A 288,358-nucleotide genomic window follows, 5' to 3' on the forward strand; every position below is an offset into this window, starting at 1 on the left:
GGCCGAACGAACCCTCATCCGACCCGAACTGGTGTCCGCTGAAGCGCTTATTCCGGCAAAGACCCTGACTGTCACCGGGATTGTGGGCGTCCGATGCCCCTTGCCCATGGCCTGGGTTTTTATTGATTGGGGTGCGGGGAGTGGGGTGAAGGAAGTGGGAGTATCTGAAAATCTACCTTCAAATGTTTTGTTGGGAACTGATTTGGGGAGGATGTTTGCTTATTATGTCCCTGACCCCCCTCCTCGATCTGATACGGTTGGTAAGGTTAATGCTGATACTGTGAATGTCAATGCTTTACCTGCTGATGATGATGATGATGATGTATTTGAAGGTACAGGAGAACTCAGCCATGTCATGCTGCGGGGTGATATTGCTGAGGATCCCCTAGCAGGAACAAGTGTCAGTGCTAAGGGTAATGGGCAGAGGCACAGGGACCATGAAGCAGGTGGTGCTGTGCCAGCGACCAGTGTCACAACAGATGATGACCTGGCTGATGGTGGTTGCCCCATACGTAGCACTGTGCCTGAGGTCATGGGGGAGGATGGGGAAGTAGTACTCATAGCCGCACAGGCTGATGGGACAGTGTTATTCCCCGGGGAGACGACCTATATAGCCACTGTTACCCGCAGTCAGAGAAACCAGAACGCAAGTAATGCCCTGCCTTCTGGACCCTCCTCGGACAGAGGAATAACAGAATCAGGTATGGACCCAGAGCCGGTCCCAGAGGGTCCCAGTGAGGACATGGCCTTAACCTCACTTCTGGCTTCCTCCAGCCAGGAGTTTCAGGCAGCTCTGCACTCAGATGCTAGCCTAGGGATGTTAAGGAGCCTCGCTGAGAAACCCACCTCCGAGTCGGATAAGGAGAGGGTATTCTGGGACCAAGGGAGGTTGTACCGGGAGACAGTCCCTGTACACCCCAACAGGAGTGGCTGAGGGAAAGACAGCTGGTCGTCCCCTACCAATTCAGGGATGAGTTGTTGCGGATCGCCCATGAAATTCCACTCGCTGGACACTTGGGGGTCAGCAAAACCAAGGCCCGGCTGTCTCACCACTTTTATTGGCCCAAAATGAGGACGGATGTGGTGACCTACTGTCGCTCATGTACCACATGTCAAAGAGTGGGAAAGTCAGGGCCGGCTCCCAAAGCCCCCCTGATCTCTTTGCCAGTGATAGAGGAGCCTTTCCAGAGGATTGCTGTGGACATTGTGGGACCACTGGCCATACCCAGCAGCTCTGGAAAACGTTTCATCCTTACCGTGGTAGACTATGCTACCCGGTATCCGGAGGCAGTAGCCCTGTCCTCAATTAGGGCGGATAAGGTGGCGGACGCCCTCTTGGCCATCTTTTTGCGAGTAGGCTTTCCCAGGGAGATGCTTACCGACCAGGGGACCCAGTTCATGTCACGCTTAATGGAGGCCCTATGTAAGAAAATGCAGGTGCAGCATCTGGTATCGAGCGCGTATCATCCCCAAACCAATGGTTTGTGTGAGCGATTCAATGGTACCCTCAAACAGATGTTAAAAATGCTGGTTGAGACCCAGGGACGCGACTGGGAGCGTTACCTCCCACACCTGTTATTTGCTTACAGAGAGGTTCCACAGGCCTCGACGGGGTTCTCCCCCTTTGAGCTCCTGTATGGCAGGAGTGTCCGAGGACCCCTTGGGTTGATAAGGGAATTCTGGGAAGAAGAGCCGAGCTCCCCAGGAGTGTCCATCGTGGAGTATGTCATGCGCTTCCGTGACAAGATGCAGACCTTGACGCAGTTGGTGCATGACAACATGGCGCAAGCCCAGGCTGACCAGAAGCATTGGTATGACCAGAACGCCCGAGAGCGGACCTACCAGGTGGGTCAGAAGGTGTATGTGCTGGTCCCCGTACCAAAGGACAAGCTTCAGGCGGCCTGTGAAGGCCCGTACGTCATTCATCAACAGCTCAACCCGGTCACCTACGTGATCACTCTTGACCACGCGCGGGGTAGGCGGAAGGCTTTTCACGTTAATATGATGAAGAACGTGGAGCCTGCGTCCTACCGGTCTGCAGCCTGCCCGAGGATGGGGAGGACGACCCCCTCTTGGACATGCTGGCCCATTAAGGAGCTGCTGGAGCGGTTAGCCAGCGCGAGCTATCTCTCCATTATGGATCTGAGTCGGGGATATTGGCAGATTCCCTTGAGCCCCAAGGCCCAGCAGAAGTCCGCCTTTATCACCCCCTTCGGATTGTATGAATCCACGGTCATGCCTTTTGGCATGAAAAATGCCCCTGCCACGTTCCAGCGAATGGTCAACCACCTGCTCCAGGGACTGGAGAGGTACGCAGTTGCGTACCTGGATGATATTGCCGTCTTCAGTCCCACCTGGGAGGATCACCTCAAGCATCTGCAGCAGGTGCTCGGGTGCATTCACCAGGCGGGCTTGACCATTAAGCCAGGAAAGTGCCAGATGGGCATGAACGAGGTCCACTACCTGGGTCACCGGGTAGGTGGGGGTACTCTGAAGCCAGAGCCTGGGAAGGTGGATGCTATCGTGTCCTGGCCCACCACGAGGACCAAGAAGCAGGTGCAGTCCTTCTTGGGCACCGCAGGATACTATAGACGCTTTGTACAAGACTATAGTAGCCTTGCGAAGCCCTTGACAGACCTCACCAGGAGGAGCCTACCCCATTCAGTCAAATGGACAGATGAATGCGAAGTGGCCTTTCGGGCTTTGAAGACTGCCCTGAGCAGCTCTCCTGTGCTAAAGGCGGTCGACAGCACACGGCCACTCTTCGTACAGACCGACGCCAGTGAGTTTGGCCTCGGTGCTGTACTCAGCCAGGTCGACTCGGGGAAGCAAGAACACCCCGTGTTTACGTAAGTCGGAAACTGCTGCCGAGGGAAGTGGCCTATTCCACCATAGAGAAGGAGTGCCTGGCCATTGTATGGGCCCTCAACCGTTTACAGCCTTACTTGTACGGGCGCCTCTTCACTGTCTTGACTGACCACAACCCCCTGAGTTGGCTGCACACCATGTCCGGTGCCAACGGAAGGTTGTTACGCTGAAGCCTCACCCTCCAGCAGTACGACTTTACCATTCAACACCGCAAAGGCAGCGAGCATGGCAATGCCGATGGGTTGTCCTGGTGAGGGGAGCCTCCAGAGATACGCCTGGAGGAGTACCAGAAGGTCCTACCTCCATAGCGCAGTCTAAAAAGGGGGAGGTGTCAGGCAAAATGTATTTTTGTCCTAGTTTTAAAAATGAGAGATGTCTTAAATCTCCACCCCCTGCTCATTTGGAAGAGGCTACATAGAACTTCTCTGCTTTGCCCAAACCAGTAATTTTTATGACCGCCATAAAGCCTCAGCCCAGAGCAAGCATTCTGGTCTAAACTGGAAATTCCCCCCAAGATCCTAAAGTCTAACTGTACAAACTTTTAATGTCGATTTTAATAATGCACATGACTGTCACAAACACAGGGACCACATTTTTGAGATGTTCACCTTTTTCCAATTGTGATGGTGTGGTTTTCGTGGCTGGGAGACCACCAGGAACCTGGGAAATGGATCCTGTGCTTCTGAGTGTCATAAAGATATCATATTTGATATCCATCTTCATGAATAGTGGTGACGGCAAACATGATGTCTCCATCTTGGATGTGGGACCCCCCCATACCAAGATATGAAATCTGAAGGATTTTTATGTCTTATGCAGCTGGGTGGGTTCACAAAACCGAGCCCCTGTGTGAGGTAAACAACATGGGTGTCTCCTAATGTTTTGGCCCCTTACTAAAAACCAGAACGGCCATTTTAATTGATTCTTACCCGGGACGTCAGACGCATGCACTCCTCGCTGCGTGGAAGAATCACATTTAATTTCCGGGGAGCCGTCCCCCCACAGAATCTGAGACCATCACCTCATGGCGCAGGTTTTGCTATCACTTATCCTTTTATTTTAATAACTGTTTTATGCATATATGTAAATTGTCTCTTTTATAATATCTTGTATATCTTTTGTAAACACTGCCCACTTTCGGGAGTAAATCATTATTATGTACCAGCTTCGTTCTTCTTGTCCTATGTCGAGCAAACACGTTCCTCACCCGCTAATTCACGTTACCTAACGGGTACCCGATCCACCTGTTAAGCGATCGGTGGTGGCAGTATACCAGTATTTATGTGATATTGTGGGGTGAGGGTGGCTGGACGGAGGTATGTATACGTTCCTGGAAGGAACTGGTGGTATATATACGTCCTGTCACATCACGTGCCACAATAGTCGACATAAATTAGAGCAGCTGCGCCCGTGATTATCCTCGGTCAATACCGTGTTTGACCAGCAGGATAAGGGGGGGCCAGAGGGCTGCAAGGTCTGACCAAGTGTTTTTCGTGACATAAACATTACATCTGTTGTCGTCTCAGGTATTGCTCCTGGAATAAATGTACCACTGCAGCCAATCTGTAGCCGCTGACCAATTGCAGCTCACCAAAATCCTGTGAGAGTGGACGTCCACTCTGATGAAATAGTAAAAACTGCAGCCAATCAGCATTCTAAGGGCAAAATCAGATGGGCGTATAAATCGGAGCGAGATCACAATGCAGAGCATGGACTGTCCGGCGGCATGTATTTCTATGCAGCTGACACACTCGGGTGAGCAGAGCCGCTGGCCGGTCTGTGATCTGCATTCTGATCTCGCTCTGATTTATACACCCATCTAACTTTGCCCTAGGAGTGATACCTTTATTGTGTAACCAGAAAAATGATCACTAGTAGAATGCATGGACATCCGCTCTGATGAGCTCGTAATATTGATGAGCCGCTGACTGGCTGCAGCAGTCACGTGGCAGAAAAAAGTTCCATCACCCGCAGTATACAATATATTGTTTTTATTTTCTATGGGGCTTTGTAATGATTAACCATGGCTTATCCAGTAGTAGAAAACCCCTTTAAAAATACAAAATAAAATCCTGTGTCCTACAATACAGGTGCACGGAGCGTCCCCACTGCCCCGACAACTGCAGGGAAATCAGTGCAAACGCAGAACATCTTTTGTTTTGGAAATCTTTACATGAAGCATACTGCGTCCCTGCCAGGAGCGATGAAAGGATGTGAGCCGTGCTGACCATAATTTGCCTGGAATGAAAGTGCAGACAGATTTGAAGCCATATGCAAAGAGACAAGAAGAATGTTAAATGAAAATGATTACACGGCAAGAGAATTGTACACGCCAACAAGCCGGCGATCTGCTGCAAATCAAGTCCTAGGAGCGGCACAGAATCACAATGATGGAAATGCAAGTTACTTCTACAAAGTCTAATGTGTCTGGGAGCTAAACAGCTGCAGGCAAATGATGGGAAAGCATTGAAGTGCTTGTCTAAGATTGGAAACACGTGGCTGCTTCCCTCAAGAAACACACGAGTGTATACCTGTACAGCATAGCAGTTGTGTCTGGCATCGGAGGATAGCCTGGTGCAGGGCCGGCTCCAGGTTTTTCTGGGCCCTGGGCAAAAGATTCTCAGTAGGCCCCTTTAACACATACTACGATTCATGATGCACAGATACCGCAGAGAAATATATATATAGTGCAATGAAAAGATTTCACTTCTTACATTACATGACAGATATCTATTGTAAATTCCACAATAGCTCAGAAACCGGCGAATCTCTCCGCACAGAATACTGGCCCCCATATAACGCTCCATACAGGATACTGGCCCCCATATAACGCTCCATACAGGATACTGGCCCCCATATAACACTCCATACAGGATACTGGCCCCCATATAACACTCCATACAGTATACTGGCCCCCATATAATGCTCCAAACAGGATAGTGGTCCCCATATAACGCTCCATACAGGATACTGGTCCCCATATAACGCTCCATACAGTATACTGGCCCCCTTATAACGCTCCAGACAGGATACTGGCCCCCATATAATGCTCCATGCAGGATACTGGCCCCCATATAACGCTACATGTAGGCTGTGCCCCCACATAATGCTCCATGCAGGCTGTTCCCCCCACATAATGCCTCATGCAGGCTGTTCCACTCTTATAATGCCCCATGCAGGCTGTTCCCCTCATATAATGCCCCATGCAGGATGTCACCCCCCCTTATAATGCCCCATGCACGATGTCACCCCCCCTTATAATGCCCCATGTAGGATGTCACTTCTCCCCCCCATATAATGCCCCATGCAGGATGTCACTCCCCCCATATAATTCCCCATGCAGGATGTCACTCCCCCCCCTTTTAATGCCCCATGCAGGATGTCACCTCTCCACCCCTTCCTTATAATGCCCCATGCAGGATGTCACTCCCCCTTATAATGGCACATGCAGGATGTCACCGCCCCCTTTTAATGCCCCATGCAGGATGTCACCCCCCCTTTTAATGTCCCATGCAGGATGTCACCCCCCCTTATAATGGCACATGCAGGATGTCACCGCCCCCTTTTAATGCCCCATTCAGGATGTCACCCCCCCTTTTAATGCCCCATGCAGGATGTTACCCCCCCTCCCTTATGATGCCCCATGCAGGATGTTACCCCCCCTCCCTTATGATGCCCCATGCAGGATGTCACTCCCCCCGTTATAATGTCCCATGCAGGATGTCACCCCCCCTTATAATGCCACATGCAGGATGTCACCGCCCCCTTTTAATGCCCCATGCAGGATGTCACCCCCCCCTTTTAATGCCCCATGCAGGATGTCACACCCCTCTCCCTTATAATGCCCCATGCAGGATTTCACCCCCCCTCCCTTATAATGCACCATGCAGTATTCACTCCCCCCTCCCTTATAATGCCCCATGCAGGATGTCACTCCCTCCCTTATAATGCCCCATGCAGGATGTCACCCCACCTCCCTTATAATGCCACATGCAGGATGTCACTCCCCCCCTTTTAATGCCCCATGCAGGATGTCACCCCCCCCCCTTTTAATGCCCCATGCAGGATGTCACACACCCCTCCCTTATGATGCCCCATGCAGGATGTCACTCCCCCTCTTATAATGCCCCATGCAGGATGTCACCCCCTCCCTTATAATGCCCCATGCAGGATGTCACCCGCCCCTCCCTTATAATGCCCCATGCAGGATTTCACCCCCCCCTCCCTTATAATGCACCATGCAGTATTCACTCCCCCTCTCTTATAATGCCCCATGAAGGATGTCACTTCCTCCCTTATAATGCCCCATGCAGGATGTCACCCCACCTCCCTTATAATGCCACATGCAGGATGTAACTCCCCCCCCTTTTAATGCCCCATGCAGGATGTCACCCCCCCTTTTAATGCCCCTTGCAGGATGTCACCCCCCCTTATGATGCCCCATGCAGGATGTCACTCCCCCCCTTATAATGCCCCATGCAGGATGTCACCCCCCTCCCTTATAATGCCCCATGAAGGATGTCACCCCCCCTCCCTTATAATACCCCATGCAGGATTTCACCCCCCTCCCTTATAATGCACCATGCAGTATGTCACTCCCCCCCTCCCTTATAATGCCCCATGCCTCCGTACATTAAAAAAAAAAATCAAATGTGACAGCTCAGCAGAGAGCGCGGTGTAAAGACATCACCGCGCTCTCTGACCTGAGACGTCACAGTCAGAGGACGCGGAACAGACCGGAGCTGCTGCAGAGGCACGGGGAGAGGTAAAGTATTGTGCCGGATGCCGGGGCCCTGAGCAAGCGGGGGGGGGGGGAGTGGGCGCTGGCACCGCTCTCCTCCGCTCACGGGTTCCTCTGATAGGAGGAATCATGACAATATCATAGTGCAGAGCAACATCCCTCCCCCAGGAACCAAATATCACAGTGCAGAACAAGATCCCTCCCCAGAAAAACCAAATATCACAGTGCAGAACATGATCCCTCCCCAGAAAAACCAAATATCACAGTGCAGAACAAGATCCCTCCCCACAAGAACCAAACATCACAGTGCAGAACATGATCCCTCCCCAGAAAAAACAAATATCACAGCGCAGCAAAAGATACCTACCCAGAGGAACTAAATATCACAGTGCAGCACAATATACCTCAACAGAAACGCCAAATACCACAACGTAGCACAACATCTCTTCCCAGAAGAACCAAATTCCACATTGCAGCACAACATCCCTCCCCAGAAGCACCAATTCCCACAGTGCTGGACAACATACCTCCCCAAAATGGCCAAATATTACACAGCAGCACAACATCCCTCCATAGAAGCACCAAATATCACAGTGTAGCACAACAACCCTCCCCAGAAGCGCCAAATACCACAGAGCAGCACAACATCCCTCACCAGAAGGGCTAAATACCACAGTGCAGCCCCACATATCTCTACAGAAGCACCAAATAACACAAAGCAGCCCTACATACCTCCCCAGAAGGACCAAAGGTCAGGAAACAGTCCAAGGTCAGAATTCCAAGAAGGTAGCAGATCACGACAAAAGGGCTAGGCAAATGGATGGTCAAGATGTGGCTCCCCTGTGGGTTCAGTCGCCACAGAGGTACTGCATCTCACCCAGAGGTGTGGTATCTCACTCTCAGGTAAGGATAGAGTGCTGCCCGGGACCGTAACACCTGCATCCAACATTACACTACTCCAGACCAGCTGGAGGGGCAAGATGTGTCGTGCTTCCTGTTGAGCCCTGACCCTGGCTGGAGTGGGGGGAACCAAAGTAGGGGGAACCATGTAGTGGGTGCGGGTGGAGGACGTAGTTCAGGGGAGAACTTATTAGAAGTGATATAAAAGAGGGAACCATCTTGGAAAGACAAGGCAGTCTGAGAGGAGGAAGGAGAGAGGAGCAGGAGAAAGGCTCAAGGAACATGAAAGGGATCCCAGGGGTACGGGCAGTGCTGGAGGCCACCCGTATGCCCGAATCTGCCAGGCGGTGGAGGGATCAAGCTGCAGAGGGGACCGGCCCCTGACCAGTGAGAATTGCAAAGTTCAACTAGAAACCGGAGGCTTCTGTACTTTCAGGGTGCAGTTGCCACATCCGCACTCAAGTCGCCAAAAAGGTAACCACATAGGATTCAGGGAACTCCAGGTTGCTCAGAAAGATCCGAGGATACCGGCTTGGGACATTGTTTGGTGAGGCACAGGGCAAGAAGGGTGAGGGCCAGCGCAGAAAGACGGCTGAGAAGGTCATATAGAACAGGGTCCTGTCAGGCACTCTTGAAACACCTGGGAGTTTGCTGAACCCCTGACTGGTGAACGCAGCACAATGTGGGAGGCTGTAATCCGGACATTGCAACTTGAGGAACTTAACAACTGTGAGTGACGCGCCCCCTGGGCCTGTGCTGTGCAGGGGATACCCGGAGCCGGGCCTTCTGTGAGATGCTGGGGGTTGTAGTCTCCGTGTGGCGGCGACCCGGTCCGTGCCCAGGGTGGTCAATTCAGTGGCAGTCTTAATATTGTAACAAGTGTCCGACTACGCCACCCATGGATTGCGGTCAGTGGGGACCGCCGCTGCGCTGCCGACCGCTGAGGCTGATGTTGTTTGCGCAGCTGAGTATGGGATAACTCCCCACGGGAGAAGTATTGCCTCAGGGCAGCTAGTGTGGATGATGAGAGTGATGGTGTGAGCGTCCCAGTAGTAATGGTGCTGGTGCGGCGATGAAACACAGAGACGTGTGGTGCAGTTCAGGGTCTTTACTGATGGTATAAAGCAGACCCTCCCAGGAGTACTGGATAGCAGTAGGGGCCTGGTCAGTCTGTGAGCAAGCAGGATCTCCCCTGGCCAGGTGGAGTTGTAGGCCTCCCCGACTATCTGCACTCTTTCCTGGCTACCTTGCTCTATGCGGGTAGAAGTAGCCCACGTCCCTGAGTATACCGTGTGGTGCTCACCCGTATGGCCGGTGACTTGGGGCCTTCCGTTAGCCTCCGCTTCAGGATGGCGGTGCTGGTCCCTTGCTTGTGACCGTGCCTTCGGGTTTCTAAGGCCAGAGGATATGGAATCCCCTGCCGGTTGGATTCTGCTGCTGGACCTGGATGTCCCCACAGCCTCGGACTCCATGTCCGGGTTTAGTGTCTTCAGCCAAGGCGAGCTTTCTAGCTTCCAGCCTCTGGCACTCGCTCCTGCTCCTACAGAGCTCCTAGTTCTTGCTTTCCCTGTGTCTGCTGTTCTCCAGACCTGACTGCGTCTCTGTCTGGGACTTCACTCCCTAATCCCGCCCCAGACCCAGTTTATAAGGGCAGATTCCTCCCCTCCCAGGTCTGGGTGGGCCGTGTTGCATGCTTAGGGCTCCTGACCAGAGAAACCTCCCACTTGCTCTCAGACATAATATTTCTATTACTGTGGCAACCAGACCCCTGGGTGCCACATTCCCCCCTAGTAAATTTTAGTACTCCGGGACTAAACACATTTTTTGTTTTTTAAAAGAAACATAAATGTAGGGTATAACAATAACACAATAACATATTTACAAGAAGCTTTATTTCTTTAAAGGTCACGGCGTGTCCGCAACCGGGTGTCCATATCACCCAAGGTGAAGCTTTAAGCGAAGTAGGGGACCTGTCCAAAGCAAACCCCTTGCATTGGCCCTGGGCGTGGCAGCAAGGCTGAAGCTAGCTACTTTGGACCGCAAGGAGGCCACGCCAGACAGGTTTTCTCTTCCGCGGCCGTCTTCGCAAGAGGCACCAAGGTGCAACTATCTACAAGATTGTTCCGGTTATCCAGTGTCCATAACCTGTTAGTCCAAAGAAATCTGCCGGGTAACTGAGAAACATAATTAATAACAGGCAACAAACATAAACCACAAACATTTCTCAATAAACAGGTAAATTTACAGTGTATTATTTTATATTTTCCAGCGAGCGGGCATCTGACCTCTAGTAACTCTAGTGGACCTACGGAGCTCACTAACTGGTCCTGCACTACAGGGTGTAGGAGGTGTTATGGGTAAGCTGGGCAGCTGTATGCGCACCCTTTGGCTCACTAGGGGCACGGCAGGCTCACTACTAGCAGAGGGTTGGTTCTCCTGTGCTGCTGGTGTGGATTCTTCTGCCTCCTGGGCCGGCTGCTCTTCCAGCTCTACCTGGTCTTCTGTAGGCACTTGAGGGGCTGGCTGGAGAAAGGTGAGGACGGGCACCACAATAGCGTTGTTTACTTGTGTCCAGGACCGGGGAAAGTCTCCGAGTACGGTGCTGATCATTTCCTCCTTTTCCTCTACGGGTTGAGAGTCTTCCTGATCTTCATCCGTGCTTTGCAACTTCTCGGGGCACTTTTTCAGGTGGTCTCTGGAGACAGTGGCTGTGGTCTCTCCTCCATCCTTGCTGATGACGTACACCTTTGGATTATTGTGGCTTGAGGGCAGTACGGTGTACGGGTCCTTTTCCCACTGATCGTCCAATTTATGGAGCCGCCTTTTTCTTTTCAAGACCTGCTCTCCAGGTACCAGGGGAACAGCGGGAGCATGTTGGTTATAAGTCCTCTCCTGCCTTTCTCTTGTTTGACAGAGACTTCGCTCGACGCTCTCCTGTACTTTCCGGTACTGTTGCTGCCGTTCTGTATCCCAGTCTGCTTCTGGCGAGGTGTCCTCGGGTGTCAGGACTCCCATATCCAGGTCAACAGGCAGCTTACCAGGTCTTGCTCGCATTAGGTAAGCCGGGGTACAGTTGGTGGAACCTACCGGGATGTGGTTATACAGGTCCACCAGATCGGGCAGTTTCTCAGGCCACAGACTGCGTTCTTCCAGGGGTAATGTTTTTAGCAGATCTATCACCACCTGGTTCATCTTCTCGCAGAGTCCATTGGTTTGGGGGTGATAGGGCGTTGTTCTTATCTTCTTGCAGCCATACAGGTTGCAGAACTCCTGGAAGACCTCCGCTTCGAAGGCTGGTCCTTGGTCCGTCAGCACTTGGTCCGGGTACCCGTGTGGGCGGCAGAAGTGCAGCTGGAAGGCTCTGGCTGCTGTCTTTGACAGGGACCACCACCAGGAACCGGGAGTAGTGATCCACGATGGTTAGGGCGTAGACATACCCGCTTCTGCTTGGAGCCAGTTTAACATGGTCCAGAGCGACCAGTTCCAGCGGCTGCCTGGTGATGATGGGCTGCAGGGGAGTCCTCTGGCTGGCACGGTCCCTTCTTCTTAGATTGCACGGGTCACAGTCTCTACACCATCTCTCAATGGCTCCTCTCATGCCTATCCAGTAGAACCGTTCACGCAGCAGGAACTCCAGCTTCTTCCATCCGAAATGCCCTGCCCCATTGTGGTAGGCCTCCAGGACCATAGCTGCGTCCCGTCTCGGTACCACCACCTGCCAGATCAGCTCATGTGTCCGGGAATTGACCATTCTGCGGCATAACTTCTCCTTGTAGAGAAACAGTCTGCTCTTCTCCGTCCACAGATGCTTGGTCTCTTCCGGAGCATCTGGGTCCAGGCGGGCGTCAGCCTGGCTCAGCATCTCCTTCACCAGACGGACTGCGGGGTCACTGTCTTGCGTCTCCGCCCAGTTGTAGTGGGGTAAGGGGTTGAACGTAGCGGATCACTGGCCCCTCACACGGTGGGAATACTGGGTAATCCCATGACGGTGAAACGCAGGGAGTTCGATCTCTTCCAATTCTTCTGGATCCTCCCCTTCGTCCGGTAGGTTTGGCATCCTGGACAGGGCGTCTGCGTTGGTATTGGAGCGTCCTGCCCGGTATTTGATCGTGAACTCAAAATTGGACAGGCGGGCCATCCATCTCTGCTCCAGGGCACCCAGTCTTGCAGTGTCCAGGTGTGTCAACGGGTTGTTGTCCGTGTACACGGTGAACCTGGAAGAGGCAAAGTAATGCTTAAAATGTTCGGTTACTGCCCACACTACTGCCAGGAACTCTAGCTTGAACGAGCTGTAATTCTCAGGGTTTCTTTCCGTGGGTCGCTGTTTTCGGCTGGCGTAAGCAATTACCCGTTCTCTCCCCTGCTGGATCTGGGACTGTACGGCTCCTAGCCCGATGTTGCTTGTGTCCGTGTGGAGGATAAAGGGCTGGCTGTAATCAGGGTACGCCAGGATTTCATCCCCCGTGAGGGCCATCTTCAGCTGGCGGAAGGACTCCTCTTCCAGCTTTTCCCAGCTTTCCAGCTTTGAAGGGTGGCTTCTGGTTTTTGGCCTTCCTGGACTGGCCTATCAGGAGGTCCTGCATAGGAGCTGCCTTCTTGGTAAAACCGGGAATGAATCTTCGGTAGTAGCCTACCAACCCGAGGAACTGCCGCACTTCCTTTATGCTGGATGGTCTTGGCCAGTCCTTAATCACGGTGATCTTGTCAGGGTCGGGGGCCACTCCGTCAGCACTCACCATGTGTCCCAGGTACTGTACCTTTGGCTTCAGTAGGTGACACTTTGAGGGTTTTACCTTTAGGCCATAGTTTGCCAGGGCTTCAAAGACTTCTGCCAGGTGTTCCAGATGGTCCTCATAAGTCTTGGAATAGACGATGACATCGTCCAGGTATAATAGGACTGTCTCGAAGTTCCAGTGTCCCAGACAGCATTCCATCAACCGTTGGAAGGTTCCTGGTGCGTTGCAGAGCCCGAACGGCATACAGTTAAATTCGCTGAGTCCCATCGGGGTGGTGAATGCGGTCTTCTCCCGGTCCGCCTCTGCTACAGGAACCTGCCAGTACCCGCTAGTGAGATCCAAAGTAGAGAAGAAGTTAGCAGATTTTAATGCAGCTAAGGACTCTTCTATCCTTGGTAACGGGTACGCATCTTTGTGTGTGATACGGTTGACCTTCCTGTAGTCTACACACATTCTCATGGTGTTGTCTTTCTTTTTCACTAAGACTAGTGGAGCTGCCCAGGGGCTACAGCTGTCCCTAATTACCCCAGCCTCCTTCATGTCTTTTAGCATCCCCTTGGCGTGTTGATAGTGTGCAGGGGGTACGGGTCGGTATCTCTCCTTTATGGGAGGATGGTCTCCCGTTGGGATGTGATGTTCTACCCCATTTATTCACCCGAAGTCCAGCGGGTGTTTACTAAACACTCTCTCGTACTCTTGAACCACCCGATAGACTCCCTGTTTTTGGTGTGAGGGAGTGGAGTCAGTACCCATATGCAGTTGCTGACACCAGTCCTCCATTGGTTTCTTAGAGCCGTTACCTTCCTCTGGTTGAGATGGAGGCAAGGGTTCCACGGCCTGTACAGAGTTCTGGTTGATGGTGAACAATTTGGCTAGCGTGGCATACCGGGGCAGGTATACTTCTCTCTCCCCGATATTGATGATGCGGACGGGCACCCTCCCATGGCGTACATCGACCACCCCCTGTGCTGTCAAAATGGTGGGCCTATTGTCTGAGTAGACGGGTTCTACCATTGCTTGGTAGTCTCTACTTCTTAGACCAATAGCTGCCCGGCACCAAATCATCATCTCACTTTTCGGGGGCATGGCAATAGGGAATGGGTCACACATTCTCACGCTACCTATCTCACCACCAGATAATTCCACCTGTTGCCGCTTCATCAGTGCCCGGATCTCTTTTTGGAGGACACGCTGCTGGCTGGAACTGGCGTTCTTGGCAACCTGTTGCAAAATAAGAATCACCTCTGCAAGACAGATTTCAATTACGTTAGTACCTAGGGTTATTTTTGGGTGACTCTCGCGACGGTCAATGTCCACAATGATCAGTCCTTGTGCCGGCAGTTCAACTTTACCGACCTTGATGGTCACTTCCTTAAATCCTATCTGTGGCACGGGCTGACCACTGCTGGCGATAATGCTCAGGTCGTCATCTGGGTAGCGGGTTATGTCCGAGTCATTCCAGTACCGCTTAAAGAGCACGTACGGGATGGTGGTGACCTGTGACCCGGTGTCTAGTAGGGCACTCATAGGAATGCCGTCCAGTACAACAGGCAAGACCGGACGTCCCCTTACGTATTTGTCACGCCAGTTCGATGGGCCTGATGATCTTAGGCCTGGGGGTTGGCCCTCTACCCCAGGTTGTGACAGTACCTTGCCATATGTCCGGGTTGATTGCAGCGGCGGCAGATGGGTCGTCCGTCCTCGTTGTACCTGTCGCTGGGTCTCCCTCTGGCCGGTGGGGTCCTCCTCAGTCGGCGCCATGGGACGTCCTCCGGTCCGGATGCCAGCTGGATCTTTCCTGGAGAAAAGACCTGTAAAGACTGCACAGTTCTGGTTAGCGCGGCAACGCTCTTAAGTCAGCTCTTGGACCTGATGGTGCAGGTCTGTAGCCGGGTCATTATTCAAAGCCTGCGCATCAGCTCCCACAGGCCCTGCAGACAGGGGCGCCGCGTCCTGGTGATAAGTGATAGCAGGGCACCTGTGGGTCACAGCGCCATCTGGTGCCGGTTCTCGGAGCACCCGGATGGCTCTGTCTTTGAACCGTGCAAAGTCCAGGTCAGGGTCCTGTAAGGCCATTGCCCGCAACTGGGTTCGGTGGGCATTGCACAGTAGACCCTCAATAAATTGTTCGGTCAACAGCTTGTCTTCATTTCCCACGCTGTCAGGGTCTGCCTGCTTAATGGCTCTCAGGGCCTCTTGTAGGTTTAGGGCATAGTCTCTTATACTTTCATGTGCCCGTTGTTTGCACCCGTAAAATCGTAGTTTTATCTCGGCTGAGGTTCGGGTGTCAAATGTGTCTTTCAGCCGGGCTAGTATTTCTCTGACAGTCCTCTTCTTCCCAGGTGACCTGGACTTTACCTCCCTTTGGGCTGCCCTGATTAACTGGGCCACCAGGATGCTCACTTTTTGCTCTTCTGTGAGGGGGTATACCTGGAAGAGGCTATCCAGTCTTTCCCTAAAGTCACTTAGAGTATGTGACTCCCCTGAGTACTGGGGTAGCCAGGTTGCCCCCGGGATATAGGGCATGGTGAATGGCATGACCGCTGCAGCGGTTGCGCTGGCGGTGGCTGTGGCAGTGGAGCTCCCCTCGGTGTCCGACATCCTTCTTCCCCCCTAGTGGACCGTGGCCTACCTTGTGATGCTCTTCTTCCATAGGCCGCGGCTCCGCAGTCGATCGTCGGGGTTGAGGACCTGGCGTCACGCTCCGATGACGTCAGCGTCGCTCTTCCTCCCTTCCAGGACCTTACGCAGCGTCGGTGCGTGGGGTGGAGCTTCGGATCTCACGCGCTTTCGGCGTCCACGCCCCTCTTCTTCCCATGCGGCGTCCCGAAGATGGCGTCCGATGGCGGGAAGCGGCTGTGGATGGCGGGAAGACGGCAGAAGATGACGGGAAGCGATCCTAGATGGCGTCCGATGGCGGGAAACGACTCCGGATGGCGGGAAACTTCGCCACAGGTAAGTATAAAAGTCTTTTTCAGGCACGCAGTACCCGGTGGTTGCGGGCACGAAATCCTGCCGACTACGCCAAAGTTGACGCGCCCCCTGGGCCTGTGCTGTGCAGGGGATACCTGGAGCCGGGTCTTCTGTAAGATGCTGGGGGTTGTAGTCTCCGTGTGGCGGCGACCCGGTCCGTGCCCAGGGTGGTCAATTCAGTGGCAGTCTTAATGTTGTAACAAGTGTCCGACTACGCCACCCGTGGATTGCGGTCAGTGGGGACCGCCGCTGCGCTGCCGACCGCTGAGGCTGATGTTGTTTGCGCAGCTGAGTATGGGATAACTCCCCACGGGAGAAGTATTGCCTCAGGGCAGCTAGTGTGGATGATGAGAGTGATGGTGTGAGCGTCCCAGTAGTAATGGTGCTGGTGCGGCGATGAAACACAGAGACGTGTGGTGCAGTTCAGGGTCTTTACTGATGGTATAAAGCAGACCCTCCCGGGAGTACTGGTTAGCAGTAGGGGCCTGGTCAGTCTGTGAGCAAGCAGGATCTCCCCTGGCCAGGTGGAGTTGTAGGCCTCCCCGACTATCTGCACTCTTTCCTGGCTACCTTGCTCTATGCGGGTAGAAGTAGCCCACGTCCCTGAGTATACCGTGTGGTGCTCACCCGTATGGCCGGTGACTTGGGGCCTTCCGTTAGCCTCCGCTTCACAATGGCGGTGCTGGTCCCTTGCTTGTGACCGTGCCTTCGGGTTTCTAAGGCCAGAGGACATGGAATCCTCTGCCGGTTGGATTCTGCTGCTGGACCTGGATGTCCCCACAGCCTCGGACTCCGTGTCCGGGTTTAGTGTCTTCAGCCAAGGCGAGCTTTCTAGCTTCCAGCCTCTGGCACTCGCTCCTGCTCCTACAGAGCTCCTAGTTCTTGCTTTCCCTGTGTCTGCTGTCCTCCAGACCTGACTGCGTCTCTGTCTGGGACTTCACTCCCTAATCCCGCCCTAGACCCAGTTTATAAGGGCAGATTCCTCCCTTCCCAGGTCTGGGTGGGCCGTGTTGCATGCTTAGGGCTCCTGACCAGAGAAACCTCCCACTTGCTCTCAGACATAATATTTCTATTACTGTGGCAACCAGACCCCTGGGGTGCCACATGAGTAAACTCTGAAGACTGTGTAACACTGGTACTTTAGATGCAGTGACACAGAAACACAGAGGAGCCAATAAGGGGTTAATAAACACGGGGGGTTTATAAGAACAAGGTCAATCTCCACGCAGGGAGCAACAAGGAAAATATGGGGGGAAAGCAAGGAAAATAGCAGGTGAAAGTCTATAACTAACAGCTCACAGTCTGACAAGATGTAGCAGAGCCGAACCGGTTGTAAACGTCAGTTTGTGCACTTAGCTGACTCTGGCTCCTCAAAAGGCAGTCGCCAGCGGATGCAGGTGATGATTTCTTCAGGCTTCCCTGCCCAAACAATGCTCCGTCTTCTGGCGGCAGCGGGCAGTCTCCGGTTTTACCCGCTGAGCCCCTAGTCCATAACACGGCACCTCACATGCCTCGGCTCCACGGACCCTGCGTCCCTTGTCTCTATAGTCGGGCTTGACTCCTCCGGTCCACTGCACCCGACTCCTGCTCCCAGTACTCAAGCCAGGAGCCTGGACCCTCTCACACTGTTCTCCTGCGCAGGACTCAGCTCCGCTTTCCCGCACAAAACGTCCTCGTCTCTTCCTCTCTCCAGTCACACCAGGAGTCCCTCGGTCACCTGACTTCCCAGCTCTGTCTCTTGACACACCCCCAACATCCCAGTCCCATGACTCCTGTGCTTGCAGTCTGTCTCCCCCCTGCAACAGGAGGTACGGCCCCGGCAGTTCAGGATCCCATAAGAACCAAATATCACAGTGCAGGACAACATCCCTCCCCAGAAGAACCAAATATCACAGTGCAGAGCAACATACCTCCCCAGAAGTGGCAAATATCACAGGGCAGCACAACATACCTCCCCAGAAGAACCAAATATCACAGTGCAGAACAACATACCTCCCCTGAAGTGGCAAATATCACAGGGCAGCACAACATCCCTCCCCAGAAGAACCAAATATCACAGTGCAGAACAACATACCTCCCCAGAAGTGGCAAATATCACAGTGCAGGACAACATCCCTCCCCAGAAGAACCAAATATCACAGTGCAGAACAACATCCCTCCCCAGAGGAACTAAATATCACAGGGCAGCACAACATACCTCCCCAGAAGGGCCAAATACAACAATGCAGCACAACATACCTCCCCAGAAGGGCCAAATACAACAATGCAGCACAACATACCTCCCCAGAAGGGCCAAATACAACAATGCAGCACAACATCCCTCCCCAGAAGGGCCAAATACAACAATGCAGCACAACATCCCTCCCCAGAAGGGCCAAATACAACAATGCAGCACAACATACCTCCCCAGAAGTGCAAATATCACAGTACAACACTACATACCCCCCAGAAGCACCAAATATCACAGTGCAGCACAATATACCTCCCCAGAAGGGCAAAATACAACAATGAAGCAAAACATCCCTCCACAGAAGGGCCAAATACAACAGTGCAGCACAACATACCTCCCCAGAAGTGCAAATATCACAGTACAACACTACATACCTCCCCAGCAGCACCAAATATCATAATGCAGCACAACATTCCTCCCTAGAAGAGCCAAATATCACAGTGCAGCACAACATACCTCCCCAGAAGAGCTACATATCACAGTGCAGCACAACATACCTCCCCAGAAGAGCCAAATACTACAGTGTACAACAACATCCCTCCCCAGAAGAGCGAAATATTACAGTGTACAACAACATCCCTCCTCAGAAGGGCCAAATGCCACAGTGCAGCACAACATCCCTCCCCAGAAGCTCCAAATATTACAGCACAGAATTACCTGTCATTTTACTCAAATACTGTAGAAATGCATGGTCTTGCTGCCCTCATATGCTTCTCCCTCCCCAACCACCATCCATCAACAATAGAAGCCCGCTTTTGGTGCACATATCAGTCTAATTCCAAGGATAGGCAGCACTTTGGCTCAGTGGTTAGAACTATAAACTTGCAGCACTGGGGTCCTGGCTTGAATTCCCACCAAGGACAACATCTGCAAGGAGTTTGTATGTTCTCCCCCTGTTTTCATGGGTTTCCTCTGGGTTCTCCGATGACCTCCCCCACTCTAAAGACATCCTGATAAGGAATGTAGATTGTCAGCCCCAATGGGAACTGTGATGATGATACCTGTCAAAGCGCTGTGGAATTAATGGTGCTATGAAATCAAGTAAAATAAATAAATAAACTTTCCCAATTCTAATGCTGTGTAACTGTCCATTCACTCTTTTTGAAAAGTCAGGTCCTCTGCTTCAATATTCTAACAGCACGACATGTGCTGGCACTTCCTTTCCCTCACTTCCCAGCATGCTTTGCTCTTGCCTTTGTTCGATGGCTTGCTTTCTGTGAACTGAAAGCTCCCCTCTCGGCCATGCCTGCATGCAGCTTTAATGACGGGAGAGCAAGATCAGAAAGACAATGTCCTATTCCCACTTCCTACATCTATCTCAGCTTTTCTGCTGATAGAGATGGATTACACTTTGCAACAGGCAGTGTACTGCAAGTTACACAGAGGGGAGGCATTTAGTAGAAGGCGCCTTGAAGAGATGTTTTTAGAGGGTAATACAACATCATTTGTGCCCCCTTCTGTGCCCAGCAGTGTGCTGTTCATTTATGCAACGTTGTTACATGACTCTTGGATACTTTCTCACAACGCTTCGAGCAATGTCCTTGAATATTTTGTAACATTGTTTTTCTCCTGTTACCTGGTTAGGGGGGCACATTGTTTTTCCCAGTTCTCTGTATTTGGTTCCTAATTACTCCTTTATTATTATACAGTTACTAAGAAACCGTAGTGTTTGCCTTTAAGCCTGCAGATTACCGAGAATGTTTTGATTGCATGACTTTGAGTGTGAAGAAAAGCTCCGTCCCTTGATGAAGAATGTATCCTTGCTAATACAGACTTGCCCAATATTAGCTGTGTAAGCTTGTCTGTGTTTCTTACCCTATAGGGCTTTCCTTTCCATCTGCTGTTTCAATATTTATGTGGACTAACTTTGAAAAGAGAATAACTTTCTCCGGGTCGTCCTGCAGTCCGCTCAGCACATCTGGAATGAGAGGAATGCAAAAAACGTCGGTATTTCAACTCTTTACTGGGGAACACACGTGAAATATCCTTTCGTTAAGCAGCAGGGGAAATCTTTGGAAGGCTTGGGTTTATACAATCCTACATTTTAATGTAAATGGTAACATAAGATAGCTACATGTATATATGTTCATTCCAAATGAATGCAATTATTGTTGTTCCGTATTTATTGTGTGGATTACATTCCAGTAAGTATAACCACCTGTTTATGCAAACTTTATATCTAGCCGCCAGTATCTGCTGGAATATGCCAGAGAATATGCTAGAAGCCATCGTACAAAGGAGAGGCATAGCAACTTGGGAAAGAGGTAAAGTCAGTTTTTCGACTGGAGTTCCTTGGTTCCACCAGAAAAAATGATTAAGGTCCACCTTCTATACATAGAGAACATTAACACGTCCATTTGTATCTATATTGTAATTAGAGATGAGCAAATCCTACAAAATTCTAATTTATCAAATTCGCTGAAAATCAATGAACCCCAATTGCCATTTAAAAAGCCATTTATTATGCACGGAGGTCTCCCAACCCCAAAGAAAATTAAGGGATGGGCCAGAAAAAGGTTAAAAAAACAATAAAAAATTCTACTCCCCTTACCCCTGACATTTCGGCTCTCCGTCGGTCCTCCATTGGCATCCTTGGTCCCCTGCTCCGGCGCCGGTTTCCTCTTCACTGGCTCTTCCGTTAGTCCTCGGAGCACATTCTGGCATAGGTCTTAGGTGACTATGATTTTTTTTTTATTGTTCTTTTAACACTTTTTCAGCTCGTATGAATCCAGTCACGCTGTTGGATTTGCAGAAATTGATTTCTTAAAAATTTGGATATGTTAGAATGCACAAAGTTTTAAGAAATTCTAAACTAATTCAATTTGTTTACAATTGATTTACTCGTCCTTAATTGCAATCATTATAGTTGTCCACGTGACGCGCCCAGGGGATGGGGATGACTCGGTACCCGGGCCTTTACTTGGTTTGGGGGTGTCGCGGTGGTCGGCTCACGGGCCTGTACCCTGGGGTCACGCTTGAAAAAAGGGATTGGAACTTGGATAAAATATATAAGTAAATAGTTTGTGATGCCACCAGTGGTTTCTGGTAATTTGTACCAGCACTGCTGCAGACCTCTGAGGCAGTTGATAAGGCAGCTGGGATGGAACGGCTTCTCACAGGTGGAGCGGGCCTCAGGGCAGGGTAGAGTTTGATGGTGGGTGATGCTGGGACTTGTAGTGCAGGCGGGATGGTGCAGCAGGAGTAACTGACAGAGACAGGGGATTCGCTTCAATACCTTTATTGGTGCGGATGTCAGGTATGGTCCAGGGTACTCAGTAGGATGGGTGCACTTCAGGACTTCTCCCCAGTGAGCGGGTATAAGGCCTCCTGGTTCGTGTCTGCCTCTCTGTATGCTCCTGGCCAGCCTGCAACTGGGCCTAGCTTATGTGTCATGCTGTTCCTTCACCTGTCGCTTGGTAGTGGGACCTTCTGCTGGCAACCACTATCTCTGGACGCCGGGGCCTTCGTGGTTCCTGGTCCTGTTAAGGGTTTAGCTTCAGGTCTGCCAGGGACTTGTAGTCCTCCTGGAATGCCGGTGGTCCCTACAGGGTATAAAGGACCCTGTAGGTGCGGACCCGGTGTCCGGTTTGTATCTTCGGGGTGAGCCTATGATGCTCCTCTGCCCCTTTCAACTCCTCTCTCCTCTCCTCTTTGCCGTCGGCCACACTCGGGGCCCTCAGAACTCAGCAGCAGACGTGCTGCGTCTTCGCTGCTCTCAGCGTCAGCACGCTCTCCAACAACTGACTCTGTCTGACTGACTGCACTGCCTAACTCCACCCTCCATATATATCCCTAACGGGCTCCCTCTGCTGGTATGAGGTGGAAGGGTGAGGGGTGTTTGTATGTAGTGAGGGCCTCTTGTGGAGAAGTCCATACATGCACCCTTGGTCCTGTGGTACTTGTGAACAGCAGGGTGCCACATATGCAGGAGAGATCATTAATTATATGTAGGTTATTTGTTCATTAAGATACTGCTGGAAAAAAACTTGGTTTCAGATACTTTTCTTGCCCATGGTTATAACTGGGAATTTCACAGTCATAGAAATTCAGATTAAATCTGCAAAAGTGATCAGTGGATTGATTCAGGTTCAGACCCCAACACCACAAGTAAGTACTCATTTTGCAGTCAGCTAGACATGATAATGTAGAAATTAGTGATGAATAGTGATGAGGGCAAGTGCTCGATACTCGAGTTTGCCGAGGGTGCTCAGGTATATCGCGGGTGCTCGAGTGAGATGTTCGACTCCCTGCGGTTGCGTGTTTCGCGGCTGTTAGACAGCCACAAAACGTGCAGGGATTGCCCGTGTTTGTCAGGCAATCCTTGCATGTTTTGTGGCTTTTGGAGACTCGAACATCTCACTTGAGCTCCTGCGATACTCTGTGCATTCCCGAGTACTCTCGGCAAAATCGAGTAACGAGCACTTGCACTCATCATTAGTAGAAATACATGGTGCCCATTCAGCATACTTGCCAATTCTCCCGGCTCCATGAAAAAAAGACTTCCTGGAGAAATTGCCAAATCTTCCAGGTGCCACCTAAACCTCCCGGAAAGCTCCAACTCTGGAAAGCATCTAACATGAAGGTTTTGTGGAAGAAAAATGGAGGAGCATGACCTTGAAAAGGAACATAAAAAAACATTTTGCAGGTTGCAAACACAATACTTCCAGACAGCAACTATGGTCCATGTATTATGGATTCCTCAAATCTGCCTGACTCCCTAAAGGTGGGTCGCCAGCAAGGGAACACCTTCTATGATGTCCGTATGCCCTAACATGTTACTAGTACTTGAAAGTAGAAAGTTAACCGCAGCACTCTATAAGCACTTCCAGGAACCAGGTCATCACACACACACGGATGCAGCGTCCCGATCTCCAAGGAGCTCACCTGGATGAATTAATCTTCAGTAGAATAGAAGGACAGCATCAAAACGTGAGTGAAGTAAAAAATCTTCTTTTTATTCTGCCAAATACAGTGCAACTTTTCGACAATACCAGTTTTTATCACGTTTACAGCCACCTTCTTGAGAAGTAGGGTGAGCAGGCAGTAGACTAGGCTATAAGGCCAGCGTCAGCTGCTGTGGCTTTCCTATAAAAGTCTTAGCTCCTACACCCGTACCATTATACAGATATTATATGTGTCCATAACCTGTCACAATGAGGCTGAGTTGACTTTAACATTTTTATGTGTCTTTCCAATCTGGTCCACTAGGGTGTAGGGAATATCACTCAATTACAATTAGATGTATTGTTTGTACCTCTTCTCTGGTGGGTCAGCTTGAAAGGATATATAAAGTTTATAAGTATGACCATTCATTGGACTTTTAAGCCCAGAATGAGCAGAAGTAAAAATACACTCTTCTAAGTTGAAAGAGCACAAAGAAGGAAAGATTCGTGGAGTTATGGAAATCACAGGTGGGCAAGGCCATAAAGAGGCTTTCACGAGGGAAGGTCACACCGACCTGATTTATACAGCAACGAGGGAACTCACTACATAGAGATTTATACAGACACCATAAGGGCGAGCTCAGTACATACAAATTTATACAACCACCACTAGAGAAAGCTCACTACATACAGATTTTTACAGCCACCACTAGAGGGAGCTCACTACATACAAATTTATACAGCCACCACTAGGGGGAGCTCACTATATACAGATTTATACAGCCACCAGTAGAGGGAGCTCACTACATACAGATTTAGATAGTCACCACCAGGGGAAGCACAGTATATACAGATTTATTCAGCCACCACTAGGGGGAGCTCACTACATACAGATTTATACAGCCACCACTAGAGAGAGCTCACTACATACAGATTTTTAAAGGCATCACTAGGGGGAGCTCACTACATACAAATTTATAAAGCCACCACTAGGGAGGGAGCTCACTGCATACAGATTTATACAGTAACCAGTAGGGGGAGCTCACTACATACAGATTTATACATCCACCACTTGGAGAAGCTCAATACATATAGATTTATACAGTCATCACTAGAGGGAGCTCACTACATACAGATTTATACAGCCACCACTAGGAGTAGCTCACTACATACAGTACAGACCAAAGGTTTGGACACACCTTCTCATTTAAAGATTTTTCTGTATTTTCATGACTATGAAAATTGTACATTCACACTGAAGGCATCAAAACTATGAATTAACACATGTGGAATTATATACTTAACAAAAAAGTGTGAAACAACTGAAAATATGTCTTATATTCTAGGTTCTTCAAAGTAGCCACCTTTTGCTTTGATGACTGCTTTGCACACTCTTGGCATTCTCTTGATGAGCTTCAAGAGGTAGTCACCGGAAATGGTCTTCCAACAATCTTGAAGGAGTTCCCAGAGATGCTTAGCACTTGTTGGCCCTTTTGCCTTCACTCTGCGGTCCAGCTCACCCCAAACCATCTCGATTGGGTTCAGGTCTGGTGACTGTGGAGGCCAGGTCATCTGGCGTAGCACCCCATCACTCTCCTTCTTGGTCAAATAGCCCTTACACAGCCTGAAGGTGTGTTTGGGGTCATTGTCCTGTTGAAAAATAAATGATGGTCCAACTAAACGCAAACCGGATGGAATAGCATGCCGCTGCAAGATGCTGTGGTAGCCATGCTGGTTCAGTATGCCTTCAATTTTGAATAAATCCCCAACAGTGTCACCAGCAAAGCACCCCCACACCATCACACCTCCTCCTCCATGCTTCACGGTGGGAACCAGTCATGTAGAGTCCATCTGTTCACCTTTTCTGCGTCGCACAAAGACACGGTAGTTGGAACCAAAGATCTCAAATTTGGACTCATCAGACCAAAGCACAGATTTCCACTGGTCTAATGTCCATTCCTTGTGTTCTTTAGCCCAAACAAGTCTCTTCTGCTTGTTGCCTGTCCTTAACAGTGGCTTCCTAGCAGCTATTTTACCATGAAGGCCTGCTGCACAAAGTCTCCTCTTAACAGTTGTTGTAGAGATGTGTCTGCTGCTAGAACTCTGTGTGGCATTGACCTGGTCTCTAATCTGAGCTGCTGTTAACCTGTGATTTCTGAGGCTGGTGACTCGGATAAACTTATCCTCAGAAGCAGAGGTGACTCTTGGTCTTCCTTTCCTGGGGCTGTCCTCATGAGAGCCAGTTTCTTTGTAGCGCTTGATGGTTTTTGCAACTGCACTTGGGGGACACTTTCAAAGTTTGCCCAATTTTTCGCACTGACTGACCTTCATTTCTTAAAGTAATGATGGCCACTCGTTTTTCTTTACTTAGCTGCTTTCTTCTTGCCATAATACAAATTCTAACAGTCTATTCAGTATGACTATCAGCTGTGTATCCACCTGACTTCTGCACAACACAACTGATGGTTCCAACCCCATTTATAAGGCAAGAAATCCCACTTATTAAACCTGACAGGGCACCTGTGAAGTGAAAACCATTTCCGGTGACTACCTCTTGAAGCTCATCAAGAGAATGCCAAGAGTGTGCAAAGCAGTCATCAAAGCAAAAGGTGGCTACTTTGAAGAACCTAGAATATAAGACATATTTTCAGTTGTTTCACACTTTCTTGTTAAGTATATAATTCCACATGTGTTAATTCATAGTTTTGATGCCTTCAGTGTGAATGTACAATTTTCAAAGTCATGAAAATACAGAAAAATCTTTAAATGAGAAGGTGTGTCCAAACTTTTGGTCTGTACTGTATAGATTTATATAGTCATCACTAGGGGGAGATCAGTACATACAGATTTATACAGCCACCACTAGGGGGACCTCACTACATACAGATTTATACAGCCATCACTAGGGGGAGATCACTACATACAGATATTTAAAGGCATCACTAGAGGGAGCTCACTACATACAAATTTATAAAGCCACCACTAAGGGGAGCTCACTACATACAGATTTATACAGCAACCAGTAGGGGGAGCTCACTACATACAGATTTATACAGCCACCACTAGGAGTAGCTCACTAAATATAGATTTATATAGTCATCACTAGGGGGAGATCAGTACATGCAGATTTATACAGCCACCACTAGGGGGAGCTCACTACATACAGATTTATACAGCCATCACTAGGGGGAGATCAGTACATACAGATTTACACTGCCACCACTAGGGGGAGCTCACTACATACAGATTTTTTTAATTACCACTAGAGGCTCCTAGAAGAGTAGGCAAACCTCTCTAGATACCCAGGTTTTGTACCTTCCAGAAACCAATGCTTTCAAAGAGGCTCTTGTGCTCCATTATAATACAGACCTGGCATCAAATTGCAAATTCAATGGGTGGGAAGTGGTTTGTGAAAGGGCCGTGTCCTTTAAAGGGAACTTATGTGGAAATTTTTGGAAAATTGGGGAGGGGAACTCATTCACCGGTTACTAATATTTCAATTTGTGAAGAATTGGTTTGGTCCATCCAAATTCTTTGCCAAATTGGACAATTTGAACTGGACACAAAATTCTATAAATTCTCTCATCTCTAAGGTTTGTACTCCTTATAGTTACATCCAAGCTCCTGGACGCTTTTTTTCCCATATTTCCTCCGTCTCCGTCTCTCCCATGGTCATGTATTCGTGTCCCTCTAACAATCACCACCAGGGAGCTACCCCAGCACCAGACAATCTTCTGCTTAGGACAAGACTAAACACAGCATCGATCCCAAGCTACTCCCTTCCTATAAACCCATAACACATAACTAAATATATCATCCCTGCGCCCATTACACAAGACATGGCGCCCGCCAAGCTACACATTTCATAATACACAAGTCCTGCACACACACAACCTACTTTCCTGCCCATGCATGCTACACGTCTGACCTCATTACAATCGAGAATAGCTGCGCTCTCTTCGTTACACATTATGTAACTCCTCTTAGGTGCACATGACACCGATGAACCGATCACACCAGAATATAAATGAGCTCCATAAATAATAAACCCTTATGTAACCGGTCTAGACCTGAACTGTCTGCATGCAGATCCTACGAGGCATTGACAGCAAATTGTTTGCACCTGTTAATAAGGATTAGATAACTGCTGGTGGATCCTGCCAATGTCAATGTCTCAAGGGGACTGTCTGTCTTCGGGAACATTATATCAGCTAAAAACTAGGGCTATGTGGTGCCATTGGTTAGACGATATCAAGACGCACATCCAAAAAATTTACTTTTTATGCAACTTGATTTTGCATATTGTTGCGATTTGACTAGAAAAAACAATTCAATTGACAACAGGCTGCAAACAATTCAAAGTTGCATGCAACATACAATTGTGTCAAAGTAATGATTGACCAAAGAGCCAACATGTTTGGATTTTTTAGTGAGTCAGTTGGAGTCTAGTGTCCAGCAAAGACAGACAGACCTAAGGTCTGGCACTTGGCCGACTGACATGTTATAGAAGAGAAACGTGAAGACATATTTGACGAAGGGATTTGACGGAGGCATTTGACAGATTGGAACCCAGTCCAGAGAGGCCACCTAAACGGTATGTAACTTACCCAGGGGAAGTAGAAGGCCTACGTAAAGGGGATTGAATGAGAAGGGCTTGTCTCAGCAGGACTTTAGAGAACAGTTGTCTACAGTGAAAGGGAACAAAATTGTGTGTATTGAAAGGAAGCAATGGTTACCATATTGGGACTTAAACTCTCGTACAGAAAACAGTGGACTTTCAAGGTTCCAGTGAGGAGTCGTACCGACACACCTCAAGTAGTGGAGACCTCATTGGTCAGTTGGGAACTGAGAGTACCTGGGAACGCCCACAGCGTTACACCTCTGCAGAGATGTACCGCCCAGGTAACAGGAAGAACATGCACACAGCTATGACCCCCATTTTCGTTTAGTGTGCCAGAGAGTGGAGTACCTCGCCCATAGCTACCGCCCCGCGTCACGTTATATCACCCCATTGACCATCAGTAGACAATGAGATCTTCAACTTGCGTGACCAAAGTCGCTGTGTAGCGCTAGCTGAAAGTCACCAGCTGGTTTCGCCAGGCTCGCTACAGGAAGAAAAATCTAACTATACAAAAAGTTCCCCTCAATAAAAGATAACTTTTACTTATCACAATTAAAACAATATATCACACTAGTTCCTGTAATATACAAATCATTTTGGCCTGAGTGAATTTGATTATCCACTATTATACCAGGCAAACTACAGGACTGAGTGGATCAGGAAACAGGGCAAAAGAGGACCTGATACTTTCCTCTAAATAAAGCACGCAAGATTTAGATCTCTCACCGTGGTCTAACCCTAAAGAACCCTAGGGAGCCCTGTACTCGCAAAAAGTCACCTCTAATCTCGATGAATTTGGGAGACCAAAAAGACATAAAAAAATAGGTCATACGTAATTAAATGTAGATGCGATACATTAACCACAGATGTGCATAAGCATACAGTACACACCAAAAGGGCCACAAGGAGATACCACATAATAAAGTGCCAGAGCAAGTAATAAATACATCACAGATAATGTGCCAATAGTGCTTAGATTGTGACGGTACCTGGTTCAGCTTAAGAAAAAAAACCTGCTCTGTCGAGCAGGCAGTAAACCCAAAATCATACGAGCAAACAGGAATATTATTTTTGTGTATTATTATTATTATTATTATTATTATTATTATTATTAACGGCCTTCAGCTTGATCTCGAGCAATAGTGACTTGATGGATTAATGCTCTGTAGGAAGATCGATCTTGTGCAAGCCTAGATAGGTCCACCAGGGTCTTCGCCGTTGTTATCTAGATTGTATCAAGTCATTGGGTTGCTGTTCTTCCTCTTCGCTTTGTTCCTTCTATTCTTCCGGCCATGATGTCCTTCTCAAAGTGATTGCTTTCTTAGTATGATGTGTTCAAAGTAGGCAAGTTGTGGCTTGGTGATCCTTGCTTCTAGTAGCATGTCTGGTTTGATTTGTTCCAAAATTGATTTGTTTGTTCTTCTTGCCATTCATGGTATTGATAACATCCTTCTCCAGCACCAAGTTTTGAAGGCATTGATTCTTCTTCTGTCTTGTTTTTTTATCGTCCAAGTTTTGTGACGCGCCCCCAGGGCCGTGGGGTACTCGGCAGCCGAGCCCCAGGTTGCCGGGGGATATCACGGTGGCTGGCCTGGTCCGTGGCCCAGGCGGTCAATCAAAAGGGGGGGACAGATTATTATATGGGATTGGAAAGTTCGTGACACCACCTGTGGTGGCTGGTGAGGATCACCAGCGCTGCAACAGTCGTCTGAGGCAGATGTTAGGGTAGCTTGTGATGGGACGGCTCCCCACAGGTGGAGCCGGCCTCAGGGCAGTGTAGGTGAATGGTGGTTGCACTGGGCGTTGTAGTGCAGGGAGGGAATGATAGCGCAGACGAAATAATTGGACAGAGGCAGTGCAGTGCAGTCATCCATGTCTTTACTCACAGTTCTTAAGGCAGTCCACAGGTGCACTGTACAGGTGAAGGCCTCCAGCATCGCGCTCCGTTCACCGGGCAGGGGTTCAATCCTTCCTCAGGCAGCTTGGGAATACCTGGCAGAACCCCACTTTCTCGTGTTCCTATTTTGACCGTCTTCACACTAGGTCCTTCTCCCTCCTGCCCTGTGCATCCCACTCTGAGTCCTGTTAGGGTACTCTGAAGTCCTTCCTGTCCATCGGAGTTACACAGACTTGTTTGACCCTCAGGGGACTAGAATGCGGCTACGATCCCTCTGTCTTCTGACAGATGCGGGGCGTACGGGTGCCGTCCTGCACGCGCCGTATCCCCTAGGATCCTTTCTTAGAACGGAGCCTACTCCCTGCTCCCCTCCTGGGCCTCCTGACTTGGCCCTACTTGTTGAGCAGATCTCCTAATGAGACTCTGCTCCCGGACTGTTCTTCTGAACTGTCCCGAGCTGTTCTTCTGAACTGCTCTCCAGAACTGGCCTGCCACCCTAAGATGGCTTCCCCTATTTATACTCCTACCAAAGTGCTCCCTCTAACTACTTCCTCCACCCACACCCACTACTGGTTCCCCCTACCTTTGGGTTCCCCCCACTCCAGCGAGGGTCAGGGCTCAACAGCTGCGCTCTGCATGTTGCCCCTCCAGCTGGCCTGTTGGATGCAGGTGTTTTGGGGTTCCGTGCAGCACTCCCTCCTTACCTGAGAGAAGGGAGACACCACACCTCTGGGTGAGGTGCAGTACCTCTGTGGCGACTGAACCCTCAGGGGCGCCACATTTGCATCCGTATGTTACTGCAGAAATGACCAGACTATGTACAAGTCGTGTCTTCGTCATCAATGAAATGTTCCTTGATTTGAAGACCTTGTCCAGTGAATTCATTGTTGATTTGCCCATAGCTATTCTCCTACTAACTTCAGGTGTTGTCGCTGCATCATGAGTGATCATTGATCCAAGTAGGTTGAAGTCCTTTACAACTTCCAGGTCAATGTTCATCTCAAATCTGTCCCGGTAATACCTGGCAGTAGTGAATATCTTTCTCTTCCTTGTATTGAGTAGGAGTCCCATGCTCAAGCTTTCCATCTTGATTCTCCTTAATAAGTCCTTCATTCCATCTATGCTTGTTGCTATCAATGCTGTCACTTTGATAGCAGGACCCCATAGCAGCACGCTTTGATAAAGGACCCCATATAGCTACCAATTCACTGCGACTTCAATGCGTTTCCCCATCCTAGATGCATCATTACTCCAAGGATCTGCTTTGGACGACCCTCTAAAACCTCCTGATGAACTTATATCAAGGATGGGAAAACTCAGTGACATTGAGTTCGATGAGGTCTGTCCATACACAGTCTCCATTCTTCTGAATAGATTGGATGTAATACTATAATTGCTCTGCACAGTAAATATATTGCCATTGCACTTATATAGCGCTATCATCACTGTCCTCATTGGGGCTCACAATCTAGATTCCCTATCAGTTTGTCTTTGGAGTGTGAGAGGAAACCAGAGAACTCAGAGGAAACCCACGCAAACACGGGGAGAACATACAAACTCCTTGCAGATGTTGTCCTTGGTGGGATTTGAATCCAGGACCCCTGTGCTGCAAAGCAACAGTGTTAACCAATGAGACACTGTACTGCCCTGTATATAGTACAGTGCTAACCACTGAGCCACCTTACTGCTACTACCTCTTTAATAAACTGTAACATGGTAGGGTGACCTGTAGTCCCATGGAAGCATAGAAGAGATTGTGATATGACAGCCCATCAAGCTAAATGGCAGACTCTTCTCTGCCCCATAAGTATAAAGAGGCTAAGACTCTAAAATGTAGCCATATCTTTGGTATAAAATAAGCATTTTCATCAGGTCTAGTCTACGTGCACGTAGTGTCTGATGAAGCTCATGTGTGGGTGACAGTAAAACGAGTTGCTAACCACAATGCTGCTTTCTAATTGAGCAGTGGGCTGAAGCTCGAGCTTATAATTTTGGAATTCAGATAATGTGTTTTCTTATAATTATTCAAGTTAGAAGAATTTTAAATATTACCCACTGTGCAAGATCAACATTCGGCAAGGACATGTGAGAAGGAATTCAACAATGGGAAAGTCGATACCTATAAAGTTCTACAATTCTGCAGGGGGGTGTTTAAAACAATAAAAAAATCACAAAGGTTTATTTTTTTGTACTAAATCAGGATTCTGTTACATGGCTCAAAGGATGAATGGCATGTTCAAGGTATGTTGTTAAATTGTCCCGAATGTGAAATTTCTGTTTAACTATTGCAAGAAAAATCTTCTTAAAATTTGCTACATGGGATACAATTATATGGATGCACTTCTGTCTGACTTAAGTGCTGGATATATAGATAATGTATTTTTTTTTTGCATTTTTTTTTCTTATGGTTTCCCTAAAGGAATTCAATGATTTTTTCTACCTTGTTTTATTTCCTATTGATAAGAAACTTCATGAAATGCTAAGGTTCTGATCACTGGGTATTTCATGGGTCCTAAGAGTTGGGTTTGATGTAGCACCTATTCTCGACTCCAATCCGTAAATATTTTAGTGACCACAACCTAGGCATATGACTGGGTAAATCCATACCACCTGGGGTTAATATTGAACAATGGGGAGACTCCTTAGATTTTCTACCAAACCAAAGGTTGAGAAGCTTCATTTTTCAGGTGAGAATGTTACAAAACCTCCTGGTGCCTGGAAAGAAATATTGGCAATTCTTATAGGTACAAATGAAAATGAACATATATCTTTGTATAATGAAGCAATTTATTTAGGACATAATCACACTTCCAAGATAAACTTTCTTCAGCCTTAGGGGTTTCAAACAGGAATAATTGCTTTCTGGTACTTTCTTTCTGTTATAGTTGTATCTGAGCGAAAAGTCATGTAGCATGCAATTGGAGGAACGCGAAAACCCAGGCAGGTTCATGTCAATATCTTGCATCATATGGTCAAATTAGTTGCACTAATAATTTGGGACTTAATAGAGGAACAGTACAGACCAAAAGTTTGGACACACCTTATCATTTAAAGATTTTTCTGTATTTTCATGACTTTGAAAATTGTACATTCACACTGAAGGCATCAAAACTATGAATTAACACATGTGGAATTATATACCTAACAAAAAAGTGTGAAACAACTGAAAATATGTCTTATATTCTAGGTTCTTCAAAGTAGCCACCTTTTGCTTTGATGACTGCTTTGCACACTCTTGGCATTCTCTTGATGAGCTTCAAGAGGTAGTCACCGGAAATGGTTTTCACTTCACAGGTGTGCCCTGTCTGGTTTAATAAGTGGGATTTCTTGCCTTATAAATGGGGTTGGGACCATCAGTTGTGTTGTGCAGAAGTCAGGTGGATACACAGCTGATAGTCCTACTCAATAGACTGTTAGAATTTGTATTATGGCAAAAAAAAAAGCAGCTAAGTAAAGAAAAACGAGTGGCCATCATTACTTTAAGAAATGAAGGTCAGTCAGTCCGAAAAATTGGGCAAACTTTGAAAGTGTCCCCACGTGCAGTTGCAAAAACCATCAAGCGCTACAAAGAAACTGGCTCACATGAGGACCGCCCCAGGAAAGGATGACCAAGAGTCACCTCTGCTTCTGAGGATAAGTTTATCCGAGTCACCAGCCTCAGAAATCGCAGGTTAACAGCAGCTCAGATTAGAGACCAGGTCAATGTCACACAGAGTTCTAGCAGCAGACATATCTCTACAACAACTATTAAGAGGAGACTTTGTGCAGCAGGCCTTCATGGTAAAATAGCTGCTAGGAAACCACTGCTAAGGACAGGCAACAAGCAGAAGAGACTTGTTTGGGCTAAAGAACACAAGGAATGGACATTAGACCAGTGGAAATTTGTGCTTTGGTCTGATGAGTCCAAATTTGAGATCTTTAGTTCCAACCACCGTGTCTTTGTGTGACGCAGAAAAGGTGAACGGATGGACTCTACATGCCTGGTTCCCACCATGAAGCATGGAGGAGGAGGTGTGATGGTATGGGGGTGCTTTGCTGGTGACACTGTTGGGGATTTATTCAAAATTGAAGGCATACTGAACCAGCATGGCTACCACAGCATCTTGCAGCGGCATGCTATTCCATCCAGTTTGCGTTTAGTTGGACCATCATTTATTTTTCAACAGGACAATGACCCCAAACACACCTCCAGGCTGTGTAAGGGCTATTTGACCAAGGTGGAGAGTGATGGGGTGCTATGCCAGATGACCTGGCCTCCACAGTCACCAGACCTGAACCCAATCGAGATGGTTTGGTGTGAGCTGGACCGCAGAGTGAAGGCAAAAGGGCCAACAAGTGCTAAGCATCTCTGGGAATGCCTTCAAGATTGTTGGAAGACCATTTCCAGTGACTACCTCTTGAAGCTCATCAAGAGAATGCCAAGAGTGTGCAAAGCAGTCATCAAAGCAAAAAGTGGCTACTTTGAAGAACCTAGAATATAACACATTTTTTCAGTTGTTTCACACTTTTTTGTTAACTATATAATTCCACATGTGTTAATTCATAGTTTTGATGCCTTCAGTGTGAATGTACAATTTTCATAGTCAAGAAAATACAGAAAAATCTTTAAATGAGAAGGTGTGTCCAAACTTTTGGTCTGTACTGTATAAACACCTGTTTTTTTACATTGTTACCTCATTTGGGGGGCATAACTAGCTTTGGGGGTGGGAGGCTTGTAGGGCATGGTCTAAGCTTCCTAAGGCATTTAGAACAAGACTATATCAGCTAACTAAATTTTTTCCCTGGAGGATGGTGAGCCTAACTACTATGCAGCTTCCTAAAGAAACAAAATAAATCATCATACACACTTTTTATAACACTTTTTTCATGCTTCGGCAGGTTATGACTTATTTCTGGCCAATGTTGGCCTTGACTAGGGCATGACCAGCTGAAACATGTAGGCCAGCAGTTCATGGGCTCCTGTATTTTTTTATACCTTATTTTAACCATGTCGGACTAAAAGTTAAATTTAATGGGGGTCATCTCTACATTGCTGGACCTGTTCTATGTTTTGGATTAAGAAGTCCATGCAATCTGAGAGTCCTCTGTTAGAACCTTGCTGTTAGGTTTTTTTTCCTTTGCTGGTCACATGACCTTGTTGGCCTATTTAATCCTGCTCCGCCCTTCTGGCTTTGCTGGACTTCATTGTATATCTACTTTCTAGCTAGCCTGTGCTCTGTATCTAGCTCTGTTAGTTTGCTTGGTCTACGGACCTCTATGTTCTATCTATTTTGTTTGTTCGTCTGTCTGCTACTATTTCTGTTAGGAGGTGTCCCATATTCCTCCCAGTCCTTAGTACTTGTAGGGATTCCCTCCCCACATCTATAGGTCTCCGTACAGACTAGATTAGGACTTTAGCAGGTCTGATCGCAGGATCAGGTTCCCTGTTACATCGTAGGGATTCAGCTGAGTCATATAGTAGGGACAGATCTCCTCTCTTTCCTTAGCTTTGGTAGCAGAACATAACATCCTCCACACACTCCTCATAGATATCCCTGCCCTCTGTTCCTGCCCTCCTATCCAGCCCCTCCTCCGTTTCCACAGTGGTAGCGCACGCCCAGATCACCTGGCTTCCATAGATAAGTTACTTCCTATAGCGTGGAACGCAAGCCTCTGGACCGCACGCATCATCCACATCGTCACATCCGGTGACGTCACTTCCGCTTCCGCGCCGGCGCGCTCTGCAGCGTCCCATTCAATTCGTTTTGCCTCATATATAAACATGCCCTCCACACCATATGGCAGCGCTCTCTACTAGCGGGGGATACCGCGTAGTCCAGGCCATACATAAGTCACCATTCAGGTATAGTACTCCCTGTCTCTCTCTCTCTGACACTTCAGTACTACCAGCCTCTCACCTTGGCATTTGTATACTTCTAGGCAGCCTTAGAGACTCATTATATCTCCATGCAATGCTCTGCAGCCTATCAATTTCTGGTATATATTTTTCACTGCTTGTGTGATCTGTCCTGAAAACTGCATTATATCTCCATGCAATGCTCTGCAGCCTATCAATTTCTGGTATATATTTTTTCACTCCTCTAGCTTTTTTATTCCATGATACTTAAAGGTCATCACACTTACTTTAAGAGTTTATGATCCATGCCGAGTTTACTAGTCTGTTTTTTTTTTCCCTGCACTTTATGGTCTCCTGTTGTCTTTTAAGCTAGTGATTGATTGTTAATGAGTTAAATCTGTGCAGATCTAAGCAGATACGTCCCTATATATTGAGACTTCGTTAAGGGGCAGCATTTATGCGGGGGCATTTATGCATATAGCATTTATGCATACTTTATCGAAGTGCCATAATTTAGCAAAGTGCCCTGGCAGTTAGAAAATGGCAGTTGGACAGGGCAGGAGACAGGTAAGACATGCAAGACAAACCAACAAACTTGCTTACAGATCATCTTTTTGGCAAACAGTATTCACCATTTGTATCTGTGCCATTTATTTTCTGGTTGCTACAATCATCCACATTCACCGTTCTCCCACAAATGCGGCACACTTCATCCATATTAATCCCTCACTCCTCTCTTCTCCTATGTACAGTTGTCATGCTCTCTTCACAATGTTATACCACGCAGATCCATTCATTCCCACCATACAACGCAGGAAACGCTCTCACAAATCACTCAATCATCTGCTCACTCTCTGTATCTTCCTTCTATTAGTCGCAGGTGATATTTCTCCCAACCCAGGACCCTCCAGTAATAATAACACTAACTCTTTCCCTGTTACATTCAGAAACCCTGCTAATCTCATTAATATTCCCTGCATATCTTCTGTCTCATTCAACTGTGCCCTTTGGAATGCACGCTCAGCTTGTAATAAACTCTCTTACATCCATGACTTTTTCCTCTCTAATTCCCTCAACCTTCTGGCTCTCACTGAAACCTGGATCCAGCAGTCGGACACCACCGCCGCTGCAGCTCTCTCCTATGGTGGCCTACATTTCTCTCATACCCCGCGACCTGACAACAGATCAGGTGGAGGTGTTGGTCTGCTTCTTTCAACAAAATGTACTTTTCAGGTTATCCCCCCTGTACCCTCCCTTATCTTCCCATCCTTTGAGGCCCACACAGTCAGACTCTACCGGCCCTTCTCCCTGCGAGTGGCGGTTGTCTATCGCCCCCCAGGTCCCCCCCGTCAATTCCTGGATCACTTTGCTGCCTGGCTTACAAATTTTCTATCCTGCGACATCCCCACGATAATCATGGGAGACTTTAACATCCCAATTGGCGATCCTCTTTCCCCATCTGCCACGCATCTTTTATCATTAACCTCCTCCTTCGGCCTTTCACAGCTTGCTAATTCTCCTACACATGAGGACGGGAACACATTGGACCTGATCTTCTCCCGGCTTTGCTCAGTACATGACTTTACTAACTCTCCCCTTCCACTCTCTGACCATAATCTTCTTTCATTCTCTGTCAAGAACTGTGACTCTGCTCAAGACACTCCCACCGTCCACACTTATAGAAATTTACGCGCCATTAACACCCAGAAATTTATAAAAAGGTTGCAATCATCATTGGCCCCAATCTCCTCCCTCTCATGTCCCGACTCTGCATTGAAGCATTATAACAAAATAATGCTATGCGCCCTGGATGAAGCCGCACCTCCTACACAAAGAACAATTCGGCATAGACGGCGACAACCCTGGCACACGCCTCAAACACGTCTTCTCCAGAGGTACTCCAGGTGCGCTGAACGGCTGTGGAGAAAATCAAATCTGCCCGAAGATTTCCTCCACTATAAATTTATGCTGAAAACATATAACTCTGCCCTTCACCTCTCCAAACAAACCTACTTTAACAACCTCATCATCTCACTTTCCAATAATCCTAAACGACTCTTTGACACGTTTCATTCTCTCCTCAATCAAACAGCACAGGCCCCGACCACCGACCTCAGCGCTGACGATCTGGCTAACTATTTTAAAGAAAAAATTGACCATATCCGACAGGAAATTTTCTCCCAATCCCCAAATGTTATGCATGCTCCCCCCCGCCACATTGTATCTTGCTCATTTTCTGACTTCGAACCAGTCACGGAAGATGAAGTGATCAGGCTCCTTGCATCTTCTCGCCCTACCACCTGCACCAGCGACCCTATTCCCTCACATCTCCTTCAGTCCCTTGCTCCAGCTGTCACCTCTCACCTAACTAAAATTTTCAACCTTTCCCTCTCATCTGGTATCTTTCCCTCTTCTTTTAAACACGCCAGCATACAACCATTACTTAAAAAACCATCCCTCGACCAGAACTGCACGGCCAACTACAGACCTGTTTCCAATCTTCCCTTTATCTCTAAACTCCTGGAACGCCTGGTCCACTCCCGTCTAATTCGCTATCTCTCAGACAACTCTCTTCTTGACCCTTTACAATCTGGTTTCCGCTCTTTACATTCTACTGAAACTGCCCTCACTAAAGTCTCTAATGATCTACTAACAGCTAAATCTAATGGTCACTACTCCCTGCTGATTCTCCTGGATCTCTCTGCAGCATTCGACACTGTGGATCATCAGCTCCTCCTCACTATGCTCCGCACTATTGGCCTCAAGGACACGGTTCTCTCCTGGTTCTCCTCTTATCTCTCTGACCGCTCCTTCTCTGTGTCTTTTGCCGGCTCCTCCTCCTCCCTACTTCCTCTTACTGTCGGGGTTCCTCAAGGATCAGTTCTAGGCCCCCTTCTTTTCTCCTTATACACCGCTCCTATTGGACAAACAATCAGTAGATTCGGTTTTCAGTACCATCTCTATGCTGATGACACCCAATTATACACCTCTGCTCCGGACATCACCCCTGCATTACTACAAAAGACCAGTGATTGTCTTTCTGCTGTGTCTAACATTATGTCCTCCCTCTACCTAAAACTGAATCTGTCAAAAACTGAACTACTCGTCTTTCCTCCCTCCATTAATCTACCTGTGCCCGATATTGCCATCTCCGTTTGTGGCTCAACCATTACTCCCCAGCTACAAGCCCGCTGTCTTGGGGTCATTTTTGATTCAGATCTTTCTTTCACTCCTCACATCAAATCACTCGCTCGTTCATGTCATCTACACCTCAAAAACATCTCAAGAATCAGGACTTTTCTCACCTTTGACTCGGCAAAAACTCTTACTGTCGCTCTTATTCATTCTCGTCTTGACTATTGCAACGCTCTACTAATCGGTCTCCCTCTTACTAAACTCTCCCCTCTCCAATCCGTCCTGAACGCAGCAGCCAGGATCATATTCCTCGCCAACCGCTACACCGATGCCTCTTCCCTGTGCCAGTCATTGCATTGGTTGCCCATCCAATATAGAGTTCGTTTTAAACTTATCACGCTTACCCACAAAGCGCTCCATGCTTCAGTACCCCCCTACATCTCCTCCCTTGTCTCAGTCTACCACCCTACACGTGCCCTCCGTTCTGCAAATGACTTGAAACTAAAATCCTCCATAATCCGAACTTCCCACTCCCGTCTCCAAGATTTCTCGCGTGCTGCGCCAATTCTCTGGAATGTACTACCCAGGACAGTTCGATTAATTCCCAATACCCACAGTTTCAAGCGAACCCTAAAAACACATTTCTTTAGACTGGCGTATCACCTAAACACACTCTGTCCATCCCAGCTTTCCCCCATATTAAAATCTTCTTCAACTTCGGGTTCAAACCAACCATGCACATAAAAGCCTCTGTCAGGACTGCACACATACTGGCTGGCGACCAGTCCATGTATTATTATTTATCCTATTCAGTATATCAAGGCTGCATTATACAATATATGTACTTTTTACCTTTTGTGTCTCCCCCACTTCCTCATAGACTGTAAGCTCGCGAGCAGGGCCCTCACTCCGTTCGATATGAGATATGCTTATTCTGTATTGTCTGTATAAGTCCCCCCTAAAATTTGTAAAGTGCTGCGGAATATGTTGGCGCTATAAAAATAAACTATTATTATTATTATTATTATTATATTGTCCGGGCCGTTCAGCCATGCACACTTTCACTGGCAGTCTGGTAGGTCCCCCCCAGTTGCTTGTTAACTTTGCCTCCGCGATTATAGGCAGCACCCCATACCTTCTCCCATCCCCCCTTTTTTTCCTTCCCTTTTTGTCCCCTTATCCCATCTAACTCGATTTATGTTCAAATGTATGTTTTTTTATAATTTAATCTTTGTACTGCATCACTTGTATTTTGCAGCAATACTGATGAAGGTCAATTGGGACCGAAACGTTTATTGATTATTTTCTTTTGGACTGCATATTATAATAAAATATCATATTCTTTCATATCCATTGAGTGCCGAGGTTACTTTCAGTACAGTACGGGTTCGGCCCCTACTCGTGCACCACTTTATACAGCTGTGCAGTGTTTTTTGCTTCTACCCGATTTACCGTTCCACTAGCACGCTGTTGGGATATGACATCCAACACTTTTTCCTACAATGCGGAAGAAGCTTCTTCTATACTAGCACAAGCTAATATACCTTGTGACTTTTTGAGGGTCCCCCCAAGAGAAACCAGGGGTCGCGATCTGGAAAAGGAACAGAGACATCTTACAAATCTTGAGCTCCACTGTGCCACCATTACAGAATATCTGAGGGTCCAACGCATCCCCAGAGGTCTTAGGGTACCCTTGAGACCCACCTTATTCTCCGATCTACCTGATTACTGCAACCGTTTTGAACAGATTTTAAATAAATGTTCACTTGATCTCATGACATTAACTGTAGATTTCTTACACAAGGCCATTGCTTCCACAAGGGACCAGATCAAGAATACCGAAAGACAACTCACATCCTCAATCAACGCTGAGGAGTGGTCTACTTTGCAAGCCAAAATTAACACCAATATTGACCTACACCGAAAGGAAACCGAGGCCAGAAAAAGACTCAAGTTCCAGAGAGACACTGAGGACTATGAACTACAAAGAGTTTACCGATGGCAGGAGAAACATCCGGCTAGTGGAAACTCTCGCCGTTATATCCACTCATCTACCGACGTCTCCTCTTCGGGCTCGGAGACAGACAGGAGAGATCAATCTTTTTCCTCTTCTCGTTTTTTAGGACAGTACAAAAGACGCCCATCCCGAAGAAGACGAGAAGAGGCGGGCAGCACCAGAGGCGGCATGGATTTCACCAGGATAACTCGCTCCCAGACACAACGCCCCTGGAGGTAAATATATCATCTAAAACCTTGAATAGAGCTCAAACAACTCTATTACAGAAAGGCCTTTCCTTTTGTCCCTCGTACCGCCCCAATACTTTCAAACTGGAGATGGAACTCCAAAGCTTCTATCGGTCACTCAGACTCAAGGTTCATTTTGCCCAAACTGACTCTCCCAATCCCCTTTTAGCCCATCCTTCAGATCCCCAGGTAGCCATCACTTCCAAAAGTCTTGGCCTTTACACCCGTAGTTCATACAGACCACCTCAAGGCTCACATGCCCTCGAAACATTTATTGGTTTTGTTGACAGTGCATTCAAGGACCTTAGGTCCAAAGCAGACAGGGGCAAGTTACACTATGAATCCAACCTATCATTCCTAGACCAACAGGCCCTCAAAAGCCTAAAAGAGGACAAAAGTATCATCATTAAACCAGCCGACAAGGGGGGAGCAATAGTGGTCATGGATAGAGCACAATACATCACTGAAATTGAACGGCAATTAAACGATACCACCACCTATCGCCATCTACCACATGACCCCACCCTCCAGTTCAGCAAGTTGATCAATACAACTATTGGCCGATTTGTTGGAGCCGGAGTTATTGACACCAAAACATGCGAATTTCTAACAAAGATTCATCCAGTCACACCAGTCTTCTACACACTACCCAAGATATATAAAAGTTTGACGAACCCACCGGGCCGACCGATCGTGGCCTCCACTGATTCTCTCCTCTCCCCATTGGCCATTTTCTTGGAGAAAATCTTAACTCCCCTCACCCAGAAAAGTCCGGCTTTTCTTCTGGACACTGGGGCCTTTCTAACGGCACTTAAAGATGTGGGACAAGTGCCCTCTGATGCACTGTTAGTCACATTTGACGTCAGAAACCTGTACACGTCTATACCTCATGACACCGGCATAGAAACAGTCAAAACACTCATGACTGACTCATTGACAGATCCCCGAGTAATAGACCTTTCCATTGAGTTACTCACGTTAGTTCTCACCAAAAACTACTTTCTGTTCAAAGACTCCTACTATCTCCAGATCAAGGGCACCGCAATGGGCTCCAATGTGGCCCCCCCTTATGCAAACTGTTATATGGCTACCTTTGAAAACCGGATGGTTTACACACACCCTTTGTTTCATGCACACTCTGTCATATGGAAAAGATTCATTGACGATATTTTTTGCATTTGGGATGGCCCATTGGAGTCCTTCAAGCTGTTCCACAATTTCCTCAACTCTGCTTGGCCTGATCTTGGTTTCACTATGACCCAGGACCAATTTAAGATCAGTTTTCTGGACACCTTGGTGTTGAAAGACACCGAGGGGCGCCTAAGTACAGACCTCTTTCGGAAACCCACGGATCGAAATGGTTTACTACACTTCACCAGCAATCATCCCAAACCCATGATAACATCCATCCCCAGGTCCCAGTTCAAAAGGGTTGAACGCATTGTCACAGATCCAGACACTAGAGCCCTAAGACTCCAGGAGATGCAGTCTAAATTTAGAGAACGGGGCTACCCATCCTCCGCTCTCCAAACCAGAATTAGGGACCCTACTGGGGGTGCAACTATGGACAAAAAGGAATGAGTTCCCTTTGTCCATACGTTCCATCCATATGCCTATCTTCTACATAAAGCCATCAAAAAACATTGGAACTTACTACAAGAAGCGTATCCTACCATACCCTCATTCAAACAACCCTTCATGCCCTGCTTCAAAAGAGCTCCTAACATTAAAGACGCACTAGTACGCGAGGATATTGGTAGTAGTAGAACAGGGCATATGCAACGTTTCCTCCAGAATCCAAAAACAGGCACATTCCCGTGCCTTCAATGCCACCAGTGCAATAATATCCTTAAAGGCAATTCCGTTTCCCATCCTCAGACAGGCAAGAGATACACCATCAAAGACTATTTTACGTGCGACAGTTCATTTGTGGTCTATCTCATCAAATGCCCGTGCGGCATGATCTACATTGGCGAAACTACGCAATCGGTAAAAGATCGTATCTCTAAACACAAATCTACCATAAGATGTAAAAATATGCTACTACCCATTCCCCACCATTTTATCACAAAAGGACACAATATATCACAATTAAGGTTCCAAGTTCTGGAACAGGTACCACCACCACGTAGAGGTGGCGATCGCATCACACTCCTCAAACAGAGAGAAGCTTTCTGGATCCACGAGCTGGAATCCAGAACCCCTAAAGGCCTGAATAGGGAATACGATTTATCGGCTTTTATATAAGACTGCACCCACTAGACATAGTATCCTTTTTTCACACATCATTATATCCTTATATACAATCCCCTTTGGGTTTATCCAGGTATTATGATCACAAATTGGGAACGCCCTATCATAATGCTCCATGATTTCTGTCTTAACCTGCATAAAGTGTTGCACAAATGCTGTATTTTCCCTGTATTATCTTATGTTAACATCACTGTACTCTGTTTACAATTTGCAATGGGATTGGTATGCATTTATTTATTCTCTGTTTCTTTCCCTCATAGATATCCCTGCCCTCTGTTCCTGCCCTCCTATCCAGCCCCTCCTCCGTTTCCACAGTGGCAGCGCACGCCCAGATCACCTGGCTTCCATAGATAAGTTACTTCCTATAGCGTGGAACGCAAGCCTCTGGACCGCACGCATCATCCACATCGTCACATCCGGTGACGTCACTTCCACTTCCGCGCCGGCGCGCTCTGCAGCGTCCCATTCAATTAGTTTTGCCTCATATATAAACATGCCCTCCACACCATATGGCAGCGCTCTCTACTAGCGGGGGATACCGCGTAGTCCAGGCCATACATAAGTCACCATTCAGGTATAGTACTCCCTGTCTCTCTCTCTCTCTGACACTTCAGTACTACCAGCCTCTCACCTTGGCATTTGTATACTTCTAGGCATCCTTAGAGACTCATTGTCCGGGCCGTTCAGCCATGCACACTTTCACTGGCAGCCTGGTAGGTCCCCCCCAGTTGCTTGTTAACTTTGCCTCCGCGATTATAGGCAGCACCCCATACCTTCTCCCATCCCCCCTTTTTTTCCTTCCCTTTTTGTCCCCTTATCCCATCTAACTCGATTTATGTTCAAATGTATGTTTTTTTATAATTTAATCTTTGTACTGCATCACTTGTATTTTGCAGCAATACTGATGAAGGTCAATTGGGACCGAAACGTTTATTGATTATTTTCTTTTGGACTGCATATTATAATAAAATATCATATTCTTTCATATCCATTGAGTGCCGAGGTTACTTTCAGTACAGTACGGGTTCGGCCCCTACTCGTGCACCACTTTATACAGCTGTGCAGTGTTTTTTGCTTCTCCACACACTAGTGATGAACTGATCTTCAGTCCATGTACATAAAGTGTCGGATGCATAAGAGAGACTCTTTTCCATTACTATCCAATAAAGCCAAGAGATGAGGATCCTGAATGATGGAAAATCCACTTTCTTAACTATAGTTTCAACAAACTTGTAGTACAAGTGAATGAAAGATTAAGTTTTCTTCTTTCTTTCTCCACTTATGGGACATTTCCCCTTCTCCTACTTCTTCAATACATCATTCACTTTGAAAAATTTCTCAAATCCATCTGTCCAAGAATTGAAGTTATTTGAAGAATCAGATTATAGCTTTCTAATTAAGTCTATGTAAAGGGAAGTTGTGGCAGAAAAGGAGTAAAAAGTAGAAAGGCACAGAGCCAGATTGTGAGATTGTTCTGCTGCTGTCATGTAAGTATTTCAACTCATTCCAACGCTGGATTCACAGCTACGCTGCTCAGTACTATTGTATAATGTCCTCCATGCTTTTACGGTTTTGAAACGTGTTACCTCGAGACAAGAATCTCTTGTGAATCATCCCATGAAAAATAGACCCTAGTGGTAAGAGATTGCTCCGAAGTCACCTCTGATGAACTATTATGGCCCTTTAATTGTGTCAGGGCCAAAGGAGGATCCTCTGGTGCTGTGATGACACTATTCTTGGGCAATACATTGGATCCTGGAGACTTGATTGCTTCAATGATTAAGGATGTTGTGACTTTTTGAGTTTTGTATCTGTTTTTTGTGGACTGGAACAGCTTGGCCGTAGTGCTGGATTAAGTTGCCGGTGCAGATGTCCAATGTTCCCCCTTTCTACTCAGACCGGACAATCCTGAGATACAAAAGTTACATAAAGCGATTCCTTTCTTTTACTATTTCTTTTTTTTCTCAAGGAATATCCAATTACAGAACGCTGTCTTCCGAGTACCTTGGGGAATACTAAAAGGAAACACAGCTGAGAACCACTGTGGTTTGATTTCTCTCCAGACACTTTGAAAGTATTTTGGCAAAAACAATTTTTTAAGTAAAACTGTTTCCTTTGGTAAAACACCCAGAAATGCAGGTTTCACATTGTTGTATCTTGACAGATAGCCAAAAATAAAAAATCTGGTGTGTGAATGCCATCCGTATGGCAGCGAAATACGTTTTATTAGGAGTCGTCTTGAGACAGGAAAATGAGTAATATCTGCAAAATGTTTCTACCGAGAAAAAATCATTTATATTTCTTTCATCTTAAAGCCATAGACCGGGTAGATATCATGTCAATTTTTGGATACCGGGGCCGTGAATTCCCACCCGGCCGACGGCGACAGTCATATAGGAAATTATGCTTAGCATGTATTATTTTTCCAATTAATACTGGTATGTGTCAGTCATAGTATAATGTATCTGGAGGGCGACATAAGGCCAAGATTCAATTTAGATAAGGATTTCATCAATTTAATGAGATTTTTGGTTTGTTGATATTGTTACGGCCAAAAATATCACGATGAGATGGGATATTGTTATTGGAAATTAAAAATGTCAAAATTAAGTAAAAAAAAAAAAGAAAAGGCAACTCAGCTCTAAGTTTTATGGTAGTTTAATATTGGCCTTTTATCGATTTTTATATCCAACCAGAAGGCATTAATAGCACAGTTATACCCATAGGTCCAGAGGTGGTGGGGTTATTACAGCTCGGCTCCAAACACTTCAATGCAATACCAGATATGGACAGGTGTGGTGCTGTTTACTGAGCAAACAAAAAGTGTAAATCCAGGGGTTTCTGATCCGATTTTGTAGTGTTTTGGAGGAACCTTGTCTTGAGCCATATCACATATATATCTGCCAGGAGTGGGTGCAGATATTGTGGAATTCGGTGATTTGGATCCACAGGAAGGATATTGCACCTAATAAAATAAGAAGGGAATGTGTTGTCATCAGATTCTCTCAATAGTTTAGCCTCTGGCTCAGTAGTGCTGCCTCAGGCCTAGTAGTGCAGCCTTGGGCTCAGTAGTGCATCCTCGGGCTCAGTAGGGCAACCTCAGGCTCAGTAGTGCAGCCTCAGGCCTAGCAGTGCAGCCTAATGCTCATTAGTGCAGCCTAAGGCCTAGTAGTGCAGCCAAGGGCTCAGTAGTGCTTCCTCAGACTCAGTAGTGCAGCCTCAAGCTCAGTAGTGCAGCCTCAAGCTCAGTAGTGCAACTTCAGACCTAATAGTACAGCCTCATGATCAGTAGTACAGCCCCAGGCCTAGCAGTACAGCCTTGCACTCTGTAGTGCGGCCTCGGGCTCAGTAGTGCAGCCTCAGGCAGAGGAGCCTCACGCTCAGTAGTCCAGCCTCCGGTTCAGTAGTGCAGCTGTAGAGAGATGGACAAGAGAGACTAAGTAACTGTAAGCGAACACCACCTCTTCTAGAACACACTGCAAGTGAAAGTAAAACAAAGAATTGTGTTAGCAGGAACCAAATGGTGCTAGCAGATTTGCATGGAGAGAGACTTTGTGTGCTGGACCTGATCAGGTGACCCAGAGAGTTTCCTGGGTATAAAAACCCTGTGTGCCAGATTGCAGGGGGCTTTTGGCACCAAGAGAGCGCAAGGTGCGGATGTGCACCGGAGAAGACACTGCAGTCAGAGATTTGGCGCCAGGCTGCAGAGTGGAGCAGACGTGCTCCTGCGCGACAGCAGAGCCCAGCGCAACAGGCCTCAGCTGGAGGGCTGCGCTGCACCAGAGTTGGACATCGCCTGACAGGCTCCGGAGTCCTCACAAAAGCGCCCTGAGCCCTGCGCATATTGGTCAGAGTCAGGACCTGCGCCCCACACTGAGTAAGTTCCCGGGTTCCGACCCCGCCAGTCAAGAGTCGAGGTCTGGACCCCCTTACCCCAGGACTGTGACAGAAGAGACGTGCCAGCAACCACGGAGTATTCGTGCAAGTGAACAGGGCCGTCACTTCCAATTCTCACTCACGGTACCGGGGACAGTTGGGATTAGGATCTCATGTTGGGTGGGGGTCGGTTGGTGGTGGGAGGCTAAACGGGATCTGATAGACTGTATCTGGAAGAGACTTGCGGCCTAGCGGGAAGAACCGGTGAGCCCCCGCTAGGGCCATATAAAGAGAAAGAGCACTCACATGGTGACTCCTACGACTGGGTGCATTATACTCTTGCAAAGAACTTTACTGTTATTCACTGAAAATATTTCTTATTGCTATTTCAAGTTGCTGTTTGTTACCCTTGTTACTAACCCCCTTGCAGAATAACTGTAATACATATAAAGTAGTTATAACAACCCCTGACTTTTCCCGCCTTGTGTCTCTGTGCGTTGCATTCCGGCACCTGTGTTACACAGCTTCAGGCTCAGTGGTACTGACGCGCCCCCCGGGCCGTGTGTGTGTGGGGATACCCGTAACCGGACCTGTTGTGGATGCTGGGGGTTGTAGTCTCCGTGGCGGCGACCCGGTCCGTGCCCAGGGCGGTCAAACCAAATTGCAGTCTATTTGCTGAATGTCCGACTACGCCACCCGTGGATTGCGGTCAGAGTGAACCGCCGCTGCAGGGCAGACCGCTGAGGCTGGTGTTGAGGGCGCAGCAGAGGATAGTATAACTCCCCATGGGAGGAGTATAGCCTCAGGGCAGTGAATGCGGATGTTGGGGGTGATGGTGCGCGGGAGCAGCAGTAACGACACAGAGTCCTGTAATGCAGTCCACAGTTTTTACTCACAGTTCTTTATCCACGTTACTCCAGCTGGTCATAACGTCCCACGTCGCACTGTGCTCACCAGGTGAGGGGCTCGGCCTACTCCCAGATAACTTTGGAGCGTTTCACAGGACCCCCTTTGTGTGTCCTTCCTCTGGCCTGTCATACCCCACCAGTGACCTCGCTTCTGTCCGGCTGCCTCGGGCCTTCTCGGGTGAACGTTGGTGCCGTTTCCCTGACCCTATGTGGTGCATTCCTAGTGGGTGTAGCAAGGGGCTGCGCCACATAAAATGTCACAGCCTCCGGTTTCTAGCTAAGGGTAGTTCCCCGCCTCCACTAGCTTCGGGGACCGGTCTCCCCCTTTGGCCTGACCCCCCTACGCAGGTAGATTCGGGCGTGCGGTGGCGACTCGCCGGTCCACACCCCTGGGGTCCCTTCGTTCCTTGTTCCTGGAGCCTCCTCCGCTCCTCTTCCTTCCTTCTCCTTCCTCCAGGCTCCGGCCGCTCTCTCAGGCCTGCCTGCGGAGCAGAGCTCGGTCTGAGCCTCTGCTCCCTGTCTTCTCCTCTTACTCCCAAACCTCTCTCCTTGCTCTTTCAGTGCTGGCTGGGCCTCACAGGCTAGGCCTGCCTACGGAGCAGAGCCCCATGCAGTGGCCCTTACTCTGTCACTTCCTCTCTCTGACTGAACTGAACTGAACACAGAACTAAGATGGTGCCCACCTTTTATACCTCCTTCTAAGTGCACCCAGGAACTGCCCTCTCCCTCCTTTGCACTACAGGGTCCCCCCTTCGTCGGTGTTCCCTCCCCCCACTCCAGCCAGGGACAGGGACTGTCGTGCTCTACTTGGAGCATATCGGTCGCCCTGCCCCCCGGATATGTGGTGTAATGCATGCAGGTGTCGGGGTCCTGATCCACACTCCATCCTTACCTGAGAGTGAGATATTGCACATCTGGTTGAGATGCAATACCTCTGTAGTGACCGAACCCTCAGGGCGCTACAGTACAGTCTCGGGCAGTGTAACCTTGCTCTCAGTAGTCCAGCCTCAGGCTCAGTAGTGCAGCCTCAGGCTCAGTAGTGCAGCCTCAGGCTCTAGATCTATCACAGGATACTGTAGAAGTTAAAGACTAAAAATGTTTTTCTCAATTTTATTGCAAAGGGTTTTCAATTGGGTAAAATAGAGTAAATAATTGAGACTGTACCTGGACCTGCCATGGGAGGCTGAAGCTTTCTTAGTGCCCAAAGATGGAGTTTCAGAATCCCTCCCTCCTATGTCCATGATTTGGAGTCATGTTTCTATCTACCCTCTGCACTAGCTGATATTGTAGGAAAGTTCCCAAAATTAGATGCTTAACACTTTGACAGACGATAATAATTTAAAAGGGATATTTTATTCTCCAATAATTATCTCCTCTCCGCTAGACAAGTGATACTTTTAGGAGACAAGACTGTAATAACCCTTTAAGGATATGTTTTTACTTACTTAATGGCTCTTTATTACAATAGTGCCTTATTATTATTAGTCACATATTTAGTATTGGGTTCTATGCCCTGAATTCATCAGTTTGTTAACTTTGACCATTGATCCATGAGGCTGTTGGCACCTGCTGGGAGGTGTAGGCTTTTTGTGCCACTACCGTACAAAATGGCAGCTCAAGAGAATGCCAAGAGTGTGCAAAACAGTCATCAAAGCAAAAGGTGGCTACTTTGAAGAACCTAGAATATAAGACATATTTTCAGTTGTTTCACACTTTTTTGTTAAGTATATAATTCCACATGTGTTAATTCACAATTTTTATGCCTTCAGTGTGAATGTACAATTTTCATAGTCATGAAAATACAGAAAAATCTTTAAATGAGAAGGTGTGTCCAAACTTTTGGTCTGTACTGTGTATTTTAGACTTCTCTTCACTTTTGAGAGAGTCATGTCTCCATTATTGCCCAGATATCATACTTTGCCTCTACAATACCACCATACAGTGACAGATAGGAGAACCATGCGGTGTGTACTTTTTTGTCACACAAGGTGTGGGGAAGACTAAGTGCAACACGAAAGGAAGAGGGGAAGGAAGCCCAAACACTAGGGAAAGGGGGAGTTGAGACCCCTAGGCAGATCTAATATCATTCCGCTTACTCTATCGTCCCTATATAGGTTCCACACCTATCACCGAGCAGGAACCTAATCCCTGAATGTCACTAGAGCTTGGCCCTAGATAGGGAGGGGACAGGGTGAACACTAGTCAATCCCCAATACAAACTAAAGACAACAACGTAGACAAACAAAGGGGATACACTTAGGTTAAGCAGACACCAGACAGATAACGCCAACTGTCATCCAAGGGCAACAGAGAAGAAACTAGCCAACTGCTAGAGCTCCAAGCCAACACAGTGGTACATAGAACTATCACCAGTGACTCTCTGAAGAAACTGAGAGTTTTTAACTACCAAGCAAGGGTGTGTCAATCAGCAGCAGAAGGTGGAGTTAGCTGCTGGGTCCTAAAGGAAGAAGGATATAACAAGCACAGTGGCTTTCTGCAGACGGCTCCAGAGCGACTGTCTGTCACACCTGACACACCCGCGACATTTATACAAGAGCTTTATGCATTGTCAAAAATATTGCCCTATAGTTGTATCATAATAATCAGACATTAGTACCATAATTAGTGCCACAAGGGCAGAAGTTATAAGTTCTGACCATTAGGGGAACAACTTTAGAGCAATGAGTCTTCTTCTTTCCATACTGTAAAATCGCCTTCAGCATATAATGAATTGCTCCCAACAACTTTTCAAGCAATTTATTTAGTTTGTATATTTTTTGCTAATCTCATCAATAACACCTTTTCTTTATAACTTATGCCAATAAACAGATACAGTAGCAATAGCAGCGTAGGCAATAGAAGTCACAGAATGCTGTACCGGATCACTGGGGCCAGGGACAAAATTAGTGGGCAAATGAGTAAGAAACATACAAGTCTCCATCGAGCATCAAAGTTTGTTCCATTCAGAAAATGATAAGAAAAATATATATCTTTGTACCGTGTTAGCCAGTAGATAGAAAGATATTTAGATTTTAGAGTCTGCAGTGGGTGATACCTTTTAATGGCTAACTGAAAAGATGGTAACAAATTGCAAGCTTTCGAGATTACTCAGGTCTCTTCATCAGGTCTAATTTGATACATAGACAAACAAGCTGCAGCATTTTTTCTAACTGGTGCCAGAGACATGATATTATCCAGTGTCATGTGCGGCCCCTCATAAGTCCATATTCACATCTGACAACATTTGGCCATGCTCCTGATGAGACGGTGGATGGTGCCCTAGGTGGTCTCCTCCTAGACCCGGATCAGGACATTAGGTGTTACTCTCAGCATTGGGTACAGTAACAAATAATGTCCTAGATATTCCCAACTGGATTCAGGTATGGAAAACGGAAGGAACCTTCAATGGCAATAAAGGGAACCTGTATCAGGCACCGGCTGTATGATTTCCGCCAAGTATGATTGACTTTGAAACGCTGCGGCATTTCAGAGAAAAACACATTTTAAAAGCAGCCAGGGACCAAGCTGCACAGAAGACTAGTTGGACATGTGGTCCCCAGCAGCTACTTCTTACCCCTTTTCTTTAGAGTGACAGGTGTCTCTCACATGGAGAAGCCGCCAGGGACGTGCCTGTCCGACTAGTCTCCCGTGCAACTTGGTCATACAACCAGTATTTGCTACATACTGCCCATGGATTGGGCATAGTGTATCATCTGTCAGGTTCCCTTTAATACCTTCCTCATGCAGAAAATGCCCATACCCTTTGGCTACATAAGTCTAGGCAATGTCCTGCACCAGGAGGAACCTGGGGCACCAGTATAAGGTCAGACAATGGCTCCAAGGATTTCACCCCAATACCTAGAAGCAGTCAGGAAACTATTGGCCATTACATAGATGTTTGTGTGTCCCCTTAAGCTTATGTTCCACACCGTCACTGATCCAAGGCCAAGCCGATCATGGTGGATGATGTGAAGCACAGGATCTCTAGAATCTTTCCCTCCTGTCAGTGTGAATCTGCCTTAATCTGTGCTGAGAATGGCGTGCCATCGGTGGTATTGCCAATTCTAGTGTTGGCTGGTGAATAGTAATCGAGCTGCCTGGTGTGAGTACAGGTCCTACTATCGGACGTCGGGCCCTTGTTGCCAACTTTTATTTCTGTCAGTTTGGTCACCAGAAATCCACTTCAGGTCATTTTGGCTCTGGCATTGTTCCTCCTGTTCCTCCTCACAGAAAAAAGCAGATACCGGTGCAGCTACTGGACGGCTGCCCATCTACGTTCCTGTCCAACTCTTCTCCTATATCGTGTCCTGGTATTCGCTCCATGCTTTAGAGACACAGCAAAGATTCTTCTGACATCATATATGGATGAGCCACCCGAGCCTGTGTCTCCTGAATGGGCTGCAGGTAAGGCCTCATGCTACCAGTAGTGACCAAGACCACAGCAAAATGGAAAATTCTAGAAGAATCTGATGGATAATGAGAGTAGAATTGTCTGTAGCCGCAATGTGCACCAGTCCCTCTTCTGCTCTCCAGTGCATCTATTGTTCTGGTATCTGCTTCATGCTCTTGAGCAGTGTTCCTCAACTTCAGTCCTCAAGAACCATCAGCAGGTCATGTTTTCAGAATTTCCTTAATATAGTCAAGGTGATAATTGCATCACCTGTGCAATGCTGAGGAAATCCTAAAAACATGACCGGTTGGTGGTTCTTGAGGACTGGAGTTGGAGAACACTGCTCATGAAACAGTGAAATTAAAGGGTTAGTGCCCAAATTCCCTCAATCTCTATTCAAAGGATAACTGGCTCATTGCTGTGGATCCGACCCTGAGATCAGGGCTCTATAATGCAGAAAACGGGGGTCTGTCGCCCCGTTCTGAACAGGTTCACGTGCTCATCTTCCACTCCCGTTATCATGTACGGGACTGACAGAGAAAGCCGATCGCTGCGATCAGATATTTTTGGCAATCAAAATGGTTGAGCATGAGCACCTTCGCTCTATTCAGGAGTGAGTTCAAGATGTTCCAGATCCCTGATTTCGGAATCGCGGTCAATCCGGCAGTAATCTTCAAGTTATCCCGTATGCTATGCATAAGGGTGGAATTACCATAACTCTTTAATTTCCCATCGCTCATGCTTCCTAACTGGATTGATATCCCTGAAGTGATGTGTAAATCTTTGGGTTACTTCTTGTGTAATAAAGTTTCCCGCAAAATTGGTTACCAGAAATGTTTTCTTTCTTTTTTTTTTTAATTTTTCAACATAAAATTATCCCCTAACTTCGGTCATCTGAATCACCGAACGCAAGAAATGTTGTTTAGCCTGGCCATTGTGAGAGGAGGATAATCTCAGCTTGTAATTTCTTGGAGACGGGAGACATAATTTTATTTGCACATGGCTCTTAGGGAACTAATGGGTTTGACTTGTTTATTTTAATTTTTCAGCACATGGAGGGCTGTTAACTACCGACGAGGTAAGTGAGGAGCTATGTGTTTGCGTGTCTGACTTATTTTGCCCCAAGAAATGCATTTTGTGCTCACAAAAATATCTTTTTATCAGTTGGATGCATTTTTTTAACGCTTAGTTTATATCATGACACTGTATATAAAACAGAATCAACACAAGATGTCCAAGATCTCCTACATAATAGGAAAGGAATATCACAAACTAAATGATATTAACATGCAGGGCGGCAGGAAATTTATGGTTATTTTCTTCCTTCCAAAAATAAGATTGCATCATAACGGGAGGAAAAAGGAAGGGCTTTGAAGTTGTTTGGAAGTCACATTATTTTCATTTTGTTACACAGAAGTCTATTTAGATAAATGCTACTTTATGTCTCAAATGACACAAAATATTCTTCAGCCCAAAATGTGATTTACAGAAAATAAGAACAATATTTTGTCACAAGGGCGACCCAATATGTTATAGTCCAAATATATAAATATTTTTTATTGATTTACTTGGTTTTGTGAAACTTTTTGGTAATTAGTAAAAGTGTATTTTTCATTTCCATTTAAAATTATTGTAGCTGTCGTGTTTGTGTGTACACGAGGAAAAACACTATTTTTTGTCAATATTTGACTTGTAGCCTGCATTTTTCACCCGCTATAGATTCTATCTCTAGTGGCTGACTAACATCTATGATATCTCCCATAAAAAGCACTCGCAGACATGAGAGATTCCTGCTCTCCTGTCTATATGTCGCACGTATTCAGAAGCAGCAGCACGAGGAAAGCATACCGCAGCACTGAGCAGTGTAGCTGTGAACCCATCACTGGGGTGAGATAACCAATAAAATGCAGCATGGAGGACATTATACAGCAGTGCCCAGCAGTGTAGCTTTGAATCCCGCACTGGTGGAGAGATCAAACACTTATTAAAAATAGCAGCATGGAAGACATTATACGGCAGTACCCAGCAATGTAGCTATGAATCCATCACTGGTAGAGAGATCAAATATTTATTAAAAAGTAGCTGCCTGGGGACATTATACAGCAGTGCCCAGAGGAGTAACAATGAATCCAAAAATGAAGGTAAGATAAAGACTTATTAGAAGGCAGCACCATGAAAAACACTATAAGGCAGTACCCAACAGTGTAACAGTGAATGCAGCAATGGAGGAAAGACAAACACATATTAGAAAGAAGCACCATGGGAAACACTGTACAGCAGTACCCAGCAGTATAACAGTGAATCCAGCACAGAAGGTGAGGCAAACACTTATTAGAAAACAGCACCTTGTAAAAGACTATAAAGCAGTACCCAGCAGTGTAGCAGTGACTCCAACAAAGGAGGAAAGACAAACACTTATTAGAAAACAGCACCATGGAAAACACTATAAAGCAGTACCCAGCAATATAACCGGGACTACTGTAATAGAGAAAGATAAACACTTATTAGAAAGAAGCACCATAGAAAGTTCTATACAGCAGTACCCGGCAGTGTAACAGTGAATCCAGCAATGAAGTAGAGACAGACACGTATCAGAAAGCAGCACCATGGAAAACACTATATAGCAGTACTGAGCAGTGTAACAGTGACTCCAGCAATGGAGGTGAGAAAAACACTTATTAGAAAGCAGCACCATGAAAAACACAATGTAGCAGTACCCAGCAGTGTAACAGTGAATCCAGCAATGGAGGAGAGATAAACACTTATTAGAAAGCAGGACCATGGAAAACACTATATAGAAGCACTCAGCAGTGTAACAGCGAATCCAGCAATGGAGGAGAGATGGACACTTATTAGAAAGCAGCACCATGGAAAACACTATATAGCAGTACTGAGCAGTGTAACAGTGAATCCAGCAATGGAGGCGAGGTAAACACTGATTAGAAAGCAGCACCATGTAAAACTCTATATAGCAGTACTGAGCAGTGTAACAGTGAATCCAGCAATGGAGGAAAGATAAATAGTTATTAGAAAGCAACATCATGAAAAACACTATAAAGCAGTACCCAGCAGTGTAACAGTGACTCCAGCAATGAAGGAGAGACAAACACTTATTAGAAAACAGCACTATGAAAACACTATAAAGCAGTACCCAGCAGTATAACCGGGACTACGGTAATAGGGAAAGATAAACACTTATTAGAAAGAAGCACCATAGAAAGTTCTATACAGCAGTACCCGGCAGTGTAACAATGAATCCAGCAATGAAGTAGAGACAAACACGTATCAGAAAGCAGCACCATGGAAAACACTATATAGCAGTACTGAGCAGTGTAACAGTGACTCCAGCAATGGAGGTGAGAAAAACACTTATTAGAAAGCAGCATCATGAAAAACACAATGTAGCAGTACCCAGCAGTGTAACAGTGAATCCAGAAATGGAGGACAGTCAGACACTTATTAGAAAGCAGCACCATGGAAAACACTATATAGCAGTAACCAGCAGTGTAACAGTGAATCCAGCAATGGAGGAGAGATAAACACTTATTAGAAAGCAGGACCATGGAAAACACTATATAGCAGTACCCAGCAGTGTAACAGTGAATCCAGTAATGGAGGAGAGATGGACACTTATTAGAAAGCAGCACCATGGAAAACACTATATAGCAGTACTGAGCAGTGTAACAGTGAATCCAGCAATGGAGGCGAGCTAAACACTGATTAGAAAGCAGCACCATGGAAAACACTATATAGCATTATCCAGCAGTGTAGCAGTGACTCCAGCAATGGAGGAAAGATAAATAGTTATTAGAAAGCAACATCATGAAAAACACAATGTAGCAGTACCCAGCAGTGTAACAGTGAATCCAGAAATGGAGGAGAGATAAACACTTATTAGAAAGCAGGACCATGGAAAACACTATATAGCAGTACCCAGCAGTGTAACAGTGAATCCAGTAATGGAGGAGAGATGGACACTTATTAGAAAGCAGCACCATGGAAAACACTATATAGCAGTACTGAGCAGTGTAACAGTGAATCCAGCAATGGAGGCGAGCTAAACACTGATTAGAAAGCAGCACCATGGAAAACACTATATAGCATTATCCAGCAGTGTAGTAGTGACTCCAGCAATGGAGGAAAGATAAATAGTTATTAGAAAGCAACATCATGAAAAACACAATGTAGCAGTACCCAGCAGTGTAACAGTGAATCCAGAAATGGAGGAGAGATGGACACTTATTAGAAAGCAGCACCATGGAAAACACTATATAGCAGTAACCAGCAGTGTAACAGTGAATCCAGCAATGGAGGAGAGATAAACACTTATTAGAAAGCAGCACCATGGAAAACTCTATATAGCATTATCCAGCAGTGTAGCAGTGACTCCAGCAATGGAGGAAAGATAAATAGTTATTAGAAAGCAACATCATGGAAAACACTATAAAGCAGTACCCAGCAGTGTAACAATGACTACAGCAATTAAGGAGAGACAAACACTTATTAGAAAACAGCACTATGAAAAACACTATAAAGCAGTACCCAGCAGTGTAACAATGACTACAGCAATGAAGGTAAGACAAACACTTATTAGAAAGCAGCAACATAAAAAACACTATAAAGCAGTACCCAGCAGTGTAACAGTGACTTCCGTACTAGGGTGAGATAAAACACTAGAAAGTAGCAAAATGGTCTCTATGCCTCTCTCAATCTACTCCTCCATCCTTTTCTTCCTCCGCTCTCCATAAACTTTCATAGGCAGCTATAATCTAAACCTTCAATGAACTGGCCATATGTCTTGCTTTTAACAGGATGATTAAAGCTGTATTTCTGTGTCAATGATGAATTCAGGAGTCAGGCAAAAGAAGTGGCTCAGAAGTGTAGAAATGATCATTTTCTGATAAGATGTATTAGAAAGTTTCTTACATTTGCTTGTATTATTGATTTGGGCTAATTTTGTGCTTCATAATGAGATATCGGTTGGTGATCCCAAAATACCTTTTGTGACATTGACGACACATTTCACTTTGTGATTTTAAAATCTATTTTGTGCAAAATAAATTGGATGTCTTTAAAAAAAAAAATGGTGCTCCAAGGGTTTCCAAGAGCCAATTTTATCAGTATAAAGCCCCAGTGATGAGAGAGTTTAATCCAATGACTTCGACTTGACTTGATGGAGTCATCCACCCATTTCGCCTCCCCACGGACATGACTTCAAATGCCAAGAGGCGGCTGGGACTACGGGCCACAGAGTTGTTTTTGTGAAATGACCACCCGATGTGGTGAGCCCCCCAGCCGACTGATACATATTTAGGGAGACTATTCCTGATGGTTACTCATCCTTTATATCATTCGGAATCTATGGAAGCAAATATAAACTTTAATATTAGATCCCTTCGTATTTTCGGAGAGTTTTGCCGTCTCGACTGCTTAGTGTTTGTTTTCTTTTTTCATTGCCTTGCGGTTTTTAACTATCAGCACCTCAAGTGTCGGAGGAACATGTTTATCCTTCCAAAATGATCCTTCACCATAACTACAAAAAAAGACAAAAAAAAATAAATTTGACTACCCGTACGGCCAGGTATGGGGTGGGGATGGGGGATTTGCCGGTAGCCATTATGTTGTTGTGACTTTGCAATGAACCTTATTGTAGCACAAGAAGGGATTTGTCCTCTTCCTCAGGAGCAAATACATTTTGGTTAACCGCAGTGGCGAACTCAGTCAAGATACTTATGTCAACGAATCCATTTTCTTAACAAAGTGACATTCTTAAGTTTCTAGGGTAACAGACAGGATTGTAAGTAATAAGGTGTTTATTACCGAGGCCGTAAATCTCCGTCTATAAACATGTCAAATATCCTATTAAACCGGCTGCCGTTTCAGAGCCACAATAAACTCTGTATATACTTTTATGGTCCGTAGTCACGTTGACGTTGCCCTTTAAAATGGTTGTTGATTTAGAAGTTACCACCGACTCCTGCAATGTTGGGATCTTGACCTTTGTTGTGTTTTCTTTACAAATCCTAAAGCTGGTTATAAGCCGTGTACCTGCTGGGACTTTATACCAAATTGTTATGTACTTTATTTCATTAAAAAAAAAAAAATCCCGGCATCTCGTGACTCAGCTGGGTGCATCGTGCAAAATGCTCCTGCTCTCATTTAACGGCTTACTGGTATGTTACAAAAAAAAAAGAAAAAGTGAAACCATTTGTCTATTTAACGCCCTATTTATAAGCTCGTCTGGGAATTTAACAGCAGAGGACTGCTAATGGAAGATGGTGCAAATGTCCAAAATAGAATATTTTCCTTTGAGTTTTGAGTTTTTGACCTTACTTGTGCCATGGACCCCTTTGGCGCTATGGTGAAGCCGGGGGCGTACTTGTAAATTTGGGAGCCTTATGGTCTGAATTGTGCCCTCATCTGCCTTTAAACAACCAACTGGGTTCTAATGTTCGCGTTGCAGGGGCCAAATGTGGTTGACCGAGGTCTACACCTACCATGAATGACAGGTCTTTTTTTATGTGTGTTTTGTGATTCCGTGGCAGAAAGAGAAAGCTGTCCCCAGATTCCTGAGGAGGCAGGTGTTCAAAAATCATAAAATGACTACAAAAGACCTGCAGCAAGGTGTGGTGGCAGCAGACACTGAGGTTTCAGTTTGCACAGCAAGTCACATATTAAATACCAAATGTCTCTCTGTCGAACTCCAAGACAAAGATCTTTACTGTCCTAAAAGTACGAAAAAAACCAGCTCTAATATGCTCAAACCATAAATAAATCATAGAAACTTGTGGATTCTGTTCTATTCAATGATGAAACAAACTGGAAATTTTGGGGATTATGAATCAGTGAAACATGGTGGTGACTCCATGATACCTACTATTAAGCATGATGGTGGCTCAGTGATGCCTACAGTGAAGGATGGTGGTGGCTCCACTATGCTTACTGTAAAGCATGGCTGTGGCATGGTGATGCCTATAGTAAAGCATGGCGGTGGCTCAGTGATGCCTACAGTGAAGGATGGTGGTGGCTCCACTATTCTTACTGTAAAGCATAGTAGTGGATCGGTGATGCCTAAAGTGAAGCATGGCAGTGGCTCGGTGATGATATTTGGAGAAGTGAGTAGATGTGGACAGATGCGCCTGCCCACAGTGTGCCTGTTCAGTATTGAATCACACAGAGGTCACGTGGCATGCCGCCATTGGCAATGCACCACTTGGTTAAGCTTATAGACCATTCTCAGTATTGTTCGGCATACGTAACATATTCAGGACTGGACGAGCACCCCAGCATATCTTTGGGTTCTTCATTAGGCAAATGATAGTCCGTAAAGTTTGTAACAAAGACAACCCCATTTGGAGGTGACTTTGTTGTTTTCTACTATCTACGGGATCTACAGTTGTATATACCCTTAGTTACTTTTCCTTTATTATTTTAAATGTCGCTAAAAGTGCAGCTAAAAAAAAAACAGACTGATACTCTGTCGAGAGATATATATGCTATATGTTAATAGTAATAATATTTGGGGCCACCTAGTGGCTGTGTTGTGTGTTGCAGCCTCTCAATGGCTTTGCTTGGATGTCTGATAATGTAATGAATAATGAGAAATTGGAAGCAGTTTGCAAAAATATAATGATAATTTATTTAGGATCTGCCCACATGTACAATGATGGCAACAAAGATGACTATGTAATTGTAGGTGGACTTGTTCTATATTCATGGACCCTTGGAATCATCTCTGTGAAGAATATTGGAGATATAATTCCATGTCAACCATTGAATCCTATAGAATAAACCTGGGTAGATAGGACTGGGATAGAAAAGAGAGAGCACTACCTGAGCGTAGTAAATAAAATAAAATTATGAGATATTTAGGTACGTCTTGTATGTGCTTACCTGAGCTGGTTGTGCAGATTTAGACTCAACACTAAAATGCTCAGGTGCTCGTTGCTCGGGTCGAGCACATTGGAATACTCAGGTGCTCGACCGGAGCAACGAGCCCAATGTAAGTCTAAGGGAAACTCGAGCATTTTTCAGGCGGCTCCCCCCGGCGGTCTGCAGAGGGCCTAAAAATTGCCCAAATCGATGGAAACAGTGCTCAAATGACATGGGAACAGCATGGGGAAGACCCCTGGAAGCATTTCTGACTCCCAGATCACAGCTGTCAACAAAGTTGACAGAGTATTACGCCACTTTTACGGACTCAAAATAAATCATACAAAAACAAAATCAAAATAGATTTTCCTGGGAAATATGTTAAGGAACATCCTTTCCAGGGTAATGACTTGTACATAAGGCAAAATAAATAACCAAAAACAAAAATACTCCTCCACACCTTGGGCTATGTTCACACGTAGCATTTTTGATGCGTTTTTGCACTTTTGGATTGCTTTCAACCATGACAAATGCATTCACCGGGAAATGTCATTTTAACATTTTACAACCTTATTTGGCCATGTGGTGTGTGAAATATCATTAGACACATCGTGTTTCATTTATGAAGGAGGGACTCTAAAAGTCACAAAGCCTATTTTCATAGGGCCATCAGGCGGCTTTTACTATTCTTAAAGGGCCAGCAGTCGGCCCTCACAATTCTTATAAAGCCATCAGCCGGCTAGGCTTTGTTGTTCATATTATTAAAGAGTGGGTCTCCTATACTGTTATTGCATATGCAGTGAGTGGCAGGGCTGCCCAAAATTTGGACACACCCCAATACCCCTTTAAAAATTGGGAGGTACTCCAATTCCCCTTGGAAGAGACGTAGAGGAGGGCCTCATAAACAAATGTTTCCATTAGAAAGGAGCGGGCCTTTTATACTTGAAATGCCCATGCACTAAGTGTATGGGCTGACAAACATTTACCCCTGGGGGGTATACATGAACATACTGTATAAAAAAATTTTTTTTACGGGCATCATAAACACCCTTTAAAAATATTATGTGGATGTTGCATCACGGACCACGGTCATCCTGATGATATGGTGGTGGAGGATGAGGATGAGGAGAAGGAGGAGGATAAGAGCAAATAGCCAAAATCAGGAAGCGTATACCCTTGTCTGGGTGTGAAAAGGTGCATGGGAATACACCTCCCAAGAAAAGACACTGGATTTGAGTTTATGTTACGCTGCTATCATTCCGTGGTGTTGAGAAGTCTGGCCCAATCCAGCCCTTGTTCATTTTTATAAGAGTCAGCCTGTCAGCATTTTCAGTTGACTGGCGGATGCACTTATCAGTTATAATTCCACCAATGACACTAAAAACCGGCTCTGATAAAAAGCTAGCGGCAGGACAGATCCAGACCTCAAAGGCATAGAGAGCCAGTTCATTCCACGTATCCAGCTTGGATACCCAATAATTATAAGGCACAGAGGAATCATGGAGGATGCTGGTATGGTCGGCAATGTACTCCCTCAGCATCTTCCCAAACTTTGAACTCCTTGTGAGAGTACCCCACACCTCAGGGCCTGTGCGATGGGAGGGTCTGAGAAAACTGTCCCAGAACTTTGACAGTGTTCCCCTGCCTCTGCTGGATTGGAGTTGTGTCTCTCTCGCCTGTACTCCTAGGTTGTCCAACGAAGTGTGCCCTCTGCCGCCAGCATTTTCAGATGGGAATTTTTTTAATTGTTCCGCAACAAGGGCCTTCTGGTACTGCCCCATTTTTGTAGACCTGTCCGCCTCAGGAATAAGAGATATAAAATTATCTTTGTAGCGTGGGTCTAGAAGTGTCACCAACCAGTAATGACTGTCATCCAAAATTTTGAGAACGCGAGGGTCATGGGAAAGACAGCGTAACATAAACTCAGCCATGCGTGCCAGACTGCTAACAGGCAAGACTTCCGTGTCCTCACCAAGAGGACAAGTGACCATGCTCTCCTCCTCCTCTCTGTCCTCAGTCCATCCACGCTGAACAGACGGTATGACAGTTGTGAAGGTAGTACCGTCTATAGCGCAGGAAACTAGCTCCTGTTCTTCCTCCTGCTCTTCCTCTTCCTCATTGTCACCCAATCCATGTTGTGGTGAGATGAGGCTGGGCTGTGTGTAATCACCCGGTATGGTTCCTTTCGCCATCTCATTGTGCTCCGCCTGCAATGCATCCTCTTTGATTGTGAGCAGAGAGCGTTTCAGAAGACAGAGAAGTGGGATGTTGACGCTAATTATGGCATCATCGCCGCTCACCATCTTGGTGGAGTCCTCAAAGTTTTGGAGGCTGGTACATATGTCTGACATCAATGTCCACTCCTGAGGTCTTATGTGTGGAGTCTGAACTGAATACAGATGGCCTTGTTGATGCTGGTGCTCAACAACTGCCCTCTTCTGCTCACAAATCCTTCCGAACATCTGCAGTGTAGAGTTCCAATGGGTGGGGACATCACACAATAGTCTGTGAGCCGGAAGCTGCAAGCGCTGCTGAAACACGGCAAGGGCGGCGGAAGCTGTAGGAGGCTTTCTAAAATGGGCACACAGGCAGCGTACTTTAACAAGCAGATCCGGCCGCTCCGGGTTGGATTTGAGAAACCGCTGAACCACGAGGTTAAGCACATTGGCCAGGCATGGTACGTGTGTGAGCTTGCCTCGCCTCAGAGCTGACACCAGGTTCCAGCCATTGTCACACACGACCATGCCTGGCTGTAGGTTCAGCGGTGTGAGCCACAGATCTGCCTGCTCTTTCAGAGTTGTCCACAACTCTTCAGCATTGTGTGGTTTGTAACCTAAGCATAGTAGCTTCAGCACAGCCTGTTGTCACTTGGCTGAGGCAGTGCTGCAGTGCTTCCAGCTTGTGACTGATATGGTCATTTCGGAGATGGAGGCTGAAAAGGAGGAGGAGGCTGAAGAGGATGAGGTGCAGGAGCTGTAGACTGTGGGGCAAACCTGATTGACTTAGGGCCCGCAATCCTTGGCGTCAGGAGGACGTGATTCGTCCCAAGGTCCGACTGGGTCCATGCTTCCACTATGTTAACCCAGTGTCTGATTCCAGAGTGACAGTGACGAGCATGACGGAGCCAGGTCTGATATAGACGTGATAATGCTGTGCGGCCAGCCAATCACTGTAATGCCACAACCAACATGGCTGCAGTATTACAATGAATGGCAAGCAATCCCTGCATGTTCATTGGCTCTGTAAAGAGCGCCAAACAGGCAGGGAGGGGACCTGAGCTCTCGCCGAGCAACCCCGGAAATACTCGGCGAGCACCGAGCATCTCGAGCAGTGAGATGCTCGGGCGATCACCGAGCAGTAGCGAGCATGCTCGCTCATCACTACTCAACACTAATTACAATTTCATAGTAATGGGGGTCTCCATCAATGGTTTGCTGCTTGTTTGGAGGCTGTGGTTGCGTATTTGTCCTAGCCCAACAGTTGCCTCCACGTGGTGTAAGGTGGCTAATGGATAGTAGTCGATGGGAGGTATGTGCCACAGAGATGGCTGGTCTCTGTGATGTAGCCCGGAGTGTTTCTCTAGTGCACATAAGCACTAAGAGGATCGTTTGGTGCACCTGGGACCGGATTATGGGTAGAGAATGGGCGGGTCAAGCTACCCACATACCTCACCTCTGGGTGTGGTTAACAGCCTATAAAATGGAGGCTGTTGTTTGGCACAGGGTCTGTGTTTGGAGGGAGAGGGACTCCTGTGTGTGTTGTCTCCAGACTGAGCTGTGTGCTAGATACGTACCAACCTGTGTGATCACAGGTCCGGTTTACCAAAGACTTTGCTTAAAGGACTGTTTTATTTGTTTTTGCCTGCCCTAAAGGCTGTTTGTTTGCATTTTTCTTTCTAACCGGCTTATGAAGCCAATAAACCGCTATGAACATTTAAAAGAACATGCCTCTTGTTTGCTTCACACCGCACCTGAGTGAGTACAAACCCTGCAGTGGCTATAGGTGAGGTATTGACCCGGAGGCACTCCCGTTGGAAAATGGAGTCCCCTGTTGTTTGGCACATGTTCTGTGTTTGGAGGGAGAAGGCCTCCTGTGTGTGTTGCCTCCAGACTGAGCTGTGTGCTGGATACGTACCACACTGTATGACCACGGGTCCAGTTTAACAAAGACTTTGCTTAAAGGACTGTTTTCTTTGTTTTTGCCTGCCCTAAAGGCTGTTTATTTGTAATTTACTTTCTAACCAGTTTATGAAGCCAATAATCTGCTATGAACATTTAAAGGAACATGCCTCCTGTTTGCCTCACACCGCACCTGAGTGAGTACAATCCCTGCAGTGGATATAGGTGAGGTGTTGACCTGGAGGCGCTCCCGTTGGAAAATGGAGTCCCCGGTGAGGAACACAAGTTAGTTCAGTCTGTCCTAGTTTCTATGGTCAGTGGAATGGGAGGCTGAGGACCGCTGTTCTCCCAATAGGTGCAATGGTACTAGAAACTAGGACAGACTGAACTAACTTGTGTTCCACACCAGGGACTTCATCTTCCAACGGGAGCGACTCCGGGTCAATCCCTCACCTATAATCATTGTATCCTATGTGGCATGGAATTATAAACCCCCCTTCAGTGTGCAGTTGTAACAGAACAGCTAGCAGCAGGAGGGGGTCAAGAGACTGTGAGTGGCAGATATCACACCTCAAGCCAGCTCAACTCAAAACAAAGGACATGCTCACCTTGTGGATCCAAGCAATGCGATTTCTTTTGTTCAGACAGATAGGAATTTCATACAGATTTATGGAAATACTATACGTCCTAGCCATACGTCAAATATATTTCCGAGATCCCCAGAACATGGTGAATGTCTGCCAGGGTCTCGGTCAGGTTTAGCACATAGGTATAGGGAGATACATAGAACAGCTATTCGGAAACTAATAGTATAGCTGTGTTTAGTCTCCATGCATAACAGGGTCCCGGCTGGATCTGATTACATAAGAACCGCCTCCCTAGGACCGTCCATGAGTTATTACCCATCTGAAGTTTTGGAGTTATTATCTGCCAGGGACACAGGAAGGGGACTCAGGTTCAGCCCAGGGGACAGGAGATAAGTGACCCAGAGGGTTTTCATCTGACTGGTAACTGGCTCTTAATATCTGCATACTTTTGTACCACAGCTGTTGTGTTTGCATCTCTGACCATTATGTATGTATAACCCTTGTGTATATAGCGTATTGTCTAGTGTGCCCTTAAGGCGATAAAATATATAATTTAACCTTGGGCTGCTCTTTTATCTCGATCCACGAATCCATACATCCATTGTTCGGTTAATTCTCATGCTATCGGGGCTGGTTTCCGGCCCAATGTAATTCCCAATAACAGACCAGGGCTTATATCAAATAGGAAATGGCGGCTTTACTGGGCTGATAAGGATCTGTTCACTGGGCTAGTAAAAGGGGCCTCTCAGCCTGTCAGGGTTGTGAGTGAGTGTGGTGCTATGTCAGTGACTGAGTGGGCCACCTCTTCTCACTCCCGGTACCTTCCTGAACCCATGCGGATAGGGGGTGTCTGTGTAAAACTGTACCAATCTGACCTTACGTGTCCCCGAGGGCGTGCGGAACATCACATTGGGGCAAAGTGCGGAGCCGTATCACGTGATTCGTCTGACATAATAGTGACATCAGCCAGGTGGCGAGTTGGGAATCCTTCACAATCTCTATAATATTTTTCAGGGTCAATTATGAATTCTTTTCACTAATTCTTACTACGGCCAGATGGTGGCCGACATACTGGTGCCTGTTATACAACAACATGATTTGGGGTCGGTTTGTAGTCTGAAACCATGGAAACACATAGATTTGCATAGGAGCAGTAAACTCAGAACGGCAAAAGATTTTTTATTTTTTTTTAGGAATATTTTCAAAGTGGATTCATTTTTTTATTATAGAAGTTACATAGTTACATAGGTTGAAAAAAGACCTAGGCCCATCAAGTAAGTTCAACCTTTCTCCACAAATTATTAACGAGGCAGTAATAACAGAAGGTATAATGAAAATATTAGTTGCAAAAGTCTACATACCCTCTCCATCTGCTAAGCCATTCATTTAGTAAGATGTTGGGTTGAGTCATGACTGAGGTGACTATGTAGGTATGGAGTGTTGTTTTTCAGAAATGTGACCCCATTCCACAGGACTTTATAAGCACACTACCTATACTGTATGCCATACAGTTTTATTTGTGACCGGAGGTAAAATAAGGTAGCGCAGGGAGGACCTGACATTTGAGGTTTGTCTTGGCAAATTATCCATCTCATCCTCAATATACGCTGCTGCGTCTGAGCATTGGTGCAATATAAAAAGAAGCTCCTGGTATCAGTGCTCATTCTGTAGCCTGAATGCGTCTACGTCAGAAATAGACAGAAAATGTCATCAAAAATACCAGCGAGACGTCCAGGGTCTTTAGTAAGGTTTATAATAGTCGTTAAACTGTATTTTCTATGTCCCAGTAGGTCACTCCCTGATCTGGGTTATATCTGTCATTGGGAGATGGTTCCACTACCAGAGATACATTTATATAAGAAGGTTCCATTGAAATAGCGAGATCCTTAGGGTTTCAAAGGGACCATAAATAAATTTAAAAAATATATATTATAATATATTCTTTCCTACTCGTAGTTTTAGGCAGGATTTGTACATGGGGGATTTCAGGTGCATTAGTGCCCACAACGGGAATGGCAACATATCAAAATTTCCCTTTTCTCACCTTCATTTACTGATTTACTCTTTTAATTTTTTTATTAGAGAACGCTCTGGGTTATTTGTTAATATCCCTTTAATATCCCTGGGAGTCTAGAGTGGTTTAGAGGTTATTGATAGCATTCATGTAATATCCCTGGGGGTCTAGAGTGGTTTAGAGGTTAATGATAGCATTCATGTAATATCCCTGGGGGTCTAGAGGGATTTAGAGGATAATAATGGCATTCATGTAATATCCCTGGGGGTCTAGAGGGGTTTAGAGGATAATAATGGCATTCATGTAATATCCCTGGGGGTCTAGAGGGGTTTAGAGGATAATAATGGCATTCATGTAATATCCCTGGGGGTCTAGAGGGGTTTAGAGGATAATAATGGCATTCATGTAATATCCCTGGGGGTCTAGAGGGGTTTAGAGGATAATTATAGCATTCGTGTAATATCCCTGGGGGTCTAGACTAGTATGTGATAGTATTATTGTAATATTTCAGGGAGTCTAGAGGGTTATACATGTTGGTGATGATATTCCTGAAATATCCCTGGGGGTCTATAATGGTTTATAGTAGTATTTTTTCCATATTCCTGGCGGTTTAGAGTGGTTTAGAGTTTGGTGACTATATTTTTCTAATATCCCTAGAGGATTAGGGTTGTTTAGGGTAAGTGATAGTATGAAAGCAGCATCTCTGGATGTCTAGAGAGGTTTAGAAGTTAGCAATAGAATTCATGTAATATCCCTGAGAATCTACAGTAATTTAGAGGTTACTACTAGTGTTGAGCGAGCACCGAGCATTTCCGGGTTACTCGGGCGGGAGCTCGGGTTTCCGCCCTGTACGTTTGGCGCTCTTTACAGAGCCAATGAACATGCAGGGATTGCCAGCCAGTCACTGTAATGCTGCAGCCATGTTGGTTGTGGGCATTACAGTGATTGGCTGGCCGCACAGCGTCACCTCGAGTATTTAAAACCGGGCGCCGCCATCTTGGACACAGTCGCTCCGGATTAGACAGTGTAGGGACAGCGCTGCTGATTTAGGGAGAGATATAAACTGCGAAATAGTTAGTGTAAGGTCTGTAAAGACTGCCAGAACAAACAAACAGTCCTTTTCAGGACTAATATCCATCCCAGGTATATCAGGCAGGCAGGCTGTATAGGAGACACAGTGGTTATACCAGCAAACGCTGCATTACAGTCCTGTGTGCTCCTGTTGCTGAAATTGCTGGACTTAGCACCAGGTGTCGGGGGCCAGGAAAAATCCCTTTTTTCTCATCTAAATCCTCCTTTTTTTTTCCTCCTTCACACTGTACAAATACCCGTCTTATTAACCTTTTGGTGTCCCCCCCCCCCTCCCCAAAAAAAAGTGTGTCTCTGATTTTTCAGACACAAATATAACTGTTGAAAATAGTCTGGTGTAGGCTAGAGAAAGTGTTGTTTTGCACTTCCACAGTTCAAACCTCTGTATTATCCATTTTGGGCCATTTGTATCTAAAAAAAAAAACTGTTTGAGTGTGTCGCTCACTGTTCAGCCGCAAATCTATATATTTAAAAAAGTCTGGTATACCCCAGTAAACAATAACTGTGGTTTTGCCATCCCACAGTAAAAAATCTCTATTATTCAGGTTTTGGTATATTTTCCGTAAAGAAAAACAGTAGTGTCTCCTGACTGTTGTGACACAAAAATATATCTGTTGAAAATAGTCTTGTGTAGGCCCGACATCCCAGTGTGGTTTCGCAGTTCCACGGGTCAAATCGCTGTACTATCCAGTTTTGGGCCTTTGGTATCTAAAAAAAAAGCAGTTTGAGTGTGTCGCTCACTGTTCAGCCGCAAATATCTCTATTTAAAAAAGTGTGGTATACCCCAGTAAACAATAACTGTGGTTTTGCCATCCCATGGTAAAAAATCTCTATTATTCAGCTTTTGGTAGTTTTTTCCGTAAAGAAAAACAGTAGTGTCTCCTGACTGTTGTGACACAAAAATATATCTGTTGAAAATAGTCTTCTGTAGGCCCGACATCCCAGTGTGGTTTCGCAGTTCCACGGGTCAAATCGCTGTACTATCCAGTTTTGGGCCTTTGGTATCTAAAAAAAAGCAGTTTGAGTGTGTCGCTCACTGTTCAGCCGCAAATATCTCTATTTAAAAAAGTGTGGTATACCCCAGCAAACAATAACTGTGGTTTTCCTCTTCCACGGTTCTAATCTACTCTTTATTACCCTTTTTCCACTGATAGTGCAAGTGTAAGCTATTTTACTTCATTTACAATGGGCAAGGCGCGTGGCAAGGGACATGGAAGTGGACGTTCTGGTGATGGTTCGTGCAGAGGACGGGGCCGTGGTCAAGGTGAAAATGTGCCACAACCAACAGCCACATCTTCTCGCTCCCACTTCTTGACCGAATTACTAGGGAAGCACAGAACAACACCAGTATTGAGAACTGATCAGTGTGAACAGGTTATTAATTGGATAGCAGATAATACTTCCAGTTACCTGGGCACCACCACCTCCGGTCTGTCTTCCACACGGTCAACTCTTAGTAGCCGTGAGTCTCGACCGCATACTCCTCCTCACCCTGATGCTCCTTCCTCCCACCATGCCGAGTGTCGTCAGACAGCAAGTGATCCCACACTTGGACACTCTGAAGAGCTGTTCACTGGTCCATTTCCATATTTGGGCCCCTCGCCTGATACGCTAGAAGTGGTGGAAGAGGAGATCCCATGTTGTGATGCCCAAATATTTGAACAGCCACGGCCACAGGAAGTCGACATTGGCAATCTGTCACAAGAGGTGGACGATGACGAGACACAATTGCCAGGAAGTGAGGAGGAGGATCGTGGTGCGCAAGTGGAAGAGGAGGAAATGGTGGATGATCTAGTAACTGACCCAACGTGGAAGGAGGACATGCAGAGTGAGGCCAGCAGCACACAGGGGGAGGGAGGCAGAGTACCCCAACAGGCAGGAAGAAGCAGTGTGGTGGCCGCAGACAGAAGGCAGGCAACCGTTCCCCGTAACACCAACACGAGGGACGTTGCCAGTACAAGCGGTAGGTCTTCCAGAGTCTGGAATTTTTTTAAAGACTTTGCTGATAACCCCAAAAAGGCCATATGTTCCACCTGCCATGCCAGCATCAGCAGGGGTGACAAAACTACCAGCCTGACCACCACCAGCATGATCAGGCACATGGCAGCAAAGCACCCGACTTTGTGGGGCGAAACCCAGGGTCCACGACCAGTGTCAGCGGGTGTCACCACTGCTTCATCCACTGTTGTGCGTGCAATAGAACCCCCTGTTGTGTGTGCAAGGCAATCCCCTGTCCATACTGCATGTAAAGATGCCCCCTCCTCTCAGTCTTCACTTGTTATGGCAGTTTCTCAAGAAACAGCATCAACGTCCACGTCCACGTCCCACCGCAGCCTTCAATTGTCCATATCCCAGACCTTTGAACGAAAGCGGAAATTCGCAGCTAACGCCCCACAGGCCACAGTCCTAAATTCGCACATTTCACGACTGCTTGCGTTGGAAATGCTGTCTTTTAGGCTGGTGGAGACGGAATCCTTCCGCAATCTTATGGCGATGGCCGTCCCTCGGTACTCGGTCCCCAGCCGACACTATTTTGCCCGGTGTGCCATCCCCGCACTACACAAGCACGTGTCCCAAAGCATCTGCGTGCCCTCAACAACGCAGTTACTGGGAGAGTCCACCTGACAACGGACACGTGGACAAGTGCTTGTGGCCAGGGACGGTACATCTCTCTGACGGCACACTGGGTAAACATAGTGGAAGCCGGGACCCAGTCGGACCTTGGGACGGAACACATCCTCCCCACACCGAGGATTGCGGGCCCTATGTCAGTCAGAGTTGCCCTCACAGTGTACAGCTCCTGCGCATCCTCCTCCTCCTCCTCCTCCTCATGTTCAGCCTCCATCTCAGATATCACATCAGTTACAAGCTGGAAGCATTGCAGTACTGCCTCCGCCAAGCGGCAACAGGCTGTGCTGAAACTCATAAGCTTAGGTGATAAACCTCACACTGCTTGTGAGTTGTGGACAGCTGTGAAAGAGCAGGCAGATCTGTGGCTGAGACCGCTGAACCTACATCCCGGCATGGTCGTGTGTGACAATGGCCGTAACCTGGTGGCGGCTCTGAGGCGAGGTGAGATCACACACGTACCATGTCTGGCTCATGTGCTTAACCTCGTGGTTCAGCGGTTTCTTGAATCGTACCCCGAGTTGCCAGATCTGCTCGTGAAAGTACGCCGCCTGTCAGCTCATTTTCGCAAGTCGGCTATAGCTTCCGCCGCCCTTGCTGTGTTGCAGCAGCGTTTGCAGCTTCCGGCACACCGACTGGTGTGTGATGTCCCCACACGTTGGAACTCTCCCCTCCACATGTTGCAAAGGATTTGTGAGCAGAAGAGAGCAGTTGTGGAGTACCAGCTGCAACAAGGCCGTCGATATTCAGGTCAGACTCCACACATAAGACCTGGATGTCTGACATATGTACCATCCTGACAAACTTTGAAGAGGCCACCAAGATGGTGAGTGGCGATGACGCCATCATTAGTGTCAGCATCCCACTTGTCTGTCTTTTGCAACGCTCTCTGCAGAGAATTAAAGAGGAGGCATTGCAGCCAGAGTATGATCAGATGGATCAAGAAGCCGTAGCGGGCGATTACACACAGCCCAGCCTCATCTCATCCCAACGTGCATTGGGGGACAATGAGGGAGAGGAGGAGGAGGAGGAGGAAGAACAGGAGCTGCTATCATGCGTTGTAGACGGTAGTACCTGTACAACTGTCATACCGTCGGTTCAGCGTGGGTGGCCTGAGGAAAGGGGGGAGGAGGAGGAGGAGGAGGAGAGCATGGTCAGTCGTAATCTTGGTGAGGACACGGAAATCTTGCCCGTTACCAGTCTGGCGTGCATGGCTGACTTTATGGTACGCTGCCTTAACCGTGACCCTCGCGTTGTCAAAATGTTGGGTGACAGTCATTACTGGTTGGTGACACTTGTAGCCCCCCGCTACAAGGGGAACTTTCACTCTCTTATTCCTGAGGTGGAGAGGTCTACAAATATGGGGCAGTACCAGAAGGCCCTTGCTGCAGAACTCTTAAAAAAATTCCCATCTGAACACGCTAGCGGCAGAGGTCACAGTTCGTTGCCCAACCAAGGCGTACTGGCGAGAGAGATGCAACTCCAATCCAGCAGAGGCAGGGGAACACTGTCAACGTTCTGGGACAGTTTTCTGACACCCGCCCAGCTTACAGGCCCTGAGGCGCGGGGTACTCTCACAAGGAGTGGAAAGTTTCAAAAGATGGTGAGGGAGTACCTTGCCGACTGTACCAGCGTCCTCCGTGATTCCTCTGTGCCTTTTAATTATTGGGTATCCAAGCTGGACACTTGGAATGAACTCGCTCTGTACGCCTTGGAGGTCCTGGCCTGCCCTGCCGCTAGCGTGTTATCGGAGCGTGTTTGTAGTGCCGCTGGGGAAATTATAACTGATAAGCACACTCGCCTGTCAACTGACAATGCTGACAAGCTGACCCTTATCAAAATGAACAAGGGCTGGATTGGGCCAGACTTCTCATCACAACCAAATGACAGCAGAGTAACATAAAGTCAAATCCACTGTGTTATTTCGGGAGGTGTATTCACATGCACCGCTTCACACCCACACATGGGTATACGCTTCCTCGTTTCGGCTGTTTTATCTTCTTCTCCTTATCCTCAGCCTCCACCACCACTATACCACCAGGGTGCCAGCATTGCAAGTTCCTCCTTTCTAATTTTTGGCAGCTTTTGCTTGCAAGGCATAAGCAAATACTATGGGACACCCACTCCCCAATAATGAGACTTATGTTTGTAATATGCTGTACTGCATGGCTCTTGTAAGGGGCATTGCAAGCTGCTCCATCCTAATTTTTGGCAGTTTTTGCTTGCAAGGCATAAGCAAATACTATGGGACACCCACTCCCCAATAATGGGACTTATGTTTGTAAAATGCTGTACTGCATGGCTCTTGTAAGGGGCATTGCAAGTTGCTCCGTCCTAATTTTTGGCAGCTTTTGCTTGCAAGGCATAAGCAAATACTATGGGAGACCCACTCCCCAATAAGGGGACTTATGTTTGTAATATGCTGTACTGCATGGCTCTTGTAAGGGGCGTTGCAAGTTGCTCCATCCTAATTTTTGCCAGCTTTTGCTTGCAAGGCATAAGCAAATACTATGGGAGACCCACTCCCCAATAATGGGACTTATGTTTGTAATATGCTGTACTGCATGGCTCTTGTAAGGGGCATTGCAAGTTGCTCCATCCTAATTTTTGGCAGCTTTTGCTTGCAAGGCATAAGCAAATACTATGGGACACCCACTCCCCAATAATGGGACTTATGTTTATAATATGCTGCACTGCATGTGACGCGCCCCCTGGGCCGTGTGTACACGTGTGTGGGATACCCGGTGCCGGGTCTCTGGGGTCTGAAGTCTCTGTGGCGGTGACCCGGTCCCGTGGCTCAGGCTGGTCAAACCAGTGGCAGTCTTTCTTAGGTTTTGAGGTTAATTGTCCGACTGCGCCACCCGTGGATTGCGGTCAGGGAGTACCACCGCTGAGAGGCAGACCGCTGAGGCTGGTGTTGTGTGCGCAGCAGAGAATGGGATAACTCCCCGCGGGAGGAGTATAGCCTCAGGGCAGTGAGTGTGGATGATGGGGGTGATGGTGCACGAGCGCAGCAGGAACGACTCAGAGTCTTTGCAGTGCAGTTCAGGGTCTTTACTGATGATTATAAGGTAGACCCTCCCGGGAGTACTGGATAGCATAAAAGGCCTGGTCAGTCTGTGAGCAAGCAGGAGTTCCCCTGGCCAGGTGGAGTTGTAGGCCTCCCCGTCTGTCTGCACTCTTCCTGGCTACCTTGCTGTAAGCGGGTAGAAGTAGCCCACGTCCCTGAGTGTACCGTGTAGTGCTCACCCTTATGGCTGGTGACTTGGGGCCTTCTGTTAGCCTCCGCTCCACGACGGCGGTGCTGGTCCCTTGCTTGTGACTGAGCCTCCGGGCTTCTATGGCCAGAGGACCTGAAATCCCCTGCCGGCTGGTTTCTGCTGCTGGATATATAAGTCCTCACAGCCCCGGACTCCTGTGTCCGGTTCCTATTGTCTTCTGCCAGGGCGAGCTCTGCTCAGCTTCCAGCCCCTGGTCTTTAGCTCCTAGCTCCTACAGAGTGCCTTGCTGTTACTTTCCCTTGCTCTCACTCTGACTCTGACTGTTCTCTGTTCTCTGACTCACTCAACCCCGCCCCAGATCCAGTTTATAAGGGCAGAATTCTCCCCTCCCAGGACTGGGGCAGGAGGATGTTGCATGTTTAAGGGATCCTGACCAGGAAACCTCCCACTTGCTCTCCGACGTAATATCTCTATTACTGTGGTGACCAGACCTCTGGGGTGCCACACATGGCTCTTGTAAGGGGCATTGCAGTTCCTCATAATTTTTGGAAAGCCTTCCATTCACTGCTTAGGCCAACAGTGCACAGGAGACCCAGTTGCTATAAATGGAAAAAAAGGTTTAGTTAACGCCCTCTGACCTCCATGTCATTTCCAAGGGGCATTGGAGTGCCTCGAAATTTTTGGTAGGCATTGCACTCACTGTATGCCCTATAACTGTGTAACCAAACCGCTCCTTTTGTTACAGAAACATATCCTACAAGACATATCTGGTTGACTGGCCTGATATTGATGTGAATGGTCCCTGTTCCTCCTGCTCTTTCTCCTTTGCCACTACCTCATCCATCATTTATCACCTGAAGCTTTGTTTTAACGGGAGTCATAGAACTTGGATAGTAGCAGGAAAACATCCAGCAATCCTCGAAGGAGGTAGGATATGCGCCAAAACGCTGACCACCTCAGGCCTAGCCGCTACTACATACATGCGCTTGCATTACAACAAAACAAAGCAGATGCTAACTTCTATCATCCTCATCATGCTCCTCACCTTGGCACTCTCAACTCCCCTGATGGAGAAGCCAGGGCCCACCGGAGGAGTCTGATAGTCCGGTGGGCTCGGCCAATGCTGCCCTAAAGCAGGCCAGGCTAAGAAAAGTGGGAAAGGTTACCGGGACGAATAAGGGTGGCTGGGGACCGAGTATGGACACCCGGCCACCCCCTGGAGGCTGGGGAGCAAGCGGGGACACCCGGCCTCCAGGAGGCTGGGGACTGAGTATGGATACCAGGCCGCCGACACAGCCATGGCGTGGTGGCCAGATTCCGCCTCCACATGCCTAAAAGGCCCAATTTAAAGTGCAAGCAAGCAAGCAGTATGGTATTGCAGCCTGGGGGCGGGTGGGTGGCAGGCTGCATACTTGCGCTTGCATTGCAAGGAATGGGAGAGGTACAATTGAACACTGCCCTGGGACAAGGACTTGAATGGGGTTAGTTGCAAGTCTGCAATGACAGGTGCAAGGTGGGAGGCATCTTCGCATGTACCATGAACAGGGGTTTGGCATGCACATACTACAGCGGAATAGGCTCTTCTTCCCACTAAATGCACTGGGGAGGGCACAGGTAATGTTTTGGTATACGCGCTTAATCTTATGTATAAGGCACACCAGGACAAATAGGGGCGGCTGGGGACTGAGTATGGATACCTCGCTGCCGAAGCAGCCATGAGGTAGTGGCCAGCTTCGGCCTCCTCCAAACTAAAAGGCCCCATTTCAAGTGCAAGCTAGCAGTATGGAATTGCAGTCTGGGGGTGGGTGGGTGGCAGTCTGCACACTTATGTGACACCCCAGGGGTCTGGTTGCCACAGTAATAGAGATATTATGTCTGAGAGCAAGTGGGAGGTTTCTCTGGTCAGGAGCCCTAAGCATGCAACACGGCCCACCCAGACCTGGGAGGGGAGGAATCTGCCCTTATAAACTTGGTCTGGGGCGGGATTAAGTCAGAAAGAGTTGAGTTCCAGACACAGGGAAAGTGACAACAGGAGCTCTGTAGGAGCAGGAGTGAGTGCCAGAGGCTGGAAGCTAGAAAGCTCGCCTTGGCTGAAGACACTAAACCCGGACACGGAGTCCGAGGCTGTGGGGACATCCAGGTCCAGCAGCAGAATCCAACTGGCAGGGGATTCCATGTCCTCTGGCCTTAGAAACCCGAAGGCACGGTCACAAGCAAGGGACCAGCACCGCCATCGTGAAGCGAAGGCTAACGGAAGGCCCCAAGTCACCGGCCATACGGGTGAGCACCACACGGTATACTCAGGGACGTGGGCTACTTCTACTCGCATAGAGCAAGGTAGCCAGGAAAGAATGCAGATAGTCGGGGAGGCCTACAACTCCACCTGGCCAGGGGAGATCCTGCTTGCTCACAGACTGACCAGGCCCCTACTGCTAACCAGTACTCCCGGGAGGGTCTGCTTTATACCATCAGTAAAGACCCTGAACTGCACCACACGTCTCTGTGATTTCTTGCCGCACCAGCACCATTACTACTGGGACGCTCGCACCATCACTCCCATCATCCACATTAGCTGCCCTAAGGCAATACTTCTCCCGTGGGGAGTTATCCCATACTCGGCTGCGCAAACAACATCAGCCTCAGCAGTCTGCAGCGCAGCGGCTGTCCCCACTGACCGCAATCCACGGGTGGCGTAGTCAGACAATTACAATACCAATAGACTGCCACCGGTTTGACCGCCCTGGGCACGGACCGGGTCACCGCCACGGAGGACTACAGCCCCCAGCGATCCGGCTCCGGGTATCCCCCTGCACAGCACAGGCCCAGGGGGCGCGTCACTTACACTTGCATTAAAAGAAAACATAGCAGATGCTAACTTCTGTCATCATCATCATGCTCCTCACCTTGGCACTCTCAACTCCACCGATGGAGAAGTCAGGGCCCACCGGAGGAGTCTGGTTCTCTGGTGGGCTCGTCCAATGCTGCCTAAAGCAGGCCGGGCTAAGAAAAGTGTGTGGGGGATGTGCCAAGGAGAAATATGGGCGGCTGGGGACCGTTTATGGACACCCGGCTGCCCCCAGGCGGCTGGGGACCGTGTGTGGACACCCGGCCGCGGGGCGGCTGGGGACCGAGTATGGACACCCGGCCGCCGGGCAGCTGGGGACTGAGTATGGATTCCAGGCCGCCAACACAGCCAAGACGTGGTTGCCAGATTCCGCCTCCACATGCCTAAAAGGCCCAATTTCAAGTTCAAGCAAGCAAGCAGTATGGTATTGCAGCCTGGGGGTGCATGGGTGGCAGGCTGCATACTTGTGCTTGTATTGCAAGGAATGGGGGAGGTACAATTGAACACTGCCCTGGGACTAGAACTTGCATGGGGATAGTTGCAAGTCTGCATCTTCTGATGCGGCAAGGATCACTTATGATGGGCACACTTTTAGACAGTGACCTGGGAGTCAGAGATGCTTCCAGGGGTCTTCCCCATGCTGTTCCCATGTCTTTTCAGCACTTTATGCATGTGTCACACAGCACATGGCCAGATAAGGCTGTAAAATGTTAAAATGACATTTCCCGGTGAATGCATTTGTCATAGTTGAAAGCAATACAAAAGTGCAAAAACGCATAAAAAATGCTACTTGTGAACATAGCCGAAGGTGTGGAGGAGTATTTTTGTATTTGGTCATTTATTTTAACTTATACACAAGTCTTTTCCCTGGAAAGGATGTTCCTTAACATATTTCACAGGAAAAAAGTTTCACTTTCGTTTTTGAACGTTTTATTGTGAGCCCGTAAAAGTGGCTTAATACCTCTGACCACGTTGTTGACAGCAGTGACCTGGGGGTCAGAAATGCTTCCTGGGGCGATCCCCATGCTGTCCCCATGTCATTTGAGCACTGTCACTATCGTTTTGGGCACTTGTTAGGCTTTTAAAAGACTGCCGGGGGTGCCACAGCAAAAATGCTCGAGTCTCCCATAGACTAACATTGGGCTCGTTGCTCGGGTCGAGCATCACGGCGAGCTCGGCCCGAGCTTCGAGCACCCGAGCATTTTAGTGCTCGCTCAACACTAGTTACTACTAATAGTATTCCTGTAATATTCCTGGGGGTCTAGAGTGGTTTATAGGTTAGTAATAGTATTACTGTAATATCCATTGGTCTCTAGGTTGATTTAGAGGTTAGTAATAGTATTCCTGGGGGTCTAGAATGGTTTAGAGTTTACTTATAATATTCCAGTAATATCCCTGGAGGTCTAGAGTGGTTTACTAATAGTGTTCCAGTAATCTCCCTGGGGGTTTAGAGGTTAGTGATAGTAGTCCCGTACTATTCCTCGGGGATCTAAAATGGTTTAGAGGTTACTACTAATATTCCAGTAATATCTCAGGGGGTCAAGCGTGGTTTCGAGATTAGTGATAGTAGTCCTGTAGCATTCCTGTGGGTCTAGAGTAGTTTACATGTTAATAATAGCATTCTAGTAATATCCCTGGGGGTCTATAGTGGGTTAGAGGTTAGTAATAGCATTCCAGTTGTATTTCTGGGGGTCTAGAGTGGTTTTGAGTTTACTTATAGTATATCAGTAATATCCCTGGGCGTGTAGCATTGCTTACAGGTTAATAATAGTATTCTAGTAATATCCCTAGAGGACTAGTGTGGTATAGAGGTCAGTATAGTATTCCTGGGGGTTTAGAGTGGTTTAGACCCTAGTAATAGTATCCCTGTAATATCCATGGGGCTCTCTAGTGATTTTAGATGTTAATGATCATATTCCTGTAATATCCCGGGATGATTGACGTGGTTTAGAGTTTAGTGACCACATTTCTGCAGTATCTCAGGGGGGCCTGGAGTGGTTTGGAGGTTATTGGAAGTATTCCTGCAATATCCCTGGTGGTCTAGTGTGGTTCAAAGGTTAGTCTACACATTCCTGCAATATCTATGGGAAGTCTGAATTGCTTTAGTGATTACTGACTGTAATTTGGATGATGTTGGATTAGTGATGGTACTCCTGTAATCTATCTATTATATATCTATTATCTATCTATTACAGTTTAAACCAGAAGTTTACATACACTATATAAAAGACACATATGATGTTTTTCTCAATATCTGACATGAAATCAGAATAAACCTTTCCCGTTTTAGGTCAATTAGGATTACCATAATTTTTAATATTTGCCAAATGCCAGAATAATGAGAGAGAGAGAATGTTTTAAGGCATTTTTATTACTTACTGCAAAGTCAAAAGTTTACATACACTAAGATTACTATGCCTTTAAACAATTCTGGGCTGCCCATATGATGATGTCATGTGTTTGGAAGCTTCTGAGAGATTTTTTGGTAACATCTGAGTTAATTAGAGACACACCTGTGGATGTATTTTAATGCACACCTGAAACACACTGCTTCTTTGTGTAGCATCATGGGAAAGTCTAAAGAAATCAGCCAAGATATCAGGAAGAGAATTGTGCACACGTCTGGCTTATCCTTGGGTACAATTTCAAGATACCTGAAGGTGCCTTGTTCATCTGCACAAACAATTATACGCAAGTACAAACAAAATGGGAATGTCCAGCCATCATACCGCTCAGGAAGGAGACGGGTTCTGTGTCCCAGAGATGAACGTGCTTTGGTCCGACGTGTGCATATCAACCCAAGGACAAAAGCAAAATACATTGTGAAGATGATGGAGGAAGCTGGCAAGATTATGTCAATATCCACAGTGAAACGAGTACTGTATCAACATGGGCTGAAAGGCCACTCTGCCAGGAAGAAGCCATTATTCCAAAAGAAACATAAAAAAGCCAGATTAATGTTTGCAAATGCACACAGGAACAAAGACCTTAATTTCTGGAGACATGTCCTGTGGTCTGATGAAACTAAAATGTAACTTTTTGGGCATAATGACCATCGTTACGTTTGGAGGACAAAGGGAGTAGCTTGGAAATCTAAGAACACCATCCCTACTGTGAAATATGGGGGTGACAGCAGTTGTGGGGTTGTTTTGCTGCAGGAGGGACTGGTGCACTTCAAAAAATAGATGACATCATGAGAAAAGAGGATTATGTGGCAATACTGAAGCAACAACTCAAGACATCAGCCAGGAAGTTAAAGCTTGGGCAGAAATGGGTCTTCCAAATGGACAATGACCCGGAGCATACTGTCAAAATGGTAACAAAGTGGCTTAAGGATTGTCAATTTTTGGAGTGGCCCTCACAAAGCCCCGATCTCAATCCTATTGAAAATTTATGGGCAAAGCTGAAAAGGCTGCGAGCAAGGCGACCTACAAACCTGGATCAGTTACACCAGTTTTATCAGAAGGAATCGGCCCAAATTCCGACCAACTATTGTGAGAAGCTTGTGGAAGGATATCCCAAACGTGTGACCCAAGTCATTCAGTTTAAGGGCAATGGTACCAAATACTAATGAAATGTATGGAAACTTTTGACTTTTCAGTAAGTAATAAAAATGCCTTCAAACATTCTCTCTCTCTCATTATTCTGGCATTTGGCAAATATTAAAAATGATGGTAATCCTAATTGACCTAAAACAGGAAAGGTTTATTCTGACTTCATGTCAGATATTGAGAAAAACATCATATGTGTCTGTTCATATAGTGTATGGAAACTTCTGGTTTTAACTGTATCTATCTATATTTTATCTATCTATAGCTATAATCTTTAATCTATCTATTATATATCTATCTATTATCTATCTATCGATCTTATTAGACTACTCGGCACTCAGTTTTGAGTTAAAAAGAGAGTTTTTTATTTTGTACTTTTTCTTTTCATATGCAATCCCACAAAAATAATGTGACGTTTCGACCTCTAAATTGTTCTTTTTCAAACACAAATTGCTGGGGAAATACTGCCTAGTCTCTGCACTCTGGAAATTACGTGTATCACGCCAGCTTCAGAATTTTTTTGTGGGATTGCATATGAAAAGAAAAAGTGAGTGCCGAGTATTCTAATAATTTGCATTTACGAGTTGGGACCCTTACTCGTGCACCACCAACCAGAGTGCCGTACTATCTATCTATCTATCTATCTATCTATCTATCTATCTATCTATCTATCTATCTATCTATCTATCATCATCTTGATCCACAGATAACAATATTAGATGTGTATTAAGAGCTACGTAGAAAGTAGAAACACTGGAAAGACACTTGAGAGCAAAATAGCTCTTTAGGCTATGTGCCCACGTTGCATTTATGAAGCAGAAAATTTCTGCTGCATAAATGCAAGTCCTCTCCCGGAAAAACGCATGCGGAATTCCGCACGCGTTTATCGCGCATTTTTCGCGCGTTTATCACGCGTTTTCCACATGCGGAATTGCCTTGCGTTTTTTATGCTTTGGACTAAGGCAATTCCGCTTGCGGAAATGCAAAATTAAATGACATGCTGCGGATTTTTGAACACGGCATAAACGCTGCGGAAAAATCCGCAGCATGTGCATAGAAGTTGCGGAATCCCATTGGGGACCATGGGGTGCGGATTACCATGAGTTTTTCAAGCGTTTACGCTGCGGAAATTCCGCAGCATATACGCTTGAAAAATGCTACGTGGGCACACAGCCTAAACTTGTTAAAATAAATGCAAAATAAAAGCGATTTTATGCTCACCTTAATACGTTGCAACCCGCTACTATATGAAAGCATATACCAGCTGCTGCACAACCGTGGATCAATAGACCAAACCTGGATGCAATAAGGAGTTCAAACAAATTTTCACTGCGCTGCTGGTCATCCACGTGGAAAAGACGTCTCAAAACAAAAGATTCCAATAAGGATTTTTTATTTTTGTTTGTTACAAATTAAAAATCGATGCGTTTTGAAGTCTCTCCAACTTCTTCATCAGGATGGGTTATAATAACCCCAGTGCAGTGAAAAACCGTTTGAACTCCTTATTGCATTAAGAGCTATATAGAATCAGAATTCAGATACATAATCACCAGTGAATCAAATTAATTTAAAAAGTTTTTGTTTTTAGGACCATATGCAATTTGATGCCATCATTTTATATAATGTAGAAGATTGTTTCTGGCCGAAGAATTACATGAGCTCAGGCAGTGTCGGACTGGGGTGTCTGGGGCCCACAGGTGGAATTGACTCTAGGGGTCCACCCTACAGCTATATGCAAATACCTGTTAGCCGTTATCCCTGTTATAGTGGAGCGTCAACTGTAAATCACAGGCGGCTCCTGCACATCTACTGTGCACACGCTATAACGGGGATGTATAATTACGGTAGTTTGCATTAAAGGGGTTCTTTGGTTAAAACAAGTTATCACCGATCCATGGGCTCCACAGGATCGGTGATCACTTATTGATCGTTTGGTCCAAACATTTGAAAATGCATCTATCGGAAGAATGGGGACTTTTTATCCCTGTCAGGACACTTATCTCTATTTTAAAATGCAGCAGCAGGTGGGACGTCTGACCGCAGTCTCATTCATTCTCTTTGGGGCTTCCAGAAAAAAACCAAGAACAGCCACTGAGGGAATGAATGGATCAGTGGTCAAGTCGCACATGAGCTCCAGTCTAATGGGGATAAAAACTCCACATTCTACCAATCGGTGCGGGTCCCAGCATTCAGACCCCAACTAATCAATAATTTATCACTTATCCTGTGGAGAGGTGATTACTTGTTTTCCCTGGAGAACCCCTGTAAGTGCATCTTGTTCCAAGTATTTAATCACTGATGAAAATAAAGAATCTTCTCCTAATTAATATCAGAGAGAACAAATGACCGCCATACCCAACACAATCCACTATACCAACATCAATAGTACCACATACAAGGGAGAAATACTGCCACACAATGACCAGACCACATATTACCACCACATAGTGACCGAATAATACTACATACAAGGAACAAATACCGCCACACTATGAGCAGATCACATATTACCACCACATAGTGACCGAATAATACTACATACAAGGAAAAAATACAGTGACACCCGTGACCAGACCAGATATTACCACCACATAGTGACCGAATAATACCACATACAAGGGAGAAATACCACCACACCATGACCAGACCAGATATTAACAGCATATACCGTCTAAATAATTCCCCATCATTGCTCTCCCCCACCTCCATCATTGCTTTGCCCATCCTCATCATTGCTCTCCCCCCACCTCCTCCATAATTGCTTTCCTCATCATCTCTCCCCCACTGTCTTCATCATTGTCATATCTACCCCACCTTCTCCATCATTGCCATATCTCCCCCACGTCCTCCATCATTGCCATATCTTCCCCACCTCCTCCATCATTGCCAAATCTACCCCCACCTCCTCCATCATCATTGCCATGCCATATCTCCCCCCACCCCCTCCATCATCATTGCCATATCTCCCCCCACCCCCTCCATCATCATTGCCATGACATATCTCCCCCACCCCCTCCATCATCATTGCCATGCCATATCGCCCTCCACCCCTCCATCATCTTTGCCATGCCATATCTCCCCCACCTCCTCGATCATTGCCATATGTCCCCCACCTCCTCCATCATTGCCATATCTACCCCACCTCCTCCATCATTGCCATATCTACCCCCACCTCCTCCATCATCATTGCCATGCCATATCTCCCCCCCACCTCCTCCATCATCATTGCTCTCCCTCATTCCAGGTGTATTAGTTAAAAAAAAAACACTTACCTCTCTGCTCGTTCCCCCGCAGCATCCTCGTTGCCGGTAACTTTCTCACTGACACAGACCCGCGCTGCATGATCACGTCATCAAGTCGCGCGAGTCTGTGTCAGGGAGAAAGCGGCGGGCAGGAAGCAGAGGACGGATCCCTCAGCTCCGCTGCCATTTTTCTCCTGTCAGCAGCGGAGCTGGAGGGATCGCTCCCTGCCCGCCACACACGATGAGAGCAATCTGGCCATGGGACCCCCGGAGCCCGGGGGTCCAAGAAGCAGGCCAGATTGCCCTCATTATCAGCGACATTGCAAGGGTCCCCCTGCACCTCCCAGGTGCACCGGCGGCCATGTTATCCAGGGTGCCCCCGTGCATCCTTCTCGGGGGCCCACCGAGGACCTGGGCCCACTAGAGGCCCGGATCCAGGTGCCCCAGTCCGACCCTGAGCTCAGGCACAGCGAGGCTGCCTTCCCTTGGTATAGTACAGACAATCAGGAGGGACTATCATAGCCTGTATAAAAGTCAAGGTACAGAATTCAGCAGCCATTTAGTGGAGAACAAGATCGTGAAAAAATATCAGAGCTCAAAGGTGATACATATAGATAAAGAGAGAAATCCATAAAACACTGAATAAACATTACAGATAGTGTGTGACAGCTCAGCAGTGAAGAACTGCTACCATCCCCTTTCTCATAGTAATTTATGATGAGGTTAGCCTGACATTGCTAAGACTGTGTTTGCATTAAAGAGCTTGACTTCAATACATTCCTAGGAGACCTCAGAGTGTTTCACACGTCTTTTTAGGTCAATTGGAGGTTTTTAAGTGCTTTCGATTTACGCCAATTTTTTTTTTACCATGAATCGAATTTTCTATAAAAATTCAGCGAAGCTGGAGAATTCAAACTTCAAAAGACAAACTCATCTCAAATAATCACAAATCAATACAAGAAACAAAAATGTGAACCATGTGTGAAATAAAGAAGAAATTGATTTCAGATACTCTAAACTCTGCCTGACCTGCTGCGTCTTACAAGGGAAATGAGTTAGCACCTCAAGGCCAAGCACAAAAGAAAGGTAACCACTAGGTAAAACGCCGAGAATATAGCAACTGGAACTAATGTAAATGTTACTATCATCTATCTATTATCTATCTATCTGTCTAAATTTAAAAATGCCTTTTTGCTGACGACTGCTATCTCAGAATTATTCACCCTTCATACAAGCAGCTTTAGTACTTAGTAGAGCACCGTCGGCTGTTATGACCTGCAGATGTACCCAAATACAAAGCCAGATACCAGGTTCTGACAGGATTCCTGAGGAATCTTAGCCCATTCTCCAGTTGATTAATATTCTTAAATTGTTAAAATGCATCAGTGATGCTCAATGATTCCTACAGTAAAGCATGGCAGGAGCTCAGTGATGACTACAGTGAAACATGCCGATGGCTCGCTGATGGCTACAGTGAAGCATGGCGGGAGCTTGATGATGGCTATAGTGAAACATGGAAGTGGCTCTGTGATGCCTACAGTGAAGCATGGCGGTGGCTTTGTGATTCCCACAGTGAAGCATGGCGGTGGCTCTGTGATAACTGCAGTCAAACATGGCAGGGACTCAATGATGCCTACAATGAAGCATGGCGGGATCTTGATGATGGCTATAGTGAAGCATGGCGGTGGCTCTGTGATGTCTGCAGTCAAACATGGCAGGGACTCAATGATGCCTACAGTGAAGCATGGCGGGATTTTGATGATGGCTATAGTGATGCATGGCGGTGGCTCTGTGATGGCTACAGTGAAACATGGGGGGAGCTCGGTGATGCTCTTGGGCTATTTTGCTTACACTGGCACTTGAAGCCTGCAGCGTTTGAAGGGCAAGATGAAATATGGTATCATTGGACCTTCCTACAGGACAATAATCCCAAGCAAACTTCAAAGTCCTCCAAGGCTTAGTTTCATAAAAAATGCTGAAAGATTCTGGAGTGGCCATCACAGTTGCCCGACTTAAACCCCATATAAAATCTTTGGTGGGATATGAAGAAGGCATATGCTCAAGAATATTAGTGACCAGGAGGCCATTACCCATGAGGATTGGGCTACGACTACTCAGGAACCCTACCGGAAGCTGGCATCTGGCTATAGATCACTTTTGCAGCAGGTCACAACAGCCAGAGAGGGCTTACTAATACACAAGACAGTGGTCATGGATGGGTGAATAATTCTGAGAATGGAAAAGTGAGTGGCATTTTCTGGTGAATTTGGAGAAACCTCTTGTTACATAAGTTGTGTTCACTTATGTAAATTGTGTTTGTTTCCTTGGTTTATTGCAAACAGCAAAAAGTTTGTCAATTTTGCTGGAAGTGTTAAAAGTCTGTCTTGTGAAGCTCCATGCTATACTGCAGTTTTATGCTGGATTATCAGATGCCAGAATAAAGGAAATTCACTCTATAAAGTTACAATGTCCATGTCCTGTATGCATCACAATGTGGAAAACCATGACACCCGCTGTACTTTGTTTACACCTAGCAACAATGTAATGGGTTTTACAAGTTACTTATAAATACTTTTCTATTTCGGGGATTTTCTTGCATAATTGTATCATTTTTTTTATAATTATTTACATTTGCTAAGCAACAAGCTGCTCCAGTAAACTCCGGTATGTTCCCTTCATGCCGGGTCCTTACCTGTCTGGGCCGATCTGCCTCTTGACACATCGCTCTGCAGCTGTTCCCTTTGGATACGGCACAAATATTTGACACATAATTGCAGTAAAATAATTAAGAGAGGGAAGGAATCTGCGGATAAATCCTGGAATAATTGTTACTCCTTGTGAAGTCTAATGTACGAAACTTCAATCACTGTCTGACCAGACTCATGAGTTATCCTTGTGCTTGTACTTGGCTGGAGTAAAGGATTACAAGTGCTGGAACCGAGCTTTACTCTATTGCAGGAACTGAAGGCATAAAGAACCATTACTGTCATGTTTCATAGTTTTTAAGGTTGAATGTAGACCTACGTCCATTGAGTTCAACCTATAATCTAACATGTTGATCCAGAGAAAGGCAACACTATGGGGCAGACACTAATAGCTCCATATTGTGGGAAAAATTCCTTTCTGATTCCACATACGGCAATCAGACTAGTTCCCTGGCTCAACGTCCATCGCAGAATCTAGTGCCCGTATATTTTTTAAGAATAGCATCCAGGCCCCTCTTGATATGTTTACATACATGTAGTACAGATAGAAAGCAATTCTGTCCATGTAGTACAGGTAGAGAACAATACAGTCCTTCTAGTACAGGTAGAGAACAGTACAGCTCATATAGTACTGGTAGAGATCAGTAAAGAACATGTACAGTCATGGCCAAAAGTATTGAGAATGAGACAAATAGTAATTTTTCCAAAGTTTACTGCTTCATTTTTTGTAGTGGCAATTTGCATATACTCCTGAATGTCAAAGAGTGATCAGCTTAACGGCAATTACTGTACTTGCAAAGTCAATATTTGCCCAGAAAATGAACTTTAACCCCCAAAACACATTTCAACATCATTGCAGTCCTGCCTTAAAAGGAGCAGCTAACATCGTTTTAGTGATTGATCCATTAACACAGGTGTGGGTGTTGATGAGGACAGGGCTGGCGATCAATCAGTCATGATTAAGTAAGAATGACATCACTGGACACTTTAAAAGGAGGCTGGTTCTTGGTATCATTGTTTCTCTTCAGTTAACCATGGTTATCTCTAAAGAAACACGTGCAGCCATCATTGCACTGCACAAAAATGGCCTAACAGGGAAGAGTATCGCAGCTACAAAGATTGCACCTCAGTCAACAATCTATCGCATCATCAAGAACTTCAAGGAGAGAGCTTCCATTGTTGTCAAAAAGGCTCCAGGGCGCCCAAGAAAGACCAGCAAGTGCCAGGACCGTATCTTAAAACTGTTTGAGCTGCGGGATCGGACTACCAGCAGTGCCGAGCTTGCTCAGGAATGGCAGCAGGCTGGTGTGAGTGCTTCTGCACGCACTGTGAGGCGGAGACTTTTTGAGCAAGGGCTGGTTTCAAGGAGGGCAGCAAAGAAGCCACTTCTCTCCAGAAAAAACATCAGGGACCGACTGATATTCTGCAAAATTTACAGGGAGTGGACTGCTGAGGACTGGGGCAAAGTCATTTTCTCTGATGAATCCCCTTTTCGATTGTTTGGGACATCTGGAAAACAGCTTATTCGGAGAAGAAGAGGTGAGCGCTACCACCAGTCTTGTCTCATGCCAACTGTAAAGCATCCTGAAACCATTCATGTGTGGGGTTGCTTCTCAGCCAAGGGAATCGGCTCACTCACAGTCTTGCCTAAAAACACAGCCATGAATAAAGAATGGTACCAGAATGTCCTCCAAGAGCAACTTCTCCCAACCGTCCAAGAGCAGTTTGGCGCCCAACAATGCCTTTTCCAGCATGATGGAGCACCTTGCCATAAAGCAAAGGTGATAACTAAATGGCTCATGAATAGTGTTGAGCGAGCACTAAAATGCTCGGGTGCTCGAAGCTCGGGCCGAGCTCACTGTGATACTCGGGTGCTTGACCCGAGCAACGAGCCCAATGTTAGCCTATGGGAGACCCGAACATATGGGAGACCGGCAGTCTGTAGAAAGCCTAAAAAGTGCCCAAAACGATAGTGACAGTGCTCAAATGACATGGGGACAGCATGGGGATCGCCCCTGGAAGCATTTCTGACCCCCAGGTCACTGCTGTCAACAACGTGGTCAGAGGTATTAAGCCACTTTTACAGGCTCACAATAAAACGTTCAAAAACGAAAGTGAAAGTGCTTTCCTGTGAAATATGTTAACCCCTTAACGACCATGGGTCTTTCTGTTTTTGTGTTTTCCTTTTTTGCTCCCCTTCTTCCCAGAGCCAGAACTTTTTTAATTTTCGCTCAATATGGCCATGTGAGGGCTTATTTTTTGCGGGACGAGTTGTACTTTTAAACACCATCACTGGTTTTACCATATCGTGTGCTGGAAAATGGAAAAAAAATTCCAAGTGCAGTGAAACTGCAAAAAAAATGCAATTCCACAGTTGTTTTTTGGGTCCTTTTTTACCACGTTCACAGATTGCTAAAACTGACCTGCCATCATTATTTTCCAGGTCGTTACGAGTTCATAGACACCAAACATGTATAGGTTCTTTTTTATTTAAGTGGTGAAAAAAAAATCCAAAGCTTGCTAAAAAAGCAAAAAAAAATGACGCCATTTTCCGAGACCCTTAGCTTCTCCATTTTTCGGGATCTGGGGCCAGGTGAGGGCTTATTTTTTGCGTGCCGGGCTGACGTTTTTATTGATACCATTTTGGGGTAGATCCGATGTTTTGATCGCCCGTTATTGCATTTTATTGCAAAGTTGTAGCGACCAAAAAAACGTAATTCTGGCGTTTAAAATTTTTTTCTCGTTACGCTGTTTACTGATTGTATTAATTCTTCTTTTATATTGATAAATCGGGCGATTCTGAACGCAGCGATACCAAATATGTGTATGTGTTTTTTTTTTTATATATATATATTTTATTTTGAATGGGGCGAAAGGGGGGTGACTTAAACTTTTATATATTTTTTATTTTTTTGATTTTTTTAAAAACTTTTTTTTACACTTTCTGCTTGCTTCTATAGTCTCCAGAGGAGACTAGAAGCAGCAGTTGTCTGATTGCTTCTACTGCATACAGGGGATGAGCAGATCGCTTGTATGCAGGAGAAATGCTCACTTGCTATGAGCGCTGACCACTAGGTGGCGCTCATAGCAATTGAGACATGACAACCACAGGCGTCTGCTGCAGACCCTGAGTTGTCATGCCCACCCATTGGTGACCCGCGATCACGTGACGGGGTCACTGATGGGCGGGGCTTAGGACTCCCGGAAGCGCGAGTTAAATGCCACTGTCAGAGATTTAACATATTAACAGCCGCGGATGGATTGCGATTCCAATAATCAGCTGACATGTGCTCGCTTCAGTGCGGGCTCACCGCCGGAGCCCCCGCTGAACCGGCCTTCCCGACCTGGTGCGTACTATTACTGACCAGGTCGGAAAGGGGTTAAGGAACATTCTTTCCAGGGTAAAGACTTGTGTATAAGGTAAAATAAATAACCTAAAACAAAAATACTCCTCCACACCTTGGGCTATGTTCACAAGTAGCATTTTTTATGCGTTTTTGCACGTTTGTATTGCTTTCAACCGTGACAAATGCATTCACCGGGAAATGTCATTTTAACATTTTACAACCTTATCTGGCCATGTGCTGTGTGACACATGCATACAGTGCTAAAAAGACATGGGAACAGCATGGGGAAGACCCCTGGAAGCATCTCTGACACCCAGGGCACTGCCTAAAAGTGTGCCCATCATAAGTGATCCTTGCCGCATCAGAAGATGCAGACTTGCAACTATCCCCGTGCAAGTCCTTGTCCCAGGGCAGTGTTCAATTGTACCTCCCCCATAACTTGCAATACAAGCGCAAGTATGCAGCCTGCCACCCACCCACCCCCCAGGCTGCAATACCATACTGCTAGCTTGCTTGCACTTGAAATTGGGCCTTTTAGGCATGTGGAGGTGGAATCTGGCCACCACGTCATGGCTGCGTCGGTAGCCTGGTATTCATACTCAGTCCCCAGCCGCCCGGCGGCCGGGTGTCCACGCTTGGTCCCCAGCCGCCAGGGGGCAGCCGGGTGTCCATACTCAGTCCCCAGCCGCCCCGCGGCCGGGTGCCCCTCACACAGTCCCCAGCCGCGTGGGGGTGGCCGGGTGTTCATAAACGGTCCCCAGCCGCCCCTATTTGTCTCGGTGCGCCTTATACACAAGCGCGCATACCAAAACATTACCTGTGCCCTCCCCAGTGCATTTAGTGGGAAGGACAGCCTAACCACAAACACGTGGACAAGTGAATGTGGCCAGGAATGGTCCATCTCACTGACGCCTTCACACTGGGTTAATATTGTGGAAGCCGGGACACAGTTGGACACTGGGATGCAACACGTCCTCCAGACATAGAGGATTGCGGGTCCTGGGTCAATCAGGCTTTAACACAAAGTTCAGAAGGTAGACAGCAGCAGTGGTCGGCCTCCTACACAACGAGTAAATTATTCATGATCATGAGGCCATCCACCTCCTTAGCTTTCTGTTCCTTGGAATGCAAGCGCATGTATGTAGTAGCAGCTAGGCCTGAGGTGGTCAGCGTTTTGGCGCATATTCTACCTCCTTCGGGGATTGCTGGATGTTTTCCTGCTACTATCCCAGTTCTATGACTCCCGTTAAAACAAAGCTTCAGGTGATGAATGATGGATGAGGTGGTGGCAAAGGAGAAAGAGGAGGAGGAACAGGGACCATTCACATCAGTATAAGGCCAGCCAACCACACATGTCTTGTAGGATATGTTTCCGTACCAAAAGGAGCGGTTCAGCTACACAGTTATAAGGCATACAGTGAATGCAATGCCTACCAAAAATTTTGAGGCACTCCAATGCCCCTTGGAAGTGACATGGAGGTCAGAGGGCCTTAACTAAACCGTTTTTTCCATTTATAGCAACTGGGTCTCCTGTACACTGTTGGCCTAAGCAGGGAATGGAAGGCTTTCCAAAAATTATTAGGCACTGCAATGCCCCTTGAAACAGACGTGGATTACAGCGTATTAAAAACCTTCTACCCATTATTGGGGAGTGGGTCTCCCTTAGTGTTCGCCTATGCATTGAAAAGCAAAAACTGACAAAAATTAGGAGGAAATGCAATGCCCGTTGCAAGAGTCGTGGAGGCTAGAGGTAATTAAAAACAACATGTCAATGCCCCTTGGAAGAGCTGTGGAGTTCAGAGTGGTTTAACAAGACGGTTTTAATGCCCCTTAGAAGAGACGTGGAGTTCAGAGTGGTTTAACAAGACAGTTTTAATGCCCCTTGGAAGAGATGTGGAGGTCACAGTAGCTTAACAAGATGGTTTTAATGCCCCTTGGAAGAGACGTGGAGTTCAGAGTGGTTTAACAAGACAGTTTTAATGCCCCTTGGAAGAGTGCTGGAGGTTACAGTGGAATAAAAAGACAATATCAATGCCCCGTGGAAGAGACGTGGAGGTCACAGTAGCTTAACAAGACGGTTTTAATGCCCCTTGGAAGAGTGGTGGAGGTTGCAGTGGAATAAAAAGACAATATCAATGCCCCTTGGAAGAGTGGTGGAGGTTACAGTGGAATAAAAAGACAATATCAACGCCCTGTGGAAGAGACGTGGAGGTGACAGTAGCTTAACAAGACGCTTTTAATGCCCCTTGGAAGAGTGGTGGAGGTCGCAGTGGAATAAAAAGACAATATTAATGACCCTTGGAAGAGACGTGGAGGTCACAGTAGCTTAACAAGATGATTTTAATGCCCCTTACAAGAGCCATGCAGTACAGCATATTAAAAACATTATTCCCATTTTTGGAGAGTGGGTCTCCCATAGTCTTTGCCTATGCCTTCCAAGCAAAAGCTGCTAAAAATTAGGAAGGGGGAACTTGCAATGTCCCTTACAAGAGCCATGCAGTACAGCATATTAAAAACATTATTCCCATTATTGGGGAGTGGGTCTCCCATAGTCTTTGCCTATGCCTTCCAAGCAAAAGCTGCCAAAAATTAGGACAGAGGAACTTGCAATGCTGGCAACATGGACCACGGTCACCCTGGTGGTATAGTGGTCGTGGAGGCTGAGGATAAGGAGAAGAGCAAAAAACAGCCAAAATGAGGAAGCGTATACCCATGTGTGGGTGTGAAGCGATGCATGGGAATACACCTCCCGAAATAACACAGTGGATTTGACTTTATGTTACTCTGCTGTCATTTGGTGGTGATGAGAAGTCTGGCCAAATCCAGCGCTTGTTCATTTTGATAAGGATCAGCTTGTCAGTTGACAGGCGAGTGCGCTTATCAGTTATAATTCCCCCAGCGGCACTAAAAACACGCTCCGATAACACGCTAGCGGCAGGGCAGGCCAGGACCTCCAAGGCATACAGAGTGAGTTCATTCCAAGTGTCCAGCTTGGATACCCAATAATTTAAAGGCACAGAGGACGCTGGTACTCCCTCACCATCTTTTGAAACTTTCCACTCCTTGTGAGAGTACCCTGCGCCTCAGGGCCTGTAAGCTGGGCAGGTCTCAGAAAACTGTCCTAGAACATTGACAGTGTTCCCCTGCCTCTGCTGGATTGGAGTTGCGTCTCTCTCGCCTGTATGCCTTAGTTGGGCAGCGAACTGTGACCTCTGCCGCTACCGTGTTCAGATGGGAATTTTTTTAAGAGTTCTGCAGCAAGGGCCTTCTGGTACTGCCCCATTTTTGTAGACCTCTCCAACTCAGGAATAAGAGAGTGAAAGTTCTCCTTGTAGAGGGGGTCTAAAAGTGTCATCAACCAGTAATGACTGTCACCCAACATTTTGACAACGCGAGCGTCACGCTTAAGGGTGCGTAACATAAAGTCAGCCATGTGTGCCAGACTGGTAACGGGCAAGATTTCCGTGTCCTCACCAAGATGATGACTGACCATGCTCTCCTCCTCCTCCTCCTCTTCCTCCTCCCCCCTGTCCTCAGGCCACCCACGCTGAACCGACGGTATGACACTTGTACAGGTACTACCGTCTACAACGCATGATAGCAGCTCCTGTTCTTCCTCCTCCTCCTCCTCCTCCTCTCCCTCATTGTCCCCCAATGCACGTTGGGATGAGATGAGGCTGGGCTGTGTGTAATCGCCCGCTACGGCTTCTTGATCCATCTCATCATACTCTGGCTGCAATGCCTCCTCTTTAATTCTCTGCAGAGAGCGTTGCAAAAGACAGACAAGTGGGATGCTGACACTCATGATGGCGTCATCGCCACTCACCATCTTGGTGGCCTCCTCAAAGTTTGTCAGGATGGTACATATGTCAGACATCCAGGTCCACTCCTGAGGTCTTATGTGTGGAGTCTGACCTGAATATCGACGGCCTTGTTGCAGCTGGTACTCCACAACTGCTCTCTTCTGCTCACAAATCCTTTGCAACATGTGGAGGGTAGAGTTCCAACGTGTGGGGACATCACACACCAGTCGGTGTGCCGGAAGCTGCAAACGCTGCTGCAACACAGCAAGGGTGGCGGAAGCTGTAGCCGACTTGCGAAAATGAGCTGACAGGCGGCGTACTTTCACGAGCAGATCTGGCAACTCGGGGTGCGATTTAAGAAACCGCTGAACCACGAGGTTAAGCACATGAGCCAGGCATGGTACGTGTGTGATCTCACCTTGCCTCAGAGCCGCCACCCGGTTACGGCCATTGTCACACACGACCATGCTGGGATGTAGGTTCAGCGGTCTCAGCCACAGATCTGCCTGCTCTTTCACAGCTGTCCACAACTCACAAGCAGTGTGAGGTTTATCAACTGACCTGAATATCGACGGCCTTGTTGCAGGTGGTACTCCACAACTGCTCTCTTCTGCTCACAAATCCTTTGCAACATGTGGAGGGTAGAGTTCCAACGTGTGGGGACATCACACACCAGTCGGTGTGCCGGAAGCTGCAAACGCTGCTGCAACACAGCAAGGGCGGCGGAAGCTGTAGCCGACTTGTGAAAATGAGCTGACAGGCGGCGTACTTTCACGAGCAGATCTGGCAACTCGGGGTACGATTTAAGAAACCGCTGAACCACGAGGTTAAGCACATGAGCCAGGCATGGTACGTGTGTGATCTCACCTCGCCTCAGAGCCGCCACCCGGTTACGGCCATTGTCACACACGACCATGCCGGGATGTAGGTTCAGCGGTCTCAGCCACAGATCTGCCTGCTCTTTCACAGCTGTCCACAACTCACAAGCAGTGTGAGGTTTATCACCTAAGCTTATGAGTTTCAGCACAGCCTGTTGCCGCTTGGCGGAGGCAGTACTGCAATGCTTCCAGCTTGTAACTGATGTGGTGATATCTGAGATGGAGGCTGAACATGAGGAGGAGGAGGAGGAGGAGGAGGATGCACAGGAGCTGTACACTGTGGGGGCAACTCTGACTGACATAGGGCCCGCAATCCTCGGTGTGGGGAGGATGTGTTCCGTCCCAAGGTCCGACTGGGTCCCGGCTTCCACTATGTTTACCCAGTGTGCCGTCAGAGAGATGTACCGTCCCTGGCCACAAGAACTTGTCCACGTGTCCGTTGTCAGGTGGACTCTCCCAGTAGCTGCGTTGTTGAGGGCACTGCAGATGCTTTGGGACACGTGCTTGTGTAGTGCGGGGATGGCACACCGGGCAAAATAGTGTCGGCTGGGGACCGAGTACCGAGGGACCGCCACCGCCATAAGATTGCGGAAGGATTCCGTCTCCACCAGCCTAAAAGGCAGCATTTCCAATGCAGGCAGTCGTGAAATGTGCGAATTTAGGACTGTGGCCTGTGGGGCGTTAGCTGCGAATTTCCGCTTTCGTTCAAAGGTCTGGGATATGGACAATTGAACGCTGCGGTGGGACGTGGACGTTGATGCTGTTTCTTGAGAAACTGCCATAACAAGTGAAGACTGAGAGGAGGGGGCATCTTTACATGCAGTATGGACAGGGGATTGCCTTGCACACACAACAGGGGGTTCTATTGCACGCACAACAGTGGAAGAAGCAGTGGTGACACCCTCTGACACTGGTCGTGGACCCTGGGTTTCGCCCCACAAAGTCGGGTGCTTTGCTGCCATGTGCCTGATCATGCTGGTGGTAGTCAGGCTGGTAGTTTTGTCACCCCTGCTGATGCTGGCATGGCAGGTGGAACATATGGCCTTTTTGGGGTTATCAGCAGAGTCTTTAAAAAAATTCCAGACTCTGGAAGACCTACCGCTTGTACTGGCAACGTACCTCGTGTTGGTGTTACGGGGAACGGTTGCCTGCCTTCTGTCTGCGGCCACCACACTGCTTCTTCCTGCCTGTTGGGGTACTCTGCCTCCCTCCCCCTGTGTGCTGCTGGCCTCACTCTGCATGTCCTCCTTCCACGTTGGGTCAGTTACTAGATCATCCACCACCTCCTCCTCTTCCACTTGCGCACCACGATCCTCCTCCTCACTTCCTGGCAATTGTGTCTCGTCATCGTCCACCTCTTGTGACAGATTGCCAACGTCGACTTCCTGTGGCCGTGGCTGTTCAAATATTTGGGCATCGCAACATGGGATCTCCTCTTCCACCACTTCAAGCGTATCAGGCGAGGGGCCCAAATATGGAAATGGACCAGTGAACAGCTCTTCAGAGTGTCCAAGTGTGGGATCACTTGCTGTCTGACGACACTCGGCATGGTGGGAGGAAGGAGCATCAGGGTGAGGAGGAGTATGCGGTCGAGACTCACGGCTACTAAGAGTTGACCGTGTGGAAGACAGACCGGAGGTGGTGGTGCCCAGGTAACTGGAAGTATTGTCTGCTATCCAATTAATAACCTGTTCACACTGATCAGTTCTCTATACTGGTGTTGTTCTGTGCTTCCCTAGTAATTCGGTCAAGAAGTGGGAGCGAGAAGATGTGGCTCTTGGTTGTGGCACATTTTCACCTTGGCCACGGCCCCGTCCTCTGCACGAACCATCACCAGAACTTCCACTTCCACGTCCCTTGCCACGCGCCTTGCCCATTGTAAATGAAGTAAAATAGCTTACACTTGCACTATCAATGGAAAAAGGGTAATAAAGAGTAGATTAGAACCGTGGAAGAGGAAAACCACAGTTATTGTTTACTGGGGTATACCACACTTTTTTAAATAGAGATATTTGCGGCTGAACAGTGAGCGACACACTCAAACTGCTTTTTTTTTAGATACCAAAGGCCCAAAACTGGATAGTACAGCGATTTGACCCGTGGAACTGCGAAACCACACTGGGATGTCGGGCCTACACAAGACTATTTTCAACAGATATATTTTTGTGTCACAACAGTCAGGAGACACTACTGTTTTTCTTTACGGAAAAAACTACCAAAACCTGAATAATAGAGATTTTTTACTGTGGAACAGCAAAACCACAGTTATAATTTACTGGTGTATACCAGGCTTTTTAAAATATTTATATATATTTGCGGCTGATCAGTGAGCGACACACTCAAACTGTTTTTTTTAGATACAAATGGCCCAAAAGTGGATAATACAGAGGTTTGTACCGTGGAACTGCAAAACCACACTTGTATTTCTCGGGCCTACACCAGACTATTTTCAACAGATATATTTGTGTCTGAAAAATCAGGGAGACACTATTATTATTTTTATACAGCAAAAAATGCCAAAAACAGGATAATAGAGATGTTTTACCGTGGAACATCAAAACCACAGTAATAATTTACTGGTGTATCCCAGGCTTTTTAAAATATATATATATTTGCGGCTGAACAGTGAGCGAGACACTCAAACTGTTTTTTTTAGATACAAATGGCCCAAAAGTGGATAATACAGAGGTTTGTACCGTGGAACTGCAAAACCACACTTGTATTTCTCGGGCCTACACCAGACTATTTTCAACAGATATATTTGTGTCTGAAAAATCAGGGAGACACTATTTTTTTTTTTTTTTTACAGCAAAAAATGCAAAAAGCAGGATAATAGAGATTTTTTACCGTGGAACAGCAAAAGCACACTTCTGTCTCTCTGGCCTACACCAGACTATTTTCAACAGATATATTTGTGTCTGAAAAATCAGGGAGACACTATTATTATTTTTATACAGCAAAAAATGCCAAAAACAGGATAATAGAGATGTTTTACCGTGGAACATCAAAACCACAGTAATAATTTACTGGTGTATACCAGGCTTTTTAAAATATATATATATTTGCGGCTGAACAGTGAGCGACACACTCAAACTGTTTTTTTTAGATACAAATGGCCCATAGAACTGCAAAACCACACTTCTATTTCTCTGGCCTACACCAGACTATTTTCAACAGATATATTTGTGTCTGAAAAATCAGAGGCACACTTTTTTTTGGGGGGGGGGGGGCACCAAAAGGTTAATACGATGGGTATTTGTACATTGTGAAGGAGGAAAAAAAAAAGAGGATTTAGATAAAAAAAAAGGATTTTTCCTGGCCCCCGACACCTGGGGCTAAGTCTAGCAATTTCAGCAACAGGAGCAGCACACAGGACTGTAATGCAACGTTTGCTGGTATAACCACTGCGTCTCCTATACAGCCTGCCTGCCTGCCTGCCTGATATACCTGGGATGGATATTAGTCCTGAGAAGGACTGTTTGTTTGATCTGGCAGCCTTTACAGACCCTACACTAACTATTTTGCAGGATATATCTCTCCCTAAATCAGCAGCGCTGTCCCTACACTGTCTGATCCGGAGCGACTGTGTCCAAGATGGCGGCGCCCGGTTTTAAATACTCAAGGTGACGCTATGCGGCCAGCCAATCACTGTAATGCCCACAAACAACATGGCTGCGGCATTACAGTGACTGGCTGGCAATCCCTGCATGTTCATTGGCTCTGTAAAGAGCGCCAAACATGCAGGGCGGAGACCCGAGCTCCCGCCCGAGTAACCCGGAAATGCTCGGTGCTCGCCGAACATCCCGAGTAGCGTGATGCTCGGGCGAGTACCGAGCAGTGTCGAGCATGTTCGCTCAACACTACTCATGAAACAAAACATAGAGATTTTGGGTCCATGGCCTGGAAACTCCCCAGATCTTAATCCCATTGAGAACTTGTGGTCAATCATCAAGAGACGGGTGGACAAACAAAAACCAACAAATTCAGGCAAAATGCAAGCATTGATTATGTAAGAATGGACTGCTATCAGTCAGGATTTGGTCCAAAAGTTGATTGAGAGCATGCCAGGGAGAATTACAGAGGTCTTGAAGAAGAAGGGGCAACACTGCAAATATTGACTTGCTGCATTAACTCATTCTAACTGTCAATATAACCTATTGGTACTCATAATATGATTGCAATTATATTTCTGTATGTGATATAAACATCAGACAAACACTAATAAAAACCAGAGGCCAGCAGATCATGTGAAAATATAATTTTGGTGTCATTCTCAAAACTTTTGGCCATGACTCTAGTAAAGGTAGATAGTAGTACAGTGCATATAGTACAGTTAAATAGCAGTACCAAACATTTAGTACAGATAGAGAGCGGTACAGTACATGTAGTACAGATAGATAGCTGTACAGTACATGTAGCACAGATAGAGAGCTCTACAGTACATGTAGTACAGATAGAGAGCAATACAGTATATGTACTACAGGTAAAGCGCAGTATATGTACTACAGGTAGATAGCATTACGTTATACGTAGTACAGATAGATAGCAGCATAGCACCTATAGTACAGGTAGATAACAGTACAGAACATGTAGTACAGGTATACAACAGTACAGTACATGTAGTACAGGTAGAGATCAGTATAGTACACATAGTACCGGTAAAGAGCAGCATAAGTGATAAAGGTAGATAGCAGTACAGCACATGTAGTACAGGTAGAGATCAGTAAAGTCTATGTAGTACAGGTAGAGAGCAGTACAGTACATGTAGTACAGGTAGAGAGCAGTATAGTACAGGTAGATAGTAGTACAGTGCATATAGTACAGATAGAGAGCATCACAGTACATGTAGTACAGGTAGAGAGCAGTATAGTACATGTAGTACAGGTAGAGAGCAGTACAGCACATGTAGGTACAGTACATGTAGTACAGGTAGAGAGCAGTATAGTACATGTAATACAGGTAGAGAGCAGTATAGTACATATAGTACATGTAGAGAGCAGTATAGTACATATAGTAGATGTAGAGAGCAGTATAGCACATGTACAGGCAGAGAGCAGTATAATACATGAAATACAGGCAGATAGTAGTATAGTGCATATAGTACAGATAGGGAGCAGCACAGTATATGTAGCACAGGTAGAGAGCAGTATAGTACATGTAGTGCAGGTAGAGAGCAGTATAGTACATGTAGTGCAGGTAGAGAGCAGTATAGTACATGTAGTGCAGGTAGAGAGCAGTATAGCAAATTAGAGCCCTATTGTAATACATACACTACTTGCTGCTATCACACTTGTAATCACCGCAGACGACTTCCGATGCCGTCTCATTATTGTGACTTCAGTGCTTTTTCTACCTCCTTGCTTCCTAATATTGCATCATACACAGGATGGAGAACCTGTTCCTCTAACTGTTCCTTACTGCTGAAAAGTGGACAAGATCTATCTGGTACGGTCACTCATTTTTCTAGGGGCCCCACAACAGTGACAAGAGCCGCTATCACTATGGAATATGAAAAGGACACGAGAAGAGAACATTGGAGGCAATACCAGTGGTGCATCATGGGGAGGGAAGCACAGAGGAGCTACCCCTGCCTACACTGCCTGCCCAGCGGCCTGTAAATTACATGACTAAATCAGTCAGCGGCTGCTTTGACATCCAGATCAGCACCACAGGTTCCTCTGCAGAGCACTGTAGCTGAGATCAGTTTGTCACCAGCTGCTGCATTCTGTAGAGCAAGCGACCGAGACAGTAGCATAGCTACGGGGGAATGGTGGGGGGTGTAGAGGATGCAGTCGCCCTGGGCCCCACCCAGAGCAATGATACCCTTAACTGTATCGGCGCGCCAGGACTTTGACGTCCTGTGCGTGCGCCAGCGCTAAGACACCGCCCGAGCCTCGCCGGTGGAGTCGTCAGGATCCTGGATTAGATGACTATATGATGTTTTTTATTTTGATTAAAACTTGTGGGGGCATCATAAACAATGGGGTACCCTGATACAGGGCAGCGTGGAGGGCTCATACATTATAGGGACTACTATGGGGACCCTTATAAAGTGTAGGGGGAAATTAAATAGTTTGGGGGCTAATGCAGTGGCCATATACAGTTTGTGGGACTAATTCAGTAGCCTTTATACAGTTTTGGGGCTAATGCTGGGGCAATTATACAGTTTTGGGGCTAGTGTGAGGGCATTATTACGTTTAGGGGCTAATGTGAGAGCAATTATACAGCTTGTGGGCTACCGTGGGGGCAATTATACAGTATAGGGACTATTTTGGGGGGCAATTATACAGTATGGGGACTACTTTGAAGGGCCCTCATACAGTGTGGGGGGCTCCCGTACATTGTAGGGAGATCTTTTGGGGGTCCTTATAAACTGTGGGAACAGCATAGGTGCTAATGTGGGGGCCATTATGCAGTTTGGGGCTTACTGTGGCGGGCATTATACAGTGTGAAGGTATCTGTGGGGGTCATTATACTGTGTTTTGGGGGAGCAGTGGGGACATCATAATTTGTATAGGGGAGCAGTGGGCCCATCATTTTGTGTATAGGGTAGCTGTGGGGACATCATACTCTATATAAGGGAGCTATGCGCCCACCATACTGTGTATAGAGTAGCTGTACATTGGGTGACTAAATGTACATAATTAATTGTTAAATGGGCACTTAAGAAGCATTATTGTAATAGGGGCACTCAGAGTATTGTGCCTGTCAAACGGCCAAAATGTGAACACTGTTTTCTAGAATTGACATCCATATCTTCACTTCACGACACAGACAGCGCCACTGCTTTCTACAATGCCACGCTCGCATTTGTTATTGACTCGGCTGCCCCTCTTGTGTATGGCAAAGCGCGACGAATCAATAGACAACCCTGGCACAATAACCTCGCTAAAAAGCTTCGGCAAGCGTCCAGGGTTGCAGAGCGTCGTTGGAAGAAAACACATTCGCAAGATGACTTCACTGCATTCAAACAAGCCACCCTCGCATTCAAATCAGCCCTCACCTCTGTCACACAGGCCTACTTCACAACCCTCATATCTTCCTTATCCTACAACCTCAAACAGTTATTCAACACGTTAGACTCCCTCCTCTGACCTCCACTGCCCCCTCCAGCCTCCCTCATCACTGCTGAGGAGTTTGCCACACACTTCAAAAACAAGATTGATCAAACAAGGCAAACCTTCATTGTCCGACGACCACAACCCCTTTGTTTTCCAGACAATTGTCCTTCCCCCATAACCTCCCTCTCCAACATCACTGAAAGAGAGCTTACCTACCTCCTCTCCAAATCACACCTTACCACTTGTGCACTTGACCCCATCCCATCCCACCTCCTCCCCAACCTCAACCCCACACTCATCCCATCCCTAACCCATCTCTCCAACCTATCAATAACTTCTGGTACCTTCCCCTCTGTTTTCAAACATGCCACAATCACGCCTATCCTCAAAAAGCCATCCCTCAACCCAACCGCTTTGTCCAGCTATCGCTGCATATGGCTGCTCCCATTCGCATCTAAACTCCTTGAGCAACATGTTCACGCTGAACTTTCCTCCCATTTCTCATCTAACTCTTTCTTCAACATCCAACAATCTGGCTTTCGTCCCTACCATTCCACCGAAACTGCCCTTACCAAAATTACTAATGGCTTACTTACAGCCAAAGCTAACAGACAATTCTCCATACTCCTCCTTCTAGGCCTGTCCTCTGCCTTCGACACAGTTGACCACTGCCTCCTACTACTACAGATTCTTTCTTCCTCTGGTGTCAAAGATCTTGCCTTATCCTGTATCTCCTCATACCTTTCCAACCACACTTTTAGTGTCTCCCACTTTCACACTACTTCCTCATTCTGCCCTCTCTCTGTTGGAGTCCCTCAAGGCTCTGTTCTAGGACCCCTACTCTTCTCTATCTATAACCTTGGCCAGGGACAGCTCATAAAGTCCCATGGTTTCCAGTACCATCTGTACGCTGATGACACCCAGATCTACCTCACTGGCCCAGACATCACCTCTCTGCTGTCCAGAATCCCAGCATGTCTATCAGCCATTTCCTCCTTCTTCTCCTCTCGCTTCCTCAAACTCAATGTGGACAAATCTGAACTCATCATCTTTCCTACTTCTCTTGTATCTTCCCCACCTGACCTTTCTATAACAATGAACGACATCACACTTTCCCCTGTACCGGCAATCTGCTGCCTCGGAGTAACCCTCGACTCTGCCCTGTCCTTTAAACCACACATCCAAGCCCTAGCCACCTCCTGTCGCCTCCAGCTCAAAAATATTTCCAGAATCCGTCCTTTCCTCAACCCTCAATCTACTAAACTGCTTGTGCATGCCCTCATCATCTCCCGCCTCGACTACTGCAACATCCTCCTCTGTGGCCTACCTGCTAATATTCTCGCACCTCTCCAGTCAGTCCTTAACTCTGATATCCGACTAGTTCATCTCTCTCCTCACTACTCCTCTGCTACCCCCCTTTGCAAATCTCTTCACTGGCTCCCAATTGCCCAGTGTATTCAGTTCAAACTACTAACATTGACCTACATAGCCGTCCATAACCTCTCTCCTCCGTACATCTCTGAACTAATCTCCCGATATATTCCCTCACGTAATCTCCAGTCCTCCCAAGACCTCCTTCTCTCCTCCACACTTATTTGTTCCTCACCCAACCGCCTCCAAGACTTCTCCCGAATATCCCCCATCCTCTGGAACTCTGTGCCTCAACATGTTAGACTATCCGCCATATTCGGATCCTTCAGACAAAACCTGAAAACCCATCTCTTCAAGAAAGCTTACAACTTGCAATGACCCCGCTGCCACATCACCGCCAGAGCTGCTGCAACCACCCACTTACTGTCTTCTTCCCCATCCTGTATCATGTAAGCTCGCAAGGGCAGGGTCCTCTTCCCCCTGTACCAGTCTATCATTGTTAGTTCATTTACTGTAAGTGATATTTGTATTTTGTATGTAACCCCTTCTTATGTACAGTGCCATGGAATCAATGGTGCTATATAAATAAGTAATAATAATAATAGGGCACTTGCACAGTGGATTCATATTTTGCAGGTGGCAATTTTACCATCTAGAGGACACAAAGGAGGCATTATTACTATGTAAGGAGCACAGTGATAGCATTATTATGTGTGGCGGTAAGAGGAGTGTTGTTGTGCCAAACAGCAGGTTCAGTAATAGGGACACATACAGCTGCAGCGGCTCAGTATTGGGGTATCAGTAGTATGGGGAGGTTGTGCAGGTTAGAAAAAGATGGGGACGAGAAGTTTGAGAAGTCAAATGTGTCTTTCTTGTAATCTGTGCAGACGAGTTGTGGCTGGAGAAGTAGTCATGTCGGTCTCGGTCAGATGGAAAAGACGCGAAAGTTGAGCGACTCCATCAGAAAGAACGTCAACTGTAAGTCACTAATGCATAACTGTACTGTAATCTCTTACATGTTCTGCAGGACTGGTATATACCACTGTCAGAGGACGCAGCTCCGCTCCCTCCAATTGTCAGGACAGTTACGCAATTGACTAATGAGTGATGGACGGAGTCGCTGCTGTTTTTCCTACTAGGCCAGTTATTGGGGAACTCCCAGTGAGCGTATGGTACAGTCATGGCCGAAAGTGCTGGCACCCTTGAAATTGTTCCAGAAAATTAAGTATTTCTCCCAGGAAATTAATGCAATTACACATGTTTTGTTATACACATGCTTATTTCCTTTGTGTGTATTGGAACAACACAAAAAAAACAGAAAAATGAAAATTGGATATAATTTCACACTAAACCCCAAAAATGGGCCAGTCAAAATTGTTGGCTTCCTCAATTTAATATTTGATTCCACACCCTTCGGAATAAATAACTACAATCAATCACTTCCTATAACCACCAACAAGCTTCTTACACCTTTCAACTGGAATTTTGGAAAATTCCAGGTCTCTCATATTTGAAGGCGTCTTCTCCCTACAGCAATTTTAAGATCTCTCCACAGGTGTTCAATGAGATTTAGATCCGGACGCATTGCTGGCCACTTCAGAACTCTCCAGGGCTTCATTTCCATCCATTTCTGTGGGCTTCTTGAAGTATGTTCGGGGTCATTGTCCTGCTGGAAGACCCATGACCTAGGACGCAAACCCAGCTTTCTGACACTGGGCACTACATTGCCACCCAAAATCCTTTGGTAATCTTCAGATTTCATGATGCCTTGCACACAGTCAAGGCACCCAATGCCAGAGACAGCAAAAAAACAAACAAAACATCTTTGAACCTCCACCATATTTGACTGTAGGTACTGTGTTCTTTTCTTTGTAGGCTTCATTCCGTTTTCGGTAAACAGTAGAATGATGTGTTATTCCAAAAAGCTCTATCTTGGTCTCATCTGTCCACAAGACACTTTCTAGAAGTATTTTGGCTTACTCATTGTTACGCACACGCCCGGACTGACTGGCGTGAGCGTGGTTAGTGATCCCACTAGACCATGAACCGAGGAGTGCCAGGAGGGGCGTGACTAAGTATCAACTCGGTCCGACCAAGGTCGCACGGTGGCTCAATCGATTCCGTGAACCAGGGAGGAACCGAGCAGAGGGACCAGGTGCTACTCCAGGTCAGACCCCGGTCACAGCTGTTGACCCACACCGGGGAATGCAGGAACAGTCAGGTTAGGCTGGCATACTGACAGGTGGGTACTGGCAGGCACGGCTAGTATGCAGACAGGTGGGTACTGGCAGGCAGGGCTGGTATGCAGACAGGTGGATACTAGCAAGCACGGCTGGTATACAGACAGGTGAGTACTGGCAGATAGGAACACAGGCAGGATAGGGACCAGTACAGACTGGGATACAGGAACAGAGCCGCAAGTGCGGCAGACAAGCAGAACAGAGAAAAACCTGCAGGTGCAGTAGACAAGCAGAGCAGAGCAAAACCCGCAAGTGCGTTGGACAAGCAGAGCAGAGCAAAACTCGCAGGTGCGGTAGACAAGCAGAGCAGAACAAAACATGCAGATGCGGTAGACAAGCAGAGCAGAGCAAAACCCGCAGGTGCAGTAGACAAGCAGAGCAGAGCAAAACCCGCAGGTGCGGTAGACAAGCAGAGCAGAGCAAAACCCGCAGGTGTGGTAGACAAGCTGAACAGAGCAAAACCCGCAAGTGCGGTAGACAAGCCGAGCAGAGCAAAGTCCACAAGTGCGGTAGACAAGCAGAGCAGATACACACAAGGTACTAACAATGAAGTAGCGAGTGGACACAAAACTGACAAACAGAAGTACAGAGGCAACGAGTTGGAGTAAGGTGCAGGTTCAGACACTGCAGGAAAAGGGAAGGTATGGACATAGAGACAAACAAGTAATGGGCTAGGACACAGTTCAGACAGGAACTGAACCAGGAACAAGATACAGGAACGAGCCTGGGAACTCAGCCCCAGGGTGGCGTAAACAGACTAGAAGTCACAGATACAGGTAACGGGCCTGGGTAAACAGCCCCCAGGGTGGCGGAACAGACTAGAAGTCACAGATATAGGTAACAGGCCTGGGTATACAGCCCCCAGGGTGGCAGAACAGACAAGATACAGGACAGGACCTGGCAACTCAGTTGCACAGAACACACTGAAAGAAAGTGTTGCTCAGGCACCTCCTACTGGGTGGAGGGGGTTTAAGTATCCAGTGACTCACAGCTATAGGCTGGGGATGCATTAGGAGTGCGCACACAGTAACTATAAGGATCAGGCAGTAACCGCGACGTCGCCCTAACCAATCAGACAAGAGACATGCACACAGCAGGTACTGGAGCAAAGTGTGCAGCCTGGACTGATAGGTAAGATGACGGTCTTGCATGGTGGGAGGTGGTAAGCCATGCCAGCACGCCGCCAGGGATGTTACACTCATGTACATTTTTGCAAACTGCAGTCTAGCTTTTTTATGTCTGTGTCAACAGTGAGGTCCTCCTGGGTCTCCTACCATAGAGTTTCACTGCATTCAAATGTCAACAGATAATTCCCGCTGACACTGATGCACCTTGAGCCTGCAGGACAGCTTGAATTTCTTTGGAACTTGATTGGGGCTGCTTATCCACCATCCGGACTATCCTGCGCTGCAACCTTTCATTGATTTATCTCTGGCATCCACATCCAGGAAGATTAGCTACAGTCCCATGGGATGTAAACTTCTTGATTATGTTGCGCATCGTGGACAAAGGAACATCAAGATTTCTGGAGATGGACTTGTAACCTTGAGATTGTTTATATTTTTCAAAAATTTTGGTTCTCAAGTCCTCAGGCAGTTCTTTTCTCCTCTTTCTGTTCTCCATGCTTAATGTGGCACACATAGGCACACAATGCAAAGATTGAGTCAACTTCTCCCGTTTTTATCTGGTTTCAGGTGTGATTTTCATTTTGACCCCACACCTGTTACTTGCCACAGGTGAGTTTGGACAAGCATCACATGCTTGAAGCAAAGTTGTTTACCCACATTTTTGGAAAGGTACCAACAATTTTGTCCGGCCCATTTTTGGGGTTTTGCGTGAAATTATTGTCACGATTCCTTCGCCCAGTGTGTCTGGGAATCAGTGATGGACAGCTTTGTCATCTTATACAGTGCTAGGGCATGCTGAGCTTTCGGTGCTTTGATTGACACCTCAGTTGACCTATCAGAGACTGGGAGGTGCAGAGATTTCTCTGATTGTTCCCTGTTCTTAGTAATTGCCCTGCTATTTAAGTGAGCTGTCTGTCCCAGATCACTGAAAGTCAAAGCTTCTGCTCTCTGGTGTCTGTTTGCCTGTTTCCTGTGATGTTTGTTCTAATCTACTGCTGCCTGACCTTTGGACCGTGTTGTGACTGACTACCCGTTTGTTTTGCCCCTTTGATTAGATCCGCTATTTCTCTGGTATTCTGACCCCGGCCTGTGACCTGACTTAGGCCCTTGTCTTTTCCCTTAGTTTAATATGTGCTCTCTTAGTACTGACCCCGGAAGGTTTGACCTCTCGGCCTCACGGACTGTCTGTGAGTAGTGACCAGAGTCACAATTATGTCCAATTTGCCTTTTTTTCTCTGTTTTTTTGTGTTGTTCCAATACACACAAAGGAAATATACATGTGTATAACAAAACATGTAATTGTAATAATTTTCGGGGAGAAATACTTCATTTTCTGGAACAATTTCAAGGGTGCCAACACTTTCGGTCATGACTGTATATACACCTTTGATTCTAACGCATGGAATATATATACTGTATGTATACGCATGTATATATTGTGGTAAAGCGACTTGCTTGGCTCTCACAGAGGCAGACACAGGAAACACATCTCGGGTTAACTTCCTGCAGGTTTATTGATACAGCTACATCTCACTAAATTAGAATATCATTAAAAAGTTAATTTATTTCAGTTCTTCAATACAAAAAGTGAAACTCATATATTATATAGAGTCATTACAAACAGAGTGATCTATTTCAAGTGTTTATTTCTGTTAATGTTGATGATTATGGCTTACAGGCAATGAAAACACAAAAGTCATTATCTCAGTAAATTAACCCCTTACTTACCGGGGACGTATTAGTACGCACTTTTGCGTACCGCCGGTTCAGTGAGGGCTCCGGCGCTGAGCCCTCACTGAACCGAGCACATGTCAGCTGATTCTTACAGCTGACATGTGCCCGCAACAGCCGCGGGTGGAATCGCGATCCACCCGCGGCTGTTAACCAGTTAAATGCTGCTGTCAATCTCCGACAGCAGCATTTAACGCGCGCTTCCGGGTAGCGCGTCATAAGCCCCACCCACCGGCGACCCCGTCACGTGATCGCGGGTCGCCGATGGGCGTGCATGACAACCCAGGGTCTGCAGCAGACGCCTGTGGTTGTCATGATCTTGTCGCTATGAGCGCCACCTAGTGGTCGGCGCTCATAGCACAGGACCATTTCTGCTGCATGCAGGGGACCTGCTCGTCCCCTGTATGTAGCAGAGGCGATCGGACAACTGCTGCTTCTAGTCTCCTATGGAGACTATAGAAGCATGCAAAATGTAAAAAAAAAAAGTTTTTAAAAATATAAAAAAAAATAAAAAAATATAAAAGTTTAAATCACCCCCCTTTCGCCCCATTCAAAATAAAATATATAAAAAAAAAACCCACATACACATATTTGGTATCGCCGCGTTCAGAATCGCCCGATCTATCAATATAAAAAAAGAATTATTCCGATTGGTAAACGGCGTAGCGAGAAAAAAATTCTAAACGCCAGAATTACGTTTTTTGGTCGCCGCAAAATTGCAATAAAATGCAATAACGGGCGATCAAAACATCGGATCTACCCCAAATGCTATCAATAAAAACGTCAGCCTGGCACGCAAAAAATAAGCCATCAACCAGCCCCAGATCACGAAAAATGGAGACGCTACGGGTCTTAGAAAATGGCGCTTTTTTTTTATTTATTTTTTTACCAAATTTTGGAATTTTTTTTCACCACTTAAATATAAAAGAACCTATACATGTTTGGTGTCTGTGAACTCGTAATGACCTGTAGAATAAGAAGGGCAGGTCAGTTTTAGCATTCAGTGAACATGGTAAAAAAAATAAATAAAAAACATCTGTGGTATTGCACTTTTTTTGCAATTTTACCGCACTTGGAATTTTTTTCCCGTTTTCCCGTACAGGATATGATAAAACTAGTAATGGCGTTGAAAAGTACAACTCGTCCCGCAAAAAATAAGCCCTCACATGGCCATATTGACCAAAAAATAAAAACGCTATGGCTCTGGAAACAAGGGGAGCAAAAACGAAAATGCAAAAACGAAAAATGCTCCGGGGCTTAAGGGGTTAAAATAATTAACAAAAAACACATACAAAGGCTTCCTAAGCATTTAAAAGGTCCCTTAGTCTGAAATAAATTAACTTTTTCATGATACTCTAATTTTCTGAGATGCACCTGTATATGGCATAAACATCAGCAGTGTTCCACAAAATAAACACGTCCTCTCCAGAATAACGACAAACAAAAAGATAAAGTATAGTATAGTCCATAGGCGAGTGGGGTTTTGGCCGCTCTTGGTAGCACATAAAGGTTTCATCACAAAGTCCTTCTGTGGAGCTCTCTGGCTTCCACACACACACAGTCTGTAGACTTCCTTCTCCAGACCACACCAAAGAAAAAAAACAATGACTGAGCATTTAACTTGCCCAGCCACTCCCTGAGATGGAGATATGGTGAATGACTTCCCACCCTTCTCAATGTCATTTACAAAAAAACACTCCCTTTTAAAATTGTGGTTTAACCCCCAACACATAACATGCTGGAGGAAATTTGTAGGTTTAGTTCACTGAAGCTAGTAGCCACAGTGAAACATATCTCCCCTCACATATATCACCAGTGACTCTGTCACAATATATATATATATATATATATATATATATATATATATATATATATATACACCGGTTCGGCCACTGCCAACTCCACAATAGCAAGGTAGCGCATCGCTTCAGGGGTGAGGTTTTACAGAGTAAGAGGAACAGACCTATTACATTTTATATATCTAATCTGGAAAGGTAGGCAGTGTTTATAAAAAATATACAAAGATGTTACAAAATGGGAACAAAACAATACTCACATAGAACAAGGATGTCAAACTCAAACTCACAGATGGCCAAAGTAAAAATCTTGGATAAAGTTACGGGCCAGACAGTATGCAGTATAATGGGCCCCACATAGTCCTCCATACAGTATAATGGCCCCACATAGTCCTCCATACAGAATAATGGGCCCCACATAGTTCTCCATACAGTATAACGGGCCCCACATAGTTCTCCATACAGTATAATGGGCCCCACATAATCCTCCATATATAATGATGAACCTCACATAGTCCTCCATACAGAATAATGAGCCCCACATGTTCTCCATACAGAATAATGGGCCCCACATAGTCCTCCCTATGGAACAATGGGTTCCACATAGGGGTGGTGGTTCTGGTGTCGCGGGCCAAATATAATCACCCTAAGGGCCAGAGTTTGACATGTATGACATAGACTAAAAGGGATAACAAAAGAAAAGTACTAAACGTGTGTCACGGAACTGGCTCAGAGCTTAGCGGAGGGAAGCACACCATTTTAGGAAAACGCACAGGACCACAGCAAGCCAGGACTGACAAATGACAAAAACCCTAACTCTTTTTTTTTTCTTAGATCAAGGTTACACCCATATACCTCCCCTTGGTGAGCTCATATGGGGGCTAGTTGTTGGGTGTGCTAGGTCTTTAACACATTATGAGATCCCCAACTTTCAGGATATCTTTGCCCATAGAGGTCCCACGCGGGAAATATTGTTGTCATGCTTCCTTTCACGATTTTACCTTTCTATAGAGATGAAACATGGCATGGATAGCATTATCCATCTGAGTGACCGGCCTTACGGTGATGTGAGTGAATGTATTATGTCTATAAATTCACTACAACGCCAAAAATATATCTCCCATAAATATCGGATTGATGTAAACCCCAATATTCATCACTGACCACTGGCCAAAGAGTGTCTGAGATAAGTCCTTGGAACAGAGGACGCCTCTGTACTTCACCACCTCTGAGTATCTTAGACTTGATGGCTAGTTCTCAGCAAATTCCTTGTTGTAATTACATGTTCATGGCAGGAGGTCCTACTTCAATAGATGTTGAAGTGTCATCTCTTTCTCACTTCCCTGGTTATAATATGTTCAATATGACCCCTCCCTGGAGATGTTTTTATGGGTTTTATTATTTTTCTCTATGACAACCACTATATGTCACCATATGACAGTGTGCCACCATAGTTGTAATCAGGGTTATAGGTTAGGGACCCACTGAAATGTTTCATCCCCCTGAGCTGAACGCCTAGTTAAGCCTCTGGACCGAGATAATACAGTGCTGTATAATAAAGTGATCTTTGTGATCTCATTTGTTGGCCGCCTATGCAGAGTGCAACAGCCAGTGACAAACTCATCTCAACTGCTGCGCTCTGAATAGCCAGCGACTGAGATGATGAAGGCTGCAAAGATGAGTAGTGCAGTGCATCGACCATATTGGAGTCCTATTCTACAAAATGACAATTAGCCCCGGGCTTCGACAAGGGGTAGGCAGGGTAGGCACGTGCCTAGGGCACTACCTCTTACCTACCCAAGGGGAGCGCACTTTGAAAAAAAAATTGCTGAATGTCTGCGGCCGCCCATCTTTTTCCTCCAGCCGCAGGCATTCAGCACAGTGATGGCCGGGGCACAGACACTACTCACCTCTCTCTGCCTGCGCTTCGGCCGTCGCTCCCACCCGCATTCAATTGTATTCGCATCTATCAGATATGAATGTAATTGATGTCAGCACCACCCGAGATAGGAGCAGAGGAGCTGTAATCAGCCTCCTTCTCTGCCAGCAACTCCAGCAAGACACAGGCTACGTCCAGCCTGCACCTTGCTGGAGAAGGCTCAGTCAAGGTACGTTGGATGGCATGATGCATTGATGTCATCGCGCGGTCAAGTGCGTTTAGTTGGACCATCATTTATTTTTCAACAGGACAATGACCCCAAACACACCTCCAGGCTGTGTAAGGGCTATTTGACCAAGAAGGAGAGTGATGGGGTGCTACGCCAGATGACCTGGCCTCCACAGTCACCAGACCTGAACCCAATCGAGATGGTTTGGGGTGAGCTGGACCGCAGAGTGAAGGCAAAAGGGCCAACAAGTGCTAAGCATCTCTGGGAACTCCTTCAAGATTGTTGGAAGACCATTTCTGGTGACTACCTCTTGAAGCTCATCAAGAGAATGCCAAGAGTGTGCAAAGCAGTCATCAAAGCAAAAGGTGGCTACTTTGAAGAACCTAGAATATAAGACATATTTTCAGTTGTTTCACACTTTTTTGTTAAGTATATAATTCCACATGTGATAATTCATAGTTTTGATGCCTTCAGTGTGAATGTGCAATTTTCATACTCATGAAAATACAGAAAAATCTTTAGATGAGAAGGTGTGTCCAAACTTTTGGTCTGTACTGTATATATATATATATATATATATATATATATATATATATACATAATATATGAGGTATTAGTTGATATTTTGGCCAAAATACGCAAGTTCGCAAGCCGCGTCAGGGGTCCTTATTGCTTGCGAGTCCATAAGCTAAACTCAAAGCAAAGCCAGAATAATCTAATCTAATAGTATGGGCGCAACAAATAGGCTGTAAGACAGATACTGTGCACTACCCAGGTGTGAACAGCGCCCTAAACAAGCCTTTTTGTGTGCAATTTTAATACTAAGACCACGGCCCCACTATCAGTATTCAATCAGTATTTTTTCTCAGGAGTGGGAGACAAAACCAGGTGAGGAACAATCAGAGAAATAATAGAAACAAGTCACCAATTCTGCATTTATCACCCACTCCTGGTTTTGGCTCCCACTCCTGAGAAAAAATACTGACCGAATACTGACCAAATACTGATAGTGTGGCTGTGGCCTAAGCAATCACCCCCTCCATGAAATGGTAGGTTGTGAGTGATTGTCTCATCAGTATTTTGCACCTGTGTTGCCCCCATCTTTATTATATGGCTTTGCTGGATCCTGAGAGCATTAGTTCTGAGATCTGGCAGGTAAACACTCTTGCCTTTTTTGCTGTGTTTTTTTTCTTGAATCTTAGGGGAATTTTTAATTCTTCTTATCGTGGCTTTGCTTGTGCAGGGGGGCATAAAATGAGGGGATGTGCAGGAGCAGAATATAATGAGAGACTGTGTAGGGAGGCATACAATGATGGGCTTTGCAACGTGGGCATAAAGTGAGGGGCTGTGCAGGGGAGTATAAAATAAGGGGCTGTGCAGGGGGGCATAAATGAGGGGCTGTGTAGGGGGCCATGTAATGAGAGACTGTACAGGGGTGCATGAAATAAGTGACTCTACAGGGGGGACAGCAAATGAGGGGCTGTGCGGCATGGATATCAAGTGAGGAGCTGTGCAGGGGGACAGCAAATGAAGGGCTGTGAGGTGGGAAAGCAAAGTATATGAGGAGCTGTGGTGACTACACTGTATATGGGGCTGTTGAGGACATTTTAAAAGGGGCTGTGGTTAGAATACTGGATGGGGCTGTGGTGAATATCTTACTGTTTGGGGTGCTGTTTGTGGGTCATATTATTCCTGCACTTTTTCAAATTGTTGTCTGCACCCTTGCTTTTTCTGTTCCGCGTATTCGACTCTGCTATACCAAAGTGCCTGTCTGTAAACTAAGTTCTACTGTTATAAGGTGCTGTCTGCACACTCAGCTCTGCTGTATCAAGGTGTCTGTCTGCTGATTTGGCTCTGCTGTTCTAAGGTGCTGTGCACTCAACTCTGAATGAAGGTACCTGTCTGTATACTTGGCTAAGCTACACACATGGCTTGGCTGCATCAAGGTACAAGGTACTGCCTGCAATTTGACTATGCTGTTCCAAAGTTCTGACTTCACACTCGGTTCTGTGGGTCCGCTGCATCAGGGTACTTATCTGTCTACACAGCTCCACAAGAGAACATGAAGAGAACAAATCAGAGTTGCCCTATCCATAAAGAGAACAAGAAGAGACTCCCCAGACATGAACAGAAGATGGAAGAGATTACCCACCCATGAGGAGAACAAAGAAGAGATGTCCTACACATGAAAAGAATAAAGAAGAGATGCCCCACCCATGAGGAAAACAAGGAAGAGATTACCCACCCATGAGGAGAACAAAGAAGAGATGTCCCACCCATGAAGAAAACAAGGAAGAGATTACCCACCCATGAGGAGAACAAAGAAGAGATGCCCCACCCATGAGGAGAAGAAAGCAGAGATGCTCCACCCATGAGGAGAAGAAAGCAGAGATGCCCCACCCATGAGGAGAAGAATGCAGAGATGCCCCACCAATGAGGAGACGAAAGCAGAGATGCCCCACCCATGAGGAGAAGAAAGCAGAGATGCCCCACCCATGAGGAGAAGAAAGCAGAGATGCCCCACCCATGAGGAGAAGAAAAAGATGCTCCACACACAAAAAAAATAAAGAAGCAGAGATGCCCCACTCGTGAGGAGAACATGACAGATATGCCCCATCCATGAAGAAAAAAAATCATGCCCCACCCATTCTTAGAAACAGGACATTACAGAGAGGACTCACCAGTGAAGTCAAAGAGGTAATCTCATTATCATTGGGATGATTTGGTCCACCGGTACTTGGTTCCTTCTGCCATGCAGTCAGATAATAACATGCAACTCTATGAATCTCCTCAGGAGGCCTTAAAGGATTCATGCCAAATATTTGCGGCATATCAACAAGATGTGGCCCTCTCCATTAATGTTTATGGGATCATTACCATCAGCTAAATTCCAGCTTTGATTCTGATCTTACTGTATTTATCCAGTTATGCACTTACCTATGAAAACAATCCATCAGCTAAATAAAAAATGACATTTTCCATGTCATACACAGGATTAGGCAACGCTAAAGATTTATTATAAGAAAATTTTGCAAGGCAGCACATGGAGTTCTGGGCAAAAATACTTAACTAAAAATGATTCCTTTGGCTCCTAATCAAAACAATATACCTAGTGCTACTTAAAAAAAATAACCGTGCACGTGACCAGCCCTTCTGTTCCTTCTCTTACCTTATTTCTTCCCCCTGACCTTGATTGTATAATATGTTGAAACCACGCCATGTTCCCATAAAATATTTTTGGATTTTTTAATTTTATATCGTGTTATCTTGTCATCAAGGATTGAGGTGGGGTTACACAATACAAGTTTCCAAATATTCTTGATCACACGGTATTCGCCTATTTATACCTTCACCATTCACTAAATCATGAGATTTTTTTAATGTTCCGCTGGCTCCTACAATATCTGCCGAATAATAAATCTGCATCATAATCTCAGTATTATTTTTATAATGATTATTCCTAGAACTGCTCATAACTAGTTTTAAATAGAACATCCTCTTCTATATTAAATATACAAAAAAATAGCATTTTTATTTTAAAAAATGTTGTGAAATAAAAAAAGAAAAATGAAGAGCTAGTTTTATTTTTAAGCACTTTGGATTGGTTCATAAAGAAACTCTAGAGGGGGCCAATGTTCTGCAGGATCTATGTGTATATTCCCGATCATTAATATACTAAGTCTTTGTACTTTTGCTGTCCCGGCCACTTAGTGATGTTGTGATGGTTAGTATTATATTTGGCAGGTACGTTGTTTGGATCCTGTTTGTAGGAACCCCTCATGTCTGTTGCACAAACACCGATGACAGGAAGCCCCATGCAACGAGACGGGCTCAAATGTATTTATTTTGTAAGAAAACTACTCTGAAGCAAATAGATGAGAAGTAAAAATATACTGAAAAGTTTAGGAATAGGAAAGAGTCAAGATTTAATAACAGCTTGTTTATCAATAGACAGAAGAATAGAGATAGATAGATAGATAGATAGATAGATAGATAGATAGATAGATAGATAGATAGATAGATAGATAGATAGACTATGTGCAGAATTATTAGGCAAGTTGTATTTTAGAGGATTATTTTTATTATCGATCAACAACTATGTTCTCAATCAACCCAAAAGATTCATAAATATCCAAGCTTAATATTTTTGGAAGTTGGAGTGTTTTTTTTTTAGATTTGGCTATCTTAGGAGGATATCTGTTTGTGCAGGTAACTATTACTGTGCAGAATTATTAGGCAACTTAATAAAAACCAAATATAATCCCATCTCACTTGTTTATTTTCACCAGGTAAACCAATATCAGTGCACAAAATTTAGAAATAAACATTTCTGACATGCAAAAACAAAAACCAAAAAAATTAGTGATGAATATAGCCACCTTTCTTTACGATGACACTCAACAGCCTTCCATCCATAGATTCTGTCAGTTGCTTGATCTGTTTTCGATCAACATTGCGTGCAGCAGCCACCACAGCCTCCCAGACACTGTTCCCAGAGGTGTACTGTTTTCCCTCCCTGTAGATCTCACATTTTATGATGGACCATAGGTTCTCTATGGGGTTCAGATCAGGTGAACAAGGGGGCCATGTCATTATTTTCTCTTCTTTTAGACCTTTACTGGCCAGCCACGCTGTGGAGTAGTTGGATGCATGTGATGGAGCATTGTCCTGCATGAAAATCATGTTTTTCTTGACCGATACCGACTTCTTCCTGTACCACTGCTTGAAGAAGTTGTCTTCTAGAAACTGGCAGTAGGTCTGGGAGTTGAGCTTCACTCCATCCTCAACCCGAAAAGGTCCCACAAGTTCATCTTTGATGTTACCAGCCCATACCTGTACCCCACCTCCACCTTGCTGGCGTCTGAGTCGGAGTGGAGCTCTCTGCCCTTTACTGATCCAGCCTCTGGCCCATCCATCTGGCCCATCAAGAGTCACTCTCATTTCATCAGTCCATAAAATCTTTGAAAAATCTGTCTTAAGATATTTCCTTGCCCATTCTTGACGTTTTATCTTATGTTTCTTGTTCAATGGTGGTCGTTTTTCAGCCTCCCTTACCTTGGCCATGTCCCTGAGTATCGCACACCTTCTGCTTTTTGATACTCCAGTAACGTTCCAGCTCTGAAATATGGCAAAACTGGTGGCGAATGGCATCTTGGCAGCTTCTCGCTTGATTTTCCTCAATTCATGGGCAGTTATTTTGCGCCTTTTTTGGCCAGCATGCTTCTTGCGACCCTGTTGACTATTTGCCATGAAACGCTTGATTGTTCGGTGATCACGCTTCAAAAGTTTGGACATTTCAAGACTGCTGCATCCCTCTGGAAGACAGCTCACAATTTTGGACTTTTCTCTCTTCTGACCCATTTTGCCAAAGGAAAGGAAGTTGCCTAATAATTAAGCACACCTTATATAGGGTGTTGATGTCATTAGTCAACACCCCTCCTCATTACAGAGATGCACATCACCAGATTTACTTAATTGGTAGTTGGCTCTCAAGTCTATGCAGCTTGGAGTAGGACAACATGTATAAAAAGTATCATGTGATCAAAATACTCATTGGCCTAATAATTCTGCACACAGTGTAGATAGATAGATAGATAGATAGATAGATAGATAGATAGATAGATAGATAGATACAGTGGGTACAGAAAGTATTCAGACCATTTACATTTTTCGCTCTTTGTTTCATTGCAGCCATTTGGTAAATTCTAAAAAGTTCATTTTTTTTCTCATTAAAGTACACTCTGCACCCCATCTTGACTGGAAAAAAACAGAAATGTAGAAATTTTTGCAAATTTATTAAAAAAGAAAAACTGAAATATCACATGGTCATAAGTATTCAGACCCTTTGCTCAGTATTGAGTAGAAGCACCCTTTTGAGCTAGTACAGCCATGAGTCTTCTTGGGAATAATGCAACAAGTTTTTCACACCTGGATTTGGGGATCCTCTGCCATTCTTCCTTGCAGATCCTCTCCAGTTCCGTCAGGTTGGATGGTGAATGTTGGTGGACAGCCATTTTCAGGTCTCTCCAGAGATGCTCAATTGGGTTTAGGTCAGGGCTCTGGCTGGGCCAGTCAAGAAAGGTCACAGAGTTGTTCTGAAGCCACTCCTTTGTTATTTTAGCTGTGTGCTTAGGGTCTTTGTCTTGTTGGAAGGTGAATCTTTGGCCAAGTCTGAGGTCCACAGCACTCTGGAAGAGGTTTTCATCCAGGATATCTCTGTACTTGGCCGCATTCATGTTTCCTTCAATTGCAACCAGTCATCCTGTCCCTGCATCTGAAAAACACCCCCATAGCATGATGCTGCTACCACCATGTTTCACTGTTGGGATTGTATTAGGCAGGTGATGAGCAATGCCTGGTTTTCTCCACACATACCGCTTAGAATTATCACCAAAAAGTTCTATCTTCGTCTCATCAGACGAGAGAATCTTATTTCTCATAGTCTGGGAGTCCTTCATGTGTTTTTGAGCAAACTCTATGCGGGCTTTCATATGTCTTGCACTGAGGAGAAGCTTCTGTCGGACCACTCTGCCATAAAGGCCCGACTGGTGGAGGGCTGCAATGATAGTTGACTTTGTGGAACTTTCTCCCATCTCCCTACTGCATCTCTGGAGCTCAGCCACAGTTATCTTGGGATTCTTCTTTATCTCTCTCACCAAGGCTCTTCTCCCACGATTGCTCAGTTTGGCTGGACGGCCAGATTGAGGAATACTTCTTGTGGTCCCAAACTTCTTCCATTTAAGGATAATGGAGGCCACTGTGCTCTTAGGAACCTTGAGTAATGCAGAAATTCTTTTGTAACCTTGGCCAGATCTGTGCCTTGCCACAATTATGTCTCTGAGCTCCTTGGGCAGTTCCTATGAGCTCATGATTCTCATTTGGTCTGACATGCACTGTGAGCTGTGAGGTCTTATATAGACAGGTGTGTGCCTTGCCAAATCAAGTCCTATCAGTTTAATTAAACACAGCTGGACTCCAATGAAATAGTAGAACCATCTCAAGGAGGATCACAGCATGTGACTTAAACATGAGTGTCTGAGCAATGGGTCTTAATACTTATGACCATGTGATATTTCAGTTTTTCTTTTTTAATAAAGTTGCAAAAATTTCTACGTTTCTGTTTTTTTCAGTCAAGATGGGGTTCAGAGTGCACTTTAATGAGGAAAAAAATGAACTTTTTAGAATTTACCAAATGGCTGCAATGAAACAAAGAGTGAAAAATTTAAAGGGGTCTGAATACTTTCTGTACCCACTGTAGATAGATAGATAGATAGATAGATAGATAGATAGATAGATAGATAGATAGACACATACATTAGTGGGGGTGTTTTTCAGATGCAGGGACAGGACGACTGGTTGCAATTGAAGGAAACATGAATACAGCCAAGTACAGAGATATCCTGGATGAAAACCTCTTCCAGAGTGCTCTGGAACTCAGACTTGGCCAAAGATTCACCTTCCAACAAGACAATGACCCTAAGCACACAGCTAAGATAACAAAGGAGTGGCTTCAGAACAACTCTGTGACCATTCTTGACTGGTCCAGCCAGAGCCCTGACCTAAACCCAATTGAGCATCTCTGGAGAGATCTGAAAATGGCTGTCCACCAACGTTCACCATCCAACCTGGTGGAACTGGAGAGGATCTGCAAGGAAGAATGGCAGAGGATCCCCAAATCCAGGTGTGAAAAACTTGTTGCATCATTCCCAAGAAGACTCATAGCTGTACTAGCTCAAAAGGGTGCTTCTACTCATTACTGAGCAAAGGGTCTGAATACCTATGACCATGTGATATTTCAGTTTTTCTTTTTTAATAAATTTGCAAAAATTTCTACATTTCTGTTTTTTTCCAGTCAAGATGGGTGCAGAGTGTAGTTTAATGAGAAAAAAAATGAACTTTTTAGAATTTACCAAATGGCTGCAATGAAACAAAGAGTGAGAAATTTAAAGGGGTCTGAATACTTTCCGTACCCACTGTAGATAGATAGATAGATAGATAGATAGATAGATAGATAGATAGATAGATAGATGTATAGATAGATAGACACATACAGTAGTGTGAAAAAGTGTTTGCCCCCTTCCTGATTTCTTATTCTTTTGTATGTTTGTCACACTTAAATGTTTCAGATCACAAAAGTATTAGACAAAGATAACACAAGTAAACACAAAATGCAGTTTTTAAACGAAGGTCTTTATTATTAAGGGAAAAAGAAATCTAAACCTACAGGGCCCTGTTTAAAAAGTTATTGCCCCCTAAACCTAATCATCTCATCTTTGCAAAATTGCTGTAATTCAGCCACATTGGAGGGTTTCCGAGCATGAACTGCCTTTTTAAGGTCATGCCACAGCATCTCAATCGGAATAAGGTCAGGACTTTGAATAGGCCACTCCAAAGTCTTAATTTTGTTTTTCTTAAGCCATTCAGAGGTGGACTTGCTGGTGTGTTTTTGGATCATTGTCCTGCTGCATAATCCAAGTTCGCTTCAGCTTGAGGTCACGAACAGATGGCCGGATTTCTCCTTCAGGATTTTTTGGCAGAATTCATGGCTCCATTTACTACAGCAAGTCTTCCAGGTCCAGCAAAAGAGCCCCAGACCATCACACTACCACCACCATATTTTACTGTTGGTATGATGTTCCTTTTCTGAAATGCTGTGTTTCTTCTATGCCAGATGTAATGGGATATACACCTTCCAAAAGTTCAACTTTTGTCTCATCAGTTCAAAAGTCTTGGCGATCATCAAGATGTTTTCTGGCAAAACTGAGAAGAGCCTTTATGTTCTTTTTGTTTAGCAGTGTATTTCGTCTTGGAATTCTGCCGTGCATGCCATTTTTGCCCAGTCTCTTTCCTATGGTGGAGTCATGAGCATTGATCTTAACTGAGGCAAGTGAGGCCTGCATTTCTTTGGATGTTGTGGGGTCTTTTGTGACCTCTTGGATGAATCGTCGCTGCTCTCTTGGGGTAATTTTGGTCGGCTGGCACTCCTGGGAAAGTTCACCACTGTTCCATGTTTTTGCCATTTGTGGATAATTGCTCTTAGTGTGGTTCACTTTATAACCTTTTCCAGACTGATAGATCTCAATTACTTTGTTTCTCATTTGTTCCTGAATTTCTTTGGATCGCAGCATGATGTCTAGCTTTTGAGGATCTTTTGGTCTATTTCACTTTGTCAGGCAGGTCCTATTTAAGTGATTTTTTGAATGAGCACAGGTGTGGCAGTAATCAGGCCTGTGTGTGGCTAAGGAAATTGAACTCAGCTTCCCAAAGATGTGATAAACCACAGTTAATTTATGTTTTAAGGGGAGCAACCACTTTTTCACACAGGCCGTGTAGGTTTGGATTTCTTTTTCCCTTAATAATAAAGACCTTCATTTAAAAGATACATTTTGTGTTTATTTGCGTTATCTTTGTCCCATATTTAAATTTGTTTTGTGATCTGAAACATTTAAGTGTAACAAACATACAAAAAAAATAAGAAATCAGTAAGGGGGCAAACACTTTTTCACCCCAGTGTACATATAGACTTTTTTGTAGAAACAGCCTGTACCTAGAAACATAGGTACATGTTTACATTTGAATTTACTTGAATATTGGAGGATATTTACAGTATTTTTCTGATTATAAGACACACATTTTTGCCCCAAATAAGGGCAGAAAATTGGGGTACATCTTATAGTCCGAATATAGCTTACCGGGGGTGGCAGCGGTGGGGCAGTGTCACAGTAGACAGAATTGCTGCTGAAGGAAGCCGGCGGAGGCAGGAGTGGGGCAATGCTGCGGGCCCTAGGCTGGGGGTGTCACGGCGGTGCGAGGCTGGAGCCACTGATATCCCGGCAGTCGGCTTCAGGAAAATGACGCCAGTGTCAGTGCATGCCCAGATTTAGATCTCGGCTCAATGGCGAGCCAAGATCTCAATCTGCGCATGCGCCTCCTCTGGCGCCATTTTCCTGAAACCCACCGCTGGGATATCAATGTACATAGCAGGGACTCTGCTCCTGTCTTGCATCACCAACCTACCAACCAGCAAGAATTATGGCTCTCAAAGGAAAAGAAAAATTTTAATGTGAAAATGGGGGTCCGTCTTATTAACCGAATTTAGCTTACCGGGGGTGCAGCGGCGGCGGTGGAGCGGGGTCACTAGGGGAAGGAGCAGGGTTGAGCGATGCTGTGGGCCCTGGGCTGGGAGGAGGGAGTGTCCCAGCGTTATTTCTTACTATGCATTTTTTTGGTTGCTTAAGTACTGGTGTCTGTTTTTCATGTGTTTTCTTACATATTTCTACAATTTTGTATACAATAAAAGTTTTTGAATCCTAAATAAAAACACTCCCTTCCTCCTGATTTTTCATTTACACCAAGGAGTGAGTAGATACTGCTGGGACCTGTGGTTCCACTGTTGAATTTATAATATAATTACTTGCTAAAGGAGTATTGTTGGGACTTTGTAGTTGTGGGCAAGCTGTAGCTCCTGCACGCTCTGGCACCCTACAAGAAAATCGTGTCCCATTCCCAGTGTGCTGTTAGGTGTGGGGTGTATCACACTCACTTGTGGGCCATAGGCCTCCGCTGACTCCAGACTTCCATCTTCCGGAACCCCCGCACACAATCCTGGGGACACCAAGCGCTTTACAACAGTCAAACTTTTACTGAACAGTTCACAGTCAGTACAGTGGAGCTTGTGGGATAGGGGACAACAGGTTACAGTCTTTTCCTCAGGTACCGGACATAACTTCAGCCCTAGCACTCGTTCCCGATAGAGCATCCCTTCTTCTGGTGTCTCCACTACCTTTATGGATCCATCTCCACCAATGGCAGTGCACCCAGATTCCATCAATCTCCGCCTTTGAGGATCCGTGTCCATCTTCCCCTGCAAGCCTGCAGGTGCGATGTGCCCGATGGCCCCAGCGCCAATGTCGAGGCCCCGGACCCAGTGATAGGCCCATATTGGCCCTAGCAGCCCACTGCACTTGAACTCGACAAATAACTTGCTTAAACCTCCCACTACTCCTAGCCACCACATAGCCAAGAAGTACCTCTCCTTTTATTAACACTATTCCCCTCCCATCTGTGGGCTTGCACCTAACATTAACTATTCCTTATATGTTTCCTATTTCTACAGTATATTACTAATAATTAGTGTTGAGCGAGCATGCTCGACACTGCTTGGTACTCGCCCGAGCATTTTCGGGTTAATCGGGCGGGAGCTCGGGTCTCCGCCCTGCATGTTTGGCGTTCTTTACAGAGCCAATGAACATGCAGGGCTTGCCAGCCAGTCACTGTAATGCCGCAGCCATGTTGTTTGTGGGCATTACAGTGATTGGCTGGCCGCACAGCATCACCTCGAGTAGTTAAAACCGGGCACCGCCATCTTGGACACAGTCGCTCCGGATCAGACAGTGTAGGGAGAGTGCTGCTGAGCTAGGGAGAGATTTATACTGCGAAATAGGTAGTGTAGGGTCTCTAAAGCCTGCAAAATCAAACAAACAGTCCTTCTGAGGACTAATATCCATCCCAGATATCAGGCAGGCAGGCAGGATGTATAGGAGACGCAGTGGTTATACCAACAAACACTGCATTACAGTCCTGTGTGCTGCTGCTGCTCAAATTGCTAAACTTAGCCCCAGGTCTCAGGGGTCAGGAAAAATCCTTTTTTTTTCATCTAAATCCTCTTTTACCTTATACACAAGTCTTTACCCTGGAAAGGATGTTCCTTAACATATTTCACAGGAAAGCAGTTTCAGTTTAGTTTTTGAACGTTTTATTGTGAGCCCTTAAAAGTGGCTTAATACCTATGACCACGTTGTTGACAGCAGTGACCTGGGGGTCAGAAATGCTTCTTGGGGGCGATCCCCATGCTGTCCCCATGTCATTTGAGCACTGTTGTTTTGGGCACTTTTCAGGCTTTCTACAGACTGCCGGGGGTGCCGCCGCAAAAATGCTCGGGTCTCCCATAGACTAACATTGGGCTTGTTGCTCGGGTCGAGCACCCGAGTATCACGGTGAGCTCGGCCCGAGCTTCGAGCACCCAAGCATTTTAGTGCTTGCTCAACACTACTAATAATCCTTGCTTCCTTTTATCTATACAACACTATCATGGGGTTTCCGCATTTGACCCACTATTATAGACATTACCATAACACATTACATAGAGATTATATACATACACATTAAATGCATAAAACGCATAATACTGTTCTCATTACACATATGCATATGGCGGTTGTCTTCAGGGTAGGGATGGGGTGAGACAGGCCACATCTTCACAGTTTCACGTGGGTTTTCTCTATTATTGAGCTATTAAGTGTGTATTGCCCCGGCACACTACTGAGAATGGGGCTCCTAGCTGGGTGTGTGGACTTTAGCTGTGGCGGCGATATGCCCTTGCAGACCACATGGTGCCGATGTATTCGGCCAACCAGGACCAGATGTTACAGAGTTCAGTGAGGGAGACCATAGTACTTAAATAAACATATTTTTACTGAAGAATAACTTGGTTTGAACAATATACAGCAGATAGTAGGCATTCATCTTCAAGGACGTTATCGAATAAAGGGACGTGTAATAGGCCGTTAGCTGGGCACTGTGCTATACATGTGTGTGACTTCTACCCTATTGCAAACATCATCTGTGTGCAATTCTAATACTGGACAATCACCCCCTCCATGGATTGGTAGGCTGAGAGTGGTTGTTTCATCAGTATTTTGCACCTGTACTACCTCTAGTAAGGGGGTCTTCTGCATCCTGTTTATGTATTTTCTTTTGTGACCCTGGCTGGTAAATACCACTGCCTTTTTGCTATATCCATAATTTAATTATTTTGGAAATGTTTAAAGTTCCTTTTATTTCTTTGGCTTTGCTTTTTATTTTAGTGTACTGTAGGGACTCGCAAGACAGTGAGGACCTTTGACGTGGGTTGCGAGCTTGCGTATTTTAGCTAAAATATTAACCAATACTTCAGAATCTTCCCTCATTCTCAATAACATCATTCCAGTCCAGTAAGCAAGAGTCCTTTACTTCAAACCGTGGTTCTGCGTCCTTTTCTCCGTAGGAGAATTTCTGTGCCGATATGGCGGCTACTCTACTTCCCTTCCTACTGACGCTTCATGACTACCACGTGGGGCATTTTCTATTCATCTCGCTTCACTTTCCCTTTTTGTTCAGTTACCTTTCTGGCATATAACTCCATACAGTCCTGCTCAGCTTCCTGCTCCAGCCCCCGATACTTCTGCCTTCGCTTTCTCACTATTTCTGTCCCGACTCCAGACTGCTATTCACTTTCCTTCCAGGTGTCTTTTCACTACAGGATCTTACTATCTGCCTCTTTTGTCTCCCTCTTGCCACAGGGACACCCACTCCATGTGGTTCTTCTACTCAGCCAGACCTGAACTCTGCAACTACTGCAGGCTAATCCTCTCCATTGTCTCCTCAGCTAGTCCCTCCCATTCTGGGCTAGTCCCTACTGTTAACTCTATCTCTCGCTGGGCAGAACACAACCTTATCACATAATAATGCAAATCGTTAAACAAACAAACATCATAACACATTGCAGCAATAGACATGTCCTCAAGGGGGAATGTGGGCAACACCTCCAACTCCTTACAAGTGCACCAACCATTCCTGAAAGCGCATCAACATCTGTGGCAAAAGGGGCCCTAACGTTGGACTGTATTACTTGCTCTGTTGCAGCCATTTGTGGGTTAAGTGTTATTAGTTAAGTGTGTGTTTGCTATCCCTTAAAGGAAAAGTGTCGTCCTGAACTGTGGGCCAGCAGCATAAGTAGAATTGGGGAACTTATGGTGTGATAGCTGTACTGCTGTACCCCCAAGGGGTTGCCCTATATCACAACATCCAGTCCAGCTGCAAAGCACATCCTTTGCCTTTACCTTTAAGAGGGTCGCAAATCTGTTGTGTTTGTGTGATATCCTTTGTTCACTGTCCCTTCTTTTGCCCTTTGCCTTTTACATCTTTTAACCCCTGTACAATAAACTTTTTGGGTTGTTTGAATCTCATCTCTTGTGTGTGCATGGAGCTTGGCCAGGGGCTCCCCGACAGAAGAGACCCTCCTACATGTCCCTAGAGCTATCAGCAAGATTCGGGGGGAGGCACTGCGCCATATTGAGGTGAGAACTATAGGACCCTGCCTCGGAGGCAGCTTAAAGGGGTGTTACATAATACCAGAGGAGGTCTGGACTCTCGAGCGTTGGTGACTTTTCTGCCCTCTGCTCCTCAGCGACCCCTCTCTGTAACATTAAGGGGTCTCCTCTTCGTGGCTGAGTTGCTACTGTTCCTTCCACTTCTCAATAATATCACTCACAGGTGATGATGTAGACAGACCCCAGAGCGTAGTAAGGAACATTTGGTTCACATTGTACATATGTATTTTCCCTGCCAAATTAAAGTGATCTGACAAATTTGAATCTTGACAGATTTGCTCTTCTTCTCTATCAGCCAGTGAACTAAGGAATTGTAACCCAGGGAACGAATTTCAAGCATCTGCTGATCCACCTAGACATCATCATTATATTCTTGGCCACCTACCATGAGCATCTTGAGAGACTGGACTTGGTGATGATCTGGTTGGAGGAGATAAGGCAGAAATCACTCCATCTGTTAGGCTATGTTCACACACGTTGCGTTTTGCAGCGTATTTTGCTGCAGATTTTTATACAAATTTCCAGCTGCGTTTTGCAGCATCTTGGGGTTTTTTTTTTGCTGCATATTTTATGCCTTGGTTGGGTTTTTGGAAAATAGAGCATGTCACTTCTTTCAGCGTTTTTTTCCCTCTTAAAAAGTAATGGGTGGTGAAAAAAATGCTGAAAAAACGCACCAAAAACCGCAGGTACATTTTTTCAGCATTTTTGAAGGCAAAATAGAATGGGGTTCTTTTTTTTCCACAGAACTTTACGTACATGCATAAATAGAGACAGAGGGACAGTGAAAAAAACGCATCAAAAAACGCAGCAAAACCTGCAGATTTGACCCAGCTGTTTTCCTGCCAGAGATCAGTTTTGCTGCACATTTCTGATTGAAAAAAACACAACATGTGGGAACATAGCCTTAGGGCAAATCATTGAGCACCTGGGACACGTGGTGACCATAGATGGAGTCCAGCTAATGGACACAAAGGTACTAGCTGTACAGCATTGCCCCTAGATGAAAATTGTGACCTTGCTATGGTTGCTACTGATGGTTCATAAAGATTGGTGGCTGAACCCCTACACTATATTTTCTCCTAAATACTAAAGTTTTGGAGGAACCTTTTGGTGCAGATCCAACCTCTACCTCTCCTATGGCTACACCCAGTGGCGTACCGCCAATGGCGGCAGACCACGCCACTGCTATGGGGCCCGTGGGAACGAGGAGGATAGGTGAGTTGGAGGTTGCGGCGGCAGAGGAGCGGGTTGCGGCAGTGGAGGAGCGGGGCACACGCTGTAGCCGCTGCTGCAGCTACCACGTGTGCCCGCTGATAAAGGGACATGAATATTCCCTCTTCTCCACTACCATGGGCGTGGACAAGAATGAATATTCATTCTCTTTAGTAGCGGGCACGGAGGAGCGCTGAGCCCCGCCTCCTGCTGTCAGTGCCCACCGCTAAAGAGAATGCATATTCACGCTTCTCCACGCCCATAGTCCCCGCATGGAGAAGCGTGAATGTGCCGGCAGCAGCAGCTCACCTCGGCTTCTGAGAGCGCGCGCAGCTCAGATGCCGACATGAGCTGCTGCAGACAGGACTCAGCGCTGGAGCAGAGGTGAGGAAGGAAGGTGAGTATAAGTGTTTATTGTTTTATGTGTGCAGTGATTGGGGGGATGAGGAAGCCACACATACCAGGATTGGGGGATTGAGGAGGCCACACATACCAGGATTGGGGGATGGAGGAGGCCACACTTACCAGGATTGGGGGATTGAGGAGGCCACACATACCAGGATTGGGGGATTGAGGAGGCCACACATACCAGAATTGGAGGATTGAGGAGGCCACACATACCAGGATTTGGGGATTGAGGAGGCCACACTTACCAGGATTGGGGGATTGAGGAGGCCACACATACCAGGATTGGGGGATTGAGGAAGCCACACATACCAGAATTGGGGGATTGAGGAGGCCACACATACCAGGATTTGGGGATTGAGGAGGCCACACTTACCAGGATTGTGAGATTGAGAAGGCCACACTTACCAGGGATTGTGGGATTGAGGAGGCCACTCATACCAGGGATTGTGGGATTGAGGAAGCCACACATACCAGGGATTGTGGGATTGAGGGGGCCACACATACCAGGGATTGTGGGATTGAGGGGGCCACACATACCAGGGATTGTGGGATTGAGGGGGCCACACATACCAGGGATTGTGGGATTGAGGGGGCCACACATACCAGGGATTGTGGGATTGAGGGGGCCACACATACCAGGGATTGTGGGATTGAGGGGGCCACACATACCAGGGATTGTGGGATTGAGGGGGCCACACATACCAGGGATTGTGGGATTGAGGGGACCACAAATACCAGGGATTGGGGGATTGAGGAGGCTACACATACCAGGGATTGAGGGGACCACAAATACCAGGGATTGGGGGATTGAGGAGGCTACACATACCAGGGATTGTGGGGGCCACACATACCAGGGATTGTGGGATTGAGGAGGCCACACATACGAGGATGGGGAAATTTACCAGTAGCTGCTGCATTTCCCACCCTAGGCTTATACTCAAGTCAATAGGTTTTCCCATTTTTATGTGGTAAAATTAGGGGCCTCGGCTTATATTCGGGTCGGCTTATTTAAAATATACGGTATTTTAAAATCAGTGAGTACGTGGTGCCCATAATACTGCAGGACTGTGGCGTGCATTATACTATATGGGGGCTGCATTTTACCCTATGGGGTGTGTAATATACTGTATGGAGGACTATGGGGAGTGCATTATATTCTATGGAGGACCATGGGAAGTTCATTATACTATATGGAGGATTATGCGGGGCGCATTATACTATATGGAGGTTTATGGGGGGAGCATTATACTATATGGAGGATTATGGGGGCGCATTATACTATATGGAAGATTATTGGTGGTGCATTATACTATATGGAAGGCTATGTGGGGCCATTATAATATTTTGAGGGCTATGTGGGGGGCCATTATACTGTATAAAAGCAATTATACAGTGTGAAGGTTTGTGTGGGGTCATTATACTGTTTGGAGGGCTGTGTGGGGCCATTATACTGTTTGGAGGGTTGTGTGGGGGCCATGAGAGTGTATGGAGGGCTCTGTGGGGTTCACAGTTGGGGGATTATACTGTGTTAGGGTCACCATACTTTGCTGTGGGAGTTGAAGTGGGGTACAATAGGGTTATTATACTGTGCATGTGGAGGAATGCACCATAGGGGTATTATACTGTTTGGGGGGCACTTTTGTTGGCATCATACTTTATGGGGGCAATGCAGGAGGAATCTACGACTTCAGAAGGAGGTAAATTACTATGTAAAGGCTGGAAAGTTATGAGAGCGGACAAAAACTTTGAAAGTATGTGAACCTCTGGCTTTACACTTTAATTTGTATTTTACACAGCTCCTAAATGTCATGTGACAAGTTGTATGTAATCAGGTAATATATTGTGCTGGAAAAATTCTTTTGCTGACAGATCATCAATCATTCGCTATTACATAAATTCAGAATCGATTTCACCCCATCGGATTGTTTACCTGCTGCAGGAGCCATGATAAAAACATCCATTTCAGGAAGATAAATTTCACATTCCATTGAGCAGGAGGCAGATGATAGAACGGATTCATAGCGCTCATCTGTAAACACCAATCTTTATTTATGACTCCCGGGATGGAACAGATCCAGAAAATATCTCTTATATATTTAGGTTTATGATCATCTGCAATATTTATCACTGCGCACTGCCCAACTGGACACCATCAAATTCTCGCTACATCGGAAAAATCACCCTACACTCAAAAATGTGAATGCAGATTTAATAACCACTTTATTTTTAGATCTTATATTCTGTACAGTTTAATTTCCTAAAGGATGTCTAACATTCACAATATTCCCTCTAAATTTCTGTGCAGAGCTTTTCTAACTGAGCTCTAATTCCCCACCTTCTCGTCCCACACCCATAGACTTACAAGTGAATATAAGAAACCTTGTAATGTATCCTATCAGAGAAATATGCTTCTTTCTCCACTTATGAGCCTTTTTTTCCCTCTCCCTGCTTCCCACACCCATAGACTTACAAGTGAATATAAGAAACTTTGTAATGTAAAGATGCCTCTTTCTCCAATCTCCACTTATGAGCCACTTTTTTTCCTCTTTCTGCTTCTTGAACTCATCATTTACTCTGAAAAACTGTAAAATTGACCTTGCTCAAGAAAAAAGGGACTGCCAGCTCACTGAGGAATCTGATTACATCTGCATATAGAAGTCTTTTGGAAAGGGATGAGGAGCAGGGTGAGAAGTATAGTGATAGAGGCACAGGTCAGCCCAGATAGTGCTGCTTTCTAGTAAGTGTTTTATCTAACCCCAGTTCTGGATTCACAGATACACTGCTCTTCCATGCTGCAATGAAGTTAGGAGTTGAGTGAGAGGGGTAGAGAGACACACATACTGTGTTTCCTTTTTTTCGATGAACAACAATCCACATTAATTCTTCAACATATTAATGAACATTTATTCAAATATAATCAAGCCATCACACATTCACACTGCACATACACATGTATACACACACACTGTACATACACATGTGTACACATACACACACAGTGCACATACATACTGTACATGCGTTTATACACACACATGCAAATTGTCTCTTCAGAGAGGAAGAGGACTTGAACTCTAGTGCCACCCTTTGGACACTTAAACGCCTTGCATGCTCCTCTGTGAAATGAAATATGTAAATTGTCTCTTCAGAGAATTTAAGTCTCCTCATACTGGAGTGTCAGACCTGGCATGCCACTCTCCACAAGGAGAAACCTTACCCCTTAGATCCCAGTCTTATCTTCTCACCTAGCCAAATCAGATCTCATATTTTGCACTGACAAGGGGCAATACCCCGAAACACCGTGTCTACAAATTGAGGTTCTGATTTGGCTTTTGTCCTAAGTCATATTTCAAGGCTCGTTAAAAGGTCAATAATGACTTGTAGGATTGCTGCTTCCAATGGGTGGCGCTATAGAGCTCAAGTTCTCTTCCTCTCTGAAGAGACAATTTGCATATCTCATTTCCAAGGGGAGCATGCAAGGTGTTTAAGTCTCCTCAAACTGGCATGTCAGACCTGGCATGTCACTCTCCACAAGGAGAAACCTTACCCCTTATACAGATAAACACACAGTGAACATACAGTACATATCAGCCTTAAGAGACCTTTGGTAACATCATGGTCACATGACCGTGATATCACTAGAAGTCCTTAAGCAGTATTAACCTCGGAATTAAAATGCTGGGGGCGCCTAAGATAGAGGAGTCCCTGAGAAATTGCCTAGTTTACCTCCCCCTTCTCACCCTAACTCTAGCCCTGACTGTAGCTAGGGCTTATTTTTGGAGTAGGACTCCGGTGATTCCATAATTTTTGCCAGGGGTTGTATAATGGCCAGAAATAGTGTTATTCCTCATGTACACACACAGGAAAGATAACTTTATAGTTACCTGGATTGGCAGGTACACCATTAATGATGAAAATGCTGTATACAAATATTAGAAGTGGTGTTTCTATTCTCCATCAGAGATGGAGTGAACATCTGCAGAGAGATCACTTCCAGATGTGACATTAGGGATCTGACGTGCTTCTAAGAAAATAAACATATCTAGAATGCAAATGATGTGTGCACAGGAGGCTGCAACAGTGGCAGTAAATCCAGTCCTCGGCCGCCTCCCTTACTCCCAGAGCTGTCATTTATTTGCTTGTTCTACCTACTCGTGTTCCTCTTATGTGGACTTGAGAAGGGTCTCTCAGGAGGGCTGTATCCTCACATGAAACACTTGTTAAATCCCCTCTTAACACTGCTATAAGTGGAGGTCTCCTCAGCTCCGGCCGCTCTTACTCCACACTCCGAGCGTAACCTTAATGTATACACTGGAGATCACGTTTCTTTCTTAAGTGTCTTCTGCTTGTTCTTTGTATGTTGGTCTTGACACGACTGCTAGGACGGGGTCACTTTAAATATTTTAGAAGGGATCGTTATTGGGTATTAATTGCGAGATTGCAACATCTGTATTCGGGGTCATGGAGTTATAGAGTCGAGAGGCCCACCATAAAATATAGAATCAATAGACTGAGACCCCCTGGGATAAATGGAGTAAACACAATCCTGCTTTATTACATTGTGTCAGCACATATCTTCTCATTGAGGACCCCCATTGTTGTGTATTAGAAGGATATAATCACTTATCATAGGCTATAATCTATCCTGAAAATAAATCTTCACATCTCAATTAATGGTAATTAAGAGTGAGGTCAAACGATTCTGTAAAGCTGCATTGGGCTCCTTATGGGTGGAGGTTTAAGGAAGATGCATGGGCTCAGTGATAGTGTGTATCACTCTTTATGAAAGACTTACTAGTCCCCAGCGGCGTAACTAGAGTCTGATGAAACTCCATGCAAAATTTGTACCTGGGCCCCCTTGTGCATGTTAGTTAGATGTATGTGCCCTTGTAGCTTTCTACATCATATAATGACATACAGTACAGACCAAAAGTTTGGACACACCTTCTCATTTAAAGATTTTTCTGTATTTTCATGACTTTGAAAATTGTACATTCACCCTGAAGGCATCAAAACTATGAATTAACACATGTGGAATTATATACTTAACAAGAAAGTGTGAAACAACTGAAAATATATCTTAGATTCTAGGTTCTTCAAAGTAGCCACCTTTTGCTTTGATGACTGCTTTGCACACTCTTGGCATTCTCTTGATGAGCTTCAAGAGGCAGTCACTGGAAATGGTTTTCACTTCACAGGTGTGCCCTGTCAGGTTTAATAAGTGGGATTTCTTGCCTTATAAATGGGGTTGGGACCATCAGCTGTGTTGTGCAAAAGTCAGGTGGATACACAGCTGATAGTCCTACTGAATAGACTGTTAGAATTTGTATTATGGGGAAAAAAAAGCAGCGAAGTAAAGAAAAACGAGTGGAAATCATTACTTTAAGAAATGAAGGTCAGTCAGTCCGAAAAATTGGGAAAACATTGAAAGTGTCCCCAAGTGCAGTTGCAAAAACCATCAAGCGCTACAAAGAAACTGGCTCACATGAGGACCGCCCCTGGAAAGGAAGACCGAGAGTCACCTCTGCTTCTGAGGATAAGTTTATCCGAGTCACCAGCCTCAGAAATCGCAGGTTAACAGCAGCTCAGATTAGAGACCAGGTCAATGCCACACAGAGTTCTAGCAGCAGACACATCTCTACAACAACTGTTAAGAGGAGACTGGTATAATGCCGCCCATACTGGACCCCTTCCTGCTATAATGCTCCCTGTTCCCCCATCCTGTAATAATGTTCCCATCCTGGACCCCTTCCTGGTATAATGTCTCCCATCTTGGGCCCCTTCCTGGTATCATGACCTCCACACTGGGCCCCATATTGGTATAATAAGCCCCATTCTGGTATAATGTCCCCCATCATGGGCCCCTTCCTGGTATAAAGTCCACTTTCCTGGTATAATGACACCATCCTAAGCTCCTTCCTGGTATAATGACCTCAATCTTGGGACCATTATTGCTATAATGAGCTCCATTCTGGTATAATGTCCCCCATCTTGGGCCTCTTCCTGGTATAATGCCCACGACCCTGATCCCCATCCTGGTATAAGGGCGCCCATCCTGGGCCCCTTCCTATTATAATGACCTCCATCCTGGGCCCCATCATTGGTATACTTACCCTCATCTTGGTATATGTCCCCCATCCTGGGCCCCTTTCTGCTAAAATATCTTTTCTGCTGTTCTTTTCCAACACATACCTTACCTTCTCTCTTACGATGTGGGGCGTCCTCTTCTATAGCCTGTAGCTGAAGTTGGCCTGCCTGCCATGGGTGGCACATGACATTACTGCCATGAGCCGCCATTGAATGCCACCCTTGGCATTCCAAGGTCAACTGCCGGCTTCTGATTGGCCAGCAGTGTGTATTGCAGTGCAGGGAGTCTCTGCGCCGTAATACACTTCAGCAAAATGTGTCCTCGCACTGGCCCCTGCTAGTCCGTGCTCTTGGGCTGGCTGACTCTGCATTCGGCACAGCAGCTTTGTTTCCACTGTCAGTGGAAGAATCAGCCATGATGTTATTGCTCAGTGGTGTGGTATGAGAATATATTGGACTAACTCATTGCAGAGTTACCATCAAATTAAGTTGGCAATTTTGGAAATTTTAGACCCACTCCAGACCCAAATGGGACCTCCACCACCACCAGCCACTGTCAATCTGTGGGTAGGGTATGTGAAAACTTCACCAATTTTTTGGCCTGGGTTTGCTGGGACTATTCTGAAGAATTTGGAAAGTTCCAGCAATTCTGAAACTGTTGGTAAGTATCTATAATATAACCGGGGATGCATGTTTCTGTCCGAAGCCTCGATAGACTGCGCATGCGTGATGCGCAGTCTGGCTCCAGAGAGAAGCAGGCATCCAGCCGTTACAGGTAAGAGGAGGTGTATGGCGCCGGAGATCGCGCGGTATGCGTAGACACTGAACGCATACTGCGATCTCCGGCGCCATACTTACATACTTACCTGACCGGGAGGAGCGTTGCCGCGGCGCCTCTCTTCGCTGGAGGCCGGGGGCGGAGTGAAGGCGTCGGACCGGCGCATGCGCATAGCGCTATCCGGCGCCATTTTACCGAAGACACATTTACAGTGTGACTTCAGCCTCCGGCAGAAGAGGACACAGCAGCGCTGGAGCACAGAGAAGAAAGGTGAGTATAACTGTTTATTTTTTTAGCATGTGTGTACAGTGTGAAAGGGGTGAGGGGACCAGACATACCAGGATTGGGGGGGTGAGGGGCCCACACAAACCAGGATTGGGGGTGAGGGGTACCACACATACCAGTATTGGGGGTGAGGGGTACCACGCATACCAGGATTGGGGGGTGAGGGGTACCACGCATACCAGGATTGGAGGGTGAGGGGTGCCACGCATACCGGGATTGGGGGTGAGGGGTGCCAGGCATACTGGGATTGGGGATGAGGGGTGCCATGCATACCGGGATTGGGGATGAGGGTTTCCACGCATACCGGGATTGGGAATGAGGGATGGGTGCCATGCATGCCAGGATGAGGGATACCATACACACCAGGATAGGGATGGGGTACCATGCATACCAGGATGAGGGATACCATACACACCAGGATAAGGATGAGGGGTGCCACGCATACCGGGATTGGGGTTGAGGGGTGCCACGCATACCGGGATTGGGGGTGAGGGGTGCCACGCATACCGGGATTGGGGGTGAGGGGTGCCACGCATACCGGGATAGGGGGTGAGGGGAGCCACGCATACCGGGATAAGGGGTGCCACGCATACCGGGATTTGGGGTGAGGGGAGCCACGCATACCAGGATGAGGGGTGCCACGCATACCGGGATTGGGGGTGAGGAGTGTCACACATACCGGGATTGGGAGTGAGGGATAGGGTGCCATGCATACCAGGATGAGGGATACCATACACACCAGGATAGGAATGAGGGGTGCCACGTATACCAGGATTGGGGGTGAGGGGTGCCACGCATACCGGGATTGGGGGTGAGGGGAGCCACGCATACCGGGATAAGGGGTGCCACGCATACCGGGATTGGGTGTGAGGGGAGCCACGCATACCAGAATGAGTGGTGCCACGCATACCGGGATTGGGGGTGAGGGGTGCCACGCATACCGGGATTGGGAGTGAGGGATAGGGTGCCATGCATACCAGGATGAGGGATACCATACACACCAGGATAGGAATGAGGGGTGCCACGTATACCAGGATTGGGGGTGAGGGGTGCCACGCATACCAGGATTGGGGGGTGAGGGGTGCCACGCATACCAGGATTGGGGGTGAGGGGTGCCACACATACCAGGATTGGGGGGTGAGGGGTACCACGCATACCAGGATTGGGGGGTGAGGGGTGCCACGCATACCGGGATTGGGGGTGAGGGGTGCCAGGCATACTGGGATTGGGGATGAGGGGTGCCATGAATACCGGGATTGGGGATGAGGGGTGCCACGCATACCGGGATTGGGAATGAGGGATGGGGTGCCATGCATACCAGGATGAGGGATACCATACACACCAGGAGAGGGATGGGGTACCATGCATACCAGGATGAGGGATACCATACACACCAGGATAAGGATGAGGGGTGCCACGCATACCGGGATTGGGGGTGAGGGGTGCCACGTATACCGGGATTGGGGGTGAGGGGAGCCACACATACCGGGATGAGGGGTGCCACGCATACCAGGATTGGGGGTGAGGGGTGCCACGCATACCAGGATTGGATGGTGGGGACAGAATGGGGGCAGCACAAATACAAGGAGGGGGGCAGCACATACCAGCATGGGAGACCATATACCAATAAAAATGCTCGCCACCCGGGCGTAGAACGGGTTCAATAGCTAGTTCCATTATATTCTGACAAGATTTCATTCATCGATACTTTGTTATTTATTCTCCTGGGCGTCCTTCTGGATTTAACCCCTGGACGGTCTGATTACTTTTCTGCCGAAGATCTCAGACTAACACCCTGAACTGAGCTTGACTCCAGCTACAGTATCTTCCTTGCTACACTTTTCGATGTGCCTTTCTTTTTCTGAATCACTAGCTGATATCTCTTCCCTCAACCTGCTCCACCAGCCAGCAGCCACTGTGTGGTTGCAACACAGGTGTCTATACAGCAGAGGCCAGATCTCTGTACTGGGGTAAAATAGTGAACATCAAAGTGTCCATTGGACCGGCTAAGCCAAATCTGTAGCTGGTAGCCTTTTTTACTTAACAGATGTACTACACCCTAACTTCACTCATGTCTGCAGGATGTCTACTGTGCAATTTCCATTCTTTGCCAGTACCTGCTCGGAACCATTAGACTTTATCCTGATGTTTGCATTTTTAAGCTTGCCTTGCTTTAATAGAGTCACAAATTGGAATCAAAAGAATTTCTATAATATATAAAATGTTACAAGATGAATATTTAAAACATTTTAAAAGCAAAAATAACATTGGAGGAGAGAACTCAAGTAGTTTCATAATATCTGCAAGACCATCACTAGAGTGATAAGGAAGAGAAAAAGGATCACTTGACCTTGGGCTTGGTGGTGTTCACCATAATACCTTTCAAGTACACCATCTTAGAGCACAGACAGTCATGAGCGACTATAGGTGTGAGGTCACTGATGACTCGCAGCCACTATAAAAGCCCAAGCAGGAGATGTTGGGAAATGGGGATAGGAGAAAGGACCTCAAAGCTCAGTCAGAGAGACATAGTGCCACGAAGAGAATAGATAGATTTAATTGCAATAATTTGATTGAGAGTTTTTTGGGAGAGACAAAGGCGTCACTAACACTGTGTCAGGCTATGTTCACATGACCTTATTTTCGGTTTGACTGTTCTCTGTGGAAAAAATGGACAGCACACGGACCAATGGTATTCAATAGGGCTGTTCAGATGACAGTTTTTTCATACGGACTAAATGCGTGAAAAAAATGGCTGCATGCACAAGTCTCATCTGTATTTCAGATGAGACTTGCCTGTTCTAGTCTATGGTTTGCAAACTGCGAATGCAGCAACACATTTCACAGTGTATATTTTCTGAGTCAAATTAACAAATTCAAAGGGAATCTTCACCCAATTCATGCTGCCCAAACTGCAGGCAGCATGAATCAGAGCCTGGTGCACGATTGCAGCAAGGTACATTTTAGAAAATATAATTAGAAGAGCTTGCCATTGCTGCTTTATATTATTGACAATGCTATCACTGTGGGAGAGACCTGTCAATCACCTCTAGCAGCACTGGAAAGAGCCGGCCAGGGTCAGAGACGGTCTAGTCTGGTCTCTGGTTATGATCCCCGGCCAGATTTTTTCAGTAAACCTTCTCTGAAACGCCAAAGGGTGGCGGTCTGATCTTGGGACCTCCACTTATCCTGAGAATGAAGATAGCGAAGTACCCTGAGCACGTTGGCGTCTCAGCCACCAAGATGTTCAGGAAACTACGGCTGTCACATTCACTTCTAGTATCATGGGGTCCCCATGTGGAGATGCCATCCAATTATGATCCCCTTCCCAATTACTATTCTGATAATAGGTCAACAATGTTAAATCCTGTGAGAGATTACACTTTGTAGTTTGGTGTTGTAGATGTCAATTCCTTCAGACCTCTAATAAGCCATGGATATGGACTGTTATTCTGTGTTTTACTGCCGTGCTCTTGAACCTGTTTTTGATTTTATTGTACACCATATATTTTCCTGATGTAGGGCTGACGTTATGATTACCGAGGCCGAGTGACATGGTGATATAGTAATAGTAAAGTATGAGGCTTCACTCTCAGAGAAATGGCTTCATTGCACATTGTACAGATGAGCTTTAGATGAAAATAGACCCTATATAATAATCCTTGTAAACTTTTTATGGAGGTCACCACGAGACCACGGCCACACAAAAGGGCTGAAATCACTTTCAGAATTTTTTCTTTGACTTATTGGGATGATGAAATTGGTATATTTTTATGACTCGTGACCTTCCCCGAGTGCGGCTCTTACATACTGAGTAACAGCCACAGTCGTTTAGCAGTTGGTTAGAACAAAGGACTCTTGTTCAGGAAGTCCCTGTTGATCTTCCACTTACTACAAGTCCCCGAGTGGACATCCAGTATTTTTATTAGCCGTGCATTGCTTACAGAAGAAGATTAGGACCGATGGTAATCAATTCCATAATTTTAATGAGAAATTTTGCCTCTTAGGTGTCATTTCATAATGGAAAGAGTTAAAGGAACCATCTAGGTTGCCCATTGAGATCCACTAGTGGTCTACCGGAAGAGAGCATCCATAAGAAGGACCAATATCTGAAGAATGTTCTGAGAAATGAATCATCAGGAATGGATATTTTTGGTCATCAATGGGTCACTTTTGGCTGTTCGACTCACAAAACCACGATCATTTTTGCTATCATTTCATCTCCTGCGGCCGATATCCTTCATATAATACATGGACAATTTGTCTTTGTCTGACTATTGGAACCCTTGTATGACATCCTAATAACTAAAAACATCAAAAAGCTTGGACCTAGTCTCACCCATCCTTCTCCGACCGCCTAGGATAGAACAGCTGCGACTCTGGAGACTTCCAGGGCCGACTACCTCAACCAGTGGACCCCCGCTTCTGGCGGGCCCCCACAGAGAGAAGGTAGCGGCAAGCTTAGGAAGCTAGCAGTCTATCGAGGTACAAGGCCAGGAGACCTGAGAGTTCCAACCTGGCCTCTCCGAGAGTTTCCATGGAGCCAGATGACCGGCGGGTCCCAATCTGGCTTCTCCGAACGTCTCAATGAGTTCCAGGCGACCGGTGGGTCCCTCCTGGCAACCCCAAACAACATATCCATGGGGCCAGGTGACTTTCTCTTCCCACCCTGGTCTCCCCAAAATGTATCCATGGTCTCTCTGATGGTTAATGGAGTAGATCCGTATCTTTCCATTCAGGGCCATACCCTTAGGCCGGAATCATGTAAAGTCCAAATCTGTGTCTCTTTGGATGAATCTGCCATGCTGTCTATCTACATTCCTGAAGGATGTCGCTCATTCTCCTTGTAAAGTCTTTCTGATGCTCCTTGATTCAGCTTCCCAAGTCTGACTGCTACAAAAAAAACTTCTGCTTCTCGGGGCTGATCCCGCTGAATGGCAGAACTGCTCTCACCCTCCCCCCGACCAAAGCTAAGTGTGCATTGTTGGAGGTATCTTTCTCAGGTCGACCGCATCACCTGAGTCTACATGTGAGACTCCCTGTGGTGAAGGCTCTGCCGGATCTTCTTTCAATACTTACACAATGGGCCTAGACTATTTTTGAACAATGGTTAGAGGCTCCTGAGATACTAATGAGATTAGTGGAATGCTGGACACTTTACAAGTTAAATTAGTGTACATAAACTAACCAGCAAGCAGAACATTAATAAAACATAGCCAGCAATCTCTAATAAAACACAATAAGGTATTTCTCTTGGATTAACAAATTTAATCGTCTGGCTAATTAAGATTTTAAGTTGTATTGTCACAGACCTCTCTGTTGTCTGGATTATCCTATCCTTTATGTGTACCTTTTGCCACTAAACACTGAGTGGAGCTCTGTTGTTCAGCTTCATTCAATGTTTGCATCCAGTCACCTCCAGAGCTAATAACAGCTGATCGGGGAGGGTGCAGAGTGTCAGATCTCCACTAATCTGATAGAATTAGTCATTATTATTAGATGCCTAGACAATACCTTTAAGGCACTGTACACTTTAGGGTCCAATATTTTTTCATTTTTACTTAAATGGATGCATTAAGGGCTAAAATTTGTTTTTACTATTTTGTTTCATTCAAAGTTTTGCATTTTACATTGATGCATTCATATAATGAGAAAAAAAGTTTAAAGCCTCACCGTGTTGTTCAATATTAGGACCGTTCACAATATATCGTTGATGCTCCAAGGAGAACTGCTGACTCCCACGGTAAAATGTGAAGAAAATTTCCAAGTGTTAACAATTGAATAAAATCTTCAAAACTTTATTTCAAGACATAGAATTAAAATTCATGGTGGTACATAGAATAATGCTCAGACGAGTTTCAGTGATCAATGGCAGTTCATGCTTGAAATGCGTCTAAGTGTTATTCTATCTACCACCATGAATTTTAATTCTATGTCTTGAAATAAAGTTTTGAAGATTTTATCAAGCTACCGACACTTGAAATTTTTCTTCATGAACATTGATGTGGTCTGTGGTCATAAATCAGCTGAGAGGAGCTCAGAAAAAGACAGAAGAGAAAAAAAACTCCCATTGGACCATCAGAATGAGATCACTGACAGATTCTCAGTTAACCCATTCTGGAGACAGCTTTAGACAGTGCAATACAGAGGCTATATAAAGAAAAATTACAAAAATTATTTTAAATACAAATACATGCATGTATGTAAGGAAAAAAAATAGTCTCTAAACATGGAAAGTCCTTTTAAATGTGCATTTAACCACAAGTGAGATGACTTGGTCATGGTCAGCATAATGGCAGCACGTCATTCATTTTGACACCCCCTGTGGCATCTCAGAGAGCAAGCAAGGAAGAAATCTTTCTGTCAATAGAAGTCAGACTCACAGACAGGTACAGGAGGGGGTTATGTCTGGAGAACTGCCAGCACCATAGATAGCTAGTAGTGGGTGTGAGTAAGCACTCATAATTAAGTGCATTATCCTAAGGACTAGTTAGGCCCAATAAATCGCCAACCTGAGCTACAGTCTTGTGGACTTTGTACCAGGTGGACTCTGAGAGGAAATAATCGACTACGAGGGGTGAAGAAGAGACATATCTGAGGAGTCTCTAAGCTGATGTCTGAGTATATAAAGTTAGATGCCAGTAGATTGTGCCAAGCGTCAGCAAATTTCGCAATTGTCAACCTATCATTCAAACTGTTTTGCTACTGTACAAGTCACTCTGTAAACTCTTATAAGACTGTAAAACCATCAAACATGTTACCTCCCTGTAAATAAAGTTCACCAAGTGACAGCTTAGTACTCCTGAATCCTTCCACCATTGCCTTGAGTAGGGAACCTCTCTACCACCAAAAACTAGTACATTCAAATAATATTTTAACCCTTTCACAACTTTGGGATTTTGCATTTCCGTTTTTTGCTCCCCTTCTCCCCAGAGCCATAACGTGTTTATTTTTCGATCAATATGGCCGTGTGAGGGCTTGTTTTTTGCAGGACGAGTTGTACTTTTGAATGTCACCATTGGTTTTGCCATATCGTGCACTGCAAAACAGGAAAAGCTGCCATTTCTATTGATACCATTTCGGGTACATACGGTGCTTTAATCGCCCGTTATTGCATTTTATTGCAATGTTGTGTGGAACCCCAGGGGTCTGGTTACCACAGTAATAGCAATATTACGTCTGTGAGCAGGTGGGAGGTCTCCTGGTCAGGAATCCTAAGCATGCCACACCTCCTGCCCAGTCCTGGGAGGGGAAGAACTTCCCCTATATAAACTGGGGCTGAGGTGGGGTTAGAGAGGAGAACACAGACAGAGACAGAGACACAGTCTGGTCTGGTGTGGATCAGTTACAGGGAAAATAAGAACAGGAGCTCTGTGGGAGCAGTGATAAAAGGAGTCCGGGACTGGAAGCTGTAGAGCTCGTCCGGACTGAAGAGATCTCACCGGACACGGAGTCCGAGGCTGTGGGGACAGTTCCATACCCAGCAGCAGAAACCGACCGGCAGGGGATTTCAGGTCCTCTGGCCAAGAAACCCGAAGGCACGGTCACACGCAAGGGAACAGCACCGCCGTCGTGGAGCGGAGGCTACCAGAAGGCCCCGAGTCACCGGCCATACGGGTGAGCACCACACGGTACACTCAGGGACGTGGGCTACTTTTACCCGCTTCTAGCAAGGTAGCCAAGAAGAGTACAGTTAGTTGGGGAGGTCTACAACTCCGCCTGGCCAGGGGAGATCCTGTCTGCTCACGGACTGACCAGACCCCGACCGCTAGCCAGTACTCCCGGGAGGGTCTATCTTTGTCACCAGTAAAGACCCTGAACTACACCGCACCGTCTCTGAGTGGTTCCTGGTGCCTGCGTGCAATTCTACCATCCCCATCATCCACGTCCGCTGCCCTGAGGCCATACCCCTCCCGTTGGGGGTTATACTACCCACGCTGCACAACTGTACCACCGGCCTCAGCGGTCTGCCCTGCAGCAGCGGTTTCATAACCGCATTCAACGGGTGGCGTAGTCGAACAATATCACATCTGCCACTAAAAACATCGCCACTTAGTTTGACACCCTGGGCACGGACCGGGTCACCGCCACGAGGACTACCACCCCCCAACAGATCCGGCTCCGGGTATTCCCCAAACATGGCCCAGGGGGCGCGTCAACTTTTGGCGTAGTCGGCAGGATTCCGTGCCCGCAACCACCGGGTACTGCGCGCCTGAAAAAGACTGTTAAACTTACCTGTGGTGAAGATTCCCGCCATCCGACGCCATCTTTTGCCTTCTTCCCGCCATCCGTGGAGTTTTCCCGCCATTGGACGCCATCTCGAGGACGCCGCGCGGGAAGAAGAGGGGCGTGGACTCTGAAAGCGCGCGAGAACTGAAGCCCCGCCTCACGTCCGGACGTTGCGTAAGATCCTGGAAGGAGCCCAGCAGACGCCGACGTCACAGGAGCGCGACGGAAGGTCCTCAACCCTGACGATCCACTGCGGAGCCGCGGCCTACGGAAGAGGATCATCGCAAGGTAGGCCACGGTCCACTAGGGGGGAGGAGGATGTCGGATACGGAGGAGAGCTTCACTGCTACAGCCACCGCCAGCACCACCGCTGCTGCGGTCATGCCTTTCACCATGCCCTACATCCCGGGGGCAGCCTGGCTACCCCAGTACTCAGGGGAGTCCCATACCCTAAATGACTTCAGAGAAAGACTGGATAGCCTCTTCCAGGTGTACCCCCTCACAGAAGAGCAAAAAGTGAGCATCCTGGTGGCTCAATTAACAGGGGCAGCCCAAAGGGAGGTAAAGTCCTGGCCACTTGGGAGGAGGAGGACTGTCGCAGAGATACTAGCCCGGCTGAAGGACACCTTTGATACCCGTACCTCAGCCGAGATCAAGCTTAGATTCTACGGGTGCAAGCAGCGAGCACATGAGAATATAAGGGACTATGCGCTAAACCTACAAGAAGCCCTGAGAGCCATTAAGCAGGCCGACCCTGACGGCGTGGGAAACGAAGACAAGCTGTTGACTGAACAATTTATAGAGGGTCTACATTGTAATGCCCACCGAACCCAGTTGCGGGCCATGGCCTTACAGGACCCTCATCTGGACTTTGCACAGTTCAAGGACAGAGCCATCCGGGTGCTCCGAGAACCGGCACCAGGTGGCGCTGTGACCCACAAACGCCCTGCTACCACTTACCACCAGGAGACGGCGCCCTTGTCGGCAGGGCCTGTGGGAGCTGATGCGCAGGTTTTAAACAATGACCCGGCTACAGACCTGCACCATCAGGCCCAAGAGCTAACTAAAAGCGTTGCCGCGCTAACCCGAACTGTGCAGTCTTTACAGGTTTCTACTCCAGGGAAGATCCAGCTGGCATCCGGACCGGAGGATATCCCGTGGCGCCGACCAAGGAGGACCCCACCGGCCAGAGGAAGACCCAGCGACCGATACAACGAGGACGGACAACCCATCTGCCGCCGCTGCAATCAACCCGGACATATGGCAAGGTACTGTCCTTTAAACTGGCACAACCTGGGGTAGAGGGCCAACCCCTAGGAATAAGATCACCAGGCCCATCGAACTGGCGTGACAAATACGTGGGAGGACGTCCAGTCTTGCCTGTAGTACTGGATGGCATTCCTATGAGTGCCCTACTTGACACCGGGTCACAGGTCACCACCATCCCGTACGTGCTCTTCAAGCAGTACTGGAATGACTCGGATATAACCCGCTACCCAGACGACGACTTGAGTATCATCGCCAGCAATGGTCAGCCCGTGCCACAGATCGGATTTAAAGAGATGACCATTAAAATCGGTAAAGTCGAACTGGCAGCACAGGGACTGATCATTGTAGACATTGACAAGCGCGAGAGTCACCCAAAGATAACTCTAGGAACTAATGTGATTGAAAATTGTCTTGCAGAGGTGATTCTTATTTTACAGCAGGTTGCCAAGAACGCCAGTTCCGGCCAGCAGCGAGTGCTCCAAAAAGAGATCCGGGCACTGATGCGACGGCAACAAGTGGAACTCTCCGGTGGTGAGATTGGTAGCGTGAGAATGTGTGACCCTTTCCCTATTGCCATGCCCCCGAAAAGTGAAATGATGATTTGGTGCCGGGCAGCTATTGGTCTGAGAGGTAGAGATTACCAGGCAATGGTAGAACCAGTCTACTCAGATAGTAGGCCCACCATTTTGACGGCACGGGGGGTGGTTGATGTACGCCATGGGAGGGTGCCCGTTCGCATAATAAATATCGGGAAGAGGGAAGTGTACCTGCCTCGGTATGCTACGCTAGCCAAATTGTATACCATCAACCAAAATTCTGTACAGTCCGTGGAACCCTTGCCTCCATCTCATCCAGAGGAAGGTAACGGCTCTAAACAACAAATGGAGGACTGGTGTCAGCAACTGCATTTGGGTACTGACTCCACACCCGCTCACGAAAAGCAGGGAGTCTACCGGGTGCTCCAGGAATACGAGAGAGTGTTCAGTAAACACCCGCTAGACTTCGGGCGAGTGAAGGGAGTGGAACATCACATCCCCACGGGAGACCATCCTCCCATAAAGGAGAGGTATCGTCCCGTACCCCCTGCACACTACCAACACGCCAAGGGGATGCTTAGAGACATGAAGGAGGCTGGGGTAATCAGGGATAGCTGTAGCCCCTGGGCAGCTCCACTAGTCTTGGTTAAAAAGAAAGACAACACTATGAGAATGTGTGTAGATTACCGGAAAATCAACCGTATCACACACAAAGATGCGTACCCCTTACCAAGGATAGAGGAGTCTTTGGCTGCTTTAAAATCTGCTAACTTCTTCTCCACTTTGGATCTCACTAGCGGGTACTGGCAGGTTCCTGTAGCAGAGGCGGACCGGGAGAAGACCGCATTCACCACCCCGATGGGACTTAGCGAGTTTACCTGCATGCCGTTCGGACTCTGCAACGCACCAGGAACCTTCCAACGATTGATGGAATGCTGTCTGGGACACCGGAACTTTGAGACGGTCCTGCTGTACCTGGACGATGTTATAGTTTATTCCAAAACCTACGAGGACCACCTGAAACACCTGGCGGAAGTGTTTGAAGCCCTGGCAAACTACGGTCTGAAGGTGAAACCGTCGAAGTGTCACCTGCTAAAACCAAAGGTGCAGTACTTGGGACACGTGGTGAGTGCTGACGGAGTGGCTCCCGACCCTGATAAGATCACCGCGATTAAGGAATGGCCAAGACCCTCCAGCGTAAAGGAAGTGCGGCAGTTCCTCGGGTTGGTAGGCTACTACCGAAGGTTCATTCCCGGTTTCACCAAAAAGGCAGCTTCTATGCAGGACCTCCTGATAGGCCAGTCCAGGAAGGCCAAGAACCAGAAGCCGTCCTTCAGATGGGAGAAGTTGGAAGAAGAGTCCTTCCGCCAGCTGAAGATGGCCCTCATGGGGGATGAAATCCTGGCGTACCCGGATTACAGCCAGCCCTTTATCCTCTACACCGACGCAAGTAACATCGGGCTAGGAGCCGTACTGTCCCAGATCCAGCAGGGGAGAGAACGGGTAATTGCTTACGCCAGCCGAAAACTGCGACCCACCGAAAGAAACCCTGAGAATTACAGCTCATTCAAGCTAGAGTTCCTGGCAGTGGTGTGGGCAGTCACCGAACGCTTTAAGCACTACCTCACCTCTTCCCGGTTCACCGTGTACACGGATAACAACCCGTTGACACACCTGGACACTGCAAGACTCGGTGCCCTGGAGCAGAGATGGATGGCCCGCCTGTCCAACTATGAGTTCACGATCAAATACCGGGCAGGACGCTCCAATACCAACGCGGATGCCTTGTCCAGAATGCCAAACCTACCGGACGTAGGGGAAGATCCAGGGGAACTGGAAGAAGTTGAACTCCCCGCGTTTCACCTTCATGGGACTACCCAGTATTCCCACCGTGTAAGGGGTAAGCAATCCGCTACGTTCAACCCCTTACCTCATTACAACTGGGCGGAAACACAAGACAGTGACCCCGCCGTCCGACTAGTGAAGGAGATGCTGACTCGGCCAGATGCCCGCCTTGACCCAGACGCTCCGGAGGAGACCAAGCAACTGTGGGCTGAGAAGAGTCGACTGTTCCTTTACAAGGGGAAGTTGTGCCGCAGAATGGTTAACTCCCGGACGCATGAACTGGTCTGGCAAGTAGTGGTGCCAAGAAGAGACGCGGCAATGGTACTGGAGGCATACCACGACGGAGCTGGGCACTTCGGATGGAAGAAGCTGGAGTTCCTGCTGCGCGGGCGGTTCCACTGGGTAGGCATGAGAGGAACCATCGAGAGGTGGTGCAGAGACTGTGGCCCATGCAACCTAAGAAGGAAGGACCATGCCAGCCAGAAGACTCCCCTGCAGTCCATCGTCACCAGGCAGCCGTTGGAACTGGTAGCCTTGGACCATGTAAAACTGACCCCCAGCAGAAGTGGTTACGTCTATGCGTTAACCATCGTGGATCACTACTCCCGGTTCTTGGTTGTAGTCCCCGTCAAGGACTTAACGGCTCAAACAGCAGCTAGAGCCTTCCAGCAGCACTTCTGTCGTCCACACGGATACCCAGAGCAGGTGCTGACGGACCAAGGACCTGCCTTTGAAGCGGAAGTCTTCCAGGAGTTCTGTACTCTGTATGGCTGCCGGAAGATAAGAACAACACCCTATCATCCGCAAACCAATGGACTTTGCGAGAAGATGAACCAGGTGGTGATAGACCTTCTGAAAACATTGCCCCTGGAAGAACGTAGTCTGTGGCCTGAGAAACTGCCTGATCTGGTGGACCTATACAACCACATCCCTGTAGGTTCTACCAACTGTACCCCGGCTTACCTAATGAGAGCAAGACCTGGTAAGCTGCCTGTTGATCTGGATATGGGAGTCCTGACACCCGAGGACACTTCACCAGAAGCAGACTGGGACACAGAGAGGCAGCAGCAGTACCGGAAAGTACAGGAGAGCGTTGAGCGAAGTCTCCGTCAAGCAAGAGAAAGACAGGAGAAGACTTACAACCAGTATGCTCCCGCTGTTCCCCTGGTACCTGGAGAGCAGGTCTTGAAGAGGAAAAGATGGCTCCACAAGTTGGACGACCAGTGGGAAAAGGACCCGTACACCGTACTGCCATCAAGCCATGAAAACCCGAAAGTCTGCACAATCAGTAAGGATGGAGGAGAAACCACAGCCATTGTCTCCCGAGATCACCTGAAGAAGTGTCCCGAGCAGCTACGAAACCCTGAAGAAGATCAAGAAAACCCTCGACCCGCAGAGGAAAGGGAAGAGATGGTCAGTACTGTACTCGGAGACTTCCCTCGGTCTTGGACACAGGTAAATGGCGCTGTTGTGGTACCCGTCCTCACCTTCCTCCAGCCAGCATCCCAAGTGCCTACGGAAAAACAGGTAGAGCTGGAAGAGCAACCGGTCCAGGAGGCAGAAGACCCCACACAAGCAGACCAGGAGAATCGACCCTCTGCTTATAGTGAGCCTGCCGTGCCCCTAGTGAGCCAAAGAGTCCGTAGACAGCTGCCCAGCTTACCTTTGACAGCTCCTACACCCTGTAGCTCAGGACCGGTCAGTCAGCTCCGTAGGTCTACTAGGGCCACTAGAGGCCAGTTGCCCGTACGTTGGAGGATCTAAAGTGTTCAGACTGTTTTATTGGTATTTACCTGTTTACTGTTGCTTGTAAATAATTATGTTTTTCCAGTTATTTTATAGGTATCTTTTGTGGATTTACTAGAACTTTATTGTATATATGTTTGGAGCGTAACCCAGGAACGGACTAAAGACTGTTAAAGACTCGGGGCAGAACAGACCCCTACCTGGTTACGGCTCCCTGTTCTTTGGTGAAATGGACACCCTTTTGCTTCAAAAATTGCACCCGGTTGCGGACACGCCGTGACCACTTTAACATGTTTTTCCTTATTGTATTGTTCCTGTTTATACCCTGTTATGTTTTCAAAAATATGTTTAGTCCCGGAGTACTAAATTTTACTAGGGGGGAATGTGGAACCCCAGGGGTCTGGTTACCACAGTAATAGCAATATTACGTCTGTGAGCAGGTGGGAGGTCTCCTGGTCAGGAATCCTAAGCATGCCACACCTCCTGCCCAGTCCTGGGAGGGGAAGAACTTCCCCTATATAAACTGGGGCTGAGGTGGGGTTAGAGAGGAGAACACAGACAGAGACAGAGACACAGTCTGGTCTGGTGTGGATCAGTTACAGGGAAAATAAGAACAGGAGCTCTGTGGGAGCAGTGATAAAAGGAGTCCGGGACTGGAAGCTGTAGAGCTCGTCCGGACTGAAGAGATCTCACCGGACACGGAGTCCGAGGCTGTGGGGACAGTTCCATACCCAGCAGCAGAAACCGACCGGCAGGGGATTTCAGGTCCTCTGGCCAAGAAACCCGAAGGCACGGTCACACGCAAGGGACCAGCACCGCCGTCGTGGAGCGGAGGCTACCAGAAGGCCCCGAGTCACCGGCCATACGGGTGAGCACCACACGGTACACTCAGGGACGTGGGCTACTTTTACCCGCTTCTAGCAAGGTAGCCAAGAAGAGTACAGTTAGTTGGGGAGGCCTACAACTCCGCCTGGCCAGGGGAGATCCTGTCTGCTCACGGACTGACCAGACCCCGACCGCTAGCCAGTACTCCCGGGAGGGTCTATCTTTGTCACCAGTAAAGACCCTGAACTACACCGCACCATCTCTGAGTGGTTCCTGGTGCCTGCGTGCAATTCTACCATCCCCATCATCCACGTCCGCTGCCCTGAGGCCATACCCCTCCCGTTGGGGGTTATACTACCCACGCTGCACAACTGTACCACCGGCCTCAGCGGTCTGCCCTGCAGCGGCGGTTTCATAACCGCATTCAACGGGTGGCGTAGTCGAACAATATCACATCTGCCACTAAAAACATCGCCACTTAGTTTGACACCCTGGGCACGGACCGGGTCACCGCCACGAGGACTACCACCCCCCAACAGATCCGGCTCCGGGTATTCCCCAAACATGGCCCGGGGGGCGCGTCAGTTGCGCTGACCAAAAACCATACTTCTGGCATTTTTATTTATTTTTTCTCGTTACGTCGTTTACTGATCGGATTAATTCTTTTTATATATTGATAGATCAGGCGATTCTGAATTTTAGATTTTTTTTATTGTTTTATTTTGAATGGGACGAAAGGGGGGTGATATGAACTTTTATATTAAATTTTTTCAATATTTTTTAAAAAAAAAACATTTCTACTTTTTGCTGGCTTCAATAGTCTTCTTAGTAGACTTGAAGCTGCAATCATCTGATCGTCTGTGTTAGACATGGCAGAGCTTCAGCCCTGCCATTGTAAGGAGATAAGACACTGTGGAACCAAAACAACGAGGAGGCGTGGCAGAGGGAAGGAGTTTGATCAAGACTCCGGGTACAGCGTTGTCAGGCAAACCAGCTGAGGAGAAAAACAGCACGTGCGCAAATTCTGAGGTGATTGGACTGTCAAGCCCCAAAGACCCGAGCGACGCCAGTCAAGATTCCCAGCCCAGATGTTGATGGTCAATCCCCGAAGACCCGAGCGACGCCAATCAAGATTCCCAGCCCAGACGTCGACGGTCAAGCCCTGAAGACCCGAGCGATGCCAGTCAAGGTTCCCAGCCCAGACGTTGATGGTAAAGCCCTGAAGACCCGAGCGACGCCAGTCAAGATTCCCAGCCCAGACATCGACGGTCAAGCTCCAAAGACCCGAGTGACGCCAGTCAAGATTCCCAGCCTAGACGTTGACGGTCAAGCCCCGAAGACCCGAGCGACGCCAGTCAAGATTCCCAGCCCAGACGTCGACAGTCAAGCCCTGAAGACCCGAGCGACGCCAGTCAAGGTTCCCAGCCCAGACGTTGACAATCAAGCCCCGAAGACCCGAGCAACGCCAGTCAAGATTCCCAGCCCAGACGTCGATGGTCAAGCCCCGAAGACCCGAGCGATGCAAGTCAAGGTTCCCAGCCCAGACGTTGACGGTCAAGCCCTGAAGATCCGAGCAACGCCAGTCAAGATTCCCAGCCCAGACATCGACAGTCAAGCCCCGAAGACCCGAGCAATGGCAGGCAAGGTGAAGTCGGACAACAGAACAGGAGCAGGTTGTGGCAGCACTGTTCTCAGATGTGTGCGCCAGTGACAGGACGTCACAGAAGCTCCGGAGGTGTCAGATTGGAGAATCACGGTCGGGTCGGTGACCAGGAAGGACACGCGATATGGGCCGTTACCTCTGACAGAGAAATATGGTACTGGGCACGGATAGAGGGAAAGACAGTAGTCAGACGGGGACCAGCAGACGCCAGAGCGACATTGCGAAAGTGGATAGAGAGTGACGGGGGAAACGGGCAGTGATCATGTGACAGGGGCGCTGATAGGCAGAGCTAGTGAAGCACATCCGGTTTGCGCAAGTTAAATGCCGCTATCAGAGATTGACAGCGGCATTTAACATGTTAACAGCCACGGGTGGATCGCGATTATATCAGCTGTCATGTGCCTGAAAACATGTGGGGGAGGCTCCAGTGCTGAGGAATACAAAGGCATGACATACCTATACGTCATAGGTCGTGAAGGGGTCCATTCTAGCACCAACAAACCAACCATCCCAAACACATAGAGAAAGAGTGTGTGTATGAGACAAGTATTATAAGTTTTGACTGTAAAAGTGATAGTGATAGTTTTTGCTTTTGTTTTTTTGGGGAAAGCCCAATAAAGCCTGGTTTGGAAACCAGCCTACAATGTCATAGGCCATAGTAATTCTTATATGGTCTTGGGAAAATCAGTAGTTCATGACTCAGCAGCATGTCATCCAATGTCTACAATGTGTTTTTCTAGTCCAGATACTTTGTTGAACTTTAATTACTAGTATTTCTAAAACGGAGAACATAGAGCAGGGGTCTCAAACACGCGGCCCGCGGGCCGCATGCGGCCCCTGAGGCTGCTTTATGCGGCCCGCAGGCACAGACCCCTTGACGATCCCGACCTGGTCCAGGAGGAGCCGCCGACAGCAGCGCTGAATTGCCGCACAGAGACTGTTTCCCAGCACTGCATTTCCAATGCCAGCCGCTGGCCAATCAGAGGCCAGCAGCTGATATCTGCGTGTCGGCGCAGCGAGTATGACGTCATTGCCATATGCAGATGTCAGCTGCTGGCCTCTGATTGGCCAGCGGCTGGCATTGGAAATGCAGTGCTGGGAGACAGTCTCTGTGCGGCAATGCAGCGCTGCTGTCGGCGGCTCCTCCTGGACCAGGTCGGGATCGTCAAGGGGTCGGACTCTGTGGTGCCTGCGGGCCACATCTACAGGAAGGCCGCCGAGGGAACGGAGGACAGGTGAGAATCATCTTTTTTTTTTTCTATTTTATGTGTGTGAAGAACAGCACAGGGGGCACATAGCCACAAGAGGGGACCTGGATGGGGCACATAGCCTCAAGAGGGGACCTGGATGGGGCACATAGCCACAAGAGGGGACCTGGATGGGGCACATAGCCACAAGAGGGGACCTGGATGGGGCACATAGCCACAGGATGGGGACCTGGATGGGGCACAGAGCCTCAAGATGTGGACCTGGATGGGGTACATAGCCTCAAGATGTGGACCTGGATGGGGCACATAGCCACAAGATGGGGACCTGGATGGGGCACATAGCCACAAGATGGGGACCTGGATGGGGCACATAGCCACAAGATGGGGACCTGGATGGGGCACAGAGCCACAAGATGGGGACCTGGATGGGGCACAGAGCCACAAGATGGGGACCTGGATGGGGCACAGAGCCTCAAGATGTGGACCTGGATGGGGCACATAGCCACAAGATGGGGACCTGGATGGGGCACATAGCCACAAGATGGGGACCTGGATGGGGCACATAGCCACAAGATGGGACCTGGATGGGGCACATAGCCACAAGATGGGGACCTGGATGGGGAACATTGCCACAGGATGGGGACCTGGATGGGGCACAGAGCCTCAAGATGGGGACCTGGATGGGGCACATAGCCTCAAGATGTGGACCTGGATGGGGCACATAGCCACAAGATGGGGACCTGGATGGGGCACAGAGCCACAAGATGGGGACCTGGATGGGGCACAGAGCCACAAGATGGGGACCAGAGCCACAAGATGGGGACCTGGATGGGGAACATTGCCACAGGATGGGGACCTGGATGGGGCACATATCCCCAAGATGGGGACCTGGATGAGGCACATTAGTACAAGATGGGCGCCAGGATGGGGAACGTTGCCACAGGATGGGGACCTGGATGGGGCACATTAGTACAAGATGGGGACTTGGATGGGGAACATTACTACAAGATGTTTTCCATTATTACTATATGATGCTAATTGTAAGACAATATTACTGTATGTGGCCAATTGGGGGAAATAAAATTGTAAAAAAAATAAAAAATAAAATAAAGCATGAAAAAATATTGGGCACTAAAAATGCTGTTTTATATGTAAACTAAAGTAAACACAAAAAAGTGCACGTTTATTATCGCCACATCCATAACGACCCAAGCCATAAAAAAATAAACACGGCAAAAATGTTCAAAAGGTGTATACAAAAAAAATGGTATCACTAAAAATGTCACATTGAACAAAGAATGCGGCCCCCCAAATTCAAATTTTTTCCATGTGCGGCCCATATACCCAGCCGAGTTTGAGACCCCTCACATAGAGAGATGTACCATATGTGTCATAAAATGGTGCCACTGAAAATGTACAAATAGATCAACAGCTGTGACAGTTGGACAGAAAAAAGTTTGGTTTATTTGTTGTACATATATATACATGTATATATATATAGTGAACTATATATGTATATGTGGCACCCCAGGGGTCTGGTTTCCACAGTAACGGCAATGTTATGTCTGAGAGCAGGTGGGAGGTCTCTTGGTCAGGGATCCTGTGCATGCCACACCTCCTGCCCAGTCCTGGGAGGGGAAGAACTTCCCCTATATAAACCTAGGGCTGAGGCAGGGTTAGTGAGTAGAGAAGTAGAGACAGAGAAGCAGATATAGGAAAAGAACATCAGGAGCTCTGTGGGAGCAGTGCTACAAGGAGTCAGGGGCTGGCAGCTGCAGAGCTCGCCCTGACTGAGAAGTTATCACCGGACCCGGAGTCCGAGGCTGTGGGGACTAACTCCTATCCAGCAGCAGAAACCGACCGGCAGGGGATTGCAGGTCCTCTGGCCCAGAAACCCGAAGGCACGGTCACACGCGTGGGACCAGCACCGCCGTCGTGGAGCGGAAGCTACTAGAAGGCCCCGAGTCACCGGCCATACGGGTGAGCACCACACGGTACACTCAGGGACGTGGGCTACTTATACCCGCCTCTAGCAAGGTAGCCGGAAGAGTATCGTTAGTTTGGGAGGCCTACAACTCCGCCTGGCCAGGGGAGATCCCATCTGCTCAAGGACTGACCAGGCCCCAATCGCTAGCCAGTACTCCGGGAGGGTCTATCTTTGTCACCAGTAAAGACCCTGAACTACACCGTACCGTCTCCGAGTGGTTCCTGCTACCCCCATCATCCACGTCGGCTGCCCTGAGGCCATACCCCTCCCGTTGGGGGTTATACTATCACGCTGCATAATCCTACCACCGGCCTCAGCGGTCTGCCCTGCAGCAGCAGCTCCTTAGCTGTACTCAACGGGTGGCATAGTCGTCCAACATCTACCGCTAATACAGCGCCACTTAGTCTGACTCCCTGGGCACGGACCGGATCACCGCCACGAGACTACAACCCTCAAGAGATCCGGCTCCGGGTAAGCTCCCGCGTGCGCAACGCAGCGCGACACAGGCCCAGGGGCGCGTCTACTTTTGACGTAGTCGGCAGGATTTCGTGCCCGCAACCACCGGGTACTGCGTGCCTGAAAAAGACTGTTCAAACTTACCTGTGGTGAAGATTCCCGCCATCCGGCGCCATCTTCCGCTTCCTTCCCGCCATCGGTGGAGTTTTCCCGCCATCCGGCGCCATCTTCGGCCTTCTTCCCGCCATACGTGGAGTTTTCCCGCCATTGGACGCCATCTTGAGGACGCCGCGCGGGAAGAAGAGGGGCGTGGACTCCGAAAGCGCGCGAGAACTGAAGCCCCGCCTCACGTCCGGACGTTGCGTAAGGTCCTGGAAGGAGCCCAGCAGACGCCGACGTCACAGGAGCGCGACGGAAGGTCCTCAACCCTGACGATCCACTGCGGAGCCGCGGCCTACGGAAGAGGATCATCGCAAGGTAGGCCACGGTCCACTAGGGGGGAGAAGGATGTCGGATACGGAGGAGAGCTTCACCGCTTCAACCCCCGCCAGCGCCACCGCTGTTGCGGTCATGCCTTTCACCATGCCCTATATCCCGGGGGCAGCCTGGCTACCCCAGTACTCAGGGGAGTCACATACCCTGCATGACTTTAGAGAAAAGCTGGATAGCGTCTTCCAGGTGTACCCCCTCACAGAGGAGCAAAAAGTGAGCATCCTGGTGGCCCAATTAACCGGGGCAGCCCAAAGGGAGGTAAAGTCCTGGCCACCTGGGGGGAGGACTGTCGCAGGGATACTAACCCGGCTGATGGACACCTTTGATACCCGCACCTCAGCCGAGATCAAGCTTAGATTCTACGGGTGCAAACAGCGGGCACATGAGAGTATAAGGGACTATGCCCTGAACCTACAAGAGGCCCTGAGAGCCATTAAGCAGACCGACCCTGACGGCGTGGGAGACGAGGACAGGCTGTTGACTGAACAATTTATAGAGGGTTTATATTGCAATGCCCACCGAACCCAGTTGCGGGCAATGGCCTTACAGGACCCTCATCTGGGATTTGCACAGTTCAAGGACAGAGCCATCTGGGTGCTTCGAGAACCGGCACCAGGTGGCGTTGTGACCCCCAGACGCCCCACTACCACTTACCACCAGGAGGCGGCGCCCTTGTCGGCAGGGCCTGTGGGAGCTGGTGCGCAGGCTTTGAACAATGACCCGGCTCCAGACCTGCACCATCAGGTCCAAGAGCTAGCTAAAAGCGTTGCTGCGCTAACCCGAACTGTGCAGTCTTTACAGGTTTCCACTCCAGGGAAGATCCAGCTGGCATCCGGACCGGAGGACATCCCGTGGCGTCGACCAAGGAGGACCCCACCGGCCAGAGGAAGACCCAGCGACCGATACAACGAGGACGGACGACCCATCTGCCGCCGCTGCAATCAACCCGGACATATGGCAAGGTACTGTCCTTTAAACTGGCACAACCTGGGGTAGAGGGCCAACCCCCAGGAAAAAGATCACCAGGCCCATCGAACTGGCGCGACAAATATGTGGGAGGACGTCCAGTCTTACCCGTGGTACTGGATGGCATTCCTATGAGTGCCCTACTGGACACCGGGTCACAGGTCACCACCATCCCGTACGTGCTCTTCAAGCAGTACTGGAATGACTCGGATATCACCCGCTACCCTGACGACGACTTGAGTATCATCGCCAGCAATGGTCAGCCCGTGCCACAGATTGGATTTAAAGAGGTGACCATTAAAATCGGTAGAGTCGAACTGGCAGCACAGGGACTGATCATTGTAGACATTGACAAACACGAGAGTCACCCAAAGATAACTCTAGGAACTAATGTAATTGAAAATTGTCTTGCAGAGGTGATTTTCCTTTTACAGCAGGTTGCCAAGAACGCCAGCTCCGGCCAGCAGCGAGTGCTCCAGAAAGAGATCCGGGCACTGATGCGACGGCAACAGCTAGAACTCTCCGGTGGTGAGATTGGTAGCGTGCGAATGTGTGACCCTTTCCCTATTGCCATGCCCCCGAAAAGTGAAATGATGATTTGGTGCCGGGCAGCTATTGGTCTGAGAGGTAGAGATTACCAGGCAATGGTAGAACCAGTTTACTCAGACAGTAGGCCCACCATTTTGACAGCACGGGGGGTGGTCAATGTACGCCATGGGAGGGTGCCCGTTCGCATAATAAATATCGGGAAGAGGGAAGTGTACCTGCCCCGGTATGCCACGCTAGCCAAATTGTATACCATCAATCAAGATTCCATACAGTCCGTAGAACCCTTGCCTCCATCTTCCCCGGAGGAAGGTAACGGCTCTCAGAAAACAATGGAGGACTGGTGTCAGCAACTACATTTGGGTACTGACTCCACTCCCTCACACCAGAAACAGGGAGTCTATCGGGTGGTTCAAGAGTACGAGAGAGTGTTTAGTAAACACCCGTTAGACTTCGGGTGAGTCAAGGGGGTAGAACACCACATCCCCACGGGAGACCATCCTCCCATAAAAGAGAGGTATCGACCCGTACCCCCTGCACACTACCAACACGCCAAGGGGATGCTTAGAGACATGAAGGAGGCTGGGGTGATCAGGGATAGCTGTAGCCCCTGGGCAGCTCCACTAGTCTTAGTCAAAAAGAAAGACAACACCATGAGGATGTGTGTAGATTACCGGAAAATCAACCGTATCACACACAAGGATGCGTACCCCTTACCAAGGATAGAGGAGTCTTTGGCTGCTTTAAGATCCGCTAACTTCTTCTCTACCTTGGATCTCACTAGTGGGTACTGGCAGGTTCCTGTAGCAGAGGCGGACCGGGAGAAGACCGCATTTACCACCCCGATGGGACTTAGCGAGTTTACCTGCATGCCGTTCGGACTCTGCAACGCACCAGGAACCTTCCAACGATTAATGGAGTGCTGTCTGGGCCACAGAAACTTCGAGACGGTCCTGCTGTACCTGGACGATGTCATCGTATATTCCAAGACGTATGAGGACCACCTGAAACACCTGGCGGAAGTGTTCGAAGCTCTGGCAAGCTACGGCCTAAAGGTGAAACCCTCCAAGTGTCACCTCCTGAAACCAAAGGTGCAGTACCTGGGACACGTGGTGAGCGCTGATGGAGTGGCTCCCGACCCTGATAAGATCACCACAATTAAGGAATGGCCAAGTCCCTCCAGTGTAAAGGAAGTGCGGCAGTTCCTCGGGTTGGTAGGCTATTACCGCAGATTCATCCCCGGTTTCACCAAAAAGGCAGCTCCTATGCAGGACCTCCTGATAGGCCAGTCCCGGAAGGCCAAGAACCAGAAGCCACCCTTCAGATGGGAGAAGTTAGAAGAAGAGTCCTTCCGCCAGCTGAAGATGGCCCTCACTGGGGATGAAATCCTGGCGTACCCTGATTACAGCCAGCCCTTTATCCTCTACACCGACGCAAGTAACATCGGGCTAGGAGCCGTGCTGTCCCAGATCCAGCAGGGGAAAGAACGAGTAATCGCTTACGCCAGCCGAAAACTGCGACCCACCGAGAGAAACCCTGAGAATTACAGCTCATTTAAGCTAGAGTTCCTGGCAGTGGTGTGGGCAGTCACCGAACGCTTTAAGCACTACCTCGCTTCCTCCCGGTTCACCGTGTACACGGATAACAACCCGTTGACACACCTGGACACAGCAAGACTCGGTGCCCTAGAACAGAGATGGATGGCCCGTCTGTCCAACTACGAGTTCACAATCAAATACCGGGCAGGACGCTCCAATACCAACGCGGACGCCCTGTCCAGGATGCCAAACCTACCGGACGTAGGAGAAGATCCAGAGGGACTGGAAGAAGTCGAACTCCCCGCGTTCCACCGTCATGGGACTATCCAGTATTCCCACCGGGTAAGGAGTAAGCAAGCTGCTACGTTTAATCCCTTGCCTCACTACAACTGGGCGGAAACTCAAGACAGTGACCCTGCCGTCCGACTGGTGAAGGAGATGCTGACTCGGCCAGAGGCTCGCCTTGACCCAGACGCTCCGGAGGAAGCCAAGCAACTGTGGGCTGAGAAGAGTCGACTGTTCCTTTATAAGGGGAAGTTGTGCCGCCGAATGGTTAACTCCCGGACGCATGAACTAATCTGGCAAGTAGTGGTGCCACGAAGAGACGCAGCCGTGGTGATGGAGGCATACCACGACGGGGCTGGACACTTCGGATGGAAGAAGCTGGAGTTCCTGCTGCGCGGGCGGTTCCACTGGGTAGGCATGAGGGGAACCATCGAGAGGTGGTGCAGAGACTGTGGCCCGTGCAACCTAAGAAGGAAGGACCGTGCCAGCCAGAAGACTCCCCTGCAGTCCATCGTCACCCGGCAGCCGTTGGAACTGGTAGCCTTGGATCATGTAAAACTGACCCCAAGCAGAAGTGGCTACGTCTACGCACTAACCATCGTGGATCACTACTCCCGGTTCTTGGTTGTCATCCCCGTCAAGGACTTAACAGCTCGAACAGCAGCTAGAGCCTTCCAGCAGCATTTCTGCCGTCCACACGGGTACCCGGACCAAGTGTTGACAGACCAGGGACCTGCCTTTGAAGCGGAGGTCTTCCAAGAATTCTGCACTCTGTATGGCTGCCGGAAGATAAGGACGACACCCTATCATCCGCAAACTAATGGACTTTGTGAGAAAATGAACCAGGTGGTGATAGATCTTCTGAAAACATTGCCCCTGGAAGAACGCAGTCTGTGGCCTGAGAGGCTGCCCGACCTAGTGGACCTATACAACCACATCCCGGTAGGTTCCACCAACTGTACCCCGGCTTACCTGATGAGGGCAAGACCTGGTAAGCTACCTGTTGACCTGGAGATGGGAGTCCTGACACCCGAGGACACTTCACCAGAAGCAGACTGGGACACAGAGAGGCAGCAGCAGTACCGGAAAGTACAGGAGAGCGTGGAGCGAAGTCTCTGTCAAGCTAGGGAAAGACAAGAGAAAACTTACAACCAGTATGCTCCCGCTGTTCCCCTGGTACCCGGAGAGCAGGTCTTGAAGAGGAAAAGGCGGCTCCACAAGTTGGACGACCAGTGGGAGAAGGACCCGTACATTGTACTGCCCTCAAGCCACGACAACCCAAAGGTCTGTACCATCAGTAAAGACGGAGGGGAAACCACAACCATTGTATCCCGGGATCACCTGAAGAAGTGTCCCGAACAGCTACGGAACCCTGAAGAGGAACAAGAAGACCCTCGACCCGTAGAGGAAAGGGAAGATATGGTTAGTACTGTGCTCGGAGACTTCCCTCGGTCTTGGACTCAAGTCAATGGCGCAGTTGTGGTACCCGTACTCACCTTCCTCCAACCAGCATCCCAAGCACCTACGGAGCAACAGGTAGAGCTGGAAGAACAGCCGGTCCAGGAGGCAGAAGACCCCACACCAGCAGACCAGGAGGATCAACCCTCTGCTTATAGTGAACCTGCCATGCCTCTAGTGAGCCAAAGGGCCCGTGGACAGCTGCCCAGTTTACCCTTGACAGTTCCTACACCCTGTAGTTCAGGGCTAGACAGTCAGCTCCGTAGGTCCACTAGGGGCACTAGAGGCCAGTTACCCGCACGTTGGAGGATTTGAAGTGTATAAATTGTTTTATTTGTGGTTACCTGTTTTTCTTGTTGCTTGTGTATAATTATGTGTTTCTAGTTATTTATAGGAGTCCTTGGTGGATTTACCGGGAATCCTTGTACATGGTTGGAGCATAACCTAGGAATGGACTAAAGACTGTTAAGGACTCGGAGCAGGACAGACCCCTACCTGGTTACGTCTCCCTGTTTTGGTGAAATGGACACCTTGCTTTTCTTCAAAGACTGCACCCGGTTGCGGACACGCCGTAACCATCTTTATGTGTTTTTCTTATTGTATTATTATTGTTTATACCTTGTTATGTTTTTCTAAAAATATGTTTAGTCCCGGAGTACTAAATTTCACTAGGGGGGAATGTGGCACCCCAGGGGTCTGGTTTCCACAGTAACGGCAATGTTATGTCTGAGAGCAGGTGGGAGGTCTCTTGGTCAGGGATCCTGTGCATGCCACACCTCCTGCCCAGTCCTGGGAGGGGAAGAACTTCCCCTATATAAACCTAGGGCTGAGGCAGGGTTAGTGAGTAGAGGAGAAGTAGAGACAGAGAAGCAGATATAGGAAAAGAACATCAGGAGCTCTGTGGGAGCAGTGCTACAAGGAGTCAGGGGCTGGCAGCTGCAGAGCTCGCCCTGACTGAGAAGTTATCACCGGACCCGGAGTCCGAGGCTGTGGGGACTAACTCCTATCCAGCAGCAGAAACCGACCGGCAGGGGATTGCAGGTCCTCTGGCCCAGAAACCCAAAGGCACGGTCACACGCGTGGGACCAGCACCGCCGTCGTGGAGCGGAAGCTACTAGAAGGCCCCGAGTCACCGGCCATACGGGTGAGCACCACACGGTACACTCAGGGACGTGGGCTACTTATACCCGCCTCTAGCAAGGTAGCCGGAAGAGTATCGTTAGTTTGGGAGGCCTACAACTCCGCCTGGCCAGGGGAGATCCCATCTGCTCAAGGACTGACCAGGCCCCAATCGCTAGCCAGTACTCCGGGAGGGTCTATCTTTGTCACCAGTAAAGACCCTGAACTACACCGTACCGTCTCCGAGTGGTTCCTGCTACCCCCATCATCCACGTCGGCTGCCCTGAGGACATACCCCTCCCGTTGGGGGTTATACTATCACGCTGCATAATCCTACCACCGGCCTCAGCGGTCTGCCCTGCAGCAGCAGCTCCTTAGCTGTACTCAACGGGTGGCGTAGTCGTCCAACATCTACCACTAATACAGCGCCACTTAGTCTGACTCCCTGGGCACGGACCGGATCACCGCCACGAGACTACAACCCTCAAGAGATCCGGCTCCGGGTAAGCTCCCGCGTGCGCAATGCAGCGCGACACAGGCCCAGGGGCGCGTCATATAGTTCATTTTTTTCTCATTAATGTACACTCTGCATCCCATCTTGACTGTAAAAAAACAAAAATGTAGAAATTTTTGCAAATTTATTAAAAAAGAAAAACTGAAATATCACATGGTCATAAGTATTCAGACCCTTTGCTCAGTATTGAGTAGAAGCCCCCTTTTGAGTTAGTACTGCCATGAGTCTTCTTGGGAATGATGCAACAAGTTTTTCACACCCGGATTTGGGGATCCTCTGCCATTCTTCCTTGCCGATCCTCTCCAGTTCCGTCAGGTTGGATGGTGAACGTTGGTGGACAGCCATTTTCAGGTCTCTCCAGAGATGCTGAATTGGGTTTAGGTCAGGGCTCTGGCTGGGCCAGTCAAGAATGGTCACAGAGTTGTTCTGAAGCCACTCCTTTGTTATTTTAGCTGTGTGCTTAGGGTCATTGTCTTGTTGGAAGGTGAAACTTCGGCCAAGTCTGAGGTCCACAGCACTCTGGAAGAGGTTTTCATCCAGAATATCTCGTACTTGGCCACATTCATGTTTCCTTCAATTGTAACCAGTCGTCCTGTCCCTGCATCTGAAAAACACCCCAATAGCATGATGCTGCCACCACCATGTTTCACTATTGGGATTGTATTGGGCAGGTGATGAGCAGTGCCTGGTTTTCTCTGCACATACTTCTTAGAATTAATCACCAAAAAGTTCTATCTTCGTCTCATCAGACCAGAGAATCTTATTTCTCATAGTCTGGGAGTCCTTCATGTGTTTTTGAGCAAACTCTATGTGGGCTTTCATATGTCTTGCACCCAGGAGGGGCTTCCATCAGGCCACTCTGCCATAAAGGCCCGACTGGTAGAGGGCTGCAATGATAGTTGACTTTGTGGAACTTTCTCCCATCTCCCTACTGCATCTCTGGAGCTCAGCCAAATCAAGTCCTATCAGTTTAATTAAACACAGCTGGACTCCAATGAAGGAGTAGAACCATGTCAAGGAGGATCACAAGGAAATGGACAGCATGTGACTAAAATATGAGTGTCTGAACAAGGAGTCTGAATACTTATGACCATGTGATATTTCAATTTTTCTTTTTTAATAAATTTGCAAAAATTTCTACATTTCTGGGTTTTTTCAGTCAAAATGGGGTGCAGAGAGTACGTTAATGAGAAAAAAAATGAACTTTTTAGAATTTACCAAATGGCTGCAATGAAACAAAAAGTGATAAATTTAAAGGGGTCTGAATATTTTCCGTACCCACTGTATATCTATATATATAGTTATAGTTATAGTTTTTAAGGTTGAAGGAAGACTAAGTCCATCTAGTTCAACCCATAGCCTAACATGTTGATCCAGAGGAAGGCAAAAAAAAAAACATGTGGCAAACACTAAGCTCCATATTGGGGAAAAAATTCCTTCCTGACTACATATACAGTATATGTAAAAAAAATGTTCTTTACTTACCACCCCCTGGTCCACTGGCAAGCAGGGCCGGCGTCAGCACCCAGGTGCCCTGGACCATCAAAGGGGCCATCTCGCCGTCGGGGCCTGGCCACTTCCCCCACACTTGTGCAGGACCTCTGCCGCTGCTTGATTGCCGGCACTTCGCGCAGTGTGGCTGTGTCTGGTAGTAATGACTCGGCAGGGGTGACACTGCGCCTTTAATTGTGCTCATGCGTCGCCCCTGCAGCATCATTACTAGCAGACACACCTGCATAGCGCACTGCGCGCAGCCATGTCTGGTGAAGTGCCGGCAATTAAGCAGCGCCAGAGGTCCTGTACAGATGCTGGGGGAGCGGCAACGACGTCAAGTGGGCCCCTCTGATGATCCAGGTCCATGCCTGTGATGGCCATCAAAAACACGCCGACGACTCTGCACAGCCACATGCCTGTGGAGCTGGACGGGACACAGGCCAGAGGCAGGTGAGCGAGACTTGTTGCCAGCTAGCCCAATCCCCATATTAAAAATATTACTAATGTGTCTGGTCTGTCTGTGTGTGTGTGTATGATGTGAATATCTCTGTATGTCAGTGTGTATGACTGTGTATATATATATTTATGTCTGTTTTATATGTGTTTTTAAGAATTTGTGTTCAAATATTTATGTATGTCTGTATGTGTACATATCTGTGTATATGTTTGTGTATGTGCTTGTCTGCGTATTGTATGTGTGCATATCTGTGTACCATGTGCATGTGTGTGTGCATGCCTGCGTGTGTGTGTGCATGCTTGCGTACTGTGTGTGTTTATGTGTGGCGCCCCTGAGGGTTCAGTCGCCACAGAGGTACTGCATCTCAACCAGAGGTGTGGTATCTCACTCTCAGGTAAGGAAGGAGTACAGCTCGGGACCCTAACACCTGCATCCAACACTACACTACTCCAGACCGGCAGGAGGGGCAAGATGCGTCGCTCTCCTGCTGAGCCCTGTCCCTGGCTGGAGTGGGGGGAACCAAAGTAGGGGGAACCATGTAGTGGGTGTGGGTGGAGGAAGAAGTTCAGGGGAGCTCAGTAAGAAGTGATATAAAATGGGATGGAACCATCTAGAAGGGGTTGTTCCAGTCAGAGAAGAAGTGAGAGAGAGTCAGAGGAGGAGTTAGGAGGAGGAGCTCTGCAGGAGCTCTGCTCAGGGAAGCGCGGGCCTGAGAGAGGAGGCCCAGGAGAAGGAGAGGAGGAAGGAACGGGAGCAGAGAGAAGGCTCCAGGAGTGAAGAAAGGATCCCAGGGGTACAGGCAGTGCTGGAGGCCACCCGTATGCCCGAATGTACCAGGCGGTGGAGGGATCGGGTCGCAGAGGGGACCGGACTTTAACTAGTGAGAATTACAATATTCAACTAGGTAACCGGAGGATGCAGCATTTCAGGTGCTGCAGCCAAAAGCCACATCTAACTCACCGAAAAGGTGGCCATAGAGGACCCAGGGGACAGAGAAGACATCGCCCGACAAGGTCCGCGGTCACTGGCTTGGGACACTGGGTGTGAAGTGCAGGTAGACAGCCAGAAGGAACACACAGAAGGGGGTCCCGTTACGTACTCCGGAGGTACCTGAGGGTTTGCTGAACCCCTCCCTGAGTAAGCACAGGATGACATGGGAAGTTATGATCTGCAGTTGTAACCAGGAGCAAAGTGAGAACTGTGAGTAAATCCGGAAGAGTGCACCCCACTGTCTCTGTGAATTATTACTGCTGCGCCATCATCCCCTGCACTACACTGCACAGCAACATCTATACATCACCATTTCCTGCCCTGGAGCTAAGCTCTGCCGGTGGAGAGCTGAACCAACTCTGCTGCACTAACATCAGCTCCAGAGGATCTGCTCCGCAGCAGCGGCCCCATAGAGCCGCATACCACAGGTAGTGTCACGAACTTTATATAAAAACTTTAATTCCCCTGTAAATATTCCCTTTTATTGACCGCCCTAGGTCACTGCCCGGGTCACCGCCACTGTGACATCTCCCCTTGCAACGACCAGCCCAGCACCGAGTACCCCACAGCCCAGGGGACGCGTCATATGTGCATGTCTGAATACTGTGTGTATGCATGTCTGCGCACCATGTGTGCATGAATGTCTGCGTACTGTGTGCGTGCATGTCTGCGTACTGTGTGCGTGCATGTCTGCATACTGTGTGCGTACATGTCTGCGTATTGTGTGTGTGCATGTCTGCGTACTGTGTTTGAGCATGTCTGCGGACTGTGTGTGTGTGCATGTCTGAGTACTGTGTGTGCATGTCTGCTGGTGATGTGCGTGTCTGCTTACTGTGTGCATGTGTGTGTACATGTCTGCGTATTGTGTGTGCATGTCTGTGACGCGCCCCCTGGGCCATATTCGTTAGTGGGAATATCCGGAGCCGGATCAGATGGGGGTTGTAGTCTTCCGAGTGGCTGTGACCCGGTCCGTGCCCAGGGTGTCAAACTCAGTTGTATGTGGCAGTCCTACAGATGTTATAAGTTCTTTATTGTCGACTACGCCACCCGTTGTAATGCGGTCACTATGGCCGCCGCTGCAGCAGGGTCCGCTGAGGCTGATGGTGTAGGTGCAGCGTTTGATGGTATAACCCCCAACGGGTGGGGTATAGCCTCAGGGGGTCAGGTGCAGAGGATGGGGGTTGTGGTGGTGCAGCATAGGTGTTAAAGGAAGACAGAGTCGGGTTGTGCAGTTTAGGGTATTTACTCACTGCTGATGTTCCGGTCACTCCAGCTTCAAGTGACCTCCCGAGCCGTGCTGCGTCCACCAGGTCCTGGATCCAGCCAACCCCCAAGCGAGTCCAGAGCGTGACCCTGAGCTCTCCTTCTGTCCTTTCTCTGGCCGTCCCCACTATTGATCCACCCAGGTCCAGCTCCCTCGGGCCTTCTGTTGGGTGACCCTTGGCCTTGGGTTCCCTGACCCTCCACGTGGTATGCCTTCGTGGTGGATGTGGTGGGTGGCCGTGGCAGACGCTGCCCACGGCCTCCGGTCTCTGGCTGGGGTGTGTTTTTGCCCCCACCAGCTTGGGTTCCGGTACCCTAATGCCGACTCTTCACCCGTAGCTTGAATTTGGGTTCTCAGAGTCCTCTCTTTGTCCCCTCTCTGGGTCTTTCCTTCTTTCTCCTCTCTCTCTCTCTCTAGGGCTTCTCTGCTCCTCTTCCTCCTCTGACTTCTCTCTGCAAAAGGCTGACAGACTGACCCTGTTCTCTGATGGTGCCCACCTTATATACACCCTCTATGTGTGAGCTCAGGTGACCAGCACCCAATGAGCTCCTATCTTTACCCAGGCTGCTCCCCCTATCTGCCCCTACACTACTTGGGATGTACCACCCCCCTCCCACTCCAGCCAGGAACAGACTCGGTCGTACCTGCACATTTCTAAGTGGGAGTACCGTCGGTCTGCTCCTCGGAAATGGGATGTGTGTAGTGCATGCAGCCTACCGAGCTCAGATCCACACTCCATCCTTACCCGGGAGTGGAATATCACACCTCTGGGTTGAGGTGCAATACCCCTGTAGCAGCCGAATCCTCAGGGTGCTACATTCCCCCCTGGTAAATCACAGCACGTCCTCGGGCTGTAAGACAAAACATCCACAAACATACATTTTTTTTTTTTTTTCATAAACATATAAAACATATTAAACAACATATCTTAGCAGATAAAACATTCTCGTCGCCTCAGGCTCCTCCTCCGGTCACTGTGCAACGTGTGACCGGGTAAAGTGCGACAGTCTCTCTGGAAAACTGATTTTCCCTATAAAACCGGTAGGGGGCGCTTTAGGACGCGCAACTATTTACAGGGATATGGCCGCTCTCAGTCCTCGGCCAGGTATTAGGGAGGAATGACCGCTCTCAGTCCTCGGTCAGTGGGATTTAGGGGTTAAACGGGTAACAGTTCACACTTGCTGGTCCCAACGGGGACTACATTAGCAGCAGTAACAGTTTCAGTTTCAGTTCACTGTGCCCCGACGGGCAACTATATACAGCTCCTGCTTCGCTGTACTTAACGACGGCGTCCTCCTGCTCTTTCTTTATTGTTACCTTTGGCTCTAGTTTCAGACCCGTCCGGGTCCTCTTGTTCTTCCTCCTCACACCGCAGCTCTTCCTCCGTCAGACGATGCACATGGAGGGCGTAGGGTCCTTTGGCACACTTGTGCCGGGTGAAGGTGACCTCGTCCCCGATATAAAGGTCACGACCTCTGTGTCCCTCCGGTAGGTGGGACTCAACGTCTCTCCTGGTCACGAAGATGTCGCCTAGGGTGCGGTGGTCTCGGATGAAGCCCCACCCATGCTGCATATTAAACTTTATCACAGTCCCGGTGGTGCGGGGACTATGCGCTGCACGGGGGTCTCTCCTGGCCCGGCTCTTCTGCTCCGCGCTCCTTACTTGAGCTTGCTGTTCCCGGACCCGCCTCTCTCTCCGCTCCCTCTCAAAGTCCTCGAGCTGTTGGCGGCAGCACTCAGCACGCTCCGCTGCAGCTGCCCGAGTCTCTTGAGTGAACCCCATGAGATCTTCTCCGGTGGGGTCCCACTCGAACTGCGCTTCTGCTAGCGGGGGCGAGATCCTCTTTACGGGCTTTGGAGCCGGGATCAGGGGTTCATCCAGGGGTCTCTCTCTCCGGAGTCGGGGATGGTGGAACTCCGGTGGCCATCTAAATGGCTGCCCATCCGGGCACGTATGCTGGGCGTACAGGTCCTCTCCCAGATGCGGCACTCTTGGTCTTATGGGCGCGGTGGTGTTAGCGCCCGGGTTGCCCGGGCCTTGCGGCCAGGCCTGGGGTATCTGGAAGGTGAAGGGCACCGTAAGGACGGCGGCGCCCTGGGCTACTTGGCCCTGCGACCAGGCCGGGGGCTCCGCGGAGGTAGGGGGCGCTGTTGGTATTGCGGCGCCCGGGGGTACTAGGCCTTGCGACCAGGCTGGTGGTACTTCCTGCTTGGTCACGCCCGGGGTCGAGGCGTGTGACGTCACAGGGGTCGCGGCTCCCGTTTGAGGCCTAGTCTGCGGCGGTGACGTTGCAGCGACGGGCACGGCAGGATAGACTTCGGGCTCTGCGACGGGGAGCTGGGGCAGGTTCGCGGTTTCCCGGTTTGGGGTATAGACGTCCCCTTTACCTGCCTCCACTCGTTCGGCTCCCTTCTCGGCGCCGTCTCCGGCCTTGAGTCCTCCCGCGCCATCCTCAGAGGCGGTCGGTCTCCTCGTCTTGGGTGGCGTGCTCCGCTGACGGGTCTCGGTCTGCTGGGCCATCTCTCGGCTCCACTCCGCCAACGTCTCTCGCTGCACCCGGGCCATCCTCCTTGCGAGGCCCTCCAGTGCGGTCTGCGCACACTCCCGATCTCGGGGGAGCTGTGCTAGGACCTCCACTAGGCCTAGTGGGGTCGTTGTTTCCAGCAGGCTCCTGACCAACGGGTCGGTGCTGCTCTGCTCTCCTTCAGTTGTCTCCAGCAGGCTCCTGGCCAGCGGGCCGGTGCTGCTCTGCTCTCCCTCCTCTGTTTCTAGCAGGCTCCTGGCCAACGGGCCGGTGCTGCTCTGCTTTCTCGCCATCTCCGGGTAAGCTCCTCCGATATTCTTCTCCCGGCTTCTTGCCTCCGGGTGCGCTCGCTCTAGACTGCTCCAGGCGACACCCATCTTCGTTCTCTCCTTTCGTCTCCTCCCACCTCGAGGGCGGTCCCGGGGCCACTTGGTGATTGTCAGCTCCAGGGGCTGTTCTTTCACGCTGACAGACACCTCTAGCATCACAGTCTCTGTTGGTGGGGGCGGTTTCCACTTTTGGCGCCATTTTCGGTCCTGGCCCACGATGGGAGGTGGCCTCTCGCCACCCTCTGGCACGCCCATAATGGCGTCCGCTCTTCCAAGGCGGGAAACCTTCGGAAATGGCGGGAATCGCTTCCCAGTGGCGGGAAACTCTGCAGATGGCGGGAAAACGCTGTTAATGGCGGACAACCGGCTGGAATCGACCTGTGATGGAGTCCGATGGCGGGGACCCTCCGGAACCGGCAGGAGACTTCTTTTTGAGGTAAACTCGTTCTTTTCTTCAGGCACACAGTACCCGGGTGTTGCGGGCACGTAATCCTGCCGACTACGCCAAAGTTGACGCGCCCCCTGGGCCATATTCGTTAGTGGGAATATCCGGAGCCGGATCAGATGGGGGTTGTAGTCTTCCGAGTGGCTGTGACCCGGTCCGTGCCCAGGGTGTCAAACTCAGTTGTATGTGGCAGTCCTACAGATGTTATAAGTTCTTTATTGTCGACTACGCCACCCGTTGTAATGCGGTCACTATGGCCGCCGCTGCAGCAGGGTCCGCTGAGGCTGATGGTGTAGGTGCAGCGTTTGATGGTATAACCCCCAACGGGTGGGGTATAGCCTCAGGGGGTCAGGTGCAGAGGATGGGGGTTGTGGTGGTGCAGCATAGGTGTTAAAGGAAGACAGAGTCGGGTTGTGCAGTTTAGGGTATTTACTCACTGCTGATGTTCCGGTCACTCCAGCTTCAAGTGACCTCCCGAGCCGTGCTGCGTCCACCAGGTCCTGGATCCAGCCAACCCCCAAGCGAGTCCGGAGCGTGACCCTGAGCTCTCCTTCTGTCCTTTCTCTGGCCGTCCCCACTATTGATCCACCCAGGTCCAGCTCCCTCGGGCCTTCTGTTGGGTGACCCTTGGCCTTGGGTTCCCTGACCCTCCACGTGGTATGCCTTCGTGGTGGATGTGGTGGGTGGCCGTGGCAGACGCTGCCCACGGCCTCCGGTCTCTGGCTGGGGTGTGTTTTTGCCCCCACCAGCTTGGGTTCCGGTACCCTAATGCCGACTCTTCACCCGTAGCTTGAATTTGGGTTCTCAGAGTCCTCTCTTTGTCCCCTCTCTGGGTCTTTCCTTCTTTCTCCTCTCTCTCTCTCTCTAGGGCTTCTCTGCTCCTCTTCCTCCTCTGACTTCTCTCTGCAAAAGGCTGACAGACTGACCCTGTTCTCTGATGGTGCCCACCTTATATACACCCTCTATGTGTGAGCTCAGGTGACCAGCACCCAATGAGTTCCTATCTTTACCCAGGCTGCTCCCCCTATCTGCCCCTACACTACTTGGGATGTACCACCCCCCTCCCACTCCAGCCAGGAACAGACTCGGTCGTACCTGCACATTTCTAAGTGGGAGTACCGTCGGTCTGCTCCTCGGAAATGGGATGTGTGTAGTGCATGCAGCCTACCGAGCTCAGATCCACACTCCATCCTTACCCGGGAGTGGAATATCACACCTCTGGGTTGAGGTGCAATACCCCTGTAGCAGCCGAATCCTCAGGGTGCTACATCTGCGTACTGTGTGCATGTGTGCATGTCTGCATACTGTTTGTGTGCATGTCTGCATACTGTGTGTGTGCATGTCTGCGTACTGTGTGTGTGCATGTCTGTTTACTGTGTGTGTGCATGTCTGCATACTGTGTGTGTGCATGTCTGCATACTGTGTGTGTGTGTCTCGCCCAGGAGGATATAGGGGACTCGGTACCTGGGCCTTTTACCTTGTTTAGGATGTCACCGCAGTCGGCTCCTGGGCCCGTACTCTGGGGTCTCTCTTGAAAAAGGGGTTTTTGGTCGGTAACAGTTTTTGTCTTGTGACGCCACCTGTGGTTTCTGGTAACGGGTACCAGCGCTGCTGCAGACCTCCGGGGCAGGTGTTAGGGCAGCTGGGTTGGTGCGGCTCTCCACAGGCAGAGCACGGCCCCAGAGCAGTGTAGGTGCAGATGGTGATGCTGGGCGTTGTAGTGCAGAAGAGATGGCACAGCAGGAGTAACTGACAGAGACAGGAGATTCACTTCAGTACCTTTACTGGTGCAGATGTCAGGTACGATCCAGGGTACTCGGTAGGAAGGGTGAACTTCTGGACTCTCCCCATTGAGCGGGTATAAGGCCTCCTGGTCCGTTTCTCCCTCTCTCTAAGCTCCTGGCCAGCCTGCAACTGGGCCTAGCTTCTGTGTTGTGTTGTTCTCTCACCTGTCGCTTGGTAGTAGGACCTTTCTCTGGCAACCACTATCCCTGGACGCTGGGGCCTTCGTGGTTCCTAGTCCTGTAAAGGGTTTAGCTTCAGGTCGACCAGGGATCTGTAATCCTCCTGGTATGCCAGTAATCCCTACTGGGTGTAGAGGACCCTGTAGGCGCGGACCCGGTGTCCGGTTTGTATTCTGGGGTGAGCCTGTGATGCTCCTCTGCCCCCTTAACTCCTTTCTCCTCTTTGCCTCCGGCCACACTCGGGGCCCTCAGAACAGCAGCAGACGTGCTGCGTCTTCACTGCTCTCTGACTGTACGCACTAAACTGCCTGACTCCACCCTCCATATATATATCCCTAACAGGGCCCTCTGGTGGTATGAGGTGGAAGGGTGGAGGTGTCTGTTTGTAGTGAGGGCCTCTTTTGGAGAAGTCCGTCCATGCACCCTTTTGGGTCCTGTGGTACCTGTAGTAGCCGGGTGCCACATGTGCATGTCTGCGTACTGTGTCTGTGTGCATGTCTGCATACTATGCTTGTGTGCATGCCTGCCTACTGTGTTTGCATGCATGTTTGCATATGTGAAGGATGAGGGGACAGCCTGGGCCCTGTGTTGTATACCTATATTTCTCCGCCGTATCTGTGCATTATGAATCATGGTATGTGATAAAGGGGCCCACTGAGACTCTTTCGCCCGGGGCTCACAAAGCCTGGAGCCGGCCCTGCCGGCAAGTCTCCGCTGCTATTGCCAATATCTAGCATGGGATGCAGCGCTAATGTCGCGTTGACAGCATGGAAGCCAATCGCTAAGCTCAGGCTCTGCTAGTGTAGACAGAACACCCCACTCAGAGCCACAGAGCTCATTAATTGGCGATGTGACTTCAGCACCGCAGCCAATGTTAGACGCTGGGACTCAGGGGATAGATCCAGGAATGGTGAGTACAGCCCGGTTTGTAAAAAAAAATGTTGGGTCCTAGAAGGGTTAAATGAAATTTTCCAAATGATAGTTAAAAAAAAAATTGCTAAATATTTTTGATCTGTATGGCAAAACTGAAAAAGTTAAATTATGACAGACGTAGCACATACACATGGCGAAGGGAAAATTGCCTAGTGCTCTTAGCACATTACACAGCGGAGGTCTCGGTAGGAGATGTGACCGGTCTCCTGTCCTCCCTGCAGTGATTTACATGGCATGACTAATGGTGAAAGTTGTTGGATATGAATCACTAAACTTCCTGTTGCCTTTATCGGTGGGTGGCCCCTTTATTAAGAATTCCAACTTTACCATCAAATTTGAAAGCAATCTTCTGCGTAAATAGCAACATGATATTTTCTGTATTAAATATACATTACCGCCACTTTACATTCCTCCTTTTTATTTCTAGATTTATGTTGTGAAATTACACGGTCAATAAAAAGCAAGGTTCGGGTGAACATGACCTGAAATGCGTCATCATTTTATGTTACAAGTCGTAGAATTTCCAGGGCAGAGGTTTAAAGACTCTGTTTTCGACTATGCATTTACTGTATATAGAACGTGCACCCGAAGATACGATAATTACCAGAGACGAGCAGATCAGGCAGAGTTCAAATTAGCCGGTTTACGTAGATTTTCCCGGGAAATTTGATTCACAGACAAGTTATTCTGTGCCAGTTTAATGTCACTTATTATCCTCCAAACCCCTGAGAATAATAAACGTAAGATGGAAAAAATAAAAAAATCCTTATACTCACTGCTCACTGCTCACCTCCCCGACCCCTCCGCTCCTCATCATCACCTGTCTGGTCCTCATCACATCTTCTGGTGCTCATGGTGAACTCCCCAGGAGGGTCACTTCAACATGCGCCATGACTTTGCGTGTGCATGCGAACCACCGTACTGGGCCTCATCAGGGCCCGGTTTGGCCTGGTTGTGTCATTGCAAGTGGTGGGGATCAGAAGTTGTGAAAAGGACTGGATGGGTGGTGGTGAGTAGCAGAAGGGATGGAGAGGTGAGCGTAGAGGTGAGGATAAGGATTTTTTTTTACGTTTTAACATTTAGATGGCCCTTTGCGATTTAGAAAAATTGTGACCTGTGGAGGCGAATTACAAAATAATTAGCATTTTGGCAAATGGCGATTTTTTAAAAAAAAAAATTGAAATTCAATTCCGCTCAAACATATTCGCTCATCTCTAACAATCTCCCCATTGCTGATAACCCCAAAAATCAGTTATAATCAGTGGAGGAACTAGTAGCGAATGTTCAATTTCCCTACAGCACCACCACAGGTCAAATAAAGCATTACACAATAACAATACCAACTAAAAGTCCATGTTATGCATAGAAATATCAGGTCATCTAGACACAGAGTCTATCTATCTATCCATCTATCTATCTATTAGTGATGAGCGAACGTGCCCAAGCATCTCACTGTTCAAGATGCTCGGCGCACAGAGAGTACTTCCGGGATGTTCGGGCGGGAACTCGGGTCCCCGCCCCGCAAATAAATATGCAGGGATTGCCTGCCACTCACTGTAATTCCGCAGCCTTGCTGGTTGTGGCATTACAGTGATTGGCTGGCCGCACAGCGTCATCGGGTCTATATAAGACCTGGTGACCCTATGCTCGTCACAGTGTAGCCCGTAAACAGGCAGAGTAAGGAGAGCTGCTGCTGAGCGAGGGAGAGAATTGGCGGTTTATAAGTGAGGTATTAGGTATTACACAGCTATATATACACATCTAAACTAACAGTCCTTCTAAGGACTAATCCAGCTGCATACAGTATATTAATCCTGGTGATAGCAGGAGTTAGGCAGGCAGAGTTTGTGTACAGTGTATAGAGCAGAATAGGGTCCATTGCCCGTTCTGTCTGCTGCTGTTGCAGATATCCATAGCCCTAGATATAAGGGCTAATTTTTTGTTGCTCACAATCCTGATTATTTGCTTAAAAAGCAATACAGTACACCATTTTACTGCTCCATTTGCTTGTTAGCAGACTACAGCCAGATTTGTTTGATTTTATTTGCATGCTGTATTTTGGAAGCAGAGAAACTTGTCCATCATCAGATGTGATCCAATATTACTGCTGTAATAATTGTGACATTTTTTAGAGCGTGCCAAATATTACACTCCATTTCAAGTCTGCCAGCTGTGTGTTGTTCAACCTGTTCACACTTAGTCGCTGACCAATACCACAGTACAAGGACAAGGCCACTGCCTAAAACCGTGTCATCATCACACGTGATCCTATATTACTGTGGTAATAATACAGACATTTTGTGGAGCATGCCAAATATTACACTCCATTTCAAGTTTGCCAGCTGTGTGTTGTTCAACCTATTCACACTTGGTCGCTGACCAATACCACACTACAAGGCCACTGTCTAAAACCGTGGTCATCACACGTGATCCCATATTACTGCGGTAATAATACAGACATTTTGTGGAGTGTGCCAAATATTACACTCCATTTCAAGTCTGCCAGCTGTGTGTTGTTCAACCTATTCACACTTGGTCGCTGACAAATACGAGGCCACTGCCTAAAACCGTGGTCATCACACGTGATCCCTTATTACTGCGGTAATAATACAGGCATTTTGTGGAGCGTGCCAAATATTATACTCCATTTAAAATGGCCAAGGCGCGTGGCAAGGGACAGGGAAGTGGACATGATGGTGATGGTGCACGCAGAGGCCGAGGATATGGGCAAGATGAAACTGTGCCTGCTGAGGGAGCACAACAAACACCCACATCATGTCGAACTACCTTCCTGTCCCAATTTCTAGGGGGCAGCGGAACACCACTCTTGAAGCCAGAGCAACTTGAAAAGGCTGTTAGTTGGATAGCAGATAATGCTTCCAGTCTGGACCACATTTTCCTCACCCTGATCCTCCTTCCTCCCACCATTCCGAGTGCCCGGAGTCAAGTGATCCCACACTTGGACACTCCGAAGAGCTGTTCACTTTTCCATTTATAGATTCGTGTCTTTCGCTCGGCCCGCTTAGAATCATAGAATCATAGAATCATAGAATGGTAGAGTTGGAAGGGACCTCCTGGGTCATCTGGTCCAACCCCCTGCTCAAAGCAGGATTCACTAAATCATCTCAGACAGATGTCTGTCCAGCCTCTGTTTGAAGACGTCCATTGAAGGGGAACTCACCACCTCTCGTGGCAGCCTGTTCCACTCATTAATCACCCTAACTGTCAAAAAGTTTTTTCTAATATCTAATCTGTGTCTCCTCCCATTTAGTTTCATCCCATTGCTTCTAGTCTTTCCTTGTGCAAATGAGAATAAAGATGATCCTTCTACAATGTGACAGCCCTTGACATATTTGTAGACAGCTATTAAGTCTCCTCTCAGTCTTCTTTTTTGCAAGCTAAACATTCCCAAATCCTGCAACCGTTCCTCATAGGACATGGTTTGCAGACCAGTCACCATTCTGGTCGCTCTTCTCTGAACTTGCTCCAGTTTGTCTATGTCTTTTTTAAAATGTGGTGCCCAAAACTGTACACAGTATTCCAGATGAGGTCTGACCAAAGAGGAGTAAAGACCGATAATGACTTCACGTGATCTAGACTGTATGCTTCTGTTAATATATCCCAGAATTGTATTTGCCTTTTTTGCTGCTGCATCACACTGTTGACTCATGTTCAGTCTATGATCTATTAGTATACCTAAATCTTTTTCACATGTACTGTTGCTTAGCTCTATTCCTCCCATTCTGTATATGCTTTTTTCATTTTTATTGCCCAGATGTAGTACTTTGCATTTTTCCCTGTTAAAAACCATTCTGTTGGTTGCTGCCCACTGCTCCAGTTTATTTAGGTCTTTTTGAATCCTCTCTCTCTCTTCTCTAGTATTAGCTATCCCTCCTAGCTTTGTGTCATCAGCAAATTTAATCAGTTTACCCTCAATTCCTTCATCTAAATCATTGATAAAGATGTTGAACAATACAGGTCCCAGGACGGAGCCCTGTGGTACCCCACTTGAGACATTCATCCAGCTGGATGTGAAGCCATTTACAATCACCCTTTGAGTCCGATCACTAAGCCAGTTATGAATCCACCTAACAGTTGCCTGGTCCATTGCATACTTGGTCATTTTTTCAATAAGGATGGTGTGAGATACTTTGTCAAATGCTTTGCTGAAGTCAAGATATACTATATCTACAGCATTTCCCTGATCCACCCAGTCAGTGATTCTGTCATAGAAGGAAATTAAGTTAGTCTGACATGACTTGTTAGTTATAAACCCATGCTGACTCTGGTTAATCACTTCATTCTTATCCAGGTACTTACATACATGTTGTTTAATAATTTGTTCAAAGATCTTTCCTGGTATAGAAGTCAGACTCACCGGCCTATAGTTCCCTGGGTCCACCTTCTTCCCCTTTTTGAAGATAGGAACAACATTTGCTCTTCTCCAGTCTTCTGGGACTTCTCCTGTTCTCCAAGAATTTTCAAAGATTATGGAGAGTGGTTCTAAAATTTCTTCTATGATCTCCTTCAGTACTCTGGGGTGTAATTCATCTGGACCTGGAGACTTGAACTCATTTATGTTAGCTAAATATTCCCTCACAATCTTTCTGTTTACAAATAACTTGGATTCTTCTATTCCTTTAAAAGGACAGTGAAGATCAGTTGATGTTACATTTTCTTTCTGAGAGAAAACAGATGCAAAATAGGAATTAAAAAGTTTGGCCTTCTCAACATCCTCTCTTACCATTTCTCCATTTTCATCCTGTAAAAATCCTATAGCATCTTTGACTTTTCTTTTACTTTTGACATACCCCCAAAATCCTTTTTTATTGCTTTTGACATCTCTTGCAAGCCTTAATTCATTGTCAGCTTTAGCTAACCTGATACATGCCCTGCAGGATCTGCAGACTGCATTATAATCTTCTTTAGATATGCCTCCCTCTTTCCATTTAATAAACATTTCTTTCTTTCTTTTTAGCATGTGTTTAAGTTCTGTGTTCATCCATCCTGGTTTCCTTAAATGCTTCCCATTCTTCCTACTTTTCGGGATTGTTAACGATTGTGCTTTGAGAATCTCATTTTTAAAAATTTCCCATCCTTCCTGGACATTTTTGTCCTTAAGGACATCCAGCCATTGGATCCCTCCTATTCTCTTTCTGAGTCTCTTAAAATCTGCCTTTCTAAAATCTAACCTTGAAGTTTGAGTCTTCACATGTCTTCCTCCTCTAGTTATCCAAAATTCTATAATAGCATGATCGCTGCCTCCTAGGGTCCCAGCCACTTTTACCTCCTCAACCATTTCCTCCTTGTTTATAAGGATTAGATCCAAAGTAGCAGATCCCCTTGTTTTCTCCCCTACCTTTTGGAAGATAAAGTTGTCAGCAAGAGAGGATAAGAATTTGCTTGACCTGTTAGTTTTACTTGAGAGAGATTCCCAACAAATGTCTGGATAGTTGAAATCTCCCATGACCACTACGTCATATTTTTTTGAGAACTTGGTCATTTGATACATAAAGAGTTCATCCATATCTTCAGCTTGCCCAGGTGGCCTGTAGTAAATGCCTACAATGGTGTCCTTTCCGTTGTTCTCTCCTTGTATTCTTACCCAAACAGTTTCCACAGAACTCCCAGTCTCTGAAGCTTCAATCTCTGTGCAGATATACGCTTTTCTAACATACAATGCGACACCTCCTCCTCGTTTATCAAGTCTGTTTCTTGCAAATAAGTTGTATCCTTTTAGCCTTTTATTCCAATCATGTGTATCGTCCCACCAAGTTTCAGTGATTCCAATGACATCATATTTCTTTTCCTGCGTTAGTAGTTCTAATTCTCCTTGTTTGTTGCCCATGCTTTGTGCATTTGTATAAAAACATTTTAGTTTGTGATTGGTTTCTCTTCTTCCCATATTTTTATTATTTAAATTGTTTTGTCTTTGTTCTTCCTTTCCACTTCCAGTAGCAGAGATCTCAATAGTATTTGTCAGCTGTATGGCTTTTTCTGGCCTTTTGCTTCCCTTCCCACATTGTTCTGGTATAAAGCTCTCCTGATGAGTGCAGCAAGGCAATTTCCAAATACATGTTTTCCAGTCTTCGTAAGGTGCACCCCATCTCTAGCAAGTAGTCCATCGTATAGGTAATTCATTCCGTGATCCAGAAATCCAAATCCTTGTTGACGGCACCATCGACGTAGCCAGTTGTTCACCTGTAGAATCTTATTCCACCTCATTGTTCCATGGCCATCCACTGGGAGGATGGATGAGAAGACCACCTGCGCTCCCAATTCTTTCACTTTCTTGCCCAAGTCTTCAAAGTCACTGCAGATGGTTTCCAGGTCCTTTCTTGCGGTGTCATTTGTCCCCACATGTATTAGCAGGAATGGGTAGTGATCTGTAGGTCTGAAGAGTCTTGATATCCTGTCAGACACATCTTTAATTTTTGCTCCTGGAAGACAGCACAAGCGGAGCAAGAGGAGATCACATGTAGCAATGCCCAAATATTTGAGCAGCCACAATTACACAAAGGCGACAATGGTAAACTGTGGGAAGAGGTGGATGATGATGATGAGACACAATTGCCAGTGAGGTGGCCACAGACACAAGGCGGTCAACTATTCCCCTGAACAACAACACAAGTGAAGTTGCCAATCCAACTGTTAGGTCTTCCAGAGTCTGGCTCTTTTTTACAGACTGTCCAGATAACCCCAAAAAGGCAAATTGCAACATCTGCCAAGCCAGCATCAGCAAGGGCAGCAAAACTAGCAGCTTGACCACCACCAGCATGGTGAGGCACATGACAGTAAATCACCCGACAAGTTGGGCCATACGGTAGGGTCCAGAAACAGTGTCTGCGGGTGACACCACTGCCTGTTCAGCTGTTGTGTGTGCACCCCAAACCCGTGTCAATGGCGCAGGCGAAGATGCCTCCCGCCCTGCAACTGTCTAGCACACTTGAAACAACCACCATCAGCAACCACGTCCCCGTCCTTGTCCCAGCGCAGCGTTCAGTTGTCCCTACCCCAGTCCTTTGAACGCAAGAGCAAATACGCAGTCAACACTCCACAGGCCACAATACTAAACTCCCACATTTCTCGAATACTTGCACTTGAAATGTTGCCTTTTAGGCTCATGGAGGCGGAATCTTTCCCCAACCTGATGGAGGTGGCCTTCCCTTGGTATTCGGTCCCCAGCCGCCAATATTTCTCCCAGTGTCCCGTCCCCGCCTTACACAAACACGTGTCCCAGAACATTACCCATGATCCCAACAATGCACACGGACACGTGGAGAAGTGCTTGTGGCCAGGGACGGTACATCTCGTTGATGGCATACTGGGTTAATATAGTGGAAGCCGGGACTCAGTCAGACCCTGGGATGGAACACGTCCTCCCGATGCAGAGGATTGCGGGGCCCTGTGTCAATCAGGGTTGCTCCCACATTCTACAGCTCCCGAACCTCCTCCTCCTCCTCAGACTCCATCTCTGAAATGATCACACCAGTCAGAAGCTGGAAGCACTGCAGCAATGCCATGGCCAAGCGGCAACAGGCTGTGCTGAAGCTAATATGCTTAGGTGACAAGCCACACACCGCTGCAGAGTTGTTAACAGCTGTAAAAGAGCAGGCAGATCTGTGGTTGTCACCGCTGAACCTACAGCCAGGCATGGTCTTGTGTAACTATTGGGAGAACATGGTGGCGGCTCTGAAGCTAGGCAAGCTTGCACCAGTACCATGCCTGGCCCATGTGCTCAACCTAGTGGTTCAGCGGTTTCTCAAAACCTACCCGGATCTGCCTGAGCTGCTTGTCAAAGTACGCCATGTGTGTGCCCATTTTCGAAAGTCACCTACAGCTCCCGTCGCCCTCGCTGTGCTTCAGCAGCATTTGCAGCTTCCAGCTCACCGATTGGTATGCGATGTCACCACACGTTGGAACTCAATGTTGCAGATGTTGGGAAGGATTTGTGAGCAGCAGAGGGCAGTTGTTGAGTACCAGCCCGTAACACATAAGAGTTGATGAGTGGGCAAGAATGTCAGACATCTGTGCCGTCCTCCAAAACTTTGAGGACTCCACCAAGATGGTGAGCGTCGATGATGCCATAATTAGCATCACCATCCCACTTCTCTGTCTATTGAAACGCTCGCTGCTCACAATTAAAGAGGAGGCATTGCAGATGAAGCACGATGAGATGGAGCAAGGAACCATACAGGGTGATGCCACACAGCCCAGCCTCATCTCATCTCAACACGGATTGGGTAATAATGAGGAGGAGGAATAGGAGGAGGAGGCACAGGAGCTGGTTTCCTGCGCTACAGACGGTACTACCCACGCAACTGTCATACTGTCTGTTAAGCATGGATGGCCTGAGGAGAGGGAGAGTGAGGAGGGGGATGATGGCCCTCTAACGATAGTGAGGGCCGACTGCTGGCCCTTTAACAATAGTAAGGACCGTCCAAGCCCTGTAAAAATAGGCTTTGTGACTTTCAGAGTCCCTCCTTCATAAATGAAACAGGATGTGTCTGATCATGTCTGAGGCAGATAAGGTAGTAAAATGTTAAAATGACATTTACAGGTGAATGTAATTTTCACCATTGAAAGCAATGCAAAAGTGCAAAAACCCATCAAAAATGCTACTTGTGATCATAGCCCAAGGTGTGGAGGAGTATTTTTTTGTGTTCTTTTTTTTGCCTAATATACAAGTCATTACCCTGGAAAGAATGTTCCTTAACGTTTTTTCCAGGAAAATCCATTTTGGCTTCATTTTTTTATGTTTTATTGTCAGTCCGTAAAAGTGGGGTAATACTCTGACAACATGGTTCACAGCAGTGACCTGGGATTCAAAAATGCTTCCAGGGATCCTCCCCATGCTGTTCCCATGTAATTTCAGCACTGTTCCCATCGATTTGGGCAATTTTTAGGCGATCTTCAGACCTCTGAGGGGGGGGGGGCATCGGAAAAATTCTCGAGGTTCCCATTGACATACATTGGCCTTGTTGCTCGGGTCGAGCACCCTAGCATTACGATTTGCTTGACCCGACCAACGAGCACACGAGCATTTTAGTGCTAGCTCATCACTACTAGCTATTTATTTATCTATCAATCTACAGTTAGGTCCAAAAATATTTGGACAGTGACACAAATTTTGACATTTTAGCTGTTTACCAAAGCATATTCAAGATACAGTTATATAATCGATATGGGTTTAAAGTGCAGACTTTCAGCTTTAATTTGAGGTGTTTATGTGACACTCCAGGGGTCTGGTTGCCACAGTAATAGAGATATTATGTCTAAGAGCAAGTGGGAGGTTTCTCTGGTCAGGAGCCCTAAGCATGCAACACTGCCCGCCCAGACCTGGGAGGGGAGGAATCTGCCCTTATAAACTGGGTCTGGGGCGGGATTAAGTCAGTCAGAGCCTGGAGTAAAGTTCCAGACACAGGAAAAGATAGATCAGGAGCTCTGTAGGAGCAGAGGCAGAAGGCCAGGGGCTGTGAGCAGAGATATAGCTCGCCCTGGCTGAAGTTACTAAAACCGGACACAGGAGTCCGAGGCTGTGGGGACTGATATATACCCAGCAGCAGAAACCAGCCGGCAGGGGATTCCAGGTCCTCTGGCCATAGAAGCCCGGAGGCTCAGTCACAAAGAAGGGACCAGCGCCGCCATCCAGGAGCGGAGGCTAACAGAAGGCCCCAAGTCACCAGCCATACGGGTGAACACCACACGGTATACTCAGGGACGTGGGCTACTTGTAACCGCTGACAGCAAGGTAGCCAGGAAGAGTGCAGATAAACGGGGAGGCCTACAACTCCACCTGGCCAGGGGAACTACTGCTTGCTCGCAGACTGACCAGGCCCCTTATACTAGCCAGTACTCCCGGGAGGGTCTGCCTTGTACCATCAGTAAAGACCCTGAACTGCACCTCACGTCTCTGTGATTCCTTGCCGCACCAGCACCATTAGCACTGGGACCCTCACACCATCACTCCCATCATCTCTCACATTAGCTGCCCTGAGGCAATACTTCTCCCGTGGGGAGTTATCCCATACTCGGCTGCGCAGACAACATCAGCCTCAGCGGTCGGCAGCGCAGCGGCGGTCCCCACTGACCGCAATCCACGGGTGGCGTAGTCGGACAATTGCTATACATTAAGACTGCCACTGGTTTGACCACCCTGGGCACGGACCGGGTCACCGCCACACGGAGACTACCACCCCCAGCATTCTACAACAGGCCCGGTTCCGGGTTCCCCTGCACAACACAGGCCCAGGGTTGCGTCAACTTTGGCGTAGTCGGCAGGATTTCGTGCCCGCAACCACCGGGTACTGCGTGCCTGAAAAAGAGACTTTTATACTTACCTGTGGTGAAGATTCCCGCCGTCCGGAGTCGTTTCCCGCCATCCGGAGCCGATTTCCGCCATCAGACGCCATCTTGGACCGTTTCCCGCCGTCTTCTGCCTTCTTCCCGCCATCCGCAGCTGCTTCCCGCCTTCGGACGCCATCTTGGGGACGCCGCACGGGAAGAAGAGGGGCGTGGACGCCGAAAGCACGCGAGATCTGAAGCTCCGCCCCACGCTCCGCCCCACGCTCTGATGCTGCGCAAGGTCCTGGAAGGGAGGAAGAGCGACGCTGACGTCATCGGAGCGCGACGCCAGGTCCTCAACCCCGACGATCGACTGCGGAGCCGCGGCCTACGGAAGAAGAGCATCGCAAGGTAGGCCACGGTCCACTAGGGGGGAGGAGGATGCCGGATACCCAGGGGAGCTCCACTGCCACAGCCACCGCCAGCGCAACCGCTGCAGCAGTCATGCCATTCACCATGCCCTATATCCCGGGGGCAACCTGGCTACCCCAGTACTCAGGGGAGTCACATACTCTAAATGACTTTAGAGAAAGATTGGATAGCCTCTTCCAGGTGTACCCCCTCACAGAAGAGCAAAAAGTGAGCATCCTGGTGGCCCAATTAATCGGGGCAGCCCAAAGGGAGGTAAAGTCCTGGCCACCTGGGAGGAAGAGGACTGTCAGAGAAATACTAGCCCGGCTGAAAGACACATTTGATACCCGCACCTCAGCCGAAATAAAGCTCAGATTTTACGGGTGTAAACAGCGGGCACATGAGAGTATAAGAGACTATGCTCTAAACCTACAAGAGGCCCTGAGAGCCATTAAGCAGGCAGACCCTGACAGCGTGGGAAATGAAGATAAGCTGTTGACTGAACAATTTATTGAGGGTCTACTGTGCAATGCCCACCGAACCCAGTTGCGGGCAATGGCCTTACAGGACCCTGACCTGGACTTTGCACAGTTCAAGGACAGAGCCATCCGGGTGCTCCGAGAACCGGCACCAGGTGGCGCTGTGACCCACAGGCGCCCTGCTATCACATACCACCAGGAGACGGCGCCCTTGTCTGCAGGGCCTGTGGGAGCTGATGCGCAGGCTTTAAACAGTGACCCGGCTACAGACCTACACCATCAGGTCCAAGAGCTGACTAAGAGCGTTGCCGCGCTAACCAGAACTGTGCAGTCTTTACAGGTCTCTTCTCCAGGAAAGATCCAGCTGGCATCCGGACCGGAGGACGTCCCGTGGCACCGACTGAGGAGGACCCCACCGGCTAGAGGAAGACCCAGCGACAGATACAACGAGGACGGACGACCCATCTGCCGCCGCTGCAATCAACCCGGACATGTGGCAAGGTACTGTCATTTAAACGGGCACAACCTGGGGTAGAGGGCCAACCCCCAGGCATAAGACCATCAGGCCCATCAAACTGGCGTGATAAATACGTAGGGGGACGTCCAATCTTGCCTGTGGTACTGGATGGCATTCCTATGAGTGCCCTACTAGACACTGGGTCACAGGTGACCACCATCCCGTACGTGCTCTTTAAACAGTACTGGAATGACTCGGACATAACCCGCTACCCAGATGACGACCTGAGTATCATCGCCAGCAATGGTCAGCCCGTGCCGCAGGTGGGATTCAAAGAGGTGACCATTAAGATCGGGAAAGTCGAACTGGCGGCACAAGGACTGATTATAGTGGACATAGACCGTCATGAGAGTCACCCTAGAATAACCTTGGGAACTAATGTAATTGAAAATTGTCTTGCAGAGGTGATTCTCATTTTACAGCAGGTTGCCAAGAACGCCAGTTCCGGCCAGCAGCGTGTGCTCCAAAAAGAGATCCGGGCACTGATGAAGCGGCAACAGGTGGAACTATCTGGTGGTGAGATAGGTAGCGTGAGAATGTGTGACCCGTCCCCTATTGCCATGCCCCCAAAAAGTGAGATGATGATTTGGTGCCGGGCAGCTATTGGTCTAAGAGGTAGAGACTACCAAGCAATGGTAGAACCCGTCTACTCAGACAGTAGGCCCACCATTTTGACGGCACGGGGGGTGGTCGATGTACGACATGGGAGGGTGCCCGTTCGCATCATAAATATCGGGGAGAGAGAAGTACACCTGCCCCGGTATGCCACACTAGCCAAATTGTTCACCATCAACCAGAACTCTGTACAGGCCGTGGAACCCTTGCCTCCATCTCAACCAGAGGAAGCTAACGGCTCTAAGAAACCAATGGAGGACTGGTGTCAGCAACTGCATTTGGGTACTGACTCCACTCCCTCACACCAGAAACAGGGAGTCTATCGGGTGGTTCGAGAGTACGAGAGAGTGTTTAGTAAACACCCGCTAGACTTCGGGCGAGTAAAGGGAGTAGAACACCATATCCCCACGGTAGACCATCCTCCCATAAAGGAGAGATACCGACCCGTACCCCCGGCACACTACCAACACGCCAAGGGGATGCTTAGAGACATGAAGGAGGCTGGGGTAATCAGGGACAGCTGTAGCCCCTGGGCAGCTCCACTAGTCTTAGTGAAAAAGAAAGACAACACCATGAGAATGTGTGTAGACAACAGGAAGGTCAACCGTATCACACACAAAGATGCGTACCCGTTACCAAGGATAGAAGAGTCCTTAGCTGCATTAAAATCTGCTAACTTCTTCTCTACTTTGGATCTCACTAGCGGGTACTGGCAGGTTCCTGTAGCAGAGGCGGACCGGGAGAAGACCGCATTCACCACCCCGATGGGTCTCAGCGAATTTAACTGTATGCCGTTCGGGCTCTGCAACGCACCAGGAACCTTCCAACGGTTGATGGAATGCTGTCTGGGACACCGGAACTTCGAGACGGGCCTGTTATACCTGGACGATGTCATCGTCTATTCCAAGACCTACGAGGACCACCTGAAACACCTGGCAGAAGTGTTCGAAGCTCTGGCAAGCTACGGCCTAAAGGTGAAACCCTCCTAGTGTCACCTCCTGAAACCAAGGGTGCAATACCTGGGACACGTGGTGAGTGCTGACGGAGTGGCTCCTGACCCTGATAAGATCACCGTGATTAAGGATTGGCCAAGACCCTCCAGCATAAAGGAAGTGCGGCAGTTCCTCGGGTTGGTAGGCTACTACCGAAGATTCATTCCCGGTTTCACCAAAATGGCAGCCCCTATGCAGGACCTCCTGATAGGTCAATCTCGGAAAGCCAAAAACCAGAAGCCGCCCTTTAGGTGGGAAAAGCTGGAAGAGGAGTCCTTCTGCCAGCTGAAGATGGCCCTCACGGGGGATGAAATCCTGGCATATCCAGACTACAGCCAGCCCTTTATCCTCCACACGGACGCAAGCAACATCGGGCTAGGAGCCGTACTGTCCCAGATCCAGCAAGGGAAAGAACGGGTAATCGCTTACGCCAGCCGAAAGCTACGGCCCACAGAGAGGAACCCTGAGAATTATAGCTCATTCAAGCTGGAGTTCCTGGCAGTAGTGTGGGCAGTGACCGAACGTTTCAAGCATTACCTTGCCTCCTCCAAATTCACCGTGTACACGGATAACAACCCGTTGACACACCTGGACACTGCAAGGCTCGGTGCCCTGGAACAGAGATGGATGCCCTGTCTAGAATGCCGAACTTACCGGACGTAGGGGAAGATCCAGAAGATCTGGAAGAAGTTGAGCTCCCTGCGTTCCACCGTCATGGGATTACCCTGTATTCCCACTGTGTGAAGGACAGGCGCTCCGTGACGTTCAATCCCTTGACCCACTACAACTGGGCGGAGACGCAAGACAGTAATCCCGCAGTCCATTTGGTGAAGGAAATGCTGACCTAGGCCGATGCCCGTCTTGACCCAGATGCTCCGGAGGAGACCAAGCAACTGTGGAAGGAGAAAAGTAAGCTGTTCCTCTACAGGGAGAAGCTGCGACGGAGAATGGTTAACTCTCGAACACATGAGTTGACCTGGCAGGTAGTGGTCCCAAGACGAGACGCGGCTATGGTTCTGGAGGCATACCACAACGGAGCAGGGCATTTTGGATGGAAGAAGCTGGAGTTCTTGTTGCGTGAACGGTTCTACTGGGTAGGCATGAGAGGAGCCATCGAGAGGTGGTGCAGAGACTGTGGCCCGTGCCACCTGAGAAGAAAAGACCGAGCCAGCCAGAAGACTCCCCTGCAGCCCATCATCACCAGACAGCCACAGGAACTGGTAGCCCTGGACCATGTGAAACTGGCTCCAAGCAGATCTGGGTATGTCTACGCCCTCACAATCGTAGATCATTACTCCCGGTTCCTGGTGGTGGTCCCGGTCAAGGACTTAATGGCTCAAACAGCAGCTAGAGCCTTCCAGCAGCACTTCTGCCGTCCACACGGGTACCCGGACCAAGTGTTGACAGACCAAGGACCAGCCTTCGAAGCGGAGGTCTTCCAGGAGTTCTGCAACCTGTATGGCTGCAAAAAGAAAAGAACAACGCCCTATCACCCTCAAACCAATGGACTCTGCGAGAAGATGAACCAGGTGGTGATAGATCTGCTAAAAACATTGCCCCTGGAAGAACGCAGTCTGTGGCCTGAGAAACTGCCCGATCTGGTGGACCTGTATAACCACATCCCTGTAGGTTCCACCAACTGTACCCCGGCTTACCTAATGAGAGCAAGACCTGGTAAGCTGCCTATTGACCTGGATATGGGAGTCCTGACGCCTGAGGACACCTCGCCAGGGGCAGACTGGGATACAGAACGGCAGCAGCAGTATCGGAAAGTACAGGAGAGCGTCGAGCGAAGTCTGTCTCAAGCTAGAGAAAGGCAAGAGAAGGCTTATAACCAGTATGCTCCCGCTGTTCCCCTGGTACCTGGAGAGCAGGTCTTGAAGAGGAAGAGGCGGCTCCACAAGTTGGACGACCAGTGGGAGAAGGACCCGTACACCGTACTGCCATCAAGCCATGAGAACCCAAAAATCTGCGTAATCAGTAAGGATGGAGAAGAAACCACAGCCATTGTCTCCAGAGACCACCTGAAGAAGTGTCCCGAGCAGCTGCAAAGCCCTGAAGAAGATCAAGGAAACCCTCAACCCGCAGAGGAAAGAGAAGAAATGATCAGTACCGTACTCGGAGACTTCCCCCGGTCTTGGACACAAGTAAACGGCGCTGTTGTGTTACCCGTCCTCACCTTTCTCCAGCCAGCCCCGCAAGTGCCTACAGAGGAACCGGTAGAGCTGGAAGAGCAGCTGGCCCAAGAGGCAGAAGAGTCCACACCAGCAGTACAGGAGGATCAACCCTCTGCTAGTAGTGAGCCTGCCGTGCCCCTAGTGAGCCAAAGAGTGCGCAGACAGCTGCCCAGCTTACCCATACCACCTCCTACACCCTGTAGTGCAGAACCAGTTAGTGAGCTCCGTAGGTCCACTAGAGTCACTAGAGGTCAGATGCCCGCTCGCTGGAGAATCTAAACTAATGCACTGTGAATTTATCTGTTAACTGTTTATGGTTTATGTTTGTTGCCTGTTATTAATTATGTTTCTCAGTTACCCTGCAGATTTTTATGGACTAACAGGTTATGGACACTGGATAACCGGAACAGTTTTGTAGATAGTTGCACCTTGGTGCCTCTTGCGAAGACGGCCGCGGAAGAGAAAACCTGTCTGGCGTGGCCTCCTTGCAGCCCAAAGTAGTTAGTCTACCCTTGCAGCCACGCCCAAGGACAACGCAAGGGGTTTGCTTTGGACAGGTCCCCTACTTCGCTTAAAGCTTCACCTTGGGTGATATGGACACTCGGTTGCGGACACGCCGTGACCTTTAAAGAACTAAAGCTTCTTGTAAATATGTTATCGTATTATTGTTTATACCCTGTTATTATGTTTTAAAAATGTGTTTAGTCCCGGAGTACTAAAATTTACTAGGGGGGAATGTGACACCCCAGGGGTCTGGTTGCCACAGTAATAGAGATATTATGTCTGAGAGCAAGTGGGAGGTTTCTCTGGTCAGGAGCCCTAAGCATGCAACACTGCCCGCCCAGACCTGGGAGGGGAGGAATCTGCCCTTATAAACTGGGTCTGGGGCGGGATTAAGTGAGTCAGAGCCTGGAGAGGGAAAGTGAGAACAGGATCTCTGTAGGAGCAGCAGCTGAAGGCCAGGGGCTGTGAGCAGAGATATAGCTCGCCCTGGCTGAAGTTACTAAAACCGGACACAGGAGTCCGAGGCTGTGGGGACTGATATATACCCAGCAGCAGAAACCAGCCGGCAGGGGATTCCAGGTCCTCTGGCCATAGAAGCCCGGAGGCTCAGTCACAAAGAAGGGACCAGCGCCGCCATCCAGGAGCGGAGGCTAACAGAAGGCCCCAAGTCACCAGCCATACGGGTGAGCACCACACGGTATACTCAGGGACGTGGGCTACTTGTAACCGCTGACAGCAAGGTAGCCAGGAAGAGTGCAGATAAACGGGGAGGCCTACAACTCCACCTGGCCAGGGGAACTCCTGCTTGCTCGCAGACTGACCAGGCCCCTTATACTAGCCAGTACTCCCGGGAGGGTCTGCCTTGTACCATCAGTAAAGACCCTGAACTGCACCTCACGTCTCTGTGATTCCTTGCCGCACCAGCACCATTAGCACTGGGACCCTCACACCATCACTCCCATCATCTCTCACATTAGCTGCCCTGAGGCAATACTTCTCCCGTGGGGAGTTATCCCATACTCGGCTGCGCAGACAACATCAGCCTCAGCGGTCGGCAGCGCAGCGGCGGTCCCCACTGACCGCAATCCACGGGTGGCGTAGTCGGACATTTGCTATACATTAAGACTGCCACTGGTTTGACCACCCTGGGCACGGACCGGGTCACCGCCACACGGAGACTACCACCCCCAGCATTCTACAACAGGCCCGGTTCCGGGTTTCCCTGCACAACACAGGCCCTGGGGGTGCGTCATTTACATTCTAATTGGAGTAAGGATTTAGGAATTACAGCTCTTAAATATGTAGCTGCCTCTATTTCAAGGGACTAGAGGTATTTTAAAAATTATCTCAAAAGCTCTTAATGGGCTGCATGGGCTATTCCCTCATTTAACCATCATCCATTAAGCAGGCAGAAGGTCTGATTCCAGCTGTGGTATTTGCATATGGAAGCTGTTGCTGTGAACCCACAACATGCGGTCAAAGGAGCTCTCAATGGAAGCGAAACAGACCATCATTAGGCTGAAAAAAATAAGAAATCCATCAGGAATATAGAAGAAATGTTAGGGGTGGCCAAATCAACAGTTTGGTACATTCTGGACAAAATAGTCCACTGGTGAGCTTGGAAGACAACAGTGGTGGAAGATCGCAGAATGATTTCCATGGTGAAAAAAAACTCCTTCACAACAGTCACCCAAGTGAAGAACACTCTCCAGGAAGTAGGTGTTTCAGTATCTAAGTCTACCATAAAGAGAAGACGTCATGAGAGCAAATACTGAGGGTTCACCACAAGGTGCAAACCGAATCAGCCTTAAAATAAAAAGGCCAGATTAGACTTTGCCAAGAAACATCTAAAGAAGCCGCTCAGTTCTGCAAAAGCAAAACTAAGATCAACCTGTACCAGAATGATGGGAAGAAGAAAGTATGGAGAAGGCTTGGAATGGCTCATGATCCTCAGCACATCACATCCTCTGTAACACATGGTGGAGGCGGTGTGATGGTGCGGGCATGCATGGCTTCCAATGGCACCGAGTCACTGGTGTTTATTGATGATGTGACTGAAGACAGAAGCAGCCGGATGAATCCTGTGTGTACAGGGCGATACTTTCTGCTCAGATTCAACCAAATGCAGCAAGGTTTATTGGATGGCGCTTCACAGGACAGATGGACCATGACCCAAAACATCCTGCAAAAGCAAAGAAGTGGCATATTTTGCAATGGCCGAGCCATCATCAGATCTCAGTCCCATCGAGCCATATTTCACAGGACAAAACTTAACCCTTTCATGACCTTGCTATTTTCCGTTTTTGCGCTTTCATTTTTTCTTCCCCTCCCCGCTTCTTCCAAGAGTCATAACTTTTTCATTTTTCTGTCCCCATAGTCACATGAAGGCTTGATTTTTGCGATACAGATTGTACTTTGAAATTACATTGTTCATTTTATCATGTGATGCACTGGAAAGCGAGTAAAAAAATTCCAAGTGCTTTGAAATTGAAAAAAAAGTGAAATTCAACAATTTTTGGGTTTTTTATTTGTTCACAACATTGTAAAACTGACCTGCCAATATGATTCCACAGGTCAGTATGAGTTTGCAGATACCAAACATGTATAGTTTTTTTTTTATTTAAGTGGTGAAAACAAATTGTAAGAAACATTTTTTTTCGCTTGTGTCGCCATTTTCCGAGACCTGTAATGTTTTCATCTTTTGGGATCTGGGGCTGTGTGATGGCTTTCTTTTTGCGCCCTGAACTGACATTTTTATTGATACCATTTCAGGGTAAATATGATGTTTTGATCTCCTCTTATTCCACTTTATTGCAATGATGCGGCTGCTAAAAAAACACAATTCTTGCGTTTTGATCCTCTTTCTCGTTACACTGTTTACTGATCGGATTTATTTATTCTATATTTTGATAAATTGAACTTTTACGAATGCAGCGATACCAAATGTGTATTTTTTTATCTTTTTTTAATTGTTTTATTTTCAGCGGGGCAAAATGGGGGTGATTTCAACGTTTGAGTTTATTTTCTTTCAAACTTTTTTTTTTTACTTTAATAGTCCCCTTAGGGGACTTGATGCTGCCATCTTCCGCTCGCCTGTGCTACACATTGCAGGGCTTCAGCACTGCTATGTGTAGCAGTAAAAACATCTCCTATGAACACAGGCCACGAGCTGGCGTTCTCGGGAGCATCGTATTGACAGGCATGGGGGTCTTCAACTGTCATGACAACTCATCAGTGCCCTGCGATCACATGACGAGGACGACAGTGGGCGGGATATACGACGCGCTTCCTGCCGGCAGAGATTGACAGCGGAATTTAGCTGCGTAACAGCCGCAGACGGAGCGCCGCTCCACTCGTGGCTGTTAAAGGCACATGATGACTGCTTTTGTCTAAATGAGGAGGCTATGTAGAAAAATGGCTGCAATTCCTAAATGTTTCACAGGATACTTTTGTTCAACCCCTTTATTTAAATCTGACAGTCTCCACTTCAATTGAATCACAGTTGTTTCATTTTAAATCCAAAATGGTGGCCTGCAGAGCTGAAATCACGGAGATTCTGCCACTGTCCAAATATTACTGGATCTAACTGTGTATATATTTATCTATTATCTATCTATCCTTCTATCTATCTATCTATCTATCTATCTATCTATCCATATATTCACCCATATATTTTGCTTTAAATGATCAGTTAAAAAAATGCAAGAGATATTTCTTTTTCCGATGGTTATTTCAGCAAATATGCTTTGATCCAGCACCCACAGCAAAGGAATTTTCACCGGTGAAAGTTGATATCTAAGTGCTGCTGTACAGATAGGAAGACATCTGTGACCTTCCGCAGAGAGAAGCCTGAGCAGGCGGGTGGTCTTGTCTTAATCAAAAAGGTTTATCATATGTAGACACCTGGTTTTCATTTACACCGAAGAACCTTGTGTTAATGACATTGTTTCTGCTCTGAATTTTTTCAGCCTGTGCCATACATAGTGGTTCAGTGGAAATTCTGTTATCGCTCCTTAGATAAAGCTTATAGATAAATCTGGATAAATACCTGCAAATCATGAGCTCTGCTGCTCTAATGTGTCGACAGGTTTCTGGGGTTGTCGTCATTCATTCCAAAAAAATTCTGCTTTAATATTTCGATCTGAAAGCAAATCTTGAATTTTTAAAGCTTTACTGTCCTGACAATGGCAGAATTGTAACCCCTGGATAAGAGGATTCCATTTAGCAGATGGTCCCGGAATAAAGGACGGACCACCCACTGGAAGTCAAGAAAATATTAACTTACCCGATGCCGTGGCGGAGTTTTTTTTTTTTGTAAGTCTGGGAACATGTGTTTTTGTACTTTATTCAATTGTTTGCCAGTGACAATTTGAAATACTTCAATTATTTTGGAGAAACCCATTTCTAAGTATGTCTGGATTCTAGTATGTTCTAGCCAAAACTCCGGCCCACTTATACTGATACCTGAGACAATACAAAGGACTCGGCCGATCAGGACCTTCATTGATTATCTAGATCAGAAAGTGGTTACATAGGTTACTGAAAGTTCATTAACTTCAAATTGAAAATTGTAATTCCACATTTCCCCTGTGGGGGAGCTACAGGGAAATGGAACACTAACATGTTAGTTGATAGGTTGCACTCAATGGACTTTTGTCTTCTCTCAACCTTAGAACTATTAAACTGTCCAGTTCCTGCAGAGATTAGAGCTGATCATTTGGGATCTCAGGAGCAGAACAGACAAAACCTCATGAGATACAGCAAAGGATTGCTAAAAGTGGACAACCCATTTAAATTTTATAAATGAAAGCATATTTTTACATTCTTATTTCGTTATCTCTCATTCCTACATCCAAAAAATGGGACCTAATCTTGCTTTCTTCTGACGGGAACAACTTTTTGGCAAGAAATGTAAAGGAAATATGGGCAAGGACTAAGAATAAAAGGCTGAGGAGGATAAAGATGACTCATATATTTTAAATTTTTATTTTTTAAAGATTTTTTTTTTTAAATTTGCTGTTCTCTTCATATGAATGAATAAATTTGCTGGACTTTTGGGCCAATTTTCTGTGGCCTGTGCTGGACAGGACCACTGTGAGCCGCTTCCTACTTACCATCATCCATAGCGCCTATTTTGATTTGCAAACCTGCCGCGGCGTCAAGTGTGCATCACGCTGACATTGCGCCAGGCTGGCTAATCAGAAGAGGCGCCACAGGGATGCTGGCAGGTCGGAATCGGTTCACAATGGTCCCATCCAGCAGTCGTAGACAACTGACCTGGCCGCTTTGAATTCGAAGTTAATTTTTGCTGCTTAAAATTGCAAAAAAAAAACACGTTAATCTTGTTCTGCGGGTCAGCGTATATATGAAAATACCAAATTTATGTCGTTTTTTTTCATGTTTTAGCACTTTCCAGAGCTCTGAGTCTCAGGTATTTGGATCACTGAAATCAGTCTCAAACACCTGTGACAATTATTTTGCCAGGTTCCCAATTAAAGGAAAACTGCTTAGAAAGGATGTTCCACATTACTAAGCAGCCACAGGTTTCAAGCAATATGGGAAAGAAAAAAAATCTCTGTTGCTGAAAAGTGTCAAATAGTGCAATGCCTTGGACAAGGTATGAAAACCTTAGATATCTCATGAAAACTTAATCGTGATCATCATACTGTGATTTGAGATTTGTGGCTGATGAACAGTTTCGTGCAGGTAAAGGCATAACGAGGAAGGTTTCTGCCAGGCAAAATCATCGGAATAAGAGAGCAGCTGTTAAATAAAACATTACAAAGCAGCAAACAGGTTTGAAGCATCTGATACCTCTTGAGTCCCACGAACCTCAAGTTGTAGGATCCTCCAGAGGCTGTAGGTTCTGCATAATCCTACTATTCTGCCACCTCTAAACAGCACTTACAAGCAGAAACGGTTGCATTGGGCCCAGACATACATGAAGACTAGTTTTAAAATAGTCTTGTTTACTGATGAGTGCTATGTAACCCTGGATCGCCCAGATGGATGGAGCAGTGGATGGTTGGGGGATAGCCACCATGCCCCAACAAAGCTAAAACATCAAGAACAAGGTGGCGGAGTCATGTGGAGAGACCTGGTAGCCCCTTTACAGTCCCTAAAGGTGTGAAAATGACCTCAGCAAAGTATATAGTTTCTGAGTGACCACTTTATTTCATGGTACAAAAAGAAGAACCGCGCCATTCAAGACAAAATCATCTTCATGACAATGCACCATCCCATGCTGAATAGAAACCTCCGAGTCATTGACTGCTATGGGCATAAAAGAAGAGAAACTCATGGTGTGGCCACCATCCTCCCCTGACCAAAACCCTATTGAGAACCTTTGGAGTATCTTCAAGCAAAAGATCTATGAGGGTGAGAGGCCGATCACCTCAAACAGCTGTTAAGATGTTTTTGATTGAAAAAGCTTTAGATCTCAATAATTATGACCTTTTAAATCTGCAAATTCAACCAATGACAATTTTCAGTTCTTTACACCTTATAAAATGTTTGGAAACTGATGTGCAGAATAATTTGGAACAGCGCAAAACAAATCTCATTATCAGTGGGAGGTTTGTCTAATAGAATGTGATTTATTTTCTAATAGCTGTTGATAATTTGAATATTATACTGACTGATTTGCATTAAGCTTTTAGGAAAATCAGAGAAAACTAGCATTTGCATGATAGTTTGGAACATGGAGTATATTATATGCAATAAGTTCCACGGTTTTGTCTATTATATTTGCTTGCAGTATTTACTTGTTCACTCTACATGGTTCACTATATGGTATAGTGTTTTGAGCATTGATTTTAAATATATTGATTTTATATTAATAAATCTGAATCTCTGTATAAATTAAATTTTCAGTTCCTGTTTATATGTTATGTACAGATGTGCACCAGAACACCTGTATGTTTGTCAATCTCTTAAAATGTATAGTGTCATCCCTTTTATGTATACTGTCATCCCTTATTATATAGCCTCTCCTCTTTTATGTATAGTGTCATCCCTTATTAAATAGCCTGTCCTCTTTTATGTATAGTGCCATCCCTTATTACACAGTGTAATGCACACGCCCGGGCTGAGCGGCGTGTGCGAGTGATTCCACTGGGCCGTGCCGGAGAGTGAATGCCTGGAGGGGCGTAACTAGGTATTCACCCGATCCGACCAGGGTCGCACGACGGCATACGACGCCAGTGCACCAAGGAGGAACCGAGCAGAGGGACCAGGTGCTACTCCAGGACAGACCCCGGACACGGCTGTTGACCCACACAGGGGAATACAGGAACAGACTTGTTAGGCTGGCACACAGACTGGTGGGTATAGGTAGGCACGACTGGTATGCAGGCAGGCGGGTATGCAGGCAGGGGGGTACAGGCAAGCACGGCTAGAGTGCAGACAGGGAGGCACTAGCAGGTAGGAACACAGGCGGGATAGGACCCAGTACACACTGGAACTCAGGAACAGAACCACAGATGTGGCGGACAAACACAGCAGAGTAAGGCCGCCCAGAGTGGTGAGCGAGAGCGGGCAAGACGAGACCGCCTAGAGCGGTGAGCGAGAGTAGAGCAGGACGAGGCCGCCTGGAGCGGTGAGCGAGAGTAGAGCAGGACGAGGCCACCTGGAGCGGTGAGGAAGAGTAGAGCAGGACGAGGCCGTCTGGAGCGGTGAGCGAGAGTAGAGCAGGACGAGGCCGCCTGGAGCGGTGAGCAAGAGTAGAGCAGGACGAGGCCGCCTGGAGCGGTGAGCAAAAGTAGAGCAGGACGAGGCCGCCTGGAGCGGTGAGCAAGAGTAGAGCCGGACCAGGCCGCCTGGAGCGGTGAGCAAGAGTAGAGCAGGACGAGGCCGCCTGGAGCGGTGAGCAAGAGTAGAGCAGGACCAGGCCACCTGGAGCGGTGAGCAAGAGTAGTCAGAGCAGAGCGAGGCCGCCTGGAGCGGTGAGCAAGAGTAGTCAGAGCAGAGCGAGACTGCCGGAGCAGTGAGCAAAGGGTCAAAGCAGAGCGAGACTGCCGGAGCAGTGAGCAAAGGGTCAGAGCAGAGCGAGACTGCCGGAGCGGTGAGCAAAGGGTCAGAGCGGAGCGAGACTGCCGGAGCAGTGAGCAAAGGGTCAGAGCGGAGCGAGACTGCCGGAGCAGTGAGCAAAGGGTCAGAGCGGAGCGAGACTGCCGGAGCAGTGAGCAAAGGGTCAGAGCGGAGCGAGACTGCCGGAGCAGTGAGCAAAGGGTCAGAGCGGAGCGAGACTGCCGGAGCAGTGAGCAAAGGGTCAGAGCGGAGCGAGACTGCCGGAGCAGTGAGCAAAGGGTCAGAGCGGAGCGAGACTGCCGGAGCAGTGAGCAAAGGGTCAGAGCGGAGCAAGACTGCCAGAGCAGTGAGCAAAGGGTCAGAGCGGAGCAAGACTGCCGGAGCAGTGAGCAAAGGGTCAGAGCGGAGCAAGACTGCCGGAGCAGTGAGCAAAGGGTCAGAGCGGAGCAAGACTGCCGGAGCAGTGAGCAAAGGGTCAGAGCGGAGCAAGACTGCCGGAGCAGTGAGCAAAGGGTCAGAGCGGAGCAAGACTGCCGGAGCAGTGAGCAAAGGGTCGGAGCAGGCCAGAACCGCCGGAGCGGTGAGCAAAGGCAGAGCAGGCTAGAACCGCCGGAGCAGTGAGCAAAGGCAGAGCAGGCTAGAACCGCCGGAGCGGTGAGCAAGGCTGAGCAGGCTTGAACGGCCGGAGCGGTGAGCAAGGCAGAGCAGGGGGGACAGGGCTCTGTAAACACGGAACAGGCAGGAAGGGAAAGGCAGAACCAGATACCCACAGGGTACTTACAGTGAAGTAGCGAGTAGACCACAAACTCACAAACGGAAGTACAGTGACAACGAGCAGGAGTAAGGTACGAGTTCAGACTCTGCAGAAAAAGGAAAGGTACAGACACAGGAAACAGGCTAGAAGAGTATACAGACAAGAACAGACCCAGTAGCAAGATACAGGAGCGGGTCTAGGTATGCAGCCCCTAGAAGGCGGGAGGAACAGGCTAGGAGCGTGTTCAGACAGGACAGACAAGATACAGGAGCGGGTCTAGGTATGCGGCCCCTCGAAGGCGGAATGAACAGGCAAGGAGCGTGTTCACACAGGCCTGGAAATACAGCCTCCAGGATAGGCAGACAAGCAAACACAGAAGGGGACCTGGCACATTCAGAGTGAAAGAGCACGCTGAATGAAACACAATGCTCAGGCATGGGTTAATTGGAGCAGCAGGTTTAAATACCAGGTGACAGACAGCAATAGGCTGAGGACGCACATGGGGTGTGCCTACAGCAGGTACAAAAAGCAGGAAGTGATCGGGCGCCCTTAAGCAGAAACAGAAACAGAAGCAAACAGACAGCATGGAGGGAAGCCAGAGAGACATTCTGGATTGGAGATCAAGTGCGCGCTCTTGCACAGTGGGAGATGGACCACTATGCAAGGACGCCGCCAGGTATGTTACACACAGCCTCTCCTCTTTTATATATAGTGCTGTTCCTTATTACATAGCCTCTCCTCTTTTATGTATAGCGCCATCCCTTATTACATAGCCTCTCCTCTTTTATGTATAGTGCTATTCCTTATTACATAGCCTCTCCTCTTTTATGTATAGTGTCATCCCTTATTACATAGCCTCTCCTCTTTTATGTATAGTGTCATCCCTTATTACATAGCCTGTCCTCTTTTATGTATAGTGTCATCCCTTATTACATAGCCTCTCCTCTTTTATGTATAGTGTCATCCCTTATTACATAGCCTGTCCTCTTTTATTTATAGTGTCATCCCTTATTACATAGCTTCTCCTCTTTTATGTATAGTGTCATCCCTTATTACATAGCCTCTCCTCTTTTATGTATAGTGTCATCCCTTATTACATAGCCTCTCCTCTTTTATGTATAGTGTCATCCCTTATTACATAGCCTGTCCTCTTTTATTTATAGTGCCATCCCTTATTACATAGCTTCTCCTCTTTTATGTATAGTGCCATCCCTCATTAAATAGCCTATCATCTTTTATGTATAGTGCTGTTCGTTATTACATAGCCTCTTCTCTTTTATGACTAATGCTGTCCCTTATTACATAGCCTCTTATCTTTTATGTATAGTGCTGTTCCTTATTACATATTATCTTTAATTGTTATACCTAGCAGCGCTTCCTCTGTCTCCTTTCATCTACAGATGTGCACTACAGCACCTATGGGTTTGTCACGTGACCTATCAAATGACCTTCCAAAAAACGTAATCTGACAGGTCACTTGATACAAATGGGTACCTTTGGGGCCCTGGCAACCCTTAGTCTGCTACTGAGTGCAGACAACATTCTGTGAGCTAGACATCCTGGACAGATACATTGTAACAAACCAGCATACAGATTTGTGCAGCTGCTGCTAATGTGTTTAGTTCACAGAGCATTGTCTGCACTGGATACATTGTAACAATCCAGCAGAGATCTGTGCAGCTGCTGCTGATGTGTTTAGCTCACAGAGCATTGTCTGCACTGGATACATTGTAACAATCCAGTAGAGATCTGTGCAGCTGCTGCTGATGTGTTTGGCTCACAGAGCATTGTCTGCACTGGATACATTGTAACAATCCAGCAGAGATCTGTGCAGCTGCTGCTAATGTGTTTAGTTCACAGAGCATTGTCTGCACTGGACACAATTGTATCTACTGAGATCAGGACCAGGTATGTACAGGATCACTGCCTCTGAATGGAAATAAGAGTTCTCTCATTCACTGACATATTGAAAATGGTGAGGCATTGAAACATAGTGTATTAGAAAGTTGCAAAACTTGTTACATATATAATAAGCTTTAGCCATATACAGTAAAAACATAATCCTCTTTAAGGAGATACATCTATAATTTATACGTATGTTCTCCTCGTGTTTGCGAGGGTTTCCTCTGGGTTCTCCGGTTTCCTCCTACACTCCAAAGACCTACTGATAGGAGATTTAGGTTGTGAGATCCAATGGGGACAGTGATGATGATGTCTGTAAAGCGCTGTGGAAATTAATGGCGCTATATAAGCAAATAAAATAAATAAACTTTGAGAAATTGACTAAGAATTGCCAACGGAGAAACTTCAGGGATATAACGGATTATTCATTAAGTTTTAGTGCCGCTTTCCCTGGAGTTTACAATGTATGGTGAGAAAAATGACTACATAAGTGATCTAGCAGTCACATCTTACACCCAATATAAATAGAAGATGAAAACAAAGGAGTATTGGACAAGCAAACCACAATCAATCATGAGCCGCAATAAATCATACGCCTGACATAAGGGGCATGACTCATTTGGTGGAGGAGACACATTAACAGAATCTGTTCCCTGTTATAATGACACCCTCAATGAAAAGGACATTGTGGCTAAAATAATCTTCAAGTAACTTAGTCATTATATGAACAGAAAATAATATCAATGTAATAATAATAAAAGTATTAATATACGAAAAGACGTGGATGTTTCTTCTAGATGTCCTCTTCATGAGTCACATTAGAAAGTTGGAGAACTATTAAAATGTATTCATTTGCTGACTTTATTAAAAGTCATAAACTCCAAGGAGAAAAAAATAAAACAGCAAGATGATAAAAAAAAAGAGAACAATAAACTATATAAAAAAAAAAATAACAAAGAGACAAGGCTTTTTTATTCTTTCGTTGATAAAATTGGTCAGAAAAGTAATGGTGGGATTTGGAATATGTTCAACAGTGTAGCTGAAGTAGGAACTAAGGGCATAACATTCATATGCAATTGTGGATACGGTGCACCCAGAAATTAAAATTGTTGCAGTGGACAATGGTAGTAGAGGGCTCAATTCAGCAACTCCAGTTTTCTTGACTATATTGATCAAACCTCCAAAACTACCCTTTTAATTGATGTATCTAAAGATGCCACTGCCATATGTGCTTTACTAATAACTATTATAGACGTTGACATTGTTACATCACTAAAGAGGTTGTCTACTACTTTATCGTTGATGATCTATCTTTAGGATAGGTCATCAATGTTTGATCAGTCGTGGTCCGACACCTGGCACCCCCACCGATCAGTTATTCTTGGTGTTGGCCAGAAATGCTCAATTTTGGAGCTGCTCCGTCTCCTGATAATGGCCATGGCCGGGTACTGCAATCCGCCGCCTATTGATTTTAATAGAAGGAGGATGTGTAGCACCCAGCCACAGACACTATCAGAAGCATAGTCAGGTGTATGGATATACACAGAAACAGTGACTGTACAGGAAACTAGTATCTTCCAGCAAGGAAGCAGTTAATCACAGGAATACAGTTTGGTAAAGGAGTAAGATGAAAGTGCAGTCTGAGATCTTCCAAAAGGACAATGGTTAATATTGTTATGCATTATCCATTTTCTACTTAGGTAACTCCTATAGAGTAACTTTTTTATTTAAATGAAAATGGCAAATTTTCTACCTTAATTTCCTCCTTAAGTGATTTCAAAAACTTGCAGCAGTTACGGTATTAATTCATCCAAGTCTGGAGACGTTTTAACTCAGGCGACCACATGAAACAGACTGCATTTCCTATTGGAACTATTAGTTTAAGATCAGTCAGTAGCTCAACACTGTGGTCCTGGAAGCCGTCTAAAAGTGAAATTCAGATGAGTTCAAAAAAGGAAATTGCCAAGACGTTGATATTGCCCAAACATTTAGAGGATAATGAGGAAACCTTTTAAAAAACATCCCAAAAAGCCCTAATTTTAGATCAAAACTATTTCATTTTTGTACAACAAATAGGAAGAATTGAGAAAGGAAAATACAAAACTGATGGATTCTAAATTATACAGAACTCCAAAGGGTGGAGAACATGTCAAGAGCCGCTGTGGCTAGCTAAGTGATTTACAAGGTTCCTCTATTTGTAAATGTGTTCATGGTTTGATCTCATCTTCACACAGCAAGAAAGGAAGGAAAAGAAAAGTAACAACTAGGTCTAAAAAGAGATATATTATTTTTTTAACCTTCACATAAGGATTTTTCAGCTTGGTATTCCAAGAGCCATAACATTTTTATTTTGACATGAATGTTTTTAGTGACCTAATTTTTCTCCTTTTATGTACAGTATAATAAAACTGTTTATGTAGAGAAAAGGTTTTTAATGACTTTTTTTCCTTTTCTTATTGTTTTTTATTTCTAATCATTTTTACGATATTATTTTTAGACCATTTCAGTATTGCAGTACATTGTGCATGTCAGTGTAAAACTCTATTAAGCCCCAACTCTGTCCCTTGATTGCCTATTGTCAAGTGTAATCCATCTCCAAAAGCAGAGCAGCTGACATGGATTGTAGGAAGTGTAGGTGGGACTTTGCCTCACTAAAGAAAAATGAGAAATCTCTGTCCATAGTAAATGGGGTCGGGACTTCACCACTATTGTAAGTAGTTGGCCTCTCTGCTCCTGCTCTTCCCTCTGTCAAACTGTATACCAGCATAACAGAGAGGAACACTTTCAGTACAAAAGCAGAAGAAAATCTTGCTGGGAAGTGATGGAAAGGAAGTGCCAGCACCTATAGTGCTGGAAAAATACATATGATGTATATTTTTACAACATAAAAATGTGTCTAGTCTAGACACTGTTCTTTCATCTAGACACATCAGCAGCTACAGTGGGTACGGAAAGTATTCAGACCTCTTTACATTTTTCACTCTTTGTTTCATTGCAGCCATTTGGTAAATTCTAAAAAGTTCATTTTTTTCTCATTAAAGTACACTCTGCACCTCATCTTGACAGAAATAAAACAGAAATGTAGAATTTTTTGCAAATTTATTAAAAAAGAAAAACTGAAATATCACATGGTCACAAGTATACAGACTCTTTGCTCAGACACTCATATTTAAGTCACATGCTGTCCATTTCCTTGTGATCCTCCTTGAGATGGTTCTACTCCTTCATTGGAGTCCAACTGTGTTTAATTAAACTGATAGGACTTGATTTGGGAAGGCACACACCTGTCTATATAAGACCTCACAGCTCACAGTGCATGTCTGACCAAATGAGAATCATGAGCTCATTGGAACTGCCAAAGGAGCTCAGAGACAGAATTGTGGCAAGGCACACACCTGTCTATATAAGACCTCACAGCTCACAGTGCATGTCAGACCAAACAAGAATAATGAGCTCAAAGGAACTGCCCAAGGAGCTCAGAGACAGAATTGTGGCAAGGCATAGATCTGGCCAAGGTTACAAAAGAATATTTGCATTACTCAAGGATCCTAAGAGCACAGTGGCCTCCATAATCCTTAAATGGAAGAAGTTTGGGACCACCAGAAGTCTTCCTAGACTTGGCCGTCCAGCCAATTTGAGCAATCGTGGGAGAAGAATCCCAAGATCACTGTGGCTGAGCTCCAGAGATGCAGTAGGGAGATGGGAGAATTTTCCACAAAGTCACCTATCACTGCAGCCCTCCACCAGTCAGGCCTTTATGGCAGAGTGGCCCAACGGAAGCCTCTCAGTGCAAGACATGTGAAAGCCCGCATAGAGTTTGCTCAAAAACACATGAAGGACTCCCAGACTATGAGAAATAAGATTCTCTGGTCTGATGAGACGAAGATAAAACTTTTTTGGTGATAATTCTAAGTGGTATGTGTGGAGAAAACCAGGCACTGCTCATCACCTGTCCAATACAATCCCAACAGTAAAACATGGTGGTGGCAGCATCATGCTTTGGGGGTGTTTTTCCGCTGCAGGGACAGGACAACTGGTTGCAATTGAAAGAAACATGAATTATTACTATTATTTATTATTATAGCGCCATTTATTCCATGGCGCTTTACATGTGATAGGGATATACATAGCAAAAACATTTACATAATCTTAACAAAACGAGTCAGCGACTGGTACAGGAGGAGCGAGGACCCTGCCCGCGAGGGCTCACATTCTACAAGGGATGGGTGAGGATACAGTAGGTGGGGGTAGAGGAGGTCATGCAGTAATGTGGTGGAGCAGTGGTTACTGCAGGTTGTAGGCTTGTCGGAAGAGGTAGGTCTTCAGGTTTCTTTTGAAGGCTTCCATGGTAGGCGAGAGTCTGATGTGTTGGGGTACAGAGTTCCAGAGTAGGGGGGATGCACGGGAGAAATCTTGTATGCGATTGTGGGAAGAGGAGATAAGAGGGGAGTAGAGAAGGAGATCTTGTGAGGATTGGAGGTTGCGTGCAGGTAAGTACCGGGAGACTAGGTCACAGATGTATGGAGGAGACAGGTTGTGGATGGCTTTGTATGCCATGGTTAAGGTTTTGAACTGCAGTCTCTGGGCAATGGGGAGCCAGCGAAGGGATTGACCGAGGGGGGAGGCCAGGGAATAGCGGGGGGACAGGTGGATTAGTAGAGCAGCAGAGTTTAGGATAGATTGGAGGGGCGCAAGAGTGTTGGAAGGGAGGCCACAGAGCAGGAGGTTGCAGTATTCGAGGCGGGAGATGATGAGGGCATGCACTAGTGTTTTTGCAGAGTCTTTGCTGAGGAATGCACGGATCCGGGAGATATTTTTGAGTTGGAGTTTGCAGGAAGTGGAAAGGGCTTGGATATGTGGTTTGAAGGAGAGATCAAAGTCCAGGGTTACCCCAAGACAGCGAGCTTGTGGGACTGGGGAGAGTGAACAGCCATTGACGTTGATGAATAGGTCAGATGGGGGATATGAATGAGAGGGTGGAAAGATGATGAACTCTGTTTTATCCATGTTGAGTTTTAGAAATCTGGCAGAGAAGAAGGATGAGATGGTGGACAGAATGAATGCGGCCAAGTACAGAGAGATCCTGAATGAAAACCTCTTCCATAGTGCTTTGGACCTCAGACTTGGCCGAAGGTTCACCTTCCAACATGACCCTAAGCACACAGCTAAAATAATAAAGGAGTGGCTTCAGAACAACTCTGTGACCATTCTTGACTGGCCCCGCCAGAGCCCTGACCTAAACCCAATTGAGCATCCCTGGAGAGATCTGAAAATGGCTGTCCACCAACGTTCACCATCCAATTGGAGAGGATCTGCAAGGAAGAATGTCAGAGGATCCCCAAATCCAGGTGTGAAAAACTTGTTGCATCATTCCTAAGAAGACTCGTGGCCAGGGGTGGATTAAGAGTAGCAAGGGCCCTGGGCAGCTTAGAAGGCATGGGCCCCCCCCCCACACACACACACACCCCTGAAGTATCACGTGACATTTCACATGATCCCCCTTTGATAGATCAAGTAAGGCTGTACTGTACCCTGCCATTAAAGGGAGGCCGGCATGACAGGCTTTAGGCCGGGAAATTAAGTTAGGGATTTTCACTAAGGTGCAGGTGGGGTTAAAAAATATGTGGGTGAGTTGGGATATAGGGATTGGTGGGACGGAATTGGTGGGGAGAGAGTTTGGAAAGGGGTGGCCTTATAAAATCCTAACCAGGAAGGACAGGTAGTCATTTTAGGTTGCCCTACTGAGAAGAGCAATCTCCCAAGAAATAATTCATCCACTTACCGGGCAAAATGGAAGCTGCACTCTAGCAGCTTAGGAATGCAGCAGGGGTCCTGGGTCCAGATGGCCTGCAGGCAGCAGTACAGAGCCTGCTCCAAGGGGTTGGGGCTGACAATGTCCAGTCACCCCTTGCGGCTCAAAGTTACCCCCAGGGTCCGGCGCTTCTTTAGGAGCCCCTCCAGGGACCCTCCAGCTAGGGCTGCGGGCCGGCTTGCCGCCTCCCACAGCACCGGGACTGGGAGGAATCCAGTTATGCGGCGGGGCCTACAGCAGGGGGAGGAGTCGGCCTCCCTCTCAACATCAGACAGGTCATCGGGCACTTGAGCGGCGGGTTCTGGGGAGCCGCAAGGAACCGCTCAGCGAGGTGAGTGCAGCGGCCTGAACAGAGCTGGGAGAGAGTGGAGGTCCCAGTCCGGGGCCTCTCTGCACCGGGAGGAGAGCGGGCAGCAGCCGGCAGCCCCGCCCCCAACAGTCTCACCTCGGCTGCAGCAGAGCAAAGCCACAGTCCGGTGGCTGCACAGAACAATACCTCTGATGGCCAGTACACAGCTGGCCCCGCCCCCAGTCACTACAGCGCTCCATCCCTGCCCCCTTTGCTTAGCCTGGCGGCGCTGAAAAATACAATTTTAAGCGACCAGCATCCCGCTGGCACTGCCCCTTCCAGTGTCCCCTTAGGTTACCAGCCCACCGATAGAAGCGGGCAGCATTCCGCTGGCCCTGCCCCCTCCAGTGTCCCCTTAGGTTACCAGCCCACCGATAGAAGCGGGCAGCGTTCGGCTGGCTCTGCCACCTTCATTCCCCCCTTGGACTTGCTAGCATCAAGCACCCCCACTGGCAGTGGGGGCTCTGCTGGAGCTGCAAGAAGTCCTGCTCCTGCACCGGATGGAGGACCACAGCAACAGGCTTCCGGATCTGCAGCTGCTGGGGACATAGCACTCAGGCAGCTAGGTGAGAACACACAAAATGTTTTCAATAGTCCTCCGCTACCTGTAAATAGTGGGTTAAGGGATATGTACGAGGGATTTGGGTCAGGGGTTGTCCAGGGTGGCGTTGGCAGGGGCTAAAAGAATTGGCGGCGGTACTCGTACCTGGGGGGATTAATAGTGTTGCTTCACCTTCAGCAGCATGGGTAGGCATTCCAGGTTTAGGTTTAAGTGGGGGACCAAGGACTTATAGTTCAGCTTTAGGGGGCACGGGCTTGGGGGTGTTAGCATCCGCACAAAGTTCAGGATCGGGGGCAGGTACTTCTGGAACGGCTTTGGGTGGCATTGGGTTAGGCGCGTCAACATCACGATTAGGAGAGGCTGTGGAAAATAACGAAGGAGGTACTGCTACGATTTCAGTACCTCCAGGAGGGGGGTCTGAGAAAGATGACACAATTAGGCTTGATGATTCAGCAAAGGGCGAAGTGTATGTGTGTTTTGACGGGCCACTGGGGGCACACTTAACACAGGAAGTTAGAGAAAAAATATGGAAAAATTAATACGTGGACATTTTTTCTGTTACCGCTAGAGCGCTTTAATTTAGATAGGCTGAAAAAAGATGACTCAAGAAAGAGGATGAGGAAAAGAGAAGGTACCGATTAATTCCACGTACCTTCTCTAATTGGTTACAGGCATTTGCGATTTTGGCCAGCGTTATTGGTGAAAAGGCGCCAGAAAATTGTTCAGCACTTTTTTGTTATATGGATGCTATAGGTGAGGCTTATAGGGTGTATGGTGGGCAGGGATGTTTACGGTAAGATGAGCAATTTCATCAGCGTAAGCGGTGCGGTCCAACATTCGTTGAGACCATAAAGATATTGCCGTTCCCCTCACCTCCCCGGTCCCGGTCCGGTGTCCTCCTGCTCTACTGCTGTGCGGGGCTGCGCGCGCTGTCCTAAAGAGTCCCCGGCCAATGGCCGGAGGACCCCTCCTATTTGAAGCACCTCCTCCAATATGGAGGTGCCTGTGCAAAGTTGTTGTATGTGTGCTAACACTCTCCTCAGCCCTCAGGTTCCAGTGCCCACCGCCAGTCTATCAGCCGTGCTCACCAGTCTGTCTATCAGCCGTGCCCACCTGCCTATCAGCCATGCCTGCCAGCCTGTCTATCAGCCGTGCCCACCTGCCCGTCTATCAGCCATGCCCGCCAGCCGTGCCCACCAGCCTGTCTACCTACCTTGCCCGCCTGCTTGCCTACCCGGATCACCTGTCTGGCCCGCCTGCTTGCCTACCCAGATCACCCGTCAGGCTACCTGCCGTGCTCACCCGCTGTACCTGTCAGCTTCAGCCATCTGACCCGTGGGAGTCGCCTGCTCTCACACAAGGTCGGTCCCAGAGGGGCACCTGGTCCACCTGCCCCGCCCCTCCCTGGTTCACGCAGTCGATTAAGCCGCCGTGTGGCCAGGGTCGGTCCGAGAAGGCACTTAGTCATGCCCCTTTGGTCTCTCCTTGCATATCGGCACAGAGGTTCCACCACCCGGACCCGTAACAGTTTGAACAGGCCATGGAACCCGGTGGCTCCCAGGCTCCTTCACTTTTTGACCTGTACCAAGAGGTCTCTCGCCAGAGATCCCAACAGGATACTATCCTGTCCTATCTGCGGACAGTCAACTCCCGCTTGGACGCACTGTCCACCCCGACTGTGTCCGCCTCTAACCAAGCAGCACTCACTCCAGCGGCTCCTCAGTCCAGTGGTGCTGTGGCATCCAATTTTGGACCCCGGCTTTCTGCGCCTCCATGTTTTGGTGGTGACCCTGTCCTACTGTATGTCGGGGTTTCATAAATCAGTGCACGCTGCACTTTGAACTCCTGGCACACCAGTTCACCTCCGACCAGGCCAAGGTGGCGTTCATCATGTCTCACCTCACCGGAGAGGCGTTGGCGTGGCTTAACCCTCTGTGGGAGACAGGGAATCCTCTGGTGTCCGATCTCCAGGCTTTCCTCGTGGCCTTCCGGAAGGTGTTCGATGAGCCGGGACGAAAATCTTCTACTGCCTCCTCACTTCTCCGACTCCGCCAAGGGAGTCTCACTGTCGGCCAGTATGCCGTACGTTTCCGAACCCCTGCATCTGAACTTGCCTGGAACAATGAGGCCCTGGTGTCCACCTTTTGGGAGGGCCTTTCTGGATGGATCAAGGATGAGCTAGCCGGTCGTGACATGCCTCCCTCCCTGGACAACCTGGTGTCATTAGCTACCCGGATTGACATCCGTTTCCTGGAACGCGCTAAGTAGATGTCGCGTGAGAGGAAACCTCTGCGCCTCGCTCCCGTCCTCCAAAGTCCAGGCTCGCTACCTGCACTCCCCCGCATGTCTTCTCCAGAGCCGATGCAAATTGACCAAGTCAAGATGGTCACGTCTCGCCAGGAGACCCGTCGTGCCGAGGGGAGTTGCTTCTATTGTGGCAATATAGAGCATCTGATCTGCTCTTGTCCGGTGAGACCGGGAAACTCCAATGTCTAGTACCGCTCGGAGAGGTCGTCCTAGGCAAGAGTTCTCCCTCTCCGCCCCTGACTCTGTTCATTTCCGTTACCAGTGGTGAGACCCGCTTCTTCGAGACTGCCCATCTGAATTCTGGAGCAGCTGGGAATCTCATCCAATAGGCCCTTGTGGAGCGTTTTCAGATTCCTACCATACGTCTGGCGGACCCTTTAGCGGTTTCCTCTGTTGATGGAAAGCTTCTCCCTGAAACCATCTTGTTGGTCACTGAGCCGGTAACCCTTCAGGTGGGAATTCTGCACTCGGAGAAGATCTCCTTTTACTTACTGTCCGGTCTCTCTCATCCCATCTTGCTTGGCCTGCCTTGGTTACAGAGACATGAGCCCGTTCTGAATTGGAGCTCGGGAGAGGTGCTCCATTGGGGTCAGGAATGCCATAAGACCTGTCTTGCTCCGGTTCGTCCTGCTCAACCCCCGTCTACTCCGGCTAACCTACCTAGCCTGCCGGCACCCTTCTGGTCCTATGCGGATGTCTTTGATAAAAAGGAGACAGAAACTCTACCACCTCAAAAGCCGTATGATTGCCCCATCGACCTAATACCTGGTGCTTCACCTCCTCGTGGGCAAATCTACCCCTTGCAGCTGGCTGAGACCCAAGCCATGTCTGAATACATTGAAGAAAATCTTGCTATGGGATTTATACAGAAATCCACCTCTCCAACTGGAGCAGGATTCTTTTTCGTCAAAAATAAAGACGGCTCTCTTCGTCCTTGTATCGACTATAGGGGCCTAACCAGATCACCATCAAAAATAAGTACCCCCTGCCTCTCATCTTGGAGCTGTTTGACCGCCTAAAAGGCGCTAAGATCTTCACTAAGCTCGATCTTCGTGGGGCATACAATCTGGTCCGGATTCGCCAGGGAGACGAGTGGAAGATGGCATTCAACACCCGGGATGGTCACTACAAATACCGCGTGATGCCCTTCGGTCTCTGTAATGCTCCGGCCGTCTTCCAGGAATTAGTGAATGACATCTTCCGGGATCTCCTGTATTCCTGTGTGGTGGTGTACCTGGACGATATCTTGGTGTTCTCCCCTGATCTGCCCTCTCACCGGAGGGATGTTCATCAGGTTCTTCTGAGGCACCGGAGGAATCACCTGTATGCTAAGTACGAGAAATGCCCTTTTGAGCAGACCTCCCTACCATTTCTGGGGTATATCATCTCGGAGACCAGACTGCGGATGGATTCCAAGAAGGTGTCTGCCATCTTAAAGTGGGCCTGACCTGAGGGGTTGAAGGCTATTCAGTGGTTTCTGGGATTCGCTAACTATTACAGCCTCTTCATTCCTCATTTCTCCTCCCAGATAGCTCCCATCTCTGCTCTTACCCGTAAGGGAGCAAATCCTAGGGAGTGGTCTCCCGAGGCAGAGAATGCCTTTATCTCTATTAAACAAGCCTTCTCCTCCGCTCCTGGGCTACACCGTCTGGATGGCAAAAAACAGTTCTTCCTGGAGGTTGATGCCTCTTCCTCCAGAGCCGGGGCAGTGCTCACCCAGAAATCCTCGTCCGTGCGAAAGGTGCCTGCTTCTTCTTCTCTAAACTCTTCTCTCCGGCAGAGCGCAATTACTCCATAGGAGATCGAGAACTGCTGGCCATCAAATTAGCGCTGGAGGAGTGGCGCTACTTGCTTGAGGGGGCTCTGCACCCGAACCTCGCTTACTTGCAGACCGCCCAAAGACTGAACCCACATCAGGCCAGATGGTCTTTGTTCTTTGCTCGATTCTGCTTCAATCTCCATTACCGTCCGGCAGACAAGAACGTTAAAGCTGATGCTCTATCCCGCTCTTTTCTATCTTCCAACCTGGAGGAGGAGCCTCTTCACATCATTGACCCCTCCAGAATACTGACTGTTGCTCCGTTTGACCTGTCTCGTCTTCCTCCTGGTAAGATCTTTGTAGCGGCTCAGGATCGGAAGAGGGTCTTACTCTGGGGCCATTCGTCCAAACTGGCTGGCCATACCAGCCAGAGGAAGACACTTCTGCTCATTGCCCAGTACTACTGGTGGCCCACCCTGCGCAAGGATGTTGCGGATTTTGTTGTGGCTTGTTCCTCTTGTGCCCATAACAAGATACCTAGGCACCTTCCAGCCGGTCGTGTCCTTCCTCTTCTTGTGCCTTCCGCTCCGTGGCAACATATTGCAATGGATTTCATCACAGATCATCTTGTATCGGCCGGTTGTACTGTCATTTGGGTGGTCGCCGACCGCTTCTCCAAGATGGCTCACTTCATCCCGCTGCCTGGTCTTCCGTCTGTACCTGTGCTGGCTAAGGACTTCATCCCTCATCTTCCATCTCCACGGCTTACCTCTCCACATTGTCTCGGACCGAGGAGTTCAGTTCACTTCTCGCTTTTGGAGAGCCACGTGCAAGCTGCTGGATGTCTCTTTGGATTTCTCTTCTGCCTATCATCCTCAGTCCAATGGTCAAGTGGAACGTATCAATCAGATCCTTACCAGAATTCTTCGGCACTTTGTCAACGCTCACCATAGCGATTGGGTTGAGCTCCTGCCCTGGGCCGAGTTTTCCTATAACAACCATGTGAGTGAGTCTTCTGCCAAGTCTCCGTTTTTTGTGGTCTACGGTCAACACCCCCAGATTCCGTTTCCCGTCTCCGCTTCAGTGGACAATCCTGCCACGGAGTCTCTCGTCAGTGAATTTTCTGAGATTTGGAAAGACACTAGATCAGCGCTTCTTCAGTCCTCCGAGCGGATGAAGAAGCATGCTGATAAGAGACATCTGGATCCGCCTCAATTCCATCCGGGAGACAAGGTCTGGCTTTCCTCCAAGTATGTCCGTCTCAAGATACCATCATACAAGTTGGGCCCACGGTTCATCGGTCCCTTCGAGATTCTGAGCCAAATAAATCCTGTTTCTTACAAGCTGAAAATCCCGGCCTCCTTACGGATCCCCAACTCCTTTCACGTGTCTCTCTTCAAACCGGTTGTCCTTAATTCTTTCTCTGACGATCCAGGTACCATTCCAGCTCCTGTCTCCGCTGAGGACATCTTTGGGGTAGAGAACATTTTGGCCATCAAGAGGGTAAGAGGAAAGATTTTATTTCTTGTGGATTGGAATAGGTTTGGTCCTGAGGAGAGATCTTGGAAGCCCAGGGAGAACATTCATGCCCCTTGTCTTCTTGAAAAATTTCTTTCGGGCCTAAAGAAGAGGGGGCGCAAAGGGTCCTGGTCCGGCATCCTCCTGCTCTCCTGCTGCTTCACGCAGCTTCCGGGGCTCTGGGCTTAGGGCCCGCGCATGCTTCCTCCCTCTTAAAGGGGCCACGCGCGCCATCCTAAAGAGTCCCCGGCCAATGGCCGGAGGACCACTCCTATTTAAAGCACCTCCTCCAATATGGAGGTGCCTGTGCAAGGTTGTTGAATGTGTGCTAACACTCTCCTGAGCCCTCAGGTTCCAGTGCCTGCTAGTCTGTCTATCAGCCGTGCCCGCCTGCCTATCAGCTGTGCTCGCCAGTCTGTCTATCAGCCGTGCCTGCCTGCCTATCAGCCGTGCACACCAGCCTGTCTATCAGCCGTGCCCGCCAGCCTGTCTACCTGCCGTGCCCGCCTGCTTGCCTACCCGGATCTCTTGTCTGGCTACCTGCTGTGCCCGCCTGCTTGCCTACCCGGATCACCCATCAGGCTACCTGCCGTGCTCACCCGCTGTACCTGTCAGCTTCAGCTATCTGACCCATGGGAGTCGCCTGCTCTCACACAAGGTCGGTCCCAGAGTGGCACCTGGTCCACCTGCCCGGTCCCTCATTGGTTCACGGAGTTGATTAAGCTGCCGTGTGGCCAGGGTCGGTCCGAGTAGGCACTTAGTCACGTCCCTCTGGTCCCTCCTTGCATCTGGACACAGAGGTTCCACCACCCGGACCCGTAACAGATATTGCCTTATGGCTAAAGGTTAATGCTCCCAGTAGGTCGCGGCAAGGAAACCAGTCCTTTCCAGGGAACACCGGGGGTTCAGGACAGTCTGGGCATTCAGTGGCCATGCAGAAGGGGTTGTGCTTCTCACTCAATGAGGGGGCTTGTAGATTCGGAGCTAAGTGCAAATTTAAGCACGAGTGCTCCGCTTGTGGCGGAAATCATGGTGCATCAAAATGTTTTAGGGGAGGAAAGCAAAAAGGAGGAGATAGTTCTGAAAAAAGGGGTGACCCCAGTTCAGCTAGTACAGATGCGACATTTTCTAAGTAGATACCCGGATAGAGAGACAGCGGTCCTGCTTGAGGAAGGCTTTCGAGATGGTTTTAGGATTCCGTTTGTGAATCAAAAAGTTAGGTTTTCTACAAAAAATTTGAAGTCGGCTTTGGAGTTTCCGGAAGTAGTTTAAAAAAAATTGAAAAAAGAAGTTTTGTTGGGTCGCATGGATGGTCCTTTTTCGGTAGTTCCGCTTAAGAATTTTAGGGTGTCGTCGTTGGGTGTAGTAGCCAAAAAAGAGCCAAACAAATTCAGGCTAATTCACCACTTGTCATTTCCAAAGGGCTTGTCGGTGAACGAAAGCATAGACCCCAAGTTATGTTCTGTAGTTTACACTTCGTTTGATGCAGCAATTCAGTGGGTGAGGTTGTTTGGAAAAGGGGCACTGTTAGTGACTTGCCCCCTGGGCCGTGGGGCACACGGAACTGGGCAATAAGGAGACGCTGGGAGTAGTAGTGGCGGCCCCGTCCCGCGGCTCAGGGTGGTCAGACCAGTGGCAGTCTTTTAGATGTTTTAAGAGATGTCCGACTACGCCACCCGTGGATTGCGGTTATTAGGAACCGCCGCTGCAGGGCAGACCGCTGGGGCCGATGATGTACGCAGCTGGGATGGTGTGACTCCCCACGGGAAGAGTGCGGCCCCAGGGCAGTGTATTGGATGGTGGGAGTGATGGTGGTGAGAGTCCCAGTACCGGTAGTGCCGGAGGAGCGAAAAAGCACACAGACAACGTACTGCAGTCCAGGGTCTTTACTCACGGTTAATATCCAAGTCACTTCTGCAGGGAATGACTGCCCGAGCCGTGCTGCGTCCACCAGGTGAGGGGCTCGGTCAACTCCCAGACAGCTCAGGAGTATGGCTCAAGACCCCCTTTTGTCCTTTCTCTGGCCTGCCTCACCAGTGACCCACTTTTGTCCAGCTACCGCGGACTTGTGCGGTTAAACGTGGGCCCCGTCCTCCGCTGTCCTATATGGTGCCTTCCTAGCAGGTTTGATGAGGTGTCGCACCAGTAAATGATCACGACCTCCGGTCTTTGGCTGAGGGTTGTTTCTCCTCCACCAACTTAGGATCCGGTACCCTTAATCTGCCTGACCCTGCACCCTGGATTCTCGTGGGTTCTTAGGGTCCCTTCCACCTTCTTGTTCCTGAGCCCTTCTGTTTCTTCCTCTCTTTCTTTGCTGTTCCTTTCTGTTTCTGTTCCTTTCAGTTCTTGTTCCTTTCTGTTCCTGGCCCTCTCCTCAGGCCTGCCTCAGCTGGGCCCAGACTGAGCCACAGCTCCCTGTCAGCCCTCTCTGGCCGAACTCCTCTCTCTTCTCCTCCTGCTCGAACTGACCCAGAACTAAGATGGTGCCCACCTTTTATACCTCCCTCTAGAAACATGAGCCCAGGTGACCAGCAACCAATGGGCTCCTACCTACGCTCAGGAACCAACCCCTATCTGCCCCTACAGGACTGGGTGTTCCACCCCCCTCCCCACTCCAGACAGGGACCTAGTCGGTCGTGCCTGCACTTCTGTCTAGTGGGAGCACCGTTGAGCTGTCCCTCGGAAATGGGGTGTGTGTGCTGTATGCAGCTAACTGAGCCCTGGTCCATACTCCATCCTTACCCGGGAGTGGAATACCACACCTCTGGCAGAGGTGCAATACCCCTGTAGCGGCCGAGCCCTCGGGGCGCTACATTCCCCCCTGGTAAACCACAGCACGTCCTCGGGCTGGAAAAGAGCAAAAACAGTTAATTACAGGACATGCAAACTTTTTCAATAACTTTTTACATCAGAAACGGACGACATTGTTCAATTCCCTTCATGGGAAACACTTTTCTTTGTCATTGTTAATACTACCGGAACTCTTTTATTATATAAAACATCATATAAAACATTTGCATTATCACCTAGCAGCATATAAAACTTTGTCATGTAAAACATTTTCAAATACGGCATATTCTTGTATCCTGGCCGCGGTGCAACTTGCGACCAGCTGTTCTTTCTTCTGAAAGGTGCAACAGTCCAGTAAACTTGTCTTGAGGTAGACATTGCGGTTTTTATATAAAACCAGTAGGGGTCGCTTTAGGAAGCGCAACTATATACAAGGGATTGGCCGTTCCCAGTCCTCGGCCAGTTGAAAAGGGGGAATGGCTGCTCACAGTCCTCAGCCTGTTAAAGGGAAGAGGGATGGCTGCTCTCAGTCCTCAGCCAGGTTACTTAGGGGATAGGGCAACAGTCACACAGTCCTTTATCAGTCCCAACGGGGACCACACTTTATTCTGGAAACAGTCCCAAACAGTTCCTTTGTACCCAGACTGGTAACTATTTACACTGGTATGCTACTGTTTACTGGTAGCGATACCCTCCAGCTGCTCCTTGCTCCTCATAATCTTCAGGCCCTCTTGGTACTCAGAGTCCGAGTAGTGCTGTTCCTCCTCCTCTACTACTCTGTGGACGTGGAGGGCGTACCATCCCTTCACGCCTTGGTGCCGGGTGTAAGACCGTGTAACACCGTATGAGGTTAGACCGGCCCCCAGATGTCTTGGTACTGCACATTGGGGGGAATGATCTGGGTAGAAGGCCAGTACGCGAATTGATAAGGGATATAAAATTTGATCTCTTAAGGCTGTGGGCAATATTTCCCAAGGTAATCACTGTTTGGTCAGACATTGTGCCAAGGAAGGTGTGGAGAGGGGCGAGATCTGTGGTGAGAATCAATAAGGCAAGAAAGAAATTGAACAGAGCGGTGGGTCGGTTCATGGCCAGGAATGGGGTGGTCGCTGTGCGTCACATGGAACATGGAATTAGAATCAGGCGAGGGGGAATTTTGGAGACGAGACGGGGTGCATCTTAATGCGGTGGAACTGGACATGTGGTGTCTAGTCATTCAGGAGGGCATTGAACTTGGTTTGAAATCGTGGAGGGACATAAATGTTTGAGGAATTCAAATCATTTACGTGGATGGCGTAAGGGGGAATGGTCCTCGAAGTTGGTGGTTGGTGGAAAAAATCAGTGGGGTGGGACACATAAGGTTCTGGACCCCCCAAGTGGACATAAGTAAGTGGTGGCGGGTAGTGGAATTCCCGCCTTAAGGCTTGAAGGGCCAGTCTCAGTAGACTATGGGTAAAAGCTGGGTTGTTCAGCATGTGCCTCTGAGCTGGTGATATACGGCTAGAGGTAAAAGTCAACCCTGTGCAGTTGTGGACACCGCCCATTGCAGGGCTGAGGCTTCAAGGACCATCCTCCAATGTCAATAGGTTTTATGTTACATTTTGTTTGTTAAATAAATGGCTGCTGTGGCCAATTTAATACACTTCTGATGTGAGCCTATTATTTCGGGTAAGGGGGCGGGAATGGTATAGGTTTAAGGTAACTGAGCGTACGACTCGTCAATACCCATTGTCATGTGATAGTTCATGTGAAATTAATCTACACAATATTAATATATTAATTATAATTATTTTTTACATTAATTGTATGACTTTATATTGAGCATAATTAAGTATGCTGACATCCCCCTATATACTGTATGCCACCCCACATATAATATGAGCTGCCACATTATCCTCCTATACACAGCAGGAGGCCGCATGTAGCCATCTATACACAGCGGGAGGCCGAACGTAGCCATCTATTCACAGCGGGAGGCCGCACGTAGTCATCTATACACAGCGGGAGGTCGCATGTAGCCATCTATACACAGCGGGAAGCCACACGGCGCCGTCAATACACAGAGGGAGGCCGCACGGCGACATCTATACACAGCAGGAGGTCGCACGTAGCCATCTATACACAGCAGTAGGCCACACGTAGCATCTATACACAGCAGGAGGATGCACTGCACCATCTATACATAGCAGGAGGCCGCACATAGCCATCTATACACAACGGGAGGCCGCACGTAGCCATCTACACACAGTGGGAGGCCGCACGGCGCCCCCCAGATACAGCAGGAGGCCGCACGGCGCCATCTATACACAGCAGGAGGCCGCACGGCGCCATCTATACACAGCAGGAGGCTGCTTGTAGCATCTATACACAGCAGGAAGCTGCACGGTGCCATCTATACACAGCAGGAGGCCGCACGGTAACATCTATACACAGCAGGAGGCCGCATTTAGCCATCTACACACAGCAGGAAGCCGTACGTAGCATCTATACATAGCAGGAGGTCGCACGTAGCATCTACACACAGCAGGAAGCCGCACGGCGCCATCTATACACAGCAGGAGGCCGCACATAGCCATCTATACACAGCTGGAGGCCGCATGTAGCCATCTATACACAGCAGGAGGCCGCACGTAGCATCTATACACAGTAGGAGGCCGCACTTAGCCATCTATACACAGCAGGAAGCCGCACGTAGCCATCTATACACAGCAGGAGGCCGCACGTAGCCATCTATACACAGCATGAGGCCGCACGTAGCCATCTATACACAGCAGGAGGAAGCACGTAGCCATCTATACACAGCTGGAGGCCGAACACAGCCATCTATACACAGCGGGAGGCCGTACGTAGCCATCTATATACAGCAGGAGGCCGCACGTAGCCATCTACACACAGCAGGAGGCCGCACGTTGCCATCTATACACAGCAGGAGGCTGCACGTAGCCATCTATACACAGCAGGAGGCCACACGTAGCCAGCTATACACAGCTGGAGGCCGAACATAGCCATCTATACACAGTGGGAGGCCGCACGTAGCCATCTATACACAGCGAGAGGCCGCACGGCGCCGTCTATACACAGCGGGAGGCCGCACGTAGCCATCTATACACAGCGGTAGACCACACGTAGCCATCTATACACAGCGGGAGGCCGCACGTAGCCATCTATACACAGCGGTAGGCCACACATAGCCATCTATACACAGCGGTGAGGCCGCACGTAGCCATCTATACACAGCGGGAGGCCGTACGTAGCCATCTATATACAGCAGGAGGCTGCACGTAGCCATCTATACACAGCAGGAGGCCGCACGTTGCCATCTATACACAGCAGGAGGCTGCACGTAGCCATCTATACACAGCAGGAGGCCGCACGTAGCCATCTATACACAGCTGGAGGCCGAACATAGCCATCTATACACAGCGGGAGGCCGCACGTAGCTATCTATACACAGCAGGAGGCCGCACGTAGCCATCTATACACAGCGAGAGGCCGCACGGCGCCATCTATACACAGCGGGAGGCCGCACGTAGCCATCTATACACAGCGGGAGGCCACACGTAGCCATCTATACACAGCGGGAGGCCGCACGCAGCCATCAATACACAGCAGTAGGCCGCACATAGCCATCTATACACAGCGGTGAGGCCACACGTAGCCATCTATACACAGCGGGAGGCCCACGGAGCCCCCCAGATACAGCAGGAGGCCGCATTGTGCTATCTATACACAGCAGAAGGCCACACGGCACCATCTAAACACAGCAGGAGGCAGCACGTAGCCATCTATACACAGAAGGAGGCAGCACATAGCCATCTATACATAGCAAGAGGCCGCATGGCGCCCCCAGATACAGCAGGAGGCCGCACTGTGCTATCTATACACAGCAGGAGGCCACACGGCACCATCTTTACACAGCAGGAGGCCACACGTAGCCATCTATACACAGCAGAAGGCCGCACGTAGCCATCTATACACAGCAGGAGGCCGCACGTAGCATCTATACACAGCAGGAGTCCGCACGTAGCCATCTATGCACAGCAGGAGGTTGCACGTAGCCATCTATACACAGCGGAAGGCCGAACGTAGCCATCTATACACAGCGGGAGGCCGCACGCAGCCATCTATACACAGCAGGAGGCCGCATGTAGCCATCTATACACATCGGGAGGCCGCACGTAGCCATCTATGCACAGCAGGAGGCCACACGTAGCCATCTATACACAGCGGGAGGCCGCACGGCGCCATCTATACACAGTGGGAGGCCGCACGTAGCCATCTATTCACATCAGGAGGCCACACGGCGCCCCCCGATACAGCAGGAGGCCGTACGTAGTATCTATACACAGCGGGAGGCCACACGGTGCCATCAATACACAGCAGGAAGCCACACGGCGCCATCGATACACAACAGGAAGCTGCACGGAGCCATCTATGCACTTTGAAGGCCGCATGTAGCCATATATAAACAGCAGGAGGCCGCACGGCGCCATCAATACATGGCAGGAGGCCGCATGGCGCCATCGATACACAACAGGAAGCCGCACGGCGCCATCAATACACAACAGGAAGCCGCACGGCGCCATCGATACACAACAGGAAGCCGCACGGTGCCATCTACACACTTTGAAGGCCGCATGTAGCCATACATACACAGCAGGAGGCCGCACGGCGCCATTAATACACAGCAGGAGACCGCACGTAGCCATCTATGCACAGCAGGAGGTCGCACGTAGCCATCTATACACAGCGGGAGGCCAAACGTAGCCATCTATACACAGCGGGAGGCCGCACGCAGCCATCTATACACAGCAGGAGGCCGCATGTAGCCATCTATTCACAGGGGGAGGCCGCATGGCGCCGTCTATACACATCGGGAGGCCGCACGTAGCCATCTATGCACAGCAGGAGGCCACACGGTGCCCCCCCGATACAGCAGGAGGCCGCACGTAGTATCTATACACAGCGGGAGGCCACACGGTGCCATCAATACACAGCAGGAAGCCACACGGCGCCATCGATACACAACAGGAAGCTGCACGGAGCCATCTATGCACTTTGAAGGCCGCATGTAGCCATATATAAACAGCAGGAGGCCGCATGGCGCCATCAATACATGGCAGGAGGCCGCATGGCGCCATCGATACACAACAGGAAGCCGCACGGCGCCATCAATACACAACAGGAAGCCGCACGGCGCCATCGATACACAACAGGAAGCCGCACTGTGCTATCTATACAAAGCAGGAGGCCGCACGGCACCATCTTTACACAGCAGGAGGCCACACGTAGCCATCTATACACAGCAGAAGGCCGCACGTAGCCATCTATACACAGCAGGAGGCCGCACGTAGCATCTATACACAGCAGGAGTCCGCACATAGCCATCTATGCACAGCAGGAGGTCGCATGTAGCCATCTATACACAGTGGAAGGCCGAACGTAGCCATCTATACACAGCGGGAGGCCGCACGCAGCCATCTATACACAGCAGGAGGCCGCATGTAGCCATCTATTCACAGGGGGAGGCCGCATGGCGCCGTCCATACACATCGGGAGGCCGCACGTAGCCATCTATGCACAGCAGGAGGCCACACGTAGCCATCTATACACAGCGGGAGGCCGCACGGCGCCATCTATACACAGTGGGAGGCCGCACGTAGCCATCTATTCACATCAGGAGGCCACACGGCGTCCCCCCCGATACAGCAGGAGGCCGCACGTAGTATCTATACACAGCGGGAGGCCACACGGTGCCATCAATACACAGCAGGAAGCCACACGGCGCCATCTATACACAGCAGGAGGCTGCTTGTAGCATCTATACACAGCAGGAAGCCGCACGGTGCCATCTATACACAGCAGGAGGCCGCACGGTAACATCTATACACAGCAGGAGGCCGCACTTAGCCATCTACACACAGCAGGAAGCCGCACGTAGCATCTATACACAGCAGGAGGTCGCACGTAGCATCTACACACAGCAGGAAGCCGCACGGCGCCATCTATACACAGCAGGAGTCCGCACATAGCCATCTATACACAGCTGGAGGCCGCATGTAGCCATCTATACACAGCAGGAGGCCGCACGTAGCATCTATACACAGTAGGAGGCCGCGCTTAGCCATCTATACACAGCAGGAAGCCGCACGTAGCCATCTATACACAGCAGGAGGCCGCACGTAGTCATCTATACACAGCAGGAGGCCACACGTAGCCATCTATACACAGAAGGAGGCAGCACGTAGCCATCTATCCATAGCAAGAGGCCGCATGCCGCCCCCAGATACAGCAGGAGGCCGCACTGTGCTATCTATACACAGCAGGAGGCCACACGGCACCATCTTTACACAGCAGGAGGCCACACGTAGCCATCTATACACAGCAGAAGGCCGCACGTAGCCATCTATACACAGCAGGAGGCCGCACGTAGCATCTATACACAGCAGGAATCCGCACGTAGCCATCTATGCACAGCAGGAGGTCGCACGTAGCCATCTATACACAGCGGAAGGCCGAACGTAGCCATCTATACACAGCGGGAGGCCGCACGCAGCCATCTATACACAGCAGGAGGCCGCATGTAGCCATCTATACACATCGGGAGGCCGCACGTAGCCATCTATGCACAGCAGGAGGCCACACATAGCCATCTATACACAGCGGGAGGCCGCACGGCGCCATCTATACACAGTGGGAGGCCGCACGTAGCCATCTATTCACATCAGGAGGCCACACGGCGCCCCCCCGATACAGCAGGAGGCCGCACGTAGTATCTATACACAGCGGGAGGCCACACGGTGCCATCAATACACAGCAGGAAGCCACACGGCGCCATCGATACACAACAGGAAGCTGCACGGAGCCATCTATGCACTTTGAAGGCCGCATGTAGCCATATATAAACAGCAGGAGGCCGCACGGCGCCATCAATACATGGCAGGAGGCCGCATGGCGCCATCGATACACAACAGGAAGCCGCACGGCGCCATCAATACACAACAGGAAGCCGCACGGCGCCATCGATACACAACAGGAAGCCGCACGGTGCCATCTACACACTTTGAAGGCCGCATGTAGCCATAAATACACAGCAGGAGGCCGCACGGCGCCATTAATACACAGCAGGAGACCGCACGTAGCCATCTATGCACAGCAGGAGGTCGCACGTAGCCATCTATACACAGCGGAAGGCTGAACGTAGCCATCTATACACAGCGGGAGGCCGCACGCAGCCATCTATACACAGCAGGAGGCCGCATGTAGCCATCTATTCACAGGGGGAGGCCGCATGGCGCCGTCTATACACATCGGGAGGCCGCACGTAGCCATCTATGCACAGCAGGAGGCCACACATAGCCATCTATACACAGCGGGAGGCCGCACGGCGCCATCTATACACAGTGGGAGGCCGCACGTAGCCATCTATTCACATCAGGAGGCCACACGGCGCCCCCCCCCGATAAAGCAGGAGGCCACACGTAGTATCTATACACAGCAGAAGGCCGCACGTAGCCATCTATACACAGCAGGAGGCCGCACGTAGCATCTATACACAGCAGGAGTCCGCACGTAGCCATCTATGCACAGCAGGAGGTCGCACGTAGCCATCTATACACAGGGGAAGGCCGAACGTAGCCATCTATACACAGCGGGAGGCCGCACGCAGCCATCTATACACAGCAGGAGGCCGCATGTAGCCATCTATTCAAAGGGGGAGGCCGCATGGCGCCGTCTATACACATCGGGAGGCCGCACGTAGCCATCTATGCACAGCAGGATGCCACACGTAGCCATCTATACACAGCGGGAGGCCGCACGGCGCCATCTATACACAGTGGGAGGCCGCACGTAGCCATCTATTCACATCAGGAGGCCACACGGCGCCCCCCCCGATACAGCAGGAGGCCGCATGTAGTATCTATACACAGCGGGAGGCCACACGGTGCCATCAATACACAGCAGGAAGCCACACGGCGCCATCGATACAGAACAGGAAGCTGCACGGAGCCATCTATGCACTTTGAAGGCCGCATGTAGCCATATATAAACAGCAGGAGGCCGCATGGCGCCATCAATACATGGCAGGAGGCCGCATGGCGCCATCGATGCACAACAGGAAGCCGCATGGCGCCATCAATACACAACAGGAAGCCGCACGGCGCCATCGATACACAGCAGGAGGCCACACGTAGCCATCTATACACAGCAGAAGGCCGCACGTAGCCATCTATACACAGCAGGAGGCCGCACGTAGCATCTATACACAGCAGGAGTCCGCACGTAGCCATCTATGCACAGCAGGAGGTCGCACGTAGCCATCTATACACAGCGGAAGGCCGAACGTAGCCATCTATACACAGCGGGAGGCCGCACGCAGCCATCTATACACAGCAGGAGGCCGCATGTAGCCATCTATTCACAGGGGGAGGCCGCATGGCGCCGTCTATACACATCGGGAGGCCGCACGTAGCCATCTATGCACAGCAGGAGGCCACACGTAGCCATCTATACACAGCGGGAGGCCGCACGGCGCCATCTATACACAGTGGGAGGCCGCACGTAGCCATCTATTCACATCAGGAGGCCACACGGTGCCCCCCCCGATACAGCAGGAGGCCGCACGTAGTATCTATACACAGCGGGAGGCCACACGGTGCCATCAATACACAGCAGGAAGCCACACGGCGCCATCGATACACAACAGGAAGCTGCACGGAGCCATCTATGCACTTTGAAGGCCGCATGTAGCCATATATAAACAGCAGGAGGCCGCACGGCGCCATCAATACATGGCAGGAGGCCGCATGGCGCCATCGATACACAACAGGAAGCCGCACGGTGCCATCTACACACTTTGAAGGCCGCATGTAGCCATACATACACAGCAGGAGGCCGCACGGCGCCATTAATACACAGCAGGAGACCGCACGTAGCCATCTATGCACAGCAGGAGGTCGCACGTAGCCATCTATACACAGCGGAAGGCCGAACGTAGCCATCTATATACAGCGGGAGGCCGCACGCAGCCATCTATACACAGCAGGAGGCCGCATGTAGCCATCTATTCACAGGGGGAGGCCGCATGGCGCCGTCTATACACATCGGAAGGCCACACGTAGCCATCTATGCACAGCAGGAGGCCACACGTAGCCATCTATACACAGCGGGAGGCCGCACGGCGCCATCTATACACAGTGGGAGGCCGCACGTAGCCATCTATTCACATCAGGAGGCCACACGGCGCCCCCCCGATACAGCAGGAGGCTGCACGTAGTATCTATACACAGCGGGAGGCCACACGGTGCCATCAATACACAGCAGGAAGCCACACGGCGCCATCGATACACAACAGGAAGCTGCACGGAGCCATCTATGCACTTTGAAGGCCGCATGTAGCCATATATATACAGCAGGAGGCCGCACGGCGCCATCAATACATGGCAGGAGGCCGCATGGCGCCATCGATACACAACAGGAAGCCGCACGGCGCCATCAATACACAACAGGAAGCCGCACGGCGCCATCGATACACAACAGGAAGCCGCACGGTGCCATCTACACACTTTGAAGGCCGCATGTAGCCATACATACACAGCAGGAGGCCGCACGGCGCCATTAATACACAGCAGGAGACCGCACGTAGCCATCTATGCACAGCAGGAGGTCGCACGTAGCCATCTATACACAGCGGAAGGCCGAACGTAGCCATCTATACACAGCGGGAGGCCGCACGCAGCCATCTATACACAGCAGGAGGCCGCATGTAGCCATCTATTCACAGGGGGAGGCCACATGGCGCCGTCTATACACATCGGGATGCCGCACGTAGCCATCTATGCACAGCAGGAGGCCACACGTAGCCATCTATACACAGCAGGAGGCCGCACGCCATCTATACACAGTGGGAGGCCGCACGTAGCCATCTATTCACATCAGGAGGCCACACGGCGCCCCCCCGATACAGCAGGAGTCCGCACGTAGCCATCTATGCACAGCAGGAGGTCGCACGTAGCCATCTATACACAGGGGAAGGCCGAACGTAGCCATCTATACACAGCGGGAGGCCGCACGCAGCCATCTATACACAGCAGGAGGCCGCATGTAGCCATCTATTCAAAGGGGGAGGCCGCATGGCGCCGTCTATACACATCGGGAGGCTGCACGTAGCCATCTATGCACAGCAGGATGCCACACGTAGCCATCTATACACAGCGGGAGGCCGCACGGCGCCATCTATACACAGTGGGAGGCCGCACGTAGCCATCTATTCACATCAGGAGGCCACACGGCGCCCCCCCCGATACAGCAGGAGGCCGCACGTAGTATCTATACACAGCGGGAGGCCACACGGTGCCATCAATACACAGCAGGAAGCCACACGGCGCCATCGATACACAACAGGAAGCTGCATGGAGCGATCTATGCACTTTGAAGGCCGCATGTAGCCATATATAAACAGCAGGAGGCCGCATGGCGCCATCAATACATGGCAGGAGGCCGCATGGCGCCATCGATACACAACAGGAAGCCGCACGGCGCTATCAATACACAACAGGAAGCCGCACGGCGCCATCGATACACAACAGGAAGCCGCACTGTGCTATCTATACACAGCAGGAGGCCGCACGGCACCATCTTTACACAGCAGGAGGCCACACGTAGCCATCTATACACAGCAGAAGGCCGCACGTAGCCATCTATACACAGCAGGAGGCCACACGTAGCATCTATACACAGCAGGAGTCCGCACGTAGCCATCTATGCACAGCAGGAGGTCGCACGTAGCCATCTATACACAGCGGAAGGCCGAACGTAGCCATCTATACACAGCGGGAGGCCGCACGCAGCCATCTATACACAGCAGGAGGCCGCATGTAGCCATCTATTCACAGGGGGAGGCCGCATGGCGCCGTCTATACACATCGGGAGGCCGCACGTAGCCATCTATGCACAGCAGGGGGCCACACGTTGCCATCTATACACAGCGTGAGGCCGCACGGCGCCATCTATACACAGTGGGAGGCCGCACGTAGCCATCTATTCACATCAGGAGGCCACACGGCGCCCCCCCCCGATACAGCAGGAGGCCGCACGTAGTATCTATACACAACGGGAGGCCACACGGTGCCATCAATACACAGCAGGAAGCCACACGGCGCCATCGATACACAACAGGAAGCTGCACGGAGCCATCTATGCACTTTGAAGGCCGCATGTAGCCATATATAAACAGCAGGAGGCCGCACGGCGCCATCAATACATGGCAGGAGGCCGCATGGCGCCATCGATACACAACAGGAAGCCGCACGGCGCCATCAATACACAACAGGAAGCCGCACGGCGCCATCGATACACAACAGGAAGCCGCACGGTGCCATCTACACACTTTGAAGGCCGCATGTAGCCATACATACACAGCAGGAGGCCGCACGGCGCCATTAATACACAGCAGGAGACCGCACGTAGCCATCTATGCACAGCAGGAGGTCGCACGTAGCCATCTATACACAGCGGAAGGCCGAACGTAGCCATCTATACACAGCGGGAGGCCGCACGCAGCCATCTATACACAGCAGGAGGCCGCATGTAGCCATCTATTCACAGGGGGAGGCCGCATGGCGCCGTCTATACACATCGGGAGGCCGCACGTAGCCATCTATGCACAGCAGGAGGCCACACGTAGCCATCTATACACAGCGGGAGGCCGCACGGCGCCATCTATACACAGTGGGAGGCCGCACGTAGCCATCTATTCACATCAGAAGGCCACACGGCGCCCCCCCGATACAGCAGGAGGCCGCACGTAGTATCTATACACAGCAGAAGGCCGCACGTAGCCATCTATACACAGCAGGAGGCCGCACGTAGCATCTATACACAGCAGGAGTCCGCACGTAGCCATCTATGCACAGCAGGAGGTCGCACGTAGCCATCTATACACAGCGGAAGGCCGAACGTAGCCATCTATACACAGCGGGAGGCCGCACGCAGCCATCTATACACAGCAGGAGGCCGCATGTAGCCATCTATTCAAAGGGGGAGGCCGCATGGCGCCGTCTATACACATTGGGAGGCCGCACGTAGCCATCTATGCACAGCAGGAGGCCACACGTAGCCATCTATACACAGCGGGAGGCCGCACGGCGCCATCTATACACAGTGGGAGGCCGCACGTAGCCATCAATTCACATCAGGAGGCCACACGGCGCCCCCCCGATACAGCAGGAGGCCGCACGTAGTATCTATACACAGCGGGAGGCCACACGGTGCCATCAATACACAGCAGGAAGCCACACGGCGCCGTCGATACACAACAGGAAGCTGCATGGAGCCATCTATGCACTTTGAAGGCCGCATGTAGCCATATATAAACAGCAGGAGGCCGCATGGCGCCATCAATACATGGAAGGAGGCCGCATGGCGCCATCAATACACAACAGCAAGCCGCACGGCGCCATCGATACACAACAGGAAGCCGCACTGTGCTATCTATACACAGCAGGAGGCCGCACGGCACCATCTTTACACAGCAGGAGGCCACACGTAGCCATCTATACACAGCAGAAGGCCGCACGTAGCCATCTATACACAGCAGTAGGCCGCACATAGCATCTATACACAGCAGGAGTCCGCACGTAGCCATCTATGCACAGCAGGAGGTCGCACGTAGCCATCTATACACAGCGGAAGGCCGAACGTAGCCATCTATACACAGCGGGAGGCCGCACGCAGCCATCTATACACAGCAGGAGGCCGCATGTAGCCATCTATTCACAGGGGGAGGCCGCATGGCGCCGTCTATACACATCGGGAGGCCGCACGTAGCCATCTATGCACAGCAGGAGGCCACACGTAGCCATCTATACACAGCGGGAGGCCGCACGGCGCCATCTATACACAGTGGGAGGCCGCACGTAGCCATCTATTCACATCAGGAGGCCACATGGCGCCCCCCCGATACAGCAGGAGGCCGCACGTAGTATCTATACACAGCAGGAGGCCACACGGTGCCATCAATACACAGCAGGAAGCCACACGGCGCCATCGATACACAACAGGAAGCTGCACGGAGCCATCTATGCACTTTGAAGGCCGCATGTAGCCATATATAAACAGCAGGAGGCCGCACAGCGCCATCAATACATGGCAGGAGGCCGCATGGCGCCATCGATACACAACAGGAAGCCGCACGGCGCCATCAATACACAACAGGAAGCCGCACGGCGCCATCGATACACAACAGGAAGCCGCACGGTGCCATCTACACACTTTGAAGGCCGCATGTAGCCATACATACACAGCAGGAGGCCGCACGGCGCCATTAATACACAGCAGGAGACCGCACGTAGCCATCTATGCACAGCAGGAGGTCGCACGTAGCCATCTATACACAGCGGAAGGCCGAACGTAGCCATCTATACACAGCGGGAGGCCGCACGCAGCCATCTATACACAGCAGGAGGCCGCATGTAGCCATCTATTCACAGGGGGAGGCCGCATGGCGCCGTCTATACACATCGGGAGGCCGCACGTAGCCATCTATGCACAGCAGGAGGCCACACGTAGCCATCTATACACAGCGGGAGGCCGCACGGCGCCATCTATACACAGTGGGAGGCCGCACGTAGCCATCTATTCACATCAGGAGGCCACACGGCGCCCCCCCGATACAGCAGGAGGCCGCACGTAGTATCTATACACAGCAGAAGGCCGCACGTAGCCATCTATACACAGCAGGAGGCCGCACGTAGCATCTATACACAGCAGGAGTCCGCACGTTGCCATCTATGCACAGCAGGAGGTCGCACGTAGCCATCTATACACAGCGGAAGGCCGAACGTAGCCATCTATACACAGCGGGAGGCCGCACGCAGCCATCTATACACAGCAGGAGGCCGTATGTAGCCATCTATTCACAGGGGGAGGCCGCATGGCACCATCTATACACATCGGGAGGCCGCACGTAGCCATCTATGCACAGCAGGAGGCCACACGTAGCCATCTATACACAGCGGGAGGCTGCACGGCACCATCTATACACAGTGGGAGGCCGCACGTAGCCATCTATTCACATCAGGAGGCCACACGGCGCCCCCCCGATACAGCAGGAGGCCGCACGTAGTATCTATACACAGCGGGAGGCCACACGGTGCCATCAATACACAGCAGGAAGCCACACGGCGCCATCGATACACAACAGGAAGCTGCACGGAGCCATCTATGCACTTTGAAGGCCGCATGTAGCCATATATAAACAGCAGGAGGCCGCACGGCGCCATCAATACATGGCAGGAGGCCGCATGGCGCCATCGATACACAACAGGAAGCCGCACGGCGCCATCAATACACAACAGGAAGCCGCACGGCACCATCGATACACAACAGGAAGCCGCACGGTGCCATCTACACACTTTGAAGGCCGCATGTAGCCATACATACACAGCAGGAGGCCGCATGGCGCCATTAATACACAGCAGAAGACCACACGTAGCCATCTATACACAGCAGGAGGCCGCATGTAGCCATCTATACACAACAGGAGGCCGAATATAGCCATCTGAACACAGCGGCAGGCCGTACGTAGCCATCTATACACAGCAGGAGGCCGCACGTAGCCATCTATACACAGCGGGAGGCCGAATGTAGCCATCTATTCACAGCGGCAGGCCGCACGTAGCCATCTATACACAGCAGGAGGCCGCACGTAGCCATCTATACACAGCGGGAAAAGGCACGGCGCCGTCTATACACAGCGGGAGGCCACATGTCGCCATCTATACACAGTTGGAGGTCGCACATAGCCATCTATACACAGCGGGAGACCGAACATAGCATCTATACACAGCAGGAGGCCGCACGGCGCCATCTATACACAGCAGGAGGCCGCACATAGCCATCTATACACAGCGGGAGGTAGCACATAGCCATCTATACACAGCAGGAGACCTCACGCAGCATCTATGCACAGTAGGAGGCCGCACGTAGCCATCTATACACAGCAGGAAGCCGCACGTAGCATCTATACACAGCAGGAGGTCGCACGTAGCATCTACACACAGCAGGAAGCCGCACAGCGTCATCTATACACAGCAGGAGGCCGCACATAGCCATCTATACACAGCAGGAGGCCGCACGTAGCATCTATACACAGTAGGAGGCCGCACTTAGCCATCTATACAAAGCAGGAAGCCGCACGTAGCATCTATACACAGCAGGAGGTCGCACATAGCATCTACACACAGCAGGAAGCCGCACGGCGCCATCTATACACAGCAGGAAGCCGCACATAGCCATCTATACACAGCAGGATGCCGCACATAGGCATCTATACACAGCAGGAGACCGCACGTAGCCATCTATATGTTACGCTCACGCCCGGACTGACTGGAGTGAGCGTGATTAGTGGTCCCACTGTACCATGAACCGAGGAGTTCCTGGAGGGGCGTAACTAAGTATCAACCTTACGGCGGATTAGTCGACTCCATGGACCAAGGAGGAACCGAGCAGAGGGACCAGGTGCGATTCCAGGTCAGACGCCGGTCACAGTTGTTGACCCACACCGGGGAATGCAGGAACAGGCAGGTTAGACTGGCATACAGGCAGGTGGGTATTGGCAAGTACGGCTGGTATGCAGACAGGTGTGTACTGGCAAGTACGGCTGGTATGCAGACAGGTGGGCACTGGCAAGCACGGCTGGTATGCAGACAGGTGGGCACTGGCAAGCACGGTTGGTATGCAGACAAGGAGATACTGGCAAGCACGGCTGGAGTGCAGACCAGGAGGTACTAGCAGGTTGGAGCGCAGGCTGGATAGGGTCCAGTACAGACTGGGAGACAGGTACAAAGCCACAGATGCGGTAGACAAGCAGAGTAAAGCGAAACCGCCGGAGCGGAGGACAAGGCAGAGCAGAGAGGAACTGCTGGTGCGGTAAGCAAGCAGAGCGGAGCGAAAACCGCAGGTGCGGTGGGCAAGGCAGAGCAGAGCGGCACTGCCGGAGTGGTAGACAAGGCAGAGCAGAGAGAAACCGCAGGTGCGGTGGACAAGGCAGAGCGGAGCGGAACCGCTGGAGCGGTGGGCAAGTCAGAGCGGAGGGAAACCGCCGGAGCGGTGGGTAAGGCTGAGCAGAGGGAAGCAGCTGGAGCAGTGGGCAAGTCAGAGCAAAGAGAAACCGCCGGAGCGGTGGGTAAGGAAGAGCAGAGGGAAACCGCCGGAGCGGTGGGCAAGTCAGAGCAGGGAGAAACCGCCGGAGCGGTGGGTAATGCAGAGCAGAGGAGAACCGCTAGAGTGGTGGGCAAGTCAGAGCAGAGAGAAACCGCCGGAGCGGTGGGCAAGGCAGAGAGGACAGGGCTCTGTTCACATGGAACAGACTGGAAAATACAGGAAGATACGGAGGAAGGGAAAAGGGACAAGCAGAACCAGATACACACAAGGTACTTACTATGAAGTAGCGAGTGGACACAAAACTCACAAACACAAGTACAGAGACAACAAGTTGGAGTTAGGTGCAGGTTCAGATACTGCAGGAAAAGGGAAGGTACGGACATAGAGATAAACAGGTAACAGGCTAGGATACAGTTCAGACAGGAACTGCTACTGCAAAGAGATACAAAAACGAGCCTGGGAATACAGCCCCCAGAATGACAGAAACAGACTAGAAGTCACAGGTAACAGGCCTGGGAATACAGCCCCCAGAGTAGCGGAAACCGACTAGAAGTCAGAGATAACAGGTCTGGGAATGCAGCCCCCAGAGTGGTGGAAACAGACTAGAAGTCAGAGAAAACAGGACAGTGACAAGCCCAGGGGGATGGGGATGACTCGGTACCGAGGCCTTTGCCTTGGGGATGTCTCGGTGGTCGGCTCCCGGGCCCGTACCCTGGGGGCGCTCTTTGAAAGGGTGGATATTTGTTAATTTTGTAAAAGTTTGTGATGCCACCTGTGGCTTCTGGTGAGAACCACCAGCACTGCGCAGTCCACTGAGGCCGATGGCAAGGCAGCTCGATGGTATAGCTCCCCACAGGTGGAGCTAGACCTCAGGGCAGCGTACGGAAAGGGGAATGCAGGACAGGTGAGACCCAGCCAGGTCAGAGCAAGAACAGGGACAGACACGATAGTCACTTCAGTACCTTTTACTGATGGAAATTCAGGCACATCCCGGAGCACTGTAGGGTGAAGGGTGCATGTCAGGATCCTCCCCAATGAGCGGGTGTAGGGCCTCCTGTTACTTGCCTCTGCGTAGTAAGTTTCTGACCTGCCTGGAGCTAGGCCTAACTTTGTCTCTGTCCTGCGCTGGCTGACGTTGTGGTTGGGCCTTCTCTTGGAGTGCACGCTCCCAGCTTACGGGGCCTATGTGTCTCCTGGCTCTGTTACATATCATCACTTTAGCGATCCTGGGACTTGTAGTTCTCCAGGGATTCCGGTTATGCCTTACTGGGTCATAAAGATCCCGGTAAGCTTCGGACCCGGAGTCCGGTAGATTCTTCGGGGTGAGCTAGTTAAGCTCCTCTGCCCCCTATGTACTAACTCTCCACTCACCTTCGGCCTACTCGGGCCCTCACTAGGCTATACACACTAAGGGCAGCTTGCCGTACTTCACCGATCTTATGGTGCCGGCACACCTAAAGCTCACTATCCTGAGCTACAACTGAGTCTGGACTATACTCCACTGCAGACCGACCTCTCTCCGGCTTCTCTACTGCAGGAACTCTCTCAACAGACTTGGCTCCCTGTCGACTCCAGACTGAACTGCCTGGCTCCACCTTCCCTTTTTATATCCCTAATGGGCTCCCTCTGCTGGTCTGAGGTGGAAGGTGGAGATGTGTGAATGGTTATGGGGGCCTCTTGTGGAGGAATCCATCAATGCACTCTTCCATGATCTGTGATACCAAGCGCAGCTGGGCGTCACATTCCCCCCTAGCAAAGCTCAGCACTCCCGGGCTAAAGTACATTTTTAAAACAACAATGAGAAACATGAACAATGCAATAACAATCTTCCCTTTATGTGAGGCACCCAGCTTAAACGTTACCTAACAAAACATAAACAGATACAAAGTGTCCTCAGAGTTCAAGTCTCCTATGGTGAGGTTCCCAGACAGGATGTCCATCTCACAGGGGAGAGTACTTGGTGGTTTGAGGGACCTGTCCCAAACCCTCAACGTAGGCCCTGGGGTGGCTGCAGGGCATGAAGATCCCGAGTTGGACCTCCAATAGAGCCACTCCCGACAGGTTTTCCTTCCGAGGTCACCTAAAGGGGCACTCCAGGGAGTGCAAATATTTACAAGAAGCAGTTTTTGGGCTGCACATAGTCCTCAGCCACGAAGTTCTTAGATGAACAATGAAGGAATTAATGAAGTAAAGTACAAAATAACATACATATGCATGAATATACACAATAATACAGTACAATAATACACAATACCCCAGGGGTAACTATTAGAGATGAGCGTTGTTCTACTCGAACTGTTCGCCAATCTCAAATTCGAGCTGTTTTGGGCGGTGTTCGAGCCGTTCGGCGAACACGAACAATTTGAGAAAAATTCGGCTGTTCGAGGTTATGTTCGATAACTGTTCGTGCACCAAAATCATAACTGGATTTTTTCTCAGTAAAGATGAAAATTAATGTTAATACGCAGTTTGAGTGTACAGCGGGGTGGGGGGAGGGGCAGGGGATGGATCTCTGCAGGAACAATGAAGATCTCCATTTTTTTTTTCTCTTTCCCGCATTTACAGTGGGGAGGTGCAATCTGTCAGCCTATCAGCAGCGCACACACGGAGCGAAGTGCTTTTTTTCACACAAGCAAGGGCATGTGTCATTGGCAGTGTATGTCACATGTCCTTGCCCTATAAGACCAAGCCATTTTCCCCGTCGCCACCATTTTCTCACTGCTGCAGCTGCGTGTTAGACGGCACCGCTGTTGCTGTGTGCGCTATACCTTGTTAATTTCAAGCCAATTTTCGCACAAATCTACAGATAGCTTGGCAGTAGGGAATAGTTGTGATTGCAGTCCTTTTAAGGACTAGGTTACAGCATTTCCTACGACTTTTATCAGGGAGGTCTGTGCTCTTAAATAGATAGATTGTGGGAGTAAAGACTAATTGTAATTGGAGTCCTTTTCAGGACTAGGTTACATCAGTTCCTATCAGTTTTTGCCAGGTAGGTCTGTGCCAGTGCTGTGCAAGTTTTTTTCACAGCATTTGGCTGAATCTAGCAAAGCTAATCCTTTTTGGCCTATTGCAGAGTGTGTTAGTCAGTGGAGTAGCCTATCTGTGTTGCAAGATATACCACCTGTGTATAGAATACCAATTTTTTTACTGCACCTAGTGAAGTAAAATCTTTTGGGCATAGCATCATTCTATTAGTCCATCTAAACTGACCTCCATCAGGTTGCAAATTGAATATAATTTTTTTCTGCATCTAGCTCTGAAAAAATATTGGGCTTCTAGCTGTGTGTGGGACTTGTTGTATTAGTCCATCTATACTGACCTCCATCAGGTTGCAAACTGAATATATTTTTTTCTGCATCTACCTCTGAAAAAATATTGGGCTTCTAGCTGTGTGTGGGACTTGTTCTATTAATCCATCTATACAGACCTCCATCAGGTTGCAAACTGAATATATTTTTTTCTGCATCTACCTCTGAAAAAATATTGGGCTTCTAGCTGTGTGTGGGACTTGTTCTATTAATCCATCTATACAGACCTCCATCAGGTTGCAAACTGAATATATTTTTTTCTGCATCTACCTCTGAAAAAATATTTGGCCTTCTAGCTGTGTGTGGGACTTGTTGTATTAGTACATCTATACTGACCTCCATCAGGTTGCAAACTGAATATATTTTTTTCTGCATCTACCTCTGAAAAAATATTGGGCTTCTAGCTGTGTGTGGGACTTGTTCTATTAATCCATCTATACAGACCTCCATCAGGTTGCAAACTGAATATATTTTTTTCTGCATCTACCTCTGAAAAAATATTGGGCTTCTAGCTGTGTGTGGGACTTGTATTAGTCCATCTATACTGACCTCCATCAGGTTGCAAACTGAATATATATTTTTCTGCATCTACCTCTGAAAAAATATTGGGCTTCTAGCTGTGTGTGGGACTTGTTCTATTAATCCATCTATACAGACCTCCATCAGGTTGCAAACTGAATATATTTTTTTCTGCATCTACCTCTGAAAAAATATGTGGCCTTCTAGCAGTGTGTGGGACTTTCTCTATTAGTCCATCTATACTGACCTCCATCAGGTTGCAAACTGAATATAATTTTTTTCTGCATCTAGCTCTGAAAAAATATTTGGCCTTCTAGCAGTGTGTGGGACTTTCTCTATTAGTCCATCTATACTGACCTCCATCAGGTTGCAAATTAAAATTAATTTTTATCTGCATCTACCTCTGAAAAAATATTTGGGCTTCTAGCTGTGTGTGGGACTTGTTCTATTACTCCATCTATACTGACCTCCATCAGGTTGCAAACTGAATATATTTTTTTATGCATCTACCTCTGAAAAAATATTGGGCTTCTAGCTGTGTGTGGGACTTGTTCTATTAATCCATCTATACAGACCTCCATCAGGTTGCAAACTGAATATATTTTTTTCTGCATCTACCTCTGAAAAAATATTTGGCCTTCTAGCTGTGTGTGGGACTTGTTGTATTAGTACATCTATACTGACCTCCATCAGGTTGCAAACTGAATATATTTTTTTCTGCATCTACCTCTGAAAAAATATTGGGCTTCTAGCTGTGTGTGGGACTTGTTCTATTAATCCATCTATACAGACCTCCATCAGGTTGCAAACTGAATATATTTTTTTCTGCATCTACCTCTGAAAAAATATTGGGCTTCTAGCTGTGTGTGGGACTTGTATTAGTCCATCTATACTGACCTCCATCAGGTTGCAAACTGAATATATATTTTTCTGCATCTACCTCTGAAAAAATATTGGGCTTCTAGCTGTGTGTGGGACTTGTTCTATTAATCCATCTCTGCAGACCTCCATCAGGTTGCAAACTGAATATATTTTTTTCTGCATCTACCTCTGAAAAAATATGTGGCCTTCTAGCAGTGTGTGGGACTTTCTCTATTAGTCCATCTATACTGACCTCCATCAGGTTGCAAACTGAATATAATTTTTTTCTGCATCTAGCTCTGAAAAAATATTTGGCCTTCTAGCAGTGTGTGGGACTTTCTCTATTAGTCCATCTATACTGACCTCCATCAGGTTGCAAATTAAAATTAATTTTTATCTGCATCTACCTCTGAAAAAATATTTGGGCTTCTAGCTGTGTGTGGGACTTGTTCTATTACTCCTTCTATACTGACCTCCATCAGGTTGCAAACTGAATATATTTTTTTATGCATCTACCTCTGAAAAAATATTGGGCTTCTAGCTGTGTGTGGGACTTGTTGTATTAGTCCATCTATACTGACCTCCATCAGGTTGCAAATTAAAAATAATTTTTATCTGCATCTACAGTACCTCTGAAAAAATATTTGGGCTTCTAGCTGTGTGTGGGACTTGTTCTATTAGTCCATCTATACTGACCTCCATCAGGTTGCAAATTGAATATAATTTTTATCTGCATCTAGCTCTGAAAAAATATTTGGCCTTCTAGCAGTGTGTGGGACTTTCTCTATTAGTCCATCTATACTGACCTCCATCAGGTTGCAAATTGAATATAATTTTTATCTGCATCTAGCTCTGAAAAAATATTTGGCCTTCTAGCAGTGTGTGGGACTTTCTCTATTAGTCCATCTATACTGACCTCCATCAGGTTGCAAATTAAAAATAATTTTTATCTGCATCTACCTCTGAAAAAATATTTGGGCTTCTAGCTGTGTGTGGGACTTGTTCTATTACTCCATCTATACTGACCTCCATCAGGTTGCAAACTGAATATATTTTTTTCTGCATCTACCTCTGAAAAAATATTGGGCTTCTAGCTGTGTGTGGGACTTGTTGTATTAGTCCATCTATACTGACCTCCATCAGGTTGCAAATTAAAAATAATTTTTATCTGCATCTACAGTACCTCTGAAAAAATATTTGGGCTTCTAGCTGTGTGTGGGATTTGTTCTATTAGTCCATCTATACTGACCTCCATCAGGTTGCAAATTGAATATAATTTTTATCTGCATCTAGCTCTGAAAAAATATTTGGCCTTCTAGCAGTGTGTGGGACTTTCTCTATTAGTCCATCTATACTGACCTCCATCAGGTTGCAAATTAAAAATAATTTTTATCTGCATCTAGCTCTGAAAAAATATTTGGCCTTCTAGCAGTGTGTGGGACTTTCTCTATTAGTCCATCTATACTGACCTCCATCAGGTTGCAAATTAAAAATAATTTTTATCTGCATCTACCTCTGAAAAAATATTTGGGCTTCTAGCTGTGTGTGGGACTTGTTCTATTAATCCATCTATACAGACCTCCATCAGGTTGCAAACTGAATATAATTTTTTTCTGCATCTAGCTCTGAAAAAATATTTGGCCTTCTAGCAGTGTGTGGGACTTGTTCTATTAGTCCACCTATACTGACCTCCATCAGGTTGCAAATTCAAAATAATTTTTTGTCTGCATCTAGCTCTGAAAAAATATTTGGCCTTCTAGCAGTGTGTGGAACTTTCTCTATTAGTCCATCTATACTGACCTCCATCAGGTTGCAAACGGAATATATTTTTTTTCTGCATCTACCTCTGAAAAAATATTGGGCTTGTAGCTGTGTGTGGGACTTGTTCTATTAATCCATCTATACAGACCTCCATCAGGTTGCAAACTGAATAAAAAAATTTTCTGCATCTACCTCTGAAAAAATATTTGGGCTTCTAGCTGTGTGTGGGACTTGTTCTATTAGTCCATCTATACTGACCTCCATCAGGTTGCAAATTGAATATAATTTTTTTCTGCATCTAACCCAGCCAATAGTTTTGGCCTAATACCACAGTTTGGCCACTCAGCTCTGCTCGGTTCCCATCCATTGTTTTTTTGTGCAAACAACTCCAGAGTTGTGAATTAGTTAACCACCAAAATGAGTGGAAAAAGGCCTGCTGCTGGTGGAAAGGGGAATAGGCGTGTTGGGAAGGGGAAAAAAGGTTGTGTCCGTGGGGTAGGTGTTAAAGCAACAGTAACATCTGCAGAAGAAAGACCATCTTCCAGCCAAACTAAAATGTCTACTTCTTTTAGCGGACAATGTGATAAGATCCCTTTCTTACGGCCACGCCAATCGCTACAAATTCCAGATGAGGCACAAAAACAGCAGGTGCTTCAACGGATATCAAGTGCTCCTTTAAGTGGGCTCTCCTCCACATCAACTTCAACATCACAAATACTCCAGTCCTCAAAGGTGTCACCCCAATCGCACTTGCTTCCTCACAGCTCCCAAATCTCCAGCTGCCCGTCTGAGTATGAGGTAGAACAGATGGTTGAGTCTGCAGAGCTGTTTACTCATACTATAGCCTGGGAATCAGAGGTCGACTCCAGCGCTTCTGTGAATCCAGACGAGGAAATGATCTGCACTGATGCCCAGAATCTTTATGAGTCGGATCCAGGACCAGACGCAGAAGGTTCTGACCATAATGTAGACCCTCATTCCCAAACTGTAACTCCTGTTGGTGGAGACAATGAGGAAGACGATGATAAGACTCAAATACCTGATTGGAGCGACAACTTTAGTTTTTTGTCAGGGCAGGAACAGGTTGGCTCTGAGGACGACGGGTGTGATAACGCACAGGGTGATGATGATGAGATTGGAGATCCCACTTACTGTCAACCCACAGTCAACCAAGAGATGAGGTCAGCAGAGGAGGTGGAGGAAGATGCTAGTGACGACGAGGTCAGGTTGCGCCTTCCTGGACAGAGACGTAGTACTGGAAGCACGTCAACAACTGCATCCTCAAACACAACTCTGCCTCTCACCACAAGTCGTGGTGGCTCTTCAGGTCGCATGGGTGCTAAGCCTTGCATAGCCTGGGCATTTTTTCAGATCGATAAAGATGACCCAACTCGTGTTATCTGTAACATTTGTCAGCAAAAGCTAAGTAGAGGCCAAAAAATACATAGTTTGAGTACTTCATGCATGAACCGGCACATGGACATGAAGCATAAGTTGCAGTGGGAAGCTCAGTGTGCTACAATGCGGCCTAGCCGGCCGGGCCAACCACCGTCTGCCATATCTTGTGCATCCGCGGCCTCTTCATCCTCTGTGACTGGGGGGACAGCAGTCACACCTGTTTTGGGGCGCAGACCTGCCACCTCTTTACCCGCAACAGCCAGCGTGATTGGCAGGTCATCATTTTCTTTGGAGGTGGTAACACCAGCTGATGTTGAGCGCTGTCCGACATCGATAGCACCACCTTTGGATCAAGGCAACCTAACATGTCCGCCTGCATCTTCCTCACAGACCGGCAGTTTGCCGGGGACACCCTTATCAACCCCGTCTAAGCACAATAGCCAGCCCTCGGTCCCTCAGATGTGGACAAGTAAAAGACCATTTCCTCCTAGCCATGAGAAAGCTAAGAGGTTGAATTTCACCATCTGCAAGCTCTTGGCTACAGAAATGCTGCCTTTCCGCCTGGTGGACACAGAGGATTTTCGAGACCTTATGTCCGTCGCAGTGCCCCAGTACCAGATGCCCAGTCGGCACTACTTCTCAAAGAAAGGTGTGCCTGCGCTCCACCAGCATGTCGCACACAACATCACCGCTTCTTTGAGAAACTCTGTGTGTGACAGGGTGCATTTCACCACAGACACTTGGACGAGTAGGCATGGACAGGGGCGTTACATGTCGCTGACTGGGCACTGGGTAACTATGGTGACAGCAGGACAAGGGGCTGCTGTCCAAGTCTTGCCGTCCCCACGAGTTGTGCGTCAATCCTCTTTATGTCAAAGTTCCTCCACTGCTTCTGCCTCCTCAACCTCCTCTCGGTCTTCCACCTGCACCCAAAGCCTGTCTGGTCATGCCACAAGCTTTCTAACTGCGCAGAAGGGATCCTGCACACCTCCTTACTATGCTGGCAGTAGGGCTCAACGTCATCAGGCGGTTTTTACATTGAAATGTCTGGGAAATGTGAGTCACACAGCTGAGGAGTTGTGGTCAGCTCTGGAGAACCAATTTCATGAATGGTTGTCTCCACTGGACCTGAAATCAGGGAAGGCCGTGTGCGACAATGCTGCAAACCTGGGTGCGGCCCTTCGCCGGGGCAATGTCACACACGTGCCTTGTATGGCTCACGTGTTGAACCTGGTTGTCCAGCAATTTTTAGCCCACTATCCAAGACTAGATGGCCTTCTGCAGAGGGCACGGTCGCTGTGTGCTCACTTCCGCCGTTCGCATCCCGCAGCTCAGCGACTTACATCTCTACAGAAGTCGTTGGGCCTGCCACTTCACCGGCTAAAATGCGATGTGCCTACCCGGTGGAATTCAACTCTGCACATGTTGCAGCGACTGTGGCAGCACCGACAAGCCCTGGTGCAATACGTTCTGACGTATAGCCTGGGCCAACGAGATCCAGAGGTGGGGCAAATCACGCCGGAGGAGTGGTCTCAGATCAGGGACCTATGCACCCTTCTGCACAGTTTTGAAATGGCGACGAAGATGTTTAGTGCTGACGATGCCATTATCAGCATGACTATTCCAGTGATTTACATGCTGGAGCACATGTTAAACAGAATTCGGAGTCAGGTGGTGGCACAAGAGGAGGTGGAGGAAGTAGAGGAGGAGGAGTTGTATGCGGAAGGGCTAACATCTGCAAGGTCCAGACGGTCGGCAGCACCAAGGCGGCAGGCATGTGAGGGTGGGGGAGATGGTTTTACCAGGGCGCATGGTAGCAGCCAAACTAGTGAGGAAGGTGCAGGAGCCCAGGAAGAAGTGGAGGACGAACTGATGGAAGACTCATCAGATGAGGGAGACCTTGATCACACTTCTGTTGTGCGAGGTTGGGGGGAGAGGACAGAGGAAGGAAGCATGATTGTTACCTCGCCACCAACACAACAGGGACTTGGTGCTCCTGGATGCGCAACACACATGAGTGCCTTCTTGCTGCACTACCTGCAACATGACCCTCGAATTGTGAGAATTAGAAATAATCCTGACTACTGGGTTGCCACACTGTTAGATCCCCGGTACAAAAGTAAATTTGCAGAAATTATTCCTGCCATAGAAAGGGATGCACGCATGCAGGAGTATCAGCAGAGACTGTTGCAGAATCTTACATGTGCTTTTCCACAAAATACCAGTGGTGCACGTAGTGAATCTCACAGTTCCAACTTGCCAACCGTGGGACCGTCAAGTGTTCAGCACTCAAACCGTAACAGAACCACAGTATCTGCTGGTAACATCAATTTTGCGGAATCATTTCACCACTTTTTTAGCCCATCCTTTGCAAGGCCACAGGAGACAAGAAGTTTGACACATAGTCAACGCCTAGAGACGATGGTACAGGAGTATCTCCAAGTAAACATTGAAGCCATGACTGTGTCACTGGACCCTTGCTCTTTTTGGGCTTCCAATCTGGATAAATGGCCGGAGCTAGTCACTTACGCCTTGGAGATCTTGTCATGCCCCGCAGCCAGCGTTCTGTCTGAACGTGTGTTCAGCGCTGCTGGTGGTGTGCTGACAGATAAGCGCACGCGGCTCTCCACTGATAATGTAGACAGACTCACGTTCATAAAGATGAACAAATCATGGATCCGAAACGACTTTTCTACCCCTGTGTCATCCTGGGGAGAGTAAAAGCTTGATGATTGGTTAAAATCACCCTACCAACCGTTTTAAGCTTTCAAATTACTAATCATGTTTATCTGTATCTTGGCTGGAAAATAATTTGGGCTTTGTAGCAGTGTGCAGCACTGATTCTATTAGGCCATCTATAATAAGCTCCACCAGATTTAAAATTACTAATCATGTTTATCTGTATCTTGACTGGAAAATAATTTGGGCTTTGTAGCAGTGTGCAGCACTGATCCTATTAGGCCATCTATACTAAAGCTTCACCAGATTTAAAATTAATAATAATTTTTAGCTGCATCTAGCCCGGAAAATAATTTTGGGGCTCCGAGATGCGCAAGACACATAAGTGCCTTCTTGCTGCACTACATGCAGCATGACCCTCATATTGTCAGAATTCGAAGTAATCATGACTACTGGGTTGCCATACTCTTAGATCCCCCAAACTTTTCGATCAACCTTTTCATTTTAATAAAGACCAAAAAAATGGTCATTTTTGAAATTATAAGCATTAGCAGGTTGTTAGAAACTGAAATCAAACAGTTTTCAACTCAAAACTTTATTCTAGGTGATGTTACATTTTCACATAGGACCCCTTGTTCGAAAGGAGCTTCTGAACTCTCTCGTCCATTGAATTTGTCAGGTTTTGGATGGTTTCTGCTTCAATTGTTTTGCATGAGGACAGAATACCCTCCCAGAGCTGTTGCTTAGATGTGAACTGCCTCCCGCCATCATAGACACTCCTTTTAATGATGCTCCAAAGGTTCTGAATGGGGTAGAGGTCAGGGGAGCATGGGGGTCACACCATAAGTTTGTCCCCTTTTATGCCCATATCAGCCAGAGATGCAGATGTTTTATGTGCAGCATGAGATGGTGCATTATCATGCAAAAAAATGATCTTGCTGTGAAATACACGGTTCTTCTTCTTGAACCATGGCAGGAAGTGCTGTTTGAGAAAATCCACATACATTACGGAGTTCATCTTTAGCGCCTTCAGGGATCCTAAAGGGGCCGACAATCTCTCTCCCCATGATTCCAGCCCAAAACATTACTCCACCTCCTCCTTGTTGGCGCTGTAGCCGTGTTTGCGTGGGGTGTCCATCAACCAGCCATCCTCCACTCCATCCATCTGGACCATCGAGCGCTGCACGGCACTCATCCGTGAACAAAACAGTTTTGAAATCAGTCTTCATGTAATGTTTGGCCCACTGGAGCCGTTTCTGCTTGTGTGAAGTGGATAGAGGAGGTCGACAGGATGGCGTATGCACAGCTGCAAACCTCTGAAGGACCCTGCATCTTGTTGTTCGGGGGACGTTGGAGGCACCAGCAGCTTCAAAAACTTGTCTGCTGCTATGACAAGGCTTTTTTGCCGCTGCTCTTTCAACCTGACGTAATTGCCTGTAGGAAAGAGTCCTCAATTTGCCCTTATCAGCACGCACACGTGTGTACTGTGAATCAGCTACATACTTCTTGATTGCCAAGACACTTCATCCTGATCATCGCACAATGTTGATTGTAGTCATGCCTTGACCTAAACACTCCACAATTTGTTGCTTCTCAGCAGCCGACACATCCTTTTTCTTTCCCATTTTGGCAGAAAATGTAGGCTGCTTAATAATGTGAGACAGCCTTCTTAAGTAGTCTTGCCTTTCATTGGACACACCTGCCAAACTAATTAGCACAGGTGTCTGCAATTGCTTACAGTGATATAAAGAGCCCTGACACACATCACCATCAATGAGTTTAACTGACAAACAAACAAATTCTTCCCTTATCACTCCTAAACACTTTTTGCATAATAATTTGGAACACAGTGTACATGTGCTTTTCCACAAAACACCAGTGGTTCACGTAGTGAATCTTACAGTTCTAACTTGCCAACCGTGGTCTGTATGGAGTTGTTCAATAAAGGGCCCAAAATTAAGATAACATAGATGGGAGAGGTCTCTATGAATAGGAATTCCTAAGTATTTGATACCCTGTGAGGGCCAGGCAAAGGGAAAGTTGGACTGGATGGAATCCTATATAGATTTGGGGAGGGAGACATCGAGGGCCTCAGACTTCGCTGCATTGATTTTAAAATTTGACCATGTAACAAAGTGATATATTTCAGCCATAACAGCATGGATGGATATATGTGATTGAGTGATATATACTAGGACATCATCAGCAAATAGAGAGCACTTGTACTCGGTGCCTCCCACCTCAGTCCACCTAATATTGGGGTTATGGCGAATTGATGAGAGCAGGTGCTCCGTCACTAGGATGTATAAGAGAGGGGACAGAGAACATCCCTGCCTTGTCCCATTGGTGATTGTGAAAGGTGATGAAAATGTTCTGACGCGCCCCCTGGGCCTTGGGACACCCGGAGCCGGACCCTTTTTGGTGGATGCTGGTGGTTGTAGTCTCCGTGGCGGCGACCCGTTTCCGTGGCTTAGGGCGGTCAAACCAGTGGCGGAACTATTTATGTGGTTTTGATGTTTAAATGTCTGACTACGCCACCCGTGGATTGCGGTCAGAGTGAACCGCCGCTCCAGGGCAGACCGCTGAGGCTGGTGTTGTGGGTGCAGCAGAGCGTAGCATAACTCCCCACGGGAGGAGTATAGCCTCAGGGCAGTGTATGCGGAGGATGGGGGTGATGGTGCAGGGCAGCAGCAGTAACGACACGGAGTCAGTGATGCAGTCCAGGGCCTTTACTCACAGTTCTTATTATCCAGACCACGTCTGCAGGTAACGGCTGCCCACGTCGTACTGTGCTCACCAGGTGAGGGGCTCAGACAACTCCCAGATAACTTTGGAGCGCTTCACAGGACCCCCTTTGTGTGTCCTTTGTCTGGCCTTTCTTACCAACCCTTCTGTCCGGCTGCCTCGGGCCTCCTCTTGGTAAACTTGGCGCCAGTTTCCCTGACCCTATGTGGTGCCTTCCTAGCGGGTGTAGCGAGGGGCTGCGCCACATAAAATGTCAGAGCCTCCTGTTTCTAGCTGAGGGTCGTTTCCTGCCTCCACTAGTTTCGGGGACCGGTCTCCCCCTTTGGCCTGACCCCTCCACGCAGGTGGATTCGGGCGTGCGGTGGCGACTCGCCCGTCCGCACCCCTGGGATCCCTTTGTTCCTCGTTCCTGGAGCCTTCTCCGCTCCTCTTCCTTCCTTCTCCCTCTTCCAGGCCTGGGCCTCTGTTACTAGGCCCGCCTCCGGAGCAGAGCTCATGCAGAGCCCCTGCTCCCTGCCACTTCTGCTCAGACTTCTCTGCACTGAACTAAGATGGTGCCCACCTTTTATACTCCCTTCTCAATGCACCCAGGAACTGCTTCCTCCCTGCTCCTGCACTACAGGGTTCCCCTTCCTCAGTGTTCCCTCCCCCCACTCCAGCCAGGGACAGGGACTGTCGTGCCCATCTCAGGGGCATATTGGTCGCCCTGCCCCACGGCAATGTGGTGTAATGCATGCAGGTGTCGGGTCCTGATCCACACTACATCCTTACCTGAGAGTGAGATATCACACCTCTGGGTGAGGTGCAATACCTCTGTAGCAACCGAGCCCTCAGGGTGCTACAGTTCCATTTATCTTCAGCCTAGGTGACGTATTGCGATACAGGGCCGTGATTTTGGCTATAAAAGGGTCCCCTAGACCCCTACCCCAAGCTTTTTAAGAGAATCATATATGGCGTGCCAGGAGACTCTATGGAATGCTTTCTCAGCATCCAACGAGAGTATCTAATTACAAATTTTTAACTGCATCTAGCCCAGGAAATACTTTGTGCCTAGTAGCAGTGTCTGCTAGTCAGCGGATTATCCCGGCTGTTAAGCAAGCTACACCACCTGTAGTTTGGACACTTAATTTTTTCAAAGGAAATGCTTCGGGACCACGGGATACTCAGTGAAGAGCATCAGGAGGCACCCCAAGGCATAGGGGCTGGGACTGGCAGTAGGATGCCTTGCGGTGGACAGCCGAGCTCGATCCTTATAAAAGCTTTTTAACTGCAGCAGCTTTAGTGGACGCTACTGGAGCTGGAATTACGCGGCTGCTGGCATGAGACTTGCCCTCCAATAGATCCTTGTAAATGGATTTAAAGCGTATTCATTCAAATTAGAGAGACAATTTAAATTAAAAAGCTTAGAGCTGCCTCCACCACAGGGGGGCTCGCTCGACCCACCAGCGGACAGGCACCAGTATTGGGAGAGGGGGGCTGGCCGTCAGGGTTCACCGCGGCTCTGGCACAAACCCGGCGACGCGGAGGTGGCACGGGCAGGAGCGGACTGAACGTGTCGGCTTCTCACTTTTTGGATTTTAGAAGGGCATGACATGCCTATATCTGTGTCTCCCCCTCCTTTTACTCCTCCACCTCTTTTCTTTTCGCATGACTATATGTACTTGTCACTTTTCCATGTGTTAGTTGTGTCTTCTGAGCAGTTTGTCAGCTTTTGGACACCTTTGAAGGTGTTTTCTATGTGTTTCTATGTGTTTTTGTTTGCCTGCCATTGGTTTTAACGGTGTTCGAAGGTGTTCGACGAACAGTTCGACGAACAGTTCGGCGAACACACGGGTGTTCGACGAACCGAACCGAACTCGAACACTACGGGGGTGGCTCAACACTAGTAACTATCTACACTTACCAGAAGTTTAACTATTTATTGAGTGTACCTGACAGGGGTTTTACCTCGTGTGCTACGTGTTGATCTGCGTAGCACTGGGATACGTGAAGTACTAGTAGGTGCACTAATTCCCAATGTGTCAGCACTAGGTGTGGAGGGGCTACAAGGCTGCATTGACCTCTCTACTGGACTAGCAAGCATACCATTGGCTGGGCCTTCTTGCTCTTTTCCAACCGGGGATCCTTCTTCCGGAGATTCTGCTTGAGCGGGCACTTCTGCAGCACTTACAGGTTCTTCTTGCTGTGGGTAGAAGTTGATTACAGGGATGACTACTGCTCCTCCTAGTTGAGGCCAATCTACTAGGAAATCTCCTAAGTCAGTGTGGATCACTGTTTCTTTAGGCTCTTCCGGTTTGGTAAGAGGCACTTCTTGGGGTTTCAGTAAGTTTGGACACAACTTTAGGTGGTCCCTGGACACTGTAGCAGACGTTCTTCCTCCATCTCGACTGATTAAGCAGGTCTTCTTGTTATCAAACCTTGACGGTAACAAAGTGTAGGGTTCTTTATCCCACTGGTCATCGAGTTTGTGGTTGCGTTTTTTTCTTTTCAATACTGTTTCACCAGATGTGAAGGGTTCTGCGGGCGCGTTTTTGTTGTAGTGCGCCTCCTGCTTTTCTCTCATCCGAGTGAGACTGTCCTCGACACAGGCTTGTACTCTTCTGCACTGCTCTTGTCTGGTCATGTCCCAGTCCTCAGTGGTCATATCAGCTTCAGGCTCCACAACACCAAGCTCCAGATCCATGGGCAGCTTTCCTGGCCTTGCCCGCATGAGATATGCCGGAGTGCAATTGGTGGAACTTACTGGTATATGATTGTACAGATCCACTAGGTCAGGTAGTAGGTCTGGCCACTGATTTCTCTCCTCAAGTGGTTTGGTCTTTAGCAGGTCGATGATGATGTTGTTCATCTTTTCGCAGAGACCGTTGGCTTGTGGGTGGTACGGTGTAGTTCTTATCTTTTTACACCCGTAGAGATGGCATAACTCCTTGAACAACTCAGCCTCAAAGGCCGGACCCTGGTCAGTCAGCACCTGCTCAGGATAACCATGGGGTCTACAGAAATACACTTGGAACATCTTTGCTGCTGTCTGTGCCGTCAGGTCTTTGACGGGGGCGACCTCCAGGAAACGTGAGTAATGATCCACCATGGTCAGAGCATAGGAGTACCCTGACCTGCTGGGGGACAGCTTGCCATGGTCCAGGGCCACGATCTCCAGGGGTCGAGTTGTCTTGATGGGTTGCAGGGGTGCCTTCTGGCTGCTGGAATCTTTTCTTCTAAGGCCACAGGGTCCACAGTCTCGGCACCACCGTTCAATGGAGCTGCGCATTCCTACCCAGTAGAATCGACACTTCAGCAGGGTCTCTAGCTTTTTCCAGCTAAAGTGCCCAGCCTGATCGTGGTAAACTTCTAATACTATCTGGATGTCTGTCTTCGGGACCACTATCTGCCATACCATCTCATGGGTTTTTGGATTGACGTACCTCCGGCACAGCTTCTCATGGTAGATAAACAGCCGGCTTCTCTCGTTCCACAGCTGCTTTGCTTGCAGAGACACTTCCTTCTCCAGGGAGGCACCTTCTTGGGTTATCAGCTCCTTGATGCGGCTGACAACCGGGTCGCTGTCCTGGGTCTCCTTCCAGCTGTGGTGAGGCAGGGGGTTTAACGTCTTTTCACGCTGCCTCCTGGAGGCTCGTTGCTCGTGGATCATCCCATTCCGGTGAAAGGCAGGTAGCTCTATCTCTTCCAGGTCATCCACTTCTTCTTCTGTGTCTGACTGGTGAGGCATCCTGGACAGGGCATCGGCGTTGGCGTTATTGCGGCCCGCCCGGTATTTAATTGTAAATTGGTAATTTGACAGCCGAGCCATCCATCGTTGTTCCAGTGCTCCTAGCTTAGCTGTTTCAAGATGGGTCAAGGGGTTGTTATCAGTGAAGGCAGTGAACTTACTGGAGGCTAGGTAGTGCTTGAACCTTTCAGTGATGGCCCAAACCAAGGCCAGGAACTCCAACTTAAAGCTGCTATAGTTCTCTGGGTTCCTCTCAGTCGGGCGGAGTTTCCTGCTTGCGTATGCGATCACTTTCTCTTGGTCATTCTGCTTCTGACTTAGAACAGTGCCCAGCCCTTCGGTGCTGGCATCTGTATACAGCAGGAACGGTTGGCTGTAGTCAGGGTAGGCTAGGATCTCTTCACCTGTCAGGATCTCCTTCATCTCCTGAAACGACTCGGCTTGCTCCTTACCCCAGTGGAATGGGGGATTTCTGCCTTTGGAGGACTGCCCTACCAGGAGGCCTTGCAGAGGAGCTGCTTTCTTGGTGTAATCTTTTACAAACCTCCGGTAGTATCCTACTAGTCCCAAGAACTGACGCACCTCCTTGAGGTTCTTCGGCTCCGGCCACTTCTGGATGGCAGTGACCTTCTCCGGGTCTGGTGCTACTCCTTCCGGACTGACAATGTGCCCCAGGTACTGTACCTTTCTCTTGAGCAGGTGGCACTTTGAGGGCTTCAACTTCATCCCGTACCGGGACAGTGACTCAAATACTTCTGCCAGGTGTTTCAAGTGGTCCTCGTACGTTCTGGAGTACACTATTACATCGTCCAGGTAAAGTAACACAGTCTCGAAGTTGCGGTGTCCCAGGCAGCACTCCATCAATCTCTGGAATGTTCCAGGGGCATTGCAGAGTCCGAACGGCATACTGTTGAACTCACAGAGTCCCATCGGGGTGGTGAAGGCCGTTTTCTCCCGATCCTCCTCAGCCACAGCTACTTGCCAGTACCCACTAGTGAGGTCAAGGGTGGAAAAGTAATTTGCAGACTTTAAGGCAGCTAGGGACTCCTCTATGCGTGGTAAAGGGTATGCATCCTTATGTGTAATGCGATTTACTTGACGGTAATCTACACACATTCTCATGCTCCCGTCCTTTTTCCTAACTAGCACTAGGGGAGCTGCCCAGGGACTACAACTATCCCTTATTACCCCCGCCTTTCTCATGTCTTGCAACATTTCCTTTGCCTTCTGGTAGTGTGCTGGTGGTATAGGCCTATAACGTTCTTTGATTGGGGGATGGTCGCCTGTGGGGATATTGTGTGAACCCCCTTAATCCTCCCGAAGTCAAGTGGATGTTTACTGAACACCTGCGAGAATTCTTGAACCACCCGGTGTACACCCTGTTTCTGATGGGCAGGAGTGGTGTCTGTCCCAACATGGAGCTGTTGACACCAATCCTCCACCTGGGTTGCAGGGTCATTATCCTCCACTTCATCTGGTGAGGTTAAGGACTCCGCCTTGTGAATGGAGTTGTTATCTACAGCATGTAATTTGGCAACAGTGGCATAACGGGGCAATCTGACCTCGTCTTCCCCACAATTGAGAAGACGGACGGGCACCCTCCCATTACGTACATCTACCACTCCTCTGGCTGTTAAGAGCATGGGTCTGTGCTCGGAGCAAAGGGGTTCTACTACCGCCTGGTAGCTCTGTCCTCTAAGACCTATAGCAGCTCTACACCAGATGAGCATTTCACTCATTGGGGGGATGACAATGGGTATTGGGTCCGTCACCCGCACGTTACCGATTTCACCTTCTGTTAACCTTACTTGCTGTTGGTACATCAGGACTCGGATCTCCTTCTGTAGTGCCCTCCTCTGTCTTGGTCTGGCAGTGTCGGCTATCTGTTGAAGCAAGAACACAACTTCTCCCAAACAGTTACCAACAATGTTAGTGCCTAGTACCATATACGGATTGGTGTCATCAGGATTAGTCTCTACTACAATTAACCCCTGGTCCTTCAGCTCCACTCTCCCCACCTTTACAGTCACATTCTTAACCCCGAGTAGGTTAAGGGGGAGTCCATTTGAGGCATATACAGAAAGATTTGGAGCCGGCGGACGTAAATCGTCCATGGACCAGAACGTCTTGTAGAGGACATCAGGCATGATGGTTACCTGAGATCCTGTGTCCAGCAGAGCATGCGTCGGGATCCCGTCCAGTACAATGGACAGGAATGGTCTTCCTCCGACGAACCTGTTGTACCAGTCTGATGGGCATGGTGAGTTTACTCCTGGGTGTCGGCCCTCGGACCCAGGGTTTCTCGTTTAAAGGACAATTCTGGGCGATGTGTCCGGTTTTGCGGCAGCGGTAGCAGGTAGGGTCCTTTGGTGGACGGCGCTGGTCACTGGTCCTCGATGAGGGTGGTGTAGGCCTCCTCCTCCTTCTCATCCAGGGAACATCCTCAGGGCTATCGGCTAACAGGATCTTCCCTCCTTCCTCAGGCTCCGTCCGCAGCTGCAGGGCACTCAGCACGGTGGTCAGGGTTTTGCTCAACTGACGCACCTCAGAGCGCAAACTGTCCAGCTCTCTAGGGGACGTTGCTGGAACCTTGGCTTCAGCAGCCACTGGGGAAAAGGTGGGTGCAGCAGGTACTGGGGTAGCCCCACCCTGGTAACATTGGATGGCATTTGTCTCCAGGGGCTGCAGTCCTTTTATAGCCATGTCCTTGAGATTATCAAAAGTGGCATCTGGATGATCCAAGGACCTCCAACGTACAGTCCTGCTCTCCTCTGGAGACCTCAGTCCCCGGACAAACTGTTCCTTCAGCATTTTATTCTCATTTTCGATGCTTGTTGGACTAACCTGGTTCAGAGCCCGCAGGGCCCCTTGTAGACATCAGGCGTAGTCCCGAACATTGTCCTTCGGTTGTTGGGAACAGCTGTAGAACCTCATCCGGAGGTCCGCCTCAGTAAGATCTTCAAAGACAGTCTGTAGCTTTTGAAAGATTGCGGACACTGACTCCTGGTCTGCGGCCGACCATGTTTCCTCTTCCCGTTCCGCAGCACCAGTCAGTTGTCCTAATACGACAGCGGCTCTTTGTTTGCCTGTCATTGAGTACATGTCCAAGATACCACATATCTTCCGTTTGAATCCAGACAGGGTATCTGGTTTGCCGTTGTACTGGGGGAGCCACTTTGCTCCAAGAATGTACGTGTCACGGGTGTGTTGCCACGAAGATCGTCACGAGTACACAGCCTGACTTCTCGCAGCTGACTTGTTGGTGCTTTGTGTTTTCTCGGCAGTGAAGGAGTTAATTCTCTCTCTCTCTGGGCTAGCTGAGGTCCAGCCTCGCCCAGCTGCAATCAATGCTTCGTTAGTGAGACTCCTTTATATTCCTGCAGGTCTGTTTGTGAGGTGTCGGTGAAAGCTTTTCATTCAGACTTACAGAGCGGATCGTGGTGTTTGGAGTTGCTGAGATAAGTGTATTTGAAAGTGTTATTTCCCTTTCCTCGCTTTATCATTTATCTCCTTTCCCGTTGGTGTTCCCTCTGTTGTAGTTTTGTTGAAGTTGTATGCAAGGTGGTTTTGGTTTTTCCCTTGTACTGTCTCGTTCGTCTAAATACTGTGTGTGGGCATATTATCGCTGGTTCCCAATTGTTGTGATCGGGGTCCTTCTCAGGACTAGATTACTGTGGTGCAGGGATCCTCAGGAGGTAGGGGTTACGCTGGCGGCCTGGACCTCTGTACCTTTAACAGTGCCTCCAGGATGAGGGATTAGTCAGGGCCCCAGCTTAGGGTCAGCTTAGGCCCCCTACCTCCAGTATTCTGTGACAGTGTGACATTTTCACCGACCAACTTAGTTTTTCTCCAGCTACCATGGATCCAGTAGCCGGTCTAGCTCAGCAGTTGCAGAGTTTGTCCATGGGGCTGGCGGACGTTAGGTCCAAGGTTTTGCATCCTCTGGAGCAAGCCGGACCAGAACCTAAAGTAGCTCTCCCTGACAGGTTCACTGGGGGGCGGGACAAGTTTTTTGTTTTCCGGGAGGCATGCAAATTGTACTTTCGGCTGCGGCCTCGGTCATCGGGCAGTGAAGAACAAAGGGTGGGAATTGTCATCTCGCTCCTACAAGGGGACCCACAATCTTGGGCGTTCTCTCTTCCCCCTAGCTCCCCAGTTCTCCAGTCAGTGGATAGGTTTTTCGCTGCTTTGGGACTCGTATATGATGACCCAGATCGGATCTCCCTTGCTGAGTCTAAGTTACGTAGGATTCAGCAGGGAGATCGTCCGGCGGAGGAATTCTGTTCGGAGTTCCGTAGGTGGGCCACGGACACCCAGTGGAATGACCCGGCTCTTAGGAGCCAGTTTTGTCATGGTTTATCCGACAAATTACAGGATGTGTTGGCACAGTATGACTCTCCCGCGTCACTGGAAGCCGCTATGGCCCTTGCTATTCGCGTTGACAGACGGCTTCGGGAGAGGTGCGGGATAACTCTACCCCCTGTAATGTCTCCACCTCTTACAAGGTCCCCTCATATGGTGGTTCCCCTGGTCAGTCCGGAGGAGCCTATGCAATTAGGAGGGACATCATTTCGGGGAAGGGGACCGGTGGTGCGCCATAAGACAGGAAGGTGTTTCCTCTGCGGGAAAAAGGGACATTTTATTGGGGGGTGTCCATCCCGCCCCTTGCTGAGTAAAGAGTCGTCGAAAAAACTGTTGATCCCAGGTTGTGTGGTGGACGGCAATCTGGGAGTAGGTATTTCGTCCCTAGGTTCGTCTCAGTTTCTCGTACCGGCGGAGGTGGTGGTGGGTACGAGAACTGAGAGGATATCTGTTCTTCTGGATAGTGGGGCCGGGGCTAATCTGGTTGATGCTCGGTTTGCCCGGGTTCAAGGTATGCGATTGAGTGAGTTGGCTAAACCCATCCCCATATTCTCGATCGATGCCAGGCCTCTCGGTCAGGGAAGTTTTTTGCAAGCTGTGCATGGCGTAAAACTTCAAGTGGGGGCAATACATAAAGAACTGTTGTCTTGCTACGTGTTGGAGGGTCTTCCCACTCCTATAGTGTTGGGCCTTCCTTGGTTAGCTAAGCATAACCCTGTTATTAATTGGCAAACCAGAGAGATAAGCCAATGGAGTAAATTCTGTAATAAAAACTGCATGAACACGGTCATCGGTGCGGTTACTCCTTGGGTCTTACCTCCATTTCTGGCAGACTTTGAGGATGTATTCTCGGAGAATGGGTGTCAGGAACTACCTCCTCATCGCGAGTATGACTGTTCTGTAAAACTGCTCCCTGAGGCCAAGTTACCTAAAGCTAGGTTGTATAACCTTTCTGGTCCTGAGAGGCAGGCCATGAAGGATTATATTTCTGAAAGTCTGGCTAAGGGGCATATTAGACCTTCATCTTCACCGGTGGCCGCGGGGTTCTTCTTTGTTAAGAAGAAAGATGGAGGCCTACGCCCTTGCCTGGATTTCCGTGAACTTAATCGGATTACGGTCCGAGATCCGTATCCGCTCCCACTTATTCCCGATCTCTTTAATCAGATCGTGGGCGCCAAATGGTTCTCTAAGTTGGATCTCAGGGGGGCGTACAATTTGATTAGGATGAAGGAGGGGGATGAGTGGAAGACGGCTTTTAACACTCCGGAGGGGCATTATGAGAACCTTGTCATGCCATTCGGTCTGACTAATGCCCCGGCGGTGTTTCAACACTTTGTTAATGATATTTTTCGCCACCTGGTGGGACAGTTTGTTGTCATATATCTGGATGATATCTTAATTTACTCGCCGGATCTGGTGTCTCATCAGGAGCATGTTAGACAGGTGTTACAGATCTTGCGGGATAATAAACTGTATGCCAAGTGGGAAAAGTGTGTGTTCGCCGTACAGGAACTCCAGTTTTTAGGCTTCCTGGTTTCTGCGTCCGGTTTTCGTATGGACCCTGGGAAAGTGCGGGCAGTTCTTGAGTGGGATCGGCCGGAGAATCTTAAGGCACTACAACGTTTCCTGGGGTTTGCTAACTATTACCGGAAGTTCATTCGTAATTTCTCGTCCGTGGTTAAGCCTCTCACAGACATGACTAAAAAGGGGACGGATTTTTCTAGGTGGTCTGACAAGGCTTGTCAAGCATTCTCCTCCTTGAAAAAATGTTTTGCCTCGGCACCCATACTCATTCAACCTGATGCGTCTCAGCCATTCTTTGTAGAGGTAGACGCTTCCGAGGTAGGGGTGGGAGCAGTATTGTCACAGGGTTCGTCCCCTGGTAAGTGGCATCCGTGCGCCTTTTTCTCTAAAAAATTGTCGTCCGCTGAGAGGAATTACGATGTCGGCAATAGGGAACTCCTGGCCATTAAGTTAGCTTTTGAGGAGTGGCGCCATTTTTTGGAGGGGGCAGTTCATCCGGTCACCGTCATCACCGATCACAAGAACCTGCTATATCTGGAGTCCGCTAAACGTCTGAATCCCAGACAAGCTAGGTGGTCATTGTTTTTTACCAGGTTTAATTTCGTCGTTACATATCGTCCTGGGTCTAAAAATGTAAAGGCGGATGCCTTATCTCGTAGTTTCCCTGGGGCCGGGAATACGGACGACCCGATTCCTGTTCTTCAGGAGGGGGTGGTGGTTTCGGCAGTATGCTCTGAGCTGGAGGAGGAGATATTGGAGGCTCAGGGGGACGCCCCTGTTGGACCTCCGGGGAGACTGTTCGTTCCAGATCAGTTGCGACAAAAGGTGATCGAGGCACACCATAACTCAGTTTTTGCAGGACACCCGGGGAGTAAAGCAACTGTGGATCTCCTCTCGCGTCGGTTTTGGTGGCCTAACTTACATAAAGAGGTGGTAACTTTTGTCGCGTCCTGTGGGGTTTGTGCGCGCTCTAAGACCTCACATACCCGTCCGTCTGGGGCCCTCTTACCTTTGAAGATTCCGGAGCGTCCTTGGACTCATCTGTCTATGGACTTTATTACGGACCTCCCTCCGTCTTCGGGTAAAACGGTCATACTCGTTGTAGTGGACAGGTTCAGCAAGATGGCACATTTTATCGCTCTTCCGGCTCTCCCTAATGCTAAAACTCTTGCGCAGGTGTTCATTGGGGAGATTGTGAGGCTTCACGGGGTACCCTCCGAGGTGGTGTCTGATCGGGGGTCTCAGTTTGTGTCCAAGTTCTGGAAGGCGTTTTGTGCACGGCGGGGGATGCATTTGTCATTCTCGTCGGCTTTTCATCCTCAGACCAATGGTCAGACGGAACGTATGAACCAGAGCTTGGAGACATATCTTCGGTGTTTTGTGTCAGAGAACCAGGAGGACTGGTCTTCTTTCCTACCTCTGGCAGAGTTTGCTCTCAATAATAGGCGAAGCGAGTCCACTGGTAAGTCCCCGTTTTTTGGGGCATATGGTTTTCACCCCCAGTTTTGTACTTTCAGTAGGGGGGGCTCTTCGGGGGTTCCGGAGGAGGAACGATTTTCCTCATCTCTCGCTTCAGTATGGAGAGGGGTGCTGAAGAATCTGAATACTATGGGGAACCGATACAAACGTATGGCTGATAGGAGGAGAGTGTCTGGTCCGGACCTAAGTGTGAACGATCAGGTATGGTTGTCTACCAGGAATATTAAACTTAAGGTTCCCTCCTGGAAACTGGGTCCCAGGTTCATCGGGCCGTACAGAATCAGTTCTGTTATTAATCCGGTGGCATTCCGTCTTGACCTCCCCCCTACGTTTAAAATTCACAACGTGTTTCACAGATCATTGCTTAAGAGGTATGTGGCGCCGGTGGTACCGTCACCTTTACCTCCCCCTCCTGTGGTTGTCAATGGTAACTTGGAGTTCCAGGTATCGAGGGTCATTGATTCACGCTTTAATCGCCGGTCCCTTCAGTACTTGGTTCATTGGAAGGGGTATGGTCCTGAGGAGAGGATGTGGGTTCCTGCGTCGGATATTAACGCAGACCGATTAGTTCGGGCCTTCCACACGACTCACCCGGATAAACCTGGCCCTGAGGGTCCGGAGGCCCCTCGTAGAAGGGGGGGTACTGTCACGGGTGTGTTGCCACGAAGATCGTCACGAGTACACAGCCTGACTTCTCGCAGCTGACTTGTTGGTGCTTTGTGTTTTCTCGGCAGTGAAGGAGTTAATTCTCTCTCTCTCTGGGCTAGCTGAGGTCCAGCCTCGCCCAGCTGCAATCAATGCTTCGTTAGTGAGACTCCTTTATATTCCTGCAGGTCTGTTTGTGAGGTGTCGGTGAAAGCTTTTCATTCAGACTTACAGAGCGGATCGTGGTGTTTGGAGTTGCTGAGATAAGTGTATTTGAAAGTGTTATTTCCCTTTCCTCGCTTTATCATTTATCTCCTTTCCCGTTGGTGTTCCCTCTGTTGTAGTTTTGTTGAAGTTGTATGCAAGGTGGTTTTGGTTTTTCCCTTGTACTGTCTCGTTCGTCTAAATACTGTGTGTGGGCATATTATCGCTGGTTCCCAATTGTTGTGATCGGGGTCCTTCTCAGGACTAGATTACTGTGGTGCAGGGATCCTCAGGAGGTAGGGGTTACGCTGGCGGCCTGGACCTCTGTACCTTTAACAGTGCCTCCAGGATGAGGGATTAGTCAGGGCCCCAGCTTAGGGTCAGCTTAGGCCCCCTACCTCCAGTATTCTGTGACAGTGTGACAGTACGGTAAAGTTATCGGAATGACAGGGGTTACAGGTGCTACTGGTGGAGCGGCCGCTTCGGCCTGCTCATCGTCGGGTGCGGGTTGAACTTCAGGGACGTTAGCCGGTATTCCGGCGTTGTGCTGTTCGTCGGACATTCTGGCGCCCCCCTAGCTAACCGTGACCTACCTTCTAATTTTTCTTCCGGTAGGCTGCAGCTCCGCAGGTGACGGTCGTCTTCATGACCTTGCGTCGCTTGCGTCCTACGTCAGAGCATTCAGCGACGCTCCTTCCAGGGCCTGGCGCTTCCCGATTTGACGTCGAGGCATGGGGCGTGTCCAGGGCTTCGCGCTCTTTTGCAGGTACGCCCCTCAGTTTCCCGTGGTTACGCCCTTCTTCCCGCTCTGCGGCCCAACAATGGCGGCAACCTTCACCACAGTCAAACATACAGTTCACTTCAATAAAGACGCACAGTACCCGGTGGCAATGGGCATAACACCCCATCGTTGCCGCGGGCGCGCGATCCTGTTCGTGACGCCAGGGAGAGATGACAAGCCCAGGGGGATGGGGATGACTCGGTACCGAGGCCTTTGCCTTGGGGATGCCGCGGTGGTCGGCTCCCGGGCCCGTACCCTGGGGGCGCTCTTTGAAAGGGTGGATATTTGTTAATTTTGTAAAAGTTCGTGACGCCACCTGTGGCTTCTGGTGAGAACCACCAGCGCTGCGCAGTCCACTGAGGCCGATGGTAAGGCAGCTCGATGGTATAGCTCCCCACAGGTGGAGCTAGACCTCAGGGCAGCGTACGGAAAGGGGAATGCAGGACAGGCGAGACCCAGCCGGGTCAGAGCAAGAACAGGGACAGACACGATAGTCACTTCAGTACCTTTTACTGATGGAAATTCAGGCACATCCCGGAGCACTGTAGGGTGAAGGGTGCATGTCAGGATCCTCCCCAATGAGCGGGTGTAGGGCCTCCTGTTACTTGCCTCTGCGTAGTAAGTTTCTGACCTGCCTGGAGCTAGGCCTAACTTTGTCTCTGTCCTGCGCTGGCTGGCGTTGTGGTTGGGCCTTCTCTTGGAGTGCACGCTCCCAGCTTACGGGGCCTATATGTATCCTGGCTCTGTTACGTATCAGCACTTTAGCGATCCTGGGACTTGTAGTTCTCCAGGGATTCCGGTTATGCCTTACTGGGTCATAGAGATCCCGGTAAGCTTCGGACCCGGTGTCCGGTAGATTCTTCGGGGTGAGCTAGTTAAGCTCCTCTGCCCCCTATGAACTAACTGTCCTCTCGCCTTCGGCCTACTCGGGCCCTCACTAGGCTATACACACTAACGGCAGCTTGCCGTGCTTCACCGATCTTATGGCGCCGGCACACCTAAAGCTCACTATCCTGAGCTACAACTGAGTCTGGACTATACTCCACTGCAGACCGACCTCTCTCCGGCTTCTCTACTGCAGGAACTCTCTCAACAGATTTGGCTCCCTGTTGACTCCAGACTAACTGCCTGGCTCCACCTTCCCTTTTTATATCCCTAACGGGCTCCCTCTGCTGGTCTGAGGTGGAAGGTGGAGATGTGTGAATGGTTATGGGGGCCTCTTGTGGAGGAATCCATCAATGCACTCTTCCAGGATCTGTGATACCAAGCGCAGCTGGGCGTCACAACAGGACCTGGCAATACAGTTGCAAAGACAAACTGAGTGAAGGTGTTGCTCAGGCACCTCCTACTGGGTGGAGGGGGTTTAAATATCCAGTGACTCACAGCAATAGGCTGGAGACGCATTAGGGGTGCGCCCACAGCAGCTATAAGAATCAGGAAGTAACCGGGCCGCCGCCCTAAGCAGTCAGTCAAGAGGCATGGAAACAGCATGAACTGGAGCAAGATTAGCAGGATGGACTGACAGGTAAGATTGCGGTCTTGCATAGTGGGAGGTGGTGCACTATGCAAGCATGCCGCCAGGGATGTTACAGTACCCCCCCTCCTTTACGCCCCCTCTTCTTCAAGCCTGCAAGGGTCTTCTGCAGAGAATTTGGAGGCCAATCCTTCTCTTCAAGAGGATTACCTCTTCTGTCCATTAGAGGAAACGAATCTGATCTCATCATCTTGGTGACTAGGATGCTTCCTCCTATCAAGCCATCCTCAGCAACAGATGAAGTGGGTGAAGTACCAGGAACAGCACACAGGAAAGTCTCTCTCCGTTTGTTATCTGGTAGCACCCTGGTGGATTCAGGAGACAACTGGAGGTCCTCCGCCTGGTTGGAGGGGTGCAGAGACTCGGGGGTAACCACCGCCTTGACGTTCACTTTGCCAAGCTTACTGGATGAAGTGGACGGCGTACCAGGTACCGGGTGTAGGAAAGTTTCTCTCCGTTTATCAGGTAGCACCCCGGGAAATTCAGGAGACAACTGGAGGTCCTCCACCTGGTTGGAGGGATGCAGAGACTGAGGGTAATCACTGCTTCGAAGTACATTTTGCCAAGCTTACTGGATGAAGTGGGCGGCATACCAGGTACCGGGTGTAGGAAAGTCTCTCTCCGTTTATCAGGTAGCACCCCGGGGAATTCAGGAGACAACTGGAGGTCCTCCGCCTGGTTGGAGGGATGCAGAGACTGAGGGTAATCACTGCTTCGAAGTACATTTTGCCAAGCTTACTGGATGAAGTGGGTGGCATACCAGGTACCGGGTGTAGGAAAGTCTCTCTCCGTTTAACAGGTAGCACCCCAGCGAATTCAGGAGACAACAGGAGGTCCTCCGCCTGGTTGGAGGGGTGCAGAGACTCGGGATAATCACTGCTTTGATGGACGTAGGACCAGATTTATTAGAGATGGAGGGTGCTTGCTTTAGGACCATCTTCAGACTGGTTTCAGAGATGACTTGTCTGTAAGGCGGGACGGTACCTGAAGCCAGATCATTGGTACAATCGTCGAGACTGTGTGGGGACAACGCCTCCGCTTCTCTTCCTTCGGAGACTTCAGCGCACAGCTAGTCAGCGACTAGCAGATCTGGTGAAGAAGAAGAAGAAACTGCTGACTGTCCTGAAGATGTGGGGACTGGACACTCCTTGTACCTTAGCAGTCCCCCAGGATACACCATGCAGGATCTCCAGACCTGAGCGGGCACTAGATCTCTTGGCTCTGGACGACCTGTGGGTAAGCCAGTCAGCACCTGGAATGTGAACTTCTTCATATGTAATGCTCCAATCTGGAGCTTAATTTGTACAGACATATTTTGACTGTTTCTGAGTAGGGCTCGTCCTTCTGCTGACAATGCCCAAACTGGCTTCTGGAGTTGTCGGACGGGAATCAGACACCGACTCTTCAAGGCTTTAAGCCCGAAATTTCCGGTTAATCTGAGGCCTTCACTTGCCACGGCGACAGTCATGGTCATCTGTGGAGAGGAAACACTAACGCCAAGGGCAGCCTCTCCTACAGGCCTAATGTCTTGGGATTCTCCAACCTTCGCTGGACAAAGACCGTCAGGGGGTCCCAAACCACCGCAGCAGGACCGCAATCCGATTTTGTGACTGAGTTCTGGCTTCTGCTTTGCCTGACAAACATAGTCATCCTTCATGGATTCTGTGCGGAAAGCTACCTCTACAGGCTGGGGAACAGGAGGTCTTTGGGAGGACAGAACCTGGCGTGACGGTTTACCTCTACGCCTTGCACGTCTGGACTGCCTCTTGAGGTTGGGAAGAGAAGTATTCTGTGGAGCATAGTTATCCTGTGTGGATTCAGGGTGTGCAGCAGTATCTTCGGGCTGGAGGACTGGTAGGCTACCTACACACATTACCCATCGGGGCTGCTCCGGGATATTGGGAAGGGAAGCTTTAGTAGAGGCTTCAGGATTAGGGTCATCGAAGACCATTAGAAAGGCCACCAGAACGGCCTGCAGGTCAAAGATGATAAGATCCCATGCTTCCCATAGTGGGGTGATCCATTTCAAGGCATCACCCTGTAGGTAGGACATCATGAATGCTACTTTAACCCGATCAGTAGGAAAATAGTGAGCAAAGAACTTGAAATGCAGCATGCATTGCTTCAAAAATGCACGGCTTCGTTTTGGATCCCCATAGTACCGTGGTGGATCCGCAGGAACGAGTGCTGATAGATCCATTTGGGCTGGTGCATAAATCGCCTGGGCCATAGCTTAAGCAAAAAAATGTTTTCTTGGTGCACGTATTCGCCAGACAAGGATTCAAAATGTCTCTGAGAGCGAAAGGCCGTGGGGCTCAACGGGAACCATGGCCTGAGCAAACTGTTACGCTCACGCCCGGACTGACTGGCGTGAGCGTAATTAGTGATCCCACTGTACCATGAACCGAGGAGAGCCTGGAGGGGCGTAACTAAGTATCAACCCGATCCGACCAAGGTCGCACGGCAGCTTAGTCGACTCCGTTGACCAAGGAGGAACCGAGCAGAAGGACCAGGTGCGACTCCAGGTCAGACCCCGGTCACAGTTGTTGACCCACACCGGGGAATGCAGGAACAGGCAGGTTAGACTCGCATACAAGCAGGTGGGTATTAGCAAGTACGGCTGGTATGCAGACAGGTGGGCACTGGCAAGCACGGCTGGTATGCAGACAGGTGGGCACTGGCAAGCACGGCTGGTATGCAGACAGGTGGGCACTGGCAAGCACGGCTGGTATGCAGACAGGTGGGCACTGGCAAGCACGGCTGGTATGCAGACAAGGAGATACTGGCAAGCACGGCTGGAGTGCAGACCGGGAGGTACTAGCAGGTTGGAGCGCAGGCTGGATAGGGTCCAGTACAGACTGGGAGACAGGTACAGAGCCGCAGATGCGGTAGACAAGCAGAGTAAAGCGAAACCGCCGGAGCGGAGGACAAGGCATAGCAGAGAGGAACTGCTGGTGCGGTGAGCAAGCAGAGCGGAGCGAAAACCGCAGGTGCGGTGGGCAAGGCAGAGCAGAGCAGAACCGCCGGAGCGGTAGACAAGGCAGAGCAGAGAGAAATCACAGGTGCGGTGGACAAGGCAGAGCAGAGCGGAACCGCCGGAGCGGTGGACAAGTCAGAGCGGAGAGAAACCGTCGGAGCGGTGGGTAAGGCAGAGCAGAGGGAAACCGCCAGAGTGGTGGTCAAGTCAGAGCAGAGAGAAACCGCCGGAGCGGTGGGCAAGGCAGAGAGGACAGGGCTCTGTTCACATGGAACAGACTGGAAAATACAGGAAGATACGGAGGAAGGGAAAAGGGACAAGCAGAACCAGATACACACAAGGTACTTACTATGAAGTAGCGAGTGGACACAAAACTCACAAACACAAGTACAGAGACAACGAGTTGGAGTTAGGTGCAGGTTCAGATACTGCAGGAAAAAAGAAGTTACGGACATAGAGATAAACAGGTAACAGGCTAGGATACAGTTCAGACAGGAACTGCTACTGCAAAGAGATACAAAAACGAGCCTGGGGGTACAGCCCCCAGAATGACAGAAACAGACTAGAAGTCACAGGTAACAGGCCTGGGAATACAGCCCCCAGAGTAGCGGAAACAGACTAGAAGTCAGAGATAACAGGTCTGGGAATGCAGCCCCCAGAGTGGCGGAAACAGACTAGAAGTCAGAGAAAACAGGACAGGACCTGGCAATACAGTTGCAAAGACAAACTGAGTGAAGGTGTTGCTCAGGCACCTCCTACTGGGTGGAGGGGGTTTAAATATCCAGTGACTCACAGCAATAGGCTGGAGACGCATTAGGGGTGCGCCCACAGCAGCTATAAGAATCAGGAAATAACTGGGCCGCCGCCCTAAGCAGTCAGTCAAGAGGCATGCACACAGCATGAACTGGAGCAAGATTAGCAGGCTGGACTGACATGTAAGATTGTGGTCTTGCATAGTGGGAGGTGGTGCACTATGCAAGCACGCCGCCAGGGATGTTACACTATACACAGCGGGAGACCGCATGTAGCCATCTATACACACCGGGAGGCCGCACGGCGCCATCTATACACAGCAGGGGGCCGCACGTAGCCATCTATACACAGCAGGGGGCTGCACGTAGCCATCTATACACAGCAGGGGGCCGCACGTAGCCATCTATACACAGCAGGAAGCCGCATGGTGCCATCTATACACAGCGGGAGGCCACATGTAGCCATCTATACACAGCGGGCGGCCGCACGTAGCCATCTATACACAGCGGGCGGCCGCACGTAGCCATCTATACATAGCAGGAGGCAGCACGGCGCTCCCCAGATACAGCAGGAGGCCGCACGGAGCTATCTATACACATCAGGAGGCCGCACAATGCGCCCCCAGATACAGGATGGGGCCGCATGGCGCCATATATACACAGCAGGAGGCCGCACGGCACCCCCCAGATACAGCAGGAGGTCGCACAGCGCCATCTATACACAGCAGGTAGGCCCCACGGCGCCCCCCCCAGATACAGCAGGAAGCCACACGGCCCCCCCCATATACAGTGGGAGGCGGCACGGAGCCCCCCAGATACAGCGGGAGGCCACACGGCACCCCCCAGATACAGCGGGAGGCCGCACGGCGCCACCCAGATACAGCGGGAGGCCGCACGGTGCCCCCAAATACAGCGGAAGGCTGCACGGCCCCCCCTCAGATACAGTGGGAGGCCGCATGCCCCCCCCAGATACAGCGGGAGGCCGCACGGCGCCCCCCAGATACAGCGGGAGGCCGCACGCGCTATCTATACACATCAGGAGGCCGCGCGACGCGCCCCAATATACAGTAGGAAGCCGCACGGCGACCCCCAGATACAGCGGGAGGCCGCACGGAGCCCCCCAGATACAGCGGGAGGCCACACTGCGCCCCCCAGATACAGCGGGAGGCCACACGGCGCCACTCAGATACAGCGGGAGGCCGCATGGTGCCCCCCCAAATACAGCGGAAGGCTGCACGGCGCCCCCAGATACAGTGGGAGGTCGCACAGCCCCCCCCCAGATACAGCGGGAGGCCACACGGGACCCCCCAGATACAGCGGGAGGCCGCACGCAGACACACACACACAAACATACGGACATACACAAAGACATATACATACACGCATATTTGAAATCCAAAAATACATATAAACAGACATCACACAATGATATCTGCACACACAGACACACTGTGACACACACAGACACACGTAACTCACCATCCCCCGGCTTGGTTCCAGTCGTCCAGCTCCTCTCCGGTTGTAAGTAGAAGTGCAGGGCGCACTGCATGATGTCACGCTAGCAGACACGGCCGTGCACAGGGCCGTGTCTGCTAGCTGTGACGTGACTGGGCCAGCACACAAGCAAGTTTACAGGTGAAGTGTTGGCCTGGACGAAGAAGAAGCAGGGGCCCTGCGCAGCTGCTGGGGGAGCGGTCAGGGGGCCCCCCGCCTCTGCCTGCTGGCATATGTGCGCTGCATTGGCGCCGCACACATTATAATGAGGACAATCTGGTCATGGGAACTCCCGGAGCCTCGTGCCCCGGGCGGTAGCCCAGATTGCCCTGATTATAATCCGCCTATGCTCATGGCAGTACTAGCTCAAAAGGGTGCTTCTACTCAATACTGAGCAAAGGGTCTGAATACTTATGACCATGTGATATTTCAGATTTTCTTTTTTAATAAATTTGCAAAAATTTCTACATTTCTGTTTTTTTTCAGTCAAGATGGGGTGCAGAGTGTACTTTAATGAGAAAAAAAAATAAACTTTTTAGAAATGGCTGCAAAGAAACAAAGAGTGAAAAATTTAAAGGGGTCTGAATACTTTCCGCACCCACTGTATGTCTTTAAGGTGTCGGGAATGCTACTCACTTGAGTGCATTGGGAGGTAAAACAGGAAGCGTTTCCGTTTCAATGTCCATGTCGGTTTACTGCTTCAAAAGCCATCCACAGGCTAAAGGAAAAATAAACAGCCTGCAGTGCAGGCAAAACAAAGAAGACAGTTCTTTAGACAAGTCTCTGATTAGCCAGTTCTGTGATCACACAGGCTTGATAGCATCCGGTACACAGGTTCAGTCTCGATATCACACAGGAGGCCTTTTCCCTCCACACACAGACCATGTGACAAACAACGGACTCCATTTTAAACTCTTAACCACACCCAGAGGTGAGGCATGTGAGCAGCCAGACCCCCCATCTCTCAGGCTGCCCATAATACCTGGCCCATATGCACCATACAATCCTCTTAGTGCTATGTGCACAACAGCAACACTCCAGGATTACATCATAGATGACAATTAGTGATGAGCGAACGTGATCACCACTATTCGGTACTCACCCAAGCATCACTGTGCTCTACAAGCTCGACACTCGGCGAGTATTTCTGGGTTGCTCGGGCGGGAGCTCAGGTCCCTGCCCTGCATGTTTTGCGCTCTTTAGAGAGCCAATGAACATGCAGGGCTTACATGCCACGCACAGTAATGCCGTAGCCATGTTGGTTGTGGGCATTACAGTGATTGGCTGGCCACACAGAGTCACCAGGCCTATATCAGACCTGGTGCCGCCATGCTCGTCACAGTCTACCCCAGAAACAGGCAGAGTAGGGAGAGCTGCTGCTAAGTCAGGGAGAGATTTGCTTGTTTATAGTTAGTATAGGTATTCCACAACATATACAGTTATATGAAAAAGTTTGGACACCCCTATTAATCTTAAGCTTAATGTTTTCTTAAATTTGGTGTTTTTGCAACAGCTATTTCAGTTTGATATAAGTAATAACTGTTGGACACAGTAATGTTTCTGCCTTGAAATGAGGTTTATTGTACTAACAGAAAATGTGCAATCTGCATTCAAACAAAATTTGACGGGTGCATAAGTATGGGCACCCTTATCATTTTCTTGTTTTAAATACTCCTACCTACTTTTTACTGACTTACTAAAGCACTTTTTTTGGTTTTGTAACCTCATTGAGCTTTGAACTTCATAGCCAGGTGTATGCAATCATGAGAAAAGCTACTTAAAGTGGCCACTTGCAAGTTGTTCTCCTGTTTGAATCTCCTCTGAAGAGTGGCATCATGGGCTCCTCAAAACAACTGTCAAATGATCTGAAAACAAAGATTATTCAACATAGTTGTTCAGGGGAAGGATACAAAAAGCTGTCTCAGAGATTTAACCTGTCAGTTTCCATTGTGAGGAACATAGTAAGGAAATGGAATAACACAGGGACAGTTCTTGTTAAGGCCAGAAGTGGCAGGCCAAGAAAAACATCAGAAAGGCAGAGAAGAAGAATGGTGAGATCAGTCAAGGACAATCCTCAGACCACATCCAGAGAGCTGCAGTATCAACTTGCTGCAGATGGTGTCACTGTGCATCGGTCAACTATACAACGCACTTTGCACAAGGAGAAGCTGTATGGGAGAGTGATGCGAAAGAAGCCGTTTCTGCAAGCAAGCCACAAACAGAGTCGGCTGAGGTATGAAAAAGCACATTTGGAGAAGCCAATTTCTTTTTGCAAAAAGGTCCTGTGGACTGATGAAACCAAGATTGAGTTGTTTGGTCATACAAAAAGGCGTTATGCATGGCGGCAAAAAAACACAGCATTCCAAGAAAAACACTTGCTACCCACAGTAAAATTTGGTGGAGGTTCCATCATGCTTTGGGGCTGTGTGGCCAATGCCGGCACCGGGAATCTTGTTAAAGTTGAGGGACGCATGGATTCCACTCAGTATCAGCAGATTCTTGACAATAATGTTCAAGAATCAGTGATAAAGTTGAAGTTACGCAGGGGATGGATCTTTCAGCAAGACAATGATCCAAAACACTGCTCCAAATCTACTTAGGCATTCATGCAGAGGAACAATTACAATGTTCTGGAATGGCCATCCCAGTCCCCAGACCTGAATATCATTGAACATCCGTGGGATCATTTGAAGAGGGCTGTCCATGCTCGGCGACCATCAAACTTAACTGAACTGGAATTGTTTTGTAAAGAGGAATGGTCAAAAATACCTTCATCCAGGATCCAGGAACTCATTAAAAGCTACAGGAAGCGACTAGAGGCTGTTATTTTTGCAAAAAGAGGATCTACTAAATATTAATGTCACTTTTCTGGTGAGGTGCCCATACTTATGCACCTGTCAAATTTTGTTTGAATGCAGATTGCACATTTTCTGTTAGTACAATAAACCTCATTTCAAGGCAGAAACATTACTGTGTCCAACAGTTATTACATATATCAAACTGAAATAGCTGTTGCAAAAACACCAATTTTTATAACACCTTAAGCTTAAGATTAATAGGGGTGCCCAAACTTTTTCATATAACTGTATATATATATATATATCCATCTGAACTAACAGTCCTTCTGAGGACTAATCCAGCTGCATATTTTCAGTGGTGAAGGTGATAGCAGGAGTTAGGCAGGCAGGCAGGGTATGTGACAGACTGCAGTGCATGATACAGCACAAGAGGATCCATTGCAAGTTCAACTTCTGACTGATCCTGCTGTGACAAATATTTGTAGACATAGCCCCAGGTATCAGGGGCCAGGGCTAATTTTTTTTTATCTTAATCTGGTTATTTGCTTAAAAAGCAATCCAAATAACGCAATTTTTCTGCTCCATTAGCTTGTTTGCACTGCAGAATACAGCCAGATCTTTTCCATATTACAGCTATAAAAATCCAGAAATTTGAACTGAACATGGAAAATATTGGCCTCCATTTCCATTTTGTTGCAGTGTTTCGGTGAAGCTATTCACACGACGTCTCTGTGAAGAATAGTATTAGTAAATTACAGGCCTACTATTTAAAACTGTGGTTCTCTGTCAGACGTATCACATATAACTGCATTCCAAAATCAGCGATTTCTAGTGAACGTGGAAAATATTGTCCTTCATTTAAAATGGGCAAGGTACGGGGAAGTGGACATGGAGGTGATGGTGCATGCAGAGGCCGAGGCTGTGGGCAAGCTGAAATTCTGCCACAACAAACACCCACATCTTGTCGCTCCACCTTCCTGTCCAAATTACTAGGGGACCGCACAACACCACTATTGAACACAGAGCAGTGTCAAAAGGTTGTTGGTTGGATAGCGGATAATGCTTCCAGTCACTTTGCCACCACCCTGTCTTCCACACGGTCAAGTCTCAGTAGCCGTGAGTCTGGACCGCATATTCCTCACCCTGATACTCCTTCCTCCCACCATGCCAAGTGCCCGGAGACAACTGATCCCACACTAGGACACTCAGAAGAGCTGTTCACTTTCCCATTTGTAGATTCGGGCCTCTCGCCCCACCAGCTTCAAGCGAGTCAAAAGGAGAACGCGTGTAGCGATATCCAAATATTTGAGCAGCCACGGTCACACAAAGGAAACGGTGGGAAAGTGCAATTACTGTCGCAAGAGGTGGAGGAGGAAGATGATCAGAGACAATTCAGGAGGAGGACCAGGGTGCCGAAGTGGAAGACGAGGTGGTGGATGATATAGTAACTAATCAAACCTGACAGGGGGACATGCAGAGCGAGAACAACAGAGCACAGGGGGGGGGAGGCATAGCACCACAATAGGCAGGAAGAAGCAGTGTGGTGGCAGCAGACACAAGGCAGGAATTCATTTCCCGTAACGCCAGCACGATGGACGTTGCCAGTACAACTGTTAGGTCTTCCCGAGTCTGGTTGTTTTTTAAAGACTCTGCAGATAATCCCAAAAAGGCCATTTGCACCACCTGCCAGGCCAGCATCAGCAGGGGTAGGAATGCTAGCATCCTGACCACAACCAGCATGATCAGGCACATGGCAGCAAAGCACCCCACTAAGTGGGCCAAACCCCAGGGTCCAGCAACAATGTCTGTGGGTGACACCACTGCTTCTTCCGCTGTTGTGCGTGCACGCCAATCCCCTGTCCATGGCGAATGCAAAGATGCCTCCCGCCCTGCACCTGTCGTTGCACACTATCAACTAGCACCATCAGCAAGCACGTCCACGTCCTTGTCCTTGTCCCAGTGCAGCGTTCAGTTGTCCCTACACCAGTCCTTGGAATGCAAGCACAAATACGCAGCTAATGCCCTACAGGCTACACTACCAAATTCACACATTTCGCGAATGCTTGCACTCAAAATATTGCCTTTTAGGCTCCGAAGCTTTTTGCAACCTGATGGCGGTGGTGGTCCCTCGGTATGGTAACCACGGACACGTAAACAAGTGCTTGTGGGCAGGGACGGTATATCTCGCTGACAGCACACTGGGTTAATATACTGGAAGCCAGGACCCAGTCGGACCTTGGGACAGAACACGTCCTGGCGATGCCGAGGATTGCGAGCCCTGGGTCAATCAGGGTTGCCCCCACATTCTACAGCTCTTGCACCTCCTCCTCTTCAGCCTCCATCTCCAAAATGACCACATCAGTCAGAAGCTGGAAGCACTGCAGCACTGCCTCGGCCAAGCGGCAACAGTCTGTGCTGAAGCTAATATGCTTAGGTGATAAACAGCACAATGCTGAAGAGTTGTGGACAGCTCCAAAGAGCAGGCAGATCTGTGGCTGACACCGCTGATTCTAAAGCCAGGCATAGTTGTGTGTAACAATGGCCAGAACCTGGTGGTGGCTCTGAGGCAAGGCGAGCTCACACACGTACAATGCCTGGCCCATGTGCTTAACCTCGTGGTTCAGCAGTTTCTCAAAACCTACCCGGATATGCCGGATCTGCTTGTCAAAGTACGCCGGTTGTGTGCCCATTTTAGGAAGTCAGCTACAGCTTCCACTGCCCTTGCCGTGCTTCAGCAGCGTTTGCAGCTTCCAGCTCACCGACTGGTGTGCGATGTCCCCACGCTTTGGAAGTCTACATTGCAGATGTTAGGAAGGATTTGTGAGCAGAAGAGGGCAGTTGTTGACTACCAGCATCAAAAAGGCCGTCGGTATTCAGGTCATACTCCACACATAAGACCTCTGGAGTGGACAAGGATGTCAGACATCTGTACCATCCTCCAAAACTTTGAGGACTCCACCAAGATGGTGAGCGGTGATGAAGCCGTAATTAGCCACACCATCATGCTTCTCTGTCTTCTGAAATGCTCTCTGTTCACAATTAAAGAAGATGCATTGCAGGTGGAGCACGATGAGATGGAGCAAGGAACCATTCAGGGTGATTCCACACAGCCAAGCCTCATCTCATCCCAACGTGGATTGGGTGACAATGAGGAAGAGGAGGAGGAAGAACAGGAGCTAGTTTCCAGCGCTATAGACAGTACTACCTGAACAACCTTCATACCATCTAAACCGCATGGATGGCCTGAGGACAGGGAGGAGGAAGAAGAGAGCATGGTCAGTCGTCCTCTTGGTGAGGACACGGAAGTCTTGCCAGTTAGTAGTCTGGCACACATGGCTGAGTTTATGTTATGCTGCTTTTCCCGTGAGCCTCGCGTTGTCAAAATTTTGGGTGACAGTCATTATTGGTTGGTGACATTTCTAGAACCACGTTACAAGGAGAACTTTCTGTCTCTTATTCACAGGCCTAATAAAATGAGGCAGTACCAGAATGCCCTTGTTGTGGAATTATTTAAAAAATTCCCATCTGGAAACGCTGGCGGCAGAGGTCACAGTTCGTTGGACAACCAAGGAGTACAGGCGAGAGAGACACAAATCCAATCCAGCAGAGGCAGGGGAACACTGTCAAAGTTCTGTTACAGTTTTCTCAGCCCCTCCCATCGCACAGGGCCTGAGGCGCAGGGTACTCTCACAAGGAGGGAAAAGGTTCGGAAGATGCTGAGGGAGTACCTTGCTGACCGTGCCAACGTCCTCCATGATACCGCTGTGCCTTATAATTATTGAGTATCCAAGCTGGACACGTGGCATGAACTGGCTCTTTACACCTTGGAGGTCCTGGCTCTAGCGGTTTGTCAGACTGGGTTTTTAGTGCCGCTGGTGGAATTATAACCGATAGGCGCATCCGCCTGTCAACTGAAAATGCTGACAGGCTGACTGTCATGAAAATGAACAAGGGCTGGATTGGGCCAGAGTTCTCAACACCACCGAATGATAGCAGCGTAACATAAACTCAAATACAGTGACTTTTTTTGGGGAGGTCTAGCTCTATTCCCATGCACCTCTTCACACTCAGACATGGGTATACGCTTCCTGATTTTGTCTATTTGCTCTTGTTCTCCTACTTCTCCTCATCCTCATCCTCCACCACTATATCACCACCATATCTACCATATCACCATATCTACATCTCTTGCAAGGGGCATTGGAGTTCCTCCAAATTTTTGACAGCCGTTGCATTCACTGCATAGGCAAGCAGTATGGGAGACCCACTTCCTAATAATGGGAACATTGCTTTAAAGAGACCTTCTGACCTTTACGTCTCTTGCAAGGGGCATTGGAGTTCCTTTAAACTTTTGGCAGCCATTGTATCCACTGCATAGGCAAACAGTATGGGAGACCCACTTCCTAATAATGGGAACACTGTTTTCAGGAGGCCCTCCGACCTCTACGCAACAACAGTATGGGAGACCCTCTCCTTTATAATGGGAACATGCCGTTACTGAGGTCCAGCTCTATTTGTCTTTAAATTGTTATTGGGGTTTTTCCTAAATGTTGGCACCCGTTGGACTCACTGCATAGCATATAACTGTGTAGCAGACCTGCTCCTTTCTAATGGGAACATGTCGTTACTGTGGCCCAGCTCTAAGTGTCTTTAAATTGTTATTGGGGTTTTTCCTAAATTTTGAATTTTGGCAGCCATTGGACTCACTGCATACCCTATAACTGTATAACAGACCTGCTCCTTTCTAATGGGAACATGTCATTACTGTGGCCCACCTCTATGTGTCTTTAAATTGGTATTGGGGTTTTTCCTAAATGTTGGCAGCCGTTGGACTCACTGCATACCCTATAACTGGATAACAGACCCGCTCCTTTCTAATGGGAACATGTCGTTATTGAGGCCCACCTAAATTGTTGTTGGGGTTTTTCCCAAATGTTGGCAGCCCTTGCAGTCACAGCATGGGCATTACCACTATAGGAGACCCACTCCTTTATAATGGAAACATTATTTTTACAGAGTCCCTCCTCTATGTCTCTTCAAAGGGGTATTGGGGTGCTTCCAAATTTTTGGCAGCCCTTGCAGTCACTGCATACACAATAACAGTATAGGAGACACACTCTTTAATAATGGGAACAACAAAGCATAGCCGACTGCTGGCCCTTTAAGAATACTAAGGGCCGCCTGATGGTTCTATAGAAATAGTCATTGCGACTTTCAGAGTCCCTCCTTCATAAATGAAACAGGATGTGTCTGATCATGTCTCACATACCATATGGCAAGATAAGGTAGTAAAATGTTAAAATGACATTTACCGGTGAAAGTATTTTGAAAGCAATGCAAAAGTGCAAAAACGCATCAAAAACGCTACATGTGACCATAGCCCAAGGTGTGGAGGAGCATTTTTGTTTTTGGTTATTTATTTAGCCTTATATACAAGTCATTACCCTGGAAAGGATGTTCCTTAACATTTTTCCCAGGAAAATCCATTTTGGTTTAGTTTTTGTATGTTTTATTGTGAGTCCGTAAAAGTGGCGTAATAGCGCTGACAACATTGTTGACAGCAGTGACCTGGGAGTCAGAAATGCTTCCAGGCGTCTTCCCCATGCTGCTCCCATTTCATTTGAGCGCTGTTCCCATCAATTTGGACAATTTTTAGGCCCTCTGCAGACCGCTGGGGGGAGCCACCTGAAAAATGCTCGAGTTTCCCATAGACTTACATTGACTTGTTACTCGGACCGAGCACTTGAGCATTCCAATTTGCATGACCCGAGCAACGAGTACCCGAGCATTTTAGTGCTCGCTCATCACTAATGACAATCATCTCTGTGATACATTCCTCCCATCAAATATATGTCTGGTAGCTGCCTTACAAAGGGTATGTGCACACGATCAGTGTTTGTTCAGGCTTTAACGTAGGTGAATTTCCGCATGAATTCCGCACCTCCGCATTTCTTTATACGTTTTAGGATGCATGCATTTTTGTTAAGCGTACATAGATAGATAGATATTCATGAGACTATGTAAATAAATAAATAATTTTAAAAAAACGGCGTGGGCTCCCCCTATTTTTGAAAACCAGCCAAGGTAAAGCAGACAGCTGCGGGCTTATATTATCAAGCTGGGAAGGTCCATGGTTATTGAGCCCATCTCAGCGCAAAAATACCAGCCCGCAGCCACCCCAGCATTGGCTCATCACATTAGATGCGCCAATTCTGGCGCTTTGCCCAGCTCTTCTCGATTACCCTGGTGCGGTGGCAATTAACTATGGAACTTCCCAGCCTGATAATATAAGCCCACAGCTGTCTGCTTTACATTGGCTGTTTATCAAAAATTAGGGGGGCCCCACGTCGTTTTGTTTTAAATATTTCTTTATTTATGATATAGATGAATAGATGAGCTTTTTGGCTGCATTTGCACTGTGAAAATGCACATTACAATGCATGTCCTTTTTTTTAACTCTGGATTTTCCACATCTAATTCAAGTCTATGGGGAAACTCCGCACAGAAGACTGAGCATTCCTTCAAGAGAAAGTGACATGCTGCGGCTCATACCGCAAGTGAGCTTACGCGCAGCATAAAAAAGAAACACAGCTGGAATGGGATTACTATTAATCCCATCCATTGTGCTTGTACTGTACAACCCAGTGTTTTGGCCGCAGTGAAAATATGTTGTGTACTTGTGTCTAAAACGCTACTATTCCTGATCGTGTGCCTGCAGCTTTAGGGTGCTTTCACATTGTGTTTTGACACCCGTTCAATGGCTCACATCGGGCTTACTTCCTCCTCCCCGCAAAACGGGATTTGAACGTATGCTCCAGTGGCGCCATAGACTATAATGGTGTCGACAGATCAAACGTGTGCTCTGCCGTGCATAATTTTCAGTAGTGTACGCCTACTGGAGGCAAACACTCAGACGTAGTAGACTATGTCTGAGTGTCCGCCCCCAGTAGGCGTATGCGCATGTTCGCTCTGTCGGTGTGGCAACCTGCTACCCACAGGTACCACAGGACCCGAAAGGGTGCATGGACGGACTCCTCCACAAGAGGCCCTCATTACATAACAAACACCTCCACCCTTCCACCTCATACCAACAGAGGGAGCCCTGTTAGGGATATATATACGGAGGGTGGAGTTAGGTAGGGAGAGAGTGTGCTGGCACTTAGATCAGTGAAGAAGCAGCACGTGAGCTGCTGTGTGTTGAGGGCCCCGAGTGTGGCCGGAGGCAAGGAGAGAGGAGTTGAGGGGGCAGAGGAGCATCTAAAGCTCACCCCAGGACACAAGCCGGACACCAGTTCCGCGCCTACAGGGTCTTCTACACCCAGTAGGGACAACTGGCATACCAAGAGGATTCCGAACCCCTGGTCAACCTGAAGCGACCATCATTTACAGAACTAGGAACCATGAAGGCCCCAGCGTCCAGGGATAGTGGTAGCCAAAGAAAAGTTCTATTACCAAGCAGACAGGTGAGAGAGTGAAACAGCATAGAAGCTAGGCCTAGTTCCAGGCTTGCCAGAAGCTTTAGAGAAAGGAAGAAACGGACCAGGAGGCCTAATACCCGCTCACTGGGGCGAGTCCTGAAGTGCACCCTCCTAATAGGTACCCTGGACCATACCTGCCGTTACACCAGTAAAGATACTGAAGCGAATCCCCTGTGTGCGTGTCCGTCATTCCCCCTGACCCGACCTGGCCATCTCTCACCTGCATCCCTTTCATCAACCCAGCCCCGGGGGCCCGTTCCGCCTGTGGGTAGCAGAAACATCCCAGCTGCCATCCCATCACCCTCGGAGGTCTGCAGCTGCACCGGTACTCATTACCGGGAACCACAGGTGGCGTCACGAGACAAACTGTTAACAAACCCCCTTTTAAAGAGTGACCCCAGGGTACGGGCCCGGGAGCCGACTGTCGTGACATCCCAAGGAGGTAAAGGCCCGGGTACCGAGTCCCCCATATCTCCCTGGGCGAGTCATCGGCACCATTATAGTTTATGGCCTTTCGGCGCATAAATCGGAATCCTGTTTTGTTCGGGGGCTCAGACGTAAACTCTGATTTGAGCCACTGAATAGGTGACAAAACGCAGTGTGAAAGCACCCTTAAAATGTATCAATAATATCAGGTCCAGCATGGACTAAAAATGAATAAAAAATTGATACTCACTGATTACTTTTTATTTGGAGCTGTTATATGGTCACTGTATGATAGTTATATGTATATTATATTATTTTTGAAGTGTATATGGGTGGTAGCATTTTAAGATTTCTTTGGCCAAAATATGGCACTGTTGTTTGGACACTTTGTTGCTTATGATACAAATATGCATGATACTTTGTATGACAGTACATTCTTTAGGGGGCGCTAACCAAAAGTGCCACACGGAGAATTACCCAAGTGAGGGCTGCCAATAATACAATCAGCATGAGTAGGAGAGAAGGAGACCAGACAGTGTCTAAACTTGAAAAATGCAATGGTTCAGTATTCCAAAGCTTTGGAAATCCGGGATAATAAAATATCAATGTCTTCATCTCTTCCCAATTGTTCCTATTGATAAATAATAAAATTATCACCAAACGATGAGTTCCTAAACGTTCCTATTTTTTTTGCAGAACCTTGTAATTCGCTAATCTTCCGTGAAGAAGAGCAGCTGAAATGCAGCTGTTGGCCGAGCACATGGCCCGTTCAAGTAAAAGTTTCAAAGAGAAGCAGCAGAGAAGTTTTATTTCAATGATCCATGACGGCGAGTCTCTTCTCTGTGTTAACTGAAGCCTCTGCAATTACTTCTGGCTTCTGACAGCTGATCGGAAGCTAAAAGTAATGAATTTGCTAAGGAAGCTTAAGACCACTTAATACTGGCGTGGCTCATCACTTTTTGAACAGATATTTTGGTCAATCTGATATTGTATTGAGGAAACCAGTAAACATAATAATAGAAATGGAGGAACAAGAGAGTAATAAATAAGAATATATATAATGTACCCTGTCCCCGCCCTTCTTGCAAACTCTTTTCATTCATTGAGCCTCTTGGGTGATTTGGGGTTGAAGCAAAATTAGACCCCTACAGACATTACTGGAATTGGAAACTTCAGGCCACATCATGAGATCAATGGATGTGATACTGTGGACATCCTCACTAAATTAATTTTTGACCTATCATGTCGCCTAATCAACTGTGGTGTCTGCTATTGTGAAACTGACTTGGCTAAAGTCATACTCTCCTGAAAAGTCCAGGAAACTCCTGGAAAAAACTGGAGAAGCAAAAGAGTTGACAAATTTCAGGGGCAACATGAAAGACCATTAAGGGGGTGGGAAAACTGGGGCATGGTCATCAGGTAATGACCTGATGAAGGGTACGGATTGTCCCTGAGACGTGTAGTGTGTGGAATAAATTGACTTCTCTTATCTCACCTGGGTGGTTCCTGGCTCAGAGCGTGAGACCCTATGGATATCCACCTCCCACCTTTCATCGTTCTTCACTTAATCCTCTTAAATGAGATAACTCTTTGTGACAAGTTATCATGATGGTCCATTTTGAGTCATTTCGACCTTAGCCACACCTGTATGTTCAATGTTCTCCATTTGGTCATTAATACTACACTAAATGATCAAGCCAATGGGTTAAAGACTAGAGACTGGTGTATAACGACAGAATTACCACCCGAGTTCTTCCAAACACGCCTATGACGACAGATACCGGGTCCCAGAGAGATGTTTGCTCAATAGTGATGAGCGAGCACTGAAATGCTCGGGTGCTCGTTGCTCGGGTTGAGCAAATTGGAATGCTCGTGTGCTCGGTCCAAGCAACGAGACCAATGTAAGTCTATGGGAAACTCAAGCATTTTTCCGAAGTTTCCCCCTCCCCCCCCCGGCGGTCTGCAGAGGGCCTAAAAATTGCCCAAATCGATGGGAACAGTGCTCAAATGACATGGGAACAGCATGGCGAAGACCCCTGGAAGCATCTCTGACTCCCAGGTCACTGCTCTCAACAACGTGGTCAGGATATTACGCCACTTTTACGGACTCACAATAAAACATACAAAAACAAAAACAAAATGGATTTTCCTGGGTAAAATGTTAAGGAACATCCTTTCCGGGGTAATGTCTTCTATATATGGCAAAATAAATCTACAAAAACAAAAATGCTCCTCCACACCTTGGGCTATGTTCAGACATAACGTTTTTGATGCGTTTTTGCACTTTTGCATTGCTTTCAACGGTGAAAAATACTTTCACCGGGAAATGTCATTTTAACATTTTACAACCTTATCTCGCCATGTTGTGTGTGACACATCATCAGACACAAGAGATAGAAACTACCGCACTCCTGGAGCGATGGTGGTGCCCAGGTAGGGTTGCAAGCCCGTTATGATATAGAACACGTCCCCCCACCGAGACGAGGGGGTGACCGCATTCGTTTACTCAAATACAGAGAGGCGTTCTGGATCCATGAGTTACAGTCATTATCCCCCAAAGGTTTAAACAAAGAATATGATATCAGCTCATTTACCTGAATACCCCTACAGGATATACATATTCATATAATCATGTACTCATCCTTGTATCAGTACAGCCATGTTACCTCATATGGATCATATATACTTCCTACATGCAATACCTTTGGTAAAAGTGACCATTGATATGAACTTGATATGATTATATATGTTTTTTTACATGCGATGCCCTTTATAAATGTGACCATTGTTATGATGCTCAAATGATGTACATTGTGAACTGTTTATAGATCACAGCAACTTATACTTGTCTTCTTGTTTTTTAGATCCCATCCTAATTGGCGTCCCTTTTCCTGATCCCCATCCCTCCTGGACTCTCATCTTGGTCCTTCTTCCCTCCACTACTTCTGTAATTCATATTACAGCGCTACCAGCGCACAGTGGAAAGCATTAATCCTAGCATGTAACGCATACTCGCGTCACTTCCAGTCACATGACCGGTGATCTCCCTCCAGGACCTTACGAGCGTCATATGACGCAACTTCCGATACGCGGGTCCTACGTCCGGAGTATAACGCGCCTATACACCCCACTGCCACCAATGAAAGGAAGCGATCTTTCACCCCCCCATACCCTATTTAAGACCCTTATGGTCTCATTCCCAGTCAGAACAACCTGGACTAACGGTGGACACCGCGTCCTGTTTTCACTAATCTACAGGTAACCTTTCTTAGTCTGTCCACTCACTCCTTCCCTTTGTGATAGAGGCCATTCCCATGGTGCTCATACTTCTATTTGTTCTTACAGCTGACAGCACCTACCGGGCTTTTGCCTTATACATACCTACTCCCATATACTGGTAGGTCTCGTCCCTTATGCTCCCACATTTCCACCACCTAACCCTTGTCCTCTTTCCCATCCTTTTCCCATGTTGTGTTTTTCATATGTTCATTGTTCATGATATATTGTCTTGATTTTCTGTATTTGTTCTATGTGGTATCTAACATATATTCATCTATGTGATTCTTATTGTCATCATTTTGTTACTTTTGTAGTACACCGATGAAGGTCTAATGTGATCGAAATGTCTGTTTGTTGCACTACTTTATTAAAATATCATAAAAGAACTTATGAGTCTACCGAGTGCCAGGTTACTTTTCTACATCATCAGACACATGCTGTTTCATTTATGAAGGAGGGACTCTGAAAGTCACAAAGACTATTTTTATAGGGCCATCAGGCGGCCCTTACTGTTCTTAAAGGGCCAGCAGTCGGCCCTCACTATTGTTAGAGGGCCATCAGCCGGCTATGCTTTGTTGTTCCCATTATTAAAGAGTGGGTCTTCTATACTGTTATTGCGTATGCAGTGACTGCAAGGGCTGCCACAAATTTGGATGCACCCCAATACCCTTTTGAACAGACATAGAGGAGGGCGTCAGTAAAAAAAAATGTTCCCATTTTAAAGGAGTGGGTCTCCTATGGTGGTAATGCCCATGCAGGGACTTCAAGGGCTGTCAAAATTTGTGAAAAACCCCAACAACAATTTAAAGATACTTAGAGGTAGGCCACAGTAACTACATGTTCCCATTAGAAAGGAGCGGGTTTGCTATCCAGTTATAGGGTATATCGTGAGTACAAGGGCTGCCAAAATTTAGAAAATCCCCAATAACAATTTAAAGACACATAGAGATGGGCCACAGTAACTACAGGTTCCCATTAGAAAGGAGAGGGTCTGCTATTCAGTTATAGGGTATGCAGTGAGTACAAGGGCTGCCAAAATTTAGGAAAAACCCCAATAACATTTTAAAGACACATAGAGGTGGGCCACAGTAATGACATGTTCCCATTAGAATGGAACGGGTCTGCTAACCAGTTACAGTAGGGAAAAAAAGTATTTAGTCAGCCACCAATTGTGCAAGTTCTCCCACTTAAAAAGATGAGAGAGGCCAGTAATTGACATCATAGGTCGACCTCAACTATGAGATACAAAATGAGAAAACAAATCCTGAAAATCACATTGTCTGATTTGGAAAGAAATTTTTTTCAAATTTTGGTGGAAAATAAGTATTTGGTCAATTACAAACAAGCAAGATTTCTGGTTCTCACAGACCTGTAACTTCTTCTTTAAGAGGCTCCTCTGTCTACTACTCATTACCTGTAATACTGGCACCTGTTTGAACTTGTTATCAGTATAAAAGTACCTGTCTGCAACAGGGGAGGCTCTGTGTTTTGTTTTAATGGCAGTAGTTAGTATACAAAAGTCATACATAAGCATAGGAGAGTATAAGTAGCGGCCGCACCTTGCTTACCTTAGGATATATAGTAGTCATACAGATAGGTGAAATGAGAGATCAATGGATCCTCGATAGTTAGCTAGTTGTTATACTGACCTCTGCAAACTTTTAAATTTATATTCCTTTATACTAGTCATATAAAAGTTATATTTTAAGGTCTTTAGGTTGGGGTTTTTGTTGCCTTTGGCAAATAGTGTTTATAGTAATTACCCCACACTGATCTTGGAACAGTATAGTTGGTAATGGACAGGGGATTGGCGTGCACGCACAACAGCAGAAGAAGCAGTGGTGCCACCCATAGATACTGTTGCTGGACCCTGGGGTTTGGCCCACTTAGTCGGGTGCTTTGCTGCCATGTGCCTGATCATGCTGGTGGGGGTCAGGCTGCTAGTTTTGCTACCCTTGCTGATGCTGGCCTGGCAGGTGGTGCACATGGCCTTTTTGGGGTTATCTGTTTAGTCTTTAAAAAACAACCAGACTCGGGAAGACCTAACAGTTATACTGGCAACTTCCGTTGTGTTGGCGTTACGGGGAATGCTTTCCTGCCTTGTGTCTGCGGCCACCACACTGCTTTTTCCTGCCTGTTGTGGTGGTACGCCTCCCTCCCCTTGTGTGCTGCTGTCCTCGCTCTGCATGTCACCCTGCCAGGTTGGGTCAGTTACTATATCATCCACCACCTCGTCTTCCACTTCCGTACCCTGGTCCTCCTACTGACTTTCTGGCAATTGTGTCTCATCATTATCCACCTCTTGTGACAGTAATTGCACTTTCTCACCATCGCCTTCTTGTGACTGTGACTGTGTAAATATTTGGGCATCACTACATGCGTTCTCCTCTTCACCCGCTTGAAGCTCGCCGGGCGAGAGGCCCGAATCTATAAATGGAAAAGTGAACAGCTCTTCCAAGTGTGGGGTCAGTTGTCTCCAGGCACTTGGCATGGTGGGAGGAAGGAAGATCAGGTTGAGGAATATGCGGTCCAGACTCATGGTTACTGAGACTTGACCGTGTCGAAGACAGGGTGGTGGTGGTGGTGGCACAGTGACTGGAAGCATTATCTCCTATCCAACCAACAACCTTTTGACACTACTCTGTGTTTAATAGTGGTGTTCTGCAGTCCCCTAGTAATTGGGACAGGAAGGTGGAGCGACAAGATGTGGGTGTTTGTTGTGGCACAATTTCAGCTTGCCCATGGCCACGGACTCGGCCTCGGCCTCTGCATTCACAATCACATCCACTTCCCTGTCCCTTGCCACAAACCTTGCCCATTTTAAATGGAGGACAATATTTTCCACGTTCACTACAAATGGCTGGATTTGAACCGCAGTTATATGTGATACGTCTGACGGAGAACCAAGGTTTTAAATAGCGGGCCTGTAGTTTACTAATACTATTCTTCACAGCGACCTCGTGTGAATAGCTTCACTGACACATTGCAACAAAATATAAATGGAAGCCAGAAATGGCTGAATTTGGAACGCAGTTATATGTGATACATCTAATGGAAAACCACAGTTTTAAAAAGTGGGCCTGTAGTTTACTAATACTATTCTTCACAGCGACCTCGTGTGAATAGCTTCGCTGACACACTGCAACAAAATGGAAATGGAAGCCAGAAATGGCTGAATTTGGAACGCAGTTATATGTGATATGTCTGACGGAGAACCACGGTTTTAAAAAGCGGGCCTGTAGTTTACTAATACTATTCTTCACAGCGACCTCGTGTGAATAGCTTTGCTGACACACTGCAACAAAATGGAAATGGAGGCCAATATTTTCCACGTTCAGTTCAAATTTCTGGATTTTTATCGCTGTAATATGGAAAAGATCAGGCTGTATTCTGCAGTGCTAACAAGCAAATGGAGCATAAAAATGGTGTACTCTGGATTGCTCTTTAAGCAAATGACCAGGATTAAGATAAAAAAAATTAGCCCTGGCCCCTGATATCTGGAGCTATGTCTACAAATATTTGTCACAGCAGCAGCAGATAGAACGTGCTGTGGACCCTCTTGTGCTGCATGCACTGCAGTCTGCTATATACACTGCCTGCCTATCTCCTGCTATCACCACTGAATATATGCAGCTGGATTAGTCCTCAGAAGGACTGTTAGTTTAGATGGATATATAGATATGCTGTGGAATACGTTTACTAACTATAAACAAGCAAATCTCTCCCTGACTCAGCAGCAGCTCTCCCTACTCTGCCTGTTTCCGGGGTAGACTGTGACGAGCCTAGTGTCACCGGGTCTTAAATAGACCTGATGACGCTGTGTGGCCAGCCAATCACTGATCACCCGAGCTCCCGCCCGACCAACCCGGAAATACTGCCGAGCTTGTCGAGCACCATGATGCTCGGGTGAATACCGAGTAGTGGCGAGCACGTTCGCTCATCACTATTGCTCAACACTTCTAGAGTTTTTAATATCTACTATGGCTCCTCATTGCATATTTTTCTATAGGGATGGGCAATTTTCTGTTTCATGGTGATGCAAAATCAGTTCTGATCCAAAGGAAGATAGAGAGATGTTGTCATATTGGTCAAAGTCAAACACTCATCAATTCTTACTGTATGTACAGGTTTTGGTCAAAGCCAATTTTTGTACTGGGTCAAACAAAAAACCTACCAAAATTTGATAACAAACCATGAGAATGGATTTTTGAACAATCCTCCCTTATATGTTCTGTTATGTATCCAAATCCTCACTGTACAATTTGCAGGTAAGTTATTGAATCATTTCAATTAAAAGGATTGTTAGGACTTTGAAATTGATGACATATCGTTGGGATCAGATGGGTGTGAGTCTGACACGCAGCACCCCTATCACTCAGCTGACGGGAGTACACAGTATCAGCTCTATACACTGACTAGTGGCCATTCTACTGCGGCTCAGCTCCTATTAATGTGAATGTGGTTGGGGCTGCAGTTCCTGAGAACGACCACTATCTGGCTTTGTACACTGTGAATATTCATTGGCCATTGCTCCAGTTGGACGGTGGGGATGACGGATGTGGGACCCCCACTAATCAGATATTGATGAGTCCTGAATGTTTCTGTACTATAAAGTTTGTTACAGATGCATAACCATGGAGTAAATTAACCAATATATGAGGGTATTAAGTATGATTTACTTTTTAATAACTATCACAGAACATAAAATTGTAATAAGGGTATTAAAGTTCAAGAGGTTTTACATACAAAACAAAAGTTATTTTTCTCTCTTAATGGTTTTTCCAAGTAAGTAATACTCTCCATCTGCTAGAGAAGTGTTACTTGTCATGTACAGACTGAAAATTATGTCATACCTGGCGCCAACTCACTCGTAAACGCTGGCACATCGGGTCACAGCCACTGATTAATATGACTGTGCATAAATACGTTTTATTGTTATCCTGAATTCCCATTAATGATCAGTCAATGTTTCCTTTTTCATTCTTTCCAAGTGAGTTCCAGGACACGGCTGACAAAAATATCCAGAAAACTGAAAACATGGTTCATGGTGGAGGTTTAGGACGCTTTCACTCATCCGACATTCACGGGACAGTCCGAGTCCTGACTGTGATGTCCGGCCCGGCTGTGGGTCTCCTGAGCAGAACTTAACATCATCAACATGGATGGTCGGTCCAGACATTGACGTCAGTATTCGGATCATGAATGAAACTGACTATTTTGTAAATGCTGCAAAGCTCGAGTAGTCGAAGGCCCTATGCAGAATAAACCCGGAATTGATGTTGTCGGGATCTACTCCACTTCTACTTTGCTCCACTTTGAGATATCCCTATTGGGAACGAATAAACTTATTTTCCAGTAATATATTTGATCAAATATGTTTGGGACATGATTTTGCAGCACCTAACAATATACAAGTATTAAAAGTTCTCCACCTGATTGTTAGTACATCTGACTCGCCCCCTGGGCCGTGGGGCACTCGGATCCGGGCAATAGGGGAACGATGGGAGTAGTAGTGGCAACCCGGTTCCGTGGCTCAGGGTGGTCAGGCCAGTGGTAGTCCGTTATGCGCTGATAATTATGTCCGACTACGCCACCCGTGGATTGCGGTTATTAGGAACCGCCGCTGCATGCAGACCGCTGGGGCTGATGAGGTGTGCAGCTAGGGTAGTGTGACTCCCCGCGGGAAGAGTGCGGCCCCAGGACAGTATAATGGATGGTGGGAGTGATGGTGGTGGGAGTCCTAGTACCGTTAGTGCTGGAGGAGCGAAAGAGCACACAGACAACGTACTGCAGTCCAATGTCTTTTACTCACAGTTCAGGTGCTCCGGGTCACTTCTGCGCAAGCAGTGACCACCCAAGCCGTGCAGTATCCACCAGGTGAGGGGCTCGGTCAACCCCCAGGCAGTTCAGGAGCATGGCACAGGACCCCCTTCAATCCTTTCTCTGGCCTGCCTCACCAGTGACCCACCTTTGTCCAGCTGCCGCGGACTTGCGCGGGTAAAAGTGGGCCCCGTTCTCCACTGTCCTATATGGTGCCTTCCTAGCAGGTTTGATGAGGTGCTGCACCAATAAATGGTCACAGCCTCCGGTCTTTGGCTGAGGGTTGTTTCTCCTCCACCAACTTGGGATCCGATACCCTTAATCTGCCTGACCCTGCACCCTGGATTCTCGTGGGTTCTTAGGGTCCCTTCCACCTTCTTGTTCCTGAGCCCTTCTATTCCTCTGTCTCTTCTTCTCCTTTTCTGTTCTGTCTTCTCCTCCTTCCCTTGGCCTCTTCTCCAGGCCCACTTCTCCTTCTCCCCTCAGGCTCTGGCCTTTTCTCTAGGCCTGCCTCTGAGCAGAGCTCCCACAGAGCCTCTGCTCCCTGTCTTCTCCTCTCTCTGCACAGACTGAACTGAACTCGACCTAGATCTAAGATGGTGCCCTCCTTTTATACCTCCCTCTGACCATGAGCCCAGGTGACCAGCAACCAATGGGCTCCTTCCTACGCTCAGTAACCAACCCCTATCTGCCCCTACAGCACTGGGTGTTCTACCCCCCTCCCCACTCCAGTCAGGGACATAGTCGGTCGTGCCTGCACTTCTGTCTAGTGGGAGCACCGTTGAGCTGTCCCTCGGAAATGGGGTGTGTGTGCTGTATGCAGCTAACTGAGCCCTGGTCCATACTCCATCCTTACCCGGGAGTGGAATATCACACCTCTGGCAGAGGTGCAATACCCCTGTAGCGGCCGAACCCTCGTGGCGCTACATTCCCCCCTGGTAAACCACAGCACGTCCTCGGGCTGGAAAAGAGCAAAAACAATTAATTACAGGACATGCAAACTTTTTAAAACTTTTTACATCAGGAAACAGGCAATACGGTTCAATTCCCTTTATGGGAAACGCTTTTCTTTCCTTGCCACACTATTATAAAACACATACTAATACTTCTGGAACTCTTTTGACATATAAACACTATAGAAAACATTCACAACACTATTTAGCAGCATATAAAACTTTTCATATAAAACATTTGCAAGAAAACATTTTCAAAAACATATTCTTGGATCCTGGCGGCGGTGCAACTTGCGACCAAGTGTGCTTTCTTCTTGTAAGTGCAGGAACTTTGGCAAACTTGTAAACACGAGGGACTTGCTGTCCCGAGGTAGACGTGGTAGTCTTTTTATAAAACCAGTAGGGGGCGCTTTAGGAAGCGCAACTATTTACAGGGGAGTGGCCGCTCCCAGTCCTCGGCCGGTTAGAAAGGGGATGGCTGCTCACAGTTTTCAGCCTGTTAGGGGATGAGGGGCACACAGGTAACAGTCTCTTAACAGTCCCAACGGGGACCACACACTCTCTGGAAACAGTTCTTTTACCCCGACGGGTAACTATTTACACATATGCTTTTGCTACTTACTAGTAGCGGTGTCCTCCATATGCTCCTTCTTCCTCCTCATACGGTTCTTCAGACCCGCCGGGTCCTCTTGGCTCTCCTCATAGCCGTGGTGTTGTAGTTCTTCCTCAGTGAGCCGATGAACATGTAGGGCATATGATCCTTTTGCGCCTACGTGGCGGGTGAAGGTGACCACATCACCAGGGTATAGGTCATGGCCACGGTGTCCCTCAGGTAGATGACTCTCAACGTCCCTGCGGGTCACAAAGACGTCGCCTCCGGTTTCTGGTCCCCTGATAAAGCCCCAGCCATTCTCCATATGAAATTTGATTATGGTCCCGGTGATGCTGGGACAGCGGGCTGCTCGGGGGTCTTGGCGGACCTTACGTTTCTGTTCGGCACTCTGGGCCTGGAGCCGTTCCTCTCTGACGTGCCTCTCCTGCCGTTCCCGTTCGAAGGTCGCCAGTTGCTGCTGACAAGCCTACAGACGACGGACCGCGTCAGCCCGGGTCTCTTGAGTGAACCCCATCAAGTTCTCGCCGGCGGGGTCCCACTCAAATTGGACGTCCTCCAGTGGGGGTAGAGTGACCTCTACGGGTTCTGGAGCCGGTATCAGAGGCTCGCGCGGGGGCTGGGCCTTCCATGGCTGACTGCCGGTCACTTCCGCCGGCCACTCCAGCGGCAGTCCATCCGGACCGGTATGATGTGCAAATAGGTCTACGCCCAGCGATGGTATAGTGGGGGGACCTGGTCTGGGAGCAGCGCCCAGGGGCACTCGGCCTTGCGACCAGGCCGGGGGTCTCTTGGTTGCGCTTGATGGCAGTCCCGTCGGGGACAGGGGCGCAGGCTTAGCAATGGCGCCCGGGTCATCCAGGCCTTGCGACCGGGCCGATGACGCTTCTCGCTTTACGGCGCCCGGGGTCAAGGGGCGTGGCGCCGGGCGGGACGTGGCCGCGGCGCTCACCGCTTGAGGCCTAGCGGGGAGCAGTGGCGGCGCGGCAACCAGTGTGGTAAGTGGGGCCTCGGGTTCTGCTACGGGAGGCTGGGGCAGGCTTGCAGCTGCTGGGCCTGGGGTGGTGACGTCCCCTGTACCTGCCTTGGTCCTCATAGCTTCCTCCGCGACGCCGCCTCCGGCCTTCACTTCTCCTGCTCTGTCCTCAGAGGCAGGCGGACTCCAGGGTGCGGGTGGTACCTGCCGCTGGCGGGTTTCAGCCTGCCGGGCCAGTTCCTCTCTCCATTCGGTGAGCGCACCCCGCTGTGCCCGGACCATCCTCCGCTCCAGGTGCTCCAGTGCAGCTTGCGCACGCTCCGGGTCTCTAAGGAGCTGCGCTAAGACCTCTGCTAGGCTGCAGGGCGGTACAGCCCGCAGCAGGCTTCGGGCCAGGAGGCTGGTGCTGCTGAAGGCGTCCATCCCCGGGTGCGGTCTGTCTAAACTGATCCAGACCGCACCCTGCCCCACAGTTTTCTTCTCTTCCCACCCCCAGTGGGGGTGGTCCCGGGGCAACTTGGTGACAATCACTTTCAGGGGCAGCCCCCCCACCTTGATGGACATCTCCACAGCCGTGCTCATGGCTGTTGGGGGCGGGCTCCTTCTTTGGCGCCATTCTGGGACCTGGCCCACGATGGGAGGCGGCCTCCTGTGGTCTTTTGGCGCGCACATTATGGCGCTCGTTCTTCTGGGGCGGGCGCCATTTTCCAACACAGCCACTCTCAATAAAACAGTCTCTTTCTCTTCAGGTGCGCAGTACCCGTTGTTAGCGGACACGTAATCCTGCCGACTACGCCAAAGCTGACTCGCCCCCTGGGCCGTGGGGCACTCGGATCCGGGCAATAGGTGAACGATGGGAGTAGTAGTGGCAACCCAGTTCCGTGGCTCAGGGTGGTCAGGCCAGTGGTAGTCCGTTATGCGCTGATGATTATGTCCGACTACGCCACCCGTGGATTGCGGTTATTAGGAACCGCCGCTGCATGCAGACCGCTGGGGCTGATGAGGTGTGCAGCTAGGGTAGTGTGACTCCCCACGGGAAGAGTGCGGCCCCAGGGCAGTATAATGGATGGTGGGAGTGATGGTGGTGGGAGTCCTAGTACCGTTAGTGCTGGAGGAGCGAAAGAGCACACAGACAACGTACTGCAAGTCCAATGTCTTTTACTCACAGTTCAGGTGCTCCGGGTCACTTCTGCGCAAGCAGTGACCACCCAAGCCGTGCAGTATCCACCAGGTGAGGGGCTCGGTCAACCCCCAGGCAGTTCAGGAGCATGGCACAGGACCCCCTTCAATCCTTTCTCTGGCCTGCCTCACCAGTGACCCACCTTTGTCCAGCTGCCGCGGACTTGCGCGGGTAAAAGTGGGCCCCGTTCTCCACTGTCCTATATGGTGCCTTCCTAGCAGGTTTGATGAGGTGCTGCACCAATAAATGGTCACAGCCTCCGGTCTTTGGCTGAGGGTTGTTTCTCCTCCACCAACTTGGGATCCGGTACCCTTAATCTGCCTGACCCTGCACCCTGGATTCTCGTGGGTTCTTAGGGTCCCTTCCACCTTCTTGTTCCTGAGCCCTTCTGTTCCTCTGTCTCTTCTTCTCCTTTTCTGTTCTGTCTTCTCCTCCTTCCCTTGGCCTCTTCTCCAGGCCCACTTCTCCTTCTCCCCTCAGGCTCCGGCCTTTTCTCTAGGCCTGCCTCTGAGCAGAGCTCCTACAGAGCCTCTGCTCCCTGTCTTCTCCTCTCTCTGCACTGACTGAACTGAACTCGACCTAGATCTAAGATGGTGCCCACCTTTTATACCTCCCTCTGACCATGAGCCCAGGTGACCAGCAACCAATGGGCTCCTTCCTACGCTCAGGAACCAACCCCTATCTGCCCCTACAGCACTGGGTGTTCAACCCCCCTCCCCACTCCAGTCAGGGACATAGTCGGTCGTGCCTGCACTTCTGTCTAGTGGGAGCACCGTTGAGCTGTCCCTCGGAAATGGGGTGTGTGTGCTGTATGCGGCTAACTGAGCCCTCGTCCATACTCCATCCTTACCCGGGAGTGGAATATCACACCTCTGGCAGAGGTGCAATACCCCTGTAGCGGCCGAACCCTCGGGGCGCTACACATCCTTCCTCACAAACTGCACAGATCTCACGATCTGAACATGGCTGCTGAAAGAGGAGCTTGTGACCAGACCTGTCCATCAGCCTCCTCCAACTGAAAATCAGCTTTCATATACACAGTGTTTTTCAATTGAAGGAGGCTAATGGACAGGTCTGGTCACAAGCTCCTCTATCAGCAGCACCGGTGAGCTGTGCAGTCTGTGAAGAAGGATGTAATAACAAGCAGGAGAAGAGCTTGAAATATGTATATGGTTAGTGCCACATCATTTTTTCCACAGGACCCAAAGCTGCAACTCTTCAGGTCTATGGATCAGCTGTATGTCTGGAGGAAGAATGCAGCATACGCTGAAAATAGTACACTGCCTAAAGGGAAGCATGGCAGTGGCTCAGTGATGTCTGCAGTGAACCATGGTGGTGGCTCAGTGATATTTACTGTGGCACATAACAGAGACTCAATGATGCCTACAGTGAAGCATGGCAGTGGCTCAGTGATATTTACAGTGACGCATGGCAGTGACTCAATGATGTTTACAGTGAACCATGGTGCTGGCTCAGTGATATTTACAGTGACGCATGGCAGTGACTCAATGATGCTTAAAGTGAACCATGGTGGTGACTCAGTGATATTTACGGTGAAGAATGGCAGTGGTTCAGTGATGGTTACAGTGAAACATGGCGGTGGCTCAGTGATGGCTACAGTGAACCTTAGAGGTGGCTCAGTGATACCTGCAATGAGACATGCTGGTGGTTCAGTGATGCCTACAATGAAGCATGTCGATGGCTTGATTATGCTTACAGTGAAGCATTGCAGTGGTTCAGTGATGCCCACATTGAAGCATGGTGGAGCCTCGATGATGCTTACAATGAAGCATAGCAGTGGCTTGGTGATGGCTACAGTGAAGAATGGTGGTGGCTCAGAGATATCTATAATGAGCCATAGCAATAGCTCGGTGATGGCTAAAGTGAAGTATGGTGGTGGCTCAGTAATGCCTACAGTCAAGCATGGTGGGGGCTCAGTGATGCCTACAGTGAAGCATGGCAGGGGCTCAGTGATGTCTACAATGAAACATGTAGGTAGTCTGTAGTAGGATGAAGTAGGTGCTGGTAAAAAATCCGCGCTCCTCCGTAGTGAAGAAATATGACGAGAGATTATATAATTAAACAATCTTGTAGTTTATTGTTAAAAGCTACGATTACTACGCGTTTCGTGGACGTCCCGTCCACTTCCTCAGGTACATAGCTATGATCAGCTATGTACCTGAGGAAGTGGACGGGACGTCCACGAAACGCGTAGTAATCGTAGCTTTTAACAATAAACTACAAGATTGTTTAATTATACAATCTCTCGTCATATTTCTTCACTACGGAGGAGCGCGGATTTTTTACCAGCACCTACTTCATCCTACTACAGACTA

General features: G+C 48.4%; 1 protein-coding gene and 1 long non-coding RNA gene across 2 annotated transcripts; both read left to right on the forward strand.

Annotated features, from left to right (window-relative positions):
• Positions 1-27,502: 27,502 nt before the first annotated feature.
• Positions 27,503-44,125, forward strand: LOC141169306 (uncharacterized). Its single transcript, XM_073655101.1, has 3 exons — positions 27,503-27,925; positions 40,079-41,052; positions 43,578-44,125. Exons 2-3 carry the CDS (start codon positions 40,298-40,300, stop codon positions 43,669-43,671), a joined length of 849 nt encoding a protein of 282 aa, XP_073511202.1. The 5' UTR covers positions 27,503-27,925; positions 40,079-40,297; the 3' UTR covers positions 43,672-44,125.
• Positions 44,126-53,415: 9,290 nt separating this feature from the next.
• On the forward strand, positions 53,416-139,097 carry LOC141169322 (uncharacterized). Its single transcript, XR_012252291.1, has 3 exons — positions 53,416-53,569; positions 103,711-103,801; positions 138,753-139,097. It is a non-coding gene; the product is annotated as an uncharacterized lncRNA (long non-coding RNA).
• Positions 139,098-288,358: the final 149,261 nt, after the last annotated feature.

The sequence above is a fragment of the Phyllobates terribilis genome, unplaced genomic scaffold, assembly GCF_046119375.1.
Source record: "Phyllobates terribilis strain yellow unplaced genomic scaffold, ASM4611937v1 Scaffold_1__5_contigs__length_1240528914, whole genome shotgun sequence".
Classification (NCBI taxonomy): Eukaryota; Metazoa; Chordata; class Amphibia; order Anura; family Dendrobatidae; genus Phyllobates; species Phyllobates terribilis.

What these genes read in the sequence shown, in the direction of transcription:
- LOC141169306 (XM_073655101.1), top strand. Translation starts at nt 40,298, where the DNA reads ATGACATCCAACACTTTTTCCTACAATGCGGAAGAAGCTTCTTCTATA. An exon ending in CAGACACAACGCCCCTGGAG is followed by an intron (nt 41,053 to 43,577) that starts GTAAATATATCA and finishes TTTCCCTCATAG; the next exon opens with ATATCCCTGCCCTCTGTTCC.